At 39.0% G+C, this 288358-nt stretch overlaps 2 protein-coding genes across 4 annotated transcripts; one reads left to right on the top strand and one right to left on the bottom strand.

Annotated features, from left to right (window-relative positions):
* The first annotated feature begins 34112 nt into the window (after positions 1-34112).
* LOC122574715 (homeobox protein unc-4-like) lies at positions 34113-79650 on the top strand. 3 transcript variants are annotated; one of them, XM_043742627.1, is made up of 5 exons: positions 34113-36223; positions 66512-66572; positions 69866-70038; positions 76985-77188; positions 77718-79650. In XM_043742627.1, exons 1-5 carry the CDS (start codon positions 36044-36046, stop codon positions 78456-78458), a joined length of 1359 nt encoding a protein of 452 aa, XP_043598562.1. In that variant the 5' UTR covers positions 34113-36043; the 3' UTR covers positions 78459-79650. The 3 variants fall into 3 exon arrangements, with proteins under 3 accessions (XP_043598562.1, XP_043598561.1, XP_043598564.1); XM_043742629.1 differs by lacking the exon at positions 34113-36223 and adding an exon at positions 36268-36416; XM_043742626.1 differs by lacking the exon at positions 66512-66572 and having other exon boundaries at positions 34115-36416.
* A 46267-nt stretch (positions 79651-125917) lies between these two features.
* On the bottom strand, positions 125918-285098 carry LOC122574716. The gene is made up of 7 exons (XM_043742630.1): positions 284817-285098; positions 276083-276592; positions 224023-224137; positions 170896-171020; positions 129239-129480; positions 128918-129050; positions 125918-128823 (listed from the first exon to the last, which is right to left on the bottom strand). The coding sequence occupies exons 2-7, from the start codon at positions 276318-276320 to the stop codon at positions 128048-128050; spliced, it is 1629 nt and encodes a 542-aa protein (XP_043598565.1). The 5' UTR covers positions 276321-276592; positions 284817-285098; the 3' UTR covers positions 125918-128047.
* Positions 285099-288358: the final 3260 nt, after the last annotated feature.

The raw sequence follows: 288358 nt of genomic DNA, 5'->3' as shown, positions 1-288358 counted from the left end.
ATATGCCAGCTTGGTAAAAAGCAAATTACAGTGAAACGTTGGATGCGATTATAACTGCATCCTTCACTCCTTATGATTATGTCAATCCAATGGTTACATGTGCTTTGCATACGCTTAAGCGTGGTCCCTTGTATTGCTGGTAACACAATTTACGTAGCGGTTTCTCGAATCATCCGAACGATGGTCGTAGCGAATTTATTTTTCAACAACCAACGTGTATAATATATGTCAATTTCAGTGTAGAAATTCTTATACTAAATTCGGAATTAAATTGAACAATTTTCTTTATTGCATTTTGCAGCACGAAGTACAATTTAACATCTTCATCTTCTACTTTTCATAATGTTTTGTTTAACGATTGACGTACGAAGTATATAATTTTCTGATTAACTAAACTACTGGTATATATATATATTGCTGTAAAGTTAACTATTGGTAAGCAAAAAATATCTATTTGCTTATACACGGTAACACAAATTTTATAGCTCGAAACTGGACGAGATGGTAGAATAATTTTTCCTCGTACAATGCTTCGTCTTTTAGACAAATATGCTTCTGCAAATTGTAAGGAGTTTAAAATATGCAGTAAAGACTCTTTCATGGACAGTTATTTATCAAAGAAAAAATATTTATGTAACTAAAAGATACAACGTCTATCAAATTTTTTAACACTCTCTACCATTCTCGGATTTCTTAATCATATCTGTTACCTCTATCGCTAGAAAATTTCCTTCGCAACTTCATCAGAGAATTTCAACTCAATAAGACCGTATTATCCCAACTCAATAAGCCATCTTGTGGAAGACATTCTATTGGCTGGAAAGGGAGGGAACGAGGGGGTTGATCGGTGTAAATTCGGTCGAGCTCTTTCGAGCTTAAGGAAGATTCACCGTTTCACGAGGAACGACGAGTGGACAGCGGGGCGGGAGGGGGAGGCCGAGAAGAAAAGAGGTGACCAAGGGTAGAATGAAAGGATGCTCGTAACAAATGGTCGTTTCCTCGAGGGGTGCCATGCTCCAACTCGTCTAACAAGGTGTCGGACGCCCCGGGACGCTCGGCTTTCATCTCGACCGACCGGGAATCGACTTTATCTTCATCTCGATGCCAAGACTCACGCCGTGAATCCCGAGTGAATCACGTACTCGAATTGATATTACCGCTGGATTCCGTCTTCTTTGTCGTCAGGTGTCTCTATCGTACCCTGCTAAATTATTCCCGGACATAATCGACTGTCCTTAGCCGGCCGGTCATTATTCCGGCTTGATTTATTTCATAGCCGGATTAACGCTAATGGTGTAACGCTGCTTTCCCTCGCGATGCAAATGGCCGATCGTCGTTTTCGTCTGTTCCTATCGAAACGCATTAGCGTCGTGAAGAATCGACGTCCTCTACTCTTCCTGCAACCTTCTACTTCCTTTTAATTTTGCGCCCGACTGATTACTGGATTTCTTTCGTACCGAAGTTGATAATGAGCGCTGTGGTTTCCGGAACATTTTAACTTGATGTTTTTTGAGGTGGGATTGGAAGGATGTATTTATCGTCAGTAGCCTTTTACTTCGTGCTAATTTACATTCAACATCACTTGCAGGAATTGTTTCTAAAGTAGATCTATGCGTGATCTGGATATTTGTACGTTTCATCGGTTGCTAACGTGATTGCGGATATAATTAATTCCTGTTCCACCGCTGTTCACTTTGTTCCCAGCAGATTGTTCCAGGGAAAGCGATATGATAGGTATATTAAATACCTGCGATTGTTGCAACTTGATTTTATCTCGACAATTAGTTTAATTTAGAATTTCATAATGAATACGGCTTCATCAAATTATCGAACCAAATTTTATTTGTAGCAGCGCGTGCATAAGTTATTCCCAGGTCCCGTATAAATTACAGTCGAGAATTGATCCTTGTTTTCGTAACACGAGTAGTACGCATATTTGTTATTCAGTTATATCTCTATCAAATATATGAAACACGCGCGTATCTACAAAAAGTTATAGATCTTCTATAATTTTTTTCATCAAACTAATCTTTATCTTTATCGTAAATCAAGGTATTGAATTAACACTGATTTATATAGGTTTCATTTGGAAACAAAAATGAATTCTTCCACTTTTGTGTCATTAATACAGCTTATTGGAGAATATTAACGGTATAAGATCAAATTTAGAAAAAAAATCTGTCCTTTTCCATTTTTCCATTCTTGACTGCAATGCCGCAATTGTATATCAACCGTAAGCTCGCGCCATATTCTCGGTGCAGGCCGCAAAGTTGCTCGTCGACGAACCGCTCGCAGAATTGTCGGCTCTGCGAGTGGTCATCCGGGGCCGCGAAAGGGCTTAAATAGCACAATAAAATTCGCAGAGAAGGCCGACGGTAATAGCGAAGGAACGGGAACGAGACGGAAAGAAAGAAAAGGGTAAAAGCACGCTTTCTTGCCGCCGTTTATTTTAATTTCGTGTATACGCGGTACCGACGGTCGTTCCTTTGTTCTGTCCGGCTATGCCGCTTTTATTTCTCCTCTTCCTTATAGTTTTTCTTTTCATCCTTTTTCCCTCGGTTCACCAACACCAGGGAGAGATACAGTTCTTCTTCTTCTGGCAGATGTTATTTTAAGACTCAAATCGACGATGCTATTATTCATCATCAATTTGCTTCAATTCACGGGAATTCTAATTCCTCGGGATCTGCCTAAAGTGATTGTCACAGATCTCGATCCGATATGCATTTTCTTCGCATACGCTATCACGAGTATTAGAACACGAGTGCTTGATCGATTTTTAATAGCTTCTATATGATCTAATTTATAGATCCTTTTTCAAATCCTCCGACGTGTTATAAAACGATGTCAGTGCTCATAGTTACAGATATCACATATAATTACACAAAAGTTTCATCGTACGCCCGGGAAAGTAATTCTTTCGTTTTCGAATTGGTATTTCTGAAAATATTTGCTACTGTGATTAATTTTCACGGTGTAGCAATTTCTTTTATACGTTCTACGTAAGCAAGGTACATATCAGAAGCAAAAGTAATGTGAATTAATTAAATTGTATACTTTCTAGAAAATATTATCCCTAACAAGTGTTTGTTAGAATATATTTGAACGCAGTTATCAAACGTTTCGAACAAAAGTTGCTTTAAACAGATAAACGATAATATAACCGAGGACTTCGAAGGTTAATATACGTCTTCTGTAACATTCGTGCTTCAACCCTCGCCTACGCTTCTCCGAAGCCTATTATCAATCCCCTTGTTCGACGACACCCTACCTCCCCCTATTCATCATTTCTAGCGGTCTATCAATCATCATCGTCGACTCGAAAATTCCCCAGAATGAACCTCGGAACACTCCACGTTGGTCCCTTTGAAGCACCCACCAGCATCATCGGTGGATCACGATGCGGTGGCCGCGTAATTGCCACAGTCCAAGGCCGACAAAACGGGCGTAATTAAAGAGCACGGCCGCGAAATCATTCCACGTCAAAGAAACGATATTTATACGGTGCTTCCAGCATCCGTGAAAAGCCGCTGGTGCATTGTTGGCCGGCTCGTAGGCCTCGGTGTCTCGCCATGAGAAATGCGACTCTGGAGCTGCGGCGTCGACTCGAAGGGGGCCGTGAGAGGGATGCTACGAAAGAGAGGGACGAGAGAACGTGGGGATGAACAGTGGAAACGGTGGAGCAAAGAGAGAGTGAAAGACAGAGAAAGAGAGAGGTGAAACGGGGGTGGGGAGAACGAGCCGCGCGTTGCCGGGGCATAAAAGCTACCGTAGTGGTGCCCGGACGTATAACGTTTAACATTTAAGCCTTTAGAAGGTTGTAAGGTTGGCTCCCTGTAATTATCGGCCGAGGTGCGGCGCCTTGAGGTCTTCATTATGGCGAGCATCCTTGTTATTTCTCTCTGTACCGAGCGTGTACGCGCGAGCGCGTCCAGTCTCTGTTCTGTTGTGTACGCGGCATGTATCGCAGGTATGCGTGCACATACAGATGGAGAAAGGAAGAGAGAGAAAGAGAGAGAGAGAGAGAGAGCTGTAAAGAGCAGTAGGCTCGACAGAAAAAAGCGTTTTGGTTGGGCGTCGTAAAGCGGAGGACCGAGGAGAAAAAAGAAAAGGCACGTCGTGATTCTTCGTGTTCCTTTTGCTTGGTCGAGGCGAAGTGTCTCTTGGAGGTTGAAAGGAGATGGTGAGGAGATCGCGGAGGACTTGGAGCGAGAGATTCTATGGGAAGGAAGGGGAGATATATCGAGGCGCGTGTTGTTTACAGGTTTGTTAATTAAGGGACGTTGAATTTAATTGGTTCGTGGTGGGTCGTTTTTTGGATTTCGTTTTTAAGGGTAGAATAGTGCTGATTTTAATATTTTTCGTACGTGTCGCGTTTTCTCAATTTACGAGGTAAAGTAATTTTCTATTTTTAACGATCTTCAAAGGGCGATTTTTTCCATAGAAGGTTGCGTTTCACAGGGTATGTGGGACTGTGGAACGATGCCGGCGCGGTTTGCCTAGGAAAATCATGTTCCAGCAAGCGGCAGGAATTCGTACGGGCCGCCATATTTCAGTTAAAGCGCGCGGGGGTGGCGTTCAATGCCTCCGCTCCGCGTTGCCATGGCAATTAATTACCTTCATCCCTTCCCGGGGCATAGGTACGCCTATAACGGGTGTACTGATCGCGTTCGAAAGATATCCGCATCTGTCTCGGCGAGAGAGAACCGAGAACCCGGCAAATACGTTAATTACCGCGGACCAGTTTCCGTGCAAATTACTAATGAGATTTTCGCCTCCCGTAAGAAATCTCCTCGTAATTTCAAAAGCATCCTGCAGGGGTGGACGCGTCAAAGGCTGTCGTCGGTAATTTTGGGGAAACGATTCGGTTAACTGGCCTCGCTCGATTATGCTCCACTCTTTCCTCGAAGGGGTGGCTGCTGGAAATATATTCGCCAGACGCTAGTTCGTGATTTGCCTTCCGGTTCTTTGGGAATTCGTTTGTACCTCTGCGGCTGATTCGAAGTTGGTGAAATTTTCAAGTGATTTCTGACGTGCTTTCTTTTCGATATAATAAAGCTTGAGATTTTTAAGCTAACGATGATGGAATTGGGGATGATGAATTTGTAATGATATGCAGAATTATTGTCTATAGAAACGAGTAGATAACACGATAAAATATTTGGTGTAACATGTACAATCCTTTTCTCTATGGATAGGAAGGTGATTGTGTGAAACACCCGGTATAAAGTAAACGTAACAAACACAATCGGGGCTTTTCCCCATAGCAGCTACTGGAGATAATAGTGTAACTGATAGTAGCGGCTAACTAGAAACCCACCCTCTCGACTTTCCGCGTTCCTCTTACCATTTTCAGTTCTGTCCCTTCTCCTCGACTAATTTTCGGTTTCCCAGAGCTATCATTATCGGCCAAAGAAATCGTCCGCTCTATTCGTCTCCGTATCTTCTTCAATTTATCCCTGACGTTTCATTTAAAATTTAATGAAATGTCCACGTACTAGACGTTAAAGAAAATGGGTACAATAAATTTGGCAAATTTTCTCTTTAACCAAAAAGCAAAGAAAATAACAACGAACGTCACAATTAAACAAATCCATCCGTCATCTGGTATCCGTGTGTACGTGTGTTCCTCTTCCACAAATCTCTCAGCACACACTGCACATTTCCGTGCAACCATTACATTGTAATTAGCCCATCCAGCTGTGTCTTCGTTAAATAGATTTAAGAGATACAAACAGGCAGGCGCAAACGCTTTATGAATAGCTTCATCAGAAGGTACTGCTCGAAATAAATAGAAGATCATCCATGTGGATGGCGTTATCGCTCAGCAGGGTATCCGTCAACCGTATAAATCAGATATTCATTAAAAAAATCTCAGCCTGTTAAACACGAGCGTCGCCGTTCCTCCGTTTTATACGCTCCTGTCGCAAAATATTTCTCGCGGTTTCTCTTCATACATCAAAACCGTGATCTCACTCTCGCTTTTGCGCATCGTTTTACAGAAACCCGAAGCGGATTTCTACGGCGAACAGGGGCCCGATCAACAAGCTGCTCGTTCCTTCGGCTTCTTCTCGACAAATGGATTGTACCTGTTTCCTCTGGACGCCTGTTTCATCAACCACGGCGTCAGCGTTCCGTCTCAATAATCATTGCGGTCTTTCACGTCATCGCGAGCAAGCGTAAAATCGTAATCCAATTTGTCTGCGGAGGCCGCAACGAGCGAACGAAGGAGACGCGGCCCGGTCGAATGAAGTCGTCGCGCATCCCTGGCCTGGGCCGCCCGTTTAATCATCATAAATTTCGCGAGGAAACCGCAAACCATCGTTCTCCCTTACGTCCACTTTGTCCCGGGGCCCGCGAGGCCGCTTCAAACGTGTCACGACGTTCCACGCGTGTTTCTCGCCGTGGTTTCACTTTGGACAGCCATCCACCGCTTCGTTTTTGTCGGGACGCAGGTGTTAGAAGGCTTGGTTGCACGCAGATCTTCGTTCGAAGCGGACGTTCTACAGGAAATTTATGACGTGAGTGTTTTTGGTTAATTCCTTTTTGTTTTTTTTTATTGTTTCCTTTCTCCGCAGGCGCTTCTGTTGTTAATTTAATAATCGCTATATTTCTTTATCTGCTGTTTTCTTCTTTTCCTTGGAAAAATATTAATTAAGATTCTTACGGATCGTGGATACCGCAAAAATAACAAAAGAGCACCTTACGTATCGCTTATAGAATTACAAAATACTTCAAATAGTTATATATTTCAATAGATCTGTTTATTATCGATGAATCTTGAAACTCGTTGCCCGAAGCCTGGATTGCTTTTTGCGTTATTAGCGAAAAGTAGGTAATTCTAATCGTCGTTCATTCTCGTGCATAGTCGCTGGATTCCATTCACTAATGCTTCTATTAAATAAGTAATGCTCACCTGTCGCTGGAATCAAATAGCTGATTAATAGACTGGCTCGCAACGGGAGAAGAGAGAGAGGGAGAGAGAGGGAGGGAGAGAGAGAGAGAGAGGAAAAAGAGAGAGAGAGAGAGAGAGAAAAGCTGCCAGCTGAGCGAGAAAAAAAAAGTGTCTTCGCCACTATAAAACACACTCGCGGGAATAAACCAACAATAATTAATGAGCGTAATTTATAGAAGTATAATTAGAAGAATGATTTATAGAAACTCTAATTTGCTGCGGGCAGTCGGCGGTAATTTGTACCGCGGGAAACGTGTATAGCCGGTTTGAATGTTTAAAAAACAACTGCTCGAGCCCGGCAAAAATAGATGTTCCACTTATTTCGCGTGTTTGCGGGCATGCCTTAAGCTCGATATTCACCGTACAACAGGCTACGACTCTATCATCCAGCACGTACTAATTATTCAGTCATTGCTGTCTATCCGCCAATCATCGTTTTTTTCTATACCGTTTAAGACACTTCTAAAACTACACAGAAGGCATAAAGCATCGAATTTTCAAGCGGAGAATCTTTTTTGATGGAGGTGCTTATTAACTTAATACATTGTACGGCGCACGTCAGCCAGCATCGTTTAATCGACGCGTCTTCGAAATTTGACTGGCATGAAAAACGCTCGAAACACTCGAAAATGATAGGTTTATGGTAAAGCAGTTAATACCATCGACATCGACGAATCGACGCGGCGCGACGGTTAGTCGTTTAGTGTGAATAATACACTATCGTTCATAAGTATCGGGACACTTTGGTTAATTCGTGGTAACAATGTATGAATTTTTCTGAAATTTACAACTTAATGCACAAATTATCTGTAATTTTAAAATGAGGGTAAAATTATATTCTGTCAAAGTCGTAGTACTACTAGTAGTAGTAGTAGTATTAGTGATAGTAATGCATCATAGGTTTGTATTTCAGTAGTAGAAGTGCTAAATAACTTTTCAAATCAGGTTTTTCAATTTTTACTCTAAACAGAGTGGTGTATGAGCTACTTCATCGAGGTAAGTGTAAACGTTAAGGATATACGAATCGATGATTCAAGTACATAGAACTTACTTCCACTCATAGAAAATATACAATTCGCAGACGGTTCAACAAGTTCGAGCATCGACGTAATTAATAAATCGGCGGCTTATCATTAGTTAACAGTACGTCGAACGGAATTACTAAGATGAACTTTGGAGGCTAGGGTTGGGCTTGGCACGAAATAATGCTCGTACAGTTTTTTCCACGGCCGATGTTAATAACACGTTCGTTATACCGCGGTTAATTGCGAGGATTCCGTGTAATTACACCTTCAGGTAACTCCACTGTCAGTCAATTTGTGCGCACGTAAGACTTTCTCGCTCTAGGAGGAAATTAATTGTTTTATTCGATCGTTCGTGTCGACTCTGCTAATCGTTCGTTAAGAATAGTACCTTATAAATAATCTCAGAGAGTACTGTGGTCAGCCGTATCTATAATTCTAAAACGCTAAAGCTTAAATGGAAAAGGAAAAGTTTACTGAAAATACGGTTAATGAGGGCAGAGGGAGAGATAAGATAGAAAAGTAAGATACAAAATTCTCATACACAGACAGTAGGTATTACAGATAATTACATTCGTAATTTTAAATTCACAGAGAATCTTACACTTTCGATGTCAAATTTTTGTAGGAAGAATGAAGCATCTCTAAAGCATAAAAAGTTTAATAGTTTTGGACGTGCTAACCATTTCGCAGGTATTTAAAGACTGTATTTAATTCTAATAAATTCAACATGGTCTATGCTTATAAGAAACTTAACATAACCATATAGCGGATCTTAAATGGAAACAGAAGAGATCATTTCGCGAGAGCATGAAATTATCATGTGGTAATGGGTGCAAGTAATAATTACTCATAGGCATTCGCGTTTTTAAATTCCTAAAACCATCTTACATCTGCGATCCCGGTCTGGAAAAATTACTTCGAAGTTAACTACAATATCTAATTGGTACTTGAAGCCTGAAATTAAGAAAACCATGTACAAATATTACTTTTTCCTTTTTTTTTTTTCACACAGTCGAATAAAACAACCGTAAAATGGAAACTAATCTGCAAAATAGAACCTAGTGGAAGCGATGCAGGTACTAGGATGTAACGACGTTGTTCTGAAATAATGACAGAACGTAATCATTTAAGTGGTTACACGCGAGCGTGACGGTTTTCTAACCAGACCAGAGGTTTTAAGACGTTAATACGCCATTGAGAATGTAAATCAACTGGGATGTTCGCGATTATATTTCAACGACACCGTCGAAAGAATATTATCCTGTTTACTAGCAGGATGGTGTACACTGTACAGCAATCGTTGTGTGGTAAATGTGACAAGGAACGAGCAGGTAGCAAGAACAAGCACTAAAAGTCTTACTTTATTCCACGTGCGCTGGCAGTGAAGATAATTTCTGAAGCTGATTGGATCATTACTTATCCGCAGTTAGAAGTTGCTCGCACGGAATCGAGTTCTAGCTAAAAAGAAGCCCACGCCTAAATAGACAGGACTCTGTAATAATAACAACGAGGTGAAATATTCTAGTTTATGGTCTTGCAATTACATTGAGATATTTTTCTTGCAATTTCATTGAAATATCCTTCTTCGGTAATTATAATAGTCGATGTCTGGTTGAAGATGTTTTTAGAAATCGTATGAGAAAAAGTAACAAATTTTATCTGCTTCTGACTGCAATTTCGCGTGGTGATTTCTAAGGAAACTAGAGATCGTATAAATATTTGTAGTTTCGTAAGAAGTACTTATCTCTGTGGCGTAATTAAACGTAATACAGACTTCGAATTCGAGAACGTCCGTTCTCGGTTTCATAAAGATCCTGGAAACCTTACTATTTCCAAGCATGCGAACATTCTCCGCGAGCTTATTCGCGAATAATTACGGTCATAATTCAAACTTGCGCTCTGAATATCACTCAACGTTGATCTATGGCGCTTTCGAGGCATCATAGGGAATATGTGGAGCAGATCTTTCCACGAAATGTAAAAATCAACGTAAACGAGATATATGTTTGTATAATGGAAATTATCTTTTAAATAAAAAAAACTAAAACGAAACAAAAATGAAATGAATTAGTGGAGGATGAAAGAGAAAGGTTCGTTCCAAGAGGATTAAACTCATGAATCAAAAAATAGAAAGGCAGAAGTATTTTGTATTTTAAATCATCCCATCTTCTGCTTACTAAAATATTTCTAAACTACTTACACAGTAAAGAGATCGATCATAAACGAAACATAAAAAATACATCTGCTGACTAGGAGTACATATTCGTTCAATTTCAAATCATATCCTGTACGGACTTGAAACATTCCGAAACAATTTCAAACCTACTCATAAGAAGACAAAAAGACAGAAATGAAAGAAATTTCATTAATTTTGAAAGAATCGGGCATTTTCTTGTCATCAAGCTGCTCCACCATCGCTGAGGATGAAGCAGTGGCGTAAGGCCAGTGGCTTACCACCCCGTCATCGTCCAGCTGTAAATTCCCGGACCATTGACGGGCAAACAAATGATTTCTCGAAAGTTTTCCGCGGCAAACGTGCCGACTATAGGCGGGCAGCGAAGGAACGGCTCGCCGTATCAATCTAAATTACAAATTCCATCGAACAATAGACCGAGGAACCAGAGGGCCGGGAAGGCGTTAATACTCTTCGCTTGGAGGGAGATCGCACTGGTCGAGCGTTGGAACGCATTAACTTAATTTATTTGTCCTTTATTTGGCTGTCAGCCACGCCGCCAGACGTCCGCCAGTGGCGTAGACACCGGTGCAGTATGCATTCTTAGGAGTGGCCTTTGGCATTATACACCGACGTCCGCGAATATATTGCGATTCGAATGACCTCGGAGGCTGAATTATGATTCGATGCCATCCTCGCGTTGACGCCGGATTGAATTAATTACCGTGCCTACGATAGATCATTTAAGCACGGTTTGGTTCTTGGACCAAAATCTATAGACATTGGATAGGTGTTTGGATTGGTTGGATCAGGTACAAGTGGATTCGTAGAGTCATGGTTTATTGGAGAAAGTTTAATGGCAACTGTATAATTGTTTAGTTAAAGATTAACACTTTGCTGTCCACGTAAATGTACTAGTAACTTTGATCAGTAGACGGGTGTTTTTTGGTAAAGAAATGTCAAATTCGTAAACTTTACGTAGGGGGTCGATAAGCGCGTGACGTCAACGTGGAGGATCATCGAACATTAACGTTCGACTTGCATTTAACAACACGTTAGTGCCACCAAAAATTGCTAAGATTAATCAGGAATTTGCAAGGATTACAATTTCAAATACTCCTCAGCACAGACACGATGGTAAATATTGTGGCGTGTTCTTGTATCATCCTCTCTCTTTGCTACGTGTAACGTAGACGGTTAAAACATTGTGTGTAGGTGTTCTTAAAATGATGATGCATTTAGTATATAAGAAATCCCGTGAATTTTCACACCGAAATCTTCACACATTCTTCTTCATCAAACCGACAAGCAGCAATCAAATTTCCAATCTTGCTAATGTTCCCACCGATTCTAACTAAGCTTCGCCATTAGCTGAAAACTATTCTAATTAGAAACAACGAAAAATCGGTATCGTAAGGATGATAAGCGATTGCAGGGGTGGCCTAATTTCTTGGTTGCTGGATGTCTGGTGGTCGTGAACGAGCAGCGTAGGGATGAATAAGCGAAAACCCTCGGCAATTCCGCTGCCATAAAAGTCAAGTTCATTCCGGGGCGATAATGCTTGTAATCCAAATATAATTCTTGTCGGAGGGGTGAAACCCGTCGAGTTAGCGCTCTCTCGACAGGGGTAGGGAGTTAAAATCATCCCGTGGCGTGGATGTATCTGCAGCCACCATTTCGTTGTTGCCGCCAGTACACCCCTCTACAGGTCTCTTTGTACACCCTAGAATCATAGAACCCACCCCTACTTACGACCGCAAACACCGTCGGCCACCCTCGACTGAGTTAACGCCAAGTCGAACCTCTCTTGGTTATTATTGCCGTGGAAACCTCTTCATCCTAACTAAGCTAAATTTCCTCTCGGAGCTAAGTTCGCTCGTACAAATTGTTTAGACTGCCGCAGGGAGAATAAAATGTGATTGAACGATATTTTAACTTGTCTTGTGTGTGAAAATTGTTGTAGTAGGTGGATTTAAGATTTTTATTAGACGATTGAATATTTCTATTATGATATATTGTTTAAATAAAGACAGACAGTAAAGGGATAGATTGTCGTTAATTTTGTGTCTTGCAACTTGACAACTAATAATTATTGTAATAATGCTATATTAGTAAGTTATAGGTAACAGTGACAGGAACATGTATATATATATATATTAAATGTAACTTTTGTGTTTACGTCATGTTACATGGGATTAAATATTTTAAAAAGGATTGCTGATATATTCACTTTCTTCTTTTGCAAAAGAATTGTTAATGGAATGGAACATTTTATCTGCTGATGAAATACTCGTTTCTGTAAAAGATTAAAGATTCGTTAGGTTTTGGAAAGGAAGGGATTCGATACAGGTGAATTTCATAGAAGTTTTGGTAGAATAATTAGAATACGAAAGTTTTGTACAAATTTCGAATCTTTATGATAATTTTCTAAGTTTAGGAGAACACTAGGGGGCAGAATTCAGCGGATTCTGCGAAATTGTCGCACGACGTCTGTACCTTAAATTATACAGAAAATTCACACTTTTGGTCGAAGTGGCATTTAGCTTTGAATCATACTGTTTCTAATTAATGTAGGTTTGGTTTATAATGCTGTAATTAGCAATCTGAAGTAGATTAACAGATATTCGCATAAAACTAACCCAGTTAATATAGCAGACATCCCATTAATCATTTTCCATCTTGCACAATATCTTCTGACCTCGCTTCTAATCTTGCCTTCTGCATTTAATTCGCGCTACCATTTATCTCAAATCCGTTGCACTGCTATTTCCATCATTTGCATTCATTAGGTCTCGCGTAATTCACGCTCTGAACGTAAAACAATTAACTTTAATTATCGAGCTTCATTTCCTCCGGATTTTTATAAAATTATACTATTCGCTTAGTTTCTTCGTTTGCAATGCTAACTGTAAGTGTAATTATTGCTCGGTACACTGTACATAAAGATTACAGAAAATAATCAAATTTTCAAATAACATGTTATCCACGATAATCATTCATCCAGAAATTTACAAAGTGATCGCAAACCAAACGAATTGTCTTTTCACCTTATCGACGCGTTCTTCATTCGCAATCCCCGAAAAAACATCGCCAGGTCGATCGATCAGGCAAAATTGTCGTAACGTTTAAAAAGGAGGAACGTCGAGGAGGGACGAAGCGAGAAAGAGTCGATTCAAACCTGGGAGCCTTTCCTTCATCCACGGGCACGTGACTTCGTCAACGTTTTGACAGCGTTTAGCGGCCTCGGCCTTTCAGTCTGTTCGGCATCTTGGAGGCCCTTTAAAGGGATGATAGATGCTTGGCACGCGACCGACACGCCCACGACGCCCGATCCGTGCACCCTGCCACCCAACGCCGGGGTTACGTTGGATATTTAGGACAATTTATCCGTCGAATGGGCGTCGAGCTGTTAGCACGGGCATCCCGGTGATATCAAACAATTCATATATCTCCTGGTTGACGTTCTGAAATAATAGGGAAATGAATTCGCGCAAAAGATGGAAATCGCCCGGGCGATCGGGCCATGGGCAGGAACAGTTAGGATCATCAGTCATTAAGTTACGATCTCGAGGAGCAGCGGGGCCAAGCCAAATGGATTTACGGGCCGGCTCCTTTCTGTTTTTTAATAAAAGTTTGACGCTCCTATCGGAAACTCGACGAGAAGCTCTAACGACGCCCCTGAAAAATCATTACTAGTTTAGTTCGATTTAGTTTGCTTGTGCTGGATCATCGATCATCTGCGTCCGTCTACCCCTTCCGGAACGGTGGATCGGTTAAACGATTGCTCGCGAAGTAATCAGTTTCGCTGTTTTATTCTATTTTAATGAAATGTTTGCTCCACTGGGAGAGAAGCGACATGTAATTCTGCCAGGGAAGGTGGTTAACGGAGAAGTAAAAAGGAAACGGGGAAACGATGAAATATATTTTAATTTAAGACGCGAGTTGTCGTGCCAAAAATGAAATGCAAGATGTTGATGTGGTTTTTAGCAATTAGTATCATCGTTTTGTTCCGTTATAATGGGACATTTCGTCTCTTGTGGGGAGTAAGGCAAATCAACGAGATTAGGTACTCCAAAAGAGCCGAAGGGAAATAAAGATAATGAAGAGTAAGTTAACTGCAAGTCATACCTGATGACGAAAGTAATGTATGAGTAATGTTGATTTCCCCGTTTTGTTCTATGCTAGGTATTACTAGCTTCATTACAAATAGATACAAAGATAAGAAGTTGATTGACGAGAACGAAGTCCAAAATGTTTATCCAATTTCATTTTGCGCTAAAACTTTTCGCCTCTTGACAAAATGTTTAAATATACACAGCCGAGCAGACATAAAAAGGTAAATAAAAAGACGGGAGAATATCTCAACGATAAATCTTACATCTTACAAGTATACCATCAACTCGATTCTCTGCGTCCGCTTTAAAGTTATCAATTTTTTAGTACAAAGAAGAAGAGAATGGCGCAGGCAATTTGTGGGTTCCCTTGTACAAAAGCAAATATAATTACGTTAGCGAATTTCTCATTTTCCCCGTTTATTATTCACTCCGTCGCTTATCTGGAATATATGTAATTTCCCGGCAGAAAGCCGGCGAATAAACGCAGCCTCGCGAACGTTCCATTTCTGCCAAACAAATTGCCCTCCTACGCGAGCGGGACAAAGGCTCGCTGTTGCATTACAAGCTCATTCAAGAATCGTGGCGGCAAGATACAACCTGGACATCCATTAGTGGTTGAACGGTGGCTCGGTAGAAGAGGAAACGCGCAGGTCCCAGCAATCCCAGAGCTAATAAATTCGCGAGGCTTTGCACTGCCTCGAGTGGACGTTAAACCAATATTCTCAGGGAAATTCGTGGACCGTTTCAATTTGTTTCTGATCGGGCTAGTTTATTCGTTCCCAAAGTAATTTCCTCGAAAAACACCCGTTTCTCTTTGCCAACGACGTTATTTTTCTTTATCGGCACCGATGAAAATCGATTATTTTAACGTGTTCAGCTTGACAATTTGATTGATCGAAGGTTTCAAGGCCATGTAATTCTTCTAAGAATTGTGATATCTTCGTTAATAATTCTTTTATTATATGCTTATTGTTTTTCTATCACCATTTCTATAATGGTATTTCAAAAGAGGATGATTTAACGCACATAATTACTATTTCATTGAGGATGCTATTATTCTTTCAATCGATTAGAATATTCCACCGAGAGAATCACACTGCTCGTAATAAATGTAAATTAATCACTATACCGATCCTATTAAATTTCCACTTTAATCAAATTCATCAAAGCAGACAAGAATTTTTCAATAAATACAGTCGTCTTAAGATAAATAGGAATTTTGCAATAGAAATTTTAACTACTCAAGAACGGAAGAGTAAATCGAAGGAGACAAAGAGGCCGAGGTTAGTTCGGAACTAATAAATTCGCGAGATTCTGCAGCGCCCGGGGCAGAAGTTTTTTAATCGCGACGCATGAACCGTCGTCTGCCGGAGGCAGTCGGCTGTGAGACACTGCACTCTTGGGATAACCCCTGCGCTGGCCTGGAGCGGTTGTCATTTTAAATCACTGCCAGAATGCCGAACAACCCTGATTTTCGAGCCTCCGCAACCCCGAAACCCTTGGTCAAGTCTCGAAATCGTCGGAATTAAATTCTCTTTTTGCCTGTCCTACGAAAAGTGGCCTTTTTGCGCGTCGAAAAGAGAGCACATTTCACCGAAATACTGCACAAACGTGCAATTTTTTTGCGCGGTCTTCTGAGAGTAAATTACTGCTACGATGAATTCGTACTGTCTAGGTACGTGTAATTCGAAGTGGTTTTTTTTTTTATTAAGAGAATGTAGTATGTAACGTGCTCAGAAGTAGTATCAACTACTTAACAATATAGTTAATTAATTCTTCCACTGTTATCCGGTTAGGAACAGAAAATATTTTTGCTATATGTTACATCTCTTTCAGTCTTCTTCTCAATCATAAACATCGATTTACCAAAAAATTTATAAGGAGATTAAACTTTTCTCGTTAGAGAGATAACTCGAAGTTCAAGAAGAAATACTTAATCTTCAGTATATTTTAATCTTATTCAAATTTGAAGTGTATCCTTTTTATTCGGAATACTAACAAGACGTTTATGAATGTTGATACGTGTTCAATCAAGAAACCAGCAATTTTCCTCTCTATGTAACTCAACTCGAACCAGAAAGAAGGTTCCGCTTTTCCAAGACCGTCGATGCATATTTACAACTGAAAAAAATCCTTGGAGAACGTGATCTTTTTTCCATGCAATATTTATCTGAACTTAAACATATGCAACTCATGCATAGTCCATCTAAGAAGCAGCTCCTGTAAACACGGAATATCTAGCAGAACATCCGCCCTTTCCTTCTCTTCTTTCTTTTTTTTATCTTCCCTCCGCTTCAGTTCCATCAACTTTCCACATCTTAAGCGATGACTTTGAAACTTTGTGGACGAAGACTATCAAGCATCTTCTGTGGCATAGCGACTAGTTGTGATACGCGTGTTCACCGTCGCGATTTTCTTCGAGTTAACAGCTTCTGTAATTAACTGTACGCCGGCCACGACTACCGGGCTTAATACAATAATAAGGCGAAGGTAGCAAGCACGAATAAATTACCGGCAAAGGGGTTGTATAGCTCCCACGTGCGTTGTATTTACGTGGCGCGAATGCGCGCCGGGGACGAGCGCTAATTACGAGGATGAATGAGCCGCGAATGGATGTCGTTCATCTTACTGAAAACGCAGCTTCCTCTTCCGGTGTACAGCCACCCCCATGCACCACCTCGTCGACTTAAGCCCAATTTGCATCTGTCGCCCGACTCGCGGATGCAATTAGATTGGAATTATCGCCGCCCGTTTGTCCGTGTATAATTGCAGTTAATCGCGACTGCTTTTCCAACGTTTCAACCGATCCGATTTTCTACTCGCGTTTGCCAACCGAAATAAGATTTTCTGTCGTATAGGATTTTGGAATCATTTTTGGTATTAGTCGATGTGGAGAATTTTGTAATATAATCTGTGGGTATTGATCCGTTTCAATATTGATGTTATGATTGTACTATATGGTTCTCGAAACTTTTCCAATTCCAATTTCGATATTTTTAGCGTTAGTAGAGCAGCTCTGAATGGAATTATTTACTTAGCGAGTATTTTTGCCATAACAATTTCATATAATATTTGAATATAGATTGAACTTTTTTGTGCGAATTATCATGAAAAATTTCCTCAAAATTGTATAATTTTTAATTTGCATCCTGACTCCAAGTGGACGTTATGCGCAGCACACGTGTTAATCGAATCACAGAATTTTCATTGTACAGAAAATTAAAAGCCTTCGAATGTTACCCCTGAAAGATCGGAAGCCTACAAATATTCTATGAAAAAGGAATCCGACTGTCGATATATCGCCAAAAATTTACATTGGAGATTGTACATCACGTTACGCGATTGAAACTGGGAATTGAATGGAATCTGAATCACCGAAACCATTGAATGAACGAGAGACGATGACCCATTGAACGCACCGAGGAATCAATGGCCCGTCTTGATAGAAGATTTACGGATGCTATTTCCGTTTTATCAGCAGCTCTCGTTCCGTTTAGACGTCAGCCAAGCTAGGGAAACGTATCTGCTGGCCAATTAACGGATTCGTTGCTCCAGCGTGATTATCAGGCGGCATAATTAATATCCCATACGGAGCGGAACGAGGGGTAAACGATCGAAGAAACGAAAGAGAGCCGAGGAAGAGGAGGAGAAGATGGTCGCAGCTGGCTCGACCGTGGCAGACTTTAAGACGCCGCTATCAAAGGAAGTGAGGTCGACCTCGAAGATGGTTAATGGTCGACTGGGCGTGGGACAGGCTTTCCATGATCGTGGATCACGGTCAGCTAGAGAACACACGAATTTTCATACTCGAAAACAACGATAATCATCGGACAGTTTTAAGGTAACATCGAGGAAACTGATGTATCAACGGAATCTTCCACGAATGTGGAATAGTCCGTGATCATCGTCCCAGTTATTCATCCGTTGGTATCGCTGGCGCTGCATTTCTGATTTCAGTCGGCCTTTCATTGAGTTATTATGATCTAGAATGTAATCTGGCCGTTGATAATTTGGTAACGAATGTAACACATTATCTCGTGATTCGTTTGTCTCATATTTTTCAAAGTGGTAAGACCCTCTCGTTAGACAGCAACGAGATTAGCCGAGTTGAATTTATGAATGGCGCAGAGTGAATGTACCAATTGTGTAACAACTTGAATGACGGAGTAAATATGATTCCATAATTAAGATATCGCTAACTGTTGCGCGATATGTCGTATTCGTGTGTAATAGACTTTTGAGACGGTCGGATTAACTCCGAACTGATCATATTATTACAGAATGAAATACTCAGCGTTCCAGAGAAACTATTAATGAAAATGTTGTACTTACATAGTAAGTCTCTTGTTTAAATTGTTGTCACTTGGCTATTTCCAAGTTAATTAGTCGCCGATCGGAGCGGTGTCGAACACAGATCAACAACGTCAAACTTGGCTCTTCGTCGTTTCAAAGCTTCGAACCTATTACATTTACATTCTGCACACCAGATCAGATGTTCAGTGAAATTATTGAAACTTGCAATATCCAAGGCAATTGAGCTCACTCAAAATCGATAGAATCAAACTCAAACCACCAACCCGAAGCTTCAAACCCAGACTCGATTCAATAACGTTGGAATCCAGTGGATGACCAGCCCCGTCAGTCCAGTTGAAACAGCAACCCCATACCGTATCCCCGATCCCGTTCAGCGTTACGATATTCCCGTTCCAACCCTCTATTTCGATAAATCGCACGGGTTCGCAAATACCGGCGAGATAACGTACGATCCCATCTAATTTCGATAATTGCACCGACTGGTATCAGCCCGCGAGCAGGATCTTTTCCCTTGTACCTGCGATAGGAGGCACGAAAATCGAAATCGAGCGGTGGGAAGGGAGTGAAACGTCAGCCAGATGCGTCGCACGAGGCGTGTCGAATTCCCCTATGGGCCCGGAGTCGGCCTGCATTCCCATATTAACATAGAGATACGGTGTTACGATGGTTGGCACGAGGTTCGCGGCGCGCGGTGCCGTTTTGTCCTGTATACTTTAGGATGGTCTAATGGAGGCTCGCCACGTGGCGCCACGCGGCTCCGGGTTAAGCAAACTATCGATTATGGGATTTCACGCTAAGCACCTATAGGATTACCACCGGCGATGGACGATAAAGCCACTGGATTTGTTGCTCTTTTCAAACAGAGGGAGAGAGAGAAAGAGAGAGACAGAGAAAGAGTAAGATCTTCTTGGTGTTGCAATGGTCGGTCTATCTGATCGGTGCACTGCCTCCTCGTTGCCTGCTCCCGTGGTCCCCAAGGTCCACTCGATGCTCCCTTTGCACAACCTGACTGTGCGAAAATCTTGCCTCCACCATGGCTCGTTCGAGGTTTATGGACTCGGTGGCTTTTGGTTTCGAAAGCGGATAATGGTAGAGAGTCAACGCTGTTGGGTTCTGTGTTGAATAGAGTTGACGAGAGTGGTAGAGAATTTCTGGAATGTTAAGGGAATTGAGAATGATCTGGATCTTAAAACCTACCTACGAGATAATTAAGTTTTGTATTTTATTTCTGAGATTCAATATTCTTGAATGAATTAGCTATGTATTAGGTGTCTACGTTAATTCGGTAACTTTCTGAACGAAATTTATGTACCATTTATGTAATTTATGTACTATTTATGTATTACCTACTATCCTTCTATTCAGTATTTTCTATTATTCTATTCCATTTTTGGCTGAAATACTCGGCCCCTTTCTTCTGCTTCATTGTTAGATATAAATTACATAAAATCTAAAATAAATGCGACAGCGTACAAATATTTTCTTATCCTGTGTATATGCAAGAGAAGAAAAAAGTCGCAGAGAATTTTTAAAGCGAGGCAATTTTTCTCATGGCACGGTGTTCTGTCGTGTTAAATAAGCTGTCAGGCGGCGTGCTTCTAAATATACTTTTATATAATTACCCGTGGCTGATCAGGGACACCGTTTTTTGAAACGATTTTTACGGCCATTAGAACCAGGGCGAGTCGATGTGCCGTGGCGGTCTGTTCCCATGACGTAGAAACGAGGTGTATTTAATCGTGTGTGCCAGTGATTCGACGCGGCCGGTTTGCAAGATGGCTAAATGATTTGGGAACCACCCACTGCAGCTTGCGTTTTCTCATAACGTTACGAACCGTGTTCGAATTAATCGTCGATCTTCGATCGTTTTCCTTTACGCATTTGTATGTTCCTTTCGTTCTTCGTTATTAATATATTACAGTAGGGAAGTATCGTTAATTATTTGATATCGTTGGGGTAGTAAATGAGAGTGTGATTAGGTTTCATTGAACTTTCGATAGTGTAATAAATTGTCTGCCGCTATATTAATACACTTCGCTTCGATATTTCACTCGAGATAAAATTAATTTTATATTTAGTTAAACACCAATGTGAGGAAATACAGAATCACGGACATTTAATTTACATTAAATCAGTTCTTTGTAGAAGACTATTATTATTTTTACATTTGAATAATTTACATATAAAATAACTGAGAGGAAAAGAGAAGTGAATTCGAAAATTTAAAACGTCCATCAAATAGAAATCAACGCGTGATCATAATTCCACCGGAGGTAATAGAAAATGATCAACTTCAGAATCGAAGTGGATTGATCTATTTTTCGAAGAACAGAGGGTCGTTGGCCTCCCACGAATCGACGAAAGAGGAAGCTGCGCCGGACAGAAATAACGAAGCAGGAAGTGGCGAATCGGAAAAAGAAAAGGGGTCGCTAGATACGAGACGACGCGACGATTCGTTGCTCGGTTGGTTCACAAGGCGTGAGTATGTCGAGCGTGCATATCGAAAGCGTGGTGAGAGGAAGAAAAGGAAGGACAAGACGCGGGGGGAAGAGCGAGGGACCTCAGCAGGAGATAAGGCCTTTGAATATAGCCGCAAGGTCAGCATGGAACTGACCCCAGCATCCTGCCCGACTGAATTCGAGTTTAATGAATAACTATTGAATCCCGCCTCTATCGCTGCCAATAAGAACAAAACGGAAGCCACGCCGATGGTGAACTGATGCTCAAGCTGGAACTTGCCGAAGGAAGTCGTGTCGGGCTCCTGTTTATGTGAGATGATTTAAAATAATCGAGCAGATCGATTAAAACCACCAGACATCGTTTTCCATCGTTCCTATTCGTGGAACGATGCCTTTGTTTCTGAGCCAGATAGAAACCGTTTAGAAAATAGACTACGGAGAATGTGGATTAGAAAATTGTTTAGCAGAGTATATTTGCGATTTTCGACTCTTTTTGCGTTTCTTTCATAATATTTTTATAGAGAAATAAACTTGTTGCGGTATCGATTTGTTTCTTCGTTTCTTATATGATAGACTCGTTCAAAGAAACAGAAAAGCTTGAACGACAATGTTGAACGCCATCTTTCTTCAGACGTAATATAATTTACGCATTTTAATCGTCATTGATATTGTGGTAGCGTACAAGACACTTTCGTTTCCACTCAGAAGCAATCGTAAATTTTCATTCGAATCACAGCGAATTGAAAAAGGCGAGAAAAGTTTCGCCTTCCTGAATAGGATAATCGCTCGAGGCAACAGATTCCGCGTCCCTCATCCGGCAGGTGCGTCACGAAGCGTCATCGCTGATCCGTGGAAAATGGCGGAGACGCCTCGAATTCACCGGTGTACGGTGGGAAAAAGAAAGTACGAAAGAAGAAAAGAGACGAGGGAGTAGGCATACGGAAAGGGGAGAAGGTAGAAAGGGGTAAAAGGAGGATCCGCAAGGAGGAATGGGAAGGGTTAGCGTAATCTGTATGGTGCTGTGGCATCGGTGCCATCAGGCCGAGAGACTAAGTATACATTTTATCCGTAACGTGTTCGCCATTACCCTACGACGCCGAAGCCACAGGCTAAGTAACGGCTCGTGAGGGTCGAGAACGGCCTCGTAATGCGATGTGTGTGCAACATAAGTGGCCATCAGCCAACATAAACAATCGCCATGGTAAGTATATGGTGCGACGATACTTGGTCCTCTCCCTCTTTCATTGTCTGCCATTTCTGTTCACCTTGCGCCGGTCGTTCTCGGTACATCCTCGTCTCACCGACTCGAGTGGCGATCGTGGAATCGTACGGGGTCCTTCACGGGATACCTGCTACGTATACGGGGCCCCATTGGAGACGGTGCAACGTAATGGAGCCATTATCGCTGGATAACTTCATCATCGGCCATTGGCGTAGGCCGTTCACCACGCGGTGTACGCTCTCTCTCCGCTCTTCCGCTCGGTATCACGATCGACCGATACAAAACGATTGCTGGGTACGCGGGGAGGGGCCATCTTATCGATGATGGGAATTGTGCTTCGTCTTCGTTCCTTTGGCATCGTGTACCGATATTATAGCACATATTGAAAATTCTACATAATTTAATGTGCCCCTCGTGGACGGATATGGGCTATGGTTCTTGGAACCAGAGCCGTTTATAATCTGGCCCCGATCGTGTCTTAACGTCCGCGCGGACCCGCGCAACTTTCAGCATCGATACACCGGCCATTCTTAATCAACGGGCAAAAAATAACACGCTGGAATCTTGGAAAAATGTCTCGACGATCCGTATGCCGGATAACATGGAAAATTTCCTTCGAAACACTGACAAACGTTTCTCGTTCGTTCGTCGAACGATCTACAAGTTAATAACGTGGTTGGAGACGTATCAACGTCGTACGAGAGGCAGTAGAAAAATTCTTTGGAACTTTGATGGGTTTAATTTCACTGGAATTTACATCGAACTGCGAGTTTCAACAAAGGAGAAATAATCTCCACATCGATTCAATAACTCGAGTATCTCACAAAGACCGTGAATCATCTCGCCATCATAACGCCGAGATTACACCCTAAGAAGCGTTAACTTGGCGCGAATCTCCAAGTAAAAAGGTTCTCGCGGCGATGGTGGAAATAATGATCGAAGGAAGATGGTCAGAAGTTGGCGTCGAAATTCGTCGAACTCGCCTCGTTCGGAAGGAAATTCAGGAGAGAATTTCAGCCATATAAAACGAACGACGCGCCGTCACGAATGTAACGCGGACGAAAATTGCAGCGTGGTGGAGAAAACGAGCCACCATGATTCCTAGATACCTGTTCGCATTGTCCGGTGAAATTTACCGTTTCCGGTGAATACGCAGACCCAGTGTGTACACCCTGGACGGCAGAGGATCACGATCAGCCGCGAGCACACACGTGCTTTCGAAGCATCGCGGCCTGTGTGTGCACGCAGAAGAAAGATATTGATATAAACAGGGGGCAGGGCCAGAGTGGAGCGTGCTTTGTAATCAAGCCCCCATTACTATCGAAGGTGGTCAATCTTCTCCGTGGACGTTGGCCGGAACGACGTTGTTCCAAGCGATACGACTTTTAGCGCGGTTTTCTTTTCTCTTTTTAATCCTGTGCCCGAGATGCGTACGGAGGAAAGGAGTTTGCTGACACCGGTCTTGTCTGCCCAGCCACCTGCCCGTTTCGCTTGTGCAAAGTGTTAAATTATGCCAATTAAGCTGACTACGGGCTGATAGATTTTCAAAATTTGTCGCCGTTACCAACGCTACGTGCTTTATATTCTCGAGTCTTGTCTAGCAAAGTAAAATATGATTCGTAGTATTGCGATAATGGAATGGAATAAGTCAAGCATTTTTCGTATCAATATCTGAATAATGCGTGGTCAAAGTGATAGAAATACGATATATATTTCTCGCCAAATTTTCACGAAACAATATTTATTATCGAAATTGATAGAAACAGAAAAACAGAACCTTCGAAAGATTTTTTTAGCTATTAGTCTCAAGGATGAATCAATTTCGACATTTCGTTAGTTACTTTTGTGAAGTTGATAAGGTTTTGATAAGGCCTTGACTGAGAAACAGCCCATAACGATTGACTAATCCAGATTGTTTCCTGAAGAAGTGAGTCATACGTTACTTCGCTGTACAAACTTTTTGAAACACTCGTCAGAACTAAGACGGAATTTTTAAGAAATCTACACCGAATTTCAATTACATAAATATCTTTCAAACTTCAAGACCTCTTACAATTATTTCTTTTCTCATTCTCGTGATAATCAGCAGATGTCTATAAAAATTGGTTCCAAAATTTTTCTACTAGCAAGCCTCGTTTCATTTCATGAGCATCCATCCTGTCGAACGTTCGCTGTTTGGTAAAGGAATCTCCGAGAAAGAGATTCGAGGTGGCTTTGATGGTGGTTGTTCCTCAAAATACAATCCAATCCGCGGCGAATTTCCCGTAGCTAAACCGTTTCCAATCGACCAACCGGTATTTCCAGCTGAAACCACCCTTCTCGGCTTGATCTCGAGACTTTTTTCGAGGGTGATCGCATAGACGGTACTACTAGCGCAGAAACGAGGGTTTCGAGGCGGAAAAGACGGAGTCAGCACACCATTCGCAGAGAACATGGCCGGTGAAATAAAATGTATCGTCTATTTTATTTGGTAGCCTCGTATTGGTCGAGTGGACGTTCCACGAACCCCTGGAAGTCGCAATTTCTGGCCGCCTTCTTTTGTACCCGAGCATTCAATATCCTCTGTATCGTAATGGAGCTTCTTTGGTAATTCGAATTGCTTTGTTGTTCTTATAGTCGACACGTTTGCGAATCTTTAGGAAGATTGAATTTCTCGAAACAAAGAAGGCGTGATGCCGGGAATGATGCTTGGGAAGTTACGTTATTTTAGAAATTATTCGATATCGAAAGATGAAATAATGGGATGATAGAGATAGGTAGTTTGTGTATAGGAATTTAACGCCAAATTAGTGTTATAAAAAGTATTCAAAGAGAATATTCCGTGTCTACAAAGATATGTGTATAAAGTTACCGAATATTTAGCAAACAGTGAATGATCGAGCAATTTACTATAACAACAAATTAAAAAGAATACCATTCCACAACAACGCAACAAGAAATCTACATGTCCGTCAAAATCTTTACTTAAGTCCTACCAAAAAGCACTAACACACTGACATTGTCGAATAAAAATCCCATCAAATTAAATCACCTTTCCAATCTTCCAATCAATTTCATATGTATATTCAGCTCCCGAACATCATTCTCCGGGACAGGATCGATCAATCATCTGTGGAAACCAGGACGAAAGACGAAACCATCGCGACAATATCCCGTTGATACACCACGTAAGATGTCCACCGTTCCACTTCCATGCGGCAATCAAAGAAGAGTCGGCGTCCAATCAGAGGCAGCTGGTCAAGAAGGGATCCTAGGAGCGGGCAGAGTGGGTTTGAAATCTTGGCAGGAGCCAGGGACAAAACATTCGCCGCGATGCCGCGGCCAGAACGTATAATAAGAGTGTGATTAGCATTATTTACGGCCGGTTAACTATTAACCCATAAATCAACCGGAGGACTACATTATCCGACTGGTGTAACCGTGTGTTGGTGCGTGTCTGGTCGTCTCTCTCGGTTCCTCTCTTTCGAATAAGAAAAATAAGAAAAAGAAGAAGAAGAAGAAAACGGTACCGTACCGAGGTGTGCAGACCTCGTAGATCGTACGAACGATAAGCGACGAGGATTCGTGAGCCGACGAGAAAGGAAAAAGAAGGGTGAAGACGGGGGTGGCAAAGAGCAAAGCTTCGATGGAAGAAGAAGGGAGGACGGCAGAGGCGGTCAGCCATCTTCTTGGTGATTTAGGAGGACGCAGTGTGCCTTCTTTCCTTTATCAGCCGCTCCTTTCCTTCTTGTCTTCGCTGGATCTCTCGCGCGAGTTTCTAGCGGATTACGGTGAATCAGCTCGACACCCCTTCGTAGACGTGCTCCGATCGAGCCGCACTTTCGGTGAGTGTATCTTATACCCTATCACGAGGTTTGGATCGATTTGTTGAACTCCGAACATGTTGTGTGCGAGTGTTGCGTGAAATGTTTTGGTTATTCGTATGTTGGAGGATAGTTTAAGAGGGCGACTTCGGGTATGGAAGGTTTGGAAATGACAAAGATGCGATATTAGTGGAAAGAGAGAGCTGGAACAGGATCTTTCAGGAAGTAGATCTTTTACGAAGGGAATGGCGTTTATTTTGACAATATGTGCATTTTTGTAGAACTTTTTACATTATTGAGAAGGTGTAAGGTATCGTCGTTTGAATGTTGTCCCTCTTTTTTGCGAGACAAAGCCGAGTTCTTTATAGCGTTGAAATTTCTATCCGCGACAAAATGTGCTGCGCAAAAAGCATTAAATTCTCGTTTCATTTTTATTTGCGGAAATGAAGGGGCATAAAATTACTATTTGGCCGGCCCATTCTCCTAAAATTTTCAGAAATTGACTGCCATCTACCGCGCGGTTTTTGTACGTAAATTGGAAAATAGGTCGATGATACATCCTGCCGGCTGTTTGGAAAACCGCGCTGGCTCGTATTATTCAATGAAGAATAAAATAATTTGTTCGGCGATGCTTTTACTAGCTGCACGCTGATTGTTAGTTATGGTATCATATATCCGCGTTAAACTTAATCATTTGTATCGGCACTGTGGGCAATTTAATCGGAACATACTGACAGGAAGATCCGTGCGCTATATGTTTTAATATTCGATGATAAACACACGTAAATGACTAATTAATTTAATTACAGCGGCGGCCGTTACAACGGGAAAACTCACTGTTTAATCAGCGACCGTGTGACGATGTAATTTCGCTGTTAATATAACCTCGCTTTGACGATTATCATCGCCACGATTTTTATTCGGTGGAAAAAGCGTGATCTGTAGAATTCGCGTGAGATACCGTTCGCAAACAGTTTTAGGTATATACACGATATGTATACACACGATCTAATTAGATACTACCTACACACAGCAGTAATATAAATATGCGAAATAAGGTGCTTTCATGAATTTTATTTGGTTAAACCACCTACGCATAAAATAATTAGTCTATTTAAGTATATCATTCAGATCCACATGAGATCTCGAACGATCCTCCTCCGCTGAATTTCAAAGCACTGTATAGTACTTAGTTACATAATCGCGGGACCAGGTAGCTCTTCGAAATAAGAAATCGCGTGTGCGCATCGCGTTTTCATCGCAGTGGCCGGGAGATATCCGCAGCTCATAGAGGGCCGAAGGGGAGGCTGCTCGTGTAGTCACCGTGGATCCCTCTAAATAAATTCCCATAAAGCAGCGCCGGTGGCTTGGTCACGTTGGCCTGCTCTTGCCACTTGCCGCGTACACGGTCTGCTTCCGTATTCGAGACACGAGATCCTGCCAGTGGTACGTCATTCGCCCTGTCGCTAATCAGAACTAACCGCCGACGCGTGACTCGAATCCGCTATCGACGAAACGAACGAAGTAGGAGAAGCTGGAAAAACGCGACAAGACCTGCCAGACAGAGGGAAAAAAACGTAGAAGAGAGGAAGAGGACGAGAATGTGAAAGGAAGAAGGGGAAGAAGAAAGAGAAGAGAAAAGAGAAGAAGAAGCGTAGACACGTCGTTTTGCAGCAGCCATCTTTGCATCTCCCTTTCACCAGCAACCCCATTTTTGCGCTCCTGTTATGGCCGTTCCCTCGCGAACTGCCAGCTAAGTCTCCACCTTGAATATTTCCCTCCCTCTTGCACACCTTCCTTCGCGTTTCTCTTCGCTGCTCGCGATCGTGCCGGCAATTAGACTTGCAAAGCAACCGCGAATCTCGCGGAGATCCTCCGCTTCCGGAGCGAAGAGAGAGAGAGAGAAAGAGATTTTTGTTAGCTTCTCTGCGAGAATGTTCCGTGGATTGTGGCTTCGAGAAGTTTGCTGCAGCGTTCGGAGGTGTGGGTCTCAAGTTTCGAGAATTTCTTTCCCCTGGAAGTTTGAAAGGGGGGGGGAGGGTGTTAAATATCGTGGAAGCGATATTCGAATTTCTGACACACGATTGATTTCAACTTTTCTTTTTGTTTCTGCGTCCTGAAATAATGATATTAATAACATTGGAATTGTTGAAATATATTCTCAACACGTTCAAAGTTTTCGTTACAGGTCTAAGATTCTGAAACGTATAGCGAAAGGGATAAAAGAGTTTCATTCCAAATGATCGAGAATTTCTAAAATATGCTCGGTGAAGTTGATACCTCGATCGATAGTTTAATGTTTTCCGAATCGTTGTTCGTTTACGAAATATTATGTAAACGGAGATAGCGCGTAATGGTGACTCTCGCGATCAATGGATCAACCCAGCTCACGAATTGAAATTTCTCAATGCAAGTACGGTCGCGACCCCGTGGCCAGTTAACTGACGTTTGACATCTTTATCGCGTCTTGATTGTGGAAAAAAGCGGGACGATCCATGCGCACGATCGGCTAAAAGAAAGAATCGACAGATTAGATGAAGCGTCGGGGTTAAGAATGGGGTATGAGGCGCGTTCATTAAATCGTGGCTCGTCATCGTCACGTTCCCTTGTCCTCGTTCAATTTCCGCTGCAGCTCGTGACGCTTTTGTCTCGACGATATTTTTATTCCTCGCCCCTTTATTTTAAAAATTTGGAAGCTGCGTGCTCAATGACAAAATTTCTATATCCTAAGCTGTTCCAAATTCCAAAATAGGATCACGGTAAAAGCAATGAAATTTATAACAATTCACAGTATTTACTCTTCGATAAAAGTTTAATAAAAATGTTCTAACCCCAATCTCATAAAAAAATATTTGCCAAGTTACGTAGACTCACAAATTAATCAATGTTTCTCGGTTAGGCGACATTCAAGAGACGAAATTGCGCGATATTTAGTTAATCATTTCTTTATTCCATTTGTGCAGAAACCATTTTTGCTTATATTTTCCATTGTCACATTTATGTCAATTCAGAGAATATCGTTGCATCGAAATCGTTGCGGGCTATCTCAAGTTAACGTAGCGCCTGTGTAGCACGATAAAGTCTCGAAGTAATTAGTCTGATGTTTACACAGTTTAACGTTTCCCTCGTATCTTCGGTTCTCCTCCTACGCGGCTCAATTAACTTACGGCGTACTTAATTAGTCGTCCTGGCTCTTGGCACGCGGCAACAAACCGGCGAGGCGCTCTCGAATCGTTGGCGCCCGGTAAATTCTTCTCCTCGGCTCTTATCTGAAAAATAATTATCTACCGGACCGCTGTAGAATTTTTATCGAGCCACCAAGTTGTAAATAGGCTAACCAGACTGGTGTAACCGGTAATTGAACCGGTGTTTGAGGTGCGCCGATTCTTTTTCGGTTGAAAAAGTTTGGATGGTTGGACTATTGGGAGAAATAAACAAGGAACCTAATAACTAAACTGAATAAAAGTATTATGCAGTTTCGGAATTTTTCATTACTCGATAAAGATAATAGAGGAGAATAGAGGATTTTATAGTGTTGGAAAAGTAAGGAGTCGTGTTCAAGGAAAGAATTTTAATAAGATTTATTGAGTATCGGTAAATTTGCAAGTATTTGAAAAGTTAATATCCTGTAACTGGAATTCTGTTTATTTATCAGAGAAGAAATTATGGTCGATTATACTTTTTCACTTTAATATTACCAATCATAACGTTAGGTATAACTATCTTGCTGCTTAGATGGATATGATGATATTCGTATAGATGAAAATAAATAGATATAATAATCATATTTCTGGCTCAGTAAATATCAACATTAATCGTTCCAGAGTAGCTACTTTTAGCGGGTAATTGTGAAAGTATAAATCTGAAATGCATCAGTTTTATGCATTTAATAGTTCTGGCACTGATTTAAAAGCTAGAGATTAAAATAATTCTTGTGAATAAATTACTCGCTCGAATCAGGTGGAAATTTAAAAGAAATGGGTTCTAAGTCACTTAATATAATAAAGGCCGGGGGAATCGAATAACAGGACAAATCGAATTATCCACGATGTCTGTTTAAATTCTCGCGATTTGTAACACTTATGATAATGCAAATGTTAAACACAGAGAGGATTGCGGCAGATTGAATGAATTATAAATTGAAACGAGCGAAATGCGTTGATGCGAGGAGAATCGAGTGCGTGTTGAGATTCTAATTTATCAATTAGTAGATAATTATTAGGAACGCGTGCACGCGTCCATTTGAATTGAATGTATTTCTCCCCATAGTGGCGTCACCGCGTAAAGAAAATCTAAACACGTTGCTTGCGTATGTGAACCGTATCATTATATCATTACGTGGCTACTCGTGTACGCGTATGATAGAGGTCTTCAAGCGTACAATATCGCACAAAAAACACTCCCGGTAGTTAGTGTTCTCAGGTGGCAATAAAAAATTCCAGAGAATAAGTAACACACGCGGAAAATAATTTATTAGCATATTTATTCGCTTTTTCTTTTTCCAGCGATGTTCTTCGCTAATGAAATCCAAACACACTCGTCGTTCGTATATACGTCATTACTTAAAAACGAGTAATAGCCGGTATCTTTAAGAAGAGATAGCTAGACGTGTACGTACGTGAGAGGTCTCGCTCGTGTTACTTTAAGCCAACGAGAAGGAAATCGCAATTAAAAAATGACAAATGGTTGGGAAAGGTGAAAGTCTGTTTGAAATTCCGAGGAAAGTTCTAATTTATCAATCGAGCCTGCTTATTTCCGAGGAAGTAATATGTCAGGTTGTTATTCAAAATAAATAAGCAATTATCGTAAATAAATGCGAGTCTTGTAATTAAAACTTTCATGCGCGTTTCGGGCTAAGCGAGTACAATAATTTCGAGATTCATAAATCAATCTTAGAACAATGAAAATCGCAGTTCTACGATCAATGGCGAATAAAACTATATCTTGTCAAGACTTGCTTTTTTATAATAATTCTATGATAATTCATTCGCACATTCGAAGTAAAATATCTTTATAACAATCTTATCCTTAATTTCTCCCTTTAGTCGAATTCTTTATTGCCACCTTTGACATCCTGTTTTGAACATGAAATCTTTTCGTAATAAAATAACTGTGTGATAACCAAATAGCCATAAATATAATTCGCGAGAAGGCGCGAATCTATATTCACCCTGGATCTTAATTTTTGTGATTTGTTCGCATTATTAGTAATTCACAGGAGCAGTAGAAGCGATTATAAATAAATAAAGAAACAAATAATGGAAAAAGAAGAGAAAGAATTTACCCACAATTAAAATGAGTTTCGAATTTCCGATAAAGAGTCTTCGAGCTACATCATCCACGATTATCTACCCTCTCGGAAGAGTAACTAAATGAAAGTTTGCGAACTGAACGAAAGGAGCGGAGGACTCGCGATGGAATTAATCATGACCGCGTCACGACGATCATGTCGGGATAATTTGTAAAATCGCGGAAGAGGGTTCTCAAATTTACAACGATCTCGTGGCGAGTCGTATGAGCCAAGCATGCCCCGGGGAAGAACTTATTCATAAGATTATTTCCCATTTTCGTCATGGCGCCGCGCTGTATCGTTATTTAAGTTTTATATTAAAGCACCGGCCCCCGCCACTCGTTTGCCGCGCTTTTTGATGGACGAGCGGCGCGTGTCCTGCTTTCCTTCAGCGGATTCGCCTAAACGTGAGATATCGTGCCCGATCAATTTTTCATAAGACTCGGTCCTCTCTCGCGAAAACCGCGCCACCGCCCACGGAATTTTCACGTAACGTCAGGGAAATTCGCCCCGTCGCCGCGCCCGTTTTTCTTTATTACGAACGCGAACAGAGATGCACGCGGCAAGACGCTGCTTTTTTTATCGACAAGACGATCGCCTCATATGTCCTCCGACGCGATTACCCGACATGTGACGATTCTCCTTGCATTATTCGGAGTAATATCGGAAATCTCGAGCACGGAATATCTTGCAGTTTTTCGAAAACTTCGTGCAATTTAGAATTTTACATAGAGTGAATACATTTTTCTTAGAGCTTGCGAGGATTTTCTGCGTTTTTAACTTGATGTCTGTGGAATTTAAGGTGGTCAGTAGCTCTAATATTTTTCAGGCATACGCCATGAAGCAAAACATATCTTTTTAAGCGATAATTTACAATCTGATATTATTACTATCATGCTTTCCTTTGTGGACACAGAAATCTCCTTTCCTTGGAACGACAAGCTTTGTTTACCTAAACCAAAAATTTCTGTTCCATCGTCAGAAATAACGAATCGACATGTTTTTCAGGTACCTGCAGCTTTAAATTCCCCGGAATCGAAGAATTTCCACCGCAAAGATCCGGCAAGCTCAGAGAAGCTGATTCCGTGAAAACGGAAAGAATCCGGGGGCTCCGCTTTAATCAAGGTCGAATGTTCATTCTCCACGTCCACGGTCGGGCTATCAAATACAATCACCGAACGTGCGGCGTCTTTTTCCTTTTCCCGTAGCGACCGGATGCACAGTCTAACACACACCCTCTTCACCTACCGAAGCCAGAGTCGATTCGTTCTCGCTCTCACGAATTGAATCCGGCCCGGTGGTGGTGAAGCAGTTTCTGGAGGGAAGATGAAGGAGCGAGAGAAGGTTGCCCTGGCAACGACAGAGGGTTTCTCGACGTTGGTTGCCCGGGCAACCTCTAACCGGCGATCCCTAAATATGCGCCAGCAGGCCAGAAGTGGCGTGAAAGAGGGAGGGAAAAGAGGGTGAGAAGAAGAGGTCGAGCCTGTAAGAAGAGGAAAGGGAGAATCGGGGTGAGAGAGGAGAGATCCTCGCCACTGGTTGGCAGAAGGAGCATACCGGTGGGTTGGTAACTGTTACCGCGGAAGGTGAGGAGACCCAGTTAATTACTAAAGCGTTTTAATCGTCGGCAAAGTTCCGACGGCACTCAGGAGTCTGGACCAAAAGGGCTTCGGAGAATGTGGCGGCTGTGTAAATTAGGAACTCGCCAGTTTCCCTCTAGACTATGTACACGAGTTTGTCTACCACGTTCAAGGAGCAAACCGGCAAGTTTTCACGGGGTGGGACGCGCGGTTCGTGGAGCAGTCGATGGATTAGTAGAAACGCTTAATTTTGTCAGACACAATTTTCATTGAGCTTCGCGGAGAGGCGGGAAATTTTGGAACAGGATTTAAAGTACGGACATGGAGGAATTGGAAAAGGAATATACAGCATGGATGAAAATAATTCTACGCAGTGAACCAGTCTTCTTAAAACGAATCTTTATTGCAATCGTCTTATGAGATTTTTTTTCTTATGACATTATTTTCTTACAAGAAACGAACGATGCGTTTGGCGGGTCAATTTCAATTCATCGATCTTCAGAACATTTGTTGACGTTAATAAGCATATTTATAATTCGATTAATCAATGGGCAAAACCTGATATTGTTAAAAATATGCTCACCGTCGATTTCTCGATTCACGAAGCAACAATATTCGTCAACGTATTACTTCGCGCTTGACTCAGCCAAGTCTACGTAAAAATTAAACAATTTATCAAATTACTTATTCAACTTTACTTGCTGAGAAAAGCCATTACATCATTTCCGTAATACAAAGTAACAAAATACGAAGCAACAGACGATGCCATGGATCTTCAGTCAGCACAAGATCGTTGAAAAGCGTCGAATCCCGGCGTCGATCGGCGCAATACGTTCACCTATTCATCGAAATAGACGAGGACACGCCGGTAACCAAGCTAGCCCGACGTCCCGCGTTAAATAACTTTGCTTAACAAGGTGCTGCCGCCACTGTAAAAAGATTACGTAAGCGGTAATGGCCGCCGGCTCCTCCTAAATTCGAGTACGAAGAGTTCCAGCCACGGAGTGCACCGAGTCGAGAAGCAAGGCGCGAGAAAGAGAGGATGATAGAAGCTGAGGGGGAACAGGAATGGCGAACGAGAAGGAGGAGGAGGTGTAGGAGGAGGGAGAGGCGACACGACGCCCGGTGGCGGGGGTTAATTTTAATTTCCTAATTTTTCCCACCCCGAGGCACAGGTAATTTCCTCCCCAGAAGAGAATAGATGTAATTACTTAACGCCTCCGAGCTCAGAGCTCCTCTTATTAAAAGAGGATCGTGCCCTCGAGGGCTGGAGGGGTGGAAGATACTCGTCTGGTGGGGGTGGGAGTGGAGGTGGAAGCACAACAATCGTCGGAGAACGATCGCGAAGAAAGGGAAACGTTGTCGGGCTCGTTCCCTCGAAGATGAACAACGGCGGAGATCAAGCTTCATCGTGCTTTCGATCGTCTCTGGCTTTCCCAGAATATTTCTGCGTCGATCTGTTCAAGTCGGTATTCGTGAAATTCTCCGGAGGACAATTGCGAGTTGTTTAATAAAAAAAAAAAAAAAAAGAAAAGAGAAGGTGAAAGAAGAAAGGAGAAGAAATAAAGGAAGGACGATAGTCTTTTGTGGTGGAAAAAATTTGAACTTTGCAGAAGTGCGCATCTCGTTGACGGCATTAGAGGCTAAGGTCGACGCTGCTGCCTAGGCTCCACGACAGGGGTGGTTTGTCGAATGCTGTGGGGAAGGGAGGAGCCATCTTGCGGCTGCTTTCAGGGCAGCCACCAATTGATTCATCCCCACTACGGCACCACCATTACTGCAAGGAAGGGGCGTCGATTCAATTCCAGGGCAAAAAAACCGTCTATGAGGCGGAGTTCGCTCCGTAATCCATCCGTCCTCATTGGCCAGGAATAGAGTGGCACCCGTGAACCCACCATCTGTCCGACCAATCCAAAGCCTCTGGGTGGCGACCCAAACCAGTTTTGACTTCGTGGACAGAGGGGAGCCGTTGACTTCACTCTCCAGGCAGATAGTGCTGTGCCGTTGGCTCGTGCCGTAGTGGTCCTAACACTAACAGGTCCTTGCCAACAAGGAATCCCTGGAATCCGTTCCGTTGCGCGCTCGAATTCACCCCACGGACTGCCAAATACACAAATACGACCTGTGCTCTTCTCTAATCTCGTCAGCTGATTGGTGTTTTCGTTGCTGTTGATTGCGTAACCTGATGTCCAGGTACGCAACGTCGTACGACGACACCGTCACCTCTAAACAGTTTTTAACAAGTGTGATCGTCGACCAGTGCACCGTGGACTTGTGTTTTCAACGATGGCCCAGTTTCCCTAGTGACTTTTGCGGTTTGGCGGGTTCATTCGCAAAATTGACGGAGACATGAACATTCAGGGTGAAGATTAGATCCCGGACGGAAAGTTTGATCTCGGAAAGATCGACAATGAGAAATCGTGGCGTGAAACTGGAGTGTTAGTTACCGAGACTGTACTCGCGAAAGGACTAAATGGACTCTCGAAATACGTGTTTCATGAAATTCTGCTTGACTAATTTGGTGGGATTATATTTTTTGAGATTTGGGAGAAAATCGCCGAGGACTTTGAATATTAGATAAAAGACTGAAGCATAGAAGCTGAAAATACTGGCAGAAAGAATTTACATAGAATCCTCGATGCAAGGATTCTCTTAAAAGGCAAAAAGGTCGATTGCCATTGACGGAAACCTCGAATCTCGCCTTCCGACGGCTGTCGACTTACCACGAGCACGTTCACTTGCAAACGCATTCGCCATCCTTCCACCTCCACGATTACCGATCTTCAACAAACATGATCAATCTCGCTGCATATATCTAAAAGGAGCCTCTAAATTCCATCAATCTTAAACTTAAACCTTCCATGTAAGATGTAAACAAACGATTCCTTGGTACATCATTGAAAACTTATCTCACGTGTGTCGTACTCTGAAATTGAGGTGTCCAGACCTGCAACAACTGTTCTCGTCGAATGTCAGTTCCCATGAAGTTGAGGAAACCACGATCGTCGAAAGTATAGCGTATCGAGGATAGAGTAGAGGGATATAGATGCAAAATAAGTGAAATCTCTCCGGTGGAGAGACAGCCAGTCGTCAAGTTGGTCCCAAACATGGTCCTGGAACCAGGAGGTGGTCTGTCCTTTCCACTGCCTCCTGGTAGCGGCTCTACTGGTTCCGGTGGTTCCCTCCTGACTCCGGCCAGACTGTTCCAGAGGGCGACACCCGTGTTTCCGTTTCATCTGACAGGATGGCCACCACATCATCCGGTCCTCGGACAGGTTCAAAGTCAGGTACAGCAGACGATGCAAGCTCAGCATCAAGCAGCCGCGGCCGCTGTCAGGTTCCTCAGTCATCATCATCCTCATCATCCGCATCCGGCACTAGGGAACCACCCCCTGGTGCCGGCGATAACTAGCCACCATCCGACCGCCCATCATCTTCATCACGGCGCCGATCACGCCGACGAGGATGACGAGAAGAAAGGTAAGTGGCTTTTTTTCGCGTTACACTTCAAGCTAAGCACCTTGAAATAATGAGCGCAGCTGCGAACTATCGCCGCGAGGATGGCCACGCTTGTTTGGGTTTCGGTTGTTAACATCTTCTTCCTGAATTAACCTTAGGACTGTCAAACATGTCAGAATGAATCAGCTTTACGGTTTTTATTTTTAATACTGCCGACAATACGCAGGTGTTTTCGGCAAAATTGCTGTCTTCCTCGCGACATTAACGCTAGAATTATCGAATATGTTAGAATGAAGGGGTTCAGATCTTTTATCTTTGAGATACACTGAAAATACCATACGATAATGAAAGCGATCAGTGGATTAACAATTTTACTAGGAAATAAGATACCGAGGTTCATTAAGAGTAAAAAAATGTCTTATACAAGTTCCGAGCGAAAGTCTGCCTTGTTTATTTTCGTGTCAGTATAATCATAATCGCATAGTATATTCAAATACGCAGTACAAGTTCGTAGCTTCAGTTTTAATGAAGTTCAGAAAAGTTAATATCCTTTTGCAGTATAATTATTGTTATGACTAAAATCTACCGTGTTTTTATAGTGATCTTCTCGAACACTTTGGTTCTATTGATGGAATAATTGTTTGACAACTTTGCATTAATATTCCTAGTTTTATTACGAGTCTTTCTTGCTTGTGTTATTCTTAGATTCGTTACTGTATATGATGTTTTGATATGTTCTATTTTAAGCTGCTATGTTTATAGGGGAAAATGCAGAATGACTTTACGAGAGATATCTGATCCACTTTTGCACTAAATTGAAACACAATTTCAAATTCATTGCCACATTTCCTTGCTACGATAGTTTGCATACTTATAGCACGGTAAGCTGCAATTTTGAGGCAAGTAAGATAGTAAACTAGCAGGTTACTTGCTACTTTGTTGCTTGATTTACAGTGCGAATTAAACCCCGTGTTATTCTCGTGCTTCTAATCTTACTCTATATTAATAAGATTAGAAACTGGCCTCTTTACGTGTCTGATAAAATCACGAACAGGTTCATATCGAAAAATTCAGTTAACAGTATAATTGCGAACGAATCCTTTTTATAAACACCTTACATTTCATATATTCTCCAGATTTTTCAACTGAAACTTTCGTCCTAATAATACGATAGTAATATCAACGAGCCTTGTTTTTCCTTTCTTTCTTTTCTCAGATATTTAAGTGTATAACGTACCAACAAAAAGAGCAAAAAGGTAGCTTGAAATTTTAATACAGACTCGCGTATTTCTACGTAATAAACGCAAAGTAATTTCATCCATTACAGCACGCTGTCCTACGGTTGTTTATATTATTCTCCTCATGAAGTGTAACTCAGTTGGACATTTTGCACGATGACATAAACCTTACTGTTACGCGTCTGGCCGCGACTCAGAGCACAGTCAAGTAATTATCATAAGCTGGGTTATTTATAATGCGTAAATACACCGGAATATCTCCTATTAATATTTAACATCAACTCAATATCTAAAACCAGTTTACTCCTAAAACCACACCGACAAGCTTACACGTTGCAATTTTCGCCATCTCAAAGTACGTTTAACAACCAAATACGCTCCATTACGATACAGCTGCTGGTCACCCCAAATACCAGAAGGCTCGCGTTCGAATCTAATATCGGCGATGCATATGCCGTTTGGTACCGTTTCTTCTAGATCAACCGAGCTTTTGACTCGAACTTATTTTCGAGATACGTTCGGAAAATGGTCTATAGGGAGTGTCGTAACACGGTCAATCATAAGATCGTTCCTGACGAGCCCCTGGGATCGCTTACAGGGTTAGCCCCAATCCGCAACGCCCTTTTTCCACCCTTCCTTCGAGCTGACGGCCTGAAATCACGTTTCGTGTACGAGATCGAGGGTGGAAATCTGTTTTTTACGTGATCCCATTCATGTCCCTAACGCTTGTTTATGCCTTGAAGGGAGCGCCACTTAACTCCATCCCTGTCCGACTTTGGGCGCAACTTTTTTTGTCCGTTTCGTGAAAACTCGCGTAAAACCACGGCGATCTTGAAACCATGTCCTCACTTGTACTATTTCTGCCGTATTTATCGATGGCAGATGAGTCGTCGTTTTAGAAAACGGTGCTCGAATCATCATAGATTTACGAGCGCCATATAGCTTCGGAAACAAACTGTTTCCTTTTTTCAGAGGTAATTTTGTTGTTAGCGTCCAAGCGATATTCTGAGTCCTGCACGCGCAAATGCTTGGCAATTCTTTTCTTTACCGTGATGCAGAATCTTTTTTACTCGTAAATTTCCGTGGTTTTTGCGTCATAGACTTAATATTATCAATTTGTGTCTGAAAAAGTTTTCCTTATCGTCGTATTTCATTGCCTAAATATACGTACAGTGTCATGCTATGAACATCAACAATCTATTAATCAGTGAAATAGTATCGTTCTTGTCCTGTTATATTACTTGCCATCTATATACTTTCTGTACTTCCCGCAAAATCGCAAAATTAAAATAGGTAGCTTGTAATTATCTTCTGAAAAGGTAACGACTTTGATTATTTCAGATTCAACTTTTGAAGAAGCCCGCCTCATAAAATGACGCAATAGTAAACAGATGTGAAACAAATTTTCTCCAATTATTAGGTTAATTATATAACAATTATATTATCACAATACATTAATACAATAAAATTATGTAATAAAAATGTAATAACGAGCGAAATAAAATACATTTCGCCACGATGTACTGACACAACTTACTGCAGTCATGAAAACAATCGTTCCAAAATAATTCAGCGCGACAATTAGAAAGAAAAGGACGATAGAGGGCCGCTTAAGTGATACTTGTAAGTCTTTCTTTTCGTTTTCATAGGACGCGGCGCGGTTAAAATACTTCTCTTTCTAATTTCGCTAATGGGCCAACCAGCGTAGGCAAGCGCACGTAACGCGAACTGCATGTGCGCAACCTAACTAATGAGTTCCGCGAGTGTTGAACGTAACGCTGTTTAAGATAAACGTGTCACGTCTGACAGCCGTGAGAGATCTGCTCCGCGAAGTTGTCTTATTTCCTCTCCTCTTTCTTCTCTCGTATCTTTGAATGTCTTGCCGAGCCTCGTTTTCACAGAATTTATTGGCCATCGCAATCAATTTCGAATGATCTCTAGGAACCATCATCTTGTAAATAGCCATCGATGCGCCTGAAAACGGTCGGAAAGCGTATTTAAAAAAAAAAGAAAAGAAAATTGGAACATTAAAGGGAGAGTATCGGAGGGAGTATTAAAAAAATCAGAGAATACGTGGAACTCGTAAAAGATTGGCAAACAGTGTCGTAATTTCAGTCAATGTAGTATAAATTACATTTTTACGGTACTTCCTTCCGTGGACGTCGAATGTAAGGTATCTTTTTAGACGTTTAATTTGTGTGTAATTGATAAAATGATATAATAGACTAGAAAGTAACTGACAAGAAACTGGTAAATTATCGGGAATGCCGGATCCCATCGACATTTAATTAGACGAGGGAGTAATCGAAGTTCAGCCGTCGATAATCGTCGGTGGTTTTATTGTTGCGCCGCCGTTTTATCGTCCTTGCTATAGTCGATTTCTTGTTGGAAAATTACGTGAAATTTTGTATTCGATCTCCTACGAGCAATTAATTCCGAGGGACTGTTCACGACGAGTAATTATTGTGAACTGATTATAGTCCACGCTCGGGAGTTATTGAGTTATTTTAGTAATAAGGATAGCTTGAGGAAATTGATCGGTTTTCGTGGAATTGTAATTGGAAGTCTGCTTTCTGATGGGCCACTGTTTGATACACGTAAATTTATTTTTATATATATTATTTTCCTGCCGAGCTTCGGAATAGTTTCGTGTATTCCTGGCCTTCTCTTAAATTTACCTTCCAGTCTATAATTATAAGAGTTGTTTATCCCTTTAGAAGCAACATCGATCAGGTAAAACTAGCTTCTTTGATAGTGATTCTACGAGCTTTATCACGTCGTTGACATTAAGTTTTCGATTCTTCTATTTAAAGATCTATACATTTTCGCAGTCGGAGATTTATAGCTTCTGCGGATAGATTGGTGATATTTTTGCTTATTTACTACAATATTGCGTCGATTATGTAATCGATCTATGTCGCGTATCTACTTCTTTCTACATTTTTCCTTTTCACTTTTCTCTCGTCCTTGATTATCACTTCAATTAAAAAATTCCTGTGGTCCCGAACGTATCGGGAATAAACGTATTCAAAATCATTAACTCGGTGTAATAATAGATCTGAATCGTATTTAGAAACCACGATTCTAAATCAACGTTCCCACACTCGGCCCTCACGCCTAATCTATTTAAACCGTACTATCTAATCGTCGCTATTCAACAAGCCACGAAATAGAACGTGCGGAAAATTGCGCAAATTGTTTCTATTTACTTAATCTCGCGACAAGCCACGATGCATGGCGCGTATCCTGTTGTAACTTTAATTAAATCCGCGTCGCTAAACTCGTTCGCTGATTAATGATTTCATCTTCCAGTTTTGATGTTACACTTTGACAATATTGCATTCCTCCAATCTTGAGCGAATGACAAGAAATAAAGCGAAGAAACGTAGCGTAAGAAACAAGCTTCACCGTAAAAATTTACTTCTTGTAACTAAACTTCGGTTAGAGATAACAATTGAACAGAAGTCGACGCGGTCCGGCATTTAATGAAGCGATCGCGAAAGCGTTTATCTGAATCGACCGATGGAATCCAATAATTTCCTCTTTATTAGCACCGCCCCGGAGCGGCGGCTAATTACAGCAAATACATTATAGGAAATTAACGTTCGGAGGATCGTCGATGCGTTGATTAGTGACAGTGGCTTAATTAATATTCCGCTCGGGAATAAAATCCAGATAAACCGGCGAGAAAGTGGCAAATCGAAAGAAAACGAGAGAAAAAATAATCCGTCGCTCCGTGGCTTCGTGTACATTTCTGCGTGAGATGATTCTACTGGCGAGACCTATAATAGCTTTGAGTGTCTGCAATCGGTGAATTGGTCCAGGTTACCGCGAAAGACCAAAGTTGCGACGTGGTGGACGCTAAAGTTAGTTGTTCATTGCTCGAAACTTGAGTTTAATTCGCTCCGGTATGTCAGTTTTGGGTTTTAGACAAACACATTTAGGTTTACCTGTTTAAACCTTGGAACTGTTCATGCTTGGGTGTTCTTAATTGGACCGTATTTAAATTTGTTCTCCTAGATTGTCGCGGTGGAAGAATCTGTGTCTAGAAATTCGTGATCTTTACTTCTTACAGAATATAGAATATGTACTTTAATTATTCTGGTATAAAATCTAACACAATTATAAACAAACAAAAAGACTTTTAGAGATTATATTTGGTATTGTAATTTTTATCTATAATATTGTCATATCTTGTAACTTACTAATGGTTAAATGAGCCATACAGAAGCTAAATCAGTCAACTCTGTTCTTCTAAATTGCGGTGAAAAAATCAGTGTTTAGAAATTCGTGATCTTTACAAAATAGACGCTTTAATCATTCTAATATAAAATCTAACATGTCGGTAAACAGGCAAGAAAACTTTTAGAGATCATACTCGATATGAAATGTCAGTGAATCCATCTTGTAGTATACTAAGGGTTAAATCAGCTACACAAGATCTAAACCAGCCAACCGTGTTAAGTATAGTTACATAATTTTTCAAAAATGAAATTCTAAAGATCAGATCGTATAATTCACTGCTGAAATTAAAATCTTTTTAAAAGAGCGAAACTGATCAATTTGATTCAAATTCGGGACACACAAGTAGACCTTAGATTACTTCTAAAAACCCAGGATCACCTTCTACGTAAATCTTCGATCGAAAAATCACGATAAATCTTATTGTTCGTATTATTCGATGAAAATCGAAGTTGAGAAACCTATTGATCTGCTTCGAATTTCGATCCAACGTCTCAAAAGTCGCGATTAATCACACGCACGGTGACGTGTAAGCCTCTAGCTTTTAACGAACGTCTTCGCCTGTGGACGTGGAGCAGCGACAATTTTCCTGGCTACGTATCCCAGACGCCGAAGAAAACTCTAGTTTACATAATTGTCCCGCGATAGGATGCTCGCATAGTCGCGTGCGTACGCTTTACACGATCGTTCAAGTTCTTCAAACGATCGTTAGAGCACCGACGAGAAATCGTTGGCCTTTTGCCGTCGCGTCGGTACACGCCTATCCGGTGTTTGCTCCTCGAAGCTCGACTTCTAAATCGTGGCGATCCGTCTTGATCGCTCGATCCGCGGCTACGTTCGTGGAAATTGCACGATCTACTCGGTACAGATTACGTGGAAACGCGTGAATAATGACCGGTTCGCGACACCCGAGCGATGCCCGGCCGGCTCGGATGAAGTCCTCCGCGACGATGAAAGCGGGAACGCGTTCGTTCCGATCTATATCGCGTTAATTTCTGTCCGTGGAATTGCACGTGTGATCGATGATTGATGACGTCGTGTTTCTCCTTCGCTTCGTTTTTAGTATTCATCGGTCTTTTAAACTTCGACGGACTGTGCATTTTAATTTTTGCAGACGTGAACTTTTCTTTAAATAATCATTTAATTTGGTATAGTATTTTTGATTGTGACTAAGGGTAGTTTTGGGAAACCACGACAAGGTATTTTTAAAGAATTAAAAATTATTTACGGAGATTATGTATTCTTTAGTTAGGCGTAGTTTTTAAAAATTGCGATTGGGTGTTTTAACTGTTTAAGTATCGTAGGTAAAGAACAAAAGGAAAGTTTCGTGCAGCACGGATATCATTAATTTATATCGAGTCAAAAATTGCTAATTTCAACGTAGAAATTAAAATTTATTTATACAGAGATATATCAGGTGTTGCTACTATATCTTCTCGATATAATTAAAAAAGGAATTCATACACGCGCAAAGATCTGTTATTGCGTTACAGTATTAGCTTGTAAAACGTTAAGTGTCTACGATGATGGATCTTTTCATCCACAGATTGAGACGTAACGCAAAGACATGTTGATAATGTGATTTATTCGAGCTTCCGTAAGCGATCTCAACGGAGGATCGTTAATTCCAAGATTATTTTTTTATATCTACCGCGATCCCATCGATTCATCTTACCCACTGCTTTCATCCAACTCGACAAATCAGTGGTTTTTGTGTCAACCCGCTTAATGCTAGTTCGTTCGTTCGGTCTAATCGTAAAATAATGACAGGATGCCCCACGATAACGCGACCGCTTCTGAAAAGAAGCCGAAGTCATTTGGATGCCACGAAATAAGAAGCGTCATTCCTTCCACGTATTAGATTCCAAAACCAAACCCTAGCAAGTACCTAACTACTTCATTTAAAACAAAAAGCACAAAAACGGAAATGAAACTCAATCAACGCGTAAAATAAATTCTTTTTCCATATGCTTAACCCGTGACTGGTAAAGCGAAGTCTATCACACCCTAGCAGATTTCATTTTTGCGCTACTATAGAAAATACCCGTCTTGAGACATTGTGCGCATCGGTAATTTTTACTTCCATCGTAATTTGGAAAATACTCCCGTAAAACTTGCTAACAAATCGATCGTTATCCTAGTTACAAGTGAAGAAAATATACACGCTCTTATCCCAATATCGTTACGAATTTCTCAGGTATTCGTCGGAAATTCTCCCAGGATTCGAGGCAAGAAAGTTGAAATGGAAAAGCGATAATAGCTTTAACCCAGGCTCGACGATAGAGAGAAGGTTCGATCCCCGTCGACTCGGTTGAGAAAAACGCCAGGGAAGAAGCTGGAAATCGGCGGCTGGTTCCCTCCCCCATCGGCTAGGGTGGGGTGAGAGGGTGTCGTGGGGTCATAGTCGTGTAGAAAAGGGACAAACAAAACGGGGACGGCTCCGGGTAATAACTTAATTTAAACTAAACTACAGTTTAATAATTCTCGGCCAGGTCGGCCGTGGAAGATGCAGCGGGCAACCAGCAATTTCAGAGCCGTCGTTAACTGCCGGTCGTTAGTCCCTTTTCAAAACTTCTTTCTTTCTTTCGCCCCCTCTTCCATCTCCAATGGGATCCCTTTCGCCCCTGACTGTCTATCCCTTTCCTCCTTCTTCTCTCTCTATCCCGTCCTCTTTTCTCTCTTTCCTCTCGGTTCGTCTCGCTTTTCTTCTTCCACTCGTACGGATCACCATCCTTCGCTTCTCGCGTTCCTCTGGTATCGGCAATAACACCAGCCAACGGTGTTACTACTACTAATGCTAACGGCGTGGCTCGGTCACGAGCTAATTTTCAAGTGTGGCTTGCGTGCCACGCTGTGAATCTCGCCACGGGCCCCCAGAAACGCTCGCGCCGCGACCGACAAATTGAATCGTCCTCGGCCTTCGTCCGCTCTCGGATTCTTCGAGCTGGACGAGGTGAGTCTCTCGCACGTTACCAGCCCTGATACTCGCCAACGACGAGCTCGTTGCACGCGACCGAGTCTTCTTTAATGATTTTTCTTGCGGTCATTTCGTGGATCGTGTTGTATGGGATGGTTTAAAGGAGATCACGAAAAATGCATTATATATTAAGCGGCAGTTTGTATATAGTATAGCGTATGGGTACCTTTGAAGTTTGGCACTCGGGCAGATGTCTTTTGGTCGGCGTAACACACTTGTAGCAAGTAATTTCATCGCTTCCATGAAATTGAAAGTCGCCAGAGTAAGTGTAAAAGGTAGTCGCCATACCCCTGTGTCATTAACACGTTCACTGATGCTGAACGAATTTTTATCACGGTATATGGTAACGAATAAGTTTTTTACGATCTATTTGTATATCGTAAAACTTTATATATGCGAGAACTTTTGCAATTTTTTTATAAGATATGCATGCTAAGCGAACGACATGAATTGTAGGATATATTTTTAAATATTTAACTGTATTAAATATGTAATCGAGAACTGTCGGAGACAACATACGTTGTCTTATAACATCAGCGATAATCGTACGATAGTCCGTCTGAATTGAAAGTCCGGTATCTTGTACTTAGAAACTCGAGACGGTAAATTTTTTTTCAAGTAAATTTGTCTAGTTTCAATTGCTTTGAGAAATGTTAACTCGCGATTGAATTTCAATCGTTCTTCGACTTCTATGGTATTCTAATTGGTCATCGATTGTAACTTCCGTACAATTTTAGCGGATTCATTACTTCTCGTATGTAGCTTTCTTATAATATTTTCTAAATTGGTATAACGATTATTCTTAACGATCGCTGTGTCATGAAAAGTGTTTCAATTATTTTTCAGATTATTTTTTACTGAATCAGCATACTAATTAAAAGAATTGGTTGACGTCTTGAGTAATAGCTTGCGTTTTTCTCCGGTTCTTTAAAACTTGAAACAGATATAGATTTGTAATATTGCGAAACATGTTGTTTACTTCTCGTTATCGATTTCCTTTGAATTATGTATTAATATGTTTAATTTACATGTTTTATTCTTGTTATTCAGTTATCGTGCAAGATAACTGCTTGGGATTTAATATCAGTACTTTATTAAAAGGCGCATCAATAGTCGATTCTTTTATTATAAAATCTCGCGTTTGATGGCTGGAAAAGGATTTTAGGGTAGAATACACGAATATTAAATTAACGGAGTGGGTATTACACGCAGGATCTGAAAGCTTTATATCTCTCTCGAAGATAAGATAAAAACTTATGGTTCCGGATGTTGTTCTGAAACTGGAATCACCAGATACATCGACTGTCACTTTTAACTGTTCGATTAACGATATCAGCGTGTTACGCAAGTCCTTATCAGCGATTCTTGTCGAATTAATAATTGCCAGCAAAACGCTGACTCGAACCACTTTTGTTCTAATCATAAATTTCAAAGTCGTTAAGTTAACACAAACATAATTTAGATTATTGTTTACTACTTTCCTACCACTACTTACAATTTCAAGTAAAAATTAAAAGAAAAATTCGATGTTGCATGCTTTAAGTCAATTCATTGATCACGCAAGGAGTTAAAGTCATTTTGAATTCCAATAATCCAAACTAAGCAGCCCAAAGGTCTCCAATTTTATCATTAGTCTAATCATAAAATAGCGATCCCGATACAGACCTAAAATAGCGATTATCCGACAATTTAATCGACTGTTTTTCACTCGTTGTCGTGCGTCCAGCGAGACAAAAGGAACGTCGATTAAATAGCCGGTATTATTAGAGAGAATAACAAAGAGAGAGGAGAGAAAGAGAGAGAGAGAGAGAGAGAGGGAAGGCGAGGGATCGTCGAAGGAGCAGTGAGAAAGATACGGCCGACAAACTATAAATACGCCATGTATTTATATGCCTCGCTAATTGTCTCTGATGATAAGGATCTCCCTTTTATTACTTTCTGACTAGCTTCTCTGTAACTTTACCAAGACTCCACCTCAACCCCCGCGCCTCCCACGTCCCTTCCACGGATTAGTATCTTGCAGAACGTCGTTTCGACCATACCAAAAGGAACTCGTGCCCCAGATTCTTCCGTTAACCAAAGAAGAAACCGAAGAATCCTCGGTTTTCCGTGTACACGGGCAACTTAGTGACCGTTGATGGTAAAAAAGGAAATTGTCGGCTGCACGTCGGACCGGTTTACGGAAGAAATCGCGAAAGACACGCGGTTCCCCGATCGTTGGCCACGTATATTCGACCGGCGCAGCGATCATTACAGCGATTTGTTTCGCGGCATTGGCCTCGTATATTGTTTTTAATGACAGCGCCGATAAAAACCGGGCCAACGATTGTACGGACGAAACGTGTGATTCCACGGGCGCTAGATTATCACTGCAAACGGGAAGAGATCAATTTCCTCGGGGAAATTGACGGTTGCTTTTCGCTGCACGAGGCGGCAATGATAGTGCCCCCGGCTTTGATTTATTTTTAACCGATTCGAGACGTTCCGCACTGATTTTTGATATATCGATTGCCTCGTTTCGACGTTCCTATGACTAGGGTCATTCGAAGAGAAAGATAGAGCATTCATCGGTGATATACGCTTTTAAATGGTTTAGGGAATTGAAATATCATCAGTGATAAATTTTGAAATATCTGGTTTCATGCAAATATTTATGCATATTATAGGAAAAAAGTGTGTAGTAAAGCAGGATTAGTGAAGCATCGAGTTAAGCAATTCACTCGTAATTCGCTAAATTTAGCGTAAATAGCTAGCCATAAATTCTGAATGCTTCATCGAATAAATTTATTATTAGTGGTTGGATTAAATAAATGAATTGGGTAAAGATGGATTAAATAAAAGTTATGTTAAATGATTAGTCCTTTGTCGTTGGTTTAATTAAAAAAAATTTGCCATTGAGGAATTTTGTAAAATATTTATTCTTCCCTATCTTTCCATCTCAAAAAGTTGTAATCATAGGCGTGAGGAATTTCACTTCTAATAATAAAGTAGACACGAACAATAAGAATTAAGTTTGCGTGTGGAACTCAGTTTGCACTGTTTCTGCGATCTGAAAATGTTGGAAGTCTTTGAACCTCGATGTCAAAAACCTCTCTCTCGCCAGCTTGGAGTGCAGGAGATCTGAAAGAAATTAAGCTCCATTATTCCTCGGGGCATCGAAGTTCCTAATTGCCCGGCCCTTTAATTTCTGACAGTCTCGCCGACGCGAGCATTTTCCATAAATCTAAATTAAATGTAAAGCACACGGTCTATTTCGCCGGTGTTAATGATCGTTTCTGCGAAGTCTACCCACAGAGTTGCAACATTGATAAAGATATCAAGCCGGGGGAACGGCGTTCAGGCCGCTTCTGGAATTGTTTCGCTCACGAGAAACTCTGGCTCTGATGTATTGCGAGAAAGTCCGCGGCTGCTCGAAAGAAGCCTTTAAAGGCTGAAACGTTTCTTGATCGTAATTGTGGTATGACGTTTAAATTGCAGTACAGTGGCAAAATCGTAGTACCGCGGCATGATTGCGGTGCGCTCGCATGCAACTTAATAGCACGAAATTTATGACGGATCTCCTGACTCCTCTAGCTTGCCCAACATGGACGTAGACGTTGTGAATTACCGCCACGACATTTCACGTTTACAATAAATTGAATTTCCAGAGTTTTACCGATGACCGTTTCGAATTTCTCTCGCGATGCTGATTTTATTGGCTATCTCGTTCGAACTCTGATCGGAAATTTTATAGATCGTTTTACGTTTAGAATGATACAGCATAAGTAAAAGGGAGGAACGAATTCATAGATCTACTATCTTCATCATCGTGAACTTATAGTAATAGCTAAAAGCAACATTGTTTCATAATAAAACACGAAGAAAAGACGAAGAGGTAGCCGAAACGTTGCAACATACGGTAATAACGCAAGAACGCTGAACTGATCTGCGTCTAGTTTACGATGAAGTGTATCATGCAAACTTAAATACCAAACAAAGGGTACCACGAACTCAGAATTAAACTGACAAACCGTCAACAACCGGCAATCATACTCAACAAATTACCTAACGCGAAATTCTTCGATCTGCCTTTGTTCTCTCCCGCGCCTTCCTTATCCATCATTCAAGTCACTCGCGTATATCGTACGAAAATCACCGGATTACCGCTGTGGAAACTCCTTTTGTGTTCGACAAATTTATTTGTCGTCGAGCATTTTTCCAAATATTCAATCGTGCAATTTCCTCGTCATTATACCGACCGTACGCGAAATCCAATACTGGCCGCTGTTTATCGCGGTATCGGTGAGCGGATGTGAATCACCAATCATTTATCAAGACGTGTCTAAATCATGCGAGCAAGTAGGCGAAACGCTATCCTCGTAACTCGCTACGTGCAATTAGTTATTAAATTCCGATTTCCTTGGATTTATCGACTTCGTTGCACGCGCTATCAAAGCGCCTCTCAGCCGGCAGAAGAACAATGTTTTTCTGGTAATTAAATTAAAATGTTCGCGACGATTAGATTGAGCGGGAATGGCGGCGATAGTGGCGCAAGAATAGTGGAAGATTGCGCGAACAGTGAGGCCATTGTTGCGAATCGTATTAGCAATAATGAAATTACTTATTAGAAAAAGAGGAGACATTGTGTTTTTATGACTTTATTGATTTTTAATATTCTACTTAAGAGATCGTTGGCTATAAAAGGAAGAAAAATTGTATTCTTGTGATTTCATTGATTTCTAGATTTTCCGGAAATATTTTTCTGAAGTTAAAGTAATTTATGAGATACCAAATCGAAGGATTTTTCTGATGACATTTTATGATGATACTTTGTGTCGATATTTAGCATTTATTCGTTCTATTGTATTTAATCGACGTGGTTGACTTTTGACGAACTCCTTTTTTTAAAGAAGAGAATCTTATTGCTTCGCGATCGGCTACGACGACTTTTATTATCATCCCTTTTGTTATATGGACCTCACTCGTTAAAGTTATAGGCAAAAAGGAGTGCAAAAATTGACAGGACTTGCTCCGTGAAAGGTTTGACCAGGAACGCGAAGAGAAAATTGATTTAAATTACCGACATAAATTTATCTGTACCGGAATAGAATAAAACTACAGTCTCAGAAGAAATTTTAATCTTCGTCAATTGGTCACTTTATTCCTTCCTACTCTATTATATAAACAACCGGAATTTTTTCCACTTTAAGAGAAACTACAACCAATACGTAATTCTACCAAACCAAAAAACTAATGAATTCTATCCGCTCATAATATTCATACATTTTTCGTAGTTAAACTTTATTGCCAGTGAATTATCATTTCTCCCTCCATAAACGAAAATAACGAAATCACACGTCCATCGACTATCTAATAATCCTTTGAACTATCTCCACGGTGAATCTCCATCTTTCCACTATCATTATATTAAAAGAAGAAAAGAAAAAATAATCGGAACCTATAATGCTTAAGAACGACGATTTAACTACTGATATTAACGTAATCAAGCTGGAAAATAAGCTGAATCTTAATAATCTGCAACGCGGTATCTTAATAAGACGTCGTCTTCCGAGATACGTGAATCGTTTCGCGCAGTCAACGCATTAATCCGCCGTTAGACCGGTCGTTTGTCGTCGATTGTCTAATAGATTTTATCAAGCCGGTGAAAATGTTAATTCGGCTGACAGCAAGTACCGTAAAAACGCGAATTTATTGGGCTGCTTGAATTAATCGAAGCCCAAGTTCCAGTCTCCCGTACACGCTACGTATTTCATCGGTCGTTACGAGTTCCGTCGGACCGGTGAAATATAATCTGCCAGGAGTTATTCTCTCTGAGGTCCTTCGCCTGAGGTTTGTCGCTGTTGCTCTCGAGTATTCGCGTAATTCATCGTTAGCGCAGGATAACGTGCTAACGATGCTGGCGGGAGAGAGTGGACAGCCTACTTAGACTTTTGTTGTCAAGAAGATCGTGATCGCGGAGTGAACTCTGCTCTTGGGAAAATTAATTTTAGCTACGTCGAATTGCTTATTTTGGCGACTTTTTTCCTCTTTTTGTTTTGTTACTAATGATATCGGCAATTGCTTATTCAAAGCAACAAAATATCTTGTAACTTACGCTTTTGATAAATTGAAATTTATTCGAAATCTAGCGCTTACATTTCCAGAGAAATTAAGTATCGATAATTTAGATGGACATTGAAATATTAAATTTTGGGAAAATTTAGAAATTTCTAACAGCTTCCAAAGTTTAAAATTTGCGAGTGTTAGTGCGAGATTTATTTGAAACGCAGCTTTCTAAAAAGAATTAATTACGGTACCTTGCATTTAATTAACTGGTGTATTCATATGGAAAAGTATTTTGAAATTACGAATATGTATATGAACTCGATATTTAGTAATCTCTCACTCTTTTCGTAACCCACAAGATCAATGTACAGGATTGTGTAATAATGGTACATGAAATCGAAGAATAACAGTTGTACGATTCGAATAATCATCACGAAGATCGCGCAGACCTCGACGATGAAGATATTCGGCCACGATCGACACTTTAAAACAATCGACTGCAACGGGCTCGCAGAGATCGCACGCGAAGACGTTGATACGATATAGCCGGGCAAATGACACGCCATGGGGTAACAACCCATGGTTAGTAATTAGGGTGGCGAGAGGATGGCGGTGGCTAACTATAGCCGTGGCACGCGAATTCCCATTTTTCTTCGGAGCTTTTCACGATCGCTCGTTGTTGAGTGTAAGTAGGGATTCGTTGATAAGCTCGCCTCTATCGAATTATTAATTATAAGCTCAATAGAGGGTGATAAAGTGCTTTGGCACGTAGTAAAGTTGCTTGCCACACATTTTCACTTTATTCAACGATAACATTCAGATTGTACAATTTTAATACAGAACTTGCAAAATTGTCTTAATGATATTTTATTTCAGATAGTTTATCGTTGCGTTTGATGATTGAGTGTAATTTATTTATTTTTTATAGATTGCTCTCGTGTCTCGCGGATGCTGTAGTTTCGAAAGAATTTGTTAGTCAGCAAAGAAATGTTTATCACGTACTTACTTATGTGTCATTAGCATGCAAATTGACCATACGTTTCTATCGGCTTTCTGCTCTTACCGTTTTTAACATTCTCGAATAGGTATTGGCGGTTTCGTGATCTTGTAGAAAAAACTGTTTTACTAATTAAAACATTCTCGAATTAATTTCATATAAATCGATATCTTCGGGGCAGTCATTCGTAATTTGAGCTTTATCGTATTATGCACGAATTAGTTGGCTAATTAAAATACGCTCGAATTAATTCCATGTTATGTTGCGACATCTTTATTACCTCTATCTATCTTTTAGTAAATGTACTGCTCGGAATATTCCTGTTTCTCATCCTATCTGTAAAAATTATTTGGTAATTAAGATTCACATCTCCCTCCCGCTTTTCTATAGATAAATTTTAGAAATTTTATGTAATTGATGTTCTTTCTGTTCGTTCGATTATACGCGTGTTCATCAAATAACTTACATTTGCCGATCTTTCAAGTACAAACTATTCAAGTTCGATCGATCAAATTGCTAACATTCATAGTAATTGATCAAATAATCATTTGAATAAAACCTCGCCGATCTTCAGACACGACCATTACTCCAGCAATTAAATCAGACAATTTCATAGCATCGTTTGCTCCGAGTCCGTAAATAAAACTCTGGCTGGCAGCCACGCACTTTCGTTTGCATTGACATCACGTAACGTTAATTATCGTTGCACTAAAACAGATCTGATTGTAGAAGCGCATAAACGCGAAATCTTGACGATTCGTCGTGATAAAATCAACGTGAGACGACTCCTTCTAGCCACGTTCGAATCGAGCGATTCTTCGGTTCCGCTGGCGAAGAAAAACGGTGGAATCGGAGGCCAGACGAAGCAAGAAAGCTACGTGAGAAGGTAGAAGAAGAGAGAAACGCGCCCCCCGGTGGGATACGATTTCAATATTAACCAAAGATCGAGATCTCGATCCAGATAAACTTAACATGCGCATCGAGCTACTTATCGTGATTCACCGTACGGACGTTGGTGCTTCTTAATTTGTTTACATGATGGTCTGCTATCATTACGCAGGATATGTACAATGTTCCTCTATCCGTCGTTTATTAAGGATATGCACAGCAGGATATAATTTCTCGGCTTCCTCTACCATCGAGATTATCGAATCCCTTGATCGATCGTAGACCCCCTGAGAGCACGTTGTCTCTCAAGAAAAAAAAATAATTTTCCGACGTTTATTTAACATTTCATAGACGAATCAGCGGAATGAGATTCGTCGAGATACAGTCGTAAGTAGATTAATCAGAGAAGAATCTGTGTAATTATAATCACTACATTACCGAGAACTTGGCTTTATTCAATTTGCACCTTTAATGAGAATTCGCTTTCTCGTGTTCCTTTTGGCGATGCAAATGAAAATTTAAAATGGGCATCGAAATTTAAGAATGAGAATCTTGAAAGAGAGTCGAGATTTTTTACATTTTTAGGCATTATATATTATTCGTACGTTCGAAGTTTCTTTGTTAGATTATGTAAATCGGCAAACTTTGCATCACATTGTACTTTTCGTTGTTATGGAAACGGGTCGTACGAATATAGATTCTAAGTTTTCTTTTCTAAGATACGAACGCGTTTGGTTTATGACAAAGAAAAATAAAGGAGAAAAGAAAATTTGTTGGAAATCATTTCCTTATACCTTATACCAATACACGTTTCTCACTACATTTTTTACGTTAGAACGTCTGTGCTCGACCATAATTTATTTCTCGTATCATTACTCGAAAAATTAAGAATTCAACATCAGAACTAGATTTACTTGTTTCTAATTATATCCGCGAACATTTAAATAATTTTCACTTTAATATGTAAATATCTGTATTTCTATTACACATGGTATTACTAAATATTCTCGGTATAAAAACTTTCCTGCTTCCAGAGTACCTGGGATTGTAATTACAGCTAAACCAATTTTTACCTGTTTAATAGCATAGCACGTTATAAGCAGCATATATTATCCCGGTTCTGATAATAACCACGAATTACTCACTGCAGCGTTGAGAATTTCCTAAGAGCGCTTTGTCCCACTGCGTTCGACAAGCAACCGGAAGCTTCCGCTTCGAATAATCAAAGATCACTCGTCCACGAGCCGGTGTTTGTCCATATCGAAATTCGATCTAAAAACCGACAGGCCAATTTAATTGGCGTTAACCGTTACAGTTTGTCGGCAATGCGACGCGAATCCACAGGAAATATTTTAATTAGCCGACATCGTGTCTCCGGCAAAATTTCAACAGGGCTGAACGCGCGTTCTTTATTGATTTACGGCGATCGACGTTCAACGTCCTGCTTTCCTTTCATTTTTTTTCCTTTTTATCCCTATTCCTTTTCTTTTTCAGTCGCCTCCTCTCGTCTTTTTCTTCTGTTTATCAGGACGATGATGAACATCGATCTCCTCGTTGCTTCTTCAATTTTTGTAAATTATGGCTCGCAGGAGTCTGTTCCAGGCATCCATACCACAATTACGTATCGATACGCGTGCGTGTGCCATCCGGTGTGGAACATATCGTCGGTTTAATTGAAACGCTTGCGATCGGATCCATCGCAATTTCTGCGAGTATGGAAATTTGCACTCGAATTGTTACGTAATAATTGTCGTCCGATATTATAGGGTCTGTAATCGATACACGGGACCGTCTGCGTGATTTCGCATCAACGTTGCGCAAATTGAGGAAGTCCAGTAATCGGGCATTGTTTTGCTTGCGGGAAATACACAGTTTCTTAAGCGATCTCGTTGGAGAATCGCGAACCTGAAAAATTATACAGTCTCCTTCCGAGAATAATTTTAATTGGAGATATCGATCTTGCTTCCGTTTTGTTCCATCGATGTGGTTATTTCGCTACGGGTAATCTTGGAGTTAAATCGCGCAATGAAGCAGCAGGATCTGTTTTATTTTTATAGGGTATTTATCACGAGCATGATATCGATTCCTTTTATTATACTGTACCTAACCATGGTATCAAATCGCAGAAACTTTCATATACCTAACTGCCTACATAGACATACGAATGTCTAGCAATTTTGAAAAAAGAAACATTCTTCTATTTTTAAAGGCTTGATTTCCTGCAATCGCGTTAAAAGTGGCAATAGAGAATATTGAATACCTTGTTACGGGATTAAAACACGCGTGTTAAATCAGAATCTTAATAACCGCTGGCTATAATTAAAGGATTTTAACCCGTGTATGTGTGAGATAAAAAGGAAGACTGCAAAAACGAAATAATAAAAGTTAGCCATCTCGTACGATGAAACTTTAATCATATCGTGCACATAATACCAGCCCTCGAATCCACGCACATCAAGAAAATGGTTATTCAGTAACACAAAGAAGCTTCGTTCATCTTCTCTCCTCGTCTGTATACCTGGTAAACAATTTTTCACTGTATAAGAAGTATAACAATTATCCGCGGCGTAGCGCGTATCAGCTGCTCGAAGAGGGGAAAAACGAGAGAAGTGAAAAAAATAAAGAAGCGCGATAATTCTATTTCCATTAGATTACACTGGCCTATAATTAAAATGATCTCACGAGCGGCGCAATTTATCGCGTGATCTCGGAAAACGCATCGAACATGTTAATTATGATTTTTTAAATTAGCACTCCATATATTCGAGTTAAACAGCCCGGAGCCCATATCGTCGATTCATCACGGTGGGTTCCTGTAATTTTCGTCGGAATTCTAGCCACGATCGAAACGGTTTCACGAATCGATATTAATCCGTCCAGTTCATCTAAAAATCTAATTTCCAACGGCAATAATAAAACGCTCCAGCGATCGCCGCGTAATCGCGGATCGATCAAAGGTTAAACGGATCGCTGTTGTAGCCTTGTTAGAGAACTGAAAGATTTTCTTGTTGCCTCTTGTGCTCGGCAGACTGTTTCATCGAACAATGGCCAGCTGCAAATTGATTGACTTTTTCCATGTTCTTGATAGGTACGAGCTAGAGAAGTGTTTTTTGAAATGGCTGTTGCTATATTGTAGCATATAACGGTTTTATTGAGATATTTGAAGGATGTTGATTAGAAAATTGTTTCTCCAAGTATTTTATATTATAGTTCAACGAAGTGTACTGTGCTACCTTTGTCTTATTTTCTTCGAATCTTGCTTAGAACTGTTTGTCAGAATCTTTCAATTATAATCTATTTTCATTTGCGATTTAGCCGGGATTCAACTCAGCTCAAACCTACTTTTTCCTGCTCCTACATTCAGGATAATTAATACAATTTTATGACAATGAATAAAATTTGTCATCCCTGAAAAACTTTGTATAATTCCTAAATCCCAATTCAGTGCTGTATTTTTTAGTAATCCAAGTAATTCGCAGTACATGAATTTCCTTGTTACATCAATTATTTGAACTAAGAATTAACTAGGAGAAATTGTTTCAAAGAAAGACAATTCCACATCTAATTGCATCTTATTTTCTTATTCTTCGAAACAGCATAAATTCCCTAGTAAGAACAATATATGCCACGTCTCCCGAATATCTGTGACAAAACAAAAGTCACAAAAGCGTTGATCAGTTCCTTATCTAGTTGGCTTTTTGCTCGCCGGTCTTCTGGAAGAAGTTGCTTCCTCTTCCCATGCATTTACGCTGCACCAACCACCCCCGGAAAGGTCTCTGGCTTCTTAATGCTGGCTATACGTAGCCAAGGATTGCACGCGAAGGTATTAATATATAATTAACCGGCCTGGTTGTAGATCGTATCTGAAAACCTCCTTATCGGCCAGCAGGCCGCCGATACCGGGGCTACCCATATTATGCGAAGACCCTTTACGTGGCTTCGTACCTCGTTCGACGAGCTGCTGCACCGCTGCCGGCCTTTATTTTTCTTCTTTTTTCTTCAACCTCGTCCCTTCTTGCTCTCCCTTTCGTGCCTTTCCGTACGCCCGTCCCGTCATTTTTCTCTCGTTCCTCCTTTTGTTACCTTCGTTACCCGACGGAACACGATCCAAGTTCCTGCTTCAAAAATCGCGGAAAATTGCTACCACCATGTTTGTGTGATCGCTAAATTTTCTAGGCATTATCAGGGTCGTTACTCTATGCCTCTGTTATTAGAACTGTTAACACTACAACTACAGGAGTCATTTTTTTTATAAAAATTTGGTATATATTACGACGGTGCATTTTTAGGTTTAGGAATTTGTAGATGAAAGTTTTTTTTTATGTTGCATGTTTATTCGTATACCTGTCATTTTGATATTTTTGGTTCAAGCTTTCTACTTTCGTCGTTAATAGCTTTAATGCCAAATGCAACAGAATCCTGCTAAATAGAATGAATCCTGTGTGGTTTATGGTCTATGAAATTATTCTCTGATCTTTTCTATTCATCGTTCTGATTTCTTGGAGGCGTGAATAAGCTAGGTCATAGCATGTTTCCTGATTAAATTACCAGGCTAATGATACATTTTATCTTGTCATACGGTGTGTATAAGGAAGAAATTGTTTCAGAATTCAACCTGGCCTTGTCCCAAACAAACATACGAAAGACACTATCCATCATGTGTAATAATTTAAAATACAATAACTCATATCCTGCTTATAGATGTTTAACGTTTAATCGAAGGTAGGCATTACGGTAAATTGAACTGGGCCGACTGACGTTTCTTTCTGAGACAACTGGCTCGCACCTGTCGATGGAGCATAGTCTCGTTTCTCGTAACAACGCTGTCTTTCCCGCAGTGTCCTTTTTTAATTAGCTTCCTTTAGCGCGCGAGACTTCACCGATGTGTTACAAGGTGCTGCGTGTCGCAATATGCTTCACATCTGGATTAGTTGTCACCCGATCGTCGATAAGATTTCGATCGACGATGGAACGCATTAAATCACACTGTTCCTCTCGAGAAACCGTCCGAATTTCGCGGCTATAAATTTTTCCCGGCACCCGTTTCCTTTCGTTTCGGTAGCTGATATTATATATATTATTTAATTGATTTCAGAGATGTACATCCTTATTTAGATAATATATAGGTATTTAATTGTTGAGAAAGTTCGCCTGATTAAAAGAAAAAAAAAAGACTTTAACGAAACCTCGATGGAAAGTAACTCAAATTCAATTAAATTTAAATGAAAAATTCCGAATACAAATTTCAATCTCAATTTCATAGTAACAAAAATTTTTATCTGAATTTTTCTTTAATATTTTTCTTTAAAACGAACATTTTTGTAAATATTTTGGGAAATCAACACCGCGCGAATTAAACTCTCAAATTTAGCTATTAGTCAAAGATAGGATAATTCCTGATCAAAATTTCTCAAAATGAAAATATTTACTATTTAAAAAAATTAAAAATACGAAGTGCAACGTAGTCTCAAAATGTAGAAAAATACATTTAATCATACGGGTTCCTGAAGAGCACCAGCCACAATACCTCGCTCGAACACTCTTATTACTCTGGATATTTAATTTAAGATCGTCCAAGTCGAGGCACGGAGAGTCGAGCAGAGAAAAGGATGAAGGGAAGGTCTGGAGGGGTTGTTGAGAGGGTTGGCGGGGTCGGGAGAGGGGCAGTGTAACCGGGCGTCAGGAGGATTGATGGCGTCTAGATGCAAATGCAGTCAGTCTGGCACGCAAGCAACGTATCCACCTACCGACGCCTTATGCCAGTTAACGCCTTACAGCTTAATAATCTTGTTCCTTGTCCACCTCTTCTTCTTTTTATCTTTTCTGTCCTTCTCCGATTTTCTCGTCTTTTCTTTCATCCCTATGTAAGTACCTATTCCTTCGTCTTCTTTCTTCCTCTCTATTTTTTTATGCAATTTTATCCCATGCATCTTTCTCTTATCTTCTAATAAATTACTCAAGTTTCCTCTTATAATTTCATCTCCCCTTCTGTGCTAATCATTTTCTTCCTGTCTAATGTTCGTCGTTTCTTTCATCTCCTTTTTTTATTTTTAATTTTCTACATTTTTTCCCTCTGGTTTCTCCTTTACATAGCGTAATACACACTTTCTGTAGCATCATGCTCTCCCATATGTAAGTATTGGTTTAATTTTCCCCCCTCCTCTCTCCTCTCAATAATTCTCTCCTTTTTTACATCTTCTTTTGATTCTCAATTTTCTAAAATTTGACTCCTCGACCTGCCAATCTTCTATTTTCCGGGAAACCTTTTCGTCATATCTGCGCTCCCACTCTTCGCCTATCTGCTTTTCTCTTTCTCTCTCCCCCCTCCTTCCTCTCCTATTCCCCTCCTCTGCCTCTCTCTTTCTCCATCTGTCGTCTTTTTGGGCCGTTTTTCTTGTTCGCTGAAACTCGTTCCATCTTCCCCTTCAGACGACGCACTTTATCACTCTCTCTCGCCGGTTAAATTACTTTATTAGCCCTGTTTTCCTGCGATACCCCCGCCGGTGGCCCTTCAAGTCTCGCCACGACATGGTTTCGATGATCGAGCCGTACGGGAAGGTGGAGAAATTATCCGACGTACAAGGATCCTTCAGTTCGTTAAACACAGCAGTAATGGAGTTTATATTAATGTTTTGCGTAGATCTGAGATATCGCTACCCGTTTGCATACACGATGGATTATAAGAATGGCTGTTAAAATTAATCGTCGAACCAGCCAGTTGTCTGACGAGCGGCTCTTGTTTAAATGTCCCTCGTTAGACGTTGAACCACAAGAAGTCCACTCCTGAGCGTTTCAAATTGCGTTTGCTGTGTTTCCGGTTCTTCCCCGTTTCGCGTACTTTGTTTCAGCGTTGATAAATGTGGATTTGGAAAGATCGTTTCGGATGGCAGAGAAGTGACATTAAGAGTTAAATAGGAAAGGTGTTTAATCTTGTTTCTTTTATTCCATTGTACGATTGATGCTAGATGACAAGACGTATGACATGCATTTAAGTATGCTATTTTTAAATAATTTTAATTAACATAGTATGGTCAAAATAACATAACGTTCGATTCTTAATAAAAATCAACATTGACTTTATTGCGAAAAATTGCTAAATGTTTTCACTTTGAGACTTTGAGACATAGTTGAAATTATTATGGTTTCTCTCACTCTAACTTTCATTAAAAAAGAACAGACTCTACCGTTAACGTTTATTTAAATACCCTCTCTTTGTGGATGTCATTAACTAGAATCTAAAATTCGTTCATGCTCCTCCCGAAATGTCCCAAAATCATCATGAATACCAGGAACCACGGAACGCAGCTGCCGATCGCTTAATTCAGTTCGAACCTACTAAGTAGCTCAGCGGAATCTCCTGGAGTCTGTAATTTATCATTATAAATCAGGTGGCGGGCGGTTCAGAGATAGCCCGGCCAAACGTGAAGAAGAAATTCTCGTGCACGGTCACCGTGGAAATTCGTCGGTGCATCCCCTTTCTGGGCAGAAAGTGGCGGTCTCACGGGTGCCAGAATGTCGTTCCTAACGCTAATGACGTCGTTGACTCTCACTTAACAAGAGACTACCCTCTAAATGGAGGGTTGCGTTCTGCAGTCAACCGGTCCGCCTGGTACACGGCAACCCGGTGATTACGGAACTCGAATTCACTTCTAAATTACATCCGTCGTAAGTGCTGTTAAAGTACGTGCAACCGTCCACCTTGTGGGATTCGCGATGCAACTTCACTGTGAATTTTCGTCGAATCGATTCACGCTCATTGTTGCTTTAATCCACCGTGGTGATCGCAGCTTGCTTTGTGTTTAGAAGTGACGAGACAATTTTGTGACATGAATATACGGTTAGAAGCTATTTGAAGATATATATATATGGAAGTGTGAGACATATGTACGTATCAAAAAGGCAAAAGAATCGTGTATCAACAATTCGCTCTTTATTTCAACAACAGCTCAATAACTAAAGCGTAAAATCTAAATTTTTAACTCCTTAAACTTCTTTGCAAACTTTTCTCTTTTGCAAATCCTTTGGCAAAGACGTCAATCGTCACGAGTCAGAATATCATATCGTGATTGATTTACAGACAACGTTCGCCCATACGCCTTGCGGCGACAAACGAACCTCGCGAATCGGCGAGACACGAGAGACATATTTTCCAATCAGTCACCATCGAAAGTTGACGCGGCACGGTGTGTCGAAGAGATGGGTTCAATTAAAATTTTTAATTAAGAATCGTTACGTGGAACGCGGGGACGCTTGAGAGACTTTATTAAGCCCGTACAATGTATGCGACTGGAAAATGGGTGCCGGCCTATTAAGTTTAATGTCATTATAAAGGTGTCAAGGCACGGCAGCGTCGTAAAACGCGGCACGCAAAAATATTCCACGCGCGTCCTGTATTCGGCCTCCGGTTAATTACGGTTTAATTGCAGCCTACGTCGTCGCTAACAGACAGCCGATCGCTTTCTTTCATTAACAGATAGAGAGCCGTGCCTCGGGACCCGTGCTTTTATTCGAGATATAAAATCTCAATTTCGCGCTGATCCCGAGCCTCCTCGTCCGGTACCATCTTCGTTTCTGTTCGATTCATTCGAGACAGCTGAAACGTGCGTCCCCCTGGGACACGTGACGAGACGTTTCTCACCGGTTTCACGCGATTTACCGCGGGCCAACTCGCGCGACGCGACTCTACGGGCAACTCATTAAGCGGATGCGCTAGTGACGATGCTACTTTCGTTCTTCATAATAGAATTTATATCTTATTCTTGAAAGGTTACTGCTCCACATGTAGAATGTCAATAACACTGTTCTTTGAGGATCTTTTAGAAATTATATATTTTTTGCTATTTCAGGGTAATTGTACGATGGATACACAAGCTACGATTGTCAATAGAACACGAAATTTATTCGTAGTAGCACTTTCGACGTGATCAGTGCTCGTCTTCCATAAATTCTATAAGTCTGTTGTCTCGCGGTAATTATGCGAATAATAAGCTGGTAGTAAAGTTGTTAATAATATCCAGAGCCTGGGTATTTATTTCAATACGTTGGAAATTACGACTCCAGAGTCGCTATTATGTTCTACATTAATCTAACATTTAATCGGTACTTTGAAAGGGAAAGTTAAGCGAACGTAGAACTGCAAATCCACTCTATTGCAGATATTAATTAGAGTAATCTAGTCCAGCAGTATGCAATTTTTCTTACGCTCGAACCTCGAATCATTCCTTCTTTTATCGCATAAATTTAGAACACGTTACCTAACTAATCGTAATACCAATCTAAATAATACCTTTGAAGATATGCATAATTCTCAAAGAAACAACAATATTTTTGCTAATTAAGTTTCTGATCGCACAATACACGCGAGAACAATGTATTGCATATAAGAGGAAGAGCCACTTTTGGCAGAATAGATCGGTCAATTTTGGAAAATTTCATTGTCTGTATAAAACGGACAGCGATGCGTTCGAGTAAATAGCTTCTTGAATTTTCAGGATAGCGTGTAATTGGCGGTCACACGTAAAAAGATAATAGTATAGACGGGGGAACGAAATTTGAAGGCGCGACCCTTTTTAACAATTGAACGATATTAATCGCGCAATTCATCAGGATTTCGTGAAAAGGGGCAATTTCGTTTTTATATCGACGAAATTAGCCTTCCGTTGATGCTTTTAAATGACAGCCCACACACATAGACGCTTTATGCCGCCGTTATTACGGTTAATGTGTCTGACGGAAAGCGAGAGGTAATCATTGTAATTTCATTCGCGGGCTGCCAGTTTCGAGAGCATTTTGGCCAACGAAACGAAGTAGTTTTCTCTTCTTTCGATGGGCTTGGATCATTCAATGACTGCGATATCGTGAGGTTGGCCATGAGATCGTGAGGATATCACCTTTCAGCGTGACAATTCGATTGAAATAAGGAAAGTGAGTCAGGTCAATGGTGATTGTAAAAAGTATCAAAATATTGGTAAACTTTTGGATATTTAAAAAGCCCCCATATGTAAAACCTCTATATGCAGTAAAGAATATAAAATATAATGAAGAATATTATAAAAGTGTAATATGATCAGTATATAGTGAAAATATAAAAGAAAGGTAATATTTAAAAACGCGGTGACGACATGGCACGCTTTTTGTGTTCTCTTTCATGCAAAAGTTAACAAACGTGTATCACGAACGATACAGCCACTAATTGCGCCATAAATCTACTAAATTGTAAGAAAAACATTTAACTTTCCAATTTCAGAGAAGATTCAAATATTACGCACAGTTTTGCTCGAAGAAAATGATTATAGTCTTCGTTCAACACGCGGAAGTATTCATAAGCTACAGTAATGGAATTTTTTCCAGTGTCTATATCTATGTATTTATACTGCATAATCGAAGAGAATGCATTTCGCTTAATGAACAGCTTAGGTATACTTTTCATTATTTACTTTTGGTTTATTATCAATAACTCAAAGAACAAAAATTCAGACACGAATGTGTCAGGAATAATTTATTTTTCTTTTTGCAAAATAACCGAAAATTCTTGCTAAAATTAGGAATGAATCCAAGTAAGAATGTTACTCGATAAAATGCAGTATTTCTCCCCTAATTTTTTTTTTTTTTTTTTTTATGGCTGCGATCAATGGCCCGCCGGATAATCTGAACTTTCGACACGTTAAAATCTACGTCTGCAGACAGGACACGATACACGAGTACCTACGCAAAAGCATTTATGTGCAATTGGGTACAGGTATACGTGTAATTTCAATTTAATTGCGGGTCATTTTCCATCATGCATAGCCTTGTAAAATATCAGCCATTATTAAACGTATTTAATCACTACCGGATATCGGTAAATTTTATTGCTAATTTAAGCCACCCTTGCGCGGATACTGAATCAGAAGGAAAACCCATTGTCGGCAAACATTCTTCGCTACGAAATCATCGAACGTTCAAAACAATCGACTTGAAACCCACTATAAAAGAGGAATTCTCTAAGGCGCGTATATAGCAACCGATCTCGATATCGTAATTTCACGAAATTACGAAAATCCGTGGAAGCTACGGTGAACTTCACGGTCCAGGGGATCAAGGATCGATTATTACTGGAAAGAGACCCGGCGCGTTTCGTGCGCGTTTATGGCGGTCCACTGGTGTATACGCGACGACCAGCTACATTCTTAGCGTGGCGTAATTGCATGATGATACGTTTCGGCCATGTTGGGCCCCATAACGACGCACGCGACCCTACACGCAGCCCTTTTTCCTTTTAAAACCGCGGATGTCTTATTTCTCAACCGTGTGGAAATGGAAGCCAGACAGGGCTGGCCGAATTGGCAGCAATGACCAAGAATTGGTACTTAGTCCCTATTGGGCGGCGCATTCGTTCCCAGTCGCTTCTTTCGCCCTTTTTTCTCCCTCTCTCTTTTCTCTTTAGTAACGCGACGCTTTATAATCTTGAAACCCGCTCGTTCTTATTATTATTACCGTTACGACCAGTGTACACTAGGGAGATGTTAATAACAGTCCAACACGTAACCGCTTTTACGCTAAACGTTCCTTCGGCCTTCTGTTTTTCTGAAACAGTCGCTTCGAGTGAGGATCGTGGCGTAAAGACGTTCGGTCGACTTTTTATTCAGTCATTGGATTTTGATACCTTCAGTAGCAATCCTTTGTCAGTTGCAACTGTTTCGTGATGATTTACAACTGGGTTTGGTTGAAATAAATTCGACTTGAAGCAGAATTTGATACTAGAGGCGATTCTAAGTCTGTTTGGTTTGCCGATAGAAAGATTTAAACTCAAACCTTAACGAAGAATTTTCAAATTTAGATGTAATTCTCATTAGCAATCATACCATCGAACATCCAAATTTAAATTCAGTTCAAATATATATCAAAAATTTCCAAATTCCAATTCAACTCAAATTTTAACTGTGAAATTTAAGATTCCATCGCTTATTTAGAATACTGACACAAATGCCCGATACTTCTGTCAATGAACGAAGCGTCTACTTTTCAATTGAATTTTCGCTATTTCCACCACATCGACGCGTAAATGAACTCATTCGTTAAAAAGAGAATAAATGCGGCATTTCGAAGCATCGAGGATCATAAAAGCGATCCGTAGAAGCAAGTTCCTTAGCTTGCCACCGTGTACAGCTGGATGGATCGCTTATGACGGAGTATAGATTATCAATAATGAGCGGATCGATCGATATCCGTCCTGTTCTCATTCAGTCTTCTCGCAAGACGAAGGAAAGAAGAGGAGAGAGGTAATCGATGGATAAATAGCATCTAATTACGCTGATTAATGCGCGACCGAATAATTTTTTATTTCTCTTTAGCTTCTCGTCAACAACGACACGGCCGATTCGCGAACATTATCGTCGATTGGTAAATCTTAATTGGACAAGAGGTACCGAAAGAGAAGCGAGCGAATCGCGATGACCCAGCCTGCAATAAATAGCAGCTGGACACCGGCGGCGTCTGTTTCGGATGAAAGCAATTTATATTCGAGACACGTTTTGTTACAAGCACGTTTTAATCTTCCACCATCGCGAGAATGATCCGCCGTGTTCCTATTTCGTTTTTCATTGTTCCGATTCTCTCTTCTTACCTGAATATACGTTTTTCGATTCGATTGATTCTTTCTTGCATCTTGCGTTCTTTCTGCAACAATTTTTATCAGTATTTTAGTAGATTTTAGATTTGCAATATTGTCTAGTGTTAACGGAGGAAATATAAAGTATTTTCTACTGCATCCTTGAACCGTAATTTTCCTTTCAGTGAATATTCAGTATGTCGATTATGTCGATAATTTATTCATGTTTCGTTCGATTAATTGAATAATTTCTTGAAAATTAAATACGCAATGGATAATAGGATCATCAAATATTCAGCTATTAAATAATACAAAAAAGATCTGTAGAACGAGTCAGTGGTTCTCAAATTTCTATATTGTACAACTATCAATCGTCCAAAAAAAATACTCGACTGTACTTTAGCAATTGACTGTAATTTCACGGAAATTCGAGAGATCTTTGAGTTTGATTACATCAAGGAGGTAGGAGTGTCTTAGAATGGAAATTACACTCAAGTTGGATCGTCGTTTGGCGAAACGATCGTAGCGAAGTAATAGTAATCGTTGGAGATTTATTAACGAAACGTGCTGATTATCGAAGTGTCCCACGGCTTGTCTATCCGTAGCCTGTTGTCTGTTCCTTTATATATACATATAATAAAATTGCGTTACACGGTAATTCGTATGCATGCCTCTCCGGAGTATTGAATTAGCCTTTTTAACCTACGATAACCGGTGAAAATTTTTTATTCCCCACGGAACGAAGACATTTCGATCCCTTAATGATCCCTCTAGTAGAAATTGCTTCTCGCGTGCAGCGACAATTAGCTTAAACGCCGACTCCCCTCGAAGGACGAGGTTTCGATGAAAAAAAGGAAAAAGAAAAGATGGCTCTGTAGTCCGATGCTCGAGAGAAAGAGAAAGAGAGAGAGAGAGAGAGAGAGAGAGAGAGAGAGAGAGAGAGAGATAGTATAGAGCTATCGTAATAAATTACCCTGCCATTAAAACGATGTTGGCGCCGTGCGTAATTTGTATTCATAATCCGTCATAACGTGGGGCAAACTCGTCATTACGAAGGAGCCAACGTTCCTGAAGTTTCCTGTGACAAACATACGCATTACAGCTGTTTAGATTTTTAACTGTCTCTCTATATTCCGATAGGGTGTACGAACGAGAGGCGCAAGGGGATACGTCAATTTCCCTGGACCAGTTTCGCCAATGTGTAAGTAGGAAATTATACGTATGCTCGTGCATAACGCGATCTCTTAAAATTGTCGACGATTGACGATTGCCTGATCGGGTAAACGATTTTCATGAAAATCGCTGTCGGCGTGTTTATTTTTGCGCAAAACACCGTGGAACGTGTTCGCGTTTTAAACTCGGGGATATGATACGCGCGAAGGTGCTGGTTTGGCAGACGAATCTCCTTATTTCTTCAGTTTAAAAGAGAAGTGGTGTATCCAGGATGAATCTTGTGGATTTTACGCGGTATATATTTTATGGGAAACTTGTATTTCTGAAGGGAAAGTGTATAGGTTGATTGCATGTTTCGTGCTCGACATATTAACTTGCATGCTCCCATGCGCTGATTTGGGCCGGTTTGATTCGTGTGCGAAATATCTGCCGAGCGATATTGCTCGATTATTCGACGTCAATTTGTAAACCGGAATGTTTTTGTCTAAAAACGATAACTGGTCGTTTCCAAACGAAATTACGCGTTGAAAATGTAGTGGCACATGAACGTAGGAAAAGTTCAAGTGGAAATGTAAAATTCAAATCAGGCAGAGACCCATATTATTGTGCCTTTGAGTACTTAAATGTTGTTTAACTTTTTACAACGTCTAAAGGCGAATGAACTCCGAACAGATTTTTATTGCCGTTTCTTGTAATTTTCAGCCAGAGTTACATAAGAAAGTTAACTTTTTGTGGTGGCGTCCGTCGATATAAATGTATGGACATGCTCCCTAAGACAGAGTATTGTTATCCTTTTTTCGATCGGTATAGTAGCATTGAGCGAGCGACAATTAAAACCGGCATATACTATCTCTTGTACTTGTACTTATACCGATTTTAATACATTGGACTATTACGAATTCATCCACTCGTTACATTATTAAATACACCCACGCGTTTAATCCATCCAAAAAAAGTGTAGAAATTTTTATAATACATACCTATGTAGAGGATTGTGCATGATAGTTGTTGAGATAACGATGTAACTCGTTGTTGGAACCGTCAAGTGTATTTAAAATAATAAATAAATAAATGATTACAGGTACTGTCGTTAAGACACTCGTACTAACAAATTCGCTAAGACAGTGTATAATTGCTCGCTGATAATTCGTTGGTAACTGATAGATACTCGATAGATACTCGTAGATATCAATAGATATGTTAAGATATAGTTATGTTCAATCGTTCCTTTCGATCAGAATTTTTAATTCTCCGGCAAGAAATATGCAGAATCCTCTATCGTAATAAAAATTTTCTTGGATAATTCTGAAGAACGTCTCAATCCATCGTGAATATAATTAAATCAGGAACAATAGATCGATCCGAGTTAAAGACTATCAACGTCCAATCAAAGCAATAAAAGTCGGATGTCAAGTATGGCGGCGGACAATCCTCTCAATTACATATTTTGTTTCGATAAATGACGAGTAAATGGTCATGCGTTCTTAGATAAATTGAGAGATACCATTTACGGAAGCGATGATTACGAGGCGGCTGATCATTGTGTCCGAACGCGTCATGCTTATGCCGCGGAATTAAGCGAATCATTATCATCATGTCAAGTTCATTATGCGATCGGCTATATTATCAGGAGATGGGCAGTGCTTTCTCGTCTGGAAAGAGGAAAACGTAATTCTGTCCCGTTGAACGCGACGAAAATAGATTGAGAGGACGTTCGGCGATCAAGCCGGACGTGAAAATTGTTTAACTCGTTCTCTCATAAATTATTTAACGTGCTACCTGTATCATCTATCAAGTTTGATAGTCGTTTCCGATAATAATACCGTGCCGCGGACGTGAAAGAAGAAAAATTGCCTGTGTCAGGCTACACTTTTCGCCAGCGAACGCTCCAATATGTCTCTCAACCACGAATTCCTTCTTTCGCCAACGTAAGTATTCAATTCTCTGCACTAATACGATTTTTAGTCATTTATCTTTGGATAAATTAAATCACGAATTAACAGAGATTACAATCTATCCCTTTTTCGATGAATTTGGTAAGGAGACGATTGATCGCAGTTCTTTTCCGAAAATTGGTCGTTCGATTTTTTTTTTTAAAATCGAATTATCTGAAATCATTAATAATACTTGACATTATATCTTATGAACAAAAATTTCACCGATTGCTGTGCAAATCCAAAATACATGAACCTTAAAATAGCATGAAAATCATTGATAATATTTAACATTGTTATTCATTAAAATTTGAATTTTACCTCATAAAATTCTTATCGATTCTTCCAATTCCTAACAATTTCACCAAAATATTTAGAAGGATATTAAATGTTATACATGAAGCTCCTTTCGAATCATCTCGATCTCGGGAAACGTTTCGTCTCGTGCTATTTCATTTCCCGATCCAGATAACGGCGACCTTATTGCAGAGTCAATCATAATTGCCGATCTTTTTTCAATTCCGCTCCGTCCGCATTAGCATACATATCAGCGCATACTTGGACGGAGACGTCTGCCAAAACAATCGAGGATCCGCAGATTTTTGCTTGAGATAGGGTGGAGGGTAGACGTGAGCCCTCGTAAAATCACTGAAATTCTATGTTTATTCAATATGCCGGGATTCTACTTCCCGGTCTTATCTGCGACGAGACGATAGGTCCGAATGATACGATAGCTCGAACAATTTCGCGACGATAAGCCTTAGCGTGTTTCTCCCTTTCACATGGAAACTGACGTCTCTATGCAATTACCAGACGTGCAGCTTTTACGGAAATATCGAATCAGATCGTGCTTGGGAGAAATAGATTTTGATAGAATTTTTCGTGCAATGTATAGTTTGATATTGATTTCTATTAAGAAGTTTGAAAACATTTTTCTGTAGGTAATTATTCTCTATCGGAGTTATAATAGCTGTTTTCTATACTATAATTATTATTTTTAGTGGAAGTTTGTCTAAGACAAAATAAGAAGGTTAAAGTCAAATTATTAGAACACATACTGCTGAAATAAGAAACATCTAAATTCCATGTATCAACTTTTATTTCGAAAATTATCCTATTTAAAAATTCCAATAACAATCTAACGAAAAGAATAAACACCAATTTTCTTAACTTTCCTTTTGAAAACGGCCTTCGAATCTATGTACGATGCTTTGAGAAGAAACACCGTATAATATCGAATATATAATTGAATATTATTCTCCAACAAATATCAGGTGAAGCTTAAGATCTTAATCCCGAAATGAAAGGATAATAAGTGACAAAGTGGCTTAACCTTTTTGCCGAAAAATCTATAGAGGTTCTAACGTGGGTACGTTTATAATTTCAGGCTGCGATGGTGAATCGGACGAAGGTGGAAGCAAAAGGCGAAGGAGCAGGACCAACTTTAATAGCTGGCAACTGGAGGAATTGGAACGGGCATTTCTCTCGAGTCATTATCCTGATGTGTTTATGCGAGAAGCTCTGGCTGTGAGACTCGAGCTGAAAGAGAGCCGCGTAGCCGTGAGTATATTTCGTTCGTATTTTTACAAACTCAACGCTCGAATCTTCGGAGGATAATCCCTTGTGAGGAAAACGGGTATAACAGGCAACTTGGATCTTATAAAAAAGAAACCAGTCGACGAAGGGTTGAACGAATGGCATTAAATTTACATCCGCCGAACTTTACGAAGTCGGTGAAGTTGACAGCGTGGTAGGAAATGAAGAGATTATTTGAGAATATGTAAGAGGATTTATAAGACTCTTGGGTACAAATAGTGGCAAATTGATGTCAACTTAAGTACACAAATTAAGATTACGCTTATTCTTCCCGAAAGGAAGGCTTTTACATTTTTTTCCTTTTTTTATTCTTTATATTCCACGAATGCATTTTTAACTCAACAACTCAAGTTGAAATTCAGAAAAAATGTAAAGCTTTCACTAGAATCAAGTCAAATTAAAAAATCTAATTTTTGATCGAATTATCTCTAATCGAATTATCTCTAATCGAATCTCATTCCGAATTAAGAAATTTTTAGAAAAGGAGCTGATCACTTTGCTTCCTGCTTTGTTTTCTGCTTAAGTGGCCCAATTTTCTTTGAAAAGGGGCATGAACATCGAAAAACATCGAAAAAAATGCATTTTTATTGCGACTTGATTTAACATTTGGCGTAGCATTATCTGGTGTCCCAGATCGGCTGTACCGATAGGCGAGAATTTATAGCGAATTCGTTGTCATTTTTCGAGGGTTGATGCCCGACAGAGGACGGGGGTGGTTTGATCTCGGTACCGTCGGCCCTTGAGCTACTCTCCCGGGAGTAGTTAGTCCATCTGCTCGATTCTGAGTGCGGTTACCTTAGCAAAGGCCGAGCCGTGTGCCGGTCGAATGGTGTTGGAGGGTAGTAAACTGAGGAAGATCTATCTCGGGACCAGCAGCTTCGATTCGTCGACCGTATCCATTTGAATAATGAACTGAATTTTATGTGTACGTCGTTTCTTTCGTCAAGCCGTTTGTACTAAAAGAAGAAGGTCCGTAAAAATTTTTAGAAATTTTTATATTCTTTGATCACAAAGATATTTCGCAAATGGAAAAATTGATAATCACATTGAAATATTTTCGAAAATGGTTGAAAGGGTTGATACTACGACTTTGTCACACATACAATAGATGCTCTTGAAACGAAAAATGTTATAAAAAACTTCCAATATGAGAAGATTAAAAGTTATAAATTCTTCGGATGACATTAGGAATGATGCATCATGGCGCATGCAGAGAGAAACGTTTCATGTGAAAGGGCAATTCGTCAGTCGCAGGAAATCGATTTCGCGGGAAAACGTTTTTTAATGTTATCGCCAGACGGAACTCTTTCTTTTCTCCTTTAACACGTAACACGCCCATCTCGTACGTCGTGGAATAAAATAATAGTAAACGATAACATTCTCTTAATTTATTCTTCCGGAAGCTCGTGATGCCAGGATAAATTGGAGAACCACGCGAATCGTTTTCTGTGAAAGTAGTAGAATTGCATGTAACTAAAAAAACATACACGGTTTAACAATTGTTTTCATGACTAGCGCCCGTTTCTCAAATAATTAGCGATGTTTTGCTTTTAATTGACGGACCATATTTCTGAAAACCATCCACGGTGGTTCCTTAAGTCATTCCACTACAGAAAAATGTATCATTATAATTTTCTCTTTTTCTCTTTTCCAAGTGAAGTTCAGTTCGCTGCTTTGTTACTTATCACAGAATTAATTATGCAAGATAAGATTTGCTTCTGTTGACTCATTATATTTCTAATAAATTATTGACAGATTTTATTTAGTAAACAAGCTTAAATATCATTAAAAACTTTTTAAAATATTAATTATTTTACAATGTTGCATTCATTCGATTATTACGATAAACGGATGAAAAGATTAGCAACATCTTTTCGCTTCTGTTAGAACTCGACACCATAACACGCTGGTAGCCTTTTGTGGGACCAACGAAGAAGGGTGGACCCTCAATTTCACGGCCCATCGGATACGAAGCTACCCTCACATCTCCCCAACTCGATAAGATATTTATATTTATGTGCTTAGACACGCTTCATATGCTACGTACTAGCCAATCGTCCACTGTTTTCTAATAATTACTCGTACCTCATTTTCTCTCCTAAATCGCACATGCAATACATCATCTGCTCGGAATTTAGTTTCTTTAACCCATTTGAATCGAAGCTTCGTCAGTCATAGACTTTATTTTAATTACACCAAACCATCTTATTAATAATCATTCCATTATTTAAACAATAGAAAAATATTATTATAAATACAGTTTTCATAATACGTATAATAACAATTAATTTATAATCATCGAATTATTCATGTCATATTATATAATAATTCAAATCTCTCTCTCATTTCACATAATAGAGAGCGTTATACAGATGTAGTAGTAGGTCGACACGCGAAACCAGGCGTTGAAATCACCGCGCGAAACCCACGCGATATGCGATTCGATCGCTTCTTTGCTAGCTGAACATAGACTATCCCCTTTGTAGGGCCGAAAACCGAGCGACCTTGGTGACAGGGGTGATTCTGAGATAACCCAAGCTGGTGACACGATGTCACGCTGCAGCCGGTGCGTCTTTTCGTAGGGACTGTCCTCAGATTAGATATTTGATACCCATGCTAGATAACCCCTGCGGATGCTAGTCCAGGCTTTTAAAAAATATTGTCACGATGAGATAAATCGATGACACGGTTCGCCACGGACAACTGGAAGCCGAGGACAGCCTGGGACCCATGTCGGTTTACACGTGGGTGTCGCCTTTCGGAAAGGGTGCGTTTTCGAAAACGATCGGTATCTTACTCGATCGCAACGAATTCATTAGTCTCGTGCGAACACGAAGCGTTTTGTGACTTTAAACGGGTACCTCTGCTTCCTCGGGAGCTTGAAATAAGCGTGGGTGGGTTTCTTCGAAAAGCAAGAATCTTGGTATTTGGTTGTATTATTCCGAAGTTTCGTCTCTTTATTCCATGCACTCTTTTTAAATGATAAAAATATTCTTGTGCCGCGCTTATTCGAACGAATGTACATATAATAATTATTTATTTAATGAATCTTTAGAACTGATCTTCCAAAGCGTTGAAAATATTTTTGTATCTTAAATTAATTTCCTTAAATCACTAGACCATAATCGTAGAATTTCCATGTCGAAAATATTAGATATGTTTGTGAACAGTAACGTAATGGCTTAATTAAAAATTTGCGATTTTGCAGTTGAGTCGTTATTCTCCCGGTTCAATTATGCGATACCTTAAAAAATCAATTACTTAACAAAGTAACAGAATGCAGGAAATCTTGAAGCGTTTAAAAATAAGGTCGAAAGTATCAACTGGCGGACAGCTCGTTGAAGCAGCGCCATTTTCTCGCCCACCATGTTCCATTCCGTTTATATTTAAATGAAGGGCTACGTATCATGCTCGTTGATTGTCGATCGTTGCACGCGTCGTTGAACGATCTTGTGGTATCATTATCATATTTACTTAAAACCAGCGAACAAGCTGCCCCCTTGTACGCTTTTTGTCTTCGACATGAAAGAGGGAACGTGAAAGAAGAAGGAAGATCGGACAAACTGGTGCAGGGGAGGCGGAATGCTGCTTAAAAATCAATTGCACTCCGAACGACACGAACGATCGACGGTCTTCTCCCTTTTTCAATACTCTTTTACGATGTCGTGTCAGAACTGGTCCTCTTTGATCCACTTCGTTAACGTTGTCCGACGATTGGCATCCATTTGAGTGGAATGGGGACAATTTTAATAACCGCTCAGAAATTTTCCAAGGCCTCTCAATCCTGTGTTTGTGTTGGTTTTTTCAGGGAGATGATCCTTGATCCTGTGAAGAGAAATTTTATTTCTTTCTTTCTTCTCTTTATTTTTTTCTGTTTATTAGGTAAGGAGGTGGAATTTTCTAATTAAAATATACAACTTCATTTAGAGAGAATATCTTGAATTCCGTTCCAGTGTTTTGAAAATTACGAAAAGGGATAATTATAGGGACAAATATTAATAATTTTCATGTAACATTGAATTCTTCGAAAATTTCTTTTGCAAGCCTTTACTCTACATTTTTTGTAACATTGCTTAATTTGTTAGGACAAATACAGTAATTGCGTAGTCGCGACACCTGTTGTTGTCATGAGCGTGTTATGCATTGCGGCATAACCACCGTTCGGCCGCCGTACGGTTCGGATGTACAAGCGTGAAATGGAAAATACGTACATACGTATCTATATCGATTAAAAGCACACACTGCATTCCTCATTTGTTAAATTACAACATTACAACATCATTAAACGTATCGTATTTACTAATATGTTGAAATACAAGTTCTTTATAAATGTATGTATAAACTTGGAAGAATAATCAAAGGAGAAAACGTGCAACGTTGAAACAATCTCGATGAAGATGTATGTCGATTAAAAAATAATTCACTCGCTTGCCTCTGTCTAAGGCTAATTAATAGTTATACCTTTTTTATATGGATGTTTTACGAGCTTTCGTTGTTTTGTCGGCGTAAATCGATTCGACAGAACACACGACGCGTTCTACGTTTCGTGCATACGAATTGCCGGCATGTAATAAACCGAGCGACGAGAGCTGAATATTAATTAGCACAGCGTCAGGGTAATTATCGCAGTGTCAAATTTCTTTTACGTTCAGATTTCTTTATTATTTTCACCGGTCAAAAAGTCAAAACCACCAGTAGCTATTCTTATCGATAATATTCCAGTCGATAATCTCCTCGAAACGAAACTTTATTTTAATGTAAAAGCGCAAAAACATATCACATCGATACAATGATCAGCTTAGAATACACGCATGAAAGATGTTTCGGATAGTGTATTATATTTTATGAGACACACTTCACGATATCATTGACGTAAATCAGGTTGAGAGTGTTTTCAGCTAATTACTCGTTCTATTCGTGTTATATATTCGTGAAGATGTAGAGATACATCTTATATCTCTCTTTCTTGAATTTCGAGAATATCAACGTTTTAAGGCGGTCTTCTTATCCATACACTCGTTTTATGAATGCTTCTCTGAAGAAGAAAGGCGGTCGTAAACTGGCTAGAAAAAAAGATGTTACACATTTGGCATCAGTCAAAGCACATAATAATCGATGGAGTAGCTTGTTAGCGGTTATCAGCCGGCGATAATTCTTAACGAATAGTGGTAATAATGCCGAAATAACGTTTCTCGTTCGTCGAGTTAACGTGGAGCAGCTGTAAGTCGTTCTTCCTTGATAATAATGAAAATAGAAACATCTGTGATACAAGGACATGATCGGTGGGAAAATTTTCTAACACTTTATTTCTTTATTTTTTATTCTATTTATTTTGTTTCCCATATTACTAAAAGACACTGCGAACATGAAGCGTGGGGATTATCGTTTTATTTATGCAGACGTTATATCAACGAATTTATCACTGTTTAGGCGAGTAAATATTACCAAGAAAAATGTATGTATGTAGATCGTAAACAATGGTTTATCTCGGGTTAGGACAGAGAATAAGATTGAATGATGTTCGACAACCAATTGACATCGCTTATTATTTCTGATAATGACATACGATTGACGATGAACTTGCGACTGTCTGATATTTTATCAAATGTCGAACGGCGTAGTTCCTTACATTGAAATGATTCACTTTCGCACAATATTACACATTAGTATGAAATATTTTAGAAATTAATATTTCAGAAATTACTTTGCTTGAACCCTGCAAACTTTACTAGCCGAAGCTCAGAAATTTCAGTGCTTTCTACGGTTTATAATATTTCTGTGTCATCTGAATCGAAAAAGAATACTTTTGCAAATAAATTGAATTGTATTTCACAATCCATTATCGCGTGAGAAATACATCAATGAACTATTTTTCAGTTTTCAAGATAACACACCCCACTTTCGTTTCACCGAGTTCGAGCAAACAAAGTTCCGTCAAACTCCGGCAGAATTCGGTGAAAAATGGCCAACTGCGCGTGGAACAATCCAATCTTTCCTCCGATTGAATCTCGTTTTCGTTTGGAAAGTAAGAAGCGAAGGGAAGAAAGGAAAGCGAAGAAAATTGTAAGGGCACGTGACGTACAGAGGATAGTTAGAGGGGTTGGCGGGGGTGTATTGATCTGTAGCTCGCGTGAGAACAGCGCCGCATACCGGGCCGCAGCCACAACTAATGTCTTCATCGTTTTCAACCACCTTTTCAACCCCTTTCTCCTCTGTTTCCATGTTTCTTTCTCTCTTAGTCGAGCGGCGAAATTCACGCCGGCTTTAAATCGTGCTTTACGCCGCGAGCGTTCACGCGAGCAAAGGGTTGAAACTCACCATGAATCAAGACACCCTAGGGGGTCGTTGGTTCCTCCGCGCGGGCTGCCCTCCTTCGTGTAATTTCGATATTTAACCGTTGTGACCGCTCCACGCTTGGACGTGCTTTTAATTACTCCAGGTAAAACAGATAAAGTCGCAGTCGTCGCGGTGAAATACTGCTCTCTCCCCTTTGATCCTGCGGTATTCCATGAAACACTCGACGGTGAAATTGCAAGCATATTTAACAGAACATAGATTTTCTCACAGAAGACTCATCTTTCAAAAGTGTAAGTTCAAAGTTGAGGATTGCTTTTGGTTTATAGAGCGTAAGAATTTAAAAAATCCGCCCTTTCCGATGAAGATTCATCTTTCAAAGGTTTAAGATCAAAGTTGAGAACTGCTTTTCATTTGGTTCAGAAAATGTAGCAGTTTCAGAAAATTTATCATTTTCAGGGAACATTCATGTTTCGTAGGGCCAAGATTAAAGTTGAGCGTTTGCTTAAAAGAAATGAATAAAAAATTAAGGAATTTTAAATAATTTCTAAGAAACATTGCGCTTCCGAAGTGGGATTCTTTTTTAAGTTAACAAATCCGATTCGTTTGCTTGCAGGTATGGTTCCAAAACAGAAGGGCAAAATGGAGGAAGAAGGAGCACACGAAGAAGGGTCCAGGAAGGCCGGCGCATAACGCTCATCCTCAGAGTTGTAGCGGCGAACCCATTCCACCTGAAGAGCTGAGAAGAAAGGAGAGGGAAAGGCGGCAGAAAAAATTGTTGAAAGCTCTTGAACGACAGCAGAGGAAGTTAGCTGCGAAGGTAACCCCTAGACTTAATACAATCTACGTTATCCAATATTAAGTTACAGAATACAACGAACGTATAAAGAGCAATTGATGATAATCTCTGAAATTGTAATTCTATCGTAGATTAATTTCTAGTATCTGATTATAATCGAAAGCAATTTAGAAACTTGCAAATGAATATTATTATAATTTATATTTCTATTAAAATGAAACGAATCTTATTATCTATCGAATATAATTTCAATCTTCACAGAATTCAACAGAAAAAACGTTATTACCTTCGACCGGTTTGATAGTATTTCTTTTCAATTAAAACTTACATCATATCAAGATCGTACTGTACATTCTGTTAAAGTGGAACAAATCTTATTACCTATCGAATATCAATTCAATCTTCAGCGCGTTTCATCAAAGGGTAGCGATCGCTTAAATAAAATTTCTTTCGTTAAAAAATTAAGTCTATCTAAGTTCCGTAATATCCGCAGATTACTGCAATCCAAAATGTAAGCTCAGAAGGGAAGAACGCAATATTCTGATTTCAGGGAATCACCGTGGACCTCTCGACGCTTCGCACCGAATGGGAGTCCCGGAGCGCCGCGGCATCCAGCGGAAATTCCCTGAACGGCAGCCTAGGAAGCTCGTTCAACCACTTGACAAACAACAACGAGAGCAGCAGCGTGTCAGGTTCCGGAAACGACGCGAACGAGGAGATTGACGTGGTGGGTGGTCTGGATTCTTGCAGCGAGAGCGGCAGCGAGAGAGTCGATTCGGCTGCGGATGGCTCTATCGACGGAGAGTGTTATCCAAGGCTAGCAAATACCAGCAACGAACAGAACGATCCTCGGAGATCGGTGAACCAGGTCTCAGGGAGTCTTCAAAGTCCCAACTCCAGCCTGGGCCTCGATCATTTGAACCATCAGCAAGGGATTCATCATTGGGGTTTAAGCCTTCTAGAGAGAAGAAGGGAGCTAGTGAACATCAACAGTGCAGGTGGACCGCGCCAGTCAACGAACAGTAGCAGCAATCCTGGCAGAACATCCGTCAGGCAACAGACCAACGAAGAAGAGGTCCAAAGCAGTAGCATAGACTTGTCCGTGAAAGGGAGAGAAGAAAGAAAGAGGCTGAACCCCTTCTCCATAGACAGTCTCCTGGGCAATAACAGAACCAGCACCCCTGGAATCCACAACGAATACAGAGCCTCGACGCCGACCCTTTCTAACGGAAGGGAGTCGAGCAGCCCCACGTCGCCGATCTCCGTACCCACTTCGCCATCCACCACGTAGTGAGTCAAGAAGTCAAATTCCTTCCAGTCGAGATTGTCCGGTGACAAACGACGCGAGTTTCGGTGTTAGACAACGAAGTGATGGGCCAGTTTCGCGAGAACATTATCGTAAACAACGAGAAGGTTGAGGTTAGAAAGATTCACACGTTTAGGACAGTACCCTATTATCGCTGTTCGAGGTGGAACAGAAGAGTTCCTGTGATGGCGAGCCTAGGTCTTTCGTTTCTTAGAAGACTTGCCACGGTTTCGTGATAGGTCGAGCAAGGTTAACATTGTTTAGTATCGTTCGATTGGTCAAGAAGAATCTTTAACGAAGGATGACGAACAGTGATTTGATCTACGTTCCACGATCCAATTGGAGATTCCAGAAAGTTTTCGCTGCCGAAGCGTGACTGTTTTCGTCGGTCGCGTGGCTCGAAAGAGACAAAGAGAAAAGCGACGAGTTTTTTGACTGAATAAAGGGAAGCTTATATCAGTTTCGACATATCTGCATCGAGTGCGTGAGTGACGTTGAGTCTGTCCAGGGTGTTCGACTTTCTTCTTTGTCCTGCGTGTTCGAGTGTAGAGATCGAGACGAGAATGTGCAATAAAACAAGCATCATCTTCCTCTTTTTCGCTCTAGAACGATTTTGTTCGGGAGATATGACGGAGGATGAGAGATAGATAGAGATAGTAAGGATGCGTGTGCGAGAGAGCGACAGACTGCGCGTGTATTTAATGTAAATAGCTCGAAGTATGGACGATTTCGTTTTATTTAATTGATCGTAGTCGATACCCAAGTGTTCGTCGAGTCGCGGATATTATTTAAAGCAATAGAGATTTCGCCTGGTACGCGTGTATATAACATAGAGAATAAAAGGAAAGTTTTAGACAGTGCGTGAAGGATGCTGAAAATAATGACAAGCGGTACAAAGCTGAATTACGGGATGTTTCTCCTCTTCTTGTTTTTTTTCTTTTTTTTTTTTTTTTTGTATGTCATACCAGGGTGCATTTTGTGTGTATGTGAGAGAGAGGGGGATATCGGAGATCGATAAGGGGATGCGAAGAGGAGAAGAGAGGGACAGAGGAAGAGTGTGTGTGTGAGAGAGAGAGAGAGAGAGAGAGAAGATGTTACGAGATGCCATAAAATCTGGGATGCGAGACAGTATCTACCGTATATTCATTTCAAATATATTAATTTATTCTCAACACTATATACATAGTGTCGTGTGATGAATATACTCCATCATTCGATCCTCTTTCCTGTGCACCATCCGTATCGATTTGTGTAAAAGGTAAGTGCGAATAACTTATTTCATTGAAGCAAAGAAATTGGAAAAGATGAAGGATTATCGAAGAAAAAGATTACATGAAAAATTGCAGAGAACGTCCAAATTTTTCCTTCTGTTAGCAATTATGTATCATTTTACTTATTTGTGGGGACCATTAAATTTATTTCGTAATTTATATTACATATCGATGCATTGGTAAAACAAACCAACCGGCATAATGGGCTCTCCATATAGTTGCAAAATTTGCCGCGTTCCTAAATTTATTTCTACGAGCTGTTCGTCATATCGTGAATATGTTGATGCAACACGGAATATCATATATAGGATTAATATTTAATTACGTTTAAAGATTCATCAACGTGAAAGCACGATACACTATTGTTTATTAAACGAAACGACAGAAATTAATTGGAATGAAACCGAATGAATCCTGATAACTTAATTAGCATAACTTTAGCCGACCGGTTGACCGTACGAATTGCACAATTTTCGCGGATTTCGCCAGAGGGGAAGGACAAAATGAAAAGTAACAGAAAATCGTGAAAGCTGAATAGAAAACTTCCATTGAAATAAATCACTGTCTGTCGTTAAATCTTCCACATTGTCTTCGAATTACCATGAGGATATCGTTACGATTTTCCTCAATTTCGTTTCGCGAAATCCTGCAATTTTTTTTGCAACTTTATACTCTCATTATTTTTAAAGTGCGTGATATTCACAGCCGTGTGGTAGAAATGTTTTTCTAAACTGCAATGAAACACGATACAAAATATGGTTTATACGTATGATAAAATTGCGGGAGAAACTAAAAGAGACATTCGTACCGTTTATAAATTCGCGGAATAGGAAGAATAATGGAGCCATAGGCGTCCTCGTAAAACAAATACCGAGACCACGTATGAATTCACGTATGAATATGCATAGAAAATGATATATCAACTTTCCGTCGTCGTATATCAAATTTACATACAAAGCGCGATCTGTTAATTTTATATATGGCACTTTATTCTAGATTACATTCCGCCAATTTTTTGCTGTTTCCCCCTTTCTTTTTCTTTTTTACCTGTTCCCTTCTCTTTCTTTTTTTCTATTTTTTGCCTTTTTATCTCATGGCAAATTTTCGTTGATTTTCGTTTGGAGGTCGGAATTCGCGTGAAAAATTCAGGCTAACCGCGATGCAATTATTATTCACGAGAAAAACGAATATTTATTTAACGCTTTCGGTCGCCTCCCCCTCCCGGGCGTCGATTATAACGGGCCGGATCATTTAATAAATATTTATGAATTTAATTCGCGACTTTCGATTGGAGCAATCGCGAATATGCTCGCTACCGAGTTCGTTCAACGTGATGGAGGACGAAATTGATAATGCACGCAGAAACTGGTTGCGTATTCTCGACATACAACAAAAATCATCGAGTTTTATTTTGTTCGTTCCAAAAGTTGAAGTTCAGGATTATTTAGTCGTGGATAATTTCTTTACGGTTGCAATAAATTGTATTTATTGCAAACGTTATTACTAATTAGGTTTATGACCAGAATGTTTCAGTCATGAGATTTAGGTGTAGAAATGAGAAATATTATTGGCGCAATTGAATAATTTACACTGGTTTCGCTTAAAATTTTATTCACATTTTACGTTTCGCAGGAAACTACATTTTATATCTTATCGATTATTTTGCAAGAATGTTTTATTAATCATTTCGTATTCACTGAGCAGAAACAGCTAAATTTTTCCATTTGAAGTTCTTTTGAGGATTCAGTATAATTAAAACACTTGTGTGTTCTATTAATCGTGTTCAGCGATCCTTTCATTAACCCTTTCATAACCAGTGAACAATAATAATCGCACGCTTACTTAGAAACCTGCATCATTACAAGAAAGGAGCTCATTTGATATTTTCTCTAATTATTCTATAGTCCTCGGACATAAATATATTTCATTTAGGAAATTACACGCTTTGTTCCATCAGTATTATGCTTGGAAAATTAACAACAACTTTCTCGTAATTTCTTTTTTACTTTTTATTTTGGAGATACATATACATTAAGCAATTCTTTAGGGTGTTTGAAGAATAGATTTTGAAAAAAATATATTATCGTAGTGGAAGATAATATTGTGGTATTATTAAGCATTATTCTCGTGATATTTTTAATTACGTATAGCCTAAAGAAAATGACAAAAAAATTAAATCGAAATTGAAGAATAAAGTTTCTACTGAATATCCTTAAAATGTCCATTAACAATACAACGATGTAATCTTCGCCTACATAGTTCTCTTCAAAACTTAACTCTTCAGAATTTCTATAATCACCAAAATAGGAAATAATTCTCATATTAATTCTATTCTAATTATATTCTACATACACGCAATCAATCAACTATTTTAATCAATAAATCATTTAGTTTTTTCTAATCTAATCAAATCTCTTTCAAACATCGTCACGCGCAACAACATCCATTTTAATCAAGCTAAAAGGCACTTCATAAATGCACAGGCTTCTCTCTATCAGCTGAAACTCTCGTAAAGCCATAATAATCGTAGCGATGATAATAACAATAATCCACACGTGACGTACAAGTGCCTCATTGTCTGACTCCTACGTTTCCATTCTACTTCCGCTATTTATTTGTCATTTCAATGAAAGAACGTCTCGCAGGGATAAAATTGCCACGGCTCGAGCGCGGAATCAAGGGAAGCTATAATTTATTCGCGATCAGAATACGGTTCACTGTCTTCATCGAGATGATAACGTTTCAAAAAGTGAGAATCGGTTCTTCTTTCTCTTCCTCGTTGTGCATTGTGCGGCGTCGATGAAACAAGCTTACTCTTGATGTCTCCGCCGTTTGATGACGATAATAGTATCATTGTAATTCATGAAATCCCTGACAAACAAAGTTGATAGGCGGCGAACGCGAAACAATTAGCGAAACGATTGTTCCTAGCCTGGAGTTGATTGGCAGAAGTCTGTGACGTGATCGTGCAACTTTCAGAGGAAGTTGCACTCACGCTGGCTCTACAGAATAATTAGTGGAGGATTATGAGTTAGAGAATGGAAGTTGACCACGCTGTTGATTGTGTCGTGAAACTTTCGATTAACCTGTGTGGGACGATACGTGGTTTGGATCACTGCAATTCGTCCAGATGTGGTTTCAGTAATACATAATTAGGGAAAATAGCGTTGCTTCGTTGACAGAGAATTCTATGGTTTTGGTAAATTTTGGTAGATTTGAGAATTCGACTGAAATTCGATTGAAAATTGAGAAACAAATGGACGTAGCGATGGATCGTGTGAAATGTATAATATATATATATAACATAGTAAATATATAACACTAATATAAATACACGATCTTACTATGTCGAATTTGAATTATTTTTAGTAGCATCGAAAAAGGTGGAAACGAGGGAAAATTCTTAGCGATCTGAAATAGGGTAACTTATACACGAACAGTGCTAAATAATAAATGTAACGAGTAAAAATAAAAAATATTTTAACTAAATAATATCAAAATGTTAGCATGGTGGCATAAAATTTAGAATGGAAATTAACGCAGGTACTCTAGAATAGCTCCTAATCCAGAAATATCAAGATCGTCAATTTTTCACGCAGCTCGATTGTAAAGAAAAGCTCGCGATATTTTCTCTGCCTGGCGATAAATCATGAAAGTATGAAGGTAGGAAAATAAAACGGGGCGGTTTAAACGCGATACGTGGCGAGTTTCGTGGAAGCGTGGACACTTGTTGAAGGCAGGATTCATTCTTCGTTAAAATTGCAGGCGAAAGAGTGGTAGAATAATAATGATATAGTCTTGACTCACGCGCTGTCGTCGTCGCGTGGCGAACAATGACTGGCATATAAATCATAGACGAGGTCCGCGATTGCGTGTGTTGTTATTATCGTTCGCGAACAATTTGTATACAACGGTGTGGTGCACCGTTCGCTGGAAAAATCTCCTCGTTGAAGGCTCGCTTCGTACCGTGAGAATTAATAGGGGCTCATTAATTTTACTCGCGCAAGGGTGAAATCATAGACAGCGAGAAAATGTTCCGAGTACTCGTCTCAGTTGCTAAATTCAAAGTAAGAAAGGCGAAGGGTTGAAAAATCGAACTGGAATTAATTTTTTAGTCAGGTGTATTGATTACATCTCAGAGGCAGAGTAATTTGTTAGTTGACGCTGAAACCGAAGCAACGTTCAATTTATCATGCTAGAGATTTAATTTTCAGGTTCGATTTTGAAAGGTAGCGATAGGATTTAATATTAATGCATAGAGATATTCGTCGGACCTTCTTCGTAATGTATTTTTATCATATTCGTCTTACTGTTATATCTAAACTGTCACGATGCGATAAATAACAAGGATTTATGTAAGATTTTGTTATTTATTTTGCACATATTTATACAAATCTCCATGCTTTAATTTCTTTTTTTATCCAGAAGTACAGTGTTCTATTCTTTTCATATTTTCACTGCTTTCTATGCCATAACAAATACTTTTCCTTTTGATTCGGAATTCTGAGAAAAAAGCACTTGTTTTATCACTAAATTAGAATCTTTCCACTCTCCGCGAAAAGTTTTTCAAAGTAAGGAGGCAGAAATCTAGAGTCTTGTGATCTTTCCTTAGTTCCGGACGCTTGTACCTTGCCTTCTCAGTAACTATCTTTTATTCATTAAGTCTGTTCCTATTAACGTAGTGTACGAGCATAGTCATTTAGAACTGTTCTCTTCCATGTACCGACCGTGTAATTACAAGTATGTTTCGGTTGGTATTATTAATTTATGCGTGTTATCTGACATGAAGGCGTACGCAACGTATACATACACTTCCAATCATTGTTGCGTATATTAGGTTAGATATCTACCCATTTTCAATTAAATCGTTTCATATTCAGTCCTTTGCCTAATTGTAGGAGAATGAGCCAAAATAAAGAAAAATATATTATTTCACTGAATTACTTTATCATATAAGTACATCTATAAAATTATATTAAAAGAGTGGAGTTAGTATGGCTTTCTTCCTCGATTAAAAAAACATAAATTTAGAAGGCGTGTCCTTAAACTTTGTTTAAATAAATTACACAAAAAGACTCATGTTCAGTAATGTTTTCATAAATTCAAAAAAGCTATAGAATATCTTTAAGATATTTATTAGAGGCAGAGTTTAAGTCCCACTGAATAAAATATGCAGATGCATTTCTAAGAATGGAAGTAAACTTTAAAGTGAACGAACAATCGGAAAACACTGGTTGAAATTATAATAGAATGCATAAAGCAAAAAGTGTAGGTTGGCTGGATGCCTTGGCTCTCGTTGATTAAGCGATGCACATGCTTCTATTGCTTTCTTTTCATAAATATTCACCGATTCAAGGTTTCTCGAGCACGCGTAATTTCACGTGGCGTTTCAGTGAAGTTCCAGCCGGCACTTCACTCAGAAGCCAGCAATTTCAGTATTTAATGGGACGTTCAAGCGCGATTTCTTAATTAGCCCCCGTACACAGTACCTTTTAGGTTGATATTCCGAAAGAAAGAAAAGAGAAAGACGAAAAAGGGGGCTCCTTCGGCGTTAAAGAGATAACTCCTCTCGGTAATTACTTAGGAATATCATAAATATGGATAGTCTTTAATGGTCATAGATCGTGGAATACGAAACATTTAAGAATTGTTGCAGCTTGTAACGCATACCTAAAGGGCCATCGTGTTAACTAATTACTAGTTAATCGTACACTGAATATCTTTTCTTTCTGCGTTCTGCCAGGTTATTGTCTACGGTTGCGAATATAATTAACTATTCTTTCGAGCCCTGTACTGCGGACGTTCTCAAATTTCACGTCTCTCTGAGTTCTGTATGGAACGTTAAACAGAACAGACTGCTGACTTGGTTCGTGACATGCAAAGTGACTATCATTTCCTGAATTAAGCGATATTATCCGCGAGAGTGGCGTTTCTGGATGCTTTTAAAACAAGGTTAAAATCGGTGGAGGAGGAGTTCTAAGAAATTAAACGTCGAATCGTGTTAAAATGTCATTGAACAAAAAAAGAATAGGATTATTATTTCTATAAAAATAGTAATCGAAAGATTTGGAAAACTTATAGACTTTTAATGCCAGACATGTTTCCATATCTTGATTAATTACACTATACTGTTTAGTTAAATAATCATGAAATACCAATCACAGCTTTGAATCTTTGTATCGAGAGTATTACAGTATCTAATATATCTAACCCAATTCCATGTACTCTAAGAATCTAGCCCATCATTCATCAAACACGGCTAATCTATGAGCCATACATTTATGAATAAATATTCTTCGTACACAGGTATTCAACTCTTACTATCTTTTCACCGATCTAACATAAATCGTGCACAACATGAAATCTCATTCAACACGAAGAATTATTTAAGAAATGTCGGTGAAGATATATCTACTTCCTTTAAGCGCACTCGTCGAACACCTTCGGCAAAAATTAAACGATTCGTTAAAGAAAACACGAAACTATTCGATTTGATTGTCTAGAGAAGCAAATTAAAAGTCACCAATTGTATCGAGGTTGTATTCAAAATAATCGATGTATTAGGTTAAAAAGAACAATTAGTAGATCAAAAAAGCGAAACGAGTCATGGCTTTTCGGAAGCAAGAGCAGAACGACAGCGGTTAATAATACCGATATGGTTTATGCTATTGAAATAATGACGAGGCGAGCGGCGCGATCCGATCGACAATGAAGGCGTCTTTCCTAACGAAGCGATCGAGGATCCCATAAATCCTCGGATTATTAATACCTGGCAGTCTCGGTGCGTGAATCCGGCAGGTGGTTGGCTGGCCTCTAATCGTGATCCAGGAATAATTTACACTCGTACCGCTCGGAAGCCATCGGAATCCTTAACGACTATTGCCTTGCTTTCGTGCAGTTTCCTTCGACGAGATGAGAGAACACCAGGTGACGGAGAATGGCCAACGATACCACAGCACCGTCGATGCATCGATACGATCTGTGATTTTTAATTAGAATGGCTCAATATTACGTGGTGCTCTCGATCAGACGAGATATCGCTGCTTTTTGGTTGAATACATCTTTTCGAAGATCGTTAGACTGGTGAAAGGATAGCAAGGTAGTTGAGGACCGATGATCGATAGCTTAAGATGAGATGAGGAGCTACAATTTCGTCCTTTATATGTACATGTATTTATGCGAGGTCTAGAGAATTGCGCGAGCTGTTTCGTCTTATAAAATATTGCAAGCTTCGGTTAGGAATATTAAATTAATTATATTTTTCATCCAAAGTTTCAAAACTTTTCAGCGTTTTTTTAATGATAAAGAAACTTCGATAAATCTTTCTGAATTACATTTTACTCTGATACTCTTACACACGCTTGTACATACTTGTATATCCACTAAGAAACTCTAACTTCTGAGATACTGCACTTCATAAATTCTTCTTAAGCAAACCATACACACAACATCCTTCGAAAACAACATCCTTCTCCAAGATTTAGCGGTACTAGATCCCACTATTCAAGTATCCAATAAAATATTACTGACACTTTTCTTACATCCAGCTTAAAAATATATAAAAAGAAGAACAACAAGTGTCAAGGAAACAGACAGAAAGCAACAACTCTATATATTCCACGATCGCTTAAAATATAGAAACCGATCGATCTCGCATATTCAGCTTTCGAACGTCCAATTGCTTGGACTCTGTCAGACACACCGGTGTGTTCCAGCCAGATTAATGAGTCTGATTAGTCACAATCAACAAGCACTTCCGCCTGCGCGGAACATTATAAATACTCCGATACATTTTGTCGTCCAAAATATAGAGAGGCCGATGTTTAAGCACCAGCCAAACAGAGAAACCGATAATCTGATTCTCCCCGATCAGGAACGACGACGTTATAATTCAATCTTCGCGACAGTCTAATCCTCGTTCGGGCTCGTTCCGCCGCGCGATTCCAGACGCGAGATCGTTGATTCTAAATGACGATGAAAAAGAGGGGGAAGAAAGAAAGGATCGACCACACCGAATCTTCTATCGAGGCTCTTACGTTCAGCCTTTTCTTTCCTTGTTATCTCCCGTGGTAACCGCGAGCGGAATGGCCGAAGCTGAAGAGAACACGGATGAACGTTCGCGGACAAGGTGTAAGTCGATCGAGTTCGATCCAATAGATCAGGCGGCAGATTCCTTGCCAGTTATTACAAGAGGTCAAAGGTCGATCGCTCGCATAAACCATTTAGCCTCGATCGACTATCGATACCGATATTTCCCAGAGGTATCGGCTATCTCTTTGCTCGATCTTCCTCCGACAAGGCCCAGCTTTCTTTTCCCTCTCCCCTGTTTCAACGTCCCTTCGTTGTTTCCTGTCTCTTTCTCCTGCGAGCTCGAGAGAACAACCCCACCCACGACACGGACCAGATTAAATGCCTGGGCCTGGCCTTCTTTTCTCCGGTTACGATGTCTGCTTCGACTGTGCTTTTAGTATCGATGCTTGTCGTAATGATGCGGTGGTCGTGGCAATTTGGAATTAATTGGCGGAGATGCTGGTGTGGGTTTTATAGGGTGGCCCTGAAAGAGTCTCGTTCGCGGGATCAAAGTTCGTGCGAGGATTCGAGTATCATGGAAGCATTGCATGAGTCATTCACAACCCCATAAATAGAAATATACAGAAAGACGATGATTACAAACATTATTTTTTCTAATTTGCTATTATTTGCGCTGCGTGTTTGTGATAAATTTTACGAATGATAAGTTATTTCTTTTTTAACATGAATATTAATTACGCGCTTGGCTAATGAAATTTAAAGCCTCATGAAACCCGAAGTTAATCGGAGACTCGTATAAGGATGAGATGTGAGTCGGAGATATCGTAACAATTTTTATTAGCCGCTTACAATAAAATTAATGAACACGGAAGATAAAGGAATTGCTTGACAGTTAGGAATTCAAACAGAGGATCGTGCACTGTATTCGATGATGAAGATGAAAGCTATAGCAGACTCGACTGCAATTTGAGAAAACAATCGCACGCTTAGTACGATAAAATCAGGAGTAGCCTTAACGCAGTCGCGAAACTGCACACGCGAAAGATATCCAGCGATATGATCATCTCATGTACATACACTTGTACGATCAAGAATCGATTTGGCAGAAAAGTGAATTCAAACGAGCCGCCTGTGGGGTCCCGATCTCCTTCGTTCCCTGAATCGCTGATCTATACACGTATACACATGAAAAAGGCAAAGAAAAAAGAAGAAGAAAGACAGAGAAAGAAAAGAGAATCGACGTCGAAGAGTTCCGTCCGCTGGCACGGATATCTGGCATCTTGGCCGAAAGTTTCCTAATAAAATTTGTTCCCGCCAGTTAAGCCCGTTGCCAAAAGCGCCTATTAATTTTTTATCTGGGATCTTCGCTTCCACCGGGTCCAGGATATCTCGTAGCGTCGTTGTAGCTTTTCAATATGGTTGACGATGGTCATAAAACGTCGCGGTCCAGGTTGGCTCGGGATGACGACGCTGCTCCCTTTCTCCCTCTCCTCTTATCTTTCTTTCTACATTCTGCATGTACACATGCGTAAATCGATATACAAGCCGTATATCGAGTGAGTGGAGGGAAGCGTGTGCTTGAGAAACCTTGTATTAAGTCGTTTTTCGCGCAACGCCAGATAAGTTCTCATTGTGTTTCGATTTTCGACCTCAATCGTAGTTCCACGAACCCTCGAGTCGAGGATCCTGTCCGTCTGTTGGCCGTTGTCTGGGCCAATTTCATCCGACACCTGCTAATTCTTAAGTGTTTCGCTTTCGTGGAATGGCTACCGGTCGAAGGATCGCGCTAATGGCTCGAGAACTAAATGATGTGCTTCCGCTGATACGTTGAGCATCACGGATTGTTAATAATCCTCGGCGGGAAGTATGAGTTTGGTGATATTTCGGAGAACAAAGCACGTGGTAAGGTAAGGGGTGATAGCAAGATTTCTTGGTAGAAATGGTTCCTATGATTGGTGGAAATTTGTTTCGTGAAATTGAAGAGAAATGTAGGAAAGAGAATACTAGTAAATGAGCTTGAATTCATGCGTGAACTTATGAACTGGGCTTAATTGATTGTTAGTCTCGGCATATATTTTATACAGATTCACCTTTCCACAATGGTTAGCCTAACAGACTGTTTTAATTTCACTAGTATGTATGTGTAAGTGAATCAAATGCAAGGAATACATTTCATCCCTTTTAAAATTTTGTGATAAAATCTGAGAATTGCTTCACCTTCTTTAATTTAAATGTTGCAATAATATAATCAAGTTGCTGACAATCCTCATTTCAAGTAGCCTTCTTGCTCATGTCAGTTCACGAACCGAATATGATAATTTGAAAGGAATAAATTGCAGTTAGTTTCGAAGAATTTATTTATGACGCAGTTTGAATGATATTTAATATGACCGGGCTGAAAAGCAGATGCAGGAAAACCGGCCAGTGTCAATGGATGCAACCAAATATCTGGTTTACCCACACAGGTCATCGACGTCGGTCGATGAATTAATTTTTCTGCGAAAACCGATACTTGTTTGCCGGTTCTTGTACCAATCGACGATACGGATCTGTTGCTGATAGTCACGCACATCTTGTTTTGGGTACGACAGCAACTAATTTATTTTTTCGAGCCCGTTTCGAAGGCAACGCGGCTCGTGACGAAGCCGGCAATAACTTGAAAGATTTAGAGACCTAAATGAACAACGATGGATCGATTCTCATTTCTATTCTCAAAAATGAACATTCAAAAAGAAGATTCGTATCTTGCACGCCTAATTCACAATATCGACACTTACAAATCATAATCGAATGCGAGCGTAATTAGAACCTATTGGTCGAAAGCTTTTATTACCAAATACCCCGCGCAAATCTATGGCGTAAAAAATAAAACATTGCCATTGGCAAGGCAATTGGGTAAATTTCTACTTGTTGATTGAAGTGACATCTAATTCACTAAACAAAAGCGATTGATTTGAATAAAGTGGGTAACTCGCATATGTATGATAGAAAAGGAAGGGAAGAGAGGAGAATCGTTCAAAGGATAGAGGAACCAGCTCGCGGGTTCTCCTGGGCTCCGATTCTTTCTCTCTCGGTCAACGTTCTTAAACAATCGGCTCTGTTCGCGGCAATATCGTCGATAAGTATCTCAAGACGGCTCTCTCGGAGCCATGAGCTACGATCTACGTAGTGGTATGTGGTACTTTGATGGCGGCCAGCCAGAAGTAAATCTAAGGTTTACGAGGCAGTACCGCCTCTTACTAGCACCTCCTCGAGCACTCCCCAAAGTTTCCATGGGGTGTAGTATGTATCTGCGCGCGAGAGAGAAAGAAAGAAACGAAAGAAAGGAAGAAAGGTGAGTTGCACTCGTTGCACGGCCGCTCATAATTCTCATAATAAATCGCCTGGAACAATTGACGCCCGCTCCATATACAAAAGGAATCACCGACCTTAGAGGAGGATCGAGGCAAAACGGATCGACCAACAATAGATCGCCGCTGATCGCGAAACAATCGTTGTTGAGAAACGTTGTAATAACTCGCCTCCTCGTCGCTTTGAACCAACCGCAGAAACCAGCCCTCGATCCAAAGCTTCATTAATTTCTTCGATTATACGCTTGATAGTCGATGGCTCGAGCTACGCCATGCCGCTCGTCAAGGGTGAAAGACTGAATTTGCTTTTCTCTAGCCGATTGCCTCAATTGATTCCTGCATTGCGTTTAGCTGGGTTATTGTTTTAATCCTTGCCTATTATAGTTGACTGGAAATATCGTTGCGATGGTATTCTTTCGAGTCGAGAGAAATTATTGTATTCTGAATCTTCCTGAAGTCTCATCGGCTATAAAGTATAAGCTACAAATTTTTTATTGCCACGACATTGGCCCTTTATCGGTTGATACTAAATCACACCACAGAACGACAATTTTTCACTGAAAAAAAATCGCTTTCGAAAAGGACAGTCCCAAAAGACGGGTTTTATTGCGTACGAAATTCGGGAAAGAATTTAATCAGTCGACCGGTTCTTTCCAATTCTCGAGGTATCGTGATAAATTGCTCGCGTTAAGGGGAAAAGAGTGGGCTTGTCGGGATCTCAATGTAGGTCGCGAATGTTTCCCTCAAATTATACCCCAATATTTCTGCTCGATACACATTGTAACACCCTTCTCCGGCGATCTTTTTTAACCTAAAGCCAGCTCCCATAAAGCGGACACGGCGAACCGCGAGGAGGACCGTGTATAGTGGTGAAGCGCGTGGTCATAGGGTTCGATAATATAGTTATTACCGACAGGGGCCCCCTCCGGCCAGAAGAAAGCGACGAACCCCGCATTAAAAACCAATTTTTGGTCCCGAAAAAAGCTGCGCCGTTGCTCGTAATAACAGGCCTGGTAATCTATAGTAGGTTTTCTGTCCCGGCCTGAGGACCGACCCGCCAGGTCCACCTTCCTTCCCCCCTTCAACCTACAACGCAACCCCCTTTTTTCCCCTCCCATCACCCTACTCGCCTTCTTTTCGTCCTCGTTCATCTTCGAGAAGCCTGGCTCTTGGGATAATCGAACAAATTGGAGCTCCAGCCTCCGCCAAGACGACTTTTTTTCAATTAAAAAGGGCCTCGATGCGTCCAACAGCTGTCGGCTGTGTTCCACCCTGTGTATACCTCTCTTCCTCTTTCGTTTTCGTGAGAAATTGGACCTCGTTGAATTTTTATCCTACCACCGGAGTATACAATGTATCGCGAAGGTTAGCTGACTTCCGTCGTGCCCGGAGACGGAGCATTTTTTCAGAAGTTTCTCGATTACGCCCGGATATGCTCGCCGTTTGGATGCAATAAGAGAGGATAATTCGGTTTTGGTAAGTGGTTCGATGTACTAATTTCGCGTATCACGTTTCGTAGATATCTGATTCTATAATGATGAAATTTTTGGAGATTTGTATAAGTCTATTTAAATTTAGAAGTTTTGATAAAAAGCATTTTTTTTTTTCATTGGAAAAAGATCATGGAGTCTATTATTAGGGAAGAGGCAAGGTATATTTCGTCTACCTATTTTTTTCCCCTTTTTTGGTGAATAGAGTTGTAACATCTGCGCCTTCCTCTGACGTTTTGATGAATTCGCCACCGCGTGCCACTAAATCAAAAACCAGTCGGAACCACCAAAAGGAAGATAGGTTTAATAGATTTCGGCCAATTATCTTGCACAGGTACCCCGTTAGCTGTTTCTATTAGCCGTATTATTATAAGTATTTCATGGAAAGATGGCCAATTACGTTCAGCTTCACTGTTAGAAAGAGTGCTAGCCCCCTTGTTAAAGTAGCCACCAAATATCTTCTAATCTTCGTCGAAAATCAGAGTCATTCGTTGAAATTAACAGAAACACAGAACTAATGAACTGTTATGATGTTAATTTCGTCCTAAATGTTTTTAAAAAATTATTCGCTTATAAAAGAGAGATTAGGTAAGCTTTATTTGTAAGTAGAATATGACCGCGTTGGTCGGACATCTATTATTACAATAGCTACTTTCAATCTGTCAAATTGCGAATGTAGGCGCGTTATTTATGAACAAATTACACGCGAAAGATAAACTATTATGTCCGTCTAATCGTATCACATTTGTATTGATCAAAGATAATTTTCAATCTATTCTTTGCTTATAAGTTGTATCAAACTGGATATCGTAACTATACACACAATGAGATAGAATTAAACTAAAATGACAAAAATGTAAATTACGTTGATGTAATTCTCAATAAAATTCTCGCATATTTACTAGATTGATTGAAGTGCCTGAATATTTAGGAGCAAACGATGGATATTTATGCAAATCATATGCAATGTTTTTCGAGACACAACTGAAGAAATGGAATCCAATTGGTGATTTTATTCAGTAAATACCATAACGACTACTCTACCCGTAATATTCGTATGTATTTTTGTATGTTATATGCAGTCTACAATTTTATATATGCAAATTCGTATCTTTCTGAACGCAACCAAAGAAATGAAATCCAAACATAAATATATTTCATCTAGTAGACATTGCGACAAATGCTCTTACTAGCAATATTTTATATATATTTGCATATTACGCTTATTCCACAATCTTTACTCTCACATAAATTCCTATTTATAAATGCCAATATATATATATATATATATACAATTAAACGACATAAGAAACTAGGAGTGACAAGAAAGATTGAGGATCGACCGATCGTTCGATCGAGTCGCGGAAGGAGCGGCGCGAATCGCAAATAAAACGCATACATAGATATGGTTGCGTCATTGGTTGTGCCGGAGCAGGACGCGGTCGATCGGCCACCAGTAAATTTCTATTAACGGCGCGGCGTTCGAAACAATTGGCCATTAAATCGAACGGTCCCGCGGCAGATAATAACTGGCAATAATCGGGCCGTGGCCACCGGTTAGCGTTGTGGACGCTGCTGGGACCCCTCGGCTCACAGTTCGCCATAGCGAAACAAGCCGAGCATCGGTAATGAGAGGCCAATTAGAACACCCCGCCGATGGAATTATCCCCCGACGCTTCGAAATTCAAACTGGTTGCCGTGAGCGTTCCTCCTAATGCCCTCGAGACACGCGAAACAGCCAAGGAAGATAGACAGAGAGAAAACCGCAAAGCTTAGGAAGGTAACGGACTCCTTTTCCTCAGTCTCTTTTCTTCGCTGCGTTTCACCAAAGATCGCATAGCTGATGTTTATATGGGAAGAAAGTGGTGGTTCGTTTGATAAGTGAAATCGTTTAGTTGTGAATTGTTGGAAAAATCCAGTTGTCTGAACCTTTTGTGGACAAGGAGTTAATATAACAAGAATTCATGAAGTGAACGTTCACTGGTTCTTTACATTAACCACGATTTTCAGTTCGAATGATAGGAGAAGATAATGTGTCGTGATGTGTGAATTTAATCGACAATTGTTTATTTAATCGGGTTACGATTAAAATTTCGTTGCAATGAGTGGGATTTAAAGAAGTAGAATTCTATTCTGATTGAAGATTTACAAGAAGAAATATCCTTTTCATTCAATCGTATCGTTTTCAAAGTGATCCGGCAAAATATCAATAGGAGTGTGTATTCACATATGAAGACAACATGAGAAGAACATAATATCCAAGTCCATGATTGTTGATCTTCTAATTTTTATGCCACTTAGTGGCCAAATAATATGCTTTAATTGGAAATAGTTGAAGAAGAGTCTGAATCGATTAGACAAAGCAAAATTTATATGCCTGTATTATAAGTTTTCAATTTGATTGGTCAGTTTGGGCGAATGTATAATGGAAGTGGTGATTTTGAGAAGAAGTATTAGCCACGTTTATTTCACTCGGCTGGAGGACTAAATTGTTCAAGCAGGTGTGTTGATGTCTGAAATTAGACGATCGTTTTGAGCAAATTGCCCAGGATATTACCGCGTCGTCGGGTTGATATCTCTTTTCGTAGAAGAAATACAGAAGTTGGAATAATTATCTACCATAGTTCTTCATTAGGATATTACTCGTTCGGTATAATAATCACGATGATGTGTCTAATAATCGAGTCTAGATAAAATCCTATTTTCTTAACCTCAATTAAATATTCTAACTATCGAACTTGATTAAAGATTCATATCTAAAACTATTAAATATTTATGGGAAAATGATTAAAATACCGATTAAAACGATTAATGCGGTAGTCCCATTACTGAAAACTATAATTTACGGCATGGAACTATAAAGCATTAATTAAAAATCCTGAAGTTTTGAAGAGAGACATTTGCGTAAAATTTTATATTTTTAGTATATTAACAAAGAATGGGTAATATAAATTCCATCACCAATAAACGTGATGAATCACCCAATATAATCTTAACAAATAAATCTCGTTCTCTCAAAAACGAAATCACCACGAGTTTAGAATGTTACACATATAGAAATACGCCTGTAGAATGTTCCCTTTTAAAATAAGTCAATTTTCACGAAAACAGAGGCAAAAAGGTATCGAGCTTCTGGTTATGAAAATTACGGTAGAAAATTCACGGTGAAACGATAGTATCGCACGGGGAGGCCAAAGTCCATATATCTGTCAAACGATAGAAGCAACGAAGTCGATATTGTTCAATGATACAGAGACAGGATCGGTAGCGTGAAGAAGGAGATACCGAAGGCCGTCGGTAAAGGAAAAGAGAGGCCAGTTAACTGCGGTTCGCTCAATTTACAGCCGTGTATAATTAACCGGGGCATGAAAAACGGCCAGCCACGTGCTATCTCGCGCGTTGGGATACCGGAGATTTATAGTTATTAATTTTATAATAGACTCATCAAGTGGCGTTTGTGTGACGTTGTCGCTATCGCTCTTGACTCGGCGAATGCGTTCAATGAAAACGTAACGAATCTGCAATTCTCTTCGGTCACTCCTCAAAATGCTCCTTCAAGAGTTTTAATTCCTACCACACCCTTTTTTTTGTCACAGATATTTATTTTATTGCTTACTTAACTTATCCTTTTTTATCTTGTAGAGGGAAACCCTTTATTTTAGTAATTTACAATTAATAGTTCAAATAACTTAAAGTCGGTTGAAAAACTAAAAGTAGACAAACTAGGCTTTGTGTGTTATACCTAATAATTTCTAATATTTCGAATATTTTCGAATATATTTCTTTTTTTACTTCTCTATCGGATTAAATAAGAATAATATATTAAATATGGAAAATGATAAGTTCAAAAATGAAATTTAAATGAAGATGAAGAAATTTAAAAGTGGAAGGAGATGCTAATTAATTTGTAGTTTACGGCATTTATACTTCAGGTGTGTGCGTAATATATCAGTGTAAGTTATAACAGGTGAAGATGAATGTCATCGTAAAAACAGATTTTGCTAATGTTTCGAGTAGGAATAATTTTTTTATTACATTCCTCCGCGTGTATATTCATGAAATCATTTTCCTCCGGAAAGCCACGGATTTTACGTGGGGCAATAATTGAGGATACACGTTAAATTTATAATGTATGCGTTAAATTACAAAGTTAAGTGGCTTTTATAAATTTTGTTGCTTCTGATTGGTTCGGATGGCCGATGGTACCGGGACTCGTGTAAGCGGAAATTTAAATCGATCGACGGCCGATTCTCGATTCCATTAAAACACAGTTAAGTCATTCCCCGTATTAATTGATCAAATTTTCCAGATAGACTACTTGAAAAACGCGATTAATACCGACAATTTGTATTCATAACTCAGCAACGATGTTTGATCTCCGTTTCTCCCAAGCATCTTAATAACTTGCGTTCAACAACATGCACGAGGATAATTTGTTAATAATTTTCATTAAAAGGATAACAGCAGTGGAATATAAATGAGAGGAGTACGTTTGAGAAGTATATTTGTTTTTTATTAGGATTAAGCCGTTTTACTTGTTGACGTCTGCAATATATTTTTATGCTAACCTTATTTCCGTTTCAATGAATTTTAGAATATATTTTGTGTTAACAATTATAATTGGTTTGCTAGAATTCATATTCGAAAGAAGGAGAAGCAATTAAGGTTAAAAAATGATCATGTTCAATGTTTCTTAATCAAGAATCTTTGTTACCAAAAGCTTCATTGCTTTTATTATTTTCCTCTTGGAACAAAACATCTTCAAAAATATAAATTTTAAGTTCAATCATCGATTTGACGTTTGTCTTGTTATCTTTGTGCATCGTTTATTGATGAAGTTTTGTAGGCGTGTCTACCACGTAACCATTGTTCCATCTTGAATTCCCAATAACCGAAACTACCGCCTGTCTTTTATAAATCCAGCAAAATTTCACCAGAGTAATCACTCATCGATCATCAGTCTTTCGTAAAAATATACAACGTCTTTCAAATTATATATATAATTATTTATTCATATAATAAATTATATAATTAATTATTTATTTATATAAAAATTACTTTCAGGAATAATGCACAGCTATTGTATTTTAATTAACCACACTTCGAAATAATTATTTGATGGTTTTCAAATCTAAATTAATGCATGTGGTTAAAAATTTTCATACGTTTAATTCTTCCACGCTTTTTCATGATATTATATAGCGATTATTTCGAATCACGTTTCTACAAAGTACTACGAACTTGGCGAAATTAATAATCAAAGCATCTAGTTGTTAATTGCTACTATAATTAGCGTTTAATGGCGGATTTATAACGAGAGCCATAATTTGATCCATGTTGGTCTCAATTAATTGAAAATGTAATTCGTAATTTAATATGAAATTAATTGCGAAAGTAATTACATCGTCTACATCTATTGAACGTTGCCAACGTATAAACGTAACAATTTCTATCAAATAGAAATTGATGATTTAATATTTTTTTTACCAAAGTTAATTCCCATTAAATTAATTTCCAAGAAGCGAACGTGTCAACTAGATAAATAAGAACATAGTTTCCTTCTCCTACCATAGATTTCATAAATAGACAATTATCTCCTAAGTATCTTAATTCGATTGTTACTTTTAATGAATAAACATCAGATCATTAATGTAAGAGATGATCATCTCTGTATTTTAAGGGGGGAAAAAATATTATTTTTACATCTTTCTCGTTGTCTAGAGATCCAAAAAATGCTTACTTTAATGCTTAAGAAGATACTTACATATGTATGTGTTATGAGATTATGATTATCATTTAAGGACCTGTCCAGATCTCATAAAATGACTAATTCCGATCCTTTAATGAGAAGTATCGCCAAAGAACTTTAATACAAAGTTTCGAAGCGAGAATCTCGAAAAACAGCCCTGTTCACGACTAAATTAGTTTTAAGTTCGAGGAATTCGTGAAAAATCGTCGTCTCGTTTCCCAGAATTTTGACGATTCCTGGAATTGTCATTTCCAAGAATTGCAAGCTTTTGTATCAGGAGATAATGATACCATCGGAAGTGGCCCGAGTTCACCAATTTTCGGCTTCTCATCAAGATTTTCCCCTTGTTTACAACATTCCGTTTGTTTGTTTTGATTTTCAATGCTACGTATATTTTTAATTTGTTTATTTACATTCGGTTTTGTTTGTTTACATTTAAAATATAAACACACGTTTATTTATGACAAGTTTTGAGATTCTACGAATCGAAACTACCATGTCATGCTTCGAATTTGTCAAATAAAAGGGAAAAGGTTCGCAGGATTTATCTTTCATCCTACTCTTCAAATTTAATCCCTATTGAAGGGGAATTATGAGCTTCTACTTGACAAAGGATACAATCCTTTAGCAGTCACTTGTTCCTTCAACTTCAAGGATATTATATCATTCTAGAAGTATCGCGTCTTTTTTTTTATTATGTGCAGAGGTAGAATTATTTATCATAATTAATCAATGATGTATTAAAGTTACTACTAGCTCCCTGCCAAGCTTCTTTTAAGTTAAAGTTAGGTTTTAAGTTAAGTTAAAATATCACGGAATGCGTTGTTTTGGATTCAATATTATAAAATATGCAACTACCTAATAATATCTACAGTACATAACCCATCGCTTCTAACAGTTCTTAAATTTATGTATATATATCATATACCATAGCAATTTTTATCTGTAAAAAATCGGAAACGATAAATTTATGTCCCTCAGTCAATGATTAATATCGATATCCTACGCGAAAGTTAATAAGGAAGAATATGGTTGCGATTAGTGCGGCAACTTCTGAAATATTCGCAATTTTCGTTCTTATTTGGTCGTTGATTCGGTCAGAAGAGAAAAGTGTGGCAGCCAAATGGTACACATAATCGTTTCACTGATTACTGAGGTAATGAAATCTTGTCTAACCTTTTAATGAAATCAGTGATCGTGGCAATGCGTAATCAGACGTAATAATACGGCTGAAAGCAAGCTACGTGTTCGTATTATGCATAAATGGACAACACTCTGCTTACCCGATTACAAAACATCCCATTATATTTATTACGTATGTCTGCGAGACATGACTAAAGCGATCTTATTAAGTCATCGATTGCCTTAATAAGATTCTGGTTAAGTCTGCGTAACCAGGAGTAAAAATGCGTGATTAACAAAACAACCAAGTATTATACAATCATCCGTACTCTTCTGATTGCCACGAGAGAAAGTATGTAAATTTCTGAGTTCACATTTATTTTTCTGATTGAAAATATTATTGTTGTCATTCTGGGATTCTGAGTTCATAGTTACATTTATAGTTAATAGTTATATAGAATAAAATTTTCGATGGAAATAAAAAAATTGAAGAAAAGTGAAGAGATTTTATATTACAGATTTGAGAGATTCTATATTATACCATAGTGTTACTTCTAATATTCTAATATATGTATATTATGATCAAACTGCGAAATTTGTGCATTTATGAAAGATTTTAAAAGCGTAAGAATGCATTGAATGCACGTAACATGATAAAATACATAGAGTACAACGTTTGTTATAGTATTTAAAAATTGAAACGAACCACTGCCTAAGTCTTGCTTCTTCCAATTGCATTTATAAAAATACGAGTTTACATAAATATTGGCAATCTAATTAGAATATTCTGTTATATAGTTAACAGTCATAAAAGATATCGTGGCTATAAAAAAGTTAGAAAAGAAATTAGAAATTGATGCAGAGTAGAGATAAGTAGGTATAATTTCGCGGTGGTTTTATTGATAGTAAAATATATTTACCATGAATCTAGTAACTGTAAACCAACCATCTTATGTAGGTAATAGGTCAATTTATAACGTGACGATAATTATCTGACGCGACGCTTCAGTTTCAGCGGTATCGACTGTGACTAATGGGAAGTCGATGAACTATCACACTCGTAATGAATGCAATGGAACCTACTGTAAACATAAATTATTTTACAAAGACGAACGAAGTATAATTCATCGATACTTTTTATTTCGAGGGCAGATACAACCTAGGCAAAGCGGTTTTCACTCAAGTCGGTAATCATTAAGCAATTACTCGTCAGTTATGTTTCACACAAATCACGGTTAGGCTGGCGACACCAGCGACTTCTCCTTAATAAACATGAATCCTTCATAAATTGTTAGGAATAATTAGACTCACTATCGTATATGTAAATAACGATGAAGAAAACGTAACAGAATATATGTTTTCCAAGTTATTGTCGAAATTATTTGAGCGAAGATAATTTTTGCAATTCTTTAAATATACAATAAGATGTCAATAAGTTGTCTTAATTGAAATTAAACTTACCTAAAGTTTATAACGTTTAAAAAAGATGTCTACATTTTCTCGACTCCTTGATATATGAAAGTTTATCGGATAATTTCCTAATGAATATTACAAAACTTCATTAATCCCATGGATAATATCTATCTACTTTGTTTTATCTTAAGATAAATCATTTCCATTATTGAGCGAGGATGATGCCAGTTTCTAATAATAAATTCTCACTAAAGAATTCTAAAATAAAATCCACCTTGCAACATCACTTCTCCTTGAAGATATTATCTTCGAGCTATCTATCTTAATATTTAACCCTTGAAAGGGTTAAACAGTTGTCCAACCTACTTTCCATCACTTTCGATCGTTCTCAAGGCAAAATCGATTCGAAGGGACCAAAAGCTTGCAACATGGACCTAACGAGTGGCCAGGCTCGGCCAAGACAAATGATAAGGGCGAGTTCGATCGAATTTATCAAAGAAATAATAAAGAGGAGTATCCTTGGCGCTGACCATTCCGGACAAGCACACGGAAAAGGTGTGAACTGTTTAAGCCGAGGTGTCGGCTCGTCAGCAGTCAGGAAGGTGTTGGGCCACGATCATTTATTATCCCGAGATTGAATTTCTCCTCGGCTCGACCAGCGCCTCAGTTTAATTAAAATATCGTTATGGGTAGGCGTGGATTCGTGCCGCCGTAGAACGTTTCTGCCTCGTCTGCCTCTCTTTTCGAAAGCCGTCCGCGGTTAAACGAGCAACACACTGAGAAACCAAGGAACAGGAGACGATGGAAAGCACGGGGCTTCCGTTCCCTATCGTTCAGTTTCGGAGAAAATCGGAACACGGCTGAAATATCGATCTCGGCTTCGGAGATTAGGAAAGTAGAAATCGAGGATGTTACGTTTTCTAAGTTGTCAGCTGTTAACTTCTATTACGAAATATTTATTTGAAGTCCGAATTTGACAATATCAGTATTAAATTTTGTCCTATCGTCTGTTATTATCAAAGTTATTATCACGCCAAAGAAAAAGAAATTTATTATAAAGGACGTGTATTAAATGGCAAGAAGGTTTATAAGTAATGCAAATTTAGAACCTCGTTATTCATTGTGATTAATAATGAATTTATAAGAGTAGATTTTATAAAAATTGTTTTATAAGGACGAAAAAATGTCTTTCATTTAGTGTGGTGGATATTTTAGTTCGTTTACTAATTTTTGTTACTGATTGTATGTTCTTTTAAGAAGTATGAAGTAGTACTATTAATATTTTCTTCCACTTTGTTTCGCTGTACTACATCTGGTCTATTGAATCTTTTGAATAATAATATGTCTTTATGTCAACTCCTAGAAAAAGGAGAAAAAAATCGTAAAAGTAAAAACCTTAGCGTATCAAGGATTCTAAATGAATCTTATTAAATTTAAAGTAGTCTTAAAATTCTTTTCTGCAATAAATAACTACATGGAATTAAAATTAAAAACCATTTGTCATAAGGGATATTGACATCCACAGGAATCTTTAAAATATTCTTAGCATCTGCTCAAGATAAAATATTCGACTACTATAACAGCATTCCCTCTAATAACCTCTATTTAGAGCAATTACTTTCACGTTGGAATCGAGAGCATTTTCTTATAATATAATATGATTCTATATCGTAGGTGGTCGATTTCGTGGAACACCGCGTACGAATCGTGTCGTGATCGTTCCCAGAAGGATTCGTAATTAAACGAAGAGATCGCATTCCGATACACGGGGCCGTTTCTCTTGGTACACATACAATCAGCATAAGCAATCGTCTGCGTGCGAATTCGGACTGAGAATATCGGTGCGTCTGTCCGGAGAAAAATATTGTTATAAGGCGAGCATCCCTCGTAAATATCGCACCGTTAAACTTATCCCAGCCATTCAAGGGGGAGGAGGGCTGTTTCATCCCCTTAAATTTAAGACTAGCTATGCGCAAAGGAGCACGTCTCTCTTAAATTTTTACGCCGAGTAAAATATTTTGGGGGAAGTGACGTGGAATAGGAAGATAGAAGATAACATCCTGATTGGTGATAAATTTTATTCAAATGCTAAACGCCGGTACTCTGGCATTTATTGTATCTTTCAGTTATTTTTCACTTATCTCATGAAACTTATGATTCGAATTGAAAATTCCAAGTTTCGGAAAGTGTTATTGCCTTCTATGATTAGAATTCGAGAGAGCATTCAAATAAATAAGAAAGCCAGAAAATATTCGGAACGTTTCAAGTTCTTTCGATTACGAGGAATTTATACACACGGTTCTAACGCCGAACGAATTAATATAATAAGAAAGGCGTTTCTTCTAGATCGATAGAAAGTCTTCGGAGTTTTTTTCGAAAGTACACACATTTCAACAAATCACCCCCAAAAACGCCCACCACACTGCTATTCCAATTATCCCAGTGCCGCGATTCTCAACAAGAAATCTAAAAAACTTCGAAATCCTTAAAACCCCTCTAAATCTCTCAGCTACCATATCAACCGGCAAAATCAATCCTTTCACCAAAAATTAGGACCTGTACAGATCCACCACACCCACCGAGCTGTTCGTCTGTGATGCCAGGACCACGCAGCCATTAAGTCCAGACCAACGAGGGCGAAAGATCGAAGCTGGTTACCGGGACTTATATAAAATGTTCGGTGGTCAGAAATCTGGAGCATCATCTATTCCCGGAGCGGATTCCCATTAGAGGGAAGCAGGGCTCTCGATTCGGGTCGGCGCGTTTGTCGAAAAGTATTTCGCGCCTACCTCGGCACGGCTGGTCCCGCGCTGCGGGTTTAATTAAAAATTAATCGGCGCAAATTAATTTAAATGCAAAAAGTAGGGCCCCGTCGGTGGTTGGAGCCCGAGGGGGTGGAGCAGCGTTCGGTTGGGAGGCGGGGCCACTGAGTTAGGCGATCGTTACGGTGCACGGCCGGCGATAATCGAAAAGCTCCGGCGATCCGAAACAAAAGAGTTGAAGATCGCGGGGCCTCGATGGGTGCCTTCAGTGTGGTGGGGAGTGAAACGGGGCCCGGTGCGTTCGAGGAGAGCCGGCACAGCCTCCTCTTGGAAACTGGTTCAGAGCAGCAGAGATCGTTAATACCTCGTTATCGCTTGGGTCAGGGATCGAGGTATATCGATCACTTTTCGATCAGCAGACTCGATAATGCGGATCGACTCGCTTCGAAATACCGTGTCGATTATCTGTCAACCGATCGTTTAACGGAATTACAAAATCCAAGAGACAGTGGTAGCTACATCTTTTATTAAGGGGCAAGGTGGGGGCCTGGCTATTTGTCGGTGTTCCACTGAATGATGGGATCAATTGTTTCTTGTTTGGGGGAGTGAACGGATTGCCGGAAGATTGGTGGGTAAACAGCAGGTAGATTTTCGTGGCTCGCCCGTTTCTTCTGACTCCAGAGGTGATAGTTGATTTAGTTTTCTATTTGTGGATGTACGATGAGGTTTTTTAGTTGGCTGAGCCGGCACAGTTTAAATCAGAACACTGAATAAACTGGGATAGACCGTGAATTGTTTATGCAATTTTATATTTTTGTGAACGTGACTGAAGAAATACATTCTACTTGGAAATTTCTTTCATCTACTAAATGTTATAATAAGCGATCCTGTTTGAACATTTTATATCCTCAAATTTCTCAAAAATGCACAAACATCTGCAATCTAGTCAAGAATATTTACAAACGAGGCTAAAGCTCTAGAACTATAAAAGAAGATTGCATAAACTGGCGATCAGTCCTTCTGCTCTATCTATGATATGTTACACTACTTAAATTTGTCGAGTGAAATATCTGTATCTTTGTCTCTCTTGTGTTCTATATCTACCTTTTTCCTTTATCGCTCTAAGAGCAGTTCTACCCAATTGCATAAAATATTCTGTATAGGTATGACAAGTTGTCGCGAACATCTGTCCTTTGTATCAAACAGAAAGCACAAAAATTTCATTAATAAGTGGCATCCATTCAGAAGCACTTTAAAATACACGAACCGAACTCTGAACATTCATTTACGGCACCTTCCAGCTTGCTGTTGGAAGAAATGCAACGCAATCGATCGCAGCAAACGGTCGATCAGGTGCAAAGGATCGCTCTGAACTACGTGCTACCGGTGCACGCAATTTATCACGTGGTTATTAAACATTATACACATCCTGAATCGAAGATCCATCTCAGAGAAAGGGAGAGAGAAAAGCACATAAAATACAATCCTAAGCGGTCGGAATTAACTTAATCACACGTCGACTGGAACACGGGCAATCATGGGATCGGAAACGAGAACAACTTCATCGAGGTTGGCTGGTGCGCCTTTGGTAAATACGAAGCCGTTTCTGTCTCGCTCTTTCGCGATCGTTCCTCTCCACGATATTGAATCTTAATCCGTTCTGGAAACGATGCAAATCGGCCGTGGATCATGATCGACGCGAGATCTTGTCGGATTAAATTCCAGGGGGATAACGAGAGCCTAATTACGAGGACGACTTCCGACAGGCTGTAGTTTGGACCCGTTCCCCGCAGCCGGCTCTTGTAATTTCCGCTCGATAATTTTACGATGCCACGTTTATCACGGAGTCATCAAAGTTAACGCGACGACCGATAGCAGAGGTGGATTTCACAGACCAGACCTGAAAGCCATAGTAATCAACTCTCGAGATGCGAGAGATGGCCGAGGCAGAGGAAACTTAGAGAGCCCGTCTTCGCGCAATCGTAAATCTCGCGTATGATTCCAGCTCGCAGATAAAAACCATCGTGCGTTGTTATTAATTCGACGAAAATATTGCAACGATGCGACATGTAACGGTCTTTCGGCTGTTAAAGAACGAGATGTGATTGATGGTGGATAGACTTGTTGGTTATGTTGTATGTACTCGGAGAAAATTATGGTTTTTAGGAGAAGTTTGGTAAGAAAGACGAATAGAGGGATAAGGGGAGGTAGCTTTTATAGGAGCGTGGTGGAATTTAGAAACTCCGAGGTATTCTTCGGAAGTTGATAAAATGAACATGGATGAAACGTTATTCGCGTAAGAAAATTGCGAGAATATCGACTAGATAAATTCTTTATATATTTAATAGAACTTGCTCATAATCGGAGTACTATCAAGATTGCAGTTGAAAATTATAGGGGAAGACGATAATGCGGTAAGTTATGTTTTTCGCGAGAATGATTATAAAATTCAGCGCGTTATTGTACACGCTATCGAAACTGTCTTTTTATTTTTTTGGAGCTGAACGTATATTGTTCCACTATCTTCATAATTTTAAGCATATTGTCTAACGTAATACTAAAATATTTACGATATTAAAATGTTTCCAGTTCTAAACAATTCTTTAGTTTTTATGAAACTTCGTCAACTTATTAGCTACTTTTAAGATGCTCGTATCTTTCGACCTAGCAATTTATTTTCATCTTCAACTATATCAGACTAGAGTATCATTCTTCAGTAACAGAATGACATTAAAAACAGAAAATTGATAAGAATGTACTTACCACGTTTTCTCCTATGACCTTCAATTCGAAAACAAAGCTTCCCTCGAAAAGTATCAATTACTCGACGAAAGAAACTTCCTAGACCGGTCCGAATTTGAGATTCCATCACATAAATTTACTTCTAAATCAATCTGCGGGACTATTAAAACACGAGCGGCGAAACAGGGGCTCCGGAAATGTGCTGCTATCCCGTTGGATTCGTGGTTCGCGAAGATGAAGAAGAAGAAGACGAAGAAGAAGATGAAGAAGAAGCAGAAGAAGAAGCAGAAGAAGAAACAGAAGAAGAAGAAGAAGAAGAAGAAGAGGGTCTAAGACGAGAAAGGACACGGGAGGCGTGGTTGTTGGATGATTTAACATCGAGGGTCCGTGTCTCTATTCGGCTGAACCGCAAAAGAAGAAGGCGATGCCACAGCAACAGCAACAACAGAGGGCTAAACAACAGTCCTCGCTCGCGCGCGTTTTCGGGGCGGCAGCTTTACAGCCGTTTAGTGTTTTACGGCCGTTTTATGAACGCCGTACTCTCCTTGCTTCTATCGTGCGAGAAGAGGAAGAAGAAGAACAGCTCGCTCTCTCTAACTTTTAGACACCTCGCGCACCTTTTACCAGACGATATCCGGGAATCATGCACATCAGACAATACATCTCTGTACAAGCTTTGTTCTGCAATTCTTCCGACACGCAGAAAACGACTCGAGCGGACGAAACTCCTTTCATAGCTTTTATAATTTTCAGCTGGAACTGGCGATATTATTCCGTGAAGAGTGAAAGTAAGATGGGTTAAAGATGCTTCCAAGTTGATTCTGATCCGATTGATGATTTCCCGGGTTACGTTAGACTTAGATATGATTGTCCTTCAAGTATTTTAAGTTAGATAAAGATTTGTAATAGATTTAGGTGGATTTAGCGATTGAACCTCTCGGAAACTAAGCCGATTACTCCACTTTTTGTTAACTCCTTAATCCATAATTAAGCGTACTCATCATCCGCAACGGAGACTTTAAAAAAATTTAATGACCATTCAAAGTATGTTAATACTCGCCTCTCAAAATGATCAAAGCTTCATCAATAACGTAGCGGAGAATTCATCTGAAAAAATTCCATTCAACTTTACGTCAAATTTAGAATAATTAATCTCGAAGAAACACGAAAAAAGTCCATCATAAGGCAGCAAGTTCTTCCGCAGCATCTCGAAGATCCGCGGCGTGCGCGCAAGTCCGTTGCTTTCCAGGCTTCACCCAAGGAATTTAGAGACTAGTCTCCGGGCCGACAACCAATCATCCCGACAAGGGCGAGAGGGAGGCGAAGCAGACCAGGAACGTAATCTTACGTATCAATTAGCTTCACGGTCCGAGGGGCTTACCCCCCGCGGGCCTTTGACCGTGCGCCGCTTCGTCTTTCGAGGTGTGAGAACCGAGACACGGAGCGTACAGTCGTTTTACAACGTCTTCATCGTCCTCTATCCTCTGCTCTTTCTTTCATACTATCCATCCTCCTCTTCTTGGCAGCGGGGAACGAAGAACACATCTGGACAGGTAAAAGAGAGCCCCTGGGTTCGCGTTGCATCGAAACCGATGGCCCAATACTTGACAAGTCATTCTCACCAGTGGGTGGAAGTTTTGGTAGCTAATGGCCTGGTGTAATTTAGCTCGTTGATTGGAATTCACTCGGCGTTTGTTCCTAGATCCCGTTCAACCGGTTGTTATTAGCGTTTCTGCGCAGCCAAGTTTCGGACAGTGTCCGTTAACGAGCACCATGGATATGTTTGGCCTTTCGACGATGAATTTAATGGGATTACTCTGGGGGTTGTGAGAAGTGTTGTTTCTTTGGGAATGGGATGATGTTTCGTCCTTTTACTTGGCACGGGTTGTACGTGGACTATTACTTATATTTGAAAGATAAAGAGTTAATGGACAGTTGCAATTAATTTCTGGACTAATTGCTTAGGCAAAATGTTACAATTCTAAGCAGTAATTTTCTCTGAATATACGTCGGTTACTGATACGTGTTTAGTAAGATTGGAAGAAATCTTAATTTCTATCAAGAATTGGAAGATCAAATTTGAGAACTACTCCTACATTTAGGTGAATATTCAATATATAGTAATTGAAGAGAAGTAACTGAAGTTGGTGTATAATAAATGGCTAGAAATAGTCGTAGAAACATATCCGCCGTTTTTAAAGGATTCTAAAGATTCTATTAGACAACGGTGAAGACACAAACGGATAATCCTGGGATTCGATCTCGTGACTGAATAAGATGTTTGTCCGGTGGCTGACCACGGTGTTTCCGAGAGTGTTAACAAGTCCTGATCGTTTTCGCCGGGTCGAAAGGATGGAGAGCTTTATGCGGCCGTGCGGACGCAGTGCCAGGTGTTGGCCGCATAATGTATTACTTAACACCCACCAAAAAGGACCCACGTGTAGCCACGGGGGGCCTAATCCATCCGGCTGAATCGCCTTCCAACTCGTATTCTTTCTCTTCTACTTTTTCTACCAAAAAGAAACTGCCCCAAAGAAGAAGAGGAAGAAGAAGAACCATAGAACCAAATTCCAAACGTTACGAAGCAACTTCATAAATTCAGCTAAGTTTATGAAACTTTTTAATAGAATTTTCTATGTTTATAGATTACATTACAATGTATTGTTATATTATATTATATTATAATATTTGATTATTATTAAATTAGATTATATTCTATGTTTATATATTAAATCGTGAACGTTATTGCAAATTCAGATTTTTACCAATATGATTGAAGAAATGAAAAGTAAATGGAGATTTGTCTCGTTCTATAAATATTCTAACGATACTTATTTATAAGTATTCTATATCTTAACGATACCTTATTTCACTTCGGATATTTTTACATTTTTGCGTACTATGTGAATCGAGAATTCATGCCTGGAAACTTGTCTAGTAGAAGGAATGCAGATCTGTTTAATTTATAGTATACTAGGACCACTTTCCATGATGCAACTTTAAAAGTGGAGATACACACGTACTCTGGTTATTGGCTATAACGAGCACAACTACAAACCTACAGATGCATAAACATCTACTATGTGCATTCGATATTGGACTTTGATCGACAGGATGCAATACCGGTCAATCTAAACGCGTGATAAAAGGAATCTGGATCTGACGATGGAATTTGCATCGCGAGAATCGAACACCTGACGTAAATACGCCCCTTAGATTAGCCGTGCGTTTGCCGGAGCAAACCGACGACTCGTTTCACCGAAACCAGTAATTTCGAGACTTGGCAGACTCGGTGAGCCCAGTTGGACGCGTGTGACTAGGTATTATTCCGTGCCCGAAGCGGTACGTGCCACGTCCATTACTTTTTCGTGGTACAACGTTCAATTTCCAAATGGAAATGGAACGAAGATTATCGAGTCCATTTCAATAAAACGTTCTACTTTGTTCATCGCTGTCAATTTCAGCAGCAACTTCATGAGCAGAAAGGATTCTTTAAACCTCTGACACGATTGATCGATTATTATTATATTGCGCCTCAATTCGTCGACGATGATGAAGCGTTTGGTTGTATATTAATGAGATATCTTTCTTTTCTTTCCTGTTCCATGGAAATTTTATAGATCCTGTTGGAATGTTGAGCCGTTAACGTGATTATCAAACTCATTTTTATTTTGAAAATATTTATTTGGAATAAATCACGATGGACATTTCTATCGTATTATTACTCGGTTGATGGTTTTCTTCTTCTCTTTACAGCAATACCTTACAGTGTATTATACATACAGCGAGGAATGAAAATATTCGTACAGTTGGAATGTAGAAATAAAAATATCAATATCATTTTTATTATCCAATATATTCAAATATATATAATGGTGGATTATAATAGGCATTTACATAAATAATGCAATTGCGTAATAGAACATACTTACAACATAAGAATCCGTTTAGTCATACGTGTTCACCGTTTTCCAACATTCGTTCATCCGACTATTCTTTCCTACTTAATCGACATCGGTGAAGACCGACCGTCCTCTTAATTTTCTGTCACCTACTCGTTGACTTCGACATTACGCACTGTCAAATGTATGTACTCACAACGGTATTTTTGCATAGATGGTCAACGTACCGAAGAACCACTACGATCAGTTAACCCGTACGCGCATACGCACAAAGAATCCAGCTTATTCCAGGGCTACAAGGCTCGGTTAACGAATTCAGATGGGGCACGTTCACACCTCCGGCTGATTAGGCCGAGCATAATTTTCTGTGTCGAAGCCGCGGCCGTGGTCGGACAGGGCCGTAGGTCGTTGGATGCGGACCCCATGAGCCCTCTCGCCTCTCTCGATCCACCTCTCGATCCCATATCCCCATAGGTAGGGGAATGGCTTTTGCCAGGCACAGAAGTGGGGGAAAGGGTGGAGCGGTGGGGACCGGATGGAAGGGGAGAATAGTGGCGTAGAAGGTGTCGGGCAATACTTTCCAGGTCGTCCGTCGCCGCTTGACGTCTTAATGCACGTCGAGAATAATCTCACCGCCAATTTATTACACTCTTTCTCATTTCTTCCCGGCCTCTCCCCTCCGTGTTGGACGTGCCAGGCTGCCACCCCTTCTTGGCCAGCCTCACGGCGCACCTACCGGACCCTTCTCTCCTTTTGTACCCTCGGCCACGAGTAGTAGAGCGGCTCGTTTCCTCCTTGTTTCGCCGATCGAACCGGCCGCCACTCGATCCCCGTCCCCTCGTTTGCCCTTTTTCTCGCTCCTCCAACGACCGTCCGCCGACCGTGGCCTACCCTTCTTCTCTCTACCCTTCCACTTTTTCTCTCTCACGCTCGTTTCTCTTGCCTTGCAGCCCGCGGCCAGCCTCGCACCTAATAGAATACGTAATTTGAATTTTTGAATTACGCCGCCGCGGCCGAGACTCCGAGGGGGCGGCCGACCCACAAAAATAGCGAACGCGCAGTGCTAAACCTCGACGACAGCACCGCGATGCCGCGCGATAAATTTATCAAGTTTACGGCGATTTTTTAGTTTTGCGTCTTCTGACTTTTTCTTCTTCTTCTTTTGTTTCTTCCCTTTGGCCTCTTTTTTTCGTTTTTGCAAAAGAGATAAAGAGGAGCCCTCCCTGGTGTTGGAGGACGGAGCATCGGTTGGGTGGAATCCGGGGAAATCCGGCCACCGGGAATAATCGATGCAGAGGCATCGGTCGTGCTGCGGAGATTAATCGAGTTTCAATTTTGCCGGAACGAGGGATCTTGTTTTTCTTGGCAGGTTTTTTAGGTTGGTTACTCTGGGCGGGGTTGGGCTTGATCGGTGAAGAATTTGATTAATGCGATAAACAGGTTTTTTCGTAGTAATGGGAGTTGGCTACGTTTGTTATTGTCGATAGGTGGGTTTATAAAATTGGTAGAGATGCGGCTAGGTTGTTGTACGCGGAACGAGCGATTTTGCAAACGTAGAAAGTAGATTTAGTGGACGAACGTGCCCGTTAAATTGCGTCTATTACTCATCGATCTAACGCCTGGACTAGTCGAATACAATATCACCATTGGTTTGTCAATTGTTTTATTCTGAAATGGTTAAAATATATCGAATCCGACCGATAGTACGTCGGATTATTTACGGAGTTCTTTATTTTTAATAAGACTAGACATTTCATTTTAGACGCTGAAAGCTCTATGAAGAACTCAGCCATTTTATTTCGCAAGGTTGTTTCGGTTCTCATAATTTTAAATCGTCCGAGAGTATTTCTGCATTATTGCAGAAGAAATTAAAGAGCCATTCACTGTTCTAACACTTTCGAAAGAGGTGTCCAAATGTAGCTGAGAAAGTGTTCGGCGTGTCAGTGATAATTACAATTCCGATAAATAATTTCAGCGAAAAGAATTTATATTTTCAGAGTATCGTCCGCTTCTAGCTGGCATAACTTGTATTAAACATGGGTCTAATTTACATAATTTCATCGTAAATCCTACTCCAAGTTCTGTGTCCGTTTTCGTAAGTTCTAATGCCGCTAACTTCTTCATTAATATTCTCCGCACAAACGTGTTTTTGTGGAACTTTGTTCGCGAAATCGAATATCGATTTAAAGAAATTCTAATATGTTAGCTATTAGAAAACAGAATTATATTAACTGTAATTTGTACGATGAAATATTTCCTCGATAATCTATGATTTTACGATATTTCACTATTTTTGAAAATTAATTTCGTGCTACTGAAGAGTCTCAAGCATTTCCCTGTTTCTCGGTATGATAATAAATGTTCCCCTTTTGATTTATTGAGCTTGAAAAAACCAAGAAAAGACTAGGAAATTATACAAACATTTCATAATATTCTTAAGATATTAATGCTGAAGCTATGAAATTATATTTACATTTTTCGATAATAAAATAACTATTAAAATATTTATCAAAATCGACGAGGTGCTTAATAAAACTATCAAATTATACTTTCGTTTTCGAACAACAAGATGAATATCGAAATATTTATTAAAATTCACGGCGTATCTGTTGAAATTATGAAATTATATTTTCGTGCGAACGATAAAGTAAACACCAAGATATCTATTAAAATCGGCGGTGCGCCAGGTGAATTATCGTTTCCTAAAGAGCGGGCCAGGCAGAGGATGTAAGTCGGTCCAATTTCGCTCCACCTGGTTTCTCTAATGAAGCATGGAGAAAAAGATGAGCCAGGCCCGTTGATCTTGGGATGACGAAAATGCTCGTAAATCTCGCGCTCGTATAATAATTTAATAACGGATTCGTATAGGTATGCGAGACCGACACCTTATTTAGGCAACGGTTAAGCTCTGCGGCTGTCTTCTTACGTCCATAAATAATCATTCCCGGATTAAAAAGAAGCGGCACTCATGGAATCCGTGTATTAGCACCAAGCATCCGGAAATTTGGCTTTCGGCCGCTACTTTGAGGATTTTACGCGTAATAGACTATTAATTTTGACTTGGCTGACCGATTGATACGCGATTTGGGAAACGAAGTATGGCTTCCTCTCGAATACCGCTTATGAAACTCGTCAGCCACCATTATGCTTTATTTCTTGTTGTTCGGATTTTCGATACGCGGTGGAATGTTCAAAAATTCTTTTGAGGACAGAGATATAGTAAAATCAGAATTTTTTAAAAATCTTTCCGATCCAAAAACCATGATGTAACGAAAATCATAAATCGCCACACAAACCTTTGATCCTTTCAAAACCTGAAATCAGTTCGCGAAGTAATTCTTTAAAAAAAAAAAAAAAGAAAACAGCACCTTTCAACAAGTATTCACTAAATCCCCCTGGTTCAGCGATTACCTTAACATTTTCATCACTTAAACGTTTTCCAAAAGTCGCCGCTGGAACACTGTTGAAATTAACACGCAACCAATCAACCAGCGGCTACTAGTCTTCCAACAAAGTGGACATCTTTTCGGGGTTACAAGTATCATCCTCCTGAAAGACTCTCGAGTCTCATTGGAGTGGCGTGTCGGCTCATATAGGACGAGGCTATAAAAGAACCCAAACAAGAAAGGAACGCACCGCGCGCATGCAAGGAACGAAGCAAGATGGAAACTGCGAAGGATGAGAAACGAGATTAAGGGAAGAGAAAGACTCAGAAGGAGAAGAAGATAACGAAAGAGGACAAAGAGGAAGAAGGAAAGAAGGAAGAGGACGCGGCAGCTGTTGGCCAAATTAAGTGATCATCTCGTCATCATCAGTGAAGCCGCCACGAAGGGGGACCGAGGCTCGTAGGCCTTGCTACGAGTTCCACGTTGATGCCACGTTGCCGCCGCACTGCCGCCACGTTGCTGCTGAAGCGATACAGCCCCGTAAAATTAGCATCGGCGGATCGTAAAGGATGCCTGGAAGAGGAAAAAGATAACACGTACCAACCACGGATTGGACGTTGTCAGTAGGAGCAAGAGAAAGGCCTGAGAACACATGGATGATAGTCCCGTGGAAGGGAGAGGGCTGTATCGTGCAGACGAAGAAGAAGAAGAAGGAGAAGAAAAGGTAGGGAGCTTGGGTCAAGATGAGACTTTGGTAGATGCTCTTGAAAGACTTGATCCCGGAGCCGGACGAGAGATGTCCCTCGACGACGACGACGGATTTAATAAGCGCAACCGATAATCGGGGTATTTACGAGCAGGCCCCAGAAGTCCCTGACTCGAAATTAAATTATTGTCATAATATAGATGGCGGCCGTGAGACAGAGGAGGGGAGCCAGCCTGGCACTTTGTAGGAACCGGCCTTCGTCCACCATGAACCGGGGGCTGTGTTTTCGTGGGTTAATGCGCAGGCTTTCGAGGCATGAGATTTTACATTGGATTTTTGGTTACGGAGAATTACGAAATTTTAGTATAGAAAGCATTAACATGCATCATGAGTATTATTAGCGAAATTTCGTATGTTACGGGTTGCAACATATCAGTGATAATAAATTACTTGTACGACAGTAATAAGTAGGCTGCGGATATTCATGCAAATTCGTATTCTTGTAAATATAATTTACAAAATCGAACTTAGGTAGAAAAATCTTTTATCTATTAAATATCGTAAATGGCACCTATACTCTGAATATTTTATATATATTATTCTATTCTATGCAACTTTGTATCTTCGAGTTCCCTATAAACGCATGGAAGTTCGCGCTCTATTGTAGTAATAAGTCTGATAATGCACCAAGTAAAGCCTTAAACATGAGATTGGATTTTTCAAACGTAAAGATTGAAGATTTTTCACGTTTGAAATTTTTAGCGAACGACAAATTGTGAAATTATGATATAGAAAGCATTAAGCGACCTTTTTACGCGATTAATATTATTCGCGATATTTGGTAAGTCACGGATTATAAGTTACCGATGCTCACAAATTCTTTGAAATGCCAGTAGTGGGTCTGATAAACCAAGAGAACTTCTGCAAGAGAATTCTTAAAATCGCGAACCGGCTATTCGATGTAAAATTGTTGATTCAAGTTTTTAAAAGATTAGTCGACGAGGCATAAAGCTTCGTTAGTAATCGGCGTCAGTTGAAAACAGTGTTATGTTTTTGCAGTTCGCGTACTGTTTGAACCATTGCGTTATCAATCACTGTGAATGATTAGTACTTGCGCTTGGATAGAGCTCAACTATTGAACCATGACCAGTTTCTGGATATTTATACACCTATCGTCAGCCCATTAATTATTGCGGTCGTGCAGGCCATCGCCAAAGTTGTATTTTAACGTAACTTGCAATAAATATCCTCCATGATAGGTAGGAATTCACTGAAGCGAACAGCGATTAGTTGACACTAAGTAATGTCCCGGCATTTCTTTGGAACACACTGCAGACAGTGCAAGCTGGAGACTACGAATTAATCAAAAGACTCCAATATATTGCCAATATTCGCGAAAAATATAAAGGATCACGTATTAGCTACGAGTAAAAGTTTAATCACACCTTGCTACCAGTTTTTAACATTTTCCATCTCTAGGGCAAGTTGATCTTGATTTGATTCGTAAATGTAACAGAAAATCGTAAACAAGGCTTGTAAAATACAGCCTCTGACCATGGGAATCAGGATTATTTTTTTATCAAGCAAAATTTACAGTGAAATTGGAAAATTTAGCCTTGTCCTAACTCTACGACCAGAGGCTATGCATAAAACATCAGTTACAAGTACAGTCGATGAAAAATTGAGCATAAGCTTGCCTCTGGTCGATTTTCTTGCGCATAATATCCGTGAAACGTCGAAACGAGCGGGAACTGAGGCGGATGGAGCGTTTCCTCGCGCTTCAAAGCAGCGGTACGCAAAGTGCCATTTATCTGGTCGATCCGCAACGTTCAAGTACCGCAATTCCATTTACAGCGTATAACCCGACCCGTGCACCGGGATAAACCGTACAATTTATCCATCGTTTAGAAGGTCTTCTTTCGCCTCCTGGACCGCTCGCTGTCTTTGTTCGTCTCTCGTTCACTCTGTTCTCCCTATTCAGCGTTTATCCCACCCATAAGTCCTGCTATTACAACTGGCGTCGCTTTCCGCGAGAATCGAAAGAACCGAGCTTGAATTCCATCCAGGTAGATGAAGAAATCAAGCGTTAGATCGGACTCGCCTCCACTGGATTATAGTCATAAATATCGTTCATGGCTGGTAAAAGAGCCGCCGAACGAGGCGGTGACAAAACCGAACCGAATCTAATTGCCATTATTCGCGAAACGATTAATAGCCGTGTTTTCTGTAAGTCGGATACAAAATGAAAGGAAAGTGAAAGCACCACGGAACCGTTTTAAGGATCGTTCGCGGATTATCAATGAAAACGCGTATGTGGAATGCGTGCAAAGATGAAACGAAGTTTTGGGCAGCTTACAGTGAAGTAAAGTGAGTTTTAAGAAAGGTGTTTAGAAAGGCGTAGTCGTTCCGGATATTCCGGATGTGAATTGAAATGGATATAAAGGGTTCTTTTTTGTCCACGATCACCGATAAATTAGCCTGCGTGTAATTACTTTTATCTGTACGATAGAAATTCCTTTATACGAAGTCCTTCTATTCAAACGAAATTGTATTTACTGTTTGGACAAATGAGCTTCTGTCGACTAAATCTACTTAGCTGTACATGAGCTATTGTATACACAAAAGATTATAGGTAGTGGACACAATCACTAAACTCCTACAGTATTCCATGAGCTTCGTATCTCTTGGCAGATTCATATAAACAAAGTTCTATTATATTATAGTAATAATATGTTGACAAACTATAATATGTGTTACGAAAATGATAATAAAATCTCGATTGACTCTTCCAAAGCCCAGAACTAAAACCGACGGAATTAAATCACCAGAAAATTCAAAGAACTGACTATGCTCACGATTATAAATACGCTGCCTTGTAGTATGGATGGAGAGGGTGAAAAATCGGCTAGGACGAGAACATGGAAGATGGACTCCGAAAAAATCTCACTCTTTGTCCTGCAAATGGAGACGTTTTCACGCCATTCTCTCGTCCGCCGGGCAATCTTTCCACCGAGAGAAGAGAGACCTTATTTTTTCTCCACCCTCGTGTCTTGAACCGGCCTTTGACCTCTGGTCTCGCGACGCTTCCAACCCTCGTCGGGAGTTACACACTTTCGACGAGTTTATCAGGCTCTCGCGAAAGCCTCCTGTCTATTCTCTGATTCTGATTCCTTCAGCAACAAATCCGCGAGAGCTGACCGCGTTTTCCGGGAATCGAAGGGACACCAAATCGAATTACGTGGATTTACGCCTCGTCCATGGGGACAGTAAGCATCCCTTAAGTCCTTGGCTTCTTTCGTTCGCGCTGAGAAATTTCGTTGGCGGCGAAGGGTGGTGATTTCGAGAGATAGGTATCTTTGGGATTTCTTGGGATTCGTGCGAAGGTTTCGGGCACGATTCATCTGGTACAAATCACCCGTGGGTAGCGATTTTACCTTTCTTTATTTCAAATTTAGAGTCAAAATTTTATTTTATCTTTTATTGCGAGTTTGTAACATTTAATCTTCAATTTCGTTCCTCTGTAATCGTAAAAGTAGCTTTGTAATCCCGAAGTTTCTACGTTGAAACACCTGAAAGGATGAAACTATAGTTAGAAGTGAAATTATAAGTTTATTAATACGGTTATCTAAGGAAATAGAATTTAAATAAATATTATATTTCAGTTTATAATATTTCAATACCTTGTTTATTACATCCATACTTGTAAAAAGATTCCATATCCTCATATCCAGCGAAGAAGGAAACTGTCACGTCATAATCATAAGTAGTTTTGTACTTCCGAAGTTCTTACGCTGAAATACCTGAGAAAAAAAACAGAGCTAGAGTTAGAAGTGAAATTACAGGCACTTCATTAACACGGCTAAATAAGGCAGCCGGCTTTGTATTGCAGCTTCTAGATACTCTAACAAGTAATTTATTTTCAATATTTCGTTTGTTGTCTCTTTGCTTTCAGGAAGATTTCGTATCCTCAAATTCAGCAGAGAATGAACTCGTTAAGTCATAATGATAAGTACTTTTCGTAGTTCCAAAACTTCTGCGTTGAAATACCTGAAAAATGAAGGTAGAGTTAGTATTGCAATTCTACTGTATTATACTTTAAACAGAGATTTTAATTTCAACCTCAAAACAATAGAACAGATGATTTACTTCTAATATTTCGTACATCACGTGCATTCTATACATGTTCGCACGTTTAAGTTTCCCAAAAATGCGTGATCATCTGCAATTTAATAACCATAACGAAGTTCCGCGTGAAAATTACACACGTTAGAAAGTATCACTCTTCGCGTCACTTTCTACAATTTCCAAGTCTACGTATAGCCACGATATCCAAGATTCCACGAGTCTATGTAAGAAACGCGAAATTTCAAAGGAAAATAAGGCGAGCGGTAGACGGAACGTACGATCATCGATAGATCAAAGTAAGCATGGCGAGGTCGATTGCGGAGGACGCGATGTTCCAGAGCTCATGTATGGAGAACAAGTTGGAGAGATTGGCGGTGGCTGCAGTTGCTATGGCGACAGGACCGTCTAAATCCGCGAAGCACCCTTCCGCCGTGACTGGTCGAAGGGAGGGTGCTGGCACACAGGGGTGACAATGGGGGTGCTAAGCCTGGAGATTTGCAGGGACCACGCCGGTTGGTCGGTTCATTGTTTCAACGCCAGCTCAGTCGGGAAACGTATCACCAGGAGAGCCAAGCTCTCTCCTTCTCTCTTTCCTTCTCTAATTTTTCTTCGCTGTCCCTCTGCCTCCCTTGCTTGGCGCAGCTGAGAAAAAAGTCGTGAAACTTGGGCAGAGACGAACGAGCGACGGCCACGTTGAATATAAATCGCGTCGCTTCAGCTTCTGCTCCGTGGAAACCACTTTCAGCTGAGAAAAATGCCGTTGAATTAAATCGGCCGCTATTAATTTAATGGCCACTTCATTAGAGGCTGCGATAGGAGTATCGGTTTCTCGCGAGCTCGACTTTTTATTCGTTTCTTTCCTCTTTTTTTCTCTCTGTCGCCTCTTTCTTTTTTTCTCCGTTTTCACTCTCTTCCGATACTTCTTTTTGCGCCGTTTTCCTTTTTCGTTCGTCGGGTATATACGTCTACTTACTTTGTTGCGTGCTCGCGTACGTACATGCACACATTTGCGCGGCGAGAGTGGCGAGAGTATCGATTAACCCGATCCTCCTCGAGCTTGGACTTCTCGTTCGTGATAATTAATGCGGTGATTATTGATTGTGATTTATGCGTACACGCTAACTTTCAATGTTGCCTGGTATGGTACGTGCTTGGCAAATTAATCCTTTTAATGCGATCTGATCCTTTTTTCTGATCCGTATGTAATTTCCTAAAGATCTGGTATCAAAGCAAATTTCTCGCGAGGGATGTTGTATCACGATACGAACAATTCATCGCCTTTTCCTTGAAATATGACCTTCAAATACGTTACTTCCTTAAAATTGATTATATTCCACTGTAATTTCTTAAGGGATGCTTCTCGAGGGGAATTTTCTTTCACAATATAAAATTTATTTTACATCGATTCGCGGAAAACTAGTTCGAAGCGGAGGACGGCATAGCAAAACGCGATTCCTTAATGATCGTGAATCGTCGCAAGAGGGTGGCTTGGTAAACGATTCGACGATAAGGGGCGGCGGCGGTGGGCAGGATACCACCATAGTGAAAACAAAACGAGAGAAGACGATAAAAATGTTTCATAGATAGAAAGAGCCCGCGGCTAGCGGCAAGTCGAGCAGTTCGTTCGGTGGAGATTGGCCCAAATGAAATTACCCCTGAAAAACCGGCACAGACGATCTCCGGACAGAAATAAAAGCCGCGTGCTTTAACCTTTTAATACGTGCAGTTTCGCATGATAAAGATAAGCTTCCTCCGTATATATTTATGAGCGCCATTGATATAATTGCGATGGAGTTACGATCGAGGCCGTTTTACGAACATGTAGCGACCGGTAGATTGATTTCCCGTGAAACTTTCACGATCCTACTTCTATTTGCCGTATAGAGTAATTCAAAGCCGGAAGAATTTGTTTGAAATCATTATTTTAATGTAAAGTGGAACGTTTAGGACTAGCAAGTAGACAAAGTTTTAATCTTGTATTTAGACAAAAATATCCCACAATTAATCAGATCCGAATTCCTTAAACGACTAAGGAATAGGATATGCTGCAACGCAAGTTAACCAAAAAGAAAAAGCAACAATTTCAAGAACAGCATTCTTACAAAAGACTTTCCATGCCCACAAGATAGCATTAGATCGTAATTAAAAAGTCACTATTAAAAGAAAATATCTGTCTACGAAGCTCACGAACCTCTACGAACAGCACTCGCAAACCATTCTCTCTCCAATTAAACGAATCCGCGATTCCTCCGGTTTTATCGAAAAAGAAAGAGAACAGTGTATCTCCCATTCACGAGACCCAATATAAACTCGTTTTCCGAACGGTTCCACCGGCCAGCCACGAACAATGCGCAAGAAGAGCAGAGAGAATTGCGTATTTTGGCAAAAAAATTAGCCGTAAGATAGAAAAAGGGGTGAAAGAGGAAAGAAAGAGGGAAAATCGGAAGGCAGACAGCCTGCGGCCAAAATGGACCATGGTCCGCGTTAGCCAGGAGCCGCTGCCAAATGAAATTATCCCTCGAAAGCACCGACGATCTCGGGGGTTAATTTCACGAAGGGGATGTGTGTTTGTTACAGGCCAACGTCGTGGTATCACTGCTGCCTTGGGCTGACCATAATTTAATACCGGCCGCTAATACATCCCTACCAGCGTCGCTCGTCCCACCGTTAGATAAGAGTTTCACCCCCTCTTTCCTCTATACCCTCGTCAGTAAACGGGAAAAAAGGGTGGAACTGCAGTGGCAGCCAGAATTTCGGGTGAAAAGATGCGAGCTGCTTTTTAGGGGGTGCGCTTTAGATGACAAATGAAGCTTGTGAAATGAAGAGATTACTGTACAGCTGGATTTAAATGGTGGGCGAGGGTGGTTTGGAAAATAAGCTTTCTGAGGATTAGGTGGCACGTTCGGTCGCGAATTTAAGTAGCGTTATAATTTGACGAGTCTTGGCAAAAATTTTGAGTCGCGGATGCACAGAATGGCTTGCATTAGGATTACGATTACATTTTTGAATTTTGTTTACGATAGTTTCTACTATGTAAAATACGGAATATGAAAAAAACAAAGTACGTAATTTTGAATTAGCTAACCTAAACTTTTGTTTATTAATCGTACACAACTTGATAGTACAATTAAGAGTTGAACAGGACGTAATTGGTAGAGAATTTCTACCTTTTCCAACATTCTGTCTTCTGCCCGTCGATATTCGTTAAAGGCTATTTAATAGGACTATTTTCTTTCGTAACATTTATACAAACAACAATCGAAAACACTTTTAACACTAGTAACACTGGAGACTCTCTCTCTCTCTCTCTCGATATTTCAAGTATAATATTCTTACATACCGTAGCAGCTATCTTTTTCTAACGTTAGAACCAATATCAACTGTCGAAACAGAGAGCAAAAGTAAAAAATTGGTAGTTCTATCAGAAACCGTGTTCGTAGATTTTTCGTGGCGAGCGCGAGACTCCGCCAAGGATTTATCGTTTTAATTTCTGACGGGTCGGAAGCAAGAGAAGAAGAAACGAGGATATCTTGGGACCCTGGGGATCCTTGTGGCTCGCGCAGGACCAACTGGAAGCGAGGCAGCCCGAGGTACATTCATCACGAGTTATTAAACAAGCCAACAAAAGGCTTGGGTGACTGGAGGGCGCGCGAAAAAAAGCTGGAAGATAGAATCGGCTAACCAGTACGGTCCGCGATGATAGATGACCGCGAGGATTAAGGCATCCTTGCCGCTCGCTTCCTTCCTGCAGCATTTCTTACCGCTACGATAGCAAGAACGAGGAACAGAGACGATAAGAGTTGCCACACGGCTGCGAGATAACGCGAGGAAAAATTAGTAGAAAATAATTTGGCCGTCGCGTTAACGTTTCTTGATTAAGACGGCCGTCTCTTCCATTCTTTTAGGTTTCTCTAAAGGAATTACCGTTGCAAAAGAAAAATAAATTAAAATGATGCGCGTAATGAAAAAATCCAAAATTTAATAAATGATGAGAATAGCATAGAAAAATGGAGGATCTAGGTCGTTTTGTTGCATAGAAAAACTAACTACGCAATTGAGATTTTAAATAGTTTTGCATATTTCCGTGAATTTGGGATATTATTTATGAAGGATGTTGGTTTGCTTAATTCTTTTTATTCTTTTATACTTCTTTCATAATGAGTGCTATATGTGATACAAGGAACTATTTATGTTCTATTTAATACTGTGCAATGGAATAAAAATTGGTAAATATTGTGCACAATGGGATAGAAATGGAAGATTCTAACTATTGTGTTGTAAAATTAAATTAAAAGGATGAAATGATAAAATGATAATTGCAGACGATGGAAATATATTTTGTTTGAACATTGATATTGCTCCTGGTTTATGTTTCTCACGTTCTCGTGCGTGGACATATTAGAAGGGAGAAAAATCGTTTTTAAAAGCGCACAGTAATATCTATATTGAAAACCAGATCATTATAAATTAGAAATTAATAGAGCAGATCGAGACAGGATTGCTTCCAGCTAATAGTTTCCTTCTTTATTGAAACTGAAATTACCCTGTTATTAATAATAATTAAGCTTGTTACCTACACTGTAAGAGTAATTAAATTTACTGTTGCTAAATGATTCGCTAATTACTCCGTTAATCAATTTCGAATCAATCAGTACTTCGCTAAATTTATGCGTCCCTTTTTCCGAAAAATGCTTCTAATACAACATTGCATCCTGTAAAACATGATCTTCACTCTAGGGAATGAAATGAAGAGCTTTAAATCTTCTATAGTCGCAATCGTTATTTATTCAGAAGAAATATTATCTCAAAAATCTTCTTAATCATCTCAGATTCTGTACATCCGCCCTATCTGTGAATTTCACTCCCATCGTGTGTACAACATTAATTAGTAAACTCATAGTTTGCTCGCTAAAAAATATAAATCTACGAACTTCAAATTTCCTATAATCGCAATTACGTTCCATCTAAACGATTCTATCATCCCACAAATCTCGCACATATATCCACTCCAACCGTGAATTTTCACTATGTGTACAACATTAATCAGTACGCTCATAGATTGCGTTCCAGAAGCTATACACCTAAAACCTACAAATTTTCTATAATCTAAGTAAAGAATTCTATCACTGCCAAAATTCTCTGAACCGTCTCAGATCCTCTATACGCACGTCAACCATGAATTTCCACCGCGAGTACGACGTTAATCAGTAAACTCACAGTGCCGTTTCGCGTTCCAGTGTCTGCTCCCGCGCGTAAACACGCTGCTCTTGGCTGATGGTTAACGCGATTCCACGCGACACGTTGAAGAGGAGAGGATTCGTGTTGGCGAAAGTTGGCTTGAAACGTGGCTCGCTGACAGACCGTCATCCAGTCTCAACCATACTCCATTCTCGATCCGTTTTACACGGGCAAACCACCCCCTTGCCCTGCGAGACCAGCCCTTTCTACATCCTCCGATCCTCCGCAACAGCAGCCAGCGCCACCCTCTCGTACCTGTAACATCAATTAAAATTCCCGCGGTCGATGAGCCGCTGTTTCGTGCGATCGTCCGCCGTTTTTAATTGGATTAGAGCGAGACGGCTACACGCAGCATCGGGGTCGCGAGGGTGGGTCGAGCGTGTCGAGGGTAGCAGGTTTGTTGCAGGAACGGGGTTGCCTGGAATATTCGGACGTGGCAGGCGAAGGGGTAAGGGACGATTTGGGAAGGTGCAGGTAAATGACAGAGACAATCTACCCACGCGCACCGCCACCCTCCTCGCGTTCCATGGTATTCGTATATGGGGGAGGGGAGAATATCGATTTGCGCGGTTTTGTTAGAAAGGAAAAGCACGGGGAAATTGGAAGACTCGATGCTGTTTGGCTTCAAAAGGACAGAGGGGGTGAGGAACGGCAGATTGTTTTGGAAACGTGTAGGAGGCGGCGGGAGGAGGCGCGGATATCTTTGAACGTTTAACAATGCAATAAGTTTAATTGATTTGTTTTTGAAAGTAAAATAAAATTGCGACAGCTTGGTAAAATTGGAAAACGAAGTTCTAAGTTGTTTCACTGATTATCTTTGGGTTGGAAAGGATGGAAGGGACGTTGAGAAGTTTTCTTTCAAAAAATAACATTGGATTGTTCATCGCAGCTTGCTAATTATTTGAGGTGAAATAGAGATAAGAATAACGAACTCGATTAGCCGGGAACTTGCAATTACATAAATGCATACTGCTGTGAGTCGCGAGAGCATGTCAACTAGAACGAGAAATGAACATTAAAAAGACGATTTGATCATCGGTCACGCAGGCCTCAATTTCATCCAACAGCGGTCGTAAATTACTCAATTGCCATCTACTTTTCTCGAAAGAAACGTGGTCGACCTCGGGCGACGTAAATCATATTTATCCAATATGAAACAGAAGAAACAAGCTGAATCCATTAATTAATCAATGTTTCCAAATCCCAGACCACTTAATATTCGTATATAGATCAATATACAAAAATATACCTCACTAAAGCGATAGAGAGAAAAAAGAATTATATTTATTTATTACTTTCGTCAAATATAATTCTCATTCGTAAAATTATGACTTTTTCTTTTTCTTTTTTTAATAGCTACGCTCAATTTCGAAATTTTCCATCCTCCATCACTACAGATTGACGACTTATTTCATTTTCTACTATCACTTAAGCCTTCCTATATACGTATATTCGAGTTTTGAGTATCAGAACAGACGAATATGCCTGGTCAGGATTGTTTGGATGTCGGTCGCCTTCCGCGAGCTACGCTCTCGGGAACGATTAACTATTTTCATGGGGTTTTTTCGGGGCGAACTTTCGGAGGACTGTCGGAATAAATCATCGGGAGAGCGTGCAAAGTGCCGGGGGCGGCTCGTGCATCGTATCTGCATTCGCGCCACGCGGCATTAATTATGTATTCAATAAATTTTAAACGCATCGAAATGAATTCAAATTGCAGATTAATATTAAACGGCGTTGGCTAATTGGCCGGGCAATTATGCGGCGTTAATTAAACATTAGGAGAGAAAGTCTCGCGACATAAGCACGGCCTCCGCCATCTGGCGAGAAGCTCGTCGACGATGCTTCACACGGAAGTTTCTTGCGGACAGTGCCATCTGAAAGGGTGCCTCGATGATTGTACCAGAGATTCCAGACAAATTTTGAAATGTCTACTTTATCGTTGGACAGTCATCGTTTTTTACTACGTCAGTTTCGTCCGGATTCGTGGATTGTAATTTTTTATTTATTTGTTTGTTTGGAAGGGTAATTTGGAAAGCAGACGGTAGATTATGAGATTTGATGAGTTGGACGTGCAATTTTTTATAGAGATTTATAGTGACATGCGAAACACGAATGCGAATAGTATCAGTATGAGATACTGAAGAGTGTAATTGGGAAAATTTAATAGTTTCAGTTGATACATTTTTTCGTACAAATTTGTGTTTTATGTCACATAGTTCTTATCGTTTAAAAAGGTATTGAAAACGCTAGGTTTTAGTTCGTAAACATTTTCATGATCGATAGTAAAATGGTAATCCGCTTGGTTAAAACGTTTGTGATGATTTTAGTACAGAGAAAATTTGATATATAATATTCAACACGTATAACAAGTAGGAAAATATCGCAAACGATACTAAAATGATATAAAAGAGATACGGAAATCTAACAGCTCAGAGAAAAGTACGAGTAGCAGAAAATACAATATTACGTATACATACACATTATAAATACACATACAGATAAAATTCATAGCTGTTGCTAGTAAAAAGATTTCCAAAGTGAAGTGGCTGAGTAATTCAACAATACAGAAACGGTTTTTATTACGGATAATCTTGAATAAATCACAACGACAACATCACGTACAATTTTATTCGAATGGGTTGGGTAAGGAAACAACGCGTTTAGAAAAAAAAAAAAACGTTTTATTACACCTACCTACGATCTGTATACGTGAATATACGCAAGTCACGACGTTACATAGACAACAACGTACGATCCTGCTCGAGGGTGAAATTTTTAACGGGATCTTTGAGATGTTCAAAATATTCTCAACCCTTGCGTAGAGCACCCCGCGAGGAAATAGGAAGGAAGTTTAAATCACGATTTCGTGTCGGATTGGATTAAAAACATTTCTTCGTGTTCTTGATATGTCCAAGATTGGCGAACGCAATGAAAGACTTTGCCATAGATGAATAACGATCAAGGGAAACGATTATTTAAATAACAGACAGCTAAGCGAACGATGGTACATCGTTTGATGTAGTAGCAAGAAAATGTTTTGTACTCTAATCCATTTATTCCTTTTTCCCCGTATAATAATATTTATTGTGCTTCATGTCGATGATCCGTTCCTATGGTAAAATCTTTTCCACGATTCGTCAAACGGTCGTTTTCTCGAATTATCGCTCGTAACTCACGGCATTCCCTCTTTTCCCGAAAATAGCCAAGCGAGTTTACGCCCGATTGAGTATTCGTGACTGTATCACGATCACCGAGTTATATGTTACAGCATATCGACTACATTAATATTCTTCTTCGACTTATAGCTCCATTCCATTGGTTATGCAGCTTGAGAACGCGATTACGTGATTAGTTGAGGATAAATTTAACGGCGAGTTGCGAGTTCCCATGTCTCTTGATCTACTTTCCATGCGAATCATGGTCGACACTATCGGTTGCTTCACTCATAAAACGATAACTGGAGGAAAGGTTTATGCACCGATGGAATTTGCGATAATAAATGCGTTGAAACTATCTCTCACTCCAGAGTAAAATTATTAAGCGGATCAAACGACTGGCAACCCTGTACCTCTGTCATTCCTCCTGCATCCACACGCAAAGTACGATCGACTAGATTTTATAACGGCAAAGAGATCACGGCCCAAGTAGAAGGCATAAATTACCCAGTAAAATCGAGCCTATACATTAATCCTTTTAAAGATACGTTGCTTATGCCACTTAACGCTACGCCTAGTTTATGCACGCTACCACGAATCTTGTTTTCTCTTTATTTTATCGATTAACATGTCGGCTGTTATAATGACTATGTGACATGTCGCTTGGGTAATTACGAAACGTTAGAAAAATTCGTTTCGAGTTATTCTCTCGCAGAAAAGTTGCTCAATGTCAACATTATTATTGATATTGTATATACAAGTTCTTTTCTCATTAGTCTGCATCTAATCTCTTAAGTAGTTTGCACCTTATTCACAAAAGAATCTTCAGCTTCCAGTTTATCATTCGATGACGAATCACAGGGAACTATACGATCAGCTGTGGATACTATTCACTCACATGATAACCATATTTTTATCAATATCCACCTTATCAACTATAGATACGACCGAGATCTGTGCCTATCTCTCGATAATACAGATTTCATTCACGAGAGTTGTCCAAGTAAAGTGCATTCCTCCGACGAAATAGGTTGCACGCCACTGATTCCTCTTCAGTTTCTAATATAGAGGCTTAAAGTGGCGTTTCCTCCTCTTGCAGTTACCTGGGCGTCGGAGGAGGTGGTGGTGGTCATACGGCGCTACCTGTGTAGAAACCTGTTTTACCAGCCATGCCAGGTCCTCGTTTCCTTTTCTCACACTCCATCGTGCTAAATGTATTTTGGGCGATCTGCGACTTTCTTTTCGGGTTCTGCAGCGTCATACTTCTCTGACTCGAATTCGAACTAGAACTAGTTCCTGGCTCGGATACCCTTAAAATCCCAGAATGTATCGTGCCAAAATTCTGATAAATATATTGAGACTGAATAGCCGAGACAGACGTGTTCTGATTTTTTAGAGTGATGGGCACTGTCTGCCCTGCTAAACTATTGTATCGCGTATCGTACCCGAACGGAGTGTCCAACAACGATTCGTTTTTCTCTCCATACCCACTGAGTCTGGAATCGAGGAGACCTTCCTTTTCGGTAAAGCCACTCAATCTCGAGTCCACCACGTTTTGTTCAGTGGTTTTAGGAGAAAATTCGGAATATCGTGGCTCTTGGCCAACAGAATGTTCTTTATTCTCTGTGAAAGCTATCATATTCTGTCGCGAATCAGACAGAATTCTAGAATCGATTAAACCTTCTTTATCGGCAAAACCGCTTAATCGTGAGTCGATAACGCTGGCTTCTGACTTATCCCCGAAGGTATATCGGGGATCACTACTTTTTGCGTCTGGATACGCTGGTAAAACGTGAGATAAATCTGCCTTATCGACATAACTGATAGCTTGCGGGTTCGAAGCACAGATATCCGGGGCTGTTTTGCATAACAGAGATGTTCCTTCCTCGGGAGCTCTTTGGGATGCTGAAAATGTGATAAATTATTAATTTTTATTAATAATTTGTTCATTAATTTACTTTAAGCTAGATAAAATATATAATAGAATGAGTAGAAGTACTTTTCGAGGGCTGCCCGAATCCTCGAGCCTGTGGAGGTCCAGGCGATTTCTGGTGAGCTCTGACTAAGTACTCTGAACTTAGTCCTCTCTGTTCCCGTAATTTTCTCTCAGCACCAGGCACCATGACTCTCACCTTGAAAAATCGGAGTAATAATAAGGTCCAGGCAGAATTCAAAATGTAATTAGTTACAACACACTATATATCAGAATGTTTATTTATATTCAAATCGAAAACGATTCTTTCTTCTTTCAAACAGTTTCTGTATCAAATATATTTTATCCTTGTATGATATCCATAAAAAGTGATTATTACGACCATACCATTTCTTCCACTGTGGAGAAACGAGCCATATACCCAGACATAGTCAACACAGCGGCAACTTCCGCGAGAATCAAAGCCAGCCCTGACAACTGAAGGCACCAACCATACTGATACTGTGGCAGACCGTTGTCATCAGCTTGCATGGTCGATGTAGAGGGCAGACTGTACTTTCCCGGCAATTCCAATGATGCATCTGATAAAGCAGATGCTAGGACTATCAGGCCACCACCTAACGAGAGTCCTGCAACACAAATGAAATTATTACTTGGCTTACATCCTAATGTCTTGAATATTTATGGTTTTCCGGCGGAATCGGTTCGACATTCGTGATTTACCATCGAAACTATGCTCGGTGTACTGTTCACCGGAATCGAGCCAACTTGATAAACTCCATTGGATAATATGTAAACTTTCGTAACAGCCAGATCTTTATCATGGTCTGGATGTTTTTGGATTCAGTGCATTTTCAAGTTAAATCATTCGCTTCTTGTGTTATCGCTCTGTGGAAGATTCGAAACTTTAATATTTATGAAGGGTTACTGTCTTCAAATGTTTTATACCCTTTACTATTCTTTCGCCAACCTAACAAACTTTCTACGATAGTTTCTGGAAATTTCACATTTCTGATCTTATACTCAAATTTTCTAAGGAGGATTGTTAAACCATCGATGACTACAGCGTACATTTTATACCAGAGAAACGGAACTAAGAAGCGTGTAAAATGAAACACGAATTTGTATCTCTCCCTCTCTATATATATATTTACAAATAAATCTGTAAAATCTCTAAAAATGTAGCATCGCCAGTTCTATGGAATGTATCAGAAACCTTCGTTCTAACATAGGCAGCCATAGCTAGAACATTAAGCCGACAAAAGTAAGTAAGACGGAGTTTATTAATAGCGCGGAAGGGGTTGTCGTGGATTAAGGCAGGTGAAAAGTTGAGAAACTGATCCAAGTTGCTGGCAGACCAAGTTCCTAGGCTTCAATCTTCCCTTTTATTATCGTTCGATCGCTCGTATCTCTTTAAGCCCGGCCAACAGTGTTATTGCATTCTCGTAAATACGCTAGCATTACAGTGGTAATGCGAGACGAATGGAGCCATTAAAATTGATCGTTCTATAAAGCTTGTCGCGTTTTCTGCGTCCTTAACTGCGCCTTTCGGCTGAATAAACGGCCCCACTAACAGTAATTGAGGTCTAACATCGCTCTGCACTCTTCCTTACCAACAATTAGATTCAACGTTTCAATGAAAAAAAAAAAACACAACAATCCGTGAAACCATTCGTTCTAAATACATAATCTTACATTTTGAAACTAAGTAATTGAATAAACGAATCCTAACAGTGTGCTGAATTATTCTGTTAAAAAAGTTAAATTGATTTGTCGCAATTAAAAGAAGAAAATATTTTTCGTCGCGAACTCTTCGTTCGAAACGAAAATTTTCTCTTCGTCAAAAACCAGTACTCTTACCCTTCTGAAGCTCCCTCTGTCCTTCTTTGAACATATCAAAAAGGCCGTGTTGGCCGCGTTTACTCTTTATCTACAGCGTATTCTTACCACGCGTAAAGCGCGCCGCATAAAAATTTGCATACGCGTAAAACGAACGAGGCAAGCTTGGTGCCGTTTCCTCGACAGTCGATTCAATTCCAGTCGCACCCAGCCACCGTCGACGGGACATTGTTATGACGGGATAAGCCCTGCCGTTATTGCATTCTTAACGACAGATAGTCGGCCCGCGTCACGGCGACCTGGATTATCTCTGAAACGCGCGAGCTACGTTCTCTGAGTCTTCTTTTCAGATCGTTTTTGAAAGACTTCATCTGCTTGTCGTGTCCATTTTGCTTCTATTTCACGAGGATACGGTGTTGTTAAGTCATTCCATAAAAAAGTCCCCGCTTTATTTTATCTCCTTTAAGTTCGTTCTTGGAAACCTTATCATATATATGCTTATTACCTTTCTGTTTTACGGAGTTACAGACCTCCGATTTAATGCTATTAACACGTTGATTGCCATGAGGGTCACCGGTGACCGGCACTCGATTTGGCTATAGCGCCGTGGGGGCCACCGGTGACCGGCGACGCAGCAAATATTAAAAATACATAGCACGATTGTTTGAAAAAAGGACAGTCGTAATAATTGTCTGCAACGCCGTGGGGGTCACCGGTGGCCCTCACCGCGAAAAATGCCTCAAGCATGATTTTATAACTCATTTTATTTGTTGCAAATAATATTTCAACATAATATGCATCGCATAATGAAAAGTTCACGTCGGAGCCTTGGGCAAACCATGGAAAATTCGTCTGGCAGTCAACGTGTTAATATCGTTGAGGAAATTGTTCTACATTATTGTCAGTATTATTTCGTTGAACTGGATTATTTATCGCTCGTGAATATAGTTGGTGTGAAATATGTATGTTTTATTCAGAAAAGTTAAAAATACATATATATATATAGAGCACGGCAAAGTTATATTAACACCTAAATGGGAAACTGCACGTTATTTAGCAAATTGAATAACTTTAGCTAATATAAATCGTCATTTTCGACGAGGTAGGTAAACACATCTCTGTGGAATATCTTCGATAATTCATTAACATGATTTATATCTACATTCCAGATATTACACAGTTAATACGACGCATGTGTGATGTGACGTATGAAATTCGGAAGAATTCAGATGATCGTGACAAAGTTCGAAAATCATCCGAAATTTCTTAAGATTCTCGGTCTTTTTGCATCCTTGCTACAAAAGAGCAATAATCGGTGCACAAGGCAGTCATAGATTACAAATTCGCTTGGAGATTAATTTCAATAATTGATTGCTACTTCAGCTTGTTAAATTGCAGTGGGAATAAAAAGCATGCATATTTCATTTGCGCGTCTCAGTTGAACGCTGAAAATGTGTCTGGATGAATTTAAATTTCAATTAACGCTGCCATACGTTTTACAATCGGACGTACGTCGTTTTGGGGGCAAAGTTTATGCTCCGTTTCGATTCGGGGCACGTATCCGCGTCCTCTCTGAACATGAACACGCGGACCGCACGCACGCCTTGTCACAAAGGTGATTTAAAATTTGAAAATAGATAGCGATCGGAATCAGCTAATCCCGTTGGTTATTTATTACCTTAAATCAATAACGTCTACATTGAAATATGTATTCAGAGGGACAAACATCGAATTTGTAATTTATCTGACAGTAAAGCTTATTTTTCCTAAAATTTTGTACACTGGAATACACTGAGAGTAATTTTAGCAGAGAAGGATTTCGCTTTTAAAAACGTTATTGAGCCAAAGAGAACTATCACACTCATTAAAATGGATTCTTCGTTTTTAATCTCTTAGCTTTTTTCTAATTATATTTTGCTTACTTATTTATTTTCATCGTTAAAGAAATTTTAAAGTAACAACATTGAACGCTAGAACTACCAAACCCATCGAAATGTTCGTTTTCAGATTATTTTTTACGATTACTGCAAAGATACTAATATTTCTGCCCAAATTAATATATATTTTCATTTATATAGAGAGATAATTCAATATTAATATATTTTAATTAATATTATTTGAATTATGTCTACTAATTTATATGTAGATACGTATTAAACGTCAGCAGTTCTAGTGTTAAATGAAAGAACCTTGCACTTCTTTATTTTTTAAAAGATTCTTAATTATTCGAAGGGAAGAATCTAGGTGAATAGATTTTTTTCTAGATCCTGCGAACGTAGCTGAATCGCCCCAGAGAATCCACACGTGATCCAGCATTTCACACGTATTTTACCCTGGCACGTACAAAAACCTGTTCCCCCGTATCGACGAATCGAATTTCTATACGCAGAGGGATTTAATTAGCGCGCTGCTTGTCAGCCGCTGCAATCCCTCATTCACCGATTTCATTTGCAAGTATGCCAGGCTAGACGCTGTTTATCAATTAGCCCTAGTTAGCAGGCACGACCCAATTTCACGCGTCTTCAGAAACAAGCTCCGACAGATGTGAAATAATTATGCGAGGAAAGGCCGTGGTACAAGTTTAAGGTTCGTTAAGGGCTGTGAAAGGGATCTTTGTTGAATTTGGGTTAATCCTAATTTGCCTGACACTTGGATCTGATTCCTTTAGATTTCCGAAATTGAATTTCTTGAAATAGCACCACAACATCGAGGATATTTGCAACAGATAGTGGCTACGTCCAACAAAGTAATTCTGTTGTTTTGTCGATCAACTTCGTTAAAGTTATAAAGCTGCACACACTTTATTCTCGTTATACGATATCCCTCCTATACGATGTGATTGATAACAATTTCAGAAGATGAAATCAATATTAGTAAAAATTTACATCCATCAATCACGAACGAATACGCTTGACGTATTCATTCAGATTCCTCTGAAACTTCCTCGGGGAAAAAAAGGAAGTTTGCAATTGTAATTGACGCAGACAGATGACGAAGATTGTATCAGTATGGGAGTAGTATCGCGGAAATAAATCGGAGCTCGTGAATCATATCAGCAAACGAAAGTTCGCGGACAGTCGTCATCGGAACGTCGACGAGTTTGGAATATTCAATCGAGAGTAGTCTTCAATTTCTCCGTTGACTCGATTCTGCTACGCTTTGTTCTCGGACGACTCAACCCATTGCTCAATTAATTAACAGTAATTGCAATTTAGTCGTGGAACGTTGGATTCGACGAAGTGAACTCGACGTTTCCATTGACGCAATATGAACGTGGCATTCGGACTCTGTTCAAAAGTAAACGTACAGGATCCTCGTGCTTATCAGAGTTAATCCTAGGCGAATGTTGAATGGAAATTAAGCAGAATTAGCGGTTACCCACTAATTCTTTGGACCTCCCGCTTTAGAAAATTTCGCAAAAGTCGTGTAAGCCTCAATTTATCAACATGTATTATTCGTATTTTGCAGAAATACCAAATTAGAGATGAGACTTTCAATGTACGAGTCTCGCATAAAATCGTCGAAGCTATACGTAATATATTTAATGATTAAATGGTACTTCTCTCTCTCTCTCTCTCAATTTTCGATTGATTGAATCCTTAACTAATTCAACTGTAAGATTAGGTTCCAACGATTAGAACGCTTTGTTATTCGAGAACTTTTTATTTTTCCTATAAATCTTGGAATTCTTTCTTGTTTCCATTCAGAAACTTCTGCGATGGCATCCTCCGTTCAAATAATCTCAATCATTCGACCCAAATACTCTTCCTTTACACTCCTGGATTCTAAACCAAGTACACATCATTCGCACGTCTATCGATCTGTTTCCAAACATTCTTCACCCGCTGAACAAAATTCCATCACTCCCACGCTTCGAGGAAATTTAAGAATCGTGTTTCTTAGTAGATTCTCTTCCCTTGGTATACCAATTGTTTGCACGTTCCGTGAATTTCCGAAAGATAGAAATTTTGGACGATTTACAAGTCGCGGGATGGAATAATCGTGTGAAAATATTCTGCAGAGCTATCAAGTTTTGAACGGGTAACTGTACAATTCTGACAGTCAATGAACGTCAGTAAAAGCATGAACGACGTCCAATCGACAGACACGTCTGCTCTCGGTTATGTCTATTATCTCCCATGTCGTGGAATATCTTTTATCCTGCAAAGGAATTGGAGAAAAAGTTGCTCTGACATATTTCCACAAACGTACGTATCTGCGTTTGATACTATTCACGAAGGAAATAAAAAGAAACATATTTTAATAATCCTTCATATGAATTTTATCCCGTACACGCTGGTATATCACATATTTTTAATAATATGTTATATTCTGGACGTTATCCGCTACTATATAAATATTTTTCACAAAGTGGTTCAACTGCAGCATTTAAGTTCAGATGATTATGATCATCCCAGGAAAGATTTATATATCATGGTTATCGTTATTGCCATCGGCTGGGAAATAAACAAAATACTTAACGCCGAGAGCGTTTCAGTGACGGCGAATTGCAGAGAGTTGGGCGCAGTAGTAGCGGACTGCACGAGTCAGCCATAAGAATTCCCAAGACCAGCGCTCTGTTAGGTCTTGGTTAGATACGAGCTCCGAGTATAAGCTCTTCCCCTCTATCTGTAAGTTTGCAGATAACAGATAGAGAATATTAACCACTAAACATGCCTGTATTCACCAGAGAGTTTCCTCTGAAAATTTCGAAGCAAATAAGAAAAAGCGTAAGAGGAAATAATATAATGTGCGTAACATTTTGAAGTAAAACTGTGGTTTCCTTTAAATAAATTGACGAATATGTCGACGAGAAGGATTCTGTCTAAGAACTATCTGAAGCTCTAGTAAAGGCTTTTGCGTAGTTTCGCGATAGATTTTTGTGAGCGTGTTATTGAAAAGTTCGTTGGAGAAGTCGTAGAAAATGATTTCACTATTAGTAATGTCTCCGAAACTTGTTGCTGTCACAGAAGTTTCTCGAGTAACGAGCGACCATTTTTCCTTTGACTTTCCTTCTTTATTTTCTCTGGTGTTTGGCGTCTAAGAAACTTTCAGATAAGCTCGAAATTCATCGAGGTAAATGTAAGATATCGGTCGTACTCTTAGAAAGTTCAAATCGATTGAAATTAAGGAAAATGACGTGTAAAAATAGCAGTGATAATTATATCAATTTTTCTGTTATCACGCAGTTTGCAGTCGTGGGTACGAGAAGTTATCGTAGTTTGATCGTTTAATGCGTTATGTGACATATCGATTTCCAAAGGTTTCATCCAACGTAGGTTAATCCTGTCTAGGATCATTCAGCTGATAACGAGCATTCAGTGAAAAATTTATCGTTCTACCATACAGAAGTTTCGTGTTTCCTTTGCCATTTTTTTGCAATGGCATTTTTTAAAACATCATATATTTATCGTAAATTACAAAAATATTAGATCGTTGCTGTTCGACGTTAATTTTGCAACAACTTCTATTTCAATACAAAAATTACTATTTTATTCATTTCGCTCGTCCATAGAGATTATATATACTATCCTAAAATTACTCTATTCCGAAGTTTTTTAATTTCCTGCATCCACGGTATTAAAGTAACATTTACAAACACTTTAGCCTTTGTACAATGAAAATACTCTCTTTATGAATACATTTTTGATGCGAAGTGACGACAGAGCCAGAGATAATCTTGTAAGACGCTGGCGGGAACAGGGAAACAGGAACAGAAATTTCCTTCTAAGACAAAATGCAGCTGCTGGCACCTCCTGTCTACCTTCTCGTATCCACTCCAGGTGGAACGTAACATGCATGTACCTTGTGTTCACTAGCGTGAAGCATCGCCGGTCCCTGGAAAGTAGCTCGCATCAAAGTTGACAAACTTGATTCACGGAACTTGAGGAAAAGCTTCAACAGTCTCTGCTTCAGCTCGCGTAATTTAAACTAGTCAAACTGTGTCCTTGCTAATTTAAAAGATAATATAGATTAAACCGGAATTCGGAAGGGAATAGGAAGTAATCACGTATTTTCATGTTTGATCAAAGAACTGGGTGTTTTTAAAGAGTGCAGCTTTAAAAATGTATACGCGGCTATATCATAGACTGTGTATCAAAATTAATGGAAATTTTTTTTTGTTTTTACAATCCGCAAATGGTAGGAAATGTACCATTATTTTCCTATCGCAGATCTTTTCTTCCATTTTTTGAACCGCTATAGCCAAAGTCACATTAATTAAGAGTCTTTTGGTTTTTTTTTATTTCGGATAAAGAATACACTAGGAAGAAGAAAGATATAAGAAACATATGGTTCGAACAAATTATAGAGTTACGTATAGAAGAGTCGTCGTAACAGACAACCAATTCGAGAGCACTTACAAGAGAAACAAACGTAGTTAGATATTACTTTAGAAGGAGAACTCGGTCTCTTGAGTCATTTCTTCTCAAACACCGCCGCTGTCGCGCAATAGAACAGGGAAATAAGATTCCAGCGGTAAGAAATCCTCTAAGGACTTGCGAACTTTTGATTACGTCGGATCTTATTTCCACAAGATCAAATGATTTCCTTGAAAACATCATTAAAAATACCGCTTCCTCTGTATCCAATTTTCCAGCGTCTAAACCTCGTATCATATCAGACAACTGCTCTGGAATAATCAAATTCGTGAAAATAATCAAGCCAAATTTGTTACTCTGAAAATGTTTATCAAAGACTACGACTAATTTCTCTAAAAATATTATTGCAACGTTTAATAATTTTCTCAGCCGTACTAAGATATGCCACAATATTATACATTACGTTTAATAATAAATGTAACCGCAAAATTAAGAATATTTCTCTTTATTCGATTTGAGTAAATTCGTCTCTTAAGAGTCTTCAAAAAAGAAATTATACCAGAAAATTCAGCATTTCTTGCCGCTACTTCCGTCTCCGATCAAAGAAAGTTTACCAAAAACACACATGGCACTCGTTAAGAATTTCAGCATCCAACCGGAATCCTCGACGAGTTCGCCAACTGCATATGTTGAAAAAGATCGGCTTTATAGTCAAAAATTCCCCTCTGACAATCGTTCACGTGTAGGAAAATGTCGAAAACGACGGGGTTTAATCCGTGGAGATTATAAGAGTCACTCCGGCAACGATTTTGTAGATCCTGAGGGAGTCGCGAATTTCTTGGACGGCCAGGAGTATTTCGGCCAACTATTCACTCCGTCGAGTATTCCAGCACGGTTCCAGCGCATAAATTTCAAGCGTGCCTGCGATGCTTTATGCCGGCAGGATTAAATAACTTGACCCAGTCGCAACATATCACGCCTAGGAAGCATCTCACCTGCCCCCTTCCAATTGTCATTCTCGCACATTCTTTTCTAACATGGTCCACCCTTTTCCCTCGTTCCTCCACTATGAAACTGTCTCTTAAAACTTGTGTTTGTCCTCAGTATGCATAAATATGCGTTAAAAATGTTTAATATAGCTATTTAAATGTAGCACGATTTGCGTGTTGATTGGACGAACATACATTAGGTTTTATAGTCGTTAAAATATAGTCTTAAATGTAGAATAAAATATGTAATCGTTAGATATCCTTGGCAACAATTTTCTGCCATAAAATTCATCGTCAAACTGAAAGCACGTGTGGTAGTTTTCTCTGAATAACTTTCTCTTCTCAATCCTCACTAAACACGCGTTTTCTTTTCATCGCAAAATTCTCCTTCACTGTTTGTATCAAACTGTAATCGATTACAATTTCTTCTTGCTCTATACCAAATCTCCAACATCAGTCCAGGCGATGACTGATCAATCCCCCCTACCAAATTATGATCAGTTGCAATTCATTCTTTCTGTATATCAAACCTCAAACATCGACCCGGAGAAAATTTTTAAATTATTTACGAACACGATTTTCGCTTGTAAAAGCCCCGTAACCAGCGAAATATTTAAGTCGCACCCTAACCAGCTCTGAATAACTTCTATCACCGAACCTTTAACGAACACACTTTTCCTCTTCTCAAGCTGCCTTCTGGACCTTCTCCTTTCATCTATCCATCTAGAAACCCATCCATAAGGATCCCCAAACCTGTTCAGTTGGCTTCCTTTCACCAGCCACTCTTTGCTCACGAAGGGGTGAGTCTGGTAAAGACTCGCGTGGCATTTCTCCGAGATACAGCGAGTCTAAAACACGGGGACTTTCTCCATTGTAGTTGTAGTCAATGTTCCGCTGGTCGTCGTCGTGATCGTCGTGAAAATTGGATCGACCATTCGATATCGCGGCCGGTATTCTCGAAATTCGAGCGGGCTTGCTTGCCACGCAACGGCCGCTCCTCTCCGCCGCTCGTATTAATATTAAATTCCGGTTGCTGGTAGCTGAGCCACGGGTAGATGGCTCCGGCATGGCCGTGCCTCTGGATGCCGACTCGCAGACAAGAATTATATGAGCGAATGCCTCGCGTCCCTCCTGTCCGACGCACGATGGATCGCGGCTAGTTTTCACGAAAACGCTCGCCAGGGAAATGAATTCGGTTTCGCCTGGTTTGGGTGTTAATTTGCTGCACGCCGACTAGTCGGAAAATTGGCGTGGGAAACATGGAAGTGTTGGCTGAGATTTGTTTTGTTCTATTTTTTTTTTTTTTTTTTTTTGTTTCTAATTAACTTTAAGCGTAATTCGCTGGGTGGAAATATCACGTGGCAAGGTGTTTTTTGTTTTCACCGTTTCGTGACGAAAGAGACTATATAATAATGTATGTATAATAAAGGGTTTTCATAAGTATCTGAGCACTGCTTCTGCAGTAGATTATAGATTATAAGCACGAAAATAGCGAGAAAAGCTCGTATTATGATATTTACTTAACTGGTTATTTTACATATGATTTGTAACGCGAAAATATTTTAGAATATGCAATAGTGTATTTAAAGATTTTATAAGGAACGAGAACAGTGAAATTCAATGTTTAGAGCATCAAAATTTCATACGCACTAACCTAATATCTTCCTTTTATGTAGTGAGATCTAATCATTCAAATTTCCTGGAAGAAAATTCATGTAACGATTCAAGATCAGCGATCATTGGGAAGAAACGAGCGACGTTGCTTAAGAATCGACGATAATTCGTGATCAAGCGGTTCATCCTCTTCTGCGGATGGAGCGCGTATTTGTCATGATTAACACGCGTCATAAAACGAGCCAGCTTCACCGTCGAACAATGCCGTGCGAATTAATGAGGACATGAGAACGAAGGCTGTCATTCACTGACGCGGAACTATGATCTCCGATTGGCAAGGGAGAACTCGGTTGCGACATGTTTGTTCAATGAGATCCCCCCGAACACGGCTCATTTCACGGATCCTATTGATAATCGAATACTTAACACGCGATGAATTACGATTGTCATCCTGGCGAAATTATAATACGTATAGAAAATGTGAAAAGTATACAAAGTTCCAGAAGGTGTTCATTTCGTATAATCTGACATGAAGAATTTTCTAGGAGAATGTCGATTAGAAAAACTATGTCGATAGTATGTCAAAATAAAACGTCTAAATGTTCATGAATTCCCTTTTTGTAAGAATCTAGGTCTTTCCTCTTCAACGGCTGACTGTTCTTGCGAGTCAAGGGGTGTAACGTCGAGTGTGTCGTCAAGAAGTACGAAGAAGTACATTTGACGTTATAATAACGACGTCGTTAGGCGAAACTTTCCTCTCTTACGTGGCTTCACTGCGGTTCAAGTAGTCAGTTTTTCGCCAAGCATTCGCGGTATCAATAACCTCATGATCTCTATTCTTCCTTTCGTGACTGCCGCCACGGAAAACAATTCTTAATTCCAATTAAAACTTCAAAGATAGAAAATACTACACCGTAAATCCCGTAATAAATATAACGACAGAAACTTTCTAGAAATATAAAAATTCTCAAATAACGTGCCAATAAATTGTTCCTAGGAATAAATCTTCGCTCTCTACAAAACGTTTACGAACTGCTCCACAACAAGTAACCAATAATTCTCGCGTCATAAATATCCTATAAAAAATCCTTTTGTGTCATGAGAGAAGTGATATCTTCAACAAGAAGAAATTACGATATTAACTAGGGAACGGAACGGAACGATATTGAAAAAAAGGATAAATCGGAAGTGCAATTCACTCTGTAGACGGGTTGCTATCTCGAAGGGAGCATATCCCACGGAACGAAAGAAATCGATTGGTCACCCGTGAAAGCTCGCAGGAGGCAACATGATTTATCCGACACCTCGAGCGTGTCCCAATTTATCAGAGACTCGCAGGAATTAATTCGAGATAGGATCACGGTATCGACGGGTAGATTTGTATGACGGCCGGATGGCCAGTGCATTGCCACGTTACTCGGCGCAATTTGTATTCAGGTGGTGGCCAACGCTGACGATAGTAGTAATGGCAATGGAACCCACGGCTTCCTCAAGATAACGTCCCAATCCCTCGGCTGTCGTTTTACCGCAGCGATTAGCGCAATCTGGAAGTCGCATCGAAGCTTTTTATTCCTCTACAGCTCCTTGATCTAATAAGAGATTCTTCCTCTCGCAAGTCGGATATCTTCTAGGGAATCGGTATAACGCGTGAAATAACGCGATGGATAAAGAATATTATAAGAAGTCATCCGTTGGGTATCTTTCTCCTGACTTATCCGTTTCTACGACGCTATTATAATTAGAAAACATTCAAATTGAAATTCGGTAATTGAGAATCGAAAACATTTTCACATTTTACTATTAAATCTATTTCACAATTTTAATTAACACAGTCGCTACGACTCCGATTTTCGCGTTATATGTTAACGAGAGGTGTTCATATAATACCTGTCTTGATATTGTGAAATTTTACGTATGCGTTTAATATGAATTATTATGAAATACTTTCTCGTAATTTCAGGGTTTCCAGCTCACGTGCCCTATTTAAGTACATATGTATGTGTTGACTCGTGCGCACGTCACACGTAATGAACATGTTTAGTGCATCGTGTGTTTACGATCGACGGAGAACTATGTGCTTTCAGTTTCTTGGAATTGATTAGAATTTAAACAAGTGATCTTCAAATATACGTGGAATAAGAATAATGTTCGAATAGAAATTTCGAATTACGCTGGTCATACGCTGATAGAATTAATAAGAACAGGGAACAACAGGGTGATTGGATTTGCGTTAATCGCGGCCACAATTGGAAGCCGAATTGGGAATTAAAGTTAAAGTGGAAATCGTCTAGGGTTGGGGGTGGTTGAAACGTCTGGAATCGGCGGTGTTCTGGTAACCGGAGAAGTGGAACAGCGAGAATTGTTTCCGATCCAGTTAAGAGTGCATCTCTGATTTATGAAAATTATACCAGGGCCGGTTGTGCTCAAGTTTCCGAATTAATATGTAACTGCGCTAATGAAGTGCAAATTTAATGTGCCTGCGGGACAAACAGCTACGTGCTCTCTAATTAACGCTAATAATTAACGCCGAGGAATTATCGGGCGAATTCGCTTGACGCAAACAAAATTTTCTCGTAGAACTGTGCTGGAAATAGGAGAAACCGTGACTGGTTTGCGATTGATTGGTTTTACAAGGGTTGAATTGCCTATATCTTATTTGCTTAAGAAGTATGAGTTCACGTTTATTTCTTACTTTAGCAAAATTTTCTAACCGTGATTGCAGATAGAAAGGCAAATAGCGAACCTCCATCCTTTAATTTTTTAGATAAGAAGAATATCCCTTTTACTGAGAAGCAAATTTTTCTTTTATTTGATGCTTCTAATTAAAAGCACGACACTCATGAATTAATTTTATCTCCGTAGCAGATTCAAATCTATTCAAGTATCAACCTCCACTTTGTTTCTTATCTTCTTTTCGTGCATTTTTTTTAAATCGCCAGCTTAATTCTCTTTATTCCATCGTGTTAATCCAACCACGCGCTTGTATTTTCCTCAGAATCATTTCTTCTCCGCTTAAACTGTTGTTACATTTGGCAAAACTAGATTAAAGAATAATTAACCAATTTGGCGTACTCACGATACTAGCTGCTGACTATTTTCCCCGATGATATGGAATTAAAAACAGCATTTTGTAACTATATTCGTAATCGTCCAGAGTAGGTTTTACTTTAATTAACAGAAGTGAATTGTAAATGAAATTGCTTGAAAGTTTGTATAATATGACTCACTTGTTATATCCACAGTAGAAACAAAACCAATTCGTCGTATTTATATTTTGTGAATAAAATTATGAAAAATGAAAAGAGGCTTGTAAAATTTTTGAATATCTAGGTACAGATCAGAAGCTTCTACATTACATTTGCTTAAAATTTTGGCAGAAGGAGGTCGTAGATTTGTCGAATATTTTAAATTTTGCTCACTGCCGAAAGAAATTAGAATGTAACTATATGGTAATTTCAATGGAAATTCAGAAATTATTCGAAAGGCGAGGGCGGAATATATTCTTTTGTTCTGTAGGAATTTAGTTGGTTCAGGTTACATGCAAAATTCGCTGTTGAATTTCTCAGCAAAGCGTTCAACGTCTTTCCCCTGTTTTTCTTATTTTTACCGCTGTAGAGAGATCGGTCTTCTGTTTTTATCTCTCTTTTCGTAGCTACATATTCTCTGTTCTTTTATTCTTTTTAACGGGAAGTTGTTTGCGCGTCAGGCTGAGAAATTAATTCGAATCTTTTTCTTTTGTTAGGTCACGCCACTGGGTGCAAGTTAACCTTCGTTCTGTCTTTAAATCGTGTTCTCAAGTAGTTCTTTCGTCGCCAGTCACAATCATAAACCAAGATTTTTCAAGAATAGCGTGCGGGAGAAATTTCTAGATTTCTGTCTTTTCTCCTCAGTTGAAACGTAAGTTATGTAAATTTAATGAGGGGACAGAGGAAGGATGGCACAAATAATAAAATTTGTGACTTTGAGTGTGAAGGTAAATTGAAATAGAAAACTCTAAAATAATATTAATTGTGTTTAACTAGCCAAATATTTGGATATCCTTAAAAATTTACAACAGAATCTACATGAATGTAGGAATAAATATGGAGCGATGGTTAATTTTCAAATGTCCAAGTTTTAATTAACGAAGAAGCCAACCACTTGTATTAACGTAAATTGAAAAGTTCTTACAAAATGATATCAAAGAAGCAATACGTATCCTAAAGTGCATAATTAACGAACGAGACGGGGCAAAAAAGAGGTGTCAAGAGTAGGTGGAAGGTGGCAGTTGGAAAAGAGAAGAAACAGGGCGAAAGGAATGAGAAGCTTGAATGAAAATTAAAGAGCAAGAAAACGGGTGGAGGGGTACGTGATGCGGGAAAGGGTGGCGAAACAAGACTAAACTTCTCGCTCGAGCGGATTCCGGCATTTTCATATAGCGTACAGCTAATGAATGTAGTTACTATCCGGAAAAGTAATTTTAATATGCCGTATCGGTAATTTTCATCGCCGCCGGGGATCGTAAACTGCGTTAATAGTTTCCAGTTGTCGACCAGGCGGTAATAGATACATCCGGTTAATTAATTTTGATCCCGATTCCTCTCTAAGCAATTCTCGATTTTATTTCCATGGATCGCGTGATCCCTGGCCTGTGAAAAATTATTTTTCACACTGATAGAGAGTATATTAATCTTCACGAAGGAACATACACATTTTCGATATGTGATTGGAGAGGAATCTTTCGGTATAAAAAATATTTATTTGCGAAATATTTTGATCTCATGAAAATTTATCTTGAACTTATCTTTTAATAATCAGATGATTAATAGCTAATATTAAAAGAGCGATTGCGAAATATTAAATCTGTTATTCTCTTGTTAAACTCAAATCTATAGAAAAACGTACAAAAAAAGAAAAAAAGATGAAAGAGTGATCTAGAAAATTTCCTCACCGTTCGTCTCTGTGATTGATGAAACGAACAGAAAGATTCCATTTTCCCCGGCTTTCCGGTCCGTCAACCGGGTGCGTACCAAAATAAATCATAGTCGAGTATGTAGCAAATGTTTACAAAAGCCGGGTCGATTATAACCCGAGTCGAAGAGGGCGGAACGTTCTGTACCTTCCAAAAAAAGCTTCCGAATCTAGCGTCGACACTTGAAACGAACCATAAGAAAAATAAAAAGAAAGAAAAAGAAAAAAACGGACGAGAAAAATGGACGAAAGTGAACGAAATATTAATCGAATTCAAGTAGGGAAACTTTCGAAGCTATTCGGTATTATTTCATCCCCTCTGGATTTTACCCTCTCTTTCTCTTTCATCGTTTACGCGAACGAGGCAACGATCCGATTGAATACAGCCGGCGCCAGGTTTTTCAGGGACGTCACAATGAATCCTGTCAAACGAGTGAATCGCAAGCTTTATTTCGACCGCGTCAATATTTGACGAAGGTTTCGATATTTCATTACATTGGCCGTCCGCCCCACTGTTTTCACCGACGTTATTTCGTAAACGAAATATCCGGCCGCGCTCTAGCTCGCGAGAAATCTCCCAGTGCGATTTGCTTTCCTTTTAACGCGACCGCACCTGTTCGAATTATCGATCATTTTATTTTATTTCCACTGGTGGAATTTGTGTAAATTTGAGGGAAATACTGGTTATACTCGCAACACCGAGCGGCTTATCGTGTTTAACTTTCCGTATCGCGTCCAAGTGTTCGTGCCTTCTATCCCTAACAATCGCTGAATAATATCGGCGAAAATATTTGTTTAATCCTGTGTAACGTTACTTTTCCGACGTTTTATACGGCGGAAAATGGTGTATTTTAGATATCTTTTATTCTATGTTTGCGGTTAAGAATATTACATATATATTCTTTTCTTTGGAGTAAAATCATAATATTTATGTAAAAATCGTTTTACCCAATTTTTAAGTTTTCAATCATGATAACACGACATTCTGACATTTTGACTGTCGCTGGCGTGTAGACGCTTTGCCATTTGTCGTCGGTCGTCGTCACGTTTCCATGACTTCAATTTTTGTTTTAATTTAGCCGGCGCTTAAGCGCGAGACGAGCGTTTCCTGTATTTAATGGTGTTCTATTGAAGTGAAACGATCTACAAATGCACTAAAAAGACCGGTAATTTGTGAGTTTAACGACCCAGTGAAAGAAAATGGTCAGCAAATGATTATAATCCCAATTTCTGTAACTATAAGGGACAATCAGGACATAAATAAATAAATTCATGCAATGCATGAGTGTAGAAAATAAATTGAGATAATATGATAAAGATTCAATAATCATGATGGATTCAATGTAATTTTCTCAGTTAATTATAACTGATAATTATACAATAACAGACTGAGTGAAAAGTTCTGGCTGTTGGGAGTAAGATTTACGCCGAAATCTACGGTCCCCGAGACGTTGATGAAAACGATTTAGAGACTTAAAATTGGAAATCGAGTGATTGATAATATTTATCATTGGAGTTTGTGTTTCGTACCATCCTTCATAATTTAAAAAAAATCATTAAAACTCAATCTCAATATGCAATAAAAATGATCGATATTTATTATACAGATATCAGGTTATCATTAAATCGTTGACGTACGAAATGAAAATAATGGAAATACCAGAAGAGGCAGGAGCGACAAACAGCGTTTGTGCAAAACGATCGAGGCGCTAGCGATGTAACGATCCATGCCAGGAATTTTTGGAAATTACTCAAAACGAGCTGAACAATTTCAATTAAAATTCTGCGCGCGAACGCAATATTGGTCCCGGAGATCGTGATTATGAAAGTAATCGTGTCATGGAGACGCGGCCGAAATTGCTGGAGGAGCACATTCGACGTAGCCACCGACCAATCGCGTTCGTTAAAGCCTGACGTTCATTAAACCACCATAGATGTTTGGTTAATTCGCAGCCGCACGTTTCCGCTGCAAATTACCCAATCCGACTGAATCCTCCGCACCGATTACATTTAATCCCCCCTCCACGAATTTTCCGCAATTCATTATACACCGTTTTCAGAATCGTTGGTTTTGTCTGAGATAAATTTTGATTAAGGAGTTAAACAGTGTATATGTAGTGCGTAATATATGTAAATATGTACGAAAGCGTTGTATAAGCATGCAGGAGGTGATATCTTATGCAAAATACAACGTAATTTAATACTTGGCTTCATATTATCGAGTCACGTTCGTGATTTAGCAAAGACGAGTTGAATGTGTAAGAAAATTTAGTTTTAATCCTAGTTTAAGCTTAATCTTCCCGTGAAAAATATTAAATATGAATAGCATATGATGTTTAAATATTTTCTATCCGACAAGGCACTAGAACAGTTAATTAAAAATGATGATAAAAATGAATTACGGATAATCCTCTCCTGTTGACAACGTATGCTTCGATATTAATAATGAAAAAACTTGAAATATAGTTAGTATGGCTGTTTTACATTGTTAATAACCTTGCCAACAGAGTTATTAAGCACTCTTTTGCTTATATTTTCTACAAAATATTTAAAAAAATTTGGACGCAATCACTTTGCGAATAATCGTAAATAAAAATAGAGGAATTATCGTGAAAAGAAGCGACATAAAAACAATAACCTTTCGTTATGGAAATTCACTTTTAAAGTACTACAGGTGACGAAAACGTGGCTGGTATTCGCCACGTGATGGTCGGAACGAGTCGAACGAGGACCAAGGTCGACCAGAGATTCATGAGGCGAAACTAACGCCCTGGCGATGTTCAGTTTGCTGGAAATTCGTCTGCAAGACGAGCCACTCGATTGAAGCGGCCAAGAAATTCAGGTGGAAGTTGGCAGTGTCGCAAAGGAGCCACTCTGTCGAAGTTCGACCGCATCAGAGCAACCTTCGTCACACTTGAACCCCGAAAAGTGCAGTGAACGTGTCCTGGGGCGATTCTCGCGCTTCTACGAAGGATACACTGGTCACGAAGTTGGATCGACCGACGATCATCATTTGAAACTATGTTGAGAAGTTGACTAGGGTAAATAAAGACCGATTTCACCTCCGGATCGCTCAGTCGACAATGCTGCGTCCACTTTCATTGAAGACAGACTGGTCTTCGATGAACTCAGTCCCCTTTCTGTTTTGGCTAGTCATTTTACAATAATGCTTCATCGTATAAATAAACTTACAAATAAGGTAGAGTGATTGCAGTGATTGGAGTGGGAAATGCGATGGTAGAGAAATAAGAAGAGGAAAAAGGGTAAAGACCTCTTATTCGAGGGATTAAAAATTAGAAAATTGAATTTAACAGCGAGTAGAAAGAAGTATAGCGATAATTTATGAATAAATAAGGAAGTTTGTTTGGCAGACTTAAAAATTGTGGATTAATGGATAGAACATAGGTTCTACAGTGACATCGATGACTGGAGAAGAGTAGAAAGTCGATTGGTAGAAGAATACGAATAGAATAAACAGCGAAATTTAAGTAAAATGTCAAAAATTAGAAAAACGGATTTGACGATGAATAAAAAAGGACGCAATAATGCTTTGTGAATAAATAAGAGAGTTTGGAACAAAAGTAAATGTAGAGGGGCATAATGGAGAAACGCACTATTAGAGCGATAAAGGAATCAAATATCCTTCCACTTCGTTACAAACTTCAGAAGCAAATCTACTGTAGAGGCATAAGAAAGGATCCTTTAAAGCCCATCTTCGTAACGAGGGCCAAAAGGGCCCTTCGAATGATTACGCGGCCATTAGAAAGTTCGGTGGCGAGCGAAACTAACGAAATGAAGACAGTTGAGCCCCGAAGGAACGGAGTAGTTTCTACGAAAACCGCGTGGAAGGAGGTCCGGTCCATCGCGATTCCCCGAGAAACTCGGGACAAAGGGGTAAAAGAGAAGGGCAGAGAAACGAGAGAGAAAAAGGGCAATACGAAGGTGGCCGCATTTGAATAAAGTTGAAAGACGTGGCGACGCTCCTCGGCCTGAGGCGTCTTATCTCTAGAGGAAGATCGGAGGGGGGTAGTTTATTCAAATTGAACGTGACAGAGGCAGAATGTCTGGAGCCACCGCGTGCCCGCGGCTTGTCAACTTTCCATTTTTATTTGCTTGACGTATTGAGTCGAGTGAACTTACCCTCCGCCCTACTGAATTTCCGGGAGTGGAAAACTTGGAAAGTGGAGAGAAGTTTTATTCTGTTGATAATGGCATAGAATTTTTTGAAATTGGCTATTGAATACCAGAGGGGAAATAAGCATTGGTTTATTAACCCACTTGTTTATTAGAAATAAGTTTAGAAATGAATCCATTTTTGTGCGATTTCAACGATATAATCCAACTTGAGAGTAAAGATCGATGGTTGGAAGAATCATTAGAATTTACAGAAAGGAGATTTGGTGTTCTTAATAGATTCTTTAAAGAAATCCAGTGAGTAGCATCGATAAAAATATTTCCACAAAGTCTGTTATCGAACAAACCGGTACAAAGCTATTTTCACTTAAATGGGAACAAAGTTAATTCAGTAACGTAAAATCTAATTTTAAACATTACAGCAGAGTTAAACAATGTAAAATAATTTCATAGCGGAGAGAGAGGCTTACCTTCGTAACGATATTTTCAAAAATGTTTGAGTATATTTAACGGGCGTCTTATTACAATTTTTACATGGAAATTGTTAACAGCCGAGAGAGAAAGAGAGAGAGAGAGAGAGAGATCAGTTCCTTTTGGTTGCTTGTTAGTATTAATCTTCAAAGAAAACGAGGAATGTTATTTAATACAGGAAGTGATCTCGGCCATGATGAGTAATCACAAGTTGACGTAACAAAACTTTGGATTTCCTTCAAGCGGTAATTTGACCTCATATTTCTCAATCTTCTTATTTCACTTGGAGGAAACTTCCTGCGAAAGTTTCACGATCTGTCCGTGGTCGGTGCAACGCAATATGGAGGAACGAAGACAGATAAATAGATCATTTATAAGACTGTCAGGATTGGAGCAGAAGCAGAAAGCGTTGACAAAAGGAGAAAATTGAAAAAACGCGGAGCTTGTAGACGATTTTTCAGTGTTTTCAATTAATCACGGTAAATTAAACTCGCTACTCCTTCGATTACCATTTTCCACTTGGACCTCAGTATAGCTGCTGTTGCAAAAATATAAAATATATCATACACTTCGATCCTCGATTGATATCGTTGGGTCATAAATAACTGTAACAATTTCGTTGTTTAACTTTAGAACATTTAATTTCAATTTTTCTATATTGATCGTTAAATAGAATGTAGAATATAATATAAAGTAAATACCTTACAACGTAATAATTTAATCCTTCTTCATTGCTATGATCATGCACCCAATGACATCAAATGAAAATTAAATATTTTAAACTAATTATTATAAAAAACATCCTTGTCCAATGATGTTAATAGAAGTTCAGATTCAATATCTATCACGTTATACGGAAGTTCTTTATGCTACGTACAGATATATAGAATTATATGTAAATAATTAATTTCTAATTTTATAATGTAATATTAAAAACTAAAAGAATAAATATTAACGGTAGTAACGGTGAAACAGAAGGTACTTTCTGGACTGGAAAGGGCAACAGGATTTGATTTAGGACGAAGGAAAAATCGTACCCGATGTCGAAGTCACGGTTGGATACAAGTGTCGAGATATTGTGATTTAGGGTTGCGGCCTCGGTTCGATGGAAGATGAGGGGTGCTACTGAAACAGTATATTCAGGCAACTATGAAATAGTCGGGGGAGGCTATAGATATCCAGCACCTAGTGTGTTTGATATTCAAAACCACCCCTCGATGTCGAGTAATACGCGTAAATTTTTCCATCCCTTGTCAGACATTTATAGATCTCGCGTGGTACAGGGTATTTTTTGCTCAGACGTTTAAGATGTACCTAAAAGACTTCATGTATGTAAAAAGAGTTAAATGTATAAATGTAATGGAAGTTAAATTACATAAGGATATGATTTTGTTACAATACAAAAACATTATCTTATTTTTTTAAAACTTTGACTTTTCAGTACTAAATTTCTCACGTTTTTTAGAAAAATTCATTCCTGTAAAAGGTTTAAAACTTTTAATTCTTGTATCGACTAACGAAAGGGGTCAATATTTTCTGACAATTTGTTTCGAACTTCACGGACTCAAATGTTTATACTTCTCTAGTTAATTAAATGTTAAAAGTCTTCGTAGACAGCAAACTTTCTGCTCATAACTTACTTGCTATCAAATTTGCAACGATGTTACTCTGTAAAAGCATCATTGGCAAAAGCAGCAATAACACAACAAAATTCTTCCAGTTTTGCTATAAAATCCTATTTTTAATGTTTAAAATTTTTACACCGATAATATTTTCCTCAATATGCAAATACATCGTTCGTTTCTTGTGGACGATAAAAGAAATTGAAAAATACAAACTGCGTTCGTAGGAGTAAAGTAATCGCGTTACTTATTACGCGAACAGTAATTTCGCTTGTTGTTGAGCAAGCAACCAAGAAACGCTGAATCTCCCTTACACCGACCGACCTCTCTTGTTACTTGTGAAAACCGGAATTTCGTGTTATTAGAGAAGTTCGTGCTCTTGAATATTTTACTAACACGGCGAAAAAATGTTTCCGTCCATTTCTGTTCGAACCTATGAAAGTGGATAGTCCCTGGGCACGATGTAAAATATAACGCGCCCTAACAATGTAAAATATATGAAAGCTAACTGGCTACTGGCTAATATTTCTTTGATATTACGAAAACAAAATCAAGAACCGAAAGATAATTTTGAATGAAGTAAATTCAAATTCTTAATTGGCGAGTTGAATACAAAACGCTTCTAAACGTTTTGTCCTTAAAACAGTGCAGACAAAAAAATGAAAGAAGGATGCAAAGGAGAATAAGAAGGACTAGGGATGTGTCAAACATGGCGAATGGAAACAAAGAGATGTAGAATGTAACAGGACGAGACAAGTTGTTCAAGTTGGCAGAAGCGGCGACGTCGGTCTCGTTATTAGTTACTGCCACTCGGGGAACTCTTTTTGAAAGTGCGTCCCGGCACGTAGGAGTTGTGATTAACTCGGGAACTTTCGGTCTAATAACCTGCGACACAGGACTCACGATTTACGAGCGCGGTTGCGGTTTCGCGGTTGAAGCTTCCTAGAAAACTAATTCCGTTCGGCATAAATTCCATTGCGTTTCATCTGCAAGTTCGCTGAGGGTATCTTGGAACGGAAATTTCGGAAACTTGCCCGACAATTCCGCTTCGATGCACCCCTTAACCGGGAAAAATCATTCTCGTCCGGTTAATAATATCCGCTGGTCGAGAAATTCTGCTATTCGTCGATTTTCGTGCTTCTAACGTCAGGATTTTATCAGTTTCTACCAGCTTTTAACAGTGAAATTGGTTATAAGATGCTGAAGATGATATTGTATATATATTAAAAAAATGTCTTAAAATGCTATTTTAAAAGAGAAATCTACAACAAGCAAATTACCTTAGAATAAAATTTCAAAGATTTTGCCATTCGAAAAATTTAATGCTAGAAAGACTAATCGAATCATTCTCGGATCAATAAAGATTATTATATATTTAAATTCTAATACATTTTTTTTTTATTTCTTAAAAACACAAGCAACATGAAACAGTTTCCTAATATTGCTTCGTCCACTATACAGCGGAAATGAAGCGCAATTATTTCAATCTCCTTCCATTTCATCGAACGCTTCCAGACACATCGCGCGGACGGAAGGATACACGTTTCGGACAAAGAAAATAAGAAAATGTCGCGGAGTTTTAAAAATGACAGGGACTCAAGCGGTCGTGATACCGGTAGATTTTTCGCGATCTTTTATTCTTGATTCTCATCTAGAACATCACGTTCACGAAGACGCTGTCAAGCCCAATTCCTTTTCCGGCGTATCATCTTCCGCGCGTAAAAAAGATGTCGCCGGACGATCACGGCGACCGGACGTGGAAAATGGAACGCGTTCTGCTCCACGAAGGCAACATCCCCCGGGATCCTTTTTACCAAGAGCGTGAAAGTCTTGTCGGACAGTGCCTGCCAGGACGTTGTAGGACACAACTGATCGAGCAGCACGGCGTGTCGATAAATCAAAATCATCGACACGAACGCCTAGAAAAAGATTGCACTCGTCGGTGACCATTTGTGGAAATAGTTTTGCAGCTCTGATGAAAGTCAAAGCATTCTGTTATTCATGCTCGATGCACGTTTCACGTCTGTTAATTTAAACGGGATGGTGGGTAGGGGATGGATTTTAATTTTTCGGAATTTTTCTATTGAAATTTTTTCCTCCAAATTTTTAATGAGATTTAAAGATAGTTGTAATTGTACTGAAACAAAGAATACGAATTAATGAAACCTCGTAAAACTGCAATAATAGTAATGGAGAAGGATGATATCTGATATAATCTTTATTAATAAAATAGCCAGAGGTAGTTTTGACTGTCCAGATATCATGTAATTGGTCTTCCTCAACTTACCATTAAGAAGTTTAATAAGTTACCTATTGTTTCATACACAACATCGCACATTATATAGTTACTACAATTGCATAAATCGTATGGTCGATCATGTACATCCTTGTTACACGAGTATAGATATCTTCGGCCAATCTATAGTACTTTTAAAACATTCTCTTGAGCGTTTTCTATAGCAACGTTATATTGTAATTTTCCTTTATACTTTTATACTGTATCTCTGTCTCATTGCTTCTTATACATCTTATGTATGCCAATTCTTATCCTTTCTTTTTCGTATATGTATATCTCCTGCACCATTTTATTTCTTTTCTTTATTTTTTCTTTCCTTTTTTTATTTTTCCATTATATTTCCTTTTCTATATTTTTATTATATCAAAAGGTTTATCCCGCAAATGAATAAATAAGAAAATAAGTAAATAAACGGATAAATAAATAAATAAATATTTCTATGCCTGTGGCATTAATTATCCAACATTTAATTGCAGCATAAAACAGTTGCAATTACATATTACTATCACAATCAAATAGAATATTACTGAAAGCGTAGCAACCTTTATTTACATTGAAAATTTGACACGGCGAGCATTTCCGCGAATGATCATTCATAATACCTGGAATAAGCGATTTTCCGAATCGTTGGTGCCGAAACTGCAGGAAAATCTTTGCACACGCGAATTCATAATAATCCGGTAGGAATCGCCGACGCAGGTTGGCCAAATTAACCCGAAATCCGCGGCAGTGTTCGGTGCATTAAATAAATCCGAAAACAAAAGATCGGGTATTAGCGAAATTTTGGTAATTCCCGTGGAACAATGGTTGTCGCGTCGGTTGACAGAGAAGAGAGATCTCTATACTAAACATCGTCTCTCGAATCGGGTATCGATCACGACGGGAGTGTGGTTTTTCCATCAGATTTCCGGTGGGCGCAGCTTTATGAAAACTAGCGCGGTTAGCTGAATAACCGTCGGCCGGTTTCTTTTGGCACTTTGTCAAGCAGCGCCTTTTGACGCGGGCTTCCCTAAAAAGTTATGGTTTAATATGCACGTCTTTATTAATCATTCGTGAGTAATAATAGCGAAGAAGAACGAGTCGAAATATCTGCCACAGTAGAAAAAAAGGAATCCGGAGAGAAAGGGAGAAAGGTGAAGGAAGAGGAAAGATGTAAAAGGTTCTACACAGATTCCAGGGCCAGCTTGGAAGACTAATAAAATGTTATTAAGCTCCAACGGTGGACTTTAATATTCGTCGGTGGCCCGTTAATTTATCGTTCAGCGAGCCGCTGATTTATTGTCGAGCGATTAGAATATTGGATTAGCGTATTAAAACGACGACGAGAAGGTAATGAACGCGAATGCTGAAGTTTTCGGAATCCCCCGGTAATTTAATCCTTGGTTAATTAAAAGGAATAAAATACGAGCAGCCAGGCAGAAACGTTGCATTACGAGACGGATATTAATTTAGACAGGTTCGCCGTGATTACGAACTATAGCATCTTTGATCCGTGACGAATCATCGCGAGAAAAGAATTTCCACGATCGCTGTTTCGTGGCTAAGACGTGGGAGGAACTGGGATCTCTAATTGAATGCTTTTGGACGAATTCCGAGTAACACCTTCAATGAGTATAAGATACGATACGTATTAGTTAATTAAACGTATATCTATTTTTTCACATGCAAATAGTCGAAAAATACCACGACTTTTGAAAACTCTGCTTGCCCTAAAAAGCTTCAATTCCACAACCATCTCGAAATTGAAACCAATTTAATTATGCTAATTAAAGTCTTCCTCACCGCGCGGCCAAACAAATGCGACCTTTATCCGCGAAACGAACGTTTCGTTTCTTCTCGAAAAAGAAAAAGGAAAAAGTATGAAAGAGATCCACGTGACCATGAAAAATACCGGCAAGTTTAGTCGACCTTCGACGAGGAGAGTGTTCAGGTGGCGTAACCATGATCGTGATCGAGGTTGGGTAGCTGGTGCGGCCGACCATCAGTTCAAGCCTGGAAAGTTCATCGCCGTCTAGTGGCGACAAAACCGCGGGTGGCTTTTATTAAAATGTTGAATCCAGACGTTCTCCCTCTCTCTTACCGGTCGCTAGCCTCTCTCCTGACTTACGTACCACTCCCTGGTTACGAGGAGAAATCAATTTGGCCTCCCTAGACGCGATATTACCGCGTCACCCTTCTCACTTTCTCCCTTTCGCACCCTTGTTCAGGTGCTCGTCCCCCCTTCCCTTTCTCAACGTTGAATTTCGATTTCGTTCGATCCATACTATGCGTCTATATATAATCTATACACATAGAGAGGTACGTGTCGACTTGCACGGTGGATTATCGAGGAACGAAAGCGAAAAGGGAGGTCGAGAGTAAGGAGAAGGTAAGAAACACGGGTGCAGGTCGGATCGTAAAAAGAGCGGAAAGAGACGTGGCGAGCAAATGGAAAGATATCGTGCTCGACGGTGTGGTGTGTGCTCGAGAATCGAGCTCGAAGCGGTAATCCAGCGCGATCCTTGCGTGGCCGGGGCCTTGCCACGGGAACACGCCCGCCCTTTATTCCCGCACCTCTCCTTCTCTGCCTATTTCTTGAGATGTATTCGTAAATTGACTTCCATTCTGCCGGGTTTTACACTTCACGCCGTACTGCGAGCCGATATCCCGCCGATGGGAATCGGCGAACCAAGCCCCAGACAAACTCCCTTTTCATACGCTGCCTAGGAACCATGCGAGCGCAGAGAAGATGGCTACAATGACTTTATCTCGCCAATTTTATTTTTCCACTTCAAGTGATTTTAATTGAACGCATATTTGTTAAGTCGGGAAATAGCGAGCGACGATTCTGTGTTTGGTGTTTCGCTTTTGAAGAAATCCGAATAGGGAAGAATCGTTTAGCGAAAGTAATCAACGTTCATCGCTGCCCAAAGATAATGTACATATATATGTATGTATATATATAGCGATATTACCAAGTAAGTTTACCTAATAAGTAATATACATTGATATGATGTAAGTCAAAAGAACAGACTGCAAATAAAATATAGCAATTTTACAAGTACGATCGATGTTTAATTAACATACTCCAATTAGAATAGACCACGTACAAACACTCAAGTACCATGAAAATGTAATATCGTCGTTCCAAGTCTTGCCGGCGATAAGTCTTGCTAAGGCTACGTTCCACGAAATAACAACATTATGCGAGACTTCGTCGACAAATCTTATCGAACGCAAATTATTTCAATCTTCTGAAACCCACCCCCGTCTACACGCGAATTGCGCCACCCTTAACGAGGCCGTTCAAGTAAGACGTAATTTCCGGCTGGGAACGCGTAACAACAAACGTAGAAGCAACAACTCGGAACCGTGCGTCGTGATTTACAACACTTGCCGTGGGATATTAATTCAAATTCACCGCACAGGATACTCGGCCCCCTGGAACTCAGCCTGCTGGAAGCGTGGGCCCTCGATATGCGGAAGTCTCGCGAACGCCGTTGCATAACCGAACATTCTTTCCTCGAAATGAAAGGAGTTTCCTTTTTGTTGGCAGAGGGAGGAAGAGAGAAGAGATCAGGATGTGGATAGTACGAGGTCGCTCAGTCGCGATGGAATTCTCCGACGGATTTTCCGTACGAATTTCTCCTTCTCTTGTCTCGTCGAGTTTCTCCCCTTTTCCTGTTCTCCTCCTTCCGGCTAGTTCGGAGTCCGACGACTTCGGACGGAGATTTTTGAAAAACTGCCAAACGAGCGGCGAATGGGGTGAAATGTCTTGCGGGTAGACTTGAAGGGTAAAAAAAGGGTAGAAAGAAGAAGATATTTTTAATCGTTTTGGAAGAGGAGAAGTTTGGCGTGACGGAAAGGAGGAAGGGAAACTTTGGGCTTTCTCAAGAAGAGTTTTGCGAGACAGCTGGATATTAGACTTTTGTTGAAATTTGCAGATTATGGGATATGTAAACTTAGTATTAACTGCTTTGGAATTTAATGTATCGGAATTATTAATAAAATAAATTTTCGCTGACTTCTTATTCCTAAATCTCCATCAAAACTCCGAATTGAAAATCCGAAACATTTAATAAGATTCTGGAGGGAAATTTATTGAAATCGAAATACTTAATCTCATCGGCCACTTAAATCTTGGCAGGTTCCTAGACGGGTTAAATCCCTGACGAAGCGTAAAATTATTCAGAGATCGGTAATGAAACACAGGACTCGTCTAATCGTCACGGGCCTGGGTTCCCCTTGGGAACGGTACGGTACTCCTCTGGAAAAAATTCCACAATCTTCGTCTCGACGAGGACAGAAACCAAGGAAACGCATGGAGGACTAAAGAAACGTGAAACGAAAGCGGATGTCGCCCATCGCGGCCACCGCGACGCGAAGTGGAGGAAGGCGGGGGTTGAAATCGCTAAAAGGAATGCGCAGTCGAGCGAAAGAGGCTCGAGGGGGCGGTAAAAGGAAGATAAAATAATGTAGGAAGAGGTTTAAAAAGCCCAAGCCGAAACGACTGGAGAACTCGAGGGGCCACGTTTCCCTATTTTTTACTTCCTTCCATCGTTGCTTGCTTTGGCACGTTATCGATCGCCGTGAAAGGGGGTGGGGCACCTAGGCAGCGACGCCGGGAAGCGGTGACGATTCTGTTTCTTTCACCGATTTACATTCGCCGCTTGAAAATCGCCGCTGATTCCACCGAATGCATTATGCATGGCGAAAGTTTTGTCTTCTGGTGAGCTGTCACGGCTCTGTCGACGGATATTCTGTTGCTGAGACTTTGTTCAACCTTGGATGGTGTAGCGTCGCTTGAAACATAGTACACGTGTTCTTTCGTTTCACTGGAAAAAGCGTTTTTGAGAATCTCAACCGCGGGATGGTTTCTCGAGCGGTTGATGGATTATTGATATCTGATTATTTAAGAAATGTAATTGGTAGAAAAAGATGCTTCGTAAATCGATCGAATGTGTTCGCAGCTATAGTTTCGATGATCTGGGTTTACTCGATGAACGGGTTCGCTGTCATTTAGCCTATCATCCCAATGTAATGTCACATGTATTAACGCCACAGGAGGTTGAGCAATACACGTCGTCGGCGATGAAATCATTAGCTCGAGAAGTGTCTGATAGTAAAATATAGCTCATATAATTAGTTATCAAATGAAACCGACGAAAATGTGAACAAATGTCAGGGAGGATTTTTATAAAATTTCAAAGTTTGCTCGAATTATTTCTTAATCTTGTACACTTAATATAAGATTAAATATATTCTAGTACACGACATCTTTTGTTAGTCAAATGGTAATAAATGTCAATAAACGTTCGACGATATGCTAATGGAATGCATACTTTGGTCGAGGCTTTAGCGTTTTCTTACTCGAACAGAGTCGAGGATCACGCGTCGTTTGCTCGCTCTTTCTTGCCTCTGGGAATCGGCAGCTGTTTGACTTGTTGGAAAAGCTTCGTCGAGTATTAGAGAGTGTTTAATCGGGAATTTACATCGCTTCCCGTCGAATGGTAAATTGTCGAAACGCTGGGAAAGCATATGTAAGCAGCAACTTGTTGCGCGTTGTTCATTTCGAATTTCGGTGGCTTCACTCGGGGTTTTTGTAAGTTTTCACAGCTTGCGGAGAAATTACATGAATATTCTACAAATAGTTCATTAAAATACAGGAGAATTTTCAGGACAAGCTTTCTTTATCAATAGTGATTCAAAGATACCACGTAACGTAAAATGAAAAGTACTCATGCTCAATAATGAATTTGTCTTTTTGAAAGATCTTTAGTAACTGCCAGCTCTTCTAAAAGACACAAGGAAACATGTCATCTAAATCGTAAAACTTGATTATACTCTGTATGCTCGTTTCATTTGGAGATAAAAGAGTTTATAAGTGATTGAAATGTTCCCCATAGAATTCCCGTAGGTGGTCGACTTGTGTACGGTGATTTTTGATTGTTTATTAGTCGCATGAAAGAAAGATCTCACTCGTGGCCGTTGAGCCACTAGTATCGACCGCTCGAAGTCTTAAGTAGGGTTTGAAGGCGTTCTCGAGAGGCTGGTCTTTGGTTTATTAAGGCCGTCTTGGATCTCCAAGAGGTCGAAGCTCGCTTATTACCTTGGCCACCGCTTCTCCAGGATGTGTGAAACCGCAACACAGTTCTCAAGCCTTAATTGAAACATTGTCTGAAGCGCGCATGAAGATTCCACGCGTCTTTGAAGATGGGACGGTTTATCGATTTTCCAAGCGCTGCTTGTACTTACGCTAATAGTTTGTTAAGTTACTGAAATTCTGATTGGCGCTGAGAGGAATTCGTCATTAAAGACAATTTTATAATAACATGCACATTAACGTCCTTCCGAATTTTTGTGAATATATTTACTAATGTTCATAGTAATTATGTCATTACTGAATATAGCTATTCAGAGTTTCAAACTTAATAAATAACCTGGAGTTACGTTAAAATAATCAAAATAATTGATACACTAATGTTAGAGGTTGCATCAATTTTCAGTTTCCATTAAACTATGCTGTTTAGAACTGATCAATAAATCAAGAAACTTCGCAGAACATTAAACTGTTAATCATTATATGTATGTAACATTCTGTAACAATAACAAAGTTATTATATTATATTGCTAATGATACTTTAGTAATTGCCCTCTGCATTATCCAAGCAAATCACTACAAATATTTATCATGCTATTAATGAAACAAATAGAATCATCACACAGCAGAGAAACAATTTAATTATTTTCCTCGTTTATAGAGATATTTCATAGTATTTTAACAAAATCTCTAGCTACATGCTATTACAAAAGCGAAATTACTCTACTAGAAAATAACCAAATTTCCAATCAATCAACAATTAACATAAATTGTCAGATTCTCGAACTTCTCAAACTTTATAAAATTATTAAGCTCGCACAATTCATGCTGTATTTAATCCCGTATTCCACCTTCCCAACAACATAGTCAAATAAATTGCTGGCGACGCTCAAGCCATTTAAAACCGCATTAACCGGAATTCTTATCAATGCATTGGCCCCATTTACAATTCCATTACAACATTACCTCGGCTGTTGTCCCACCATCGATCCTATCCGAATGGCCCCGATTAATCTCGTTGCGAGGAAAGCGAACAGACCGTGGAATTGCGGGGGTCGGAATCGTTCTTTCTGCTGCTTCGGTAAAGCGTCGTTAAATCGTGTCCAGCGTAACGGGGGCGTGAGGTAGGGAACGAAAAAGCAGCGTGAATTTCTGGCGAAACGAGGGGAGAACTCGTCAGAGGGTTTAGTGCCCGAAGCGGCGGACGAAAAGAAAAGCCGTCTCGTTAAGGTGACTGTTTCAACCCTTGAAAATTCTGCCAACGGAACAGGCGGAAGTGGAGGAGGGTCTGGACGTTGACGAGAAGAAGGAGCACGCCGCGAGCTTCGACGCGCTCGTTCTCGCGCGAAACGCCCGTCGTATTTATTTTAAAGCAAACTCTGGCATTCGTTAATCGTCGCAGACAGGGTCTTCGACAACGGTCGGAGCCTCTTTTAGCCGGTCGCAGAGTTTAATTAGGTTAATAAGGCGTTAATCAGGAGGAAAGTTCGGGTGCGATTCGAGAATAGTGACAACACCGTTCCGCTTATATTTAACATCCATCCGGACATTCAGTCTTCGAAAGTGTGAAATATGTAGTTATATTTAAACTGTAAAACCTTGTGTCAGATTCTATCTAAATGTCCATATCATTGTAATCGAAGTAGGGGGGCTGATTCCTGGTGCCGATACTAATCGAAAAGAGAATTTATGACTCTCGTTGACGAGTCGCACCGCAGACGCGTCTCTCCGCGAACACAGTTGAACAGATATCCTAAATTATGAGACTATTCTTTCGCACAATTTATGATGATTACAAAATAGGAGTTAAAATACCCCAAAAAGTTAAATTTTGAGATTCGCGAATAGTAAAAGAATTGGATATTATTCGCTTAATATTCTGCTTTACGAGAATGATAGACATTTTAGTGTCGTTTAGTTAATCTCACGGAAGTCGTTAGAATTTTTTTTTCCATGCTCTATACTTCCAGCGGGCTCGCGACTTTCATCGCGGTTTTTCGCTGTTTTAGCCGCTCACTCGTTTCTTGGTACATTAACTTCGCTCGTCAGAGATGCACGTTAATTTTTACGAACTTTCGAATAATAACATGCACACGAAAGTTTGGCAAGGTTGGTCTAATTAACGAGCAACTGACTTTTCGGTAATTTTCGGTACCTCAGCAATTCGTTTTTCCACGCAAAAATGTTGAAACATTTCCATTTTTTAATGAAACTTTTGCTTTGGTGCAGGTTTGTCGTGAAAAATAAAAAAGCTTACCTGTTTATTATTGCTAATTGATACTAAATTTTAATTTTTATTTCTATGATCTAATTCCAATTATCTACAAGCAGAGAATAATTTTCAAAGGGAATAATGAAGAAATAGTGAGTTGCTAGAGCAGAAAAATTTCAGACAGGAACTGTTATTGTTCGTGAAGTCTGGTTAGTATATGGAAAACCGTGCACGTTATAACATTTGCATAGAATATTTAGGGAACCGTCGCGTCAGAATCAACGTTTCAGTGTTTTCATAAAGAGCAGCCGAGGGAAATTACAATCATACAATTTTTTCCTCGGACGAGTTTAATATGAAATGTTGCTGTAATATTTAGGAGAGCATGTACTAAACCGCAATAATTGTTATTAGAGATTTACGTATACTTCGTGGACTAATATAATTCTCCAGATATCCGATATCTCTGCTATTTATCGTCAAAATCTGAAACAAGCTCGCGGTTCAGATTAATCAAATTTCAATCTCCATCACCAATTGTAATTTAATTACCATCTATTAACGTTCACAAAATCGACGTATTCGAATGATTGTTCGGATGTTAGAATAGAACATAACTCGTCAATCCTTGAAATAGCAACAATATATAGTAGAAATAGCAAGTTATAATAATAAATAATAGAAAGAATTATCCATTAATCCTAAAGTCTATAAAATCATAGAAATGTTCAACCGAAGGATTTCAAGAATGTCATGTTAAAAAGAAAAGAATATTTATGTAATAACCTTCCTCCCTTTCCCATTTTTGATCGACGAAAACAATGGAAGAAATAATTTTCGCATTATCAATGTCGCTATGGCAATGCTAGCGAAGAACAAAGGGATAATTCTCGTACTAGCCTCTCGAATATCGGGCAGACAAAGAACACAGACAGGAAATAGCTTTTTTTCTCGATCGATCTCGAGGAAGGAAGTTTCGTTCTTCGCTTCGTGTAATAGTAAGTAACCGGTGGTTTTGCCGTTCTCGTTCTTTACAGTTCTCTCATGGTAAGCATAGCCGGTAATGCGCTTCTTGGTACATTAACCTCGACTTGCACACAAGTTCGAAGCAAGCACACGTACACGGGTGAACAATAAAGGGTTGCGTTTAACTCAGCCCCATGGGTTTCAAGTTGAACCGCCACGGAAACGAAACATCTTCCTCGTCGATGCACGTGTTAATTGAAATTATTAGGCTTTTCGCGAACATGGAATTAATTTTAGATTTTGCTCTTTGGTTTAAGAACTTGATCTCATGAAACTTTAAAACTCACATTTGAATAGTATCAAACTGTGAGACTTATTGTTGATTTAATAAAAGTAGATTGGTTGAATCTACATGTAACTATAGTTATACAGTATGTTAGAAAAGAGAGCCTAAGATTTCTTGACATTGTAATATTCACTGAAAGAATCTTTATCATTTTTTCGTGACTGTGCACTGTATACTTATATATTGAAAGTGGATCATGAAAAAATTGTAAATAACAGTAGAACTGACAAAGTTGTATCAGTCACTGAAAAATAGTAATCCCAGAAAAACGGAAAATAAAAAGAACAAAAAGGCATGCTATGTAACTAAATAAAAGCGAAGATAAAGGACGTCAAGCCCGTAAAACTTCTCTGAACAATCAAAAGAGTGACAGGTATATTTCCAAGGGAATGGCCAACTCATCGATTTCCGACAACATTTTCACGAGATTTAATGTTTAACAACGTTTACGTGGGATATTTGCTTTCACGGAGAATTCATGGCTTTCCTGGCTGCCTGTTCCCAACCTATAATTTCTCGTGTCGACTGACTAAGCATTTCCAGCCGACCATGGACATCCAACGTAGTCGACGAAGCGTTCTCGGACACTGCCAGACCACTTAACCGACTGTTCCGTTTCGTTCGCCGACAATCTGCTTCCGATTATCGTTAGAATCCTCGATCTCGTTGCATCCGATTTTCCGTTCGCGTCTTTCGCTCTCCATGTTTGTATAATTCGCTTCATTTCCTCGCCTTCGTTAAACGGATCGTATCAAATCGGTCGAATTCGAGAATAATTTGAATATTCGTGTGATTTTTTTATGCAAGCTTAAATTTGAGAAAATTTGCTGTCACGAAAGTTGCTGCGAAAGATTCAAGATACCCTCTACTTTATTTGGACAACTTTTTAATGCATAAATTACTTTGGAAGGAATTTCCAACAAAGAAACTCTAACAGTTCCACTGCAAGAATCATTGATTTGCAAAAATTAAATAAACCTTAAGAATCCAGGGCGATGAAACTAGTTCATCATTAGGAAAATGCATTAAAAATGCAGAATACTTGCATCTTGTTCCATTCGTCTTATTCTAAAGATTTGAGAAAGAATTCTTATCTAAATTCAATCATCGACAAATCAAGAATTTTTCAAACTTCATCGCACTAGGGTTCAAAACAGAGAGAATAAAGTTCAATTGATAGACAGTTGCGGTTCTACGATCGTTAGTGCGCGTTCACACTGACGAAATGGTAGATAAAATGTGGCCAACCGGTGCATTTCAGCCATCCCCGCAAAAAGGAAACAATTACAAGTATTCCCCAATAATTTATAATTCCGTAGCGCGTAGCAGTTCCGTCCCCTTTCGCTCACAGGTGCTCGTAGGCACTTTTGAACGTTATTATTAAATCGTCGCAGACAATTTCCCCTGTTTATTCGTTATGGGATTTAGAGTTCTTCTATGAGTAGACTGGTTGACGAATTCGCGCCACCGAGAAACACGGCTAGGGATGAATATAATTCGCTTTTAATTCCTGACAGCGTGATCCGGCTGATGGAATCGTGAGGCGAACGGGAAACTTCCGTGTTGCTAGAGAAAGGGGTAGAGAATAGAGAAGGACAGAGAATATCATAATAGCGAGGGTGAGGAAAATTCGAAGGTGCTATGCTTGATAGGTGTATGATAAATTTGCTAGAGATATTATATGAGAATTATGAAAGGTTAATGGGAGTAATCAGTGACTGTAGTATGTTAATGAAAGTAATTTGAGAGATATTAGTAATGTCAGTGAGAGGAGAATGGAAAAGAAAGAGCGAGAAAAATTTAAGTACAGATAAGATGTAACAGTAATAGAGTAGGTAGAGTAGGTTGAATTTAAGGCATTAGAAAAATAACAAAAAATGTGGAGGTATAACGAAAATAAGAAAACCTGAGTTAACGGCAGCGCTGTTTATTAATTTATTGTCCTTTCCATTATAAGATTATTTACTTTATCAAGATTTATTTAAGTTTCATGGAAATTCAAATATTTTGCAAGAATGAAAATAATTTCTCGTTAAATGGTTCAATGAACGTAAATACAAATGGCAAAGGAATATAAATAAATAAAGAGATTAAGTAGAATTCATTTTCATATATAAAATGTGATGTCGTAATTAATTTCAATTTTGCCTTTAATTTTGTACATGGACAATCAGTTAACGTTCCGTAACAGAAACTTAATTTACCATGAAAACTTCAGCACATTTTTCATATGCAATTATCTCATTGTGCTGTACAATGGTAATAATTACACATCGCCCAGAAAATAGCACATAATTGTTATATTCGTGATAAACGCTGTTAAAATATTTCTCATTTTATTTTCCAATTTTCGGAGCTAATTACGCACCAGAGACTTTTTTCTTTTATGGAAATAATAATTTACATTTCTTACATGAAATTACTAAAAGGATAAATCAATATTAAGAAATATGTCTTTACCAGTTTCCTGATTTTTATTATTTTTCTTGCAGTTTCCATTCTATTTCGGTTTCAACTCTTAACATCCTGAAATCGTTGCTTTAAATTTCTTTTATTTCACTAACCTCCTGCCAATTTTTATTAAATTTCCACACCTTTCTTATAAATTTCTATTATCTCTCCATTACTTCATTTCGACTTTTATCCTTTTTATCATCTTCCCCTTTTCAATTTGTACATTTCCTACCCTTCATTCTAAGTTTCAATGGTTATATTTTAATTTTTGTCGTCAGATGTCTTTTTTCCGACCTCTGACTTACTCTTTCACGACTTCCTTTGAGTTCCGTAATTTTCCTTTCTTCCCTTTGATTCCCATCATTATATTCTATCTCCTTTCTTCCTATTTCTGGCGTCATTTTGTTACTTCTCGCTCAACTTCTACCATTTTTCAACGAAATGAAGCGATGAAAGTAGAATTTATTCGCAAATGAAACGTTCCTTCGACGTTACGCTGTACGATTCTATTCCTCTCTTCTCGCGTCCAACTTCTTGATCGTTTAATTTTGTTTGTCTTTTACTGTAGACATAATCGTTTTGAAGTTTCAGGAAAAGAGTTCAAGGAACTTGGAGCAAGTTCAAGCGGATTAAGAAAGAAAGCGGAAAAGACGTCTTATCGATAAGTATTAAGTAGTTATCGCGTAGTTCGAAGTTGTAGGTAACTCCGCGGTTCTTGCCACTCGTCATTGTTACCTTATATCTTTTGCAGATTATCAAGTAATCGATAGTCATTTAGTTTCACTTTTTCTGTTCGTTAGAGTAATTCCCTCCTCGTTATATTTACTTACAATTATTTCCTCTTCACCTACCGCTAGCAACTCTATGAAAATATATGAAATTTAATCAATCTTTCAACTCCAAATTACAAAACGTTGGAAACGATAATTTTAGCGTGCCAATCTTTATTGCAAGGAGTAAATCTTTGTTAACAAAAGTATTAGAATGTATCGAGAGGAAGTTAAAGGAATTCCAGGAAAAGTTATACACGTTCTTAAGCAATAAAGGTAACGGAACTTGGTCGCTAAGACCGGCCAAATTGCGGGAAGCGGGCAACAAATAAATTCTTTGTTGGTGACACGGTTCACGCGATATATCGCGGCGCACAGAAACCGATTGCTTCGTGCTTCGTATTATTGAGGTCGAGAAAATCGAGCTCGTATTGCTTTCCAGCAACCGCTGTTCCCTTCTCTCCCCCTCTCTTTCACTCTTTCTCTGTTTCAGCCTCGCCTTTGATGTACGCGGAGAAGAACTTTTTCGGCACGGCAGAGCGTAAGGGAGTTTCGCGATATTGTATCGCTATCGATTCCGCCAATAAAACGTCACGTCTACTCGGCTACGCGCTCGGAACACGGACAAAAGCCACGTCGCTCCGGGTATCTGTTTTCATTTCACAAAGTCAATCCCCAACTCGGACGAGATGGCGACCCAACACCTGTCTGTCCGATATTATCGCATTGCAAATTGCTTTTGGCAATTTATCGCTGTGCTTCGTAGGGTAGAGGGAGAATCGGAGTAATGGGAGGCATAAGAAAGTTAGAAACGGACAGAGGAATAGGAGAAGAGAGTGCAAAAAGGATAGGTGAAATGGAAAGACTCGTAAGAACGGTAGAAATAGAAACATGTATAAATGCAGAAGAGGCGGAAAAATAAGAATGAATGTAAATTTAAAAGGAATATAAATGTAGAGAGGGTAGTAGGTAGAGATAAATATAAATTACAGGAAAGTAAAGGAGAGTAGAGAATTTGAAAAGGTTGGAGGAAAATGGAAAGAAGGCAAAGGGCAGGAATAATAGAAAATAGAGAACAGTTAGTATAGATTTCGAGGATAGAGAGAAAATAGAAGAATAGAACTCAAGAATCAACGCGTTCAAGCTGTTCAAAATGAAATTCAAGTAATAAACTCAGGTTCGAAACCTCTCAAAAAGATATGAATCACAATTCCACGCGCGAAATAAAAGACATCGATCAAGCGGAGAATTCCCGAGGATTTCAAAGAAATTTCTGATCCAGATTCCAGGAGCTGCCAGAGAATTGCGCACAGCCTCGAAAACCGAGAGACGAGATCGAGGCCCAGTAGTAAAGCTCGATATAAATCAGACCGATCCTTCGCTTTCGAGTTTCGACCGCGGTCTAGTCTCCTTCTCTCTCCTCTATGTTCCGGCTATCTCTCGTGTCCATCTTTTTCTTCCCTCTGCGATGGCCGACCTGTTCTCCGACACGTAATTACGAGTCTTCGTAGAAGAACTTCCGGTTTCCACCACTTTTAGCCTCGAGCATGATTACCCGACAATCTACGAGGAAAGGAACGCACAAAATGAAAACGGAACCTTCGATAGCGAGCTATCGCGTCTTTGTAAACTGTCAGAGCTTTGTCTTCCACGAATAAATAATAATAAAAAAGAGAATGATACCACGATCACGATGTTAATCGTTATTTTGTTTGATACAGTGGTTAAACGAGGTTCGAAGTTTTCGTGAGACGAAAAGGAGTAATTCGTATTTTAATTGATTTTGTTGTTCGTGTCTCAGGAATGAACATGTCTGAGATAGAACTTATCACGCAGTTTAGAAAAACAAGTGTCTGGATTGGATCGTAGCAGAAGAAATTTCTTTGACAAAATTTTCTGGACAGGGAAAATGTTTGACGTTTATGATGTTTAAACGCTGTTAAAATTGATAAAATTTGTATTTGAAGAATGTTGAAAGGACAGAAACTCGTATATTCGCCTTCCCAAATGATTAATCTTTTTAATGGGAAAACCAGGTAAGAACATGGAAACATCATCATACCGACAAGAATTAAACATTCACAGGTCGGGGAAAAGCGTTTTTCACACGAACATGAAATGCTTTTACATTTCGATTAAAATTTCGTTGGGGACAAATAATGCAGGATTTCAGAGCGAAATTTATATACACGCACGTCTGTATACATATATTTCTCTGAATGTTCCTGGTATAAAATTGGCGAGCTTTTTCGCGTGCTTATATCTTCCAATTCATGACGCGAAACGTACCAGCTTTTCGCGAAATCCGGCTGGCGCACGGCTTGAAAATAAGAGAAAGAAGCGGCGGGAAAATGGAGGAAATGGATCCACTGGTGTGTTCTGCATGACTTCATCATCGCAGCCGTGTGTCTCCGTATGGTTGGAAACAAACGGAAAAATGTTTCGCCGCCGATACGCCACCGAAAAATTCACACAACCCTGACAACAATATAAGATCGTTCAATCTCTGACGTTTTCTGCTCTCGTCGACCTTTGAGCGACGTATTATTCTTTATTTCCAGCGTCTATACACTGCTTTCAACATTTCTCTTCGATTTCGATTTATTAGCTCTTATTTTATCGACTTCAGTCTGTTTCATTTGAGGGGAAAAGTTTTATTCACGAGTGGAGTGCATCAATATTGAAGTTTTTGCCCAGAGACGGATATTTTATGGTAATTATAATCCGTCTTTGATCTCTAAAATCAATTTTTAATCTATTCAAAATCTGTTTTTCGATATTGTCAGACATTGACGATGTAATAAACATGCAGAGATTTAAAGGCAGATTAAATTATAGAAACAAACTAACGGAAGAAATTTAATTAAAATTTCTCTTGGACAAACTTTGTGATTTATTTGCAAGTATCTGTGGAACTAAATGAAATAATATAACTTAATCTTAATTTGTGAAAGACTCTTGTAGGGACGATGCCTCGTATATCTCGCATAGTCTGAACATTTTCAAATTCTATACACATTTTAACAAATTGAACATAAAACAGTAACTATTCTGTCTGACAAACTCTAATTACTGATTATTGAAAGATCCAAAATATTATATTGGTATATAACAAATAATAATATTATGATATTCAACCCTTAAAAAGTAAAAAGCAGTAAAAGATTGCTGATTTTCAGGTAGCAAGCGGAAGCGAAGCTTTTTCTCTAAAAGAGTCGGAACTCGATAAACTGGTCGCTAATTACAGCCTGGCAGACGATTGTCGAATTATTTGGTCGGAAGTCGAAGGCAGAGGGACGTCGCATTTTATACTTCCGGTCGAGCGACGATCCCATCCGAGCGATTTTTAATCGAGCTACTCCATCCTCTCCCAACTCATCCGCCGTGCATCCAGGAGCATTAGACTTCCCCAGGATATATACTATTGCTCGATTTTCATTCGTCATTTCCGTTCTATGTTCACGCACTCGATTTTGCTCGAGTGGAAAATTCCCCCGATGCAGGTTCACGACCCTCGTTGTTTTTTATAACCTTCCTAATGATCAATTGTTTATTGCTGATCATGCGAGTGTGAAATTGTGAGTTAAAATTTTACCCATTTACACAGAGATCCAAACTGTGAATATCATAGACGATCGATGCTTGAATTTCTTTTACTCTCAATCTTTCTTAATCGATACTTGAAAGTTTAGAGAAAAGAAACATTGATAAAATTTGGAAATTTATCGAAATATAGATTCCTTGTCAGTAGAAGATTATTACTTCGCAAATGATAAGCTTGTACATTATCCTGTACATTTATCGTCCTTCCTTTTATTGGAGCTCCTGACACATTTATGAATTCCATCGCTCAAACAAACTCAATTTACATTTACTCATATAATCTTCCAAAAACCACAAAGGGAGACGACAGGAGCCGAATAACCAAGTGATCCACTTTCGTCGCAAAAACCGTGCGAGCCCAGCCGGCATGTAAACGTTTTATTTAATAAAGCGATTTACCTCCGATGGAAACAGCGTCGAATATTAAGAAGCCACTGGCAGGAGTACAAACTTTCCCATGAGAACAAGGAAACAACGTTCGTGATCTATGAATTGTTCACGCGTGAAATTCATGTAGCCAGAGAGTTTAAAATAACAAGGATCACATTGTTAGCTTTTCAACAGGGAACAGGGAGAAAGTGCGGTTGATACACCGCCAAGTAGTTCTCTGAGATCGTGAAGGAAAAAGAAAGAGAGAGCTTGTAGGAAAGACGATGGAAGAGGAAAGGAGAGAAATAAAAGCTACGAACTCCATACGTGACCAGCGAACAAACGACTCGTCAGTTCTCAAAAATCGCCCCCACTCTTTTTCCTCCTCTTTATCGTTTCTTTCCGGACGCTTTCAGAGCGACCACCGTGTTAATCACCGCGTTTCCACGGCGGTCTTGTCTCCAACCGACGATTTTTTGCCGGATCATCGCTGATTAGAAGCGACTGCTGTACCACCGAGCACTTTTTATGAGACTTTATGGTCCTCGGCCATGCTGACATTCCTCTTTATAAACCTCGGACCGTGTTAAGTGTGAAATGTACTTTTTGACTCCAGCAGATTGCGCCAGCCTTTCGCCGCTTGCTTTCTGATTTCGAGTGGTTCTAACTTATTTCTTTTAGCGAAAATTTTTCTGCCCTTTTTGAAACCTGATTATCGAGTAGAGACAGAACTCTTGGTAAAGTTAAACGTGAAACGCACCTTTTCGATGGAGTAGTTTGCACGTTTCTGTCAAACAGATTGCTGTGTGTTCCTTAATTTCAAAAAATTCTAACATCCACTTTATAGTAAATTTTATCGCTAGATTATTTCGATTGCGGGAATTAAAAGGTTTTCATTACTTCTGATTTCTACATTTCATCTGGTATAGATTTGAAATAAAAATACATTATAAGGCATCCAGCAACTGACTAATTTTGTTTTTCAACTACGATTTGACATGAATACTTACCACTAAGGAGAAATAATCCACAGGCGACCAGGGTTCTGTGATCTGAATAACAATGTCCAATTAAAGCTGAAATTGTGGCGGCGAGGACAAGAGCTACAGCAGCTACTTGAAACGGTGCTGAGATCCTGAAATAAATTTGAATAACGTTAGTCAATTACGGTTATCCAAAGTTATGAAAATAAATAAAATTACATTTAATTCACTTCTAATATTAAACACCTGTGTGTGAGTGCCACTATTATATTTTTTCAATCGTTCGTTATTTTCAAGTTTTTCATTTAATAACTAGGGAATAAAACAATATTTTTCAAAAAAAAAGAGCAGTAACCGATTTATTAAACTACTGCAAAAACTGCATTTCTCGTTCAGGTGAATTTAATTTCCTGTTTCAGAGATAAAGTGTTTCAATCAAAATATTTGATCAAAAAACAATGTCAGGAATTATTGTGTAAAAAACAACATCACTGTTTTTTTTACGATATTCCATGGAAAAACAAATTTCCACCAATGGCTGTACTGTTATGTAACAGACGATATTGATCTTTGAAGCAAAACACACAGTAGAATTTTTACTTCAGGATCTGGTTACTGACTTCGAACAATTCTTCTTTAAATAGCCTCATGTACAATGGATATTGAAATGCCGTACAAAACAAGTAACTACGTACAATAGATGCCTTGGTGAACGTGTGATTGGTCGACAACGGCACATGTCGTTGAAACCTTGAACGGCTATTGTCAACGTGTTCACATATTTCACATAGTTCGCGCCGGGAAGTGAAATCGGACATAGTTGTCGACGATTTATTTATTATAGACGATCGTGTAAGAATAACGGGAGCATTTCCATCTATCCAACTATGACCGATGAAAATTTTCGCGTAAAACGCGATAACAACCCTCGATCGTTGTACGAACATCGTTGATATAACGAAACGCTCGCAGTATTTTTCTTTCATTCTTTATTCAAATAGATTTGATGTTCATTCATTGATGATTACTTTTCTCTTTTCAATAACGAAGTTTAATTTCCAAATCTCTCACTGGGATACCATTAAATAAATTAAATACGATTTAATTACAAACCATGGGTAATTTAAACACACATTATATAATTGAATAAGACAAATCCTTTTTCATATATCTATGTAATATCGAAAAAAGGGGAGTATACGCTTGGTCTATTATATATTTAAGTTCGAGTTTCTCGGGATAGTGTAAGTTGTAAATTTAAGGTATAAACTAAGAATCGTAAGAATGCTGGGGAAGAGAGAAAGAGAGAGAGAGAGAGAGTGTGTAAGTAAGAGTGTATGCCTTGGTGACGTTAAAGCTAAATGAGTAAAGGAGTGGGAGAAGGATGCGAGGGTTGAGGAGACAGAAGTTGGAAGCCCAGTGTTAGAGTAAGACGTACGAAGATATTGTAGTCAGTTTTTGTATTGGGTATTATTGCTTGCACGGATAAAACTAAACTTAACTCCAAATAAACCATCCTTTCTTGTCCTTGTTCTGGACCATATTTTGATACTACATATAGCAATGTTTACATATGAATATAGTAATATTCACATAAATAAGTCTCAAAATACGAATTTAATACAAATTTTCTTAAATCGAAGGAAAAGATTATTGATATACGTAACATGTAATAAAGTAGTAATTCTACATTCGTACTGAATTCGAGTTAGAATAATTACGAATAGACATTTTTTACAGAGTAAATATGTTACTTTCCATTTAGATAAAAATGAAAACATGCTCTTTATAATACTTTTTATGTGAGATCATCTCAATTGATTCCCAAGTTACAATATTTAAATACTGGCATTTAGAAAGCATTCTGTACCATACATGTACATATACGATGTCCAATCGCTGTGACCTACATATATTTGCTTCAGGAGCTCTATAAATCAAGTAGTAACTGTGAAAAAAACGCTGACTGAGCATCTGTCACTGACCAACGCGCGCTGATGAAGCTTTGTGTAGGTCAGTGAGGTTGTGTGAGCGAGAAGTCCGAGCGTACGACAAGGACAGAAAGGATAAATATTTAAAGAATTACATTTCTCTTCTAAGTAATAATTTTTCAATAATGGAGATTCGGATCGATATGAAACAAAATGCATTTTAAAATGAATGACATCCTGCTTTTTATGACATCGAACCTATTTATTCAAATTTATAAAAAGCGTACGTGGCTCTGAAATAGCAATCGTGCAAGATTTGAATATTTTAGTAAATGTTATTTGTGTATTTTGTAGAATTTCTTTCGGATTTTATTGTAATATATGCAGGACTTCAGTTTAATATACATGATAATAAATGCAGTAAGCATTTTAAAAATGTAAATAATGGCAAAGTTGATCAGTTTTATAATTTTTTTAGTTAAGGAAGAGTAAAACTGATGAAAATTTTAATATATATGGTGATGAATTATTATCGTGTATTTAATATAACTGACGTATAAATGCAGATATTGGATGTATAATTCAGAAAAACTGATTCATTTATGTACGGGATAAATTTATTACATCGGCTATAAATAAATAAAATATATCGCATACTGAAATTTTTTTGCATCTTAAATCCTAATAAAAGGAATCTCATTTCATTTTATTGGGAGTCTATATCACTTTTTACAAAATATTACCGCACTAAAGCTTCTTTGCGTTTTTTTAAACGATCGAAAGTTACGATCGCCGCCGATATTAAAAGAAACTTATAAAATGTTTCCAATTACATGAAGTTTGTCTGTAAAACATTTTACGACTCGAACAGTATAAATTTCCATCGAAATCCATATCCTAGCAACTAAATTTCTATTAAATAGGCTATTGAACCCACGCTAAATAATTCATCGTAAAGCGAAATGTGCGCGATATTCCACCATTACAATTTAAGTGAAATTACCAGATATATAATGCGCACAATACTATATCATTACTACAACATATACTATGATAACTTCAATTTCTATCTATCAAACACTTCTGCGCAATATCGCTAATATCAAATTTCTCTTGTCAACAGCTTTGCAGATCTTAACATGATTTTAGACACCATTAAGGATTAAATATTACCCCTAAAGCGCCCCCCCCCTCGAATTTAACATGTGACACTCAACAACTATGCGGACGATCGTCTTCGTGAACAAGACGTACGTCATTGGGGAATGAAAATTGATGTTATGCTCCACCGTCACAGCACTTCGAGACTCTGGAACTTCCCAAAGACGAAGACGAAGGAGGTTAATCAAGATTTGCAGTGAAGCTGTAATGCTTCACAACCCGAATATATCCCCTAAATTTTGATCGATCCCCTGACCAACTTCTTTTGAATTCCACCTTCGTTGCCGTGTCGAGAAAATCGCTTCAATTTATTACTCTTTCACATAGCACGTAGACGATGACACGTAGTCGCATGATTTTGTACACAGTGAGTTGTTGCCTGCGGTTAATTGAGAAAAATTGATGGCAGATTTATGTTTTTTCGGGCAAGTTTTAAATTCGTAAGGTGGTTATTGCAAAATATATCGTGGACTGACAAAAAGAAATTCTACTATTCATGTCTGACATATCTAAAAATTAAACTGCAAATTGATCGAAGATATTGGTTTTTATAAATTTTAAACACTACGATATTTTCAATACAAATATTCTACAGATATTATAATCTTTTGAAGCCTATAGTTAATTAAATTTTTGCACATGAAATCGCCGGGAAATTACGAAAACGCATTCCACTTTTCTATAGCGAATTAGCCGTTTAAAATGCGGCTTAAAAAAAAAAAGAAAAAAAAGACCGAATGTTTTTAGCAATGAAAAAGGTCAATATTTATCAGCGCAATCCCAGTGAAATTCGATGCAATTCTTTAAATGCGATCCTATTAAGTGACGAACGCTCGAGCGAGCATTAAAGACTGGAATCGCATTTGCATTATTAAGCGATCAATTCAACCCTACTCGAATCTGTACGCCATACACTTGGCGCTTTCTTTTCGCTGTCAATACCATCCCATTGACTGTTTATGGACAGTGAACGAAAACGGATCAGGAAACGGCGATAAACTCCTCTTTCCAATTTTAAATTCTTAATTGGCTTACCTTCGTGTGTTCGTAACTCACTTTGTAATTCCTAACTTCATCCTCTCTACATCTTCTCATCATGCATATTGCATACGAACTGTTCTACTTGAGATTCGATTATTTACCACAAGCACCTGCTAACATTGTTTTTCTTCCTCTGTGAAGTCGCATTATTAAGTATTATACAATAGATTAGCAGGAATGTCATATGGTTTTTAATTGTTACACATATTTACACTCGTACGTTTTAATCGTTGAGCGGTCGAGGCAAGACTGAGGAATAAAAGAATTTTAACGACTCTCGCCGGTTATGGCGCAATACGTAACAATGACTCGTCTACGTGAACAATAAGTCGCGATTACCCCAATTTTGTGTTTAACACGTAGAAATGTTCTGTATTACTTAAGAATAGCATGGAAACATGTTACAAAAATTATATATATATATATTTTTCTCAAGTTATAAATTTGCAATGCCCTATTTATATAATCTAAAATGCAGGAATTAAATAATACATGAATTTTCCTCGGGAACATACGATACCCTTCATTCGGTCAAAGAAGAATTTCCACGAACTCAATAAACGCATGAATTCACTCCGCACAGTTTAAGCACGGTCAACTAAGTCTATTTGCGAAAAAAAGCTTAACTTCACTCACTACTACAAATACTCGGCTCTACCAAATATCGCCAGGAGCACCTTTTCCGCTAACCGTTGCTTTTTGAACGGAGTACCCTGCCAAAAACAGCAATACATGACAGATAAAATAAAGGTCTAAAAATTTCGTACAAATATACGATAGAAGCAATATCGATCAAAGATTCGTAAAGTATGTTTGTCGTTGATCGACGAAACGACGTTGAAAATTTATCACGGAAATTTTATAGCGAAAAATATAGTGACAGGCGCTCGTATGCGCTCTTCGATCTGGTTGAAATTTCCACGAAATTTTCCCCGCGAAACATCAGATCGTTTTGTCGCGGATGGTTGTCGTTTCAGATAAAATGGCTGTTGCAAAGGGGCGGCGGGGGGACAGTGTGTCACGGGGGACGGGGAATTTCGATACCACGGGTGTAATACACGTATTCGTAGCTATCGGGGTAAATGGAGCATGCTGGGTAACGGCGCGTCTCGCTCTAAGGGGTGCTGCTTGCTGGGATCCGCAATCAACCCTCCAGACGCTCGAGTTTTGAACCTACGGTCGTTTTAAACGGACCACGTCAATCACGATTTTCATGATTGCCGGAGACTCCACTGTTGTGCTCAAAATAGATTTTGAGAGATGGAGTGTCTGGAATTTGGAGAATTTGAAAGATTTGAAACATTCATGGTATTTACACAAATAAAAGAATTCTTACATTTATATGTAATTATTCGGATAATCGTCAATCTGTTCGTCGATTGAAAATTATTGACCACATTATTCAGATAAGAAAGATTTTTTAAATTATTTGTAATTTGTGAGGATTCGGAGAGAAAAGATAATGTAATGATTAATATAATTATATCTCGAAACTTATTGGCTAAATATCTCTCTATATATCTGCTCATTAATTACGTATGTATTTTATACAGTCTAATAAATTTATTAAATAAATTACGTATACACGTTTTCCAGCAAATGCGAAACTCTTGTTGGTATTTATGTGGACAATATTACTTCCCGCTCAATCACGCGAGAACGTGATTACGCGTTAATCAAGCCCGTGTCTCATAAACGTCGTTTATAATGCCTCATTCTTCGTCATTCACAATAGCTGCCACACATCTGTATAATGACATTGACGACGTGATAGCACATGCGTTTCATAGTCGATGCGTCCATCGAAAAGCTTGCATTTATTCCACTTAATATGTAATTGCTGCTAATAACTGTCGGCATTCAGCTTCGAATCATCATTAATCTTTTCACTTGTAATTTCCTTCATAATGTTTCAATATCAGAAAATTATTAATCCAATAAATCAGGTAAATCATATTCCTCTGATGACGATATTAAAATGCTCGAGATTTCTTCTTGTATGTAGTAAATAAAGGATGGACCGCCGTTCGAACATTTCGAATTCGAAAACGACTCTTTTAATCCGCGGAGCGTGACGACGAACGTATCGCTGGAAATGTCTAGCGCAAGACTAAAAAGAAAGCCAGTGGCAGCCGGGTAATGGAGCGTTTCTTTAAGCGCTTGTACATACATAGCATTTCCAACCACCTAAAAATCATCTCCCAACCGTATACCGTTCTACAAAATTCTGTGGCGTGTGTCGCGAACGTTATGAGAACTGCGTTACCTGCACGTAAACTTTATAAACGCGACGCTGTGCTGTGGACGTTTCTCATATTCCCCCGGTTGTTTGACGAAACGACCTTTTGTCAGCGACCTGTCGCGGAAGTATGCTCGCCCGTGCGCTTTTTATTCACAACTTTTTCAAAAAAATCGGACAGACTAGAAACGAGCTGGTTAAAGTTCTGGTAATTGGTCGACGTGCATAGCGGTGAGTTCGGACGTCGATTGCACGAAATTTCGCGGAGCCACATGGGAATATTAAGCCGCAGAATTAATAACTAGTTTTTGCTACTTCTCAAAGGGAACGAAATCGTGGCCAGAGATAATAGGAAATTAGATTTAAATGTTTAACCTGATTTTGTAGCAATGGAAAATTTGGATGTGGCAAGGGAAAATTGGGAACGTTCATTCAATATTTTGTTATACGATGTTAATAATTTCAAATGGCGGCGAAATCAAAATATGCGTAAAAAAATATCTCTTTATAAAGCTCCTTCTAGAAGATTTTTAGTTCAACTGGAAAAACCAAGGGACTTCTCTCTGTTCCAATTAAAGGACAAGAAAAATATTCCAAATACCTCCGTATAAGATATTACAAGTTGATTAAAAAATACGGAAAGATGAAACTATTAATATTCTTCATATACATTTTATCGATAAAGTACTTGCAAAACGAACCTACGTTTCAAGGTATTTTCTTCATAAACTCGGTATTGTGACGAACGAAAATATGGTTTAAGAGATTCTCTTACACAGAAAATTTTCCAATACTCCACATTATAATTCAATTATGTTCCCCGATATCGTCTCAGGTTCGAGGAATTGCGCCTGAAGAAATACCGTCAGGAATAATATTCACTCAGACGTAATTAATAAACAGTTTTTCCTGAAATCTCTTATTCGTTGTATTTCCCGATTCTCAGTTCACTTGTCCCGGACAAGCATGAAAAACGAGGTAAAACTTGATGAAAACTTGAGAACGGCGGTCGATCAATGAAGGTTTTCATAAATTTACGCCTGTTAGGAAATTATTATTCGATTTCGTTGTTATCATGCGTCATCAAGTAACCCGTCCGCTAATTACTGTCCGGTTTTAATGTTGTATTATGTTTTAACTGCGATACACAGTCGATACGTAAAATCCAAAGAGAGAAGAGAGAAAGGATGACAGTATGTGCATGCATAAAGGTACACGTTTTAACGAACAACGCTACCGGCTGGCTTTTAATTAACAACGCGTGAAATGACCCCGTCTCGACGAGGTTATTACGTCGTCGTTTTTCACATCGCGCTCATTATGAAGTTTGTTTCCGACTTATTACGATTGAAGTGCTTTTCGCAGATTGGATGCGACTGATTTATGGTCGCCCTGGTGCATACATTGCTGTGAAATACTGAAATTAAGTGGACGAATTAAATTCTTTCATTAGTATAATTAAAGAACAAGTATTCGATTTAAACTGAAGTAAGTTTTTGATAATTATTTTCGGTTTTTCAGTTGTAATCGTTTATAAATATGAAGGGAGACGCATAATAATTTTGGAAAATATATCGAGAAATTTGTGTCGTTTGAATATGTTTAATTATTTTCCAATTAGGATATTTTACCTTTAAAAAGAGTTTTTATATAACATAAATGAAATAATGTTAATGTTGTAAATATAATTAAATTGAACGATAGAAGGTTGATCTGAATAACGAGACAATATAATTATCCGAAACTCTGGTTTGTGTTGGCCTAAATGAGAGAACTTACATAGTACTAAACGATTCAGCTGTTTATGTGCTGTGCTGCTGAAATTATCTTACCAACGTAATTTCGTTACACATGAAGTGATGCATTTTCCTACATACATCTCAAAACGTGCACATTAAACTATTGAATCCTTTAAGGACTATTTTTCACCACCCATTGTCTAGCACCCTACAATTTTTAAATGTCCCGCTAAAACCTCTCATTTTTCCACGAAGATAATTCATCAATCACCACAGCAGCAGGGAACGCTTCAAAAACACTCGAAGCCTTCGGTCGATATCTCCCTCCTGAAATTAGTTGGGCCAACGCGATCCAAACGCAGTATATACACCCTCTAACAAGCACCGACACCAGCGCACATGATTTTACAAAGGCAAAGCCACGCCATTTATCCCTCTAAAAGACCAGGGGAATCAAAAACGATGCTAGGTATCGAAGAAACTATTACGTTCGACGTTATTCAACCACAACCTCATTTTCACCCGCACGCTGCATAATGACGGATAATTGTCCGCTGACAAGCGGAACGAAGCAGAGGCTTGGTTAAACAACGATTTGCATCGCGCATCAAGGCCAAAGGGAGCAACGATGGATCAAAGTTAGCCAAGTAGTCGGAGCAGGAGAATCAACAATTCGGTCAGTGTCCAGGGATGCGTGCTTGCTCTCGTTAATAACGGCCCGTTGTCACAGTAAATAACAATAAAACTCTATTAATGTGGTGGTACGACTAGTAACCAGGCCTGGCAGTCAGCCAGAAACATACCGGCACGGCTATTCACCCCATGGTGAGGCTAACCCGAGTTAGCCTCGAATCCAGCTGCTGTTGTTGCAACTAGTTCTCTCGCATACCTCACAGGCCGTATGTAATGCAGCATGGTTATATAGTATTACGCAGTGGAATGGCCCACCTCTGTTGGGAGTCGACCGGTAGCAAGATGCACAAGATGCTCGTGAAATTGTGGAAATCGATTTGAATGGCTTTTCCAAATCAAAGATCGTTCTCAGTGTTAAGAGAGCTCCTTTCTCGCAATCAGTGAGCTCTTTGATAGCTGTGTCGCGATAAAGATGTTATGGCAGGGTGGGAAGTGGATCTTGAGACTAATTCTCGAGGTAAGTTCGTATTATGAGAGAGCTGTGCTTGATGAAGATAATGTTCGTCCCTTGATAGCAGACAATGGAGTGACTTTTGACGTTTGAAGAAATATTCTTGAGAAATATTAGTTGATAATATACCTTCGTCGTTCAATTAGACATATTTTTAATTCACAACGGTTTCGGTTGTTCATCATCTACGATCCAATGATACGAGCCTGATGGTAATATTTTCAATATTTTTTTTTTTTTTAGTATTTTTAAAGCAACCTTTCGGTGCTAATTAGGTGTTATCTAAATAGTGGAACATCAAGATTTCCGTTTGGACGAAGAATTTCCATGCGTTTGAACGTAACCGAGTTTCATTCTAAATTCTACCAACTATCGCGATATATCGGTGCGAAATAGAAGCTTCATCATTTAATCGGATAATCAATATTTACGGAATAATAAATACGGTTTGATTACGAAATAATAAATACCACTTGAAGTAGTAATAATGAATCAGTTTTACAGGCAGAGGCTCCGGTAACTACATACATATGTAATGTATTGATTACAAATTTATCAGTTTAAGAGTCGTTTACGAACAAGTGCTTTATTTATCGCGTTCCGATATCCTGTTATTTGTAAAACCATATAAATCTGCCATTATCTCGATATAGGATTTATTGTTTATTTGACTCTGTACTTGTTTTTTTTTTCTTTACGAAGTTGTTTTACAGTACAGAATTCAAAATTACAAACCAGCTTGTTTGACTACACTGTGTTACTAATGCTTTCAGTGCATCAATCTGTCCTGCAATCAGCCGGATACAACTGAGACTTGGCTTTGAGTTCAAAGAAGCCAGTGTGCAAAATCGGGCGTATTAGATGCCCTTAGCCTTCTGCGTTTAAGAATTCTGTTTGCTTTTGAAGATAGAGATTGCTCCAGCTAGGAAACGAATTGCTCTATGCTAGTTGGCGTGCGGTGTAATATTAAAGAAACTTTTCTTCCTTTATTTCCTAATAGACCTACTTCCTTCTAGAATATACTACCCAAAATTTGAACGAATCTGCCAAAAAAAAATTCTAAATTTTCCTCCGATCTCACAAATGTCTTCTGATTTTATTATATAATATCTTCTGTACTAAAATTAAAAAAAAATAAAGATACCAATAAAATCTTTAATTTCGTTAATAGATCTGACACGCAATCTGACATTGATCTTTGCGGATAAGAATCCTCATTAATTCCGCAATCTATTTCCATAAACTTTTATCAAATGTAAAGGCAACCACCGTGGAAAGTAATAATTTCCAGCGGGTTCAAATTTTTCCATCGTAAAAAGAACCGCAAAGAACGAGCGTCAGCTCGAGCCGCAAAAACACTGTAGCCCGAAGCAGCGAAGCGCGAAAGTCGGCGAAGAAACGAACGAGGAAGGAGGAAAGACACAGAGCTGAGTAATCCGTCGTCGGACCAAACCCAAGTCCAACGGCTGCTCGAGCAGGCGTTTGTTTTCTCTCGATTGCTATCGGATCGAGGTGGAAACGGTATTTGTCGCCGGCACCACCCAGCAGAAAAGAAACTTTTTCCTCTTTACGTCCGTTCTCGCGAATTCTCTTGATCTTCAGCCTTCCATTTCGATGGACTAAGATAAAAATCGAGAGAGAATAAAGAGGCGCGTCGTGACGGCAACCACAACTTGCTGTTTCGTTTCGCGAAATCACGTAAAACGTCCCTTCGTTGCGAAGTAACAGCGACCGCGATAAATTGCGAGTCGATGCAAGAAAAAGTAGATGTAGTGGCAAGGAAACCTCGATGGTCTGGCCTTAGTTTTATGTACAAATCGTAGAAGGTAACCGTCTACGATTGTACTTTTATTTGATGGCTGTTACAATTCGATTTTATTTGCTGGCTACTTTGAAAGGTGAACGTCGTTCTAGCAGAGGTTTATTTTTAAAGACGTGTGAAATTTTCGGCTTGAACGAGAAATTCGCATGTTCAGAATTTATTGATTCAGGATTTATGATTTTGAATTTATGGTTCAATGACAATAAAAATAGAATTTCCTCTCGAAAAATGCGATTACTCTTCTTAATTCGTCTATGGACAGTTATTTACGAACATTTTGAGACATAGAAACCAAAGACGATCATGTTTAATAAATACAGAAGCTTTGATAAGTGTGGAAAATTAGAAAAATCTACCAATCAGATATCATCGTGTATTCTACTTAATAAGATTTTGAAGTATAGAAAATTCAAATTTTTCGCAAACCGCCAGTTTGTCAAAAGGCCGTTTCTAATTTTTCAGAAGCAAGAGAAGGATCGAAGCCGCTTACGTATTTTACGATTTTCCTATATTGAATACGACCAAAGTCAAAGGCTGCATACAGAGGAAAATGAAAACTGCTGCGTTCGCTGGACAGCACTTGAAAAGATTTCCCTCCTCTTGTAAAAGGATAAACGTCGCTGAATGTGTGCATTCTTGAAACGCAGACTTTTGAGTGCACTATACCATTGTTCGTACCAAAATAGGAGCACGTTTAAGTATAACGTATTTTAAGAAAAGCCTTGGTTTTTAAGCTGCTTGAAATTGAAACTTTTCGTCCGCTATTACTTCGTTCTTTTCACTACCGTGCAAAAAATGTCTGTATAAGGTTTAATGAAAATTTCTGCGACCCTGGATGTAATAAAACATTTTCCATTCATTGAATTCCTCATTTTTTTTAGTACGTTATCTCTATATTAAAGTAGTATTATTCGAGTAAATATTCCGAACAGTAGAAAATCTTTGACAGCCCTTCCATTAAGAAATACACCTCACATCCTTCAATTTAATGTTTTACGAATAAAAACCTATCTTCAAAGTAACATTCTTACAAAAACTGACAAAATTACAAATAAATCACAAGAAAATATATTCCAGTATTACGATATCAATACTTTTAACTTATGAAGATTTGCTCGCCTACAAAAAAAAAAAAAAGAAAAAAATGAATAATATGATTTACCGTATTCTTTCCCTGTGGCCTTCAATTATTGTATTAATCTTCAAGAAACTAATCACTGAAAATTTTCCCAATGAACCATAAGAACACTGGAGAATGCTTTCAAATAAACATAAAATACCTAAATCTCGTTCTCGTGAGGGATGTGCACGTTGTTTTCCGAGCGATAGCGAGCATTCTTTCGCGTACGACGGAAGAACGGTGGGCCATTACGAGAATGTTGCGGTCGTTACGCGTGTTTCTCAATATTACATTATACATCAAGCGGCCTTTACACGATTCGACTTCTGAAACTGCGGGTAGTTTGACGGGGGTCGAGGGCATCAGACACGAAGATCAATGGCTCAATCTTAGTCGGGGGCCGCGAAAGTGCTTGCATTTTTAAACTCCGAGTAATGCCGTTGCTGTTACGGTGGATGGGCTGCGGGGGCGGGCAAGCGAGCGGAAAGAAACAGGACGAGCAAGAAGACGAAGGGTAATTGATACAGCTTTGGTCATGAGATTAAATCGAGCGTAACGCGTGGCCGGGCCGTTGAGTTTCCCTGGCGAGTAGGAGGTCCTCCAGATTAATTTCCCGTTACCAAGGCGCTGGAATTTCTTTCGTCGAGGGGGAGGAAGATGAGATGAAAGGAACGACAGGAAACGGTTTCGCGCTTCTGTTTGATGAGGACACGACAGAAATTGCGATCCTATCTACCGAGAGGTTTTGCGATCTTCTGTTGAAAAAATTCTGTCGTACACGAAAGGCATGATATTTCTAGTGACTTTTGCTCACTGATAAACAGGTTGCTTTGGTCTCGTATCGAACGCCAAAATATTGATTCTATCGAGATGAATGTGTACTTTCTAAATTGAACTTTTTACGGCTGAATCGAAAGAAATACTCCAAAGGTTTGAAAAATTTGCACTGTGTTTCGATCTGTTGTAAAAATTTCAATTTAGAGATTCACACGATGAGTTAGAGATGTATCGAGAATCTAGAATCGAAATAATCCGTGACATAAACAGGATAAAGAACATCTACGATCACGGTTGATTACATTTGGAACAACGCTCCGGGAGATCTATCTCTATCAAACATCGACAAAAATGTTCTTCGAAGTTCGACGTGTCTTCACATTCGACGATCCATTCTCGATTCGATAAAAAGCCATTTTATTAACGCGCCGCGGAATATGCGGAGGAAATGTTTGCAACGAGTCCCCAGGTACGTCGATGCAAATGGAAATTCGCCGTCTCTCCGGCAGCCTTCGAAATGTACCCTCATCATCGCGCGCCCCTTCGACCCGCGGCTTTATTTCACGGTGCGCTGCACACGCGCAGCTTTTTCTCGGCGAGTGCATTAATGGCCCTGGATGCAGGTTACACCAGCCACGTAAAGTACTCGTTCGTGCGCCGTTTCGAAGTGTTTATCGCCGGATTAGCAATTCTATTGCCGGCATCCTTCTCGTGTACGCGCGTGGAAAGAAGCTGGCCGTGCAACTTAATGGAAAAGCTTGTCTTTCGGCCCGGGTAAGATGGAGCTTCGACTTCGTGCCAAGCGATTCCATTCACCATGTTTTGTCCCTTTCTGCGTCTTCGTTTTTTAGATCGAATATTTAAATCAGCTTGGAGGGGGCAGTTTTTCGTCAAGCTTATATGAGATACGAGAGCCTTTGGATCTTTATTCGATCTGGTTGCAAGATTATTTGAGAGTCAAATAGGAGATTTGTAATAAATAAAATTTAAAAGTGGCCAAAGGGATTTTAATCAAAATGTATCCGTTGAGCTTATGCTAATTTTAAGTGTTCAGTTAATGAATTATGTACGGTAATAGCAGGAAAACGTAATGCAGAGTTGCTGGAATTTAATTAAAATGAAAAACATTAGTTTGAAGGGCGGTTTTTTTAGAAAGGAAAATGCTTGAATTACAAAAGGATGAAGCATTTACATTTGATCCTTTTAATTTAATTTAAACTAGCAAATTTCACGTTTTTCTCTTTTCAAGTAACAGTGGAATTTCTTTGACAAAGGAATAAATTCTACTCCAAATTTAATTGAGAAAATAAAACTCCTCCTCTAAGCAGAACATTTGAAAAAGCTTTAAATAAGATAAAAACGTGGTGAAAGGAAATATTTATTCATCTTTAAACCAGGGGAATTTTCGACAAAATTTCTCTTTCAGCCACCTCTAAATATAAAGAAAATAAGAAAGAAGTATTCCAATGTGTACCGATAAACTTTAAATTCGTAAATTTTTATCTCAGCCAGAGATATAATTCTCCCATTTATTATACTAACATAAAAAATTTAAATTTATCACCAATATCGATTCTCACGGCTCGATAATAAAGATAGAACCATAAACCAAGAGTCTACTTGTCACCTTGCCTATAAAATATCTCTAGAAACAAGCTTGTGGGTTGGAAACCGATGGAAATGGCCATCAGGAAGGTTGGTGAAACTTCTTGAGGATAAGCTCGCCTCTCGCCTATCTATAATCTGAATGTACATAAAATTCAGTGCTTGTCGTTGCCAAGATCCTAGTCGACGTTGTCGGGCGGCAGCAATGCGCTTTATTACTACTAAACAAGCCGCACTAGGCAGTATATTACTAGTGGACGGGTCTGATATATTACTAGGCAGGTCTGCCAACCCACTGGCCAATATCCATACCGAGGTCCCATCGGCGGCTAGCTCGTTGCCCCTTCCTCGCCTCTCAAAGCGACGCCTTTCCTTCCAAGCCAAAACTATTAATTTTGGTTTCTCCTCCGTTCTGTTCAGCGGCTAATTCAATTTGCGGCTTGGTCGCCATGGATCACTGGATTATATAGAACCTGTCGTCGCTTTAGCTTAATTTTCGATTACTTGAAAAAATATTTTCAGTTGCGAAGTGCTGAAATTGCCCATTCGCAAAGCTTTCATTAATGAAAAGCGAAAGAGGTGAAGATTAGAAGATGCAATTTGAAAATGATACATTAGAGTGCATGATATAGCGGAGTATAAGTTTACACGTCTAAGCTGTTCGAGGGGAAGATTAATAAAAATCTGAGAAGATGACGAAAACCTTCATTAGGTTCCCAAGAATTATACCTTAGCCTTATTACAAAGGCAGAATGATACACGAGGATCCCAGTGCCATCAATCGATGTTGCTACATGATATCTTCATTTAGAACCTCCCTACATCGTGTAAATTGCTATATCTTCTGCTATGTAGGTTAGGTTACTAGCTATTAAATAGTTTATTCGTGTATAATCATGTTTACACAGGACAGAATTGCAAATTACGTAAAGTGGGATGGCTACGAGTAATAATTACAGAAGTAACTAACGGTGCAAACTGTGCATAACGATCAAAGTCGTAGCTAAGGATATTTTGTAACGTTTATTGACCATTAACTTCTAAAATCCATGCATCTGAACTACATAATTTGTATTCAGTAATTCTTCATATACGGAAATAAAATAGAGTTAAGCAAATAGAATCTTCCTTCGTTGTAATCGTCGTGCAAAAAGTAGAATACCACTTGATATGGTCAGACAACATGTTGGATTCTTTCTATTCAAGACATAAAGTCTGAAATATTATTCGTTGAATGGTACATAAAGCTAAGAGCAATTCTATAACTAGAATTTTTCATACTTTCGAAGCGAAACATCAAACCAGCAACATACAATTATTCGAGCAATCAATGCAACGTCCAGTTGAGCAAAGTACGAATTCGCAGAATACGAATTTCTCTGGATTTTGTAATTGCAGGTCTTGAGGAGTTTTATTGAGAAAACATCTTTTCATCCATTTACATTCTCAATTATTCCACGATGAGGAATTCTCGAGTGCACGGCGTCTTAATTACTGACAAGTGGGCACCGTATAATTTAAACGCTTCAAAATTAGACTACGTTCTCTAGCTTGCACCGCGGCGGGATTTTTTCTTGTTGCCGCGGTTTCCAAGCGATTCTACTCATTCTGGCCGCGCAACTGCAACAGAACTTTAGCTCCACGAAAAACACGTTTAAACGTTTTCAAAACGCGATGAATGCATTCGCACCAGTCCGCTTTACGAAATTAAGAAAACATTTCCCTGAAACGCTCCCTTAAAACGCTTTAGAAATTGGACAGTGAGAATTTTATGCCAAAGATGAATATTTCAATGAAACAATGATACTGAAATGAAAACATTCTCAAAAAATGCAGTTGACTATAAGGTATAATAATGTGGATGAGAAAAAAATATTTGGAAACAAGGAAAAAAAATTCCTATCGTGCAAAGTCTTCTTAAATCAGATTGATAAGAACGCTCCTATTATACCTTAAATTCCTTAAAGCAGATTAAAATCGACCTTTTCTTTGGAAACAACCTATCGTGTAATATATAATTTGTGGTTTAACCGATAATTAATAACACTATCTCAATATCCCAAATATTGAATCGAATACATTCGACGCTAGCCTGGAACAAACGGAATGCTGGAATAATACAATGGATTCGACGAGCTACATATCGGTCTGGTTACCACACGAATTCTATTCTATTTATTTAAAATCATGAATTACCCAGTGGATATAGTCGGAGCTTACCCGTTACAAACTGTTTTGCACTAATTACTCGCGGCTAATCCAGTTTATTCGGCCCGATTACGGGAGCCAGGTGAAATTATCGCGGAAATTTTTATGCAACGCCACCGCATGATAAACGCGGTTCATTTTTCTCTCGAATAAATTGCATGTGATATCACGTGTCTCTGATGAACGAGTAACACGTTGTTGCACGGGTTCAAAGTTGAAATTCTGGTAGGTAGCGCGACAAAGAAATTTCATTTTTAATACGACTCTACACTCGGTCATTTGCATATACGAATTCTTTTCCCTCGGATCGGGATAATTTTTGGAACGAACGTATGTATACCGAATTTTATATTTAAAACGCATGAATTCTCGCTGAAATTTATGTAATCGGAGCAATCTCTACTCTTTCTGAAAAAAATGTAAAAATATTTCGGTAAAATATATCGTCTAACGAATTGCACGAAATTATTTTTAATTGGAGTTTCTACATATACATATGTCAGAATTTTATACGGAATAAATAAAAGTCAAACAACGATGTACATCCTATAGAAATTATGTTTTTAATGGAAAATGTTTTATACCGCGTTAAGTTAGAAAGGATAAACTCCATCATATTCATTTGAAGAGTAACTAGGTTTTATAAAAAGAGAGGAGTATAATACACCAAAGTTTGTCTAATTTAAAATTTATCCAACTAGGCGAAAGCTTGGAAAACTTGTTCATTTTACAATAAGCTTCAAACGAACTGCTATCTAGCATTCTGTTCTTTCAGTATCAAAGCACGTTGCTAAATTAGAAAAGCTAAATTACAAAGGGAGATGCTTCTTTTTCGTACGATCTTTTCTTTTTTTTTAGTGAAATCTGATCCCCTGCTTCCGCCTAGACGATGTTGCATCTTCCAAATTTCATGGAATTTTTATCGTTGGCTCGTGACACGTAAAGCGAAATATAAGATACGCTCTCGAAGGTTCATGGAGAAGTTACGTTTTCTGCAACTGCTCGAACTCGCTTGTTATTCTGGTTTGTAGGTAATCTGAGCGCCGCCATGCATTTCCATTGGCTACTTGCTGTGAAACGTTCATCTTCCGCGAACCTACTGAAAATGCATGGAGCCCCGCACGAGCTTTATTTTCGATTAAACAGAACGCTGCTTCGGGATGCAACTTTTCACTGTGCACCATATCGCGTTGCCGATACGCTTCAAAGTACATTTCACGGTGTACTGGAAACACCCTTTTTGTGAAAAAGATTGCTACTTTAATATTTATGACTTCGTTACTTCGATATTCCAGTTAATTAGAGAAAAATCAATAGAAGAAAAACTATAGCGAGATAGTAACGCAAAAAATTAATTTACGATTTACAAAACTTGTAATATAGGTAACAGTACTAATATGTAATGATATAATGTGGATAAATTATATTGTGATGTAAATAATTCCGAATTTTTTTTACTAAATACTATATTTAATTGATAAGATCATATTTTATTCTTTTTAAAATGTCTCTCTTTTCTCTACAAAATTTCACGAACATATAAGATACCGATTTTGAAAGATCCAATGGAATGTGTGTGGGGCATAACATCTGACAGAGAAGACTCTCTTTTTTTGTAGATATATGATGTAACGTGTAGCAGAATTCAAAGCGCAATATCAAATGTTATTAATGATAAGTTTCGAATCTGTGATTCATTCTATGCCGGTAACTCTTCCAACAGAATCCATGAAAAACCATAGGAATGTTATACCGCGTCTAAATTTATACGATTTATTCTGTCCTACGACTATTTCTAATATCTGGCAGAGAAATGAATTTACAAAGACAAATGTTCCAGCTGTGGCGAATTTGTGTGCCTGCAACGAATGCGGCTTTTTCACCCTGCAGCTTGCTGTCTCTATTTCGCGGACTGCAAAGCAACCGCGTGTACCAATGACACGCTGGTGGATGATACTTAAAAGCACGAACCTCGACATGCCTCAACTTTCTCGGAAAATGGAACTTTTGGAACGTTTATGGCATTTCGGACAGCTCGGCGACAAACTATCCATGCGTTAATAACAGTTACAACCTTTAGGGAAGGCCATTAGCGGCCGCAGAAAGGGGACATCAAATAATTTACGCATTTTGTTAAGGGCTAAAGCTGTCGTTAAAAAGTGGCGAAAAGGGGAGAAAGAGAGAAATAGGAACCGAGATGCTGCTATTAAAATAAGTAATCAGTACCCTGCGGATGTTTATGAACTTGTGAGAAATTTAGATATGTAGACTATTTTCTGTAGACTTTTGCGAGTCTACAGGGCGCGCAAAATATTAAAAATTGTACAGTATATGTGTATAGTCTGTAAATTATAAATCGTGAAGTAACGCTACTATTCAAAAAATTCTCGGGTAGTTATATTCGTCGAATTCTTTTTTTTATAAAATATTCGCCAATTCCATACGCTATAAAATCTCTAAAAATGGATATTCCCACTTTTTCTCTTTCATTATTTCACCTGAGTATTATTTACAACATAATTAAATTTCTCTAAATATTATTTTCACCCTTAAATTCATTAGTGGTTAATTAGTAAATTAACACCTTTAATGACTCTTTACCTAAACTGTTAAGTGATACAAACGGCGCTTTAATAAATATCAAGTTGGTGGGAAAGTTCTGTGGCTTTTATCGTAAAAAATGGACGAAACTTTGGTCAAGCCGAGTTCGCATTAACGCTCCGGGCCCATCAAGCCGGGAAAGGGAAAGTATTTTAATTATCCTCGCGGCTTTATAGCCGGATACATCAGATAGGAAGAAATTCAATGTTGTTGAAGCGTGCTTTTATAGAGGCAGGATTTTAACCCGGTCGCTGGCTTGTTTCAGACATACCGCCATTTCGAGTAATGTTAAAATCTGGTGGAATATTTCAATTGCCTACGTGGTTTGCTGCTATTCTGTGACCGATTGTCCGAAAATTTCGAAAATATTCACGAATAAATGGACAATTCTTTAGTTCTTTCAATCTGTGATTCTATAATTTTTCTATATTATAGGATTTTATTTAATGCAAATAGAATGTCTGATATATAGATCAATATCAATATAGATCAATTATAGAATTATGTAATTTAATATTTATATGAATATAGAATAATTGTTATGGTTTCGCAAAGTTTCTTACGTTCAATTTCAATTTTTCTACGTATCGAGTTTATTTGGTGTGTTAGTTTATTTTCCAGTAAAATGTTTATCCTACCCAAAGCAAACGAAAATCGATACACCTCGCAGAGTACACTCCATAGAAAAATAAGAGGCAATACCGGAACTTGTACAAATTCACTAGAGCACCGAAATGTACTCGAACAAGTTTCTCCGCGCGTCCTTTGTAAACATTACCGTGTCGACGTCCCTCGGCATACTAATTCGTCTTTCTTGAATAACAATAGTTTTAGACTAAACCACTTGACTATCTATATACCCGACACAATAAATCAATTAGAATATCCGTCATATCTCTGAGCTGTTTTCATATACCATAAATAGTTGCAAATCTTCATACATTATGCTTCAATCTTATTATACTGATATAAGAAACGCTTACCTATGTATGTGCATAATTCTTACAAAATGAATTTCTTTACCCTGTTCACTATTTTCCAACGAAAGCATAAGAAGCTGAGGGCAAAACTGTTGATCGTGTAATTTACGAAAAATTGAATAAAATGTTGTAGAAAGCTGCAATCGGATTACACGAAAATTTACGTTCGCAATTAACTCGAGGAACGTGGAGGTTCGTTACGCGGTACGAAATGTAATAAGTAATACGATTAAAATCAGTTTGTTCTACAACGGTTCTGATATCCTCTCTCGGCATCGACTAGAACGTTAGAACGAGTGAAAACGAGTGACGGGCAGATTTTCGAGCATCAAAGATTCACGTTAATGAGACTCGGTCGCGTCGACGCAGGTAAAGTTGAGACGTGTCCATAAAGTGCAATTAACGGACCGACCTGGGAAATCATTACTTCTTTGATTCATTATGACGTCTATTGGAAATCCGGAATTTCATATTACGCGACATAATTCAGAAGATCTGTGCGATACACTATGAATGTTTTAAATCTATTGGTAGATATACCCTTTTGGTACGGGATACTTCTCATGCAGCATAAACAGATGTAATAGATTAGATTCCACAATTTCGTGGAGATTACAACGATGTTGTAATAAACGGTCTTTATGAAGATCGTGGAAAATACTTCCGTAGCTCTGATTCATATAATGGTTTTCTCCAAATTATTCGTTACTCTAATATATCTTTTATATCTTTTGAGATAATAGTATGCATATCGATTATTTTGTACAGACTTTTCAGTGACGCTACGTTAACGAAACTTTGGCACATTATTTCACGGCTCGGTCTTTAACGGACTAACATCTTCTTTACCCCTGCTATCGTGAGGAAAATCGACGAAGCAGATTTCGTTAGATTTTCTTACGCTAAACAGACCGCAGGGGAGCACGACGTTCCAAACTTAATAATGACGTTTCGCGGCGCAAGTTGGAGGCGAAAGCACAAGAGTTAATGAAAACACGGAGTTCCGGCCCCCGTTTTTCGCGGATTCCTCGTTAATTCCTACGTAAACCCTGACTTACTCCGTCCGGATTGCACCGGGACTCGTTGATCAACGAGCAAAAACGGCGAGCTGCAACGACTCGTGCAGAACCACGAGATCCTCTTTCGCTCTCTCTTCCTCCCTTACTCTCCCTCTCTCTCTCTCTCTTCGTGATCCTCGTAAACAAATAAAACCAGCCAGTGGCTTCAATGCCGCCAGACCGGTTCTCGTGGAGGGTGGAAAATGCTTTAATTTTCCGTCCGCGATTTCAGCGTCGGGCTACGTTTTCCATTCCCTCGCGTCATCAACGTGAGACCGCACGGTTCCATGTGTCGCTGAAAATTTCGCGCGTCGAGACTACGCCTGTATTCAAAAACCGACGCGTGAATTTCGGGGGAACATCTGTCTGGATGCCCTTTGCTCGTCGTTCCATTCACACGAGAAACGAGAGAAGAACGTTCTTCTGTCTGGGACACCTATAGGGGGAGAGAGAGGGGGAGAGAGAAAAAGTGAAAGAGAGAACCGTTTTGGTTCGCGAAACTGTGATAAAAAAAGCAATAAGTCTGTAAATTGCATCGTAAATTGACGCTCCACTATTCCGTTAAAATTTCGAGTAGTTTCATTGATCGAGTTCTCTTTTTATTAGAAAAAAAGGAAAAAGAGTAAAAAAGAGAAAAATTGTACGTATGTGCTTTGATTTAAATCGTTGGATTAACAGTTTGCCGTTAGCTCTTCGAGTCGATATAACATTCGTTTGATAACTTGTCGCTTGTAATTATCTTTCAAAGTGTGGGTGGTCGTGTAGCTTGTTATATGATACTGTAGGGTATCAGAGTTTTAGTTTTCGTTGCGCCAAAGTTTGTCATTATGAAATAATGTAATGGATGGGTAGAATATTGGAGAGTTATTTAGGAATATCATCTGGGAAATTATTGGTAATTATCTTTGAAAATATTAGTTGTGGAGTGTATCACTTTATAGAATATTGTAAATTGGTAAAAAGTTTTACTAATCGCTATGGCAGCTTTTACATTTTTTAAATGGAAAAATACCGAAATGTTTAACACGGAAGTATCCCGTGGTAGATCGACGATTTTTAATTTTATAATCCGGGTTCAGTAAGTATAAAATACTGACTAACAGAGCATGATATATAAAACTAGATTTTTCAATTAAGGTTGATAGCAACCGAATCGGTACTCCAAAATTTGAGCTCGCTACAAGGACACTTTTTATTCTTCTTGAATTGTTCCCTGAATGTTCTACGAGGTTTCATTTTCCGTTTCCAATTCTTTCTGTCGGCGGGTGATAAAATCTGACATCTCCGGCGAAAGCCTTGTCAACCTCGTGTCGTATTCGAGAAAGAAGATAGGGTTACTCAGATCCAAATTTGATATTCTATCGCACTCTTTTCCCATTATCCCCTCGGAACGTTTTCTTTCTATCTTCTCTTTCCTATTCTCCACCAGAAAATCCGAGAAATATTGCATTTATCACGTTTGACTTCTGTATTTCTATTTCTGTAGAAACGTACTATCCATAAAATGTAAAGTAGTAAGACAACAAATTCACCAGTGCACTTACGCTACAAAAAGTAATTTATAAAATAACTGATTCATCTGTTTTCATATGTTTTAATTTCTGCAGTGTATAAAAGTTTGCTTTCGCTGAAGTTCAATGCAGAACTTTCATAAACTTCATTTTAAACTTCTATATCGCTTTCAAGATAGACATTTGATTACTGAAAAAGAAACACACAATTGGTGAAAAATATTTAAGCGTTACCAATAATTCAAAACGATTGTGAGGTATATGTTACCAATGTTAGAAGATTGGTACTTGAATAACACCAAACAGAATCATAGCCTGTGACCAAAAATTTGAAAGAACCTTCACGCCTCGACATTAACCAAAGTCGACACTACACGAAATCGGAGCTGTACTCTCTCGTGACACAACAACGAAAATGGTACCCCTCTTCTGAAATTCCATGCTAAGGGCAGAAGGAGTTACGATGTGAAGTTTATAAGCTGATACCCTGCAGGAATATCCTGAAAGATGTATATGACTGTCCACCTTCCTGAAATAGATCCTTGTTCTTGGACTAATTAATTCCATTAATTCAATCCATCTTATTAACAAATTCATACACGAAATTCTACCAACTTATAATACTATTCATCTGATCAATTATCATATTAGCCACTTCCATTCGGATTTCGTTGCCTTGATTCTTATGCATTTAGAATTTCTAATGAAACGTTAAAATAATTCAATCTGCTATGCAATTCAAGCATTCGGTGGTTGAATGAAATTTTCAGCTCACGGAACAACCATCCTGCTGATGTAATTAATCGTTTACGAATCGATAACTTTGCTAACTAAGTCAATAACACGCAATTTGTCTTCATAATTTACCGGCCAGTAACAGGCGTATTTCATAATTCACTAGCTCTGATAGCAACGCCAATGATTAAGTTAATAGTAATTAGGTTGCCACAACAGTGTAGGCAAAAGCTTCCTAATAGCGATAATTGCATCTACACGAATTTAATCGATATAATATTCAGGATTATCAAGATATCGCATTGTAACTTCCTGTTGGGTTCTGCAAATTCATCGTAACGAGCGGTACATCAGTTGCGTCTACCTTTCTGCATTCAGAACCAGCGTCTTAGCACAGCCGCTCTCGAAATGCACGAGTAAATTGCGCTCAGCAAGTTAAATGTTTCGGAATTCGCATTTATCATTTACGAAGAATGCGACGTTCTACTGCATCCATGAATCTAAATGTAACTATCCGAGGAGGAAACATTCGTCAAAGCTTCCAAATGGATGCTGCCTTTCACGTTAGTGCAGTAGAGAAATGTTATTAATATTTCTGCACTGATAGACGTAAAATAGCGAATTCATGCAAATATGTACGTAATTATCGCCAGTGCGAAACGCAGTATCTTGCAATAGTTTCCACAAGTGCAAATTAAGCTTATACCAGTAATAAAGTACAAATTCGATAGCTTCAAACATTATTTGTTAATGTTAACGTCGAATTGAATTAAAAAAGATCTGGAACGTGGATTAATAAATATTTTAGTTACTCCGCTATTTTTCAGAAAGAATCCAGGATTTGTATTTTTTCGCTTTGAATATCCCGAATTGCTTATAAATTTCATTCTCATAATGACACTGCAGAATTTCAATCTCTCCACTAAAAACCAGACAAAATTTTCATTTTGCCTCTTTAGAAATTTATTCAATTTCCCAGGAGGACGGAGTGGCAGAGAATTTTCGCGGCGGAATTTCATCAAGAACAACGCAAGAAAGGCGAAAACGAAGTTCGCCTACCCCCAAACTGCGAATTTCACAAACATTTCGCGCGTGATATATAATGCTCGCATTGTTGCACCAATGTTACAGCAATGCTCGCTGAATACACTACCTCAGAAAGCAAATCACGGAAGCTGAAGATATCCTTTATCGACCGGAAGAAGTCAGAAGGCTTAGGTGTAAGAGCGTGTTAGCAACTATCCCGGCTCGCCATTGTGCCAGTCTTGAAAACCCGAGAAATTCGCTTGGACTAGCTTTTCCGTTTCGTTTAAAGATGCAAACGTCGATCTTTGCGAACGAACGCGCCGTTTTCTCGTATTAATTCGTGCCGATTCGATTAAGATGCCCGTAGGAGTCTCGAGTCGCAAACGATCTGCACGTTTTCATTGGTAGAATCTTTAAATTATAAATGTTAGAATTTTTGTGACGATGAAAAGGAAAGAAACTCTCTGAGAGTTTCCAATAAATAAATTCTCTAACTAAACTTCATTTTTGCCACAACTATGCTCTCATACGTACCGTAATCTTGCTTTTCTATCTAGCTCGTAACAAATACGTTCTTTTAAATCAAATCTATTCAAACACCGAATCACAAAAATTTTCTCGGAGATCGTTCCTCAAATATCGTGAAACATTAGTCACCAAAGTGACAACTCAATTACCAACCTACAGAACCGTTCGCTTCGAATCTCCAACAATCTCCCAAACGATCGTCGATGCAGTCCAACTAAGTCTGCAATTCTGCAACAAAGGACTCAGTCCTATCTAACGATAGTGTGCCATCAATGATCAGCATCTCCCATCCACGATCGAACACCATCGCGGTGAAAGGCATTCTGACTGCCGACAGACAAGACCAGGGAACGTGGCGAAAGTCTGGGAACGGCTGTCCAGTTTGGCCAGAGCTTTTCGCCATTCTTCCAGATAGCTATTCAGCTACATGTTAAATGGTGGCGGGGTGTACACCTGCGTCGTTCGAAGGATAGGATGGCTCGTCATTTGTCGCGTTCCAGGCATCGTATCCTCTTTTCAGCAGGCTTGGGTAGGTTGGCAGTGCCTACAGCCATCTTTCCATCCCCGCAGGCCATTGTTGGCCAGCCTTCATTGTCTCCGCGGCGTTATCGTTCTCGGAGGCTGGAGGCTCGCCGAGAGAGCTTGGGAACCGTGTCTCTGACCTAGTGGCGCGAGCACACCGCGAGCTGGTTGCGCCAACGCGCGCGTTCATTCCTTTTCCTGGACGGTTCATTCAGCCGTGGAATGAATGGGGAAAGAAAGGTGCCACATTGCCGTTGGCCGAGAATAACGGAGATTGGACGAGGGACGACGTAGCCCGCAGTTCGAATGGGCCGCCGATTGAAAAAGCACAGAATGCCCTGCTGCTAATGGACGCAGTCAAGGCGATGGAAAGTGACGACAGTAATTTGCTGGACGCGACGACGCGACGTCTTCTGTAGACTAAGAACACCTACCCACCGGTGGATGTGTTCGATGACCTCGGGACTCTTTCGAAAAATTCATGTCTTCAACCTTGTTTAAACGAACGGTGAATATAGCACTGTTGTAAAAAATATGGCACGAATTTTGATAGAAGTGCAAAAAGCGATGGCAAAAATTCGCTGCATTAACGTCTCGTTCTTTCGTTCTTAATCAAGGTACTATCATTTATCATAGAATTATAGTGCCAAAGAAGTATCAAATTTTTACGGCAATGTCAATTTTCTTTAACAATTCAATTTGCTTCTGAGAAGAGCTCATAGATTTATGATTATGTTTTAGAAGCTTAATAAGAGCAGCTACAAATCTGTAATATGTTGGTAAAACCTATTTATCGGTCGGAAACAATGATTGACAATATCGAAATTACGTAACGTCAATGTAGCCGTGAAATGAAATGTATCGCTGTTTCGTTCGATCAAACATGCATCAAGATAATAATCAATTATCATTATTTCGTACACGAAGGTAGGGAAAATTCTTAAGTTGTTCCGCCTTGGTTAAAATCATTAACTTTTAAGATAATTTTCTGAAAAAGTAAGTTAAATTTCTTAAAAAGAAAAAAGAAATTACTTAGAAACAGTCGAAAATGCATGGAACCCAAGCTGCGTTCGAGTTGCGACAATTGGAACAATACGTACTACGAAAGAATTTTTACACACATTGCGTTGAAAATTTCATCGACAGTGCAATATTTCTGCTCGCGTAAGAAATGCATAACCATCGTAACTGTCGACTTTTCATTTCTCTGGATATCGTAAAACTTTTCCGGAAGACATTGAATACAAAGTGGAGTTCGCGATACGGATGAATCTAGAAGTTGCACGGTAAAAATATCGATAAAAAATTCCAATTCTTTCCAATATAAAATTTCCATATTTATATACAAAGAACCTACAAAATAACAATCTTGAAAATGTAAAAACTTAAAAAGGTCAAAAGTATGAAAAACAAAGGCTATACAGTGTGTCCGGTTTATGTCGAGCCGCTCAAATATCTGGAAGGTGAATGATATGAAAAAATGTTTCAGACAAAAGTTGTATGAAATGGGGAGGAATATATTATAGTCTTGCGTATTTACCCGTATAATTATTATTGTCAATATGTAATATAAAATGAAGGTATCCGTTAAAAAATTTTAACATGTCCTCAACAATAAGTTTCAAGGTAAGATAAAATACACAAGAATATATCCCTTTTGATATCGTGCAATTTTTGTCTTAAACGTCTTTTTATATCATTCATGTCTTTGAAAATAAATATCTCAAGTGGACACACTGTATGTACATAAATGTCGCAGATACTCGTGAAAAATATCGGTCAATTTCCTAATCAACGAACCAACGAATCTTTTATCAATTAATTATTTGCGGTTTGCGAAATCTTTTGGGAGACAACTCTGCGTCCGAAGGCAATAATCAAATAGACCGCAGTCGGAGGGTACATAATAATTCGCACGAAAATATACATGGTGCATCAGCCAGCTAACAATGAACAGTAGAGTTTGCAGTCGTTGCTAATTAAAGTTGCAGCTTGGGGACTGCAATATTCGACTGACTGCGGAATTATCGAATGGCTGGATTCTTCCAATGCCGCGATCATTTGCACCACCAACCAGATATTTTAGCTTTCGACACTGTAGCCTCCTTGCTTACCTTCCAATCGATTTGCTGTAACAAGCATAGCCTTTCATCTATCATATTTCTCTTATTTGTACTTGAAAACTATAGACCGGTAAAATAGAAAAGGCTGCACGTATTTACTGGCTCGATTGCTTTCGATTTACAATGTTGTTTTGAAATTCTTTGAACAGGAATCTATTCGAGTTATTTTCGTAACGTGGACGACATTTCCACGATTTTTTGCGTCTCGATACAGTCTTCTCATTTCGCCGTATCGATTTTCAATGACGCTTCGCGCCAACACCCCTGTTCACTCGGCTATAATTCGTTAGTTTGAAAATCGTCACGAGCTAGGCCAAATCGTTCCTGCCCGTAAACATTTGCGCTACCATAATCAATTTTCCTCTCAGCGTTGAGTGACAATTTGAGTGGAGTGCGCGCGTGCACTCGTTACACTGTAAACAATTTAACCGCGACTCATCTGAAATTTCGTCCCTACCAGTGAAATGTTCGGCGTCTCTTCTGCGGACAGTCGAAAATTCATCGTGGCGTGCGTTGATTGTCGAGAAGACGCACGAAACGAGTGGAAACTGGATGCAAACACCGATAAGGTCTGTTGTGGATAAGCACACACTTTATTGCACGCTAATAAAGAGAAATAAAAGATAAGTGTAAATCCTTAGTCGTTAAGCTGCTTGTAAATCTTTTCCCGTTTGTAGATTTTTCTCTTAAATCTCGAAATAATTTGCATGTAGATATGTGGATTATATCTTTAATTATCGTTGATATTGTGATTTTATTTATTTTCCGTTATTACGTTATTTAAAATCGATGCATTTTTTGACAAAGTAAAACTTAAAAAAATATGCTTCATCAAAGTCGAATATTGAACATCTATAATTTCAGTTTTGGTTTATACATAGTACCGTGAAATTTCAAACATCGAGGCAATATATACGCAGAGATTGGTCAGCCTCAAAGCCAGCGAAATAAACCGAATTTTCATGGAGGTAAACTGTTATACATGGCGAATTGATTACCCAAGTTTTGATTATGCAATACGGAATATCAAGCACATTTACACAAGAAGTACGTTGAAAAGATAAATCAATATATACATTGTAACGTATAGGAGACGTAGAATAACGTAACATTATGAATTACAAATTTTTTACGCTACGTCATCAATCCTCTTTATCAGCATCATTTACATATCATCTTAACATTTGGACATTCTGATAGAATTTTATCTCACACTCGTTAAATTTCCCAAGATTCGTCGTAGACTTTCTTCAAAAATAAAAGAAATCAAATTTTGCAAAAGCTCCAATATTTCCACTGTTCTAGGTTATCAAAGACCCTGAAAATTTCTGCATGTTAAGTTAAACATTTGACATTTTTCTATGGAAGTACACATCTTTTGCGAAGAAACTGCAGGCTAATATTTGGTTTAGAGAGTGAAAAATACGGAGTAAATAGTGTACCAAAGATAAAATACAAAAATTAACCGTGTCATGAGTATAATAGTGAAGGTTATGCAACGTTGTCCGGCAACGACGCCCCAAAACTTCGTGTCGTCGCAAAACGACATATCAGAAACGTACACGATGGACGGTGACACGTGCACGGGCCGGAAGTTCGCGGTCTGATTCAAAACGAGTTTTCAGCGTGGTTACTGGTACAAATAAATGGCCAGGGTGCCAGAGGCGTGTCAGGAGAAGACTGAAAACAGATCGACGAAAGCGATCGATAGCGTACTTTCATAGACGACAATATAGTCGTGAAATATGGAAATTATTTTCTGATTTTCACAATAATATCCTTTTCGTTACTGAAACGAGGTTATTTTGATACTTTAAGAATTGTTTAAAATTCGTTTAAAATCGTTTAAAACCGTCGACAATCGCTCTTTTCATTCAACGACGAGCATCGAGTGTTTTCTTGCGTTTCGGTTAATGAGAAGCAGCAATTTTTTTCCTCGTGGAATTTATTGGTCGCAGGATAATCCGATAGCGGCCAATTGCGGGGATATTTTGTCAGCGATTAGATGGCGATTCAGGACGGTAAATTTTTCCCTGGGACGCGGTGCTACCGATTAAAATGGAAATTTCGGCGGAGCTGCATTTGCATAAATAACGGAGAAGTGGCAAGCGGGCGCGTTGAATGAAACTGAGAACCGTTCGTCGGAATTTATGTTTTCAATTGTTTCCTTTTTTTTACCATCGATCGCTATCGGTACGATTTCAAAACGTATCGTTGCCTTGAAACGCGTACCACAATCATATTCCATTAATTCTTCCGCCATGGCGATACCGGCCTGAAGTTTTCGTTGCTAGGTACCGGCAATTGTACGTTGAATTGCAAATACGATAACTTAATTGAATTTCGACGAAGCTGATCCGTCGGACAGGCGAGATTTCAAGCTCGCGGATTAGCTTTATCGTTTCGTGTTATTTTAATGCACGAAAATAAAACTCCCAGGCGGTTTCGGGTCAGCTACTTATGATCCCTCTACAATTTCCTTCGTTTGATCAGTTAATACGATTTTGCGAGAATCACGCACGGAATTTTGTATTCTCCGAATTTACTATCACGGACCGCTAGCAATCATCGCAAGATCGATAACAAGTTTTCGGATCGGTACGATCTTTAGTCACGAAAAGATACAAAGAAGAAAATTTCAGCAGAATATTCCTGCTAAAATTCTAGCAACAGCTATTACGTCTACATGAAGAGTTTCGCCTCGAGCAAAGTTTTTCTTGTTCAACTTTATCTTATCACCCGAGCTTTTTTTATTACCTTCTATTTTCGCGTTCAGAATTTTTCTACAATAGTTGCCTTCGGGATTTGTTTTCAAGCGGAATTTTCATGCTTCTGAACATGATCGAAACTTCACCGTTCCTTACAGTACAGTACAATCGCTAATTAGATATCAATCACAAAAGCTTTTACAAGCTTTACACGAGATTCCAGTAGACCAGATTCTTTGTGCAAAGAGCGTGGAAAAATCGAGTTCGCTAGTTGAAAAACAAAAGAGAGCGAGCAACGAACAAACACGTCGGTTTCTATCATTATCGTTAACGGATAATCCGATCTGTGCTGATCTTAATTAAAATACTAGATGGCCGAAAGGGGAGAAGCGGAGGCGAGGGGCATGGCCAAAATTCACAACCGTTGAAAATCGAACGCGACGCCGTTGGGGGGTGGTTCGTAAACGGGGTAGACTCGCGGCTAATTCGAGTCTACCCTTTAATTATGATTCTGCGGGCCACAGGCGCATCGGCAGGACCCAGCCTAATTAGATCAAACGCTCACGACAATTTCATTTGCTCGTGATTCGCCAATTAACGTGGTACGCTCGCGATCGTACTCTACGTGTTCGTGTCGACCAGTCAACCCACCTCTCCCCACCCTCTACCCTTCGATCTCCGGTCACCTTCGCGAGCCCTTTGAGATGACCGAGGATCGTTCATCTCGATTTTCCTGTCCCTTTCGGACGGCTGCTCGCATGGAAAATTGAGTGCTCGGTTTTGTGAGCATCGGTAAGTGCCGTGAACCTGTTTGACGCAATTAGAGAGGGTTTGAAAGCTTTTCGAGACGACTGCCGGTGTTGATGCCAGAAAGATGGAAGCGAGGGTGCTTACCGAACGTGTTTGCCGTGATTAATTATTCAAATGGAGGTCGATTAAGGTGATAATATGATGAAAAAGTTGGTCTCTTGTCGAGTCGAAGGTAACAGAATTATAGACATAGAATATATTCATTAAAAGGAGAAGGAAAATTAAATTGTAAGTAAAAGGTTTTTACATTTCGTAGCCTTCTACTGTGCCTAGTACCCAGTCATCTGTTTATGTTATAATAAATGATACGGAGGAAACTGTTACTGACGTAACCTAGTGTAAGCAAATTGTCACCTCAGAGTCAGACAAATTTCAATCATCGCAGCCGAAGAATTGAAGCAAAACAAAAGAACGCGGCCCAGTGTATATTCGAGATGCAAATAAAAGGGAAGATAGCGAAGTGAGCTTCGAAAAACCGTCGATTCAATTCGTCCGGCTTTCTATCCGCTGGTTCTGGTTTATTTAGCGGAACGTGCTTTTCTCTGGCGAAATTGAACGATAATCTTCGCCACAACCACCGGTAAAACAAAAAACGCGACTCGCGACGGACGCACAGAACAAACAGCAGCCCGCACAAAAAGCTCAGTTACGTTGGACTTTTGATTGCTACCAGAATTCTCTTGGGTTCAGTTTTCCATTAGCTGTAAACCGCATTGTTCCATTGCCTGGATGCTTGTGTTAAACGCAATAGAAACTTAATGGTGCCCGCAGGTATTAAAATGCAATCCAGCCAATTGAAAGCCCCACTTTAGATCGATCCCCTGATTTAGTGCAGCGCAGGTCGTTCTGCTATCTCTGATCTGTCATTTAGTGTTATTTTGATTGGGCAATAGAAGGGTATTGCTAGCTAAGAGGAAACGCAATAACGAAATACGCTATCTACTAAAAATTTACGAACCCCTTGGTTCAGTATTAATTCGAAATTGATTCCACAAACATATCGATAGTAATTTTCTTTGTCTACATACACGATATCTCGGCTAAATGAGATCATCTCAAATATCTGCCTTGTTTACGATTCTATGGAAAAATTTCTCAGAACGAAGTTAAGCTATTTGAAGGAACACACAGGGTACGGGTGGAAAGAATATTTTCTCAAGTTCATTTTTTTTAAAAGATTTCAAATTCATCGGTATTTTTCTAACTAGAACTCTTTTTGCACCAGTGGATGTGACTTTTTATCCTCTACACAAAAGTATTAAGGTACTTGTTGTTATTTCTATACTCAGAGGTAGGATCACAGTAGCTATTATTATATTGAATGGATAAATTTATCACACCGTTCTGAGCCAAAAAAACCTTTTATTGCACATACATACATGGACTAGGGATAAAAACAAAAGAACATCTTAAACCTATCGATTAAATCTATCGATTGTAACTAGAACTATCTTCTAGTTACTAATTCTTGTAACTAACGCATCTGCATATGGATGGCGAGCACGAACTCACGTTGTCATTTTCAACAGTACTTATGTTGGAAAATGCATAATTTAGATGATTTTTCGATTCTAATATTATCAAATGCGTATGAAACACAAGAGAAATATAAATACGAGAGTATCATCACGTCTTTCCTTGTTTTCCGTACGCCAAGTTTTGCGAAATTAAAGTTAAAATATGCATTTCCCAACATACTTTTGTACACAGAATAAAAATTCGCATGCATTGATGTCAAAAAAGAAATAGAGTTCTATTTAAAAAAGATACCGACAATTGAAATCTTGTGAAAAAATTCTTTCCATCGTTGTACGAGTCCCTTAAAATAGCTCAACTTTATCCTGAGAAATTTTTTATACGATCGTAAATAAGGCAGATATTTAGATGATTTCATTTTTTAACCGAGATACTCTGTATATTTTCTGATCGAAGAATTTCCTAAAGAAACAGAATTCCAGGTTGAATGTTTTTTTAAATCCATGATTTTTATAAAAGAAAACATAAATAGAATATATAGAGTGATTAAAAATATTTGTGAAAAAATTATAAGGAGACTTTATGCAAGGACACGAAGATAACATTATATAAGAGGAAAGAAATTGTAAAATGTAGAGGAAACTGCAAATACGATGTTGAAGAGGTTATTTTTGTACTGCATAAATTGGAAGAGGGGCTCGGGATATCAATTTTTGCACTGTTTCGCTTTATGGTAGCACCGAACGTAAAGTGTAACGCGATCATGAAGGAGATTATATTATACGATGTGTAATAAATAGCTGCGTTTTCATTCTCTATTATGGTTTGATGTTACATAACGAGGTTACATGTTTCGCGTTACCAAAGCTCGCTGCAAGTGAGTTGGTGGATTTAAGTTTCTCGGAAACTTTACCTGGAAGTTTCCTTTAATAATTATTTTCAGTCGTAGGCTGTTCGACGATATGAAACTTCGGTCCGAAAGTTTTCCTAATGGTTATGTTCGACTCTTGGCGTGTTTGAACTGAACGTCAGTTCGCGATTGCTTTTACTTCTCCCGTTGCTACGAAAATTTCCTGAAATTTTTTTTTATGCTCCTCCTTCTGCTCCTTCGACGTTTACTACAGCATTTCTTATTCGACTCGAATTTTTATAGCATATCGAATCGGATAATAATGTGCATTCTGGTAGCACAGCAACTATCATTGACTGTTGAAGTATATTTTCTTTTGCAAATGTTGTCAAATTATTAAATTAATTCATAGATTCTCTTACATTGTTATTTTCGTTAGTTTCAGATTCCTGAAAATCGCAAAGTTGTAATATTTGAGACTCTTAGGTTACCTCTTGTCTGAAAATTTCCTCGACAATGTGATATAATATCAACGTGGTCGTATATCACGATGTATACCGCTGAAAAGAGGAAACACACGGTATCCAGCGATCTGATCCTCGTTAATCGGAGTTCAGATATCGAGTAACTATATGTCTGTAGTATTGAGCCATCGTGGATTCGTGCTAAATGAGATAGAAAGTTAGACGAGCCTGCAGAAGTTAGGAAACTGTCTAGAAATTCAAGTTCAAAGGACTCTCTCACGATTATTACCGGGAGCAGCTTAGGTGAATCGATTCTAGATGTTCAATCTCTCTCTTTCTCTCTCTTATTATATTGCTTTATGGCTGTAGTAAATACGTCGGTAACAAGTAATTCGATACACGAACGCTGTCTGAAGAATGCTATACAGCGAACATTATATCATAAAACTACTTTAATAGAAATTTATCTTCGCGCATGAAGTACAATTAAACAAATATTATTTCTTTAGATACTGCATAATTCTCTGCGTATTATTTTATAAACTCGCGTAGAAAAAAATAAACCAAGAGTGTGAGGTTTAATTAACATTATTAAGTTTCCTGCAACTTCGATAAACACCTCTATCATCCCCACCCCCAGGCGATACGAGATTCGCCCTAATACCACCCTATCCTTCATCACAGTCTCCATTTCCATGTTATGTCTGCGCTAATTGAAACGAATCGTAAGCGAAAACTCCGATACAGCAACAACTCGGATGGAACTTGCCGAAAAAGCGAAAACCTGGAAAGTCGAGGAACGAATCATTTTATAACGCAGAATGGACGGTGCAACGTCGGCCATCGTCAACGCCATAATTAGTCTGGCCCATAGAACTCATCGGAACCTACACAAGTTCTCGATTACTCTTGGCTAACTAACAGCTTTTAACTTCGCTGTCTAAAACTCGCATCTGGAGAAATCGAGTAACAAACTTTGATGAAGCTGTGAAAGCACCGGGGAAACAGGCGGTTTCGCAGCTTGTATTCAACCAACTTTCTCTAGCAAGAAGTTGCTAGGATAACTCTTGGTTCTTGGTAACTTATGCCACTAACCGCTCTATACGAAGACCCTCATGTTTCAATTGTGGCTAGTTAATCTGGGCATTTAATGAACAATGACTTGTTCCCCTTCTATGATCGGTAGATTTGAAGAAACTGCTTTTGCTTTGATACGAAATAGTAAATTAATAAAGAAGAATTAATTTTAATTTAGCTCACTCGTATCCCTCAAAAAGATTAGTTATTATAAACCGAGACGGTTTCAGTACAATAAATGTACCCTTAAGCATTATTATTTTAAGAGTGTAAAAGGTTTGGGGTGTTTTAAACGTTTTGAAGCATTGCAGGAATTAAATTGTAAGTTTCTGTGGCGAGCTATTAAAGTATTAATTATTATTATCGTCCTCCGTCGCATACTTTCGCAGCAGCATAATCATTTTACGCGGCATTAAGATCCTCTGGGACGTTCAGTGACTAAGTTTCGTTATCCTCGAAACTTTCAAGACATTCTTCCTTCGTTTTGGACGACTTTAAACATATTTTAACACTTCGGGTAACAGATAATTTTAAACAATTTTCAAGCTATTTAAGTAACTTTTTCTCGCCGGTTGATGATTCAATAAATAGCGCGGTAACTAAGGATCTCGTGTAGTAAAAAGAAGGAAGAAAATACGAGAATGGTGTAAAGACACACATTGAAAGATAAATACCTCTCAGATATTTATATAACAAGCGTCCGCCGATAAATTAAAATAAAAGGTAGCAAATTGGGTAGCGTTAACTTGTACTACCTTCCTTTCTTTCTCTTTTTTTTCTAAATCCTTTCTGTACGCCTTTCACAGAAAATACGCTTCCCCGTAAAATCCACAAATTCTGCCGCCCCGTTTTACATAACAAATTTACCGCAGCTGTAACAGAACGCGTAGCATAAAAAAAAGCTTCAATAAAACTTCTGTCGCAGCGTTAATGCAGCAAAGCTGCGCCTCTGCGCCAGTACCATTTCCCAAATACTGTCACACGAAGATAAATATAATAAACGCTGTTGCAGTTCCACTATAACGATTAAAAAGTTTTAGCAACGATATTTAATCGACGAAATTGCCATCGTAACACTTAGCTTGCAACTAAGAAATTTTAAACAAGATTGTAAAATGTTCTACGGCAATGGTACATTGGAACAAAGAGAAAGTACCCCGTCTACTTGCAATTTAATCGCTATTTCTTTATAACCTGATATCATTATCGATGAAAAGTTTTATAGAAAGTACGTTACCAACTTCCACTTTTGAAGTGATAATTTCGAATCGGAAGTCTTCAAAAGAGCGTCCAAATTCTATAACAAAATCGAATCATTCTGTATGATAAATTTCTTGCAGCAAGAAACGCAGAAATTATTTCTCATTTTTGCCCAGAAATTGAACGGTGAAAGACTTTATGTATGGGACGTACTGATCTAAGAGCGTTGTCTCTTCTCGACTTCACGTCATAATTTCCTGCTGTTGATTATTATATTATTGTTATAAATCACGTAAAAGTAGGGAAAATCAGGATGACGGGGCTGACAAGGGCGATTTTGGTAGGCACGCGAAAGGACTGCAAGAGATGAGGGCATGTTAAATCGTGTATCACTAATGTTGAATAAATGTAGTGTAAGCAGAACAAGAGCGACACAACGAACGTCAACTTGTCTCGATGGCTGGAATTACTTGGTTGCGAGATATCGTCATTAATCTTGATCAACCGATAGCCTGTACTGGTCTCTGTGCACCAGTTCGACATTGACAGAAAACTTTGTTCATAAATCTATGTCCCGTACTCCATCAAATATTTTTACTGTGCCTTTATTACGGCTACTCGATGAACGTATTTAATCGAAGAACGTGTCATTGTTAAAGAAGAAGAGATCGAGAACATCGTGGGATATGTCTGATTTCCAATCAATAAGAATGAATGAAGAAATATTTTATTTAAAAACGAGTGGTTGAGCAGTGTGAGATTTTAAACAGGAGATGCGTATGAGAAGAAGATTATAAAAAAAATAGGAATTGTTGAAATTAACAGAATTGTTGAAGCTGAGGGATTGATGATTAGGCTGCGAATGTTTATGTTTTTAAAAGAAACTCAAAGATGTACAAATATTTAAAAGATCCAAAGTGCTTGTAATTTAATATTCGTTATGATATCTAGCGAGTAAAACAAATCTCTGAGTAGATTCCATTTTTCTAACTGTGTTCATAAAAATATAAAATTGTATAAATACCCGCAATTTAATGATTATAATTAAATATAGTTTCGAGTAGTTTATAGGAAGAATCATTTTCTAGTTTACTAGGTAAAGGGAAGGGGAAACGCACGAAGAGCAAATGTTCCTCGGTGGCTGTCTGACCGAAGTTGGAAGTTTCTACTTATACCCACTCGAGAACTGTTTCAGCTAAAAACATATACGTGTGGGGAATAGAGAAGTGCGAATAAGTTAATCTTCCTGTTAACTTTCCCTATTTACGACATTACAACATTTTGATGGAACAAGCTATTCGCTTTATGTTAACCACTTTGTTATAAACTTTTCAGACTTGTATTTTTTTGTTCATAATACTCCGATTACTTCAACAAGTGAATAAACTGTTTCGTGTAGGAATGCGGTAAATGAGAATAGTTATGGTTATCACAGTTTTTGGCGTCTGTGATAATCTGGTGAATCGATAACTCGTCACGTGAGGCAATTACCGAGGAAACCTTTCGACACTCCACAGTTGTCAGCTACAATTTCAACCCAGCCATACACTTGCCTGTAGGTAGCTTTCTCTGGCCAGTGGTTGGATAAACTTTATCAAAGCCATGCACAACTCTGACATCACCCATTCGAACGTAACCTTTGATAGAAACGTCAACCAAATGCTAAACTGTTCTAAACGACATGCAACTTTTGAACGACCGTTGGAGAACTATCGATTTCTCGATCAGCCAAGAGAAAGATAATATTACGAATATTTTCTTTGGATACTTCAATAAAACAGAGCAGAATTTCTTATTGAATTACTCAGATTTCATAAAGGCTAACATGGCTAAATTTTCTTGGTTAGAATATACAGGATTATCCACTTAACTCGGAACCCGTGCTCGCGAGAACATTGAGAATGACAACAGTGTAACACGTACCTCTACTACTACAATCAAATGTTGCAAGCTATCTAATACTAAGCTGTCGAATACTGCTGTTAAATCTGTCGTTTAGAGATACGTTCGGTTTCTTATGAGTCTAACATAAAGAACTTCGTTTGTGGACTAGTCAGACACTGCACTACGAGGGTTAAATTCACTTCTATCTTTTTAAACTGGCTATGGCTTAATATAACTTCTGTAAGGTGTCTTGTTGTCTTAAGATCCCAATTGCTTTCCATGTTCCTTATTCTTACATTCAATAGCAGAACGATCCAAAGTCTCGCAATAACGGTTAATTCGCAGAAAGCGATCATTAATAAATTTTAAAGAACGACGCAGAAGAAAATGTTTAAAACTTTAAAAATAGAAATTATCGAACGAAATAGAAAAGGAGGCTGGATGTTTGTAAGAATGCGAATAATTTCATTGTAATCCGCTAATAACAGCGGCGATCAAATGCGATTTTAAATAAACAAAAATTACATTGCAATTATATTTTAAGTAAGCATAATCCAAGATATAAGTTATAAAGAAAAGATTCAGCTACATATGGGAAGAAAATCTGGCACGCTTGTTTGCTTCTGTTGAAGTGGTCACCACTTCTAAGAAAACTCTACATCTGGCCTTTTTAGTTTTCTCAAGCACTGAAGCCATCGATAGCGTATAGACAAAAGACTGCGGTGAAGACAGACCATAAACAGTCGTCAGGCGACGTTGGCTTCGGGGTTTTCAGTTATAGACTAACACTGCTAGCGTGTGGATCTGGACCAGTTCAAATTATTATTTCATACTTGTACTTTCACTTCTGTATTTGAAATATATTTTTCTACCTTACAATTTATCCACGCGTTTCTCTCTTTATACACCTAATAACCTCAACAGCTTCGAAGCTTAGACAACGCGCAGGGACATAAAAATTCGTTGCACTCAAAGAAAATGCGTGAGTCGTTTTCTCATTGATCGTCTTTTTCTTATTGTGACGTCAAATGTGAAGTTCTTCGCACCACTCTGTTTTCTCGCCATTGTACTTCTAGCAACAGCTTAGAAATCGCTCGCGATATTTGATTGTAGTAGTAAACGTATATGTTACATTGTGCAGTTCTCAATGTTCTCGCAAGCGTGGGTTCCGTGTTAAGCGGATAACCCTGTATATTAATCCTTCAATGTACATGACACTTGTGAAACTTGTATCCACATAGGAGATAGCTATGAGGATCTGTTGTGCTAAGAAGAATTTCTAGCGAAGTAAACGACATGTTTAGTTCCTCAAATGTATCGATGAAATGTTCGAAGTGCTTGTTCGCAGGATCGTTTCACAGTTCGTAAAATGCCGTAAACGACAGAAACGTTCGACTGGCAATTTATAGCAGTTTCAAGTGTTCTAAACGACAATCACGTTAGTATACTGCGGTTGATTTTCCGACTTACTGGATTTCTGAGATCTGACAGTTAAACGAGATGTTCGAGTCCAGCTCGTGGCTAAGTTTTCAAGATGGAAGTTCGTCAGATCTAATTGAACTCGAAAACCAAAGTTCGTTTAATGCTTCTACTTCGCTAACGTCTTTTCTTCGAATCCAAATGTTAAGTGGAGGAAAGATCCTCAGAGCGTTATAGAAGGATTATTGCAAAAAAATTCAATTTAAGTAAAAAGTTTCTTATACATCGATAGAATTAGTATCTATATCACGCGGATTATAGCTTGTTAATTCTGAATAATTAAATCGTTTCAGTTTCAAGAGAAAGCCCAACACGTCTGTACAGTTCCACTCATAGATGAACTGGCAATTAAGTAATAACCTTTCCAGTAAGTAGATTTCCACATTGAACCAATGAAAACAAAGAGCCACTGGAACCCTTCGTATATAATGAAGGAAAATGGCTAGAGGAGTAAGATCTACATATGATAAAGACTGTATCGATTAACTAGATTATAACGCGTCGAATTTCCTCCATTACTTAACGCTGTTTCTGTTAAGTACCCGGTCATCGAATAAAATCCAGTTTGATCGTTGAAAGAATCGATAAATTATTTCTCTTCTCCCTCTTTTTGCTAGCTTTCTCGCGGAATAGTTTCCTCGAGAAGCTTTTCATTTTCAAATTCTTTAATACCTGAATCACAAGTTAGATCGTAAATTAAATTAATATAACATTGACAGAGGTTTCTTCCGAATACTAGTTCGTCACTAATTGTATAGATTTTGTTGAAATTGAAATATTGTTATCACAAATCAACCAAAGCGTCTGGGCACTTGTGAGTGTATTTTCGAACTATTCCTGGCTGAAGAGAGTGAAATAAGTTACTTGCAGAAAAGATACATGGAAAGCAGCTCTTGCCAAGGAGAAATTTGGTCCACGGGACGACATGGGACTCTGTAGGACTCTCCGCCCAATAACTGAGTTATCACCATGCTGCTGGACGATACACGAATAGGGCGGTTGCGCGTATACAGTCGGCTACACGTCATATGGTGGATCCCTTTGTATCAGCCCATTCAGGAGAACATCGGCAATAGCAGCGTCGCGTACATTCTCTGAGCGTACAACGAGCTGGCTTGCGCGTAATTCGTGATGCCTCGGTGGTGTGCGTCAAAACGTGAGCCCTAACGATGCGGAACGTTGGAATAAACCATGTCTCTGCGTCTGGCAGTTCGTCCCCTTTTCCATTTCTCTCTCCTTTTGTTTTATCTGCCATTCCACCCTTCGAAACAACCATCGTCTCTCGCTACGTACCTTTTCGTTTCCTCGTACTTTTTCTTTCATTCCGTTGATAACTTTTATTCCATTCTGGAAATGTGAATAGTAGGATGACAGCGGAACAAAAGACATATTCTGCACAATTTTTCCCTGACCCATAGATGCAGATGAATAATTTCTAATACAACGTCTGAAACATTTCGCTGCATTTGGTAAGAAAGCGTATTATACGCGTGGGAGTACGCGTGATTAAGAAACGAGAATCGTGCGGAATTTCAGAGGAACAGAAAGTTTAGAGAATTGAGTCTTGAAAGCTACATATCCGAGTCCCAGAGCCAGAATGTTTTAAATCATACTTTTCAAACTCCAGAGGAAAGCGAATTAAAGTTCCGCAAACTTTATAACGAGACCTAATATCGTTACTACTATCAGGTATATTAAAAACTAAACGACTTCGGCCGAAAAAATGTTCACCGTCAGGAAGAGTGGAAAACTTAAAAAGGAAAACATGTAAAATGCCATGTTTTAAAAAAAAGTGGATTTCTGTGATCCAAACATGTATTTTAGAATTAAATTGTTATTTTGCTATTTCTGTTTTATATTGAACGAATAGAATGCTTCTCCTGTTCGCAATCTAAAATTCTTGTATCACTTGTTCATAAAACCAAGAATCGGAATATTTTCTATGTTCTACTCCTTATAACTCAATTGCAGAAAAAGTCATTATCGATGGTTTCTCGTGGCCAAGAAGCGATCAGGTTGAGTTCCATTTTCCGTGGAATTGGGTTAAGCTGGAACGAGTAGTCGAGAATCGCTCTTCCCGAAACATGCCAATGACCCAGTCGAAGACACGAGTGCTGTAGTTTGTTTCTACGGTTCTGTAGGATTTGTCGTTTTTCGTTTGGAGGAGTTTCAAGTTGACTGACGTTGGTCGAGAGATGGCAACCTCTTTTTATTACTCAAGTACCAGCGAGACAAGTTAGGGACCCATGGAACTTCTTCTGGTAGAATTTCCTTGCTAGAAGTTGAAATGTATTGCTAGCTTTAGCTTCTAGCTTTCGGTAGATTCTCCTATTCTCTGCTTCTTTTCTTTTTTTTTTTTTTTAATTGAAACGTTATTGCTTCGATTGGAAATTATTGCTAGTCGGTGCGAAATCGTAATTATTTAAGGTGAATCGCGCTTGGAGGATAATAGAGAACGACAAAAGTTTTCCAATTTCCATTAAAGCTGTAGGTAAAATCTTCCAACGGGACATTTAAAGTATCGCAACAACCGAGATTCGTCGATGAACCAACTTCCTTCCTGAATGTTCTTCTCTGGATGCAGAAAAGTTCGCGGCGATACTAACTGCTATAAAATCTCAACATCGATTTCTGCCTGTAAGAAAAACCACTCTGATACGAAAAACTTGGAGGAAAAATGGTGCCGCGATTTTACACGGTGGACTTTTATTTGACGAAAGCCGTAAATAAATATATGCATATCCGACAACACACGTTCCTTTTCAAATGTCCAATGTGAAAGTTAGTAATATTAACATATGCAGGTGTCAAGCTTAAATTTTCCTCTGTCCACCACTCTGCCTTATTTCCAAAACGAAATGAAACTCGCTCTGAGCCCCTCATGTATTATTCCCGCACTCTTATTCTAGCAGATTTCGCAATAAAAAACTGTAAAAAGAACAGCGAAACATATTCCATGCAAACAACATCTGTCAAGATATCGACAAAACGGTCATCATAACGTTTCAGTATACTCGAGGCATATATTGACGGATCAAACATCATCAAACATCGACGTGCCCAAAATCGCGGTTGGTACCGCGTGTTCGTAGCTTTATCGTCGTTCAATTTAGGGGGATGTTTACCATGGCGCGGTTGGCTCGATCAATTGTCCGAGTTCTTGCAAATTTTATATCGGGAGCTACGTCACGAACGAATTACTGGCTGGCCGCAAAGAAACGGGACAACGGAGAATATTCTGTCCGATCTAATTTCGAAGGAAGCCACTTAATTTAAATGTCTGTCCTGTGGTGCACCACCACTGCTGTTTCTCCCTTGCTTTATCGTTCCTTCGAGGACGGAATTAATTGCTTCTTAAAGAACTGGAATTATGTTTTCAGGAGCCATGCCTTGCTCTTGTGAAATTGTCCCTCTCCCTCGACACCATCCCCTTTTGTTTTAGATGCAGAGAACACTGGCTTTCTTTTTTGCGCAAAACGAACATTAAATAAGCTTGCTAGAGCCCGTTCTCTGTGAAGAATAATTAGCTGTAAATAGCATCGCTATTAAATAAATGCGAGTGGTACTATTGACAAAACGTTTGCTTCTTCATTCGGAACGAAACTATATAGAGGAGAAATGAAATTCGTGCAAGCCATTACGAAATATTAGTTTCAATGTGATGTCCATAAAATAGAATTTCGATTAAACTTAGATACGTAAATTCAGAATTCGCATGATAATAAATGAGACAATGCACTATATGTGAAATGAAACTTTTCGCATTTTTATCTCGATTACTAGGAATTTGTGGCTTTGTATTTTATTACGATTAAAATCACCAGCTACGAACTTGTTAACAACATCCTTTTCATTTTTACCTTTATCGCCTCGCGAAGACCATTTCGTCCATCTGGTCTTTGATTAAATTCCTCCACCTATTAGCGAGAATATCATGGACATCCATCAGCTGCGTTTTCCGCGATCATCCAGGGAGGAAAAGCAGCAAGGAAACAGCGGTTGAACGCTTCGAGGTTGAAATGTATTCCCTGTTGAAAGGGCGAAAGCTATTCGGAAAGAATCGAGGAAGGGATCAGAGACGCGCGAAAAGTGTGACTAAAAACGGGAGTTTCGCATGGGAATTGCAAATGCAATCACTGGAATAAAAATTGGCTGTCATCTGATGTGAAACGAAAACGGGCAAGGTGGAGGTGAGCACGGGGATGAACAGAGTCGGTGAAAACAGTGAGAGAACTAGAAGGAGACAGAGGAGAAAAAATGTACGTAACCGTTAGATGAATTGGTCGGAAATCGATTTCGGCTAGCGTGACGCTTCGACTGGATTGCAAATACGAAATTGCATATGTGTATCGCGCGAACGAAGTTTATCGGATTCCTGCCCGACCGACATTTCATTCCTTTCGTAGTTCACGTTGAGCGGATACTTTGAATGAAATCGGCGCGAAATTTATTCGGACAAATGTTGCTTGAAATTATTTTGTCAGAGGAAGTCTTGCAAATTATAGAAGATTATGACAAGTAATTTACGAAATATAAATAATGGAACATTGAGTGGAACTTAAAAGGATAACGAAAAATATATGAATTTAGGTATTTAAAAGTCTTCCCACAAATAATACGATGTTGTTCCTGTATTATTTAGAACAATAGTATCTAACCACACTAACCACAGATGGAAAGGGGCGAATGAGAACTTACTGCGAATGTTTATAACGAGCGATTGAATTTTGAGTGTGCCATCTAGATCGACCTAAATTCAGGATGGACGTGATCGAATGTGTCCTGGGAATATCTGCGTAATTTGTCTGGAATGGGTAAAAGAGAGTATAAAATAGAGGAAGGGGGAACGTACGAGTGTTAGTGAGTGCTGTGTGGAAGATACGTGCGTGAGTAGTCGAATAGAATCGAAGCCAAATTCTCTGACTGAAATACCCAAATTGTCTATTTTCTGTGATAAAGTGAAAGGGCACTTGTTAGCACCGGCAGCTTGTAAAATTTTATCAGTAATATTAGTTTAGCTATTCTATTATATATAATTCTAAAATTATTTTTTCAACCAATTTCAACAAACATTTCCCACGTATTCGCCTAACATCGAGATACACCTTTTGGGCCAGTGTCGAACCAAACAACCCTTTATTTAACTTGGAATCCTAGAATTCCCCGTGTGTGGTTACGTTTCTGGTATTCAGGCGAAACAAATGTAGAGGAAATGGATCGTAGAAACAGAACGATGGCCCGCAGGATTCGAAGGTAGCCGAAATCCGACGTCTGATAAATTGTTCTGGCGGAAGAGAGGGCTACGAGCACACTTACATCGTGGAGTCTTGCACGCGCGAGACACACGTGGCCGATTTTTTCTCCCGTGCTCCACGCCGATGAATCTTCCGAGTTTCCTCGAAAACCGATAAGGTCCCGACTGCGCCAGCGAAAATGAGTACGTTAAAGCACCGAGCGTACCAGCCAGCCTCGGCCCGATAAATTTCGGGAAAATCTTATCTTCCGAGGCATGGAAGATGCGGCGAACGAGCGACTTGTAAAATAGATGAACAGTGAGATCTCTCGCGCGTATGCTTACGTTCAATAAACTTCGGTGAACTTCGTCGAACCAAGAGATCCGTAATAAAGAATCGTCGAATCGAAAGAATCGTTGTTCGAAAGTTGTTAAGTGGAAATTTCACGGCGTATAGAACGCAAGACAACAGTGTATAGCGTAAAAAGATGTTCCCGCGTAAAAAGATTCGAGAAGATGGTTTCTAAAACGGTACAAAATTCGAGAGGAATATTTGAAGAGGAATATCGCTATCGAGGATTGAACGTGATTGTGTGAAATCGATTAGGAATTTGTTGACTGATTTACAACAAACTTTTATGATCGCTGTTTCGTTGTGAACGAAAAAAAATTATATTTCGATAAACAGAAATAAATTCTATTTCGATAAATTAAATGTGATGATTGACAGACAATAAAATTACAATTGCCAAAGCTCGATAGATTTACCCAAGCAACTAATGAAATAAATCGACGTAAGAGCTATATCGGAGCTAACTCTCCGTCGATTGTACATCCACTGGCCGTAAAGCCATAATTGCGTGTTAGACATTACGATCTCCTAACTTTACGATCGTACTTCAGTGGTTGTAAACGAATCGTTGTAAAATTTTTCAGCCTGGAAATATCGTTCCTGACGAAGTTTACAGCTGGAAGATCACACGCTTTCGAATGGTTGTCTTAAACATCTGACTTACAGCGTCCTATTTTACTCACATTACGACGAGTTTGCGAGTTCAGTTGTAAACTATTTACAAACTTAAAACTCTAAGATATTACATGCGTAAAAGAATTTGTATCAGCGTTATTTAAAAAATTCCGAAATTAATTTCATTCGTCGTAGAATCAAATCACAAGTTTTCTAATGTTTCAATGCAGAATCGTCGTAATTCAGTTTGTTTAAGAATTGACTACTCATCTCTGGTAAGAGGAGAAATACGCCGAAGAGTCTCATATTTTATGCGATCCAATCATTTTTCACAGGGTGATGTGAGTCAAGTGCATCGGTTTAAACGTTCTTGACTGTTTGCATTTTAATATCGCATCCGAAGAGATGCATCGCATCAGTGCAACAGGTGACACGATTCAAAATTGTCAACATTTCGTTTGACGATAAAATCGGATCGAGGTTCACACGTAACGCCTTCTGCTACAAGGATCTCAGACAATTTCTCAAACCCTTGCATGACAATCAGTCGCGTTCCAACACTGACACGCGTCACCGTAATGCATTTGCATATCGCGTTGACGTACGAATAACGTTTCTTTCTGGCGCGAGGGATTCAAGAGAAACTGTGCTTTGCAGATATCGATACACGAACTTTACAACTGTTCTGAAGCGTCAAATCACGAAGCTTTCTTTGCAGAATCACGCTACTATTTTAAAGTGTACAGTGAAGTATGCGTTTGGAAAATGTGAGAAATATTGTAGCGAAGAATATTCAATTCAATACACGATGGGAAGATTAACAGAATTAAAACATTTAAATAAACGTATAAAGTCACGGGAACTGCTACGGACCGTAAGATGAATACTTAAAGAAAAACAAAGAGACATTTTGTAAAACTTTGAAACGCGCGTACCTACTTATTTGTACATGTAGGTCGTGTAGAATGGTTAAAAAGAGAGAGGAAAAATAGGGTGAAAGTGGGGAGTTCTGTGAAAGGGTAAATGAAACTGACTCTGAAATATATGCCTTCTCCATTACGAAAACGTATACTCCGACAAGGAACCTAGCTTTAACTCTTCAACGATTTGTAATCGTGTTAGAAGCATTTAAGGTCAGACGTTCATCTGTACGTTGTAGTCGGAAGACAAGAGGCCACTCTCATTCGATGTTTCTTTTTTTTTAATTTTTCTATATCCTTCTAAAATTTCGGAAATTTATTCAGTGGCAATGCGATCGAAAAGATGCTTCTCGGTCCTGTAACTTACATAGAGTTAAATAAATAATACTTCGAAGGTAAGTACTTTCAAAACTGATTTTCTGAAGAGTGAAGTCTTCACTGAAAGCACGTTATTTTCTATTTTGAACTTATTTTTTCGTACAGATGAAATAAGTTCGAAAGACACGTGGTATGAAAAAAGTTGCTTCTATTTGTTCAAATAAATAAATGTCAAAAACACGATACATTCTAAATTCACATTGCAACATATTATATCTCGCGCAACTATCACGGGAGGGTTTATAAAAATTCGCGATGAAAATTTCCATCTCGACGTAATATTTTCACCGGGGTTTTTGGTAAATTAAATATTTTTCTGCTGTAACATACAGGCCTTCCCGTCTATGTGAAAGGATTTTCGGTGGGTGCAGGCCCGCGATGAATTATTGACGGGTCTGCGGTCGACTTCGTCTCGTTGGAAAAGTAATTTATAGCCCGACACAAACCCTTAGCGAGGCTTGTAATAACAAGCGCCGCGACGATCGAATATTCTTGTGTAAAATGTCATCGACAGCAGAAAAATATCACGAATCTCCGACAACAAATCGCAGCCGGTCAATTACGTGGGGGAAAAATCTTTGAGCGGGAGAAAGCGCGTGGAATAAGTGTCGATTCAAGAAAGGAAAACGTCAGCGTGGAAATTTTCCTTCACGTTTTTCAGATGTCTCCGAGCAAAGTGGAAATATATGAAATACGCGTACTTTACATTATTTATAAGATATTTAAAAAACGTGTCGAATAATATTTTTGACCAAAAATGTTAGAAGCACCTATCTCATATTTTAATGAACAATTTGTATCTTAATAGAATTTGTGAAGAAAATTATAAAAGAAAAAGATCGGTCGGTCCTCTATAATATCCAATATGAAGATTATTCGATGCATTAAAAATAAAAAATAACGACTACTGTTGCATTCTGCAGGGAAGAAAGATTATAATAGCGAACAGTAAAGGAATAATAATCGATCAGAATGCCATTCTTCTTATAAAAGACCCGAACACCGATAAAGTTTGCTAAAATATGGAAGGAAGCTCCAATGCGGGACGTAAGCAGCCGCTATTAACTTTCCTCGATAATTGAGATCATATTCCATCGTAAGAATAAGAATTTAAAAAATAGAAAGAAATAACTAAAGATTTGTAAAGTTCATAGTCATTCAAGAATCGTTTTTCTACCTTTTTTTTTATAACAATCATTACTCAATTCCTATATATCCACTTTCATCATTCTCCAATAATATTCAACTTTTATCTATCGATATCAATTCTACAATTCTATCTTTCTTTTTTTCTCTCCTCTCCAGATAGCTGACACTCAATCAGAAGACTGTACCATTGATACCATCGACGAGCTACCATCCACCATGAATTCCAGATAGATTCAGGGAGCTTCTGCTCTGTTAAATCCGTTCAGATTTCCATCGAGCGGGCGCCACGTCCGAAAAGAAATATTCTCGGCAAGAAAAGTATCTTCAGTTTGGTCGAGGTAATATCCGGTGTTCCCTCGATCCAGAATTTCCCAAGTTGCAAGAAAAAAGGCGCAGTCTGGGCGCAAGGAGGACGAGTCACCTTGTTCCAGGGTTTCGTGCACAATAGCCGTTTCAGGAGCGAGACTATCCGAGGGTTGAAATAACGGCTAGTGCGATTTCCAATCTCTGTAGCCGAAAATCGTGCTTGATCCCTGTGCGGGCAAAGAAGTGTAGAGCTCATAGAGCCTCGAAAACTTTTCGGCTTTCGAACGCGATAAGGGAAAAAAGGAGTCGGGGGTGACCCACTTGGATTACAGGCAAAATACGCCACAACGAAATCCTTTCATCCCTTAATACCGATTTCCCTCGTCGACTGACTGGCGTGTCGTCTCACCTTGACACGACAGAGTGAACCGGTAACACGAGTCTAACATTTGATTTTTGTGATGCGAAGTTCCCGGAAGAATAAGAATGTCGAAGTACGACCGACCCTGACTGGATACTTAATACACTTAGGATAAACGTTAAAGTTATTAAAGTTAGTGCTTTTTCATAGCTTCGTTAGAAGTCTACCCTCGTAAGAAGTTTATCTGAAACTGGCGAATTCTCAATGATTTATGAATGGCAACGTTTGATGTTTGATGCAAAAGTCGAACTTCTGCGGCTTTCCATAGGATTTTGTTAGAATTATTAAAGTTCGAAAGCTGAACATAACTTGGACATAATAATCCATCCAAAGAAACTTGTGGTTTAATTAACGTACGGTTTAATTAGTAAAAATTCATTCGAAATTGAGATAATCTCTGACGAAAACTAATACGACGGATTAATCAACTATTTTTTCTACATGTACATTTTTACAAATCTTCTATTTTCTCTCCAAGTAATATTGACAAATTTTCCAATTTAATCGACTCCAAAGAATTTCTGAATTTTGGTATATATTTGTTCAATAAGTCAAGCGATTAACTTCGACGCAGTTGATCGTTCTATCACCTCTGACTGGAATAACGTTTAATTACCCATATCGTACATTGAATTATACAGATTATCTCCCACTGAATTATCGACTGCACAATTTATTAAACGATTAATGTTGATTAAATAAACAAGTAAAACAACCGTACGTGTCCCTGCGATTTTAAAAGTTATACCGTCGGTAAGCGGAACGTAACCGCTGTTTTGCTTGCTGCTGCTTCTCTGGTTTTAACCTAACAAGAATAAACCTCCCTCGAGAGGATAAAGACACGGTGGTTCAGCTGCGCGGGCGAAGAAGTCGGAAAGTGAACACGATGAAGCAACGGGAAGAAAAGAGAGAGAAAGAGGAGATAGTGGTGCAGAAATGCAGCAGAGAAATAGATTATGGCCTGCGGGCGAGAGAGGAACTCCGTTATTCCTCGAGGAAAAGAGATTACAAGATGTATCATCGCTGAGGCTTGCCAAGACTTTATGGAGCTGTAACCGTTACGATGATCGGGTCGTTAATGCCATGTAATAGCATCGATCCGGATAAACTTAACTCGATCATTTGGAAGGACATCAAACATCGGTAAAATCAGATTCTCGTTTTTGAATACTTCTCTTCTCATTAATTAAAAACAAAAAAAAAAAAAAAAAAAAAAAAAAATAGCAAACTGTTTCAACTCTTAATTTCCAAGTACACAGAAATTAGATTTGTCCGATAGTCTAATATAAATTGCAGCTGCAAAAAATTAAATTGCAAGAGGAAGTTAAGCTTGAAAAAAGGTCAACGTGGGATTTAGGGTAGATTACTAACTACACAACCTCTGTAAATGGGAATATATTTTATAAGAAGATTGTCCGTAGTCCTCTCTTTAAAAGAAAACTTAGAAATTCCAAATCCTCCTATTTCCTTGATGACTGACTACCATTTTTCTATCCGTAATTACATTATCGAGAAACTTTCACATTCTACAAGCATCGGTCGCTGTGTGAAAATGAAAATTACTATTTGTTTCGGCTTCCACCAGAACTGAAACGCGTATACCTAATACTGTTTCGCAATTTTGTTTCGGCCAGCAGTGGTGCTTGACGTCCAACACGATCCGAGAAAATAGGATTTTCAGGAGGATTCTATTTTTGTTACGGGCGAACAACATAGAAGGACAATGTGCCGGCGATTCGAAAAACTGATTGTGTTTTCTGATAATGATTTATGGTATGTAATATTCGGACTTCGTTCCGTTGGTTTTGCAACTCGGTTGGTCGAATGTTACCGAAATTGGTTCAACTGGTTCGCCCTGTTCCTTTCCCCGTGAATTTTTTTACGGTGCCGTGTATTTTTTTAGTAACGTCTAAAGTAAATATCTACCGCAAATACTGGAGGTGGATTTTGGCAGACGCAATGGTAACACGATCGATCCTCGAAAATCTAAATGAAAGAGCTAATGCTTGCGAGATATTTATTTTCCTTTGCGTAAAATGTGCAACTGCGTTTTTCATATACACCGTATTTCTGATAAGATGATTTGTAAGTCTTTTTTTACAAAAAGGTATCGATAGGATGGTAATAATACTGAAAATATAGCGAGTATCGACTAAAAATTAAAGATATTTTATCTTTACGGAAACAGAGGATTCAACTTGATTTGAAAATTGAATTTTGAAATTTTTCGTTAAAAATGAAAGATCCGATGAAAAACGACTGCTCGCCTCGAGTCTGGCTCTTAACAAAAGGAATCTCAATTTCTGTTTCTCGATATATCCTAATTCAATCTTACCAAACCCAAGCTTATTCTATAGAGACGTACGAGTATTTTCCCAAACAATAAAAAAAGAACCCTCGGCCGAAAAAATCCCCCAGTCTCCCGTCCTACCCTATCGATTCTACTTACACCTTCCCCAAATCTAAAAAGACATCAAAAGAAACGGTTCAATCGTTCACGGTTGCGATAGAACGCCCGAAAAAGACCTCGAGGCCATCTTCCACCCTCGCGTAAACCATTAACCCCCTCCTTCTCGACATCAGATCCATTCAGCGTCGCAAACAAAAGACGAAGTAAAGTTGGCAGCTGGTTTCATTGCCAGCAGAGAGTGACTTTTAATAACTGACTGGCTTCGCGACTCGGTTAAGACTTACTTAAATAGCCGGAGAAGGGAAAAGAAGCGCGAAAGGAGGAAGACGCGACCCCTCGGAGGTTGTTGCCAGTGCGTATCGAGAGAGCTGGTTGCTAGCCGTGCAAGTGGAAACGAGAGGTTGCCGTGCTAGACAGAGACCCAGCAGCGGATCCTTTTGTTCTTGGCGGGCGTTTTGTTTCAGGATTACGAGCTTATGAAGTATTCGCGTTTATCTGCAGCAACTACACGACCAAGGGTAGAAACGGGCGCCGACGAGGTTGCAGACGCAAACTAGAGCGAGACAACTAAAACCGGGGCTTGGATGTCTGTTAATCTGCGAGCGGTTCTGCTGATTTCGAATTAATTATCGCGTTAAACTGCTGTTCGCGTTTAATTTCTATTCGTGCTGTTGCTAGCTCCGTCGTAAATAATCGTCCGGTACTCCGTTAATTTTTATCGCTTCCCCGCCGCTTTTTCGCTACGGTTCATCGCTCAAAATATCTCGGAAATTTCTAATTCTACGACGTAAGCGAATTTGTCAAGGCAAGAGATTCGGCGACGATGGATTCAGTACTGGTTGAGTCGTTACGAACGCTATCAACGAAATCGACGAACATCTTTTGGCGAATCGAATATCCTAATATATTTACGTAGATATCGATCGTATGAATTTATTTAAACTGTTGTAAATAATTACATTGTAATTTGAAAGAGAAAAGTCTACGCTGATAAATGATAATTTACTGGCTCGATTGAATTCAAACAATGCTTCACTATTGATTATATCAGCTTATCAAATACTAAATTAACGATACGCTTTATAATTTGTCCGTAGTGTAAGTAATCACGCGATTAAAGAAACTACAACGAAAGAGAAATTGTGAAGTGAATATTCCGACATTCAAATTTCAAATTTAATACTTACACTTAGTTCCGCTACGCTCTCATTCATCTCGTAATTGCAATTTCTTCTATATTACTATCTCTGACTTAATGCGGCAAGAAGAAAGCACTATTATTAGAATTCTGATACATGTATATAGAATGTAGGATGATTGTTTTCCAATAAATTTCATCCGCAAACAATCTTCTCTTTCAAAAAACATTTTCCATCATGCGTGCTCCAACGACATCGTTACTATTTAAAGAGAGTGTATATATAAATCGGTAAGAGCGAAAGGGTTGATTTAACGTCGATAAAAATGAAGCGTCGGCGTAAAAAGGTTTATAATAGGCCTGTTTATGATAACCTAATAACACATGCATGCCGCAGGTTAATCAACTCTTACCTCATTTTCGATACGACGGTAGGGGTGAACTCCAGTTGAGTGAATCCTAAATCCTGTGACAGTATATCCTCCAGGCTATTGTATTTTACATACGAACAGGGCGGTGTAGAAATAGCTGAAAGAATTATTCGGTTTTATTGAAAATCGATACACACAATCATTCATTTCAGGCTTTAAATTTAATTTTAAATTATCTACAATAAACATTCGAAACGATATCGACAAAAGATAATTGAAATTTAATATTTGTCAGGATATAACTCAGTTCTATTGTACAACAATGGAAATTTCTTTCGATTCATTTCGAAATATTTTACATTTCGATCTTTTTCATCGCATTTTCCACTGTAAACTTTCAATCTGGTTTTATTCGACGGGTCGCGACGATACGTTCAGGAACACGTAGCCTGTCCGCTAAGAAACCGGTACTTATTTATTTATTTCTTCCGGCATGCAATAATTTTTCTCGTACAGCTCGCGCCTCTGCTAATTTAATATTTAAATCATGCTCCGCGAAATTGAACATCATACCGTTTTGGACTTGTGCCGGCTATGCCAGGCTCGCTTTGTTCGGCCGTGGAACCGCGTGAAAGGCTGAAAGGGTGGCGCTCGAATAACGAGCCGACGGCGTTAAGGTCGAAAAATCAATAGGGTCGCGTACATTCCTCATAAATAAATATGAATATCGCGTATCCTAGCCCTGCGCGGACGAGTATCGAGCGTAAATTTATTATAACGACGGGTGCATGGCACCGCGTCGATCCTCGACTCGCCGTTAAACCGGAACCAGCGCGGATCGATTCGATTTTCGATAGCGGATCAATGCGGTACCGCGTTTGTATTTGCGTTTCGCGGGCTGCTGCGTTTTACGCTTTGATAAAAAGTGAAAGCAGCAACCGGGAAATTTAATTGGTGTTTTCGGAATTTAACGGTGATCGGCTGTTATAGAATTTTCTTTAATTCGGATATCGACGTCCCGTTGTTTTATCACGAGGTATCGAAGGTAATCGTTCAAGCCGGCACGGTGTTTTATAACAAAATGTGTAATTCTATGGATTGAATGAGGTAAAAGTCCCACGAGCATCAAGAAGACCGCGAACAGCACGATATTCACCTTGTAGAAATCTGAAATCCAGAAACAAGCGAGCGTATCAAAGGATGCGGAGAGGGAGGTTTCTTTCGCGAAGGCTCTTGTTCTTAAATTCCCGAAGGGAATAGGGATTCAAGCAACTGCAGCGCAAAGAGCTACTGACAAGGGAAGAAGATAGAATGCCGTATTGTAAAAGAAGCGATGAAGGCTTTCTTCGTCTATGATAAATTTTCATTAAGGCATAATACTTCTTCCTTTCTTGAATAGTAAAATTAAACAATTTTTTCGCTTTTAATATATCTCCTACAATACCTTTCCTTTTTTTTTTTGAAATGTCTCTAATCCAAAGAGTTACTAAGGCCAACGTCATAAAGTGAGGTATGAATTTTCTCTTTATTAATAGCATATACACAATACGCCTTCATCAAGGCGTAATCCTTTTTCCATTAATAATAAAAGAAGATTTTTGTTTCAAATTTGATTTGCTCTTTCCAATCCTTTACGTGACAGACAGAAAGGTAATGTCTCAGATTCCGATTCCAAAAAGGATGTACTGCTAAATCCAGTACTACACAGAAACTACGAACAGTGGAAACCACTTCTACTTCAACAAATACCGACTGAAACAACAAGAAGTACGAGAAGAACGAAAACTTAACGGAATAATGCAGCTACACCGTAGTTGGTAGTTTCGCGTAGTGCTTAAGTTTCGCGTCGTTATTAAAGGATTAGTGTTACGTATACATGTAATTCCAGAAAAGATGCTTATTATGACAGGGTGGAATAAATTCAGGATTCAGAAATGAATGTAAATTCCAACAGAGCGGAAGAAAGCTGTGACAACGAAGAGACAATAAGCGGCCGTATTTGCTTAAATCGTCACACACGATAACGATGAAAAAAATATCAATCGACCAATCTGATTGAATGGCAGTTCACTGATCGTTCCAATCACTGTAATGAAACCACAAGAGAGCGCGGACAGGTACAAAACATAACACCAATCTGCAAAAAGGTTGGTCCATAAATTCCCGGAAAAGTGAATTATAACAGGCTCTGGCAGCCGGAGAATATAAATCCATCTCTACCGAACCATTATCTCAAATTGTTCGCCGCTTTTAAAAAAATTCCCTCGACGGGAGCGACTCGGCGTGGAGGCGAGGAAAGACGGTAAAAGAAGGGGGGGCCGGGCGAAGAAAACGCAAACTTCAGAATCCCATGGGCATAGGGGATGGGGTCACGATTGTTGGCGCGCGCGCGCGTACACTCACCCTCAAATGGGGGTGCAACTTCTAGTCGGCGAGTTTCGAAGGCGCCTCGAGCACCTTTGAGCTCCGGAGTTTATACTTACTGCAGACAGCTCGCTTTACAGCGGGAAATAGCTTTCTCGACCCCCCTCACCCGGCCCCTGGTTGCCAGGTTCCGGGCCAAGGGTTGAGAGAATTTGTCGTGTTTTAAGCCGAGCTAAGGAAAAAACCGAGAGCAATTCGCGGCCCCGTGACGTTCGACGACTTCGGAAGAAATGAGGAAACGTCAGGTACCCTAAGGAACTTGACTCGCGGCAAGCGCGAAAGAACCTCATCGATTTTACAATCTCCGCGCCTCCTGCTCTCCTCCCTTCACAGGCTATTACCTCTTCCACGTCCCCACCTGATAACTCCATGTCCCGAAATTTCCTCCACTCTTTCCTCCTGTCGTGTCCTCTTTTTCTACTCCTGTCTCTCCTTCCTATCTCACGCTTGTCCCGCCTTTTTCTTTTTCCAACCATCACCCATCCTCATCCTTCCTCTGTCGCTCTATCTACCTTGGACGCTTTTTTTCAGGCGGTATTATGTTCTACTGATTCGCAGTTAATGAGGCGAGATCAGACCCATGAGGCTATCCTGTATAAATCGAGGGTGCTTGCAAATTATGAAAAAAAAATTCCTCTCTCTTCGCGGGTGCACGGAAAATTCTGACAACAGAGGTACGTTTCGTAGCAAGAGATCGGAGCGAATACCGTGATATTATCTTGTGGTTTTTCAAGATACATCTATCGTTTATATTTAATGATAGGAATGGGAAAAGTCATGTTTTTGAAAATTGAGTTCCCTTTGTTCCAATTACGTTTCAAGTTAACTGGCAAAAATACACGGTCGGTAATTAGTACTCTTCTAGAAATTATAACAATTTTCTTCTCATACGCTGGAAATATTACATTTCGAGGAAGAGAGTAGAGTTTCCCTCTTGAGTTTCACATTTATGCAGGCGCACGACGAAACGTTGATATTCATTTCCTGGTTCCGTTCCCATTAATCCCCGCATAAAAATGAAGTAGAATTGGAAACGCGACGCACGAGCGCGTGGGTTTATTTTAAGTGAAATAAATTTCGTTAAGTAAATTAATATTTTCGTGCCGCGTGTAAAAACGCGCAAGTGACCGTCAAAATTATATTCCTGTATTTTGTGGGACACTGTGTGATGTAATAAAACTTTGTACGTGGCCCGACGTTGAATAAACGACTATGAAAACTACACACATCTGACGCACGCGAGGCAATTTAAAATTGTTTGAGCTGTAAACGCGTCAGACATGTCGACGCCTATTTCGTGATAGGAAGTTAAGAATGTGGATAAGTTTCAGAAAACAATGTGAAATTCAATTCTATGCCGTTTCCCAAAGCCTCGCTGAAATTTGACAGACCATGGCTTCCTCTCTGTTGATTCAGAAATCCTACATCTGCTATATGTATGTTTGTACATGCGCCTACCTATTTATTCGTCTATCTACGTACGCCGGTCTCTTTACGTGTTTATTCCTCGTTAATGTTTCACGCTCGACACGTTCGCATCTTATTTGACTTGGCCGCTCGAGTTCGTCTTTTAACTCGAGTCCTTCGAAATCGCCGTATCACTCGACAACGTGCTCGAATGAAATGTTAAAACGTGAAATTACGGGATATAGGTCCTGCCGTTATGCTTCTCCTCTGAAGAAACCGTAACGGGCGACTGTGAATCGAGACGTCCCAACAAAAATTTCACCCCCTTTTCAACTAACTTCATTCATTACCGAGAAAGATCCTCCGAGAGCATTTCCACGTGAAAACATCAAGCCAGAAGACTTACCGCCTTTCAGAGCCAGGTGACGCGTTTTATTAATTACAAACTAAATCGCCGGCTCGTGGATGCGTTAAACAAATCAACGAACTCGCACGAATTATTCTAATTTTTTATTACTTTCAAGCTTTTCCTAAGTTGAATCGAAAGTCCGTTTCGCCAACTTTTCTAAAATCATTCGAACATCTCCTTTTCCTTATGATTTACGAGAATTCATTGAATCTGAACATTTCGCAGAACGTTCTGTGGAAGCACGTGCTTTTAAAGGGTTCCATTAATACTCGCACAAGTAACTGAAATGCACTTCATTTCTACAGAAGCTCTAACTCCGCGCGATCGTGAATCATGTTAACAATTAATTGAATGCGTTGCACCCGCGAGACGTGGCCGTACATACCGGACGAGGTTTCCTCGCCAACATTTCGGCCGTGTAACGCGTCACACGTGTGTTACAGCGTGACGCCTGGACGAGGGTAGATTTTCATGAAGCTTTTGAAAATCCAAATTAGCTAGACCGGTGACAGGTGTGTCATCCGGCGTAATTTAAAACGTGGACCGTCCAGTTTCATGAAATAGCTGGTAATCCCATGAAACTGATAAATCTCGCAGGAATCCAACAAAGTTACATAAAGAGAACAAAATGATACTTTGTACTAGCAGGCGATCCCCGATTTTTCCACGGTAATATAAATCTTCTTTGGTTATATTCGTCGACCGAATTGCATTTGCTTCGATAATCCACGAAACGCACTCTGTCTTTAATCAATTTTCCGTATCGAAAGCCGCAAAAAAGATTGCACAGTACGATCGTCAATTCAAAGCTTTCATCGTTCACAATCGATATTCGAAAGCATTGAAAAATGGACAGGTACGAAGGATTCTGAAGCAACAAATAACCAACGCGATCAGCCATATCGTGGCAGCAATGGTATCATCGAAGAGGCAAACGTCAAAATTCCGATATTCGACGGAGCATTCAACATTAACCGGAAAGCGGCCTCTTTAAGCCAAGTTCCGGCGATCTGGCATCAAAGGGCCGCCGGTTCTTTCAAGAGCAACGTTTGGAAAAGGCGCAACATACCACCGAAAAGGGTGGTGCACGAACGATCCCCTTGAAGGCCGATTCTAGCCAGCGCACAGCAGGCCAGCCAATTTTTGTGAGTGCACCTTGAAATAATCATAGCTTTTCAAGCTAAGTGGAGTCCCTGGTACATACGTAGAAACGTGGGTACACGCGGCTGTAGCCGAGAAAGCGGCAGCCACCCCGTGTCGAGACACACGTATACTCGTCTCTCGGTGTGCCAGTCTCTACTGATACACGGACCTCCGCGACGATACGACCATCTAAGATGGCTGTAAAGACGCGAGTATCTGGCAGATGCTGGTCGTGTGGATGCTATATAATATTCATGCAGCGATATTGCATCTTGAGTGGTGCCATTAGAGCGGAGCGTCAGCCATCGCGGTCTCGTGGCGGTTTGTTGTTCTCCTGGCGCCTTACTCGCTATTCAACCACACACACCCCTGACGACCGTCTCTTTCCTCTCCAACCCGTCGTCATCAGACTTCCTCCGGTCTTTGCTATTCGCCAGTTACGTAAAGGCGTCGCTGGAGTGAAACTTATTCCTTAAAGGACGAAGTTTTTTCTTGTTGCGCGTATTTTAGCCGAAAATGACACCTTCCGCAGCTATTTGTATGCTTAATCGTATACTTTGATCGCTCGAACCGAGCGAAATTTCTTTCTTTCTATGCGAGAAACTTTATAGAAGCGATAAAAATTCATACACAGGAATCGGGGATGCATGATCTCGCATAGAAATTTAGCAGCGGATAAAAGGAATCTGTATTGCGCATGTAGAGACCTTTCCGGGTGTACTATGACTGATAGAACGTGTTAAAAATGATCGTGAATGCGAACCTAAATCTTAAATCCTTCCTCTCGCATTAAAGTTTCGAATGGCATTAAATCCACGTGGCAGCAACAATGTCGGAACTATTACTCAACGTTTCATTAAAGTTTCGTCGTTACGAAGCCGGGCATTAGCATGGTACGTGACAGAATGGTATCCGCAAGTTAACGACGAAAAATGGTTTCTTATTTTTCGCGTTGACAGGGAAAGGACGGTTCCAGGGATCAAAAGCGTTTCACCACGCAGTTCTTCAGGGACACCGAAGAGGACGTTAAGTATTCATCGGGCGTTTTCGCGTCTTCATGCCTTCTCGTCACTCTGCACGGCGTGTCTTCGAAAGTGGGATCGCTGAGTCTCTCCGCCCCCACCCTCCATAACCGCCATTATCGCCCGCTTCTCACCCTCGATTCTGCTCCTCACCCTTCGACTTGATGCCTCGTCCGTTCTCAGCGTTGCGTCGACTCGAAATTACTTATGAACGGGGCTCGAACATATTAATCCCGAATACTTTCTACGTACGTGTCGACAGAAATATTCTTATTATAAAATCTTTTCCGAAAATTCCCTATACTCCTTCGTTTCTTACAAGGTTACGCTATACTCAAGATAAAAATGCAAATACCGAATACTATCAATCAACGAAATATTTTAGCCGTGAGTAATGTATATTATATATTACAAAGGAATTGAATAAAACAATATTGAATGGAAACAAGAAAATCGTCTATGTTTTTCAGGAACAACGCTATTTTTCAGGGAAATTCTAAAGCAAGTCGCAAAGGTCCCATTCGTTCCATTAGATTTACGACACGTCGACGTTTGTTTCATCACTGCTATTACAATTTTATCGGGGCGTGGTGAAACTTTTTCGCCTCGAGTTACCATGGATGGGTATCGCAGCAAATAATTTCGTTTCGCCCGATTGCAGGACCCTCTTAAATTGTCAAGGTCCATTTGTAGTCCAGCAAGTACGCCGGATTGTAACGGATGCCGACATGCTAAGAGCTTTTCATTCTACCGCCTACTCTTTCGAGCTTTATAGGATTTCGTGGCTTTTTATGCCGCAGGTACAGCAAGGAAGAAAGGGACTGGAAAGCTTCTACAAGGAAATGGATTGCGGGGACGAAATCGTAAGCCTGCCAAGTAGCGTCAGAAGGAGGCTCGTCTGTCAAGTCCAAATACTCTTCTACCTCGAGTAACGCGCTCTCTGGCGTCCGACGTTCTTCGAAATTCTAGGAACTCGAAATAAGCGTTTCGTTGAAGATCTACTGGAAATTGCTTATACCTTGCAAGCAAGTGTTCTATGTTCATGATAATAGAAAGGGAAATTACAACTCGCGGTTCGTTCACGATTTAAATGTAGCTCTGAAAACGCTGCGAAACGTTTTGCATGGTTGGCAAATATATAGTACGTACTTGGCATTAACGAAGTAGCTTGATCGTTAAGCGCGATGTATAATAAACGCAATTGCTTTCGAAGCATCGAGCCAAAATTGCTACCGACGAGAACAAACAGATTACTTACAGGCAAAAGCGACGAAGCCCCACGAGGGCTGGATTATTCGAAGCAGAGCGCGGTAAAAATAATCGTCGACGCAGCGAGAGAACGCTCACCGAGTTCAGTCATTCTCTTCCCCTGAAGCGGCAAGATGGCCGGCCAAAACAAAGAGCTGGGAATGACGTTGTTTACGAGGCTCGATTGTTTTAAAAAGAGACGAAGGTCGAGCATCGCTGCCGGTGTTCCCACGGGAGTAACGAAGAAGAACTGAAAGAACGGGAAGAGCCGCGGAAGAGCGAAAGAGAGGAGGGTTTGGGAAGCGCACAAAGACGGTTGGAACTGCAACGAGCAGAGGGATAAAGAGGGACATCGAGGAGGGTGAGGATTTCTCTGTGACCTCATCGACTTGAAGACGCGGCAGTCGCAGAATAGACGGGAAGTGAAAGAAAGAAAAGGAGATAGAGAGGAAGAAAGAGAAGAGTCAAGAAGACTCGGAACGCTCGATTGTTTTATTGGGTCGGATTAAAAAGCATACTCGGAGCCGATTGTTTGTAATTCTGATGAAAAAGCCCGGCGATAAAGGAATCGTTGCCCGAACACTGCACCTGCTGGAAACTTGCATCGAGTGTTCTCTATAGCGTGTCCGGGAATAAGGCGCGCGGATTTAAAGCCAATCTATCGGGACCTGCAGCTCTTCCGCTGGATTGAAAAGACGTGACGCTACCATCGAAGAAGAGATTTCTTGAAAAATTTCCAAAGCCTTAGTATGGACTGAACAATTGTTTAATTTTTCGATTTTATTTTACGATGACAAAGGTGTAAAATTTTGTATCCGAGCATTAGCTACAGGTGTAATATTATTCCTCCATTGCCTGTTCATTCTCTTGATTGGCTTTACGTATTACATGTAATTACAATTTTAGATCACGTCTCTTTAACCTCCGATTCGAAAACAACGTCGAGGTCGACGCTCTGCGAAACATTTAGCGCTACAGTAAAGGATCGTTCAGAATTATTATGCGCCAGGCTGCATTCATATACAATCCTTAATCGCCTTTGTTCAGCACTTCTAACGTTATTCGTTCTAGACAGTGCGGCGATCGTTAAGAAACGGACATCGTATAATTTTCACGATGTAGAATTGAACAGTAATTCGAAAATACAAATTTTCCAAGGTTACCAATCTGTAAAGTAAATCTGCAAAGTTTTGTCGAAACGGATACTTGACAACCTACACGATCCGCTTATCGACGAAAGTTCAGATGATTTAGCTACCGTTCTCAAGAGTAATAAAAAATTTTGCACTCAGGGAAATGAAAACAATACCGTTCGAGTGTGCTAAGCACTCGTTGCTTCGTACCTGGGAAATTATATCACATTGGGTAATTTACGGGAATGTTTAAATGCCCCCTATTAATCTGTAAGTTTCACAATTCGTTCGCAACAACCTTATGAATACAGGTGCAACCACTGTGTGGCGCAGCAGGTGAATTTTTATGCCGCATTTAAATGTCGTGGCTCACTACCGTGCCATTAATTTCCAGGATCGTTCCGCTTCGAGCCGCGTAAAAAAGAAACGGCAAAAAGACGCAACGTCGGAATTAAAAACGTTGAAATATCTGTTATGAAACTCCCAACGAAATGACACACGGTATACATTCGATGGATCAATTTGCTCGCTACAGAATTCGAATCTATCTGATCTGAGATCATCATATTTCATCTTATTACAGTTAGGTATAAAAAATTGGAAAAATGTTTCGACAATTAATGTCTATTGGTTAATATATTACTAGATTCTTTTTCTCTAATATCATACATTTAACAAATTACAGGAAAAGTTCTCGAGATACTTTAATATCACTCTTGGTGCACCGTTTTATCACCACAAATATCTTACATTGATGAAACGAATTTCGTAATTATAACTATGAAAAATAAAGCAGTTCGACTGTTGAAGTTTCCTCGAAATTCGTGAAGTTATCTGAATTCGAGCAACTCCACTAATAAAAGTCCAAACGAGAAACCATGAAAATACTGTACGATCAAACGCGTCCCAGAAACCTCGAAATGGATGCAAACTATTTACGAAGACGAGCAAGGGAGTGTCCGCGTGGACCATAAACTTGCAGTACATTTAACACGGGCGCCGACTAGTGAATTTGCAGATTCCTTCGAATGAAATCCGGTAGGTACGATTGCGTCCGATAACGACATTAAAATCGAGGCTCGGGCGCGAGGAGGCTATCCGCTAGCAGAGATTTCAGCAAAGCGTGAAATTTCCAGTAATTTCGCCCGGACAATGAATAATAATTCAGGAGTCATCCACTTGTCGAACAATTCAGGACGACCGTATGGCGCCAGCGTCCCGCTAATACATCGAGGCTTTTGATAAAAAGCACCGGCTCCCTCTCTCTACATGTATTTGCAACGGCATACTATTCCGCAATCACGCACACGTGGAATTAAGCTCCCATTGAACGGCTAGTCATTATTCACTGTGCCACGACTCTGTTTCCGCTCGCCATTAAAGATAGAAAATTCACCGAACCTGGAACACACTTTTTTTCTGGCCCCGATGCACTTTCGAAACAAGAGTTATTCGCAAGCTGGCCGGCCAGAGCGAAACGCGACGATCGATCAGCCGGAAAGCATTAATTAAATCTTGTTAACTGGTCAATCGATGCAGTAACCTGAAATTACCGGTGTGTCTAAACCTGGTCATTACCTTGTACTCGTTTATCGGTCGATGATTTTAATTAGCAAATGTTTCCTGTAAAATTCTTCTAACTTGAACTCGTGCGAGTTTTTATTTTATTTACGCTGTTGATCGTTATAATTAATCTAGTTCTCGCGTGTTATTTTCAGCACCGACCTTATATTGGAAATGCTAGCAGATGCTGACAAAGAAGGATTAAAATATCTTTGATAAAAAGGAATAATGACTTCGTGCCAATACCCTTATTATCAACGGTGTATTAATATAACTTGCCACGTCATGAACTGATGACCCCCTTTACATACGACACCGTAATTATAGATAGCTGGAATTAAGCTTCCAGCGATCATTATCCATCGTTCCTTACACTTGCGTTCACATTCTTTAGTTTTACAAAGAGTTCTAAAAATGGATATCGAAAGATTAATGTAGAATTTTCGTAATTCAATATTTTCTCCTATCTTTGTACCCTTTCAAAAATCCAAGAGATCGTCACACGAACCACCGGTTTCGTTTCCTCTGCAAAGGAAATTCAGACGAACTACGCATGCAACTAGGTTAAGATATTAAACTGAGAAACAAACTAACGCCTCAGAACGCGACATGATGAGTATGATGCCGCGTTTGAATTAAACCGCGAGCGCATAACTGCGCGTGTTTGTTTTTAAGGGCAAGTTGTTGGCATCGAATAATTTATGACAGTACAGAGAACGTCCTCCGATCTGAAAAGCTCTAACCGCCCGGTTTCTAATTCATCGACGTTTGTTCTCAAAAGGATGCGGTTGAATGCGTGCGCGATATCGATGCACTTTTTGATTCTATCCTTGACACAGGTGACCCGGTTCAGGAAAGTCAATAATTCAATAACCGGACAGGGCCTGGCAAACAAGTAGTGGATCGATGTGTTTGTTCGTCATCCGCGTGATTGATGATGACCAACGTGGAACGGTGGAGACACCGAATCTGGTTGGTCACACGTGACAGACCGATAAATTTCAGTCTTTCGCTAATTCGATCTTTTCCCGAACAGTTCCACATGAAATTGGCTAACTTTTGACGCGTTGATCCGTCACGGATACATTCTCTGATTCTTTGACATTGCGGTGAAAGATTACGTTTCGTTTGTTTTTCTACTTCTTCCTCTTCTTTTTCTTTTTTTTTCCGTACGAAGGGAAGTAGAGTGGATCAATGAATCATTGTGACACGGGGTTGACATAATCTCTTGCTTGATTTAGGAATGTGCGAGAATAAAAAGTTTACATTAGAGTACTAGTTGTTATCGGAATTAAAAAGTGTTAACGTCCGCCACAGTCTCACGGCAGTATTTGAACATTTACCACTGAAAACTTTTATGAGTAATGCGAGCCTCTGCGAAATATATGCTTACACTAAATATTTTATAGCTCCTCTCTACACTTTTAAATTTGTTTCAAACTTTGTTAATATGATCATTATCTCATTACATCGGATCTCGTTACAGCGGTCTTGAGATCCCGGAATGTTTCGTATATGACACAGCATATATTCGTAAAATGCGTCTTCAAGTGACTTTCGTTCATCGGTAATTCAATTCTTCAAATGCGATAAAATTTAAGAAGAAGATCCGAAGCATCCAGTTATAAATTCCTCATTCATAGTTCGACAAGGACTGTTCCGGAATTGGGTTAAGCGTCAACGAATATCGGAATTGCCACTTAATCGAAGTAGAACTGTCATCGGACTATAAATCCCTCACGGAACGTTCTATGGTATGTGCCGCAGGAGTGGTCATCGGAGGACATTCAAGGATGTGATCCAATCAGAAAGCACGCGTGTCCTGGGGCGACCGTGGACCTCGGATTATGTCAGGTAGCATCTTGGTAACAGTCGTAAAAGTCGTCGTTCAAGGTGGCAGTAAATTCAAACTACGCGTCTACCAGAGAAAGATTGCTGAATTGACTGAATCGGAAGGGAATCGGCTGGATTCAGCGATCGGAGAATAGAAGGGGATTATTCGCCTACTTCCGGGTTGCCTCTAGCCCGACATTACGCGTTTGGTTAATCCGACGCTGACACTGATTCGTTTTGGATTAACTCTTCTTTAGACGGTGTCAGAGTTCGGGCTGTCGTTCCTGCGTCAGCTTACATAACGTCGATTGGAATGGCATGTCAGTCACGTGCTTCGAATAAACCAATTTTAGCGTAACAGTAACTAAAAGATCAGCGGCAAAATGAGAATAAGAGGGGAAAGCATGTTGAAGACATTTCTTCGGAATTCTCAAAGTTCAACTAATTTGTTAACTGAAAATGAAAGCTTTTACGTACATATATATATATATTTATATAAACATACTCCTAGTATTGTTTGTGCGAGGATACATGATAAATGTTTGACAAGATATAAATTGTAAGTGGGATTATTGATTTTAAACGTACTGATAAAGCGCAAGTTTGGTGAAAACGGTCCATCATGTGAGATTGCGTAACGTGGCTGGAATCTCCGAGATTCATTGGTAAATAAACCATGGACCGGAAGGTAAGTTCTCCGGTAATCATCAATTATATACGTCGGGGAGAAAAATCGATACTGTACCGTGGCCTACAGCACGCTGGACATCTAAAACCTTCCACTTACTCCATTTCGTACAGTATTCTGTTTCTCAAACATTATCTTTTATGGATACAAGTTGCGATATAAATCTAATATATTGTAAAAATACTAATTATCTACTTGTGCAAAGAAGATTCAGCTACTATGGACATATCTGCTCAAAGAAAATGAACTCATCTTTAAAACGATTATAACGTGATGCTGCCGTAATATTCAGGTTAGCAAGTCACAGAAAATGATGAAAGAGATTTCGTGAAACGCACGCAACACACTGCCAGAGCAATGATTTCTCATTCCTTTGTACCAGATTTTAATTTCGAATTCTAAGTCTCCTAGATGTAATCAATACGATTAAGAAATAAAAGATTCTCACGAAAAGTGTTTCTAAAGGTAACAGGGAAAAAAATACACGAGGCTAATCTCTTGTACGATAGTATGTTAAATCGGCAAATATTCTGTTAACAAACGCGAGGCTCTTGAAGGGAAAGCCGATTAAAGTAAAACACACAAATACTGGAGGAATCAGGGAGTTACACGAGGATTGTACGAAGCGATGAGTCGTGAAGGTAACCGACCGGAAGCGTTGGATGAGCGCCAAAGATCGAACACGAGTGTCTCGGCTGGGTTGTTGATACCTCCTGATGCCCGACAAAGGGATTACAAGCGAGTTATCCGAAAAAAAGAAGCATGGAAACGATATTTGCAATTTATTCCCTGAAATCCGTGCCACAGTCTCCCGGCGATGCATACAGATGGTCGTTCGATCACGGAATCGAATCCCGTGGATTTGCCAGATTTTATGCAGATTTAGCAGATAAATAGAGCGCCGACCGATCCCGCTCGATTGTTCATGCGTGTTACATGCAACTCCAATCCTTCATGTGTATCTGAATAATTAAAATGTTGCTGCAGCTATTACGAGAAATGTACTTCGCTATTATACAGACTGTATAAAAAAGAGATGTGAGTTACTTCTTCTAAATATTTCCTTTTAGATGTAGGGATAATATACATTAACTTGCAAAAATATTTGGTAAGTTATTACGTACTTAATATAGAAAACTTTTATGTCCATATTTCATGTCTATAAAACAGTTTGAAATTTCATTAACTCCGTAATGAGACACGACTGTCATGATTTGACATTGATGATCAAATTTGAAACCAATCTGAAAATATATAATATATTCGTAAGAGGCATGTACAAGTATTTGGATATTTTCGTGAACCTATGCATATGAAATTATGGACAACATATTATACATTCGAGGGTAAAATGTCGTAAACGGTGTGCAGTTTCAGGCTCATCTGGATATACGATGAAAGGAATTTCTCTGGACTAATACTTGTCCCCCATCGATCGATCATCCGATGAAAGTCGTAACGCATTAGGGGGTTTTGTCATCCGATTTTGGCCAAAACGAATTGACAATCCCATATAGCTCTTGATGGATATCGCCATTAAACTTCCGTAAAGAAAGAAGAAAAATAATACACATGAAACTGTGGCATCCTTTATATAGCGTAGCAAGCATACATTGCTAATGATGCTTTGAAGAGAGTGTCTCGCATATTTTAAAATACAAATAAAATACGGTTTCAGAGCCGTCTTCGCCTTCAAAGGATTAACGTTTTTATGGAGTCCGGCTTATTCAGTGCGAATTTGTCCTGTTAATTTGCGCGACTAAAGGATACCCAGTGGAGTTCTTTCTTTAACAACAAGCATTTTTTCCCCTATTTTCCATTCACGAGGCCATATTACACATTTCAGAACCTCGAATGTCTTCGCGTCAAACGCCTGTCCATCGAAAAGCGAAATACCGTTAATCATACAATTAATTATACAGGCTTCTTTTATTATTTTCTATTATCTACGATTTCCAAAAAGATATTTTGCTCTCTTATGCAAAAGCTCTCGTGTAAATTCATCGCATTTGAAATGAAAACATCGAAAGAGATGACGGATCAACAAGGTGAATTCTAAATCGGCTGATCGGTGAATCCAGTATCAGAAAGCGACGCGAGGCGACGAGAGACGAGCGTGGAAACTTGCCGTCGAAGTTTCCAGCGTTAGTTTAAACTACCGGAAACGGAAGGAGACGGCGACGACGCGGATAATGATCAGAAGGTTCATTAAGAGTAGATCGATGGATAGGCAAGCAGACATTAGCCACCGGGCACGGGATATTGCACTGAGAACACACCAGCATCCCTGGCTTCATCGATTTCCGGATTTGCCAACGATAACGACTCAAAGCTCACCATCCGCCATTGCTTTCCGAGAGCCGCTCATAAATTCTTGCACAGGAGGGTGGTTCGTTCATCATCGAAGGACACGCTCCAACACCAGTATTAAGACCTGTATCACGATGATCAAAGGATATCGCGGCTGAAGGAGGATGCGTGTACACACCGTGAACAACAGCCAGAGTCTCGTTATACTCGCCATTACGCATTATGAACCATATTTAGGGAACAAAAGGCTGGCCAAGATAATTGGCTACGTCAAGTGTACGAGCAATAAAGTTGCAAAACCGGTGGCCGGTTTCCGTTGATGGCTGGATAAGCGAGACTTGTGCGGTATTCGCTGTATGGCGGATATTTAGATGGAAATGAAGTAACTTCCTATGGATACACCGACTACGTTAGTTATGTTATTACATTCTTACATACGATTTTTCACAGATGCTTGTACGATATTGATTTTACGTGATCCAGATACGCGGTCTGATAAGACTGTGATTTAATTGGAAGTTGCTGAATGGAACTCGAATGAATTAGCTGTTCGAGTTGGATACTGGATGTTGAAGAGATGAGGATTTGCTGGTCGTAGCATCGTGGAATGGCTGCGGAAAATGGTTGCATGGTACGTGGAAGAGAAAAGTTATAAACGGACTACCGAAAAAGTGTCCAAATTACACAAAAGCTCGGGTGCACGTTCTATTTTTATATTGTCGTGGAAATAAAAAAGTCCTTTAACTGCCGGCGGAAAATACGGGCAGCAATCGTCAAAGGCGGATGCAACGAGCAAAAATATTCCCTTTCCCTGGTCTATCCATTATTTCGACACAGAATGTAGCTATCCATTAGTCTGAAAATGGATTTCATAAAATGCTTTTATGTCATCAACTCGGTGATATTAACAAAATGGACGTCTAGGCTCGGGCATAGCGTAATGGAGATTCGAATCTAACTGAACTAGTATTGCACTTTCTAAAATTCCTACGGCTCTCGGCTCACAGTCTGTGAAGCATATGATTTGTTTGAAAATGATCGAAAATTGGAGAAAAATATTCGACGAAATTCGTACGAAGCTGATGATTTACCAAACGATTCTATGATTTAAAAAAGTGTTTAGTGTTCGATAGATATGTAGGATTAGGCTGTGGAATATTAATCAACGATACTAAACTGTCTACACATTCAATGCACATCTGAAAATCAAAGGACACATTCAAAGCAGACAGGTCCCTTTCACCGAAGGCACTAACACTGATGAAACTTGTTAATTGGACGAAAGACACGACAAGATCCTTGCCAATGTCTTTGTGTTTGTGTTAAACTGGACCATCCTTTGAGCTAATGTTACCTCTCAACGGTGGCCAATAGGCCATTCTGATGCCTCTATATTCAAGGGCAAATGTTCATTTAAATAGCTTCCTCAGACATTTAAGTTGTTGTTAGACTATTTTAATTCTGTCTGTCATCAAAAAGATAAAATCGTATATTTTCAAACTTTTAATTAACAAACGAGATGTATTAAAATTATCAATTCGCATACTCTCGAATATATCGATATATATAACGAATATATATATAACGATGTCGTTTCAGGATTTGGCTCCAAAGGCACGAAGATGATAATGCAGTAAAGGCATCCTGATCAAAGGAAATCTTCTTAAAAGGGATAAAATCGGCTCGTAGTTAGGGGAAATGCTATATCATAAAGGATTTAATCCGGTTAGACATTCCGTGTTAATGCTACTAATTTTGGCATTCGACTCGGAAATCTCGCTTAATGTAATCTCTGTACATATTAGCTACCAATCCCCTATTTTACCCCTTTCAGTCCTCAGTCCTTGATTACGTACATCAGAGTACAGCCCTTGGTAGATCATACTTCAATTTTCCTATTGTAATTATTAATATTGTTAAAATAGCTAAACGATATCAACTATTATCATTTCTTTAATTTTATTTACGTTAAATTTATTTAAAACGAAATACCAAAATATTTGTATCGCGGTCGAGTTACTTTCTATTTAAGAAATTGCAAGTTCCGATATTAATTCAAAAACGTGTACTGTTCCTATTTTACGATTTTTATTTTTCCGTAAAATTTTACGTAATTCTACCATGAATTTAGAATTACATCGTTTTATATTCTAGATTTCGCAGCGCAAACTAAAGTGCGAGGACAAAAGTTGCAAAAATATCGATTCCAGTAATTCAACTCGACTGTTGCCTTGTATGCATTTCCGGCTAAGCATACGCTTTGGGAGAAATTTGCGATTTCTCGTGCGAGCCACCAGCATGCTTCGTATAAATTACTTCGAAGCACCGGTAAAAAAAAAAGAAAAAGGAAGAAACTAAAATATTTCTAATCGCGTAGAAATGCTTGGCTACGCGGACCACGTATTCGTCGACCTGTAAAGTTCGATAAGACCAGGCAAGTGATAAAGTCGACCTTAAGGACAGTAGACTCGTACGGTGGTTTATAGCCTTGAACTTAAATCGCAGCCGCTGCACCTGCGCGCAAATTGTGTTCATCGAAAACGCATTTCCTCCAAAAATTTCCTAAAAGTATTTCCTCAAAAACTTCTTATCGTTAATTAATATAGATAAAATCGTAAATACATGTGAAACACAGGTTCTTAATACCAAATTCTTTTCTTTTAACACAAATTTTATACGAGATCATACTATTCCTTTCGTCCAGAAACTAATTATATTCTCTGACAAAACCGTTGTAGGAAATAAGTTGCAATTTCGTGCAATTTCCAGCGCGCTGTCGCAACTCTTGGCATCAATATCTCTTCAGGAAAACGTGATAGGAGCACAGCGGGTGGAAAAATTTCGCTACTGTTCGGTTTACAACGAACGAGAAACGGTTCGACGATTAATAACTTCCAACAGGCAACGACCGGTGTCGCAACACCAGAAAATAAATCGATTAAGGGAAAAAAGAAAAATGTAGGGAAAGAGGGGGTGGCGGCAGGTTTCGAACCGGTGTATGTGTTTTATGGTCGATAACTGGTTTACTCGGCGCAGCTGGTCGCGTTGCATTTATCACGAAAATTCGGAACTTTTCGCTAACTTCTGCTGTTTTGCGGGTCCTGCGCTCGCAAGGTAGCCCTAGCTAGGCTATGAAATGCGGCCACTGGTTTGTTGCTGCAAAATCAATATCACCAAGCCCATCCCTTCTTGATTCCCTCTTTCTCTCTATCACCTTCCTTGTTATTCACTCTATTCCGTGGCATGTCGCCTTGTCGCCGCTGTCTTCTACTTCTTTCCAGGACGCTCTTATCAAAATAGCGGGTATGCGCGATGCAATTAAACCCTAACGAGACCGTGCCATAGAAAATGAAAGAGGCCTTGAAATTAATGTAATAAGAAATGGGAAGCACCATCCATTTTCTTTATCCCCTTTTTGCAATTTTCTCTTTACTTCTTTCTCCTTTTTTTAAATAATTCTATTTGGAGCATGCGTATTAGAGACTCGTTGATGTAAATTCTTGCGACTCGGGGTTAATCTCACTATAGTGAGATAGAAAAAATATGATGGACTTTTAATTACGTATATACCGTAAATTGAACTGAACGAAGAAACGCGATGTGTTACGGTAATGCCGTTAGGAGTGGCTGTCTAGAAATGTATTTAAATTAATTATCAAGACGCAGGGATTTAATTTAATGGCGCATCTTCCTTGATTAAAATATTTGATAAAAGCAGCATTACCCGTAAGACTCACATCTGAGTCCATGCAGGCGAATGCTCGTGCACTTCGTTTTCAATTCCGTAAACGCAGCATTCACGTATACGGCGATTACACTTATAATTAAACTGAAGCTTCGTAAAGAAACGTCAGCTACCTTCTGGGACAATTATACGTAACAAGGTGCATAGAAAAAAGATGTTGATCGTAACATCCTGTTACATTCTTTTCCCTATTTTTATTTGTTCTTCTAGAACAATACAGACGAACTTAGATAGGAAATGTTGTTGAAGGTATATGTTATCCTATCAATTACTTTTTTCCTACGTCCTTCTGTCCTCTACATTTTATTATACACGAAACAAATCATAGATACTCATCACTGCCGGTTTCCTCGGCGGTTCTGAATCCTTAAGAGCTTCATTTTTTATTCCCCTATCTGATTCTTTGCGCTATTCCTGCTGTCATTTATCAAGAGGAAAAAGTCAGCGAGAAGAAAATATCTTGTATGCGCTTTCGTGTACAGGAAGAGCTTTTGATGTTTAAACGTTTGCATACTTGGCGTTCAATTTATTTCTTCAATCTATTTCCCTCTTCCATCCTCTCAAGCCCTTCTACTTTTTTCTCCAATGCCAATTTGTCTGCTTTCATTATTTATCACGATGCAAAACATTCTCGCATTGCATTTTCTCGTTTGTAGCTCGTACTAGTCAAATGCGCTACTTTATCGGCGATGGGACCCTCTTTCTGCGAGTTTGTGCTTCAACGATTTCGTATTTTCATTATAACATCCAGTTTCATCAGATATAACATTCCCGTATATGTGTAGAAAATTACATTTCAAGATTTCCTCAACTAAAGATATTTGATTTTATGCTCTATCAAATCATCGACTTGACATTTCAATCTAAATTCGAAGCTACCAAAATCTGTCCCAGTTTGTGAATACGCGCAGCTGCCAGGAATTTCGAAAAGTTCCACGAAAAATTCCGGTTCCGGGCAATCCCAAGTCCAGTTTGCGTAAACAACGAGGCCAAGAATCTGTGAAATCGGCCAACCGTCCTGAAAAAGACGCCGATCTCGTCTGTAAACTTCAACGTGCAGCTCCAACCCGCAGACAAGTTCGGCAACTGTCGCGGAATATGGGTCCCGAAGTTTTCACGGTTTCCTACCATCTGTATTCGTCGATAAAGGAAAGAAAAAATCGGACGCAACCATCGGTTCTTCGTTGACAAGAAAACTGCATTAGCAGAAGTCCAACTGGCTGGTATCAGTCTCGGTAAAAAGTTTCGGTTAGACAAAGATTCCAGTGCACGAGAGAAACCGTCTTTGACCATAGCCGTACGTACGGCCAATTCGACGTAGTTGTTCGTCATCCTCTTCATCTTGTCTTTCTATTTTTTTTTTCTTTTTTCCTTTCGTATGACCGGCTTGGTGCGCTTCCTATCCTTCGTCGACCGTGCACCCAATTGGATTTCACGGATAAAACGAATTACTAATAAACTTTCGACGGTCGAGTCTATCGGCCGCTGGTCACTCGATCTATACGCCATTCGGATAAATCCGGTGCACGGCCGAAGAAAGATCGTGTTTCCGCTCTACACTTGGAATTCGTTTCTCTTTCCCTCCATTTTTCTGTTATACAGCCGCCCGGTTTCTCTTCCCAAAATACCATTGCGGGGCTATTCTTTATTCTCTGTCCATTTTCTTCTTTGATCTGTATTAAATCGAACTAGATATCGCAGGAATTCGATAGTCACTGATGAGATAACACTTTTAAATATCGTTGCATTGTCAATAAACTGGATTAGATGAAAAATAAATGGAAAGTTTTCATTCTTTAATATTTCGTTGATGAAACTTGCTTAACACGAATAATTAAGAATTCGCTGTCCTGGTGTATCGAAAAGACAAACATAAAATACCGATGCGAGAATGTTGTTGTATGTAACTGACGAGGATGCGAACGTATTGAAAATATGATCCGTTTTTCGGTAGCCACAGATCTTTTTACAGCTCCGTCGGAGTGGTTTTTTGCCTTGACTATGTTGGGCCGCTGATGCTTTTCCATTTCAGCGTTGGCCGGTTTTGGCAGCGAGTTCGTTAACCCGTTTACTGAAATCCCACGGAATGAGAGACGGTCGATCGGGATATTTTAAATGGAACTGGAAACGACAGTGGAATTAGCATCGGATCGTCGGAACTTTCGCAAAAAACTGCCGGCGAAGAAACTTCAACCGATATAATTAACGTTCATCGGGAAATCGAACAATTTTTTTCATAAAATTATAACAAGATAATCTAAAGCGATTGTAGCAGTTCGTAATGAAGCTGATAATGCTCCATGTCAATTGACATGTAACTGTAAAAGTACAACGCGTATACAATTCGCAACTTAAAATAGTTGTGCAAACAAGCATAATCCAGTTCAATGAAATATTTATCGAATAACGGCAAATCGAAATCGAAGCCTCGACGATAACTAGTCTCGACTACTCGAATAATTTATCACGTATTTCACTTTTCACATGCGAGGAACGAATCGATCGGACTCTGCCTTGAAAGGAGATGTCAGAGGGTACCAAACGATGTTCGATTATATCAAACGCCAGGCGCATCATTTCTCATAGTCACCAGCTAACCGATAAAGCTTCCAGAGAGGATGCAAGTGTAAAACAGGCGAACGGTTTCATTCTCGAGTCGAACAGCTTTTAGCGATTTTCACCGATCGATCCGGTATAAAGAAGCGCCGGCAATTTGCAAAACAAATTTAACAGCCGACAAAAGGTTCATTGTCAGTCACGCAGCGGTACTCGAGTCTACTTATTCAGTCAGGATCACTTAACCCACTTCTTCCTTCAGCAGACATTACCTCTTAACCCCGTGCCCGGCATCTCGTGCCTCAAAGAAACTCACAAGCACGGAACGCATTGAATTGCAGAATCACGCGGTGGTTGCCACTCGACTTGATGAAATTTTGCAGCAAATTCCCACTCTTGCTGCCCGATTGAAATAACGCGTGTAGAGCACATCGTTAATTAGTTGTCCCGCAATTCCAATGCTTTATTATTCGTTTCACGAACGAGAGTAGCGAGTCGAACCGTCTCTAATAACGCGAGTCGCGTTTTCATTTACGTTGATACGTATTCATTCGCAACTCGTGCGCTTTTTAATTATCGCGATCGAATTTAATTCGTTTGCACGGCCGTCGTTTAACCGTGCAACTGACGCTGCTAACGAGTCGATTAAAATGAGTTGCGTTTCTGCAGTTCGCAATGCGACCAAGGAAGCTTTTAATATCGAGTTTAAAGAATTGCGCGTGACGTTGTCAAAGAAAAGGGAAGAGGGAACTCTTTGTTTGATTTTCAGTAGAACGGAAACTGCAGATCATTCAACATTGATCAATTAAACCTTACACGATCTAGGATTTAAGTGAACGCAATCTGCGGGAATGTAATTCATCAGCGCTACCACATCTAAGGGATCCAGACAAGGAAAGCATCTAAGATGTAAGTAGAGCAACCGTGATCTCCAAAGGTATGTTCTTGGATAATTACTATCTCAGTGTAGCATGAAAGATTCATGAATTCTAATCAACTATTAAATCTATTAATAAAGAATATAATTCTGCTAAAAATGAAATGTCGAGTATTATTTTTCAAACAGATGTATCATCAAAGAAAAATAACAGATTACCAGAGAACTTTAGAAATAAAGTTAAACAACATGAATATCTTTTACACTCGCGTTATTCGTCCCACTTGACTTCATTTCAAGCCAGAGAATTTCGTCCTAGCCAATAAGATACGATACCCCGCCGGCCTCTGGCACATTTAAAATTAAGTTTGCAATCGTGCCATCGCAACTTCAAAGATTCTTTTGACTTTCTCAAAGATCCACTGGCTGACACGAAAGCATAACACGACGACTACCTGATCGGAATCTACCTCGATCCCGAGGGAGATTTTCTCGTTTCCTGTATCCCGGAACGCCTTACTCTTCGCTATTTGCTGAACTTTTCAACAGCGACGTAGAAGGCGAAAGTAAAATCGAATCGTTCCGATGCCAATCGACGGGCAAAAAAATGTCACCAGTAAATGGAATAGACTAGCAGGACGAACGTGGTACGTATTATATGTAAAAATGTAAAAATGTAAGAAACAAATATTCGCAAATAAAACGTGTTAATCTATGTTGAATTAATTAATACACCTTCCTGCATTTAAATTCGCCTAGATAACAATCTTTAGAACCAAGCTGTGATACATTTACAGTTTTTGATTTAATACATTTTACAGTTATGTTAGTTTACCATTTTTCTAGTTTTATAACGAACACAGTAGTGGGCAAAATAAAGTTTAAAATTCATACCTGTATATAATAAGAATATCTAGCTACACATGTCAAAAATAATCATCCATATTATATTCATTTATAACGTAATCATCCTTGTCGATCACAACTCTCTCTTTCACAATTGTGGTGCCTTCTTTCTCTACTGCTCCATTAAGCTTTCTCCTGTTCTCCGTCATATATGTACATATAATATCTTCCGACAGTTTAATAATAATCGCAATTACTGTTTGAAATAAGATTACAGGGAGGGCTGCAACGAATCCTTTGATCCTGGAACACGAGACGAGGGATGCACATCTCCAAAATTTCTTTACACCATAGCACTAAGCGTTTCGTGTACACGATATTAATTTAAATCGAACAGTTTCAAGCACGTTTCCGTAGAGTGCCACGAAATAGTCAGCCACAACTCGCAGCTAACTTAACGCGTATAATACGAGTCAAAGTTCTCTCAAAATGGTCGCACCTGCAACACCGTCCTCCTATACGAGAGTACGGCATTTGAGCACGCTCCAACTCGGCTTCAACTTGCCTCTAACTTGTCGGCAAAGTGCGTGATCTAAAGATAATTCTAAGCTGCACAAAGAAACCAGACTATTCACGTCTTACCCTTTTTTCCACGCGCGCTCATTCTTTAACTCTTTAAGGCATACGATTTTAAAGGAAATAAAAACCCAAGTTGCACAGAATGAGATGGAATGGGTGGGGTACATACAATCTCGTCATTTATTCAGCTTCAAAATTAGTATAAAACATCAAATATTATGTTCTTTATTGTAAATTTATTTATTTATTCCTAATAAATTTTAAGAAGAGAAACAACATATACCGTTATGAAAGACAAAAATTCACTGCACCACACAATTCTCCAACCTTAATCACGACAGTGTCAACTACTTACGAATGCGTTTTGACTTGAGAAATCGTATTTATTTAAAGCCTTATGGTGTCCATTACAAATATATTTATAACTATTAAACGAAACCTCGAAACATGAATATTTCATTCATTTTGTGAAACTTTATATAAACTGAAATAATAAATCTGTTTTTTTTTTTGGCATGTACTTATTTCAAAATCGAATATACAATTACAAAGTTATATTTATTTTATATAACAAGAAAACTAAAATAGTTGGTCCACTTGACGATATTACTCGATGTCGGAAGAGGACAGTCTATTATATTTCAAGACCACGTAACGAGAGAAAAAGAAATCTCGGCAAACAAGCTTATACTCGAAATAACAAGAGGATTTGAAAAAGGTCCGGCTAATACTATTTGTAGTAGAGTTCCATATTACGAGGAAAACAATGTGATTAAAATAACACATATAAATATATATATATTATAAAACTACAAACACAAGAATTACTTCTACACCTGCCAATTGCCAATAACATCTTAATCCGAGTTGGAGAAGAAAGCTAGCCAAGTGAGTAATTTTAATGAAATCAGTTCGAACCGTGGAATCAGAATAAAGAGTGACGACAGCAATTTCATAGAAACCTCTTAAATTTGAGTCAACATCCTTCCACGTGAAAGGATATACGTCTTGTAAAGATACGTTTACGGCGAAGGCAGGGCGAAAGAAACGAAACGAAGGAATGAAAGAGTACAATCAGTACGGTTGGAAGAAGTTCTTGGAAATGTAACGTATCGATGTTGTGCAGAGAAACGATGAAAATGTTTACAGAGGTACTTCTCAATAGCGTGGCTCGCTGAACTTTATGGTAATGCATCGCAAAGAATCCTTTCGGCCAGATGAGTGAATACGAGTCTTGGCATTTTCTAGCACCGCCAGTTAATCCATGGCCTTCTCCATAAGTCTCGAAGGCTCGTCGACGCTCGATTTATCGTTGGCACAATACGTCGTTGTAGTTGCGAGCTCCGTGAGTGCTCGCATTCCTATAGGGGACTGAGAAGATCGATTGCCAAGGCGGACCAGTGAAATTTGTTGGCATAATTCAGCCTACGAGGTCTGCCTTCTCAGGCAAATGCACGAGATTTTGCGGGTCGTGTGCCGCGATGCTGTGATTACGAAACTTCTCTATTATCACGATTTAACACACTATTCAAATGGGAATTAGTATCACGTCAAAGTGATTGATCCATCGTTTGTCCAACTAAATCAATTGATTGCCAAAGTTGACATTGGATCTATCAATTTCTATATTTCCAACTGGTCGAATCGCGATGGATTTCAACTTCGCCAGATCGGTCGAGTGTTAGAAGCAAGTCGTTAAATTTACGAATAGTATACGAATGTGTTTACGTGTTTTTCTTGACAACGTTTCTCGTTTTTCGATTTGACATAAAGGAGAAGAAGAGAAAAATTCAAGCACATACACAAGTCTGTTTCACATTCACAGTCAAAGTCAGGAGAGATTTTCTCTTGTCCATGCAGAAACGTCTCGAGTGAAAATAATCTATGAAAGAAATGCTAAGCGGTCTCGCATTTAGACATCATTCCACTACGACTAGCACCACACCCGCCCACACGGGAAGTTTTCTTCCGGTGAAAACGTCGATGTACGTAACTCTCGTGTCCATGTACGTAAGTTTCAAAGTGTCGTTACGAAAGAGGGACGAGCTGTCTCTCTAACGTCTATTTTTCACCTCCTTTGGTACACTTGTAAGCGCGAAAAGGGTACAAAAGTCGATGACCAATTTCTCGAAAACGTTCGAGAAAGAAACTTCGAAAACACCGTTTTCACTGTTCCACCACAATAAAAAGAGCATAGAGAAAGAACAAAAAATCGACGTTCAACATCTGCTCGAAGTGATTGGAGAAGTGTAAAAGGGTAGAATAAGAGCGTAAAATGAAGCTGATTCCCCAAGTTTCCACGTATTTCCACTTTTTCCTAATTTATACAAGAAACTCGAATACTCGGACACGAGTTGAATTTTCCACCAATGGGAAACGGTACGAACATGGTTCTCCTTTCTCTACCTCTCTCGGTTTCTTCCTTGGTTATGATCTGTCTACGTTTCTCTCGATAGTTCTATCTCCTTTCCAACCTTGTTCAGTGTCGGACGCTGTGTATCTAGTTGCTAAAGGGTTTCGAAGCTTCGATAACGCCTCAATTTACGATGTATCCCCTTTCAGTTTCTACCTGGTCGTGCATTTTATCCCGTAACAAGTTATTCGGCACCTTTTATACTTTTCTTTCTTTCGGTTGTTACACCAGGAAGGACGTGTCTGCCAGAACCATCGAAAGCTTTCCAATGTTCTTTTGTTGGACATGCTTGCGTTGATTTATTGCGAACGGTCACTTTTAATGATTTTCACGGTACTTTAAGCTTACTAAAATTTTAACTTCGACTTTCGATATAGTGTTAGAAATTTTATAGAAAAAGATAATGAAAATTGAAGTCCTCGGCAGAGTAGAATTATGCTTACAAAATTGCAAACGTCTTCTATCACTCGACCGTGATTCAAATTATATAAAACTTCGTTTAAGACTTAAAAAAACTCATTGAAATTATAAATTGCATAAAATGTCGGGAGAATACCAATCAAAGAATCAAAAACAAATTTAAAAGCGAAGAAGTTTGTTCAACTTCTCGAATCTAGCTCCCACAAGACGCATCTCGTAAATATTTTTTCAAGCCATTCATAATGCATCCCCATCTTCCTATGCGATAATATTTTGCGGCAACTATGCGAAACCGCGGCTCGAAGGCGAAATTTATTCATAACTCTGAAAACGTGTTTCGCCATGAAAACGTGTTTTCAAAGGAGAAACATTTCCAAACTCGGTCAGTGTACCGACAGAAAATGTTTTGTTCACCGGTGAAGTAATACGCGCGTATTATACGAGGTGCATCGGAAACGCGTCGAATATGTCAACCGATTACAGTTCCAGCTCGTGTGTATTTATATTTGCGATGTGTGCCACTGTCAATAGGCAATCACTGTTCGATGCGTCGGTGTCGTCCGATCGGAGACATCGTCTTATTACTAGAGAGCAGCGACGTAGTTAGTAGTCCATCATCTATGATCTGGCATGGCATATAGGTATTTAGCGAGGGTTAACCGCAGTTCTGTTTGCCTCTACTGTCTGCAGTACTCTGTCAGCTTTTACTTTGTGTACATTCCTGATTCCGTACTGGACATGGCTGACCTACAACCCGTGGACCGCATACAAACTTCCGGAATATGTAATGCAGATTCCATGCGATTTTCGTCGGTGAAAAACCCGGGGAACAGCCAGAGCACGAAACGAGGATCTACCGGGAAAATGGAAAAGTTTGTGTACTGAACGTTCTATGGTCAGAAAGAAAACGTGTATCCAGCTTCTTCCACGTTGGAGAACTCGTTAGTTTTATCCAGCTGGTGTGCGGCGCCGACGCAATGATTCGTCGCTTTATTCGCAGAATTTAAAAAGTTCCATAAATAAGGTTCCGAAATTAAGGCAAAAAAGAATGAAAGAAAAAAATAAGAAAGAAAGAAGAAGGAAAAAGAAAGAAACCAAACTGCTTTTCAAATATTACAACCGTAATGTCGCAGTTGCCACATGTGAAATCTCGCAAATCGTCAACGAAAATTCTTTATTTTGATTTCAAATTGTATCGAAATTTAGAATAGCATCACTACGATCGATGCAGTACACGATAGTCGTGCGATAAAGACGTATTTTTACGAGACGTACTTTAACATAAACATCAATTGATCATGGCGATCACACCATGAATACTCGTTCTTTCCATTTGCTTCTTACATCTTTCACATTCTCGTCATGCGACGTGTGGAACTTTCACGGATTCACGCTCGTAAAGCTGAATTTGCCAGCAGGCAGGGATAAAAAGTGGCGCGCGAAAAGGCGAGAAGGTGAGTAAAGAAAAAGAACACGAATGAAAGTTGACTTGGTAGGGGAACAAAAGTTTCCCTCGTCCTTCTCGTAGCTATGAAAGAAGCGGTTAGAGTCTATGGCGGAGATGGTAAAGGATGAACGAGTCGTCGAAAGAGGAACCGAGAAAATCCTAGCAACGAAGAAAAAGGGGAGAAAGTAGGAAATTTTCCTCTTAGATTCGCGGTGAGTAGCGATCCATGTCGGTAACATTAGGACAGCCAGGAACCAAACTTTGGATAATCGGTCTTTTTCTCTTGCTGGAACATTTCCAGATCGGCGGTTCCAAGTTGACGAATCAATGCACGAATATATTAATATTTGTTTTTTTTTCTATTTTCTTTTTTAATATCCAGATACCGTTTTGAATTCCTTCTAGAAACATTCCTTCAAGAAATATTTCTCTTGGCGTTCGAAGGAATTTAGCTTCCTCGTCTTCGTGATAATCGTGTGGAGACATACAGTGTTTCGGATTCCATAACAAAGTGTTACACTCGCTAACAGTTAATTAATTTTACTTACTCTATTGTAGCTTCATCGTGAAACAGCAAATTTCGAGGACAAACGAAATACGATCGACAAAAATGGACGACACGTACATACATCCGCATAACTAAAGACCTTTCAACGCAGAGCAGCGCTTAATTAAACGCTTGCTCCATTATACGCGTTTTCTGTACATCGCGACAGCCTATTAGTGCGTGAATTTCCGACAGCATACAAGTGTTGCATAGAATTAAACAACGATTTAAACGAGTAACGAGAAATTCCAACGCACGATCCACGTAAGCTTAATTCCCAATTTTTTCTCCTGCATAAAAGGGCCAAAAAGAAAAAAAAGAAGAAAACGGCCCGACTGACCGTTCGAACTTATTCCACTAACCAGAATTTCTCCGGCTACCGAATAAAGTCCAATTTACGGGAATAATCTCGGGAAAGAGGTAGATTACGGAAAGATCTCGCCATAGAGTCTTAACGGAATTCAAGAACGAGAAACTTTCCTCCAAAGTTTTGCGTGATCAATGTGAAATCACAATCGATTCTTTTTAAATTGTGCTCGATCAATATTTTCCCGATATCCGCACAATAAAATCGATCGATCGCCGAAGAAAATCACATGGTGGATTCGTTACAAAACGCAAATAGCTCGGCACACACAGCAGCAAATCTAAGTTTGATGAAATTCAATTGCCTCGTTGAAATCCGTGGCGCAGGTGAACACAGACGTTCATCCAGCCGCGAATCAATCGGCGAACGTTTCCCGGCGAGCACGCGGCCCTGCGTAAGCCATTCGTTCCAGCTTAATTGCTGTGAAACATAAATTCTTACCGTGGCCAGTTTCTGTTGCGGCGTTCTGCATCCAAAGCCATATTAATTCGGATCAGTTATGGCGCTACGCTGGTTAAACGTGCATAGTCGCGTGCACCGTTTGCTAATAGCGCGGATCCGGACGGGCTATTGTTATCGCCGCAAAAAACTACCCTCTCGTTGCGATTAAAAGGCTCGCTAAGTGGATTAAGAGCTGCCATCCTGACGAAACAAAAATACCTCGACACACATTCCATTAGGATTATCATTCTTTGTACTTTCGAATCTTCGCTTTTACGTATCGAAGAGTTTATGGTGAATTTACGAATATGGAACCACTTAATTTGAAGTACGATACAATCGCTTGTTCGTTTGAAAAGATTGCATAGAATATACCTACGATTAATACTCAAATCATCGAACTCAGATTTTTGTTTGTGTAATTACTAGTAGCACGCAGATGCTTGTAAAATCAATATCGAGTTTTATTTAGACAGAAATATGATTATATTCGAACATTGCCATAGAAAACGTTTACGTCTTCATATCGTATGTGCTACATCAATTTTGAAATCTCATTAGCATAACAAGACACAAGACTCTTATAATGTAATAAGGCTATTGAGATTATAGCGATCAAATTTGAAAAAAATCTGAAAACGTATCTGCAAATATACAAATTTGTGAATGTAAAATTTGGAAATATCAAAATTACAAGATGTTTAGTGCAAAGTAACACGTTGCCTTTCCACGAGCTTTCCATTAAATTCGTATAAAACGTTTCTTTCGAAATAATTCATTGCTCTTCCATATTTGCTGTATTAAAAAATTCAACGTAGACCGAATACTTCCTTTTTGATGTTTGTAACAAATTTACGTTACGTTGCTAGCGCGATTGAATAACTTCTATTAAAAATCCAATATAGCACAAATTTCTCGTAAGGCGGAACAGGATGCTTAAAAGTTTTTTATGAGCAATTTTAACGTTGCATAGTTATCATCGTCAAAGGTAAATGCACGTTATTAAACAGTTTCCATTATATGCATCTCGAAGATGCTCTTTCAAAAGAAACATCGACCTGTTTTGCCACTCGCCGAGTAAAAATGTAAGAAGCGTGAAGTTTCAAAGTAGTTTCATGGAACTGAAGTCCCTTATTACATACAAAGTGACTTTAGATGAACAGTAACAGGACTGATGGCGATTTTTCTTCGAGCAATTTATGAAAGTTCGCGATTCAAAATCTTCTTGTAACAAGATTTCTTGGTTCCATGGGAATTGTGAAATAATTTCACGAGAAGAACACGTGTCGATATGAATTTTATACGTTCGTCACTTTAAAACATTATTAAACTTTACGATCATTAAGTTCAATTCAACTCTGAATCAAATATAAAATCTTTTAAACACTGCATTCGTATATAAAAACCAATTCATTAAACTTTGATGTATTTGATGCTTCTAAATGTACGGACAATTTTAAACTTCTTTTTGATAATCTGCCAACATAAAATTTCTCCTGGAACATATAAAATATGCAAAAATCATATGTGAAACGTTTAAAAATATGAACATCGTAATTTCCAACGTGACATTTTTAAAGAGCCTCCTATCGGATTCAGCGGAAGCGCGGAACACTCAACATTTGGAAATTTGAAAAAAAGTCTCTCGAGTACCGTGTCTGGCGCTGAATATTTCCTCTCTGTGATATTTTTTCTCGTTAAAACGTTCCAACTAAATGTACATCATTTTGGTGTCCGCTTCCTTGGGAAACTTAAATTCACGTTAATCGTTTAAGGATGTTAGAATATGAAGCAAGATTCAATTAATTCGGCCATATTTCTTCAGAATGGCCGATTCAAAGTTCTTAATAATCGCGCCGTTAATTACATCGAGTTTCATTCGGGACACTTAAACTTTCGCTACATTTTTATTTCGCGTTCAAGTTTTAAATGAAATTTTAACAACCATTAAATAGATTTGACGACATCTCGTTGAATTTGAGAACATTATAAATATAGACGCGATTTATCGATACACGGCGTCTTCTCTCGCTTTAAAATTCAACTCATATAAAAGCCACTCCATCCGGCGACCATGTCACCATCTCTCTATCTCCACATCTACAACTTGGTTGGCTAAAGCTAACATGTACCCACCTGTTTCCCGTTTTCTCGAGTAACAGGAAATGTCTTTCGCGATGATATAACCAGGGCGCATTCCAGCCGCGTATCTCGAATCGAAGTCGGCCCGAGGCATCGGGTCTGCTTTTCAATGAGGTTAACTAACCGGAAATGACGCGTAGATAGACGCGTTGAATGCCACACGAATCAAATCGAGAAAGAGAGAAACGCGGCCGCTCCCTTCGATCTTTCGATCCAGCACGTGGCCAGACGGAAATGACGCAACGGCCGCTTTAATCGGATGTGAGAAGCCTTTCAGAAAGGACTCCGATACCTGTCGACGCTATTGACCCTTTTAACGCGGATCGCATGCTCCAGAGCTCGCAAATTGAGGAAATAGAACGAGAATTTCGCGTCGTCACGGCTGTCGATTCGAATTCAGGGCTCCGTGATTCAACTGGAAACATTCTGCCTATTATCAAGGTACAAGTGATAACAAACGAACGATAAACTCTTGTCGATGAACCATCGAACAGAACTGGTGCACGAAGAATGTGTTAATTCTTACGTATTTTACCGTGTCGGGGTCAGACCTTTCAGATCCTATCGTAAATCACGGTGCATTTGAAGGAATGATATTCTTTTAGTTTTAGAAATCTAGATTTTAGGAACAAAATACTTATTAATTAAATATTATACAAAAGTAGTTCGGCAGTGAATTCTAGTTCTTATATACAGTACGATATATACATATGCGAAAATTACGATTTAATCATTTTATCAACATTCCCTGCACCGGCGACTCCTTTGGACAAGGTCCAAAGATTTCTCATCTTCAACAAGAAAATCGGTAGAGAACATTGTATGTACGAGATCATGTAAATTAGGAAGAGGTGGAGCGCTGCCAAACCAAAGTGAAAAGCGAACCCATGCGACGAAGAAACAAATAGAGCAAACATTATGAGCATATAACTGCTGATTTCGGTTCATAATTCAATCTCTTCGAGCAAACGTAAAAAAAGCGAGTCGTGTTAGAGACAATAATCGAGTTAGCGAAAGCTAACAAAATCTTTTTGCTTCGATCTCGTTAATTTTCTTCCGAACTTTTTCCCTCGTCGAGTTAACCGTGTCTCGGATCTTGGATCGGCCACTGGTTTATAAAATCTTGCCACAAATTTCCCGGTCTGGCACCGATCTTCTTAATTGAAGTCGAAACTGCTACAAATCGACCCGCCCCTGGGGCAAATTAACGACAGACGTTACCTGTGACAAATCGTACAGATGACCAGCAAACCAACAAGAAACTCCAGAAATCAATTTTCCCGTTCGCCACGACGGAAACGTGAAAAATTATCGTGTGTCACGCGGAACAGTTAAGAAGGAAGAAATAGAGGATGTAGACACGAGACTCTGTTTGCAACTCCAGCTACCAGAAGGTAAAACTAGCAGCATGGCGTCGCGTTAACTACAAGTAGCGATGGGATCAACTATGTACAAGTAGGTTTGAATTCATCTGGAAAATTTCAAGTAAACAGAAATACACGTACTTTTTTATCTTTCAAGATTGAAGTATTAAGTTTTACGAGATTCGATGTTTTCGGATGACAAAATAGTTACCAGTGCTCGTTCGAAACTATCTCGTTTGACTCAAGTGCTTGTACAATAAATACAGAAAATGGAACACAAGTTCTTGTAAGTAACAATGAAAACGAAACTAAACTTTGGTATTGGAATTGACTCGATTTCATGAATATGATTCGAGCTTGATCCCATCACTAGCTATAAGGTGGTAAGAACGAGCAGGCGAAATTAATTGTCCTTGGTGGCGGTTCGTGGAGCGAAAGTTTTGCAGCCATACGTCATCTTAATTGGCTTAATGCCGACAAGTTACAGCGCTACACACAACCATGGTCATTGTGGCGTCTCTCTTCATTTCCTTCTTCCTCTCCGTTTCTCTATTTCCTCTCTGCTCGCGTCATAGTAGCCAAGATGTGACTGCAGGTCTCCACTGACCCACGTTGCTCTCTGTTGTTCCCTAAGCATCCCATGGGAAAATGGAATCATCTGGAAGTTTTCACGACGACGTATACGTGCCGCATCGCCTCTGGCAATTTTTACGTCGTCGTCCACGCTCTCCACGAGCAACCTTCGGCACAACGAAAACGATCTCTTGTCGCGCGTATAAACGCTTGCTCCCTCGCCTGGCATTTGTACGAGCGTCAGAGGTAGAAACTTGGAGTCGGTCGAACCTACACACGTGTCTCGTGAACATATTCTGTTTATGACCGCCCTTTTCCTCGGTAAAACTACCACGGTATAGGTCACTTTTAAGCATGCGCGTTTTATTTCGTACACGTTGCGACTTTATATACCACGAGTTATTAACATGTCACGCGTTGTTTCGAAATTTTTTTACATTTTCTCGTTAACTACTGTGGCCACTCTCTCGCACTGCTCGTTAAAGGGATGCATTTACGTTCGAAATAAAATTTCTCAAGAATCTTTGTCCGGGATTCTTCTTTTGGAAATACAGCCGGTGTATCATCTACTGTTTGCCTTAATATCTAGAACTTAACCCTTAGAGTGCTGAATACTCGGAGCCTATGCCATCCGTACGGACGGCACGCTGCCAGCGCTGACAATCGCTGTGGACTGAATACTTTTTCGCTATACTGAACTCTGTTGATTGACTATTCAAAGCGCAAATCATAATAAGTTATAGTAATTCTTTTGCACGAGATTAAATGATTCAAGAGCGTTATTTTTTAGTATTAATTATTTATTATAAACATTGAAATTTACAATAAACTAGAATTTGGGTAGTAAACTAGAAAACAATAAACTAGAAAACTATATTTAGTAAATATAACACAAGTTAATAATTCAGTTGTGCATGAAAAATTTCAAAACAATTATCGATACATAATCCGATATCGCATTTTCTGTCGTTCCTTCTCTTATTTTTCACACAAACAACACATTTTCTTCTTAATAATTGTGTTGTGCCGGCACGATTATTCTACCAAATATCCAAATTGGACAAATTGTGAATGCAAAGTATTAAATAAAAAAAAGGACAGTTTCTTCGAACGCGGCATTAACATTGAAATGCATTTATATTTATCTCACACAAACGTAATAGTATTACTTCTGCGTAGGTGCTCGGAAAAATTGACAAACGCATATATGCGTCCTTAGTCCAGACCGATGGTTTTCGCCAGACACATATATACGTCCTTAGTCCACACCTATGACATTCGCCAGACGCATATATGCATCCATAGCACTCTAAGGGACTTAAAGGACCACTGGAAAATTCTGAATGAAAAGGAATTCTTACTTCTCTTACTCCTCTTCTTTTATTTATCGTTTCGTTCACTCCTTAATTCCAACGCCGCAAATAAGTAGACAAACACGTACTAACATTACAGTTAATTACTATGATTTCCAAACTAATATGACAATTCCTTTTTCGCTACGATCATTAATGTCCTGTAAATTGATCCATAGCGTTGATTAAGATTAGAGCCTCTACTAACCAAACATCTCTACTCCGATCTTTCCACACTCTGTTTCGACAAGCAGTCGTATGTTTCATCGAAGCCTAATGAACATCTGCGAATAGTTTCCCCTACAAATATAATACAACCAGCGATACGTGTACGCGTGTGCGTGCCAACATGGCAGTCATCGCACTGATAGGAGACGACTCTGTGAGTAAATTACATGGTTCCTTTGATCTCCATCCCACGAACTTTTGCTCAGACGACTTGGCCCAGACCGAAGCTTCAGATACCTTTTTCTATCCCTGCTCCCCTGTCCTCTTCTCCATCGGCTAGACTTTCGCGCGTCAAAGAGCAGCTCGACCTTCCCTTTTTCCGTAGGACGTGGATACCCATTACAAGAGGACAGAGGGTGGTTTTATTGATAGGCGTACTGTTAAAAAGAGCGAGACGACGAAAGAGAACTCCACTCGTTCGGTTAATTGCTGACTTTGAAAGGTCAATGTTACCTGCATATTTAACCCCACAGCTCGTAAACATTAATCGATATTTCTCCAACACAAATGTTTGTGAAATTTATGTATTTAAGTTTGTCCAGATTTCATTCGGTTTTACAAATTTTTGCCAGATTATTATTTCTATGATACAACGTTGCACATTGCACATATTTAAACCAAACTCGCAAATGTGAGTCGATGATATTTCTCTGATATGAACGTTTCTGAATTTTACAACTTTCTCTAGGCATCTATAGATTTCATAAATTTTTATTTTCACGATACGATATTTCGCGTTTTATCTTTGGTTAATGACTGGAGGACATGCCATTTGGATAATAATCGACGATCAAAGATATTATTTGCAAGAAATGAAAGCTTTGTACGTAGGAAAATTATGAACGTTTGCGTTATAGTGTTAAAAAAAGAAACTCGAATACAGATGAGTTAAAGTTGAAGAAAGAAAATTGAATGAGAGAATTATTGTCGGAATATAAAACAATAGAAAATTGTTCCGATTGTTCTAAAATTTTAGAATGGAACAAAGGAAATATGTGAGTAAAAGTTGTTCAGAGTTAGATTCACCAGCGGAACAGATTGATGTTTAATAAACGAAAAAATGTATGTTCAACCGGCAGAAGACATAGAATTTCAGTTTCTCTCGAATAGCGATCGATCCTGTTGCAAGAGAAAAATTGGAAAGCGTGAAAACTACAATATGAACATAAGTCTGCGAGAACTTAACCAACAATATTATATTGCGTTTTTTATTAACGATATATTCTTCTCGTTTCAACGTAATAACATAAAATTTATACAATAACCTAACAGCAATTACTTTTCGAATATATTGGCAAAGCATTTTTTAGATATTTTATTACATTTTTTATACACGAGTCAACTTTTACTCGCAACAGCACCACAAAAAGTAAAATATTCAATGAAATACGAAAAAGCTTTAAACACAGTATAAAAACAATGCTGTAATATAATAATCCTTTCTAGGAATTACCGTCGTATTGATAATTCAATTTTTATAGATTATCAGTAGCAACATAAATCGACATACGTGAACCGGTATACTTGAGTGGCTGCTAAGGCAATAACTTTTACCCAAGAGAAATTCTTCTTCGGGAGAAGACATAAATCCCCGAAATATATTACGTTTTTCCCAACACTTCTCCTTACTTCCTTTTCATTATTAACTCTTAAAGTACGATTATAGATTTTTCAACCCAACAATCGAGGAAGCTAAACGTTTTCTTCGTAACGTTGTTATATGAAAATATTTTCTACAGAAATAAGGGGGAGGGGAAGAGATACAGAAGATATTCGTGAAATGCAATGCATTTGTACAACTATTTTAATATAAGCGTAATATTAATTATGCAACAACAATTCATGGAAATTTGCGTCGACGCGGTATTTCGTCGTTCCATTGTTTGCTATGTACACGATGCTGCTGATTATAATAGCAGATCTCGATTCTGAGAAATTAATTATGCATGCATCCAATCAGTAGTGTCATTATGGACTGTTGGCATGCTGAGAAATATGAAAAAGGTAAACTACTTGATCGATTAAAATGTACCGATGGCTAATTACGTTATGATCAAAATTTGCTGAGCTTATTAGATGTATAATGAGAGAGACGCGTGGATAAATTATAAGGTAGAAAAATATATTTGAAATACGGAAGTGAAAAGTACAAAAAATTTGAAATAATAATATGAGCTGGTCCAGATCCGCACGCTAGCAGTGTTACTCTATAACTGAAAAACCCCGAAGTCAACGTCGCCTTTCGACTGTTTATGGTCTGCCTTCGTCGCAGCCTTTTGTCTATGCACTGTCGATGGCTTCAATGCTTTAGAAAGCTAAAAAGACCAGATGTAAAGTTTTCTTAAAAGCGGAGACCTTCAACAAAATCAAACACAGTTATAGTATAAAACCAATTTTCTCAAGTACTATATATAAATATTAATTCCTCTATCAAACTATACGCTTCATATTGCTCCTTAATTAATAAAAATATAATGGTGGCTAGTTTCTTGAAAATTTATTATTGCATCGACGAGTACTTAATTTCTATTTTGCAATATGTATGCACCGAGTTTATACAAATTTCAAATCAGAAGTTACAGCTCTGAAAAATAAGCTAGAAATTGCTAATTATTGAAATGTCTTTTTAAAAATCTTCCTAGAAAAATTCTGATGTACTGATTCGATATCATCTTGAGGCTAGAAAGAGACGTAGAATCGCTACAGATTATTGTTATCGAAACGCGGTTCTCGTCCAGAGGGACTTCGATGGAGAATTACGGTTGACGAGCTCATTATGGCGCTAACGAAGCCGGAAAATTAATTTATCGGCCGAGTGGAATCACGGATTGCGTTGTTTAATAGCCGCAGCGAGCAAGGGAAACTAGCAAGCCGGAAGCGTACCGCGACCGGAAGGTTGAAACTTGATTACCGCTTCGAGCAAAGATATCGTTTCTGATAACGAACCTGCTTTATCGCTTTCCAGTTGAATGCATCTGCAGATCGATGGAAAAAGGAATTTTGTTGGATGACACCAACTATCAGACTGCGATCTCGTTAAAAGAGAAATGAGAATGTTTTCTGGTTGCCCAATGAATTCGATTCCGTTCTTAGCGGTATTATTAGACAGAATTGATTTTCATTTACATTAATTAACTTTTAATTTTTGGTTTCCCGTATTTTACACACTGTTCGTAAAAATTGAAATACGATACTCGTTAAATAAAAATTAAAATTAGTAAGTAAAAAAAACTAAAAATAGTTATTTTATTTCAAAGCAATGCGACAAGTTTCGAGAGAATTTAAGGTGAAAGCAAAGTAATAAAAGAAACGAATGTAACTCGTAAAATGGCTTGTGAACTAATACACTTACAATGACTCGCAAAATAATGAGAATGTTAACGAAATTGCTTTAAAGTTATTTCTTCAGAGAAATGTACAATATCCACAGAATTTAATTCCGCCAAATTAATCGCAGGCAATTAGTTACGCTCTTTAATTGTTGAACTTTAGAAAAAATCAAATATTCGTTATTCTTTTTAGAGACAAGGGAATTCCGTGAAAAATTACAAAATGAGATTTCTTCTGTCGTTAAATTTACTTTATCTCGTTCCACTTGACGTGACGCGCAAATCTGATAACTGTTCCACACAAACGCTGCGTTTCGGTATGCAAAAGATACCAGATGATAATATCTATTACAATACCCATGCACGACCATAAAACAACATCACAATAACCATGCACGAACATAAAACAATATCCTATAAATCTTGCAGAAGCCGGTAGTTTCCTCTGTACGCTGTTCCTTTCTTTTCGACTTTCAGAATACTTCTTGAGTTTGAAACAGTTACGAAATGCAGTTCTTTATTGATGTATCATTTTGACTAGAATTTAAATATGTTTAGCACGCGACAAACTCGAGCAGTTCTCGAAACAACATAATTCCAGCCAAAATAGACATCGATATTTTAGCTTCAAAACAAAGTTCTTTCCCACTCTACGATTCGTTCACGAATTTTTAAGTTGAAGGAATGGTACTAAAACAAAATCCGAAAATTGGTAGAATGGCTAATGAAACTATTAGTTCAAAGCGATGAATAGTATTTCGTTATTTCTCCAAGCGAATCATTTTCTAACACAATGATTGATAAAAAGAAATTTCTTGGCAACCTAACATATTCTATGTACCGTAAAATATTGTTTAACGATGGAGAAATACAGAAGTTCGCAAGAGAGTTAACTCGGCTATCTCGAAAACTGCTGTTCGCAAAACTTAATTTTCAAAACATCGATTTTTTTTACACCAATTTAAAAAATAGCAGAGGGTCGATAGAGAAGGTTTCGAAAAAACAAGCCAGATCGTGTTTACGATACACGATACAGAGTTAGAGTAATTTTTCCAACAAGCGTTTCCTCTTTTTATCGCCAACGAAATAAACATCGTATCTCCGTGAAATAAAAGTCCATAATCTTCCTAACTGAGTATCGAGATTTCTGAAACGATTCGGCCAGGACTATAAAAGGAAAACGGTCCTTTTTCCGCAACCCTCTCAAAACAAATAACTGTCGAGAGTGCCGATGGGCGACTGTCGAACGGTCAAAGTGCAATAAACGCTCGAAACTTTGGCATTCGATAGGTTCGTACCCGCGAAACGATGCGAGCCGTTTCGACAAGAAACACGGCTGTGTTTGTGATCGTTCGCGTACACGTATGCGCACAGGCCCCCACATATTTCTGCGTATAACGAGGGTGCGTCGGAAAATCGAGCGATAAAGATTGAATTCCGATATCCGAGTCGCTTGATTGGCAACCGAAATATTGACGGATCCAACTAAAGATTCGCTTTAATGAAATTCCCGTCTTACCCCCTCCCCCAATTAACACGCATTTCTTTGTAAACATCTGTAATTTAATTTAATTTTTAATTAAAGTCTTCTAAAGGAATTACGAAATTCATGCACAACTAAGGTATAACTGTAATTTAGAAGCAATCCTCTTTTTAATAATGTTTGACATAAAAACGAGTAACTAAAGTTTAGTGGAACTGAACCGTAAATAAGGATTAAAGCACGACATTTACAGATGGTCCTAGCTCATAAGTTAAACAGTCATCCTATAAATTTAATCTCGTTTCAAGACTACCAAGTGCAGGGTTATCCTCGTTCAGGGATACATTAAAATAAACCGAACACAGTCAGCAAAGTACACGCTGCAAATGAATGTTTACCAACGGTCTGTACTACGACTAAAGCACACGTTTCATGTCTATTCTGATGAATCTAACGTACGTATCTTGATGGCAGGACGACAAATTTTCTTTGTTCAATCTTTCACAAGTGTAAACGATCGAATAACCGAAAATATTCTACATTGTATAAGAAGAATGATAATTCTAAGAATACGATAGTATTCTTCTAATAAAATATTCGACTAATGAGGAGATATTTCTAGCCAATTTTAACGAGGCATTTTCGGGGCTGTTAACTACACGTTCATATAATTTTCATTTATCTGTATCATCGCGTAATCTCGCAGTCGTAACTTCCACTTCAATAAATCTAGCAAAATTAGCTCGCAACTAGACAATCCTATTTATGAATGAATGAAAGCTTATGATTCTCGTGTGCAGTCTCTACGCGGACACTGATTCGACGTGCCAATATTTGAACGAAAAACGTATAGTTCCACCGAAATTTTGTCCCAACTGTTTCAACTTCATAGATAGTCGTATCGCGAATATCCGAACGTACGGACTGCATTCGCTTTTCAAACAGTAATCAGAAAGCGCTTACGGGAAATCTATAGCACGTCTAATCCTCCATCTTTTTCAACAAACCTGTATAATATAACCCAGTTCTAAGGTACACGACAACCGAATAAAATGTTTGCAAAATTTGTTCACGGCCGATTATAAAAAGGTTTCCCGAACGAAAGACAGGAGGAAAATTTTTTTTGCAAAAGCTCACTGCCATTTCACGAACGTGTGTTTTTGAATCTAGCGTGGCTATCGATTTTTACATATCGCGCATTGTGTAAAGGATTTGAGACCGACAAAATACGAATTTTCTTTTTAAAAAGCCAATTCTATACCGTGAATTACAGATATTTCTTGCAATATCATATCGACGAACGATATGAAAGAACAGAACTTTCCAAACAGCGAATTAATGAGAAAACTTCTAGTCCGCGATAATCGTGTTAACAATGAATGAGTAAGGTGATTTATGTCGATTGTATCTTTTAGCCAAAACTTGCGCGATTCCCACGTAATGCTTTACAACGGTTCGCACTTGGCCCCAACATTTTACATCCACTTCGAGCTTCAAGTTTCACCGTTCCGTGAGAAAATCACCAGAAAGTCTTTCGTTCCCGACTAATGAAATTTGAAAATCAATAGTGAAACTTCAATGAAATGAAGACGACATTCATATATTGTAATAAGAAGTATCGTATACGCTAACAATAATACAAGCGGCTTTCATTCAACTCCTATAATAATACTTCCGTTTTAATTATCAATTAAAATCGTGATTCAGAAAACGATGTAATAATTTTCTAATGATATTTAGTATTTATAATTATGATATAAAGTATTTTCTAATGATTAACGAACGTATTTTTGAAATAAAGTAACCGGACCAACGTAATGAAATTTTAACAGAGGAGCAGAAGCTGCTTGAAACCTACCCCAATGACGACGCCATTAGACTAAAAGCTCCCCGAAATTGTAAATCAAGTAAAAATAGATGGGATCAGGTGGTAAGTCGAAAAAAGTTTTCCCGTGTCGAGTGCTTGTCGATTCCACAATCTACGGCACTGAGAACCACACCGAACATCTGGTACATGGCACCGTCCCATCAGGTAGTCGATCCAAGTTTCTTGCTGCTTACCACACCCTCTCGCCGCCCTTTTGCTACCCCTATGCGCACGACATTCTTTCCCTTTTTATCCCGCTGTCTGTGACAATGCCGCAAGAAAATCCAGCAGATTTTCTTAGATTTCTCGAAACCACGAACCGAAAGGACTGGAATTGCAACCACGTCGATCGTCAGGTGTCAAGTGTGTTAAGCACAATTGGGAATTACCCCCATTGACTATCGTTCGATCCAATTTCCCTGATTTCGCTCTTCCATTCCAACATATCGTGCCGTTTATTTAAATTTCACCGATTTTCTACGAAATTGGCTTGAATTGGATCTTTTATTGTGTAAAAATTAGTAATTGTAATTAGAGTAACTTCATTGATTTAATTGTTTCAAACGCTTTGGTTTTTAGCGGAGATTACCTGTCAGTGGCAAACGTAAACGTGTTGGAAATGAAATAAAGTTCTACGCCGGAGCGGTCAAATAACGGTGTTTGTCCCCGTGAATGTGTCAATAGTAAAGTGTTTCGACGTTAACCGTGGAAAAGGGGACGCGCAGACGCACCTTCAGAAACAATATTTAATGAAACCGAAGAAAGCTTTTAAGATGAAGGTACCGGAAAGCTTTTAGTTGTATTACGACCAGAAAATTGCTTTAATCTATCCCAGTAGCGCGTAATCCTATAAATGAAAAACACAATCAATGCTCGCAACGCAATTTCGTAAATTGTAGTTTCCCTTTTCATTTTAATTAACGACGTTTCAATCGATCATCTGACAATTCTGAAGCTAGCGTACATCGTTTTCTGAATTTACATTCGAATTCCCGAGGAACAGAAATAAAAAAACAAAATGTTGAATTAAATTAGTCTGCCCAAATATTCTCCATACATTCACGAATAAAGGCAAAACAATTTAACGTATTTTGTTCCATGCATAAAATTCATTGGCATAAAAATGGCATGTTTTACACATCGCGATAAAGAATTCAAAGTAACAACTAAAAAATTGGAAAGCAACGAAGATCAGACGGTCAAATTTTTGACGTCCGCGTGTATCTGCAACGCAGCAGGGCGTAAACGTACACATGTAAACCTAAAGCCGCGATGAAATTGTGCATGCACACTTTTATTCAACATTTTATATGAAATAGGGAAAAAGTCACATTTTTTACACTAAAGCCATGTTTGCCGCCTGAAATCTCGTTTTTTTACCTTTCTCTCGATATTACCACACAGTTTTCAACAAAATACGGAGGCTCGTAACTTTACAGAAGGCTGAATATTTTTCAAGTCGATATGATAGCAAAAACTGAAAAATTTCCATAGATCTCCCTTTAAAATATTTTAATGTTCTCATAATTTTCGTAAAGCTTCTTTTCCAAACGCTTTCGAAGTTTATAACAACGTTGCTGCAGATTTGAACTAAAATTCATGATGACATATATTTCCACGTCGTCGTTCATTCTGATAGTGACGAGCATAAAAAAAATTCCGGTGGATGAATCTAATTCTGTTATATCTCGACGCTCTCGAGAATTCTTTGATTGACACCCCGTAGCTTTACCGGTCGTACGTTGCCGATAATTGAATAATCCCGACAACTGCAATCACGTAATTGCGTGACTAACAGCGACGGCAGCTTGCACTCGCACCAGCCACGATCAACATCAAATTTCATTGGGTGGCATTTAACGAGGCTTACCGGCAAGATTATTCAAATTTCCGTTTGTCCAGAGGAGTAACTACCGGCGAGTTTTGCCGCAAGCTCGAGTACAAATAAAAGAAAAGCCGTGGCTGGTGAGACCGATAGGACGAAACAAGAGGGAACGGACTTTGATTAAATTGCTTTGGTGCAAGGCCGAGGGCGAGAAAGAGGATTTCGCGACAGAGAAACCGGTAGACGAAACGAGAGATCGAAATAACGAGAAACAACGAAAGGGAAAAGCAAAATAAAATAAAAACCGGGAAAAGAAAAAGAGGAACAATGGAGATGGGAAACAAGGGCGGAGGGAAGACTATTTTCTCGATTTAAGGAAAAGTTCAAGAGGGAATCGTTTCATTGGGGGAAAGCTTGGTGAATGGAGAAACAAAATTGTAAGCTCGCAAAGCTGAGGACTTTTCAGGAAGTTTAGCATCTGTAGACCAGTTTAATTTTGCGTGCAACAAGAAAACTTTGTTTAAGTTACCATCGTTCCTTTGCTAGATTACAAAGGAAGAAACTCGGCGAAACTTCACTGCTCGTTTCCTCCAACATTGTACGTTTTACTTTAAGCTTTCGTAAAACGATGCGATTCGTTAAAATAATTTTTATATCGAATTATCGTCGCGACGAAGTAAAGACAAACGCTCGTTAATATTTCACGATTAAAAAACATCGTGAACTCTCATACACTGTAAAATTTCCAGATTATTTCGGTCATAATTTACCGTCTGCAGTACTTATTATACGAAGGACCGGTGTGTTTTGCATTCTAAGAGAACAACCACTAAGTTTACATTTTAGTCAATGCGCAATCATATTTCGGATTTCAGAGGAAATAGCTGACAAATTGCTTTTTTATTAGAATTCTCAGTTGAAATATCTGGATGAATAGTGTTGACGTAATTGTCATTTTTCTAAATACTCTCTCAATTTTATGGTGCTGAAAATTTCCACCAAAATTTATGATCAAATATATTATACTTCAACGTAATCGTCTTTAGCGACAGACCGGTGATGCACAAACTAATTGCTAAACTATTATCCGGCTTGACAAATTTCACACAGTGAGAAGCTTCAATCGATCAATGGGTTTTGTTTCAATCAAGTGTTAATTACGTTAAATTGTAACAACAGGACAAAAATCAATGAGTATAAAGCAGATTAATGTCATTTCTTTGCTTAATTATTAACGATAAACTAATAAATTAACCTAATGGATCCACAGAGTAATCTGCTATGAAAATGAGGATACCTAATCTTTAATCAGACATTGGCTAATTATTTGTTTGCAAGTAATTATTTTAATTAAGTCCTAGTGAGTATCAGATTACTCAAAACGACCTGCAAACTAATTTAACAAACATAATATGGGTCACATGTCAACCAAATACGTTACATAATATTACAATTTTACAGCAATTAATGTCAATTATTACCGTGTATTAAATATCCGCATATTCACAAACATTATTATCATCATAACCTTACATTGCAATTACTACAGCAACTAATTCAAATAAATTTGCATTAGTTAAAGCAAAAATTAATAAATGCATATTATTTCATTAATGGATGCAAAGTTTCCACATCAAAGAGAATAATAAATTTGATTTATCAAAGAGGAGAAATCAATAATTATCATCATGTTATATTAACCCACGAATTTTCATCCAACATAACAAACAAAAATTTGACGACTTAGAGAATGAACATCTGCGAAGAATTATCTTCGTGGTCAGATATCTACCAACAAAGAAAGGAATCTCGGATTATGGTAAAATTTTATCCGAATCTACGAATTTCCAACTGCTCGACGATTTAATTTAGAGTATTCAGAGCACTCGTTAGAAGTTAATACGACTCCGTTAGTCGCGTTTTGCCCGTTTATTTTCAATTTTCCTCCCTTAAGCTCCCTCCTCTATTTCTCTCTCTCTCTCTCTCTCTCTCTCTCTCTCTCTCTCTCTCTCTCTTGGCTTCTTTCTCCAGTTGGCAACGAAAGCTTTCTTCCGCAACAGTTCTACCTCGTCCAGAAAGAGTCGTCTCGGATGGGCGCGTTTTCTCTCCTCCCCTCCCCCCAGAGAAAGCGGACAGCACTCCGCGAGCGGAATTTTAAACGAGTGGATCCAGGAAATTAGGAAGATTTGATCAGTCGGTGCTGGAATTACAAATAATCTCATTATTGTGGCGAGGGTGCACTCCGCGTCGAGACAGTTGCGATTTATATTGTCGAATTTCCTCCTTCTTATCCATCGCTAAAAACGCGTACACGTGACCAATAAACTGGGAAGGAAGAATTCATTAGACGATATAAATTGGCGATCGACGACTCTCGAGCAATCCTTTCGATAAGTCTTCTTTTTCTTAATTAAGAGAAAGATTTAGTAGCAAAGGGAAACTAACATTGGAGCAAACATTTTTTCTGGAATAAACGAGAAGAATCACGTAAGTTTGATAATTGTGAAAAATGGTTTTGTACGCTAAGAAACAGAGGAATCTCTTAGGGGTATGTACTAATAAAATGATGTATATCTACTGAAAGAAATTACGATTTCTGTAGCAACATTCTGCAAACATTCTACGTGATTTTCTCTCGAGAAAAATTGTTGGTTACATTTTTGCATCAATAGCGTTAATTTGTGATTAGGCGTGAATGGAGTAATTGTACTTGTATGCAAACGTTAATATACTGAATGAAACACGGCGGTCTTTAGGGAACGGCATTGCACGCTCTTTGCCCATACACCACTCTGAATGGATTTACTAAATAAATTAAGGCAACCTCCTTGGTTACTTGGATACCCTACATTGCGAACTTTCTCCGACGTGGATTTAAAACTGTTCGTGAATGAATCGCAAAACGGCTTTTAGTTTTAGGTAAAATTTCATAATATAAGAAAATATCAAAGATCCATTTGTTATTCTGCGAAAGCACGATCAAAGCAGCTTAAACTCAAAGGGAATTGTTGTTAAATTCCCATCTCCACTATCGTATCTAAATAATTAACAACTTCGTTAATATTTGGTTGAAACTTCAGACTCGAAGTAGGTAGCCACCGTTTCATTGAAATTTCTCTTTTCAACTCCTATTTATAATTTCTCAAGTCTAGCAACGAGTCGATGAAACCATCAGCTTCAAATCAGAGATTCACAGTGAACGTACCACCACTGTTTAGTTATTTATATTTATGATTCATAAAATGTGTATTTCGATGTTGGAGAAAAGTAGAGCTCGTTACGTTCCCGACAATTAATTACCTTTGATAAAACTGTGGAACGTCAACGATTTGTCTCCATTGAGAAGGCGACTTATCAGGTGCACGGCTTACGATACGCGCCAAGAAGAAGAGTCAGCCGATAGAAGAAGAAGCGACGGGCGAAAATGAAAATAAAAGACAAAAGGGTGAATTGCGACGACGGGCTAAAAGAAATACACACACCACTTTGTCGTCATCCTTTGGCTATCGAGCCATTCATCAATTGTTTTATAATATCGTTACGTCGTTTGTCAATGTTTTTGTTTCTGCTCCTTGAAAAATGAATTCGGAAGCCGTTTACGGTTCGACTCTGGAAACAGCTGCCGAGGAAACCACGGGTCTTTTCGCAACTAATCGTTAACCGTCCACATGGAAAATGGCTGGATTCCTTTTTCGACCGAGATTCTAAGCTCTACGTGCGATCGTGCTTCGGTGGCAAATTGAAGGAAATTTCTCCTGTTTCTTTATTGCGGGAGTAATAGGATTTCGTCGAGTATATGAAGAGTGTTTGGGAACTGATAAAAATTCGACTTACGAATACGTATCTGGTTTAGACTGTCTGAACCATTTGCTTGAAATCGTATGAATAAAATTGGACGGACGTATATCTGAATGCCTTTCAAGGTTGACTGTATCCAGTAGAGAAAGCAGAAAATTGTACGAAGGGAAAATATACGTGTGCAAGCTTAAAAAATGAGATCTGGTGAAAATGATATATTTTAAGTAATGTTTAACGCCTCGTGTTAAGCAATAAAACGAATAGCGAAACTCCAAATTCCCCGGGTTATAACCGGAATATGGTCACTGTATGATTCGCGCATTGATATACAGTTTAGTTACTTGTTCGTGACGTAATTTGATTACTTTAAAGACTACCATCATGTTAGTTAGCACGAAATTGCGGTAATCGGTCAATTAGCGTGGTTTAATCATTTGCAGATCTGCCAATCAGTACACCCTTGTACTCGATTGAGATCAATACGCGACATAGAATTGGGCTTAACGTTACAGTCAACACATAATGCTGATCATTAATGCGAATAGCACTATATAATCCTGTCAAAGCATTCTGTACCGTTCGATTTTAACAAGACATTATACCTTCTCATCGATATGTCGAAAATTCGCGAAACACGGATCTGTAATTTAAAAAGGAACGAAAATACAATATTAATTTTCCAAATAACATACGAATATCTATCAATATTACCCGCTAGCAATATTAAATTACATAATTACCGATCTCTCGACCATTAAATCACGTTAACCTGTATTTTCCCCTATCGTGTTCGAAACACATTGTCCTAGTTTCCACGAGTAGGCGATCAGTAGTAACAGTACGAGCATAGTCAGACGGAAAAGTGGTAATGTCTCGCAACGTAGCAGCGGCTCGTCGCTATTGCGGAACGATGCCGAGCATTTTATTTAATGTCTATCATTAGTCAACGATCCATTGGAAATCAGCGTGCTCGTCGCGATTCTTACGAGGATTCGTCGGCAGCGGAACGAAAACCGACCGATGACGAAGATAATAAGGACTCGTTAGCAACCCTGGTAGATTTTGCGGAAGACCGAGCTCGCTTCCCAGGCCAAATTCTACCAACTTTTTCCGGCCCGATTGCGCTCGCTTCCGCACGCTCTGCGAGATCAGCTTTTTAAAATGCCGGTAATTTCCATTTTTAACGAGCCAGGATGGAATCCCCAGGCGTTACGTCAGATTTATCTTCCCCGCTCTAACGGGTCTGATCGCATAAGGGAAATTAATCGTGTGAAACTGCAGGGAAAACCTCCGCTGGGCTTTCCTAAGGAAAGAAAAGAAAATGGACTTTTGTTGGCGAGTGAAGAAAACGACGTATCATCGACCACGAAGATAAACTCGAGAAGCCTCTTGTAAGTTGCGATATGTTACTTTAACGTTCCTTTTAGAAATGACGAGACGATAATTTGATAGATAACGACGACCAGAATCATTATATAATATTATGTTATATCGTATTAAAAAGAATTTGTCTCTAATTAGAGATTTAGTTTAGGTCGATAATTCTTTTCCCTTCCTCTCCGCTATTTCTAAATAGAGAACAATTTTCGTAATTCTCTAGAGATCGTCATTTGAAAACAACTAAATCGTTATATGGTTTCTTAAACATTCCTGGAAACTTTGCACACGAGTTTGATTTCCCGGTAGGTGGATTTCTCTTACGGTTGCTTCAAGAATCCCATTCGTGCTGGTATGTCAGATCATGGAGACGAAGAAAAAAGAGAAAGACAACAATGCCGAACAGCACAAGACTCTGATCCCAGGAGGATACAGGAGGAAGAGCATCCGATGTCTCACTTGCAACTTGGACTGACCCTCTCCGTGTGTTTTCCTTCCATTCATCGAAACTGGATCTCAGTTCTGAACATCGCCAAGAAAACACAACGGGAGAGAGTGAAATACAGAACTTCGGTCTCCGAGTTGAAAGATTAACTCAAGTTTTGAGATCATCGTGAAAGACTGTGGCTATATGGACGAGAGAGATAAAACGTGGCTCGAAGTACTGTTCTTTTATAATTGAAAAGCAATGTCTTGAAGCATTCCATTCAGCTTCTAAAGGTATAAGAAAATAAGCCTGTCCTATCCGAAAAATCGAAGAATCGCACACACCCACTTACATCGTTAATCAGTAGATAGTAGCTAGGCTACAAAAAACTAAAACTACAAGCTAAACTGCAAAAAGGAACAGAAAACGTAGCGATAAACTGATGTGTAACGTCGACACGCCCATGCGAGGATACACGTACGACGTACATAGAGCGGATGGCAGTAAAAAAAATCTTGGACCACGGCAAGGAAAGTAAGAAAAAGGGAAGCAGACGAGGAAGACAGGGGCGCCGAGAACGTAGGAGAGCCAGGAAAAGAAATAAAAATGGAAAGCTGCTGGTCGAGCGAGTGAGACGAGACAGCAAGGGAAATAAAAAGAAATTGTCATCGTCCGGGTGGTTGCAACCACCCTTGTAACCGTGCCCCTTTCTCTCGAGCTTTCCTCGACCCCGCTTTACAGCCACTGTCATTTGTTTTTACGTTCGCTCGACGCCGTTCCTGAAAATCCTTCGCCTGTCGCAAACGCTATTCACCCCTCCTTGTCCTGCGAGATTTCGTCCTAGAGTTGAGAGACAACGTGGGCCCGCTCGTCGAGAAAAGTTCAAACGCGGTGGCAATCTTCGGGATCCCCTCTCTTCTCTTCTTACGGAGTAAGAAGAACGCGCAAAGCTGACAGAAAATTTCGAAGTCTCTAGATAAAGGTGTCTCACCTTCCCCTGCCGCCTCTTCTGTTGAAGTTGCCACGAGTGGGCACGCTTTCTGAGGAGCGCGGAACGCGCGCGAGAACTTTCAGCGATGTTTTCTATATTTGTCGGTGTTGAACTTACGAGGAAAGTTTTCGGATGAAATTCTGTTCAACTGCAAGATCAACCGAGGATCTCGGCCAGGATTAACTCAGCTGGGATATTGACTTTGTGAAAATGTCTGATAGACATCTGTAACGTTCAGACTTTCTAGGAAACTATTCCCCTAGATGATTTACCTAAAATCGAGATCGTCATGTTTTTCCTCGAAACGTGCTTTAAAAAGTTTGACATTTCATTTTAGATTTCCTCGGTCGAGGATAGAATTTTTCGAAACTTTAAAAAGTATTTCCTCGATCGAGGAAAGAATTTTTTGGAACGTTGAAAAGCCACCATGGCATTGAAAAGATGTGTAATTCAGTTTTTTAAATTGGGCGACAATTTCATCGGAGAGCGAAAGGTTTTGCAAAAGAACGAGACTGATGGGAGATCTTGAAGATCTTTTGAATAGAGGTTTTCTGCTTGAACTTCGCGGAAAGTTTCATGAGAAAATAGAGAAAAAGGTCGAGGTTTTGCGAACGCTCGCCAGAAAGATAGAAGTTGAAGACAAAGGGTATCGCGTATTAATTCTGTCAGACTATTTAATTAGCAAGGCCTAAGTAGGGAAGATAAGAGTTTAATGAATACAGATAGCCTTGTAATCCTAACAGTTTTCCTCTTTCACCTTATCTGCTTCTTCGTTCGTTGTTAAAAGAACAATGGAACGAAGTGAGAATCTCCCAGCAAGAATAAAATTGTTACTTGCTACCGAATTTCTCTCACCTCTTTTAGTTTTTAGCTATCCAGATTTTATAAAAAAGTTTCATTAAATATAGAATAATTTCATCACGTTGTCAAATATTACTTTCCAGAATATTATTTCTCTTGTAGTATCGTGGACAGATTGCCTAAGAAATATCGGGTGAACCATAAACAATGTTGCGAGAAAGCCTAAGTGCCGACAGGCCAAAAGGGTCTGGAAACTTCAATGGACCGAGCGGCCCATCAATGTGTCGTCGATCTTTCAGTCGAATAGTTACGCGGAGGAATCGCGGAATTACCTACGTGATCATGATCGCGGACGGTTACGGAACACGTACGTGGTGGGGCTATGAGAAGAGACAAAGGGATGCTTACGGGAGAAGGACGAATTAACAGGCAGTCGTTAATTGATAGTCGAGTTGCGAGAAGTCGAGAGTTGAGTTGCCAAGTTGTTACGAGTCGTTAACTAAGAGTCGAGTTGTGAGGAGTGGAGAGTTGAGTTGCCGAGTTGTTATGAGTCGTTAACTAAGAGTCGAGTTGTGAGGAGTGGAGAGTTGAGTTGCCGAGTCGTTGCGAGTTGTGAATTATCCATTTAGTTGTCTTAATTATAGCACTTTACTGCAATTAGTTCACGTTAAATAACCATCGTTTCCGGTTTAATCCATTGTAAATAGATCCATCTATCAATAAACTTATCATATAGGATAGAAATCATTGGAAACCCTAATTTCTAATATTTCTGAATAAATAAATCCTATACTCTAATAGGCCTATTCGAAAATTATGAAATCTAAGATCTCTGCTTCGCCGTATTTTCAAAGCTTACTTAACACGTTTGTAGTCGGTAATTTTGAAAAAAATCTTAAAGAAAATCGCAAGTTCTTATAGTTAAAACAAACATGTGTATCTGAAGAGGTTGCAAATATATTAGAGTCACTGATAGATGTGCTACCTAGTTATGTTTCACTCGCGGTGTTAATACAAAAATTACTACTTTATATTACATTTTGCTATATCACTTATCAACTAGACCATAACAGAGCTCCAAATTAATCCTGCAAAAATTACATTGGTAAAAGGAAAAAGCTACTCACTCAATGTTACGTTGGGAGGCCCCACGATCTTTGGACAGACCAGGAAGAGCCCCAAGTTGAATCGCACACTCACGACATTGGCAAAGTTACGTGGTTGAAAAGGACTATTCAATTTTTCCTCGGTGTGAAGCCAAGCAGGACCGACGAGCGCTGTGCTGAGAGCAGCGAGCGCCGCGATTCCACAAACCACGCCACATCTGGTCAATCTGATGCCACCAGGACCACCCGAGCAGCACATCTTCGTCTATGGGATTCCGCACTCTCTTCAGGAAAACATTCTACATAATCTATGGAATCATCTCACCGATTTCAACCATCCTCTCCTGTCTTTTCGGCTAGAAACTTCTCGCGAACTTCGACACATTCTTATACGATTTGTTCTCAAGTTCAATACACTGTCTTTCTTCCTGCAACACTTTTATACTTAAAGTTTCACGCATTCATCATAGTGCGTCCTTGAATACAAAACGACGCTCCTGGAATGGTGTCTCATTGTTTCCGTTAACCATCCTAGAAAAACAAAATGAAGAACAAAGTTAGTACTTCATTGAAAATATAATTTAAATAAATAAATTTATATATATATATATTTATTTATATTTATATAGGTAAATATTTCTCACTGATTTCTCCTTACAAAATTTTTGATATTATAAAAAGATAATATTACATATTACATATCATGATCGTTAAAGAAGATGAATATGAATATGATAAAGGCTCTCGATTTTCACAGCGAACGTAGGATGTTTCAAGCCTGTGGCCATTTGTCGCTCAGCTAACGATACTGTCGTTCTCGTTCGACGAAAGCGAATAATCCGACCACGATAAGCGAGTTATCGAGGTACCATCGAGTTTGACTTTATCGTACGCCTCTTGGGAACCGTTCTCGTGACCGTCGCGTGCCACCACCGTTTAATTCGCAATGAGAATTCTCGCGGTTGGTGCTCAACACTGATTCCCACGTTGAAAGGAAAATTGTAGTCGCGAGCAAATAATTGATTGAGGAACGTTTGCAATCAAATTGAAAGTTTTCCTTGTCAAACGCTGTCAGCGCGTCAACATCAAATAATTTTTTTCTTTCGTGCAAAACAAACTAAAAAGCGTTGACGTTATTGCAACGGTATAGAGTTACTTGATACTCGTTTAACTTTGTTTTTTCATCGAAATCCCATCTGTTTGGATTAAATAAAAATAGTCGAAATAAAATGGAAGACAAAACGAAATACCTCTGAAATAAATATTTGTTATCATTTCCTAATATCTGACAGCGTTTCGTTTCGACCAATCACTCTTACAGAAAACGAAGTGCAACGTAAAACTGATCGATGCTACAGTTCTGACGGGGGGGGGGGCCGTTCATCGTTTTCGAAACTGGCATTCGGTTGAACAAAGAATAGCGCAGCCGGTTGTTTACCGGATCAGAAATGTCACTGAGCTAGTTTTATCGATGCTGGTGTCGGAACAGCGGATGTTCCGACACGGACGCGTACGGAATTCGTTGACTGCGAAACAGATCAGACTGACAACGGTCCGGATAGATGAAAAAGGGGGATGGAAAAAAAAACCACCGCGTGAATTTGTTTTAAATGGCGAGCAACGCTAACTACCGCGACCAACCGCTTCATGAATGACAGACATATGCCCGCCTGGATTCCATTCGATCCTTAATATTCTCGAAGAAACCTGATCCAATCTAAATTTTTATTCCATTCGTTATGGATAAAATCTGGATTTATCCTGTTCACGGTTCAATTCCCTCTGGCACGAAGCCTGTTCAAAGCGAGAAAAGATAATGAAATTCTTGTTAGAATTGGGGATTTGTACGATAAATTAACACCGTTACTGATATTCCAGAGAATCAATTTTAATACTAGCCGGTTTTGTCAAATTTTTCACCTTTTGATCCACTTTGCGCGGAGATTATCATAAGATTCTAAGAATGTCTACCACTCCTCCTTTCGCAAGTCCTTTATTTCATAAAATATATGAAATTAACGAACACGTCAATAAAATTGGTATCAGCAGATTACGTAATGCAACTTTGTTTATATTTCGCCGATAATCATTATTTTATGTGTATTATTTTAGCAGATAACATACCAAGCGGGCCAGCATTCCCGAACTTTCTCCAGACACGTCTTTCATAGAATGGCAAACATAAATTATACCATAAAACCGCGTCTGTTTTTCGACACGTTTGAAACAGCATCGAGGAATGCCGTTTCGATTTTAAGTAGAAGCATTTGATACCTGTCGGCTCGTATTTTTCACACTTGGCGTAATTTTACGATACAATGAAACCGCAACTTATAACCGGTGACCTGATGTTTGAGCGACGCGCATGCAGCGGAATAAAGCTTTTTCGAAACGGCACCGGGTGGCATCGTAAACGGGAATTTACTTCCGCGAGAATATTTCCGTCTTCGTAAATATAGCCCCGGCGACTTCCTGTCGTCGCGCAAATTTCCGCCGAGAAGTTTACACCGTTCGCTCGTTCTAAGCAGCTGTGCCACCAGCACTCATTGAAATCCACGGATTTTCGGAAGTTACGCCTCGCAAATTGCCCCGCTCTCTTTTCTAACCGTCGTCGTCTACATGCTCGCTGTCGATTCAACTTTTCGATCGCGTTAACCCACTTTCCCTTTTTTGTTTATAATTTCGCCGAACCTTCTGAGGAATTACGGAAGCTTCATTAGCAAGAGGCAACGTCGATTTATCGACGAGTATTTTAATGAGCTCCTTTTAGAGGGCAATTTTATTCCTTTAACTGGGTCAGCAGGGAGGGAACGAAACGAAACGAAACGAAAGAGACAATGACAATGAAAGATTCCTTATTTCTTCGAAGCACTAACAGGCAGGGAAATATCAGAGATTCCAGATATTAAAGACTTAGAAGCAGGAAGTGGTGATCCTATCGATCGAAGGATAACATAAAGCACATAAAATTACCATGTCGTGGAGCAAATAAACGACTCGGTAAAAGGTGTCATCACGCTCGTGCTCATTTTCCAATCGGACGTTTATTATTTTTGTCCCGATATAAAAATGAATATTTACGGTCCGTTATAAAAATAATTATCCGATAATAAGAGTTTACGGAACATCGTCGCAAAGTCGGTACTTCAACTCGAGAAATAAAAGCTTGGTAGAAAAATGGGTAGTCACGAGTCTGATGATTTACTGTCCTTGCGAACAATTAATTCATTTCACAGGCTAATGAAAATATAAAATATGGTATTACCATTATTGTTTCGTTTTTTCTGGTTTTCTCACTCATAGACGATATCGGGGAGTGCTAATAAGAATCCAATTAAATCGAACAGCTATCGCAGACTTTGGAATATAAGAATCCTATTGCTCGTACTGCTCTCTATTATTCGGTTATTCCATACTCGTGCACGAGAACGTGAAGTAATATGAAAAAAGAACTCAAGTTTTCTGCCAGGCCCGACCGAACCACCCACGATGTGGGAAATGTGGTGGCGATAATGGTATCCCTCCTAGCATCCGCATACCGCGATCACTAGCTGGGTGGTAGGCACCTTTTTCAACCACCGCGATAACGGCAATTGGAATTAATTTCTTCGAGAGCGGGCAAACGTTTTAATGGTTTCTCTGCATAACTAAAAAACCATTAACGGTCTGCACCTATCGTTTTCCCCAGACCGCACTGTTCCATCCAAGAACGGCGCGTTTTTCAACTCTCTTCAAAACGAATTCTGCTTCTCGTCTGTTCGAATCGAAATTCGCGGCCTCTTCCATTGTAGCTCGGCAAATATTCAATTTTATCTTCTTACTTTCTCATTTACAATATACCTCCTGTTTCTGCAATGAAAAAATTGTATGTTGAATGCAATTTAAAACAAAGAAGATAGCTCAGCTCAGTGAAAGATTTCAACGATATATTACTTTGAAACAAATTCTTTGTTTTATTTTTGTTTTCTTCTTGTTTTCTATAGAAAGGAAGACAATGTATTTGCTTTAACGTTACTTAATTTAGCATGTGCAAAAAAATGTGTAGATACAGATAAAGTAATATTTTCATTATTATGATCATATGATGAATATACTGTATACATTTGACCCTGCTCAAAGCAAATAAAGTAACCTAGAAATCATGGTTAAAAGACGTAATTAAATCCTCACCATATTTCATGCAGCTTTCATCTCTTTCAGTCGAAATTCATTGGTAACTGGCGAGGGAGAAGTTTTCGTTCAAAAGCGTACGACAGTTTTTCCAGGTCCCGGTGAAGAGCATTCCAAGAAAGCGAGAGAACATCAAAGAACGTTAGAACAACCGTCGGCATTCGCTCAGAAACCACTGTGGGATTTTTCAACTTTTCTCATCGGAACGTCGAACCTGTCGTGACAGCCGCAAACTTTTTCAACAAAAAAACCGATCAGAAAAAGGGAAACAAGGGTGTAAAAAGAAAGGAAGTCGAGGGGCCGCGTGTCACTCGTGAAAGGTGAACGAAGAAGGCGAGAGCAAGCCTGGCACTGATCTTTCCAGGCGTGAATCGTGGTGGGTTCGAACTTTTAATTACCTGATACTTAAGAAACGGTCTACGAAAAGAGAGAAGAAAAAGAGGGCGGCGGCGAAAAAGAAGAGAAAAGTTGGAAAAAAGAAGAAGCGAATAAAATGGCCCGCGAAACGTGCAAGCCTAGGAGCGGCTTGCGTTTGCGGAACAGACTTAAATAACCACTCGAAACTGCTTCCTAACAAGAACGAAAATCTTTCGAGTATCCTTCTCCGACGAGGCAGCAATTTGAACTTCGAACGTTGCAACGCTCAGTTTTTTTCAATTAATTAAACCAAAAGTATTGAGAAGCCCCGGCCGACTCGTATAAATTGCCAGATGAGAAATGATCCTGTAATTGGAAACTATTTTTTACATCGGTCGAGGGGGGAAAAAAAAATATGAAAACTGTTGATTCGCAAAAAGCAAACACGTTATTGGAAAAATTCCAATACGAAGATGGGAAAGATGAATTGAAAGATATATTCTCCGAATGTTTCATTCTTTGTCGTATATGATTTTTCTTCTCGTTAGTTGAATTTCATAACATGCGCTCGATTTCGTCGACATGAAATTCTGATTTCACTGAAAAGATCGAACAAGCAGCTGCGGATATTATATTTCTTGCTGTATTGCTTTCAATCGCAAAATGATTTCTTCTTACGTTAGATTAATGCGAGAAAGCATTTCTTGTTATTTCTTCAAAATATCCTGAACAATTTTGTACGCCATGCAAGATTTTATCTGGTTTTGCTAGAAGTGTAACTCGCAACTCTCGTGAGTAATGGAATGGCAATTCATTCTTGGACAAATTCAATAAGAGTCGGTGATCAATCATGGAGTAATGCTCATCGTGAAATCATTTGTATCGTTTTATCATTAAAGATAATCTATTACGAAGAATGTAATCCGCTTTACAATGCAAGATTAATCTTCCTGCGTGAACAAGAATAAGCTGACCGCATAACTGGGCAATTATTCTTCTATACTCCTTTTGCATTATGCATAAAAAGAAACGCGAATATCGAATGAAGTATTGCAACAATAATAAATATTTCTGACATTTCTACGAAATAATCTCTAAACTTTACAAACACGAGATTATAGGAAGAAATTAATCATTTCAGACGCAAATGCTTCCAATCCATACTGTCCGCAAAATATATTATGTGTCGTTAATGCAACGCGTTGCCGATTCCAAAATTATCAAACAGAATGAAATAGAATTAAATTTAATGCACGCAATCAGATCAGGAAATTGCTTTCATTTCATAATATCAAGTTAAAACGATCGAACGCGGCTTCTTTAAAATTCGCGATCAACCAGCAAACGCGAATCTCGCGGTTGATTTTTCGTCACCCCTCTCCACGCGTCGACTCTGTATTTCCCAGTAGACGAGTCTCGGTATATTTAATTGAAAAACATGTAATTCGTAATTTCCCAGGAGAGACGTCCGCGCGACTCCTCTTGATCGTTAAGCTTCGCGACGAGAAATCCATAGAACAATTTCGGAATAACGTTGAGCGTTCTCCTCCTCGTTTCTCTGTTTCTTTTACATTCCTTCGCTCGTATAGATTCCAACTTAAATAAATTAACGCGCACCCGAGCCGCTTCTCTTTCCGTTTACTCGTACTTATTCCTGTTAAAACGTCGATCTTCGTGCTAAGTTTACTTAGGATCGTCCGATTTAAATCTCCGACTCCAGCATTCATTAAATTGGTCGACTTAAAGGAGATGAATAAAACTTGTAATACAATGAAGTTATGATTTCTTTTGGGTCCTGGCACTTATCCGTTTTAATAGCATGAAACGACTGGAAAAGTTTTATGGATAAAGGTACGTAAGGACATTTTTCGAAATTTAGGTAAAACGGATCATGATTCGCCATGTATATTTTTCATTTAAAATGTTATTTTTATACTTTGAAATTTGTTATTTTGCAAGAAGTGCTGGGCAAATGAACATAGTGGAAAACGAATAGCTTTGTTCTAACGATTCGGTGAAATATCAAAAGAGATTTAAACGTGACCTAGTTTTCAAAAGCTGCGGAGTTTCAATGTTTTTAACATTTTTTCTAACCCATGGTAACAAAAACGTTCATTAGCACCATAAAGCGAAGATTATAGCTGAAAGTACCGTGTATTGACGTTTGTAAATTACACATGAAATGTTCAAACACGAATAAAAATGGGTGCGAACTAAAAAAACGTAGTTGTAAAAATTAAAAAACATTTTCACAGGAGGTTTAAAAAAACTCAACGAAAGAATTCTCTTTTATTGAAAAAATGTTTGAAGGAAAACACTATCGTTCGATTGAACAAGACTTAAACAAAAATGTTTAAATAAAATCTTAACATCCACTAAAGATATTTCTATACTAATCACATGAAATTTTGTTTTCGCTTACGTTTGTTGCATTGACTTAAATTTTCCAATAAATATAATTCTCAAATTTCGTGACAATTAACGTTTATGATCGTTCGATAACGTTTTCTCATAAGATTTCTATACTAGCGTGTTATCATATATATCTCAACGCTATCATTTATCCTCTTCACCACCATACTGACAGGTTCACAGTAAATAGTAACAGCGTAGCTCAGTTTCCGGAAATAAAAGACGTAAACAATTTGCGGGGAAAATGTGGCGTGGCTCGGCTTGCGAATACACAAGGGAATATTGAGCCGTTTATTTCTCTGTCCTGTGAATCATCTACACGGACATCATAATTCGCCGACCACGAATTACAATTTATCTGAAAATGTTCCTTCACGGTTACAAAATTGAAAGTCACGTCCAATTAACTCGTAATTATTCAGTTCTCTATTCCTTTACTTCCTTCTGCAAAATCTATTTAAAACAGTTTAGTTTTGGTACAATTCGTAATCTTTGATTGAAAACTTTCATTATTTTTGTTCCTAGATTGTCGCTTAATTAAAAATTTAAATGTAAAAATTGTACAAACTACATCATAATATATGTTAGAAGATACATTAATTGAGCTTAATTAATTTGATCATTTTCTAAGTTCCATTAATCAGAAGGTAATTAAATATCCGTCAAATTCCATGAATGATTAATCTTATACAAAAGAGTCCTAAGACTCATTAATTACGAAAGTATTAATTTGAATAATCTGTATATGAATATGAATATTATTTAGTTAGAAATAATTCCTCAAAATAAAAGGAAACTTATTCCTTTATATATATACGTTACATTTAATGGTTGATAAAATGACGAGATCCTCGAAATGAACGAAATAATACTTTTTCAACATGTAAACAAAGTCCCGAGTTCGTATTTCTTACAAAAAATTGTAAACACGCGTGTTTTCGAGATACGCATTGCAACCTACTAAACCATGTTGTTATCAAAATTGTACACGGTAGGAAAACTTTTTCTATGATGCGGTCTACATTAATTAATTAATCTCTCTTTAGCTTGCTACTTTTATTTAAAATCTACAATGGTTGTAATTTATTTCATTATCTAAAGAATAATCCGTAGACCGGAGTCGGACTTTCGAGAGAATACCATGGTACAGAATCGTACAGAAAATATCAGAATAATATATTCATAATCCCCTGCTACACACAAAGATAAAAGTATCACTCGTTACTGTATTTCTCGTATGCACAGTATCTTCTGTTCAACTACGTAGAAAGGGAGGAATATTGCGTTCCAGCGTTGTTAAATTAATGATTCAATCAAATCAACTCTCACGTTTCAATGCATATTGTAAAAATTCCGAAATAAAAACGAAAAAGAATTCAACTATTGATTCTTGTTAAATTCGCGAAATTATTGAATTATTTCTGGTTTACTTTGATTTTCAAATAAATTTAATGAACTCCGCTTTTCATTAGTACGAAATCAAATCTTTCATTAGCATGTTACAAGCTATGGATAAAAATATACTCCAAATTGCAGGCATGTGTTCTTGTAGTCGTTATAGTCATTACTTCATACACTCAAATACGTTAACCAATCATCGAGATTCTATTAATTCCAAAAGTTATTATAAAACACTGACACCGGTTTTATCATAACAATCGATTTTTCATTCGAGCGATACAATTCTTTGATACCAATAAACCCATATGAAATGGCACAGAATCCTATATTATCGACGGAGTCTAGCGTTAAAACGTCAAAAATCTTGCATGAAAAACACTTAACTCTAAGATATCCAATTATGTGTAAAACATACCTGTACTTGAAGTAAAATCGCCAAAATCCAGATGTGCAACGTGTATGTAGAAGTTCCAACATTCGATCACTATCCGTCAGGAATAGTCACGTTGAACGATGCATAAATGACGCGAGTGACTGCATAGTGGGTGGAGGTAGCCGGTAGCACATTTGGACACTGAACTGTCACGAGAATATAACACACAGCTGTAACAGAGGCTCGCGTTGCTCGAGAAACGTCGTATCAATCCGTACGTACTCGACGGCGGCCGGAGGCGAACTGCCCTTCGTAACGCGCGCGCCACCACCTAAAGCGTGCCAGCGATTCTATCCGAGTGCTACAAGGACAGGCGAACTTGCACGAGCTTTTTTGCAACGGGCTTTCTTCGGTATAAACGAGTGTGAAATCATGTCACAGTATGCTTTCTCAGATTTACAACGTCTACGATTGATTAGTAAAGCTATCCTGGCAATCCTAGTTAATCGCTATTCAATTTCAATTCCATAATCTTAAATTAACAATACTATCCCATGTAATGCGAATATTAAAACAATCAATATACAACAAAACAATACATATATATATATAATACAATAATAGACAATAGCAATAAATCGAAGTATGAAACATGACACGTAACAAACTGTTGGCATCATATTTAATTTTTCGAACGATTACCATTGATCACCCTTTCGTAATCACTTTCTCGTGATCACGTAGTCGTACAAAAAATTAAACATGTTTCATACTTTGATTTATGTTTCGAAAGAGAATATTCGAATGGACTTTCGATGGAGTGTGATAGTCTTAATATTTGTATGACGCGAGATGAATTAAGGTTATGAATTTAAAATTGTAATCTAATTGATGTTTACTAGTATTTGAATTATTATGGGTGACTTGATATAGGAACTGAAGCATGTAAACGACGCCAAGAACATTCTACTTTTGCAATGATTACACACATGTTGAAAATTTGACACAAATGATATATGTAGACTTAAAATCTCCAAATACCTTCGTTATTTCCATCTCTGGAGCCGAGTTGAGCAGTACTAACGATATCTGGCACTGTTAATTACGCTAATCACTTAAATAATGTACAAAAACTGCAGAGTATGACGTGTGCTTGTGAATCTCAAATTGGCGGGAAGCGTAATGGCGGAAATCGAAGAATTCAATCTCAATCGACATTAATTCGGCGCACGACCGATAGATAGTGGTAGTATCGATCTAACATCCGGTAGTGCAGCCGCGAAATACGAACTAAATATTTTATATATTTATTAATAATTTACGAGCTATTGCGTTTAATATACTGCAAGAACTATTCCGTTACAATTAACAAATGAATTTCCCAGTATCCGGTGAAGGCATCAAACGTAAAATATATTAACGCTTAAATAATTTATTGACATATAGAGAATTGAACAATGTCTAACAAGGTACTAACAGGAACTTTAGTTTCCAAGCGATTAAACTTTCACGATGAAGTAATTAACTGCATATATTATATCTCGGTGTTATTAAAGTTGCAGAAATTCCTCGTACAGTTATGTAGCAGTCTATTGTTTTACACTGACGTGCTAACTAATACGAAATGATTATATTAGTATCGGAAAGCACCCTTATATTGTTTCTTGTTTAATTATAATATGCTTAGAGCATGCAATCTGAAAGTACTCTTAATAAGATGTCTAAGTAACCATCAAACACATATCATAATAATAATTACTATCTTGTTGTTTTGCGTTTTTGCAAGCGATGTTTACGATATTCAATAAACTTAATTTCATTCTCTTCATATTTTTATATCATTCTCACGCGTAGGTATTTTTAATATTGTGCTTTTCTAAAAATTGAATTATCCAATTAGCAGAATATCCTATTCTTTTTTCGAGAAATGTCATATTATTTAATCTGTAATTTATATATGATACTTTTCGTAAAATTGTATTAAAATTTATAAAAAAAAAAGGGAACAGAGTACACTTTAGAATTTCAAAATTCAATATCAAATTTTATATCTCATATCCGGAATACATAGTTAGCACCCAAATTCGTACCTGTTTCCAATGAATTACTATTTTAGATTATGCTACATTAAAATCTATCCAATAGACGTTCAATAAACTTTGGCAAGAAAGGGAATAATGAGAGAATTTATGTCGGGACCTATGAGCTCAAGCAATTCACTTTGCATTCTAGCGTACGGATGCAGTCTGCTGCACCAATTCGCAATACGCATACACGCCTCCGCACGAAGCGTTGTATATAATTGTGTTATAATAGCTATCGCAGGTGTCGGCTCGTTAAATTGTTAATACATTGCTGCACGAGCCTCGCAGAAATTCCACCGATTAATGTTGTACCATCGTACTGATATTACCTTCCGTATGACACTTTCATTTTCGTAGCGACCGGAAACAACGTTGAGCGAACTCGAATAATGGACATTGCAATCTCATGGAAAATTAATCAATTAAACTACCAAATGAAATCGATACTTCCTGTTCCAATTGATAAGAGTGATCTTCTTTTATTAAATTTTGTCGTGACTATTCCGGCAATCGTATTGCACAAAAGTTTTAAATTGCAATAGTTGTTTATCACAACATCAATCCTATTTAAAAAAATTATCGTGCTTTATTTAATAATTTTATTTAATATGAAATGTTAATTCCTTTTTCATATTATATGAAATAGTAAAGATAGTAATTGCGAGATTCAGATCCGGTCAATAACATTACAGCCATTCTAACGCCAGACGTGAACGTCTAATGATAATTAATTGCCGAGAAATGTTGAGAATAATTAATCGTTGGGAAATAATTAATCGTGCCGGATGATAAAATAAACATGATTCGACCGTAATTTATAATGTGCACGTGGTGGACGGCAAAATCCTCAATAAGCCCTGAAAAAATTTGCTTCTCCATAAAGTTATTAAGCGTTCTTTTCCAGCAAACTGCTGCAGCATTAACGAAATTTGTGTACTCTCTAATTCTTAAATACTAAATTCTTAAATAAAGAATACTAATAAATAGTATCCTTAAGTCCTTAAATATTAAAGAGGTCAAATGAAAAATATAAAAAACCACACGTATATTTGCAAAACTTTTATCTGACGCAGAATATTTAAAGCCTACGAACTTCATAATCTACAACATTCGATACGGTTACCTCACATACATGTACCTTCAACACTTTTGATAACCTGTTCGATATTCCAGGCATAACTGCCGAAATTCAAGAAACGATACACGTAGCAGAAAAACGACAGCCGCGGGAGCGAAACTAACACCAGCGACAGAAATACCTGCCAGACGAAACTCGCTCCCTGTGCAAGACTGATCGATCAATCCTGAGGAAGCAATAGAGATTCGCGTCGCGCATTATCATTTTCCTCAACGTCGTATGTAAGAACTCATTATAAAACGTGCATGAGCATAAAAATTTCTTGTGATTTATAGGAACAGCATATAGTGAGAAACTAGTTCAGGAATAAAGATATCAAGGGATAGCGAACGCTAAATGAAGTTACGTATTGTTATCGAATG

This window comes from Bombus pyrosoma, linkage group LG14 (genome assembly GCF_014825855.1).
Source record: "Bombus pyrosoma isolate SC7728 linkage group LG14, ASM1482585v1, whole genome shotgun sequence".
Taxonomy (NCBI): domain Eukaryota; kingdom Metazoa; phylum Arthropoda; class Insecta; order Hymenoptera; family Apidae; genus Bombus; species Bombus pyrosoma.
Note: the sequence above shows the minus strand (reverse complement) of the source record. Positions and strands in the feature narration are given on the sequence as shown.

Bases quoted from the DNA above. Each gene is read 5' to 3' on its own strand.
- LOC122574715 (XM_043742626.1), top strand. From the start codon at position 36,044: ATGGTCCTGGAACCAGGAGGTGGTCTGTCCTTTCCACTGCCTCCTGGT. The intron at 36,417-69,865 runs GTAAGTGGCTTT...TTATAATTTCAG, and splicing joins CGAGGATGACGAGAAGAAAG to GCTGCGATGGTGAATCGGAC. The intron at 70,039-76,984 runs GTGAGTATATTT...GTTTGCTTGCAG, and splicing joins TGAAAGAGAGCCGCGTAGCC to GTATGGTTCCAAAACAGAAG.
- LOC122574716 (XM_043742630.1), bottom strand. From the start codon at position 276,320: ATGTGCTGCTCGGGTGGTCCTGGTGGCATCAGATTGACCAGATGTGGC. The intron at 129,051-129,238 runs GTATGGTCGTAA...CGATTTTTCAAG, and splicing joins TCTCCACAGTGGAAGAAATG to GTGAGAGTCATGGTGCCTGG. The intron at 128,824-128,917 runs GTACTTCTACTC...TCACATTTTCAG, and splicing joins ATTCGGGCAGCCCTCGAAAA to CATCCCAAAGAGCTCCCGAG.